The 242921-nt window shown below is 30.7% G+C and overlaps 18 protein-coding genes across 52 annotated transcripts; 8 read left to right on the top strand and 10 right to left on the bottom strand.

Moving 5' to 3' along the window:
* Window positions 1-1428: 1428 nt before the first annotated feature.
* LOC114945203 (uncharacterized) lies at window positions 1429-72577 on the top strand. The gene is made up of 10 exons (XM_029321310.2): window positions 1429-1768; window positions 1854-2673; window positions 49301-49369; window positions 50794-50936; window positions 53943-54160; window positions 56186-56412; window positions 56831-57157; window positions 57399-63357; window positions 63740-64025; window positions 64359-72577. The coding sequence occupies exons 2-10, from the start codon at window positions 2554-2556 to the stop codon at window positions 65932-65934; spliced, it is 8925 nt and encodes a 2974-aa protein (XP_029177143.2). The 5' UTR covers window positions 1429-1768; window positions 1854-2553; the 3' UTR covers window positions 65935-72577.
* LOC114945181 (translation initiation factor eIF2 assembly protein) lies at window positions 72572-75126 on the bottom strand. 3 transcript variants are annotated; one of them, XM_029321282.2, is made up of 7 exons: window positions 75049-75126; window positions 74730-74944; window positions 74534-74641; window positions 73978-74200; window positions 73731-73853; window positions 73388-73647; window positions 72572-73279 (listed from the first exon to the last, which is right to left on the bottom strand). In XM_029321282.2, exons 2-7 carry the CDS (start codon window positions 74937-74939, stop codon window positions 73223-73225), a joined length of 981 nt encoding a protein of 326 aa, XP_029177115.2. In that variant the 5' UTR covers window positions 74940-74944; window positions 75049-75126; the 3' UTR covers window positions 72572-73222. The 3 variants fall into 3 exon arrangements, with proteins under 3 accessions (XP_029177115.2, XP_085338341.1, XP_085338340.1); XM_085482215.1 differs by having other exon boundaries at window positions 74730-74939; window positions 75049-75115; XM_085482214.1 differs by having other exon boundaries at window positions 74730-75121.
* Window positions 75127-75519: 393 nt separating this feature from the next.
* Rep (Rab escort protein) lies at window positions 75520-80770 on the top strand. The gene is made up of 11 exons (XM_029321280.2): window positions 75520-75930; window positions 76018-76084; window positions 76513-76704; window positions 76787-76970; window positions 77060-77297; window positions 77397-77619; window positions 77826-78032; window positions 78126-78250; window positions 78339-78502; window positions 78596-78766; window positions 79554-80770. The coding sequence occupies exons 1-11, from the start codon at window positions 75882-75884 to the stop codon at window positions 79725-79727; spliced, it is 1794 nt and encodes a 597-aa protein (XP_029177113.2). The 5' UTR covers window positions 75520-75881; the 3' UTR covers window positions 79728-80770.
* A 1962-nt stretch (window positions 80771-82732) lies between these two features.
* Window positions 82733-84043, bottom strand: LOC114945294 (uncharacterized). Of its 4 annotated transcripts, none has more exons than XM_029321431.2 (2): window positions 83960-84043; window positions 82733-83543 (listed from the first exon to the last, which is right to left on the bottom strand). In XM_029321431.2, the coding sequence occupies exon 2, from the start codon at window positions 83503-83505 to the stop codon at window positions 82750-82752; it is 756 nt and encodes a 251-aa protein (XP_029177264.1). In that variant the 5' UTR covers window positions 83506-83543; window positions 83960-84043; the 3' UTR covers window positions 82733-82749. The 4 variants fall into 4 exon arrangements, with proteins under 4 accessions (XP_029177264.1, XP_029177263.1, XP_029177261.2 ...); XM_029321430.2 differs by lacking the exon at window positions 83960-84043 and adding an exon at window positions 83851-83948; XM_029321428.2 differs by lacking the exon at window positions 83960-84043 and adding an exon at window positions 83618-83842.
* Window positions 84044-84255: 212 nt separating this feature from the next.
* On the top strand, window positions 84256-88189 carry LOC114945293 (WD repeat-containing protein CG11141). The gene is made up of 10 exons (XM_029321427.2): window positions 84256-84423; window positions 84956-85188; window positions 85268-85423; window positions 85507-85638; window positions 85728-85888; window positions 85961-86096; window positions 86184-86484; window positions 86559-86721; window positions 86816-87660; window positions 87733-88189. Exons 2-10 carry the CDS (start codon window positions 84964-84966, stop codon window positions 87822-87824), a joined length of 2211 nt encoding a protein of 736 aa, XP_029177260.1. The 5' UTR covers window positions 84256-84423; window positions 84956-84963; the 3' UTR covers window positions 87825-88189.
* Window positions 88190-88965: 776 nt separating this feature from the next.
* Window positions 88966-90246, bottom strand: ATPsynO (ATP synthase subunit O, mitochondrial). Its single transcript, XM_029321335.2, has 4 exons — window positions 90148-90246; window positions 89932-89976; window positions 89598-89708; window positions 88966-89518 (listed from the first exon to the last, which is right to left on the bottom strand). Exons 1-4 carry the CDS (start codon window positions 90166-90168, stop codon window positions 89072-89074), a joined length of 624 nt encoding a protein of 207 aa, XP_029177168.1. The 5' UTR covers window positions 90169-90246; the 3' UTR covers window positions 88966-89071.
* Window positions 90247-90385: 139 nt separating this feature from the next.
* LOC114945220 (protein arginine methyltransferase NDUFAF7, mitochondrial) lies at window positions 90386-92416 on the top strand. The gene is made up of 5 exons (XM_029321334.2): window positions 90386-90767; window positions 91001-91108; window positions 91183-91464; window positions 91548-91664; window positions 91735-92416. The coding sequence occupies exons 1-5, from the start codon at window positions 90450-90452 to the stop codon at window positions 92227-92229; spliced, it is 1320 nt and encodes a 439-aa protein (XP_029177167.2). The 5' UTR covers window positions 90386-90449; the 3' UTR covers window positions 92230-92416.
* On the bottom strand, window positions 92267-96136 carry LOC114945209 (CWF19-like protein 2). Its single transcript, XM_029321317.2, has 11 exons — window positions 95695-96136; window positions 95334-95501; window positions 94822-95244; window positions 94230-94718; window positions 94031-94145; window positions 93821-93966; window positions 93680-93745; window positions 93297-93605; window positions 93015-93167; window positions 92746-92928; window positions 92267-92647 (listed from the first exon to the last, which is right to left on the bottom strand). Exons 1-11 carry the CDS (start codon window positions 95695-95697, stop codon window positions 92507-92509), a joined length of 2196 nt encoding a protein of 731 aa, XP_029177150.2. The 5' UTR covers window positions 95698-96136; the 3' UTR covers window positions 92267-92506.
* On the top strand, window positions 95891-99375 carry LOC114945210 (cytochrome c oxidase assembly factor 5). Its single transcript, XM_029321318.2, has 3 exons — window positions 95891-96116; window positions 96506-96607; window positions 96727-99375. The coding sequence occupies exons 1-3, from the start codon at window positions 96009-96011 to the stop codon at window positions 96766-96768; spliced, it is 252 nt and encodes an 83-aa protein (XP_029177151.1). The 5' UTR covers window positions 95891-96008; the 3' UTR covers window positions 96769-99375.
* On the bottom strand, window positions 97668-129021 carry LOC114945376 (uncharacterized). Of its 9 annotated transcripts, XM_085482023.1 has the most exons (8): window positions 114947-119208; window positions 112965-114094; window positions 107506-107670; window positions 100719-100956; window positions 100319-100612; window positions 99554-99855; window positions 99123-99440; window positions 97668-99047 (listed from the first exon to the last, which is right to left on the bottom strand). In XM_085482023.1, the coding sequence occupies exons 2-6, from the start codon at window positions 113484-113486 to the stop codon at window positions 99641-99643; spliced, it is 1434 nt and encodes a 477-aa protein (XP_085338149.1). In that variant the 5' UTR covers window positions 113487-114094; window positions 114947-119208; the 3' UTR covers window positions 97668-99047; window positions 99123-99440; window positions 99554-99640. The 9 variants fall into 9 exon arrangements, with proteins under 9 accessions (XP_085338149.1, XP_029177431.1, XP_029177426.1 ...); XM_029321598.2 differs by lacking the exon at window positions 114947-119208 and adding an exon at window positions 128196-129021 and having other exon boundaries at window positions 97668-99440; window positions 112965-113179; XM_029321593.2 differs by lacking the exon at window positions 114947-119208 and adding an exon at window positions 119215-119603 and having other exon boundaries at window positions 97668-99440.
* LOC114945378 (gamma-aminobutyric acid receptor subunit alpha-1) lies at window positions 102759-225334 on the top strand. Of its 5 annotated transcripts, XM_085482017.1 has the most exons (14): window positions 102759-103624; window positions 153793-154037; window positions 154633-154675; window positions 203182-203297; window positions 218439-218671; window positions 219527-219594; window positions 220519-220739; window positions 221257-221339; window positions 222498-222706; window positions 222867-222954; window positions 223457-223617; window positions 224079-224258; window positions 224653-224816; window positions 225038-225334. In XM_085482017.1, the coding sequence occupies exons 5-14, from the start codon at window positions 218545-218547 to the stop codon at window positions 225258-225260; spliced, it is 1524 nt and encodes a 507-aa protein (XP_085338143.1). In that variant the 5' UTR covers window positions 102759-103624; window positions 153793-154037; window positions 154633-154675; window positions 203182-203297; window positions 218439-218544; the 3' UTR covers window positions 225261-225334. The 5 variants fall into 5 exon arrangements, with proteins under 5 accessions (XP_085338143.1, XP_085338145.1, XP_085338144.1 ...); XM_085482019.1 differs by lacking the exon at window positions 218439-218671 and having other exon boundaries at window positions 102761-103624; XM_085482018.1 differs by lacking the exons at window positions 102759-103624; window positions 153793-154037; window positions 154633-154675; window positions 203182-203297 and adding an exon at window positions 213168-213327 and having other exon boundaries at window positions 224653-224829; window positions 225038-225097.
* On the bottom strand, window positions 134405-160847 carry LOC114945374 (monocarboxylate transporter 12). Of its 9 annotated transcripts, none has more exons than XM_029321580.2 (13): window positions 160630-160847; window positions 159804-160078; window positions 147694-147839; window positions 145131-145335; window positions 142820-142960; window positions 142348-142536; window positions 141015-141258; window positions 140705-140921; window positions 139541-139708; window positions 139099-139321; window positions 138326-138565; window positions 138035-138160; window positions 134405-137398 (listed from the first exon to the last, which is right to left on the bottom strand). In XM_029321580.2, the coding sequence occupies exons 3-13, from the start codon at window positions 147817-147819 to the stop codon at window positions 137235-137237; spliced, it is 2043 nt and encodes a 680-aa protein (XP_029177413.1). In that variant the 5' UTR covers window positions 147820-147839; window positions 159804-160078; window positions 160630-160847; the 3' UTR covers window positions 134405-137234. The 9 variants fall into 9 exon arrangements, with proteins under 9 accessions (XP_029177413.1, XP_085338140.1, XP_085338139.1 ...); XM_085482014.1 differs by having other exon boundaries at window positions 140732-140921; XM_085482013.1 differs by having other exon boundaries at window positions 140723-140921; window positions 160630-160845.
* LOC114945372 (monocarboxylate transporter 9) lies at window positions 162248-187268 on the bottom strand. Of its 7 annotated transcripts, XM_029321578.2 has the most exons (12): window positions 181860-182150; window positions 178512-178578; window positions 169677-169980; window positions 169201-169344; window positions 168900-169105; window positions 168537-168765; window positions 167599-168053; window positions 167230-167458; window positions 166828-167003; window positions 166518-166740; window positions 166115-166362; window positions 162248-165956 (listed from the first exon to the last, which is right to left on the bottom strand). In XM_029321578.2, the coding sequence occupies exons 2-12, from the start codon at window positions 178512-178514 to the stop codon at window positions 165807-165809; spliced, it is 2367 nt and encodes a 788-aa protein (XP_029177411.2). In that variant the 5' UTR covers window positions 178515-178578; window positions 181860-182150; the 3' UTR covers window positions 162248-165806. The 7 variants fall into 7 exon arrangements, with proteins under 7 accessions (XP_029177411.2, XP_029177407.2, XP_029177410.2 ...); XM_029321574.2 differs by lacking the exons at window positions 178512-178578; window positions 181860-182150 and adding an exon at window positions 185765-187268; XM_029321577.2 differs by lacking the exon at window positions 178512-178578.
* Window positions 190188-192285, bottom strand: LOC114945204 (heat shock factor 2-binding protein; the record flags this gene model as incomplete). Its single annotated transcript, XM_029321311.2, has 5 exons — window positions 190188-190507; window positions 190699-190970; window positions 191468-191572; window positions 191796-191914; window positions 192087-192285. Coding segments are annotated over 5 exons (1011 nt in total), but the record flags the coding sequence as incomplete, so codon positions are not given.
* On the top strand, window positions 193985-197951 carry LBR (lamin B receptor). The gene is made up of 9 exons (XM_029321590.2): window positions 193985-194254; window positions 194716-194873; window positions 195058-195271; window positions 195344-195588; window positions 195722-196067; window positions 196150-196448; window positions 196528-196781; window positions 196859-196983; window positions 197076-197951. The coding sequence occupies exons 2-9, from the start codon at window positions 194724-194726 to the stop codon at window positions 197357-197359; spliced, it is 1917 nt and encodes a 638-aa protein (XP_029177423.1). The 5' UTR covers window positions 193985-194254; window positions 194716-194723; the 3' UTR covers window positions 197360-197951.
* Window positions 199423-209270, bottom strand: Lcch3 (Ligand-gated chloride channel homolog 3). 2 transcript variants are annotated; one of them, XM_085482021.1, is made up of 11 exons: window positions 208491-209270; window positions 207697-207730; window positions 205911-206110; window positions 204411-204517; window positions 203748-203815; window positions 202880-203025; window positions 202587-202744; window positions 201852-202136; window positions 201227-201457; window positions 200892-201148; window positions 199423-200199 (listed from the first exon to the last, which is right to left on the bottom strand). In XM_085482021.1, exons 3-11 carry the CDS (start codon window positions 205976-205978, stop codon window positions 200047-200049), a joined length of 1473 nt encoding a protein of 490 aa, XP_085338147.1. In that variant the 5' UTR covers window positions 205979-206110; window positions 207697-207730; window positions 208491-209270; the 3' UTR covers window positions 199423-200046. The 2 variants fall into 2 exon arrangements, with proteins under 2 accessions (XP_085338147.1, XP_085338146.1); XM_085482020.1 differs by lacking the exon at window positions 207697-207730.
* A 2079-nt stretch (window positions 225335-227413) lies between the features above and the next one.
* LOC114945312 (oxysterol-binding protein-related protein 9) lies at window positions 227414-234012 on the top strand. Of its 3 annotated transcripts, none has more exons than XM_085482010.1 (13): window positions 227414-227765; window positions 227896-228111; window positions 228251-228475; window positions 228538-228613; window positions 228715-228798; window positions 228903-229020; window positions 229329-229438; window positions 231288-231317; window positions 231995-232157; window positions 232257-232531; window positions 232613-233007; window positions 233306-233533; window positions 233617-234012. In XM_085482010.1, exons 1-13 carry the CDS (start codon window positions 227658-227660, stop codon window positions 233707-233709), a joined length of 2121 nt encoding a protein of 706 aa, XP_085338136.1. In that variant the 5' UTR covers window positions 227414-227657; the 3' UTR covers window positions 233710-234012. The 3 variants fall into 3 exon arrangements, with proteins under 3 accessions (XP_085338136.1, XP_085338135.1, XP_085338134.1); XM_085482009.1 differs by having other exon boundaries at window positions 228709-228798; XM_085482008.1 differs by having other exon boundaries at window positions 228697-228798.
* An 824-nt stretch (window positions 234013-234836) lies between these two features.
* Window positions 234837-236716, bottom strand: LOC114945268 (uncharacterized). Its single transcript, XM_085482002.1, has 2 exons — window positions 236207-236716; window positions 234837-236109 (listed from the first exon to the last, which is right to left on the bottom strand). The coding sequence occupies exon 2, from the start codon at window positions 236040-236042 to the stop codon at window positions 234924-234926; it is 1119 nt and encodes a 372-aa protein (XP_085338128.1). The 5' UTR covers window positions 236043-236109; window positions 236207-236716; the 3' UTR covers window positions 234837-234923.
* Window positions 236717-242921: the final 6205 nt, after the last annotated feature.

Below are 242921 nucleotides of genomic sequence, written 5' to 3'. Positions count from 1 at the left end.
AAAATTTAAATGTATGAATTTTAAATACTAAATTTTTCAGATAACTTTTTAAATAGGAGGAAGATATAAATATTTCTAAAAATCTGCGTTTATCATCCATGTCAGCAGATTACTGACAATAAATAAAAATGTCATCAATATCATGATGACATTATCTCTTCATTATCTTTTCAATTTTTTATGCATCTAAAATATATATGTTTCTCTTGAGAGAAAAATATTTTTATCAAAAAAAAGATAATTTTTTATGCTATCAGTCTCTCAGAGTATCAAAAACAACTTCATCGAATAATAATTTATAAATAAAGTTGAAAGCTTTCAATTTTTTTAAAATTATTAATTCAATTATATATGTATACAATTCAAATCTTTTTAAATTTTTTACTCTAATTAGCTTTCAATTTTTTTTAAATTTCGTAGATTGACTAAAATTGTTATGCGATAATAATTTAATTGTACACAATGAGTTAAGAATTTTTATTAATAATTTCGTCGTATATAAATTCTTCATTACCATAGCGATTGGTCACGAAACAGACAAACGCAGCGCCAGAATTCACTGTTAAACTCGCGGAACGACGATCGGTTTCACGTTCCACGTTCCCTTCGTCGACACTTCTCGGTCAAGTCAACCAGACTTGGCATCACTAGATAGCCGCACAGTAACGTGTGTGCGTGTGCACTTGTGCGTACACACATTATCGTCCCTTTGTGAATCCTAGCCGGTATCGCGTGCTTACACACGCGCGTGTGTATCGTATCATCAGGGATGTATCAAGAATAATCTCTATTCAAAATTTTCTGCAATTTATCAGCTTAATTTACATCTATTTATTTATATATCAATTGATTTATACTAAATGATTCATACCAATTTATATATTAATATTAACATTTATAAATATAATAATTTCGACTTGCATGTCAATTTAAATATTTATATGAAATTATGTAAAATTTTGCCAAGTGTTTAAAAAAAATGAAAAGAGTGAGTCATTTAACTCTTGAATTCTAATCATAATTTTTAATAAAATTATTCAATTTATATATGTATTTAATTATTAAATTATAATTACTAAATTTATATACAAAATGTACTTAATTATAAAATTATAATTATAATTTGATGAAAAAATACATATATTCTTCGATAAGAAATTCACAAGAGACCTCCTAAATTGCACATTGAACAAATGATATATGTATAAAAGAGCCATAGTTTGTCACGTGCTCAGATACGGTTTAAATAACCGCGCCTTTAATTTTCCCGCGCTCGACACGTCCCTGACGTGCCGCTCTTTCATCACCGCGCATACGCACACAACTTCAGGCAGGTTCGCTCGCGCGCAGCGCCCTCGCGCACATACACCCATTTCCGCGCGTGCGCGCCTCGTTCCGCGTTTCGCCGTCGTATCGCTCCGAAAAAGATGGCCGCCACGAAAGCGTACGGTGGTGATGTTGACGTTGTCGTTCGCACCGAGGTCGCGTCACGTCCTCGCGCAGCGTGAAAACCTAAAACGTGCGTGCGTGCGTGGGTCCGCGTGCGCCGTCCGGACCGTCTTGTTCGTTCATCGAGCATCGTCGCGGGCGACGAACAGAGATCGACGCGAGTGCAAAGGTGGTGTCTGATTCCGATCCGAGTCGAGTATGTGCGGTTTCAGATCCCTGCCGACCGGATATCTCGTCCTCGTAGCTGTGCCCGAGTAGCGCCCGACGACGAAGAAACGCCGAGGAGTCGCGAGAGTGAAGGGACGAGGGACGAAAAAGTGTCAGTGAGAGCGAGCGAGAAATATATATATATATATATACATATATATATATACATATATATATATATATATATGTATATATAGTGAAAGAGTGAGAGGGGGAGTTACGAAAACTCGAACGTGTCCATCGTGAAGTGAGCCGCGAGAACATCGGATACACGTTTTTACGTCACGGAAACGTCACTTTGCCGGCGAGGAGGAATCAAGTGCGGTGGAAATAAGGAGGCATCGTTGGAAGGTCGCGCGTGGAAAAAATCCGGCGAGAGAGACAGAGACAGAGAGAGAGAGAGAGAGGTCTCGCGTCGCGCCTCGTCTCGTCATCGCGAGTGGTGCGTGATCTCTTCCACGCGAGTGAAACAAATGCGTGCGCGTGTCACGACGAGAGGAAGACCGCCAGCGCTGTGCGTCGCCTTCGCGTCGTCGTGCCATCTTAGCGTCGCGCTAGCAGCAACGAGCAATCGTCGTCACCGCGAGCTTTTATTACGCGCGGCGACCCGAGCCAGCTCCGAGGGACGGCCATATTAATCCGTCATCATCGTCATCGTCATCCTCGCCGATCCGGAGCCTCGTGACGGATAATATTCGACGACCAGTGCGTGCGTGCGTGCGTGCGTTTGTTTTTTTTTTTTTTTTCTTTTGGTTCCCTTCTTCTCTCGTCTCCGTGCTACTGCCTCCTTCGAAAGCCAGCGTCGCCGGATGACGGCTTGTGTACGTAGTGCGTGCGGCGCGGTACCTGGGTGTGCGACTCGCGACATAGTCTACGAGGTGCTGCCCGTGCCGCCTCATGTCTACGCATCGTCTTCATCGTCGCACGGACACAGCACAGCGGCTCGCCACCACCGTGTCTACCCCTACCTCCGGCAGCAGCAATATTACCCTTCCTAGGCCCTATGGTAGCCACACGGTGAGTACACACGTATACATGTTGTATATCTCGCTCGCTGCGCCGCTGCTTCTCTCATCACCCGGGCAGCACGAGTGGCCCCGCTTCGATATAACCTCTCTTTTTCCTCCTGGTGTCTTTATGCGTCCGCTGTCGTGCTCCTTCGGGGCACCGAATCAACGGATCTATTATTTACAAAAGGGATTTTCTTAGTTTTATATTGAAAAATTAAATATTACACAAAGCTAGCTTCTTCTTCAACAAAATATTACATTTTTATTTGGACATCCCGTATATGAATTTATACATGTAATAAGTGTCATACATTAGTCGAGGAATTAGGATCGTTCGTTGTAATCCGTCTTCCAGGTGCTCCTCAAGATTTATTATATTATTTATTATTTGTCTATATAGTGTCGTAATCTCGTATCCGTGAGAGCAAGTGACATTTATATTCTTAATTTGAAACAAAATAGCATCGAGCGTATTGAGATGTGACATAACCTTTTTTCTCACGCTGATGCTGATTATTACATATATTCACATTAATACAATATATTTTTTTCTCACGTTTGTAAATGTACAACGTTCATATTTATCAGTGTTATAATTAGATACATTTAAATTTCAAAAATAGAAGTTTTGATTTATTCATTTTTGTAGCTGTAAATTTAATACTGAATATTTGAATAATGTCACGATTAAACGATATTGAGATTTCGATTAATGCAAATTCTCTTCTTGCGTATGTCTATGGATAGAGCAGCATTTTGCGCTCGTTCATGTTGATTATGCACATTGAGATGTCTTGCAATGTAATCTCTTCTCTCTGTGCCTTGGACACACAGAGCTTTCATGTTTGTCAATGTTGATTAGACATATTGAAATGTCAGAGCATGTAATCTCTTCGTTGACATGTTTATGGTAATACAGAGATTCATGTTTAAATAGTATTATAATTTTTGTACACTGGATAGAATTAAATTTTCAGAGATCTCAATCTTTTACGCTTCCATGAATACACCGGAAAAAAAACTTTGTTAACTCGACTAACTAAATATTTTAACAAAATATTATTTTGTTATTCGAACTTATAAAAATGTTGAAATGTAACATTAAATCTAACAAAACGTATATTTGACTTAAATACTAATATATGTTTAATTAACAAAATATTAATTTAATTGAAAGGTCTAGTCGAGTTGACAATTTTTTTCAGTGTAGAATGGCAGTTAAAATACAACTTGTTAATTGTACATTGAAAATTCAGTTGACGTATATTTTTTTCTTCCGCAAACTCAAAAGTGTTCTTTATTTTAATTATAAATTATTAGATATTTATAAATTTTTTTTGCCTTTTTTCAAATTTAAATTAGTGATAGAATTTATTCAATGTCATGAAAGAAGCTATTAGTATTTACTTTGCTTTACAGGCAATGTAATGACTTACATTTTTTATATTTTTTATTTTTTATACTTTCTTATTTATATACGAGACATCTAAATCAGTAATTAGATTTGGAATAAATATAATAATCTTTTCATGTTGCATTTTACATTGCATTTTCATTGCTTACAGTGAAGCAATATTATAAAAAGCAACTATTGTAAATGCAATATGTATTTTTATCTCTTATGCCTTGCTATGTGTTTTATCTTAAAAAAGTGTTTTATTTTTGCACAATATGCTATTATCATGTATGAATTATTTATTAGACAAGTTGAACAAACTATTTTTGAACACATTGAATACACACAATACATTAAATTTATATTTATGTATATGGGATGTTTGAAAAAAGATTTTATTTTAAAATTATGTTTTGGAAATTGCTTTAGTTTTTTATTTGAATTATTTAAAATATATAAATAAAATTCAAGAACCATCAAGATCTTTAAATTTCACAAAAGAGTCAACAATTTATAAGTCAGAAAAAATCCAAGTATTTTTTAATTCATATATAACTATATGAATCAATATTTATAAATCCATAATTTTTTGTCTACTTTATTTAGTTATAATAATGTTAAGATAAAATTTTCTTTTAAATTAGTATATAAAAGAAAGAATTTTCTATTATTTACATATTTATAATATATATTTTTATTTTTATATATAAAAATAAATAAAATATCAAGTAAATTACAGAAAGCTATCTCCTTCATAAACAAAATATTACATTTTTCTTTGGACGTCCCGTATATGAATCGATGCCATATACATAATAAGTGTCATATTAGTCAAAAAATAAGCATTGTAGATCAAGATTGTGTGATATATTTCATAAACATGTCACATCATCGGTTGTTCGCCTACGCATATTTTTATTCTTTTTTTTTTTTTTTTTTTTTTTTTTCGACAACGCATAGGAAAGATTGCTCGACGATTAATCATTCCCCTTCCGACACCCCGGGCCTCTTTAATACCGTGCGTCCCACTGCACCATTTGCCCTTTTACTTTAATTCACGATGATGAGGGTGCGTTCCCTCTAGCTCATTGTTTTTGACTTCGCATCGTTTTTGCGTCGCGGTATAAACTTTACGGTTAATATATAATTAAATACAATTAACACAAAAATAAAAATAATAAAAATATAATTATACCAAAATATAAAAAAACAATGCAAATATTAATTTTTTTTTTTCAGAATTCATCCAAGTTAAACGTTTTTTTTTTTTTTTTTTTTTTTTTTTTTTTTTTTTTTTTCTAAATGCAGATCTCTTCTTTACCAAGTTACATTTTTTGCGATACATTATTTAATTATTTAGGACTTTAGGGAATGCATTAATTATGATGGTTTCACATATTATACGACTTACTCTATCAAAACGATAAATCTAAGAGAACAAAGAAAACTTTTATTTCGTTTGTGTGGCATTAACTATCTCGCCGTGTATTTTAATCCCACGGCTGCGCCGCTCTGGCAATTAGGAAGAATTACTCGGGAACCGGCGTTTCGCTGTAAATACCTGCAACAGCGCGTTGTTTTAATATAGCGTGAACATACATGCAGCGCGCGGAGAGTGGCGGAAATAAAACGCATGGCATTAATTTATTGAAACGCGATGTTTGCTATTGATTCTGTTATTGTCGCCAGTCATTGCGCGCGATGGGCGATTGTTCATATGTATATAGACGAGCAATTATGTTTTCTCTGCGTGAGAAAACGTAAGCAAAATGAATGGCGCTTTTCGCGTATTTTTAAATCTCGTGCATCCTTCGAATAAACATGACAAAAATATGATTTTTACAGATTCGATAAACGAGAATAATAATTCTCTATTTTCGATATATAAGTGAATATAAATTAATAGTAATATGCACAATATAAGGAAAGAAAACATACAGACTGAATTTCTTATATACATATGAATGAATCTTCGATATCTATAGATATATGAATGTAAAAAGTACTACGAAACAAAGGATGCTTTATTTAATTCCTCCGGGAATTTTCACTAGCAAACTGCTTTTCTTTCAAATCAGCAATTCAATTAAACACTATCGAAATTTAAAAGATTCACAATTGAGGCATTATTACGCTATCAATTGAAATGAACTGATAAATTAATCATACAGCAGTAATATTTATGACTAAAACATGAGGATATATTAAAATGAAATTGTGCGGCCGGTTGAATTCATGTCGGTTGGATAGCGACGTTTAAGGCAATATAATATTCGGTCCGAGAGCAATTATTGGGATCGTAGATTAAACGGCATTAATAGAGAACGTGCAGCGGTAGCAAAGGCGCGCATTGTTTCTGTATCCCTAATTACGTCACATGACCCGCATCGGGGTCATGTACCGCGGTCGGAGACGTTTTTCGAAATATAGGAATGCCTCTATTCTCGGAGTCTTTTGCATCCGATACACGATACAATATAATTATATTACTACACTGAACAAAAAAACTGGTTAACTCGACTAAACCTTTCAACTAAACATTTTGTTAATTGAACATATAAAAATATTTAAATTAAATGTAACAGATTAAATCTAACAAAACGTATATTATATTTGACTTTCAATTGGCAAAATAATGCAAAGTAATTTAGTTGAAAGGTTTAGTCAAGTTAACAAGTTTTTTTTTTTCAGAGTAACAAAAAGTCTGTTCGATCGCACATTATTCGCACATATTGCTCCTCTCTTTCTCTCTCCGAAAATAAACTTGTTTAAATACAGAAATGCAATTAATGAGAAATGAACAGGTTTAATTTCTATGATCTATCCAGTAGTTATAAATTACTCATTATAAGAAAGAAAAAAAAATTCTACAGGATGTCTTAATCGATGAGAAATGAAGACATCATCTTTAATCGCTGTGAAATTTAAACTAAATTTTTGTTATCAAAATATTTTAATTATTTATTTGGAATAATAATTAAGACGGTACAATTAAATTTGTGTGGATTACGATATTTTGTAGCGTACAATCATCTATACTCACAGAGTAAATACTATATAGTTAAAGTAGCTTATGTAATTGAGCGAAAATAACATTGAGGATTATGCAGATTGTTGAGGATTATTGCTTGAATTTATTGGAAACTGCGCGGTGCCTATAAATATAACTGCTATATATTGATATTTTATTACGACGCTGGTTGTTTTTATACGGGGACGCGTGATCTCACATTTATATGCATTACTGACTGATAATCAAAGAAAATTGATGGATAAATCCAGTGTGTAAACTCGGCCACGTTTTGCTTTATCTTATCATAATGCTTTAATCTCGTCGTATGATAATAGCATTACGCCACAATGATATGCAATTGCAACAATAACTTGTGAACTTTTTTATGGAATTAGAATCTGCATGAGCAATATTGTACACACATGCAACGCCATATATTCATTAATGTGCTTTACAATTAGAATTAAACTGCATTAAGTAGTTAAATGGGAGTGTAATTAATTTGTTCTTTTCAATGTTGTCTTTAAAAGGTGGATATAGAAAATAAAAATAGAGGATAAGGAAGATATTTAAATTGGTTTTGTATATAAAAATGTCAAAATTTGTATGCTTACGTGCGTGTGTATTAATTATATAATTCATTAACTCATAACATTTAATATAATATATCCGTTTGCATCCGATAAATATTTACGGTACCTAATACGAGTTAATTTTAACATCTGTCAAATAATAATTGTACATTATGCAACAACAACACACACTAGCGAGTGAACATAATATTCCCATACGATATTTCCATAACATTCTAACGTGGATTTCCACAGCCTGTAAAAGAGAACCGATATATTCACAGCGACAAACTATATATTGCATGCACAATGTGTATAATGCAATAATTTTGCAATGCTACGTTGCATAACGCATTGGATATCCGACATATAGAGCGCGAGAAAAGTGCTTCGCGAAATATTTCTGAAAAGAATTCCCGCAATTAAAACTGCAGTTATACCGCATGTGATTCATGATGAAAGAAATTTTATTATTCACCGCGGAGCAGGAAAAAGCCAATTTTTCTTGCGCCAATCTCCGTTTTGTTATTTTGGACATATAAAGGAAAATTCGAATATCGAATTTTCATTTTTCGAATTGTCGATATAAAATTTTCTCGACTCGAAAACAACATTAGTTAATTTTTAGCTGATGTTTTGTATCGTTAATGGAAAATTTAATTGCTTGTTTATTAGTCGGCGAGCACGTACGTGTAACATGAATGGTTGAATGATTATGTAACACATCTTGTGTGTGCTGGCTCATCGTGTTAGTCATAGGTTTACAAAAACCGTTAATGGGCTTTCCTCTACTTGGTCTCCGTCGAATGCACGTAACATGTTAAAATAGTACTTTATCACTTTCCATTAGAAAAGTTATTAACACCCGGGAATAGCGGCGCAATTTTTCACGACGTGAATGGGCGGTGTAATCGATCACTCCGAGATTTAAATTCGTTTCGCATCTTCTCTTTAAAAATGACACAGCTCAGAACATCGTGTTTTCTTCTGATTAATGCGTCTTATATTTAAGAAAAAGAATATACATATATATTAAATTTTTAACTTTTTGCTAGTGAAAAAAACAGTGTACTATTCTTCTTTTCAGAAATTTATTTTTAGGAAAATAAACGTGTAATTTTTTTTACCGTACTTTACATTCTCTATACAGGGACATATAAGGTGTCACGCCGAAAATATACAAGTAGATCTTGTTATTTGGAGATCATTTTTCCTCGGCAAAAATATTGAGGCATCGATAATTTTCGAGTTATAAGCGATTGAAAATAAAAAGTTTTTCGCAAACTAAGCCTTGTGGAAATAAAATATTAACAAAACCACATTTTCCAATTAATTTCAAGTAGAATTTATACTTTAATAAGAAATGACGCTCTCCCTTGATATTTTTGCTAAGGAAAAATCGTCTCCAAATAACGAGATTTACTTGTATATTTTTGGCGTGACGCTTTATGTCAGACACCCTGTATAATAATTTCTCTCTTCATACATGTTTTAATTTATGTTAAAATTGATTTATTCGACTTTTATTCGCCTTTTATTCCCATTACAATTTAAATTTTGATGAAATTTTTCGATCATTTCTCAAAGCATGCGTAATCTTGGTATCGAAAGGATGAGGTAATATGCGAATTTATGATAAAATGTTTTTCGAGAAAAGTTAAATTACGTATTTAACGGTTAAACACACCTGCGCACTGTTTACTTTTCTCGCAGTTTCGTCGCATACTGGCTCCTTATGGTTTACGTACTTGACGCTTCTTCTTCGCTCGCGTAACTCGAGAGTCTTCAAGAGAAGTTGTTTCTTGTTGCTTAGTAACACAATGTAGCGCATGATTCCATCTATGTCACTGGAATGCACCCGCGTAAAGTGCATCCGAGACGCATCGCGAATACGCATACTACTATGCTACAGTTTAATTATTCATAGTATAGCCGGCTTATTAAAGGAGTACAATGATAAAAGAGCTTTTTATATTATTTGCAGATGCTAGAAAACACTTTGATAAATGTATTTCATTATTTAATTATTTATGCTGAATCTTTATGAAAGAAATTCTTCATTTTCGATGAGTTTATATCTTGAAAAATTATATTAGTTAGACTCAATATTTCTAGTAACAAAAAATTGACTCAAGGAAAATTAGATTGTGCCCCCCGGAGCTTTTCGCACTTTTTGACAGAATTACACATAATTCACAATTTATAAAATTTGTAACACAAAGATAATCAATGGTACACTGAAAAAAAATTGTTGACTTGACTAAACCTTTCAACTAAATTACTACTTTGTTAATTGAACATATATTAGTATTTAAGTCAAATATATACGTTTTGTTAGATTTAATATGTTACGTTTAATTTAAATATTTTTCTACGTTTAATTAACAAAATAATATTTAAAAAAAAGTAAGACTCTTCTCTCGACCGTACTGGCAAATATTATTTATTAAATCACAACGGTTCGACCCTTCTTTGAGTCCTTATCAAGTAATTTGTGAAAATAAAAATAAAATTATAATTTTAAGATGTCAAGAACGAACATAGTGTCGGTTTGACAACACGTCAAGACTCTTAGACGAGTTATGAGAGACTGAAAATAATATTTAGTTGAAAGGTTTAGTCAAGTTTACCAATTTTTTTCAGTTATATGCTGTATTGGAATAAAAATATAAGACATGTATAAAGGAATACGTAAACATCCGCACTAAAGATTGCGGACTGCTTTAAGAGGGATGTTTCTCGGGCACGTTTCTTAGCAATCAATAGTGCGAGATACGCGATTAGTTACACGAGAGGCTTTCGCACGCTTAGCTTCGTAAATACGGACTATATTTGTATGTGTATGTGTATCGCGATACACGTGGTATCGTACGTGTACATGCATAATCGGTGAGACGGTGTGTTAAAATGAGAGAGAGAGAGAGAGAGAGGCAGATCGTTGCTATCTCATCTCAGCGAATGACATCCGACTCTTGAACCGCACAAATTCTCTTATCTAAGCACGAGATGAATTTTCGTGCCTCGAGACACGGAAATGTCTACGTGTTATTAATAAGAAGGTAGAATTGCGTCGTCATTCGGAGAACTTTGTCCGAACTGTAATCTCGCTAGATATTCTCGTGTCTCTTCTACTCTTCTCGGTATTTTAACAATCTAGTCCGATAATTTGCATTTAATATAAACGAAATTTTGTTATTTTTTTTTAACGTGCAACATCTCTTGCGAAATCTTTTTTAATATATTAAAAAGCTGGTAGAAGAGAGAAATTTATGTTATACAATAGGATAGGAGTACAAACAAATGTCTCTCATAATTATATAAACAAATATAAAATATAAAAATTCTGTGTAATGCTAAACTGTACACGTGAACATAAATTTTCAGACTAATTTAATAAAATATATAAAAAATTCGCGGACGTCAAAACAAGAATTATATTGCAAAAACTTATACTAGCTTCTTAAATTACTGTCACGAGTCTAAGTATAAAGAAGGATAATAATATTACTTCTATAAAAACATGCTTGCCATTGAGACTTTCTTCTTGCGACCAGGAAAACGTCAATATAATAAAAGAGTTTTTACTCGATCAATCTTCGATCTCGAGTTTCTCGAGAATGTTCGACAACCGTTGATGTACCTCTTCCCAAGTATGCAATTCCACGGAAGATTCATCCACCAGAAGTTTCTGCGCGCACATAAGTAACAGACTTTCCGAGCTCGGAAATATCAGACGCGAGATATTTTGCTGGGGTGTCTAAAAAGTATATATTTGATTTCTCGTACAACTCGAAATCGATATTTTTTTTCCTTTCCATAGTTTTACTTTTCTTCAAAATTACTTGTCTCTATACACTTCATATTTTGTCACTACATAAATATATATATAATATTATTATTTTAATATATTTATAATATATCTAAATTATTGCGCATCCAAAAAGATTTGCGCGATATTTAAAAAAAGAGAAGTGTAAAGTTATTACACGAATAATTTTTTATCCGATAATCAATTGGAAATGAGGAAAACTTTTAGGCATTATGGTGAATGAAATCGAATCTAATTAGCAAGCTATCAAATATTATAACTCTGAAGAAGTTTTAGATAAGCTTCAAAATTATCAACGCAGAATGAAAGGATTAATCAGAATTGGCAGCTCGTGTACTTGGAAAGTTTCACTAAATTTTCGAGTTTCTGGAGAAAATAAGATCCATTTTCCGTAAATTTCATCAGATGTTTATATAATATCGTTAATCTCTCTACTGTCATAAAATAGAGATCGTCGATGTAATGCAATTAGTAAAATGTCATGTGTGTCTTGGACATAATCAAACCACAATATATGCGAAACATGTTAATGTCTGACATTGACATTCACGCTCGTTTACGTTCTCGTCAAAGATTGTTTTAACATGTTCACAAGATATATACATATATACGTGATATATATGTATCTTCAATAATCGCAGCAATGACTTTCTTTATTATAGAATAAAATACGGATTCTATACAAATTTGATTATAAGAATTCATAATTCGTTATTATATAAATGTAATATTTTACGCAAAAAACATTATGTGGAAAAATATCTGATATATTGAATTTTATTTAAAAACTATGATTTATATTATATTTATATGATTCGTTATTTGAAAGCAAGCTAATATGGTTTAAAAAATTCTTATCGAAGAGAATTTGTGAAAGTTAAAAATCACATTTGTTATTGAAGTGAATTTGAAAGTTAAAAATTACATTTATTTACAATTGAATCAAATGCAATTGCACTTCAAGCGTGATTGTAACATTCTACAGGTTGTTTATATAAATATTTTACATTTATATATAACGAAAAAAATTATTTTGTTTACTCACGAATGAAATTTCTGGTCAGCAGCAAAAGCTGAAAAAAATTTTTTTTAATATTTCTACTAATATAATTATTATAATCTATTATTTTATAAAGCAATGAAAATAAATGATTGCAAATTTATAATGTACAACAATATTGTATATATTGAAACTAGGTTTGCTTAACATTTAAAATTTTTTGTTAAGATTTTCATTCAAATAAATACAGAATTGAGATAATTTTCAATGATGCTCATGACAGTGTTCTAAATAACATAAAGAAAGAAGGGGAAATAAAATTTCCATGAAACATATATACTTTCGCTAAATTGACTTCCGTACGCATCGTTTTTGTCGACGCGCAAAATCGCAGATACTTCTCAGTCTGATTACTTCCGACAGAACTGCTTCTCGCGCATTTTTACCTTCGTGATTTTTCATCGACTGCCAATTTCATTTATTTTTCAATCTTGTTTCGTCGACGCGCTCGTTTTACAGTGCTTTACAGCGACTCCTCTCTTCGAACGCGGCTTCTTGACGGAAATGCAATTTTATTTTCATACAGATACACTTCTCTTCATTAAATTATTTACGTAACTGTATATAAATATACAATTTTGAACAAAATTGAAATCGAGTGCTGAATCAAGCTTGAATTACTATTCGTTAAAAGTATATTTTCTGCCGCTGATAAAAAGAGAATTTAAATAAGATTTTATTTAATTTGTTTTATTTTATACTCGAGCAATTTTCTCTTATTGTTAGTATAATTCTGACTTATTTTTAATACGATACAATTTTAGTTGATATTGTTTTAATTATTTAATGACAATATTATACTTTCGAAGCTATCTAATCATGAAGATTTAATGCTGTGGCTAATGTTTAATTTTTTATTGTAATTAACGCGCGCTGCTAGTAATCGTTTTCATATGCTTTGCATAATTTGCACATTTGTTGGAACATTGTACACACAAATACACATGCAATTGATGCAAACAATTATGCATTTCGAAAATGTTTTGCGTTATTAAATTTGCGTGAGAGATTTTCAATAAAATCAATAGCTACAAAAATTGGGCAAAAATGCTACACTGAAAAAAATTTGTTAACTTGACTAAATCTTTCAACTAAATATTATTTTGTTAATTAAACATAAATTAAATGTAACATATTAAATCTAACAAAACGTATATTTGACTTTAATACTAATATATGTTCAATTATATAACAAAATAGTAATTTAGTTGAAAGGTTTAGTCAAGTTAACAAATTTTTTTCAGCGTAGTGAATATATGTATATTTGGATGAACCAAATATTTCTTTTAAACAAAATTTTTTGAAAATTTTTTGAAATCATAAATTCTCACAAATATAAAAAAACTCAATTGACAGCATAATCTGGAACTGGTAATTGTGCTTTTTTTTCGTCTGTAAGAATCTTTGTTCTTATTTTACACTCATATACACGCATATTCATACTTTTTCAATACACCAAAATCACTCTTATTACTTTAATAAAAGGATGTATACTATAAAAAATAATGAGATACGACATCCGCTGTTTGTTAAATAATATATTAATATTACATTATAGAATAATATATCAAAATATATTTATATTTTTGATAGGATATTTTTGTATAATAATAATACTTTATAGTAAAAAAGAATATTTGTGTTATATATAAAAACATTTTTATTTTATTAAATCTGCCGATGCACATTCATTATTTGCTGTACTTTAATTTGCATTTATTTTGATCACTATCAATTTATTTAATTGTATTTATTAATTTAAGGGGAATTCTATTCTAAAAATATCATTGCAACGTATTATTTTATTAATTAATTTTTCGTTACGAGGAAACAAAAACTTTTTTTAAATATCATTTTCAATGTAAATTGTTTTAAAAATATTTTCAAATATTTTACCGTTTAAAATAATTGTTGACACAAGTTTAATTAAATTAAAATGTATAAATTTTTCAGGAAAATATAAGTAGAACTATGTATGTAGGTAATTTCACAAATGACAAGTGTAATCAGGATATTAATTATATTAAAAGTTTATTTTTCATATTTTACATTCTTTTGTTTGTTTGAAAATTGAATTATGTTAAAATAACGCCGATTAAAATTATTTTTTAAAAATTGTTCGGTTCAATAGATTTCGAGTGTTCAAGGTATAAATTAAATAATTCACATCACACTGTAATATTTCTTTCTTTTCTCTTTTGAGAAATCATACAATTAGGAACGCTGATCGAGTCATTTTGTTTCGTTAACTTTATCTCTTCCACTTCATTTTCTCTCAATGGTCGGCCCGCGACTTCTTCGCCAATTTCTTCCAGTTTTTACATGAATTTTTATAACGTATTTTTTTCTTTGCTCCGTCGACGATTTTATTTTTTTCATCTTCTTTCTTGATAATTTCCCTTTTCATTTAGGATCGACAATGCTAAAGAAACATCTAATACTCTTACACTTTAAGATAAAAATTTTTTTCATTATTAAGCAAATCTTAGAAAGTAGAGAGCTGTGTGGAATTTTATTTCTATAATCACATAAAAAAGAATCTTGAAAGAATTTAGAAAGAAACTTCGGATATCGATTGATCAAATATCCTTATATAATAAATGACATTAAAAAGAAAAATGAACAGGAAATTGATCCCTATTAAGTAATCATGCCCCTCCCTTTTCCTTCAGTGCTAAATTAATTGTAACTTAAAATTAGATGCTAATTAATACAGAATTAGCACATTTAATTTTAAAATAAGTTAGAAATAATTTAGTGTCGATGAGGGGGCTAACATAATGGAAGTAAAAAGTTGCAAAGCTTTAAACACAAGAAAAACGAGGTTGTATACTGAGTAAAATCTGGTCGTATTATGTATTATCATTCGAATAACTCCCGGTCAGTCTTTATGAGGTTTAACGAGAAGGATGGCAGAAGTTGAACAGGTCGACGCGACGCAAAGGGACATTCATTTCTTCGCCTGGCGCCTTTCAGTTCAGTTCAAACTTTTTCGATTTCAATTAAAAAGTTACCGCGATTTAACTTTCCACCGCCTGTCTCGGCGGCTTGGCGGCTCACTTTTGGAATTAAACAATCTAAAAGCGTATTTCTCTTTCTATATTCCTTCTTTTCTTTCTCTCCTCTCACTCCTTCGTTCCTTTTTCTGTTTCTTTCGTTTTGATCACACGCGTATATCTCGAATTTTCTGGCACATACACACACACACACACACACACATCTACACCTACAAACACACACGTGGAAATTTTCAACTGTCGCTATTTATCGAATTTCGATAATGCAATTTCTGCGTGTGTACAAGTTGAATCATATATTTTGAAATATATGTATAATCAGAAATAACTCGTTGCTTTCGATATGTTTTTTCTTACGTAAGTCGATTTATTTGCCATTTTGCATATATAAAAGTATTAAGACAAAATGATTAAAAAGTAAATATTTTGTATTTTATGTTTTAAATATATTAAAATATATATAGGGACTTGCAGTTTAATTACAATCAAAGTCAAACACCTAAAAAAACTATATACATATATATTGTATATATAAACTTCAAAGTTTTAAAAAATTCATTATATTAATGGATAATATAAAGATGGCTGAATAAAGTGTAAGTAATTACAATGCATGTATACCACGAAAAATTCCAAACTACCTAATGAAAAACAATCTGCGTCTCAAGAACAATCTTTTCCGATGGAAAAGATGTTTGAACAGCCCTATATAACAAACTGGTGATTGCTTTTCTTTCTGTGTCCTTTCTTCGTGCTTGTCGGAGAAAATGGGACATGTTCTCGTAGTTTTTTCAGTCGTTCTTGTCCCAAGCTCAAACTACTATTTTTATTGGAAAGAAAAACATGAAATGTTTTGTGAGAAGATAGGCTGAAACTTGTGAGTGTATATTTTTAATGATTTGAAGTATTTCTTGCATGTGACTATAATCTAAATCACTTCCTATTATTTATGTATCGGATACTTCTTAAATTATAATTTTTTTAAGTTTAAATATTAATAAATATTATTACATTCAATTAAATGTAATGTAATTTAATAATTTAATTTAATTGTAATTTGAGCTGACGACAATGCAATGAGAAATAAAGTGAATAAATGCTTTGAAAAATGTTTGAAAGTTATATAAATCATACTGTTTTCGTAAAATTTTATGGTTCTTGTACACTGCTGTTTTGTTGTCATGTAAAATTGCGAGTATGAAAAAGAAATATCTGTTATAGTCGGTGATTGTTAAAAGATACATAAATACTAAAGATTTTTCGTACTCCAAAGGTTTTCGCATCGGGTAAAATTTGGTTGGTTCAGATCCTGCTGAATGAAATATGAAAGTACAAATATTAATGGGGACAGCCAGTCCGCACGGATAGTAGATTCAACGTGAAGGATGTATATATGTATTCACATATACATCTCCCTCTGGCAGCAGATCCTGAAAATGTTTGCTTTTCAGTCTCTCTTAACGCTCGTTCATGCAACCGACGTATTTGAGCATTTCAAATGCTTCTAAGATAATATTACCCGCAAGTTCAGGATATTAATTAATTTGCCTTTCAGAAGTAATACAGAGCGAGAGAAATGATTCCGAAATTTTAGTTATATTGACAAGATAATTATAAAAATAAAAACCAAATATTTGAAATAAGTTTTTTTTTAGACAAAAAGACCGAATTATTTTTTATTAATTTAGAAGAGCATACATGCAAATCTGCTCTTTTATGTATAACAAAAGAATTGGAAAAATTATTCTATTTAGATAGAATCAGTTCGTGGAAAGACTTTTATAATATATGTATATTAAAATAAAATATTTGATTCAATTTATTTTTATCAATACTGAAAGAGCATATTCCATGATAACCCAAGTTAATTAAAGCGAATGCCGCGCTATCAACGTTGATAAATTAATTAGTCGTTATCGATCACATTCTAATAAGGAAATCCAAAAATCTCATCGCATCCATCAAAACTACGAGATAACTGCATTTTTAATTAAAGCTTATATGAGGCGTGCAAGAGAATAATGAAATATATCGCTGCATAATTGGATTTAAAGGGATATGTAATTGCACATTACAATGTTGCACTTGTATATATATAAAGATAATACCGTTAATTGATTTTACTCACAATCAGTAATTTCGTGAGAAATTTACCGAATGTTTTAATGAAAGAATAAATATTTTATTCCATATTTTATGTCACATTATGTTATATCAAAATAAATTATGAAATATCTCGTAAATTCATAAAATTAACTTTGGCATTTATCTTAATACTTTTACATGATAAAAAGAATCATTATTTATAATATCGAGAATTTTTTACTTTTTTTCGAAAAAGAAAAAGTGCAGAGAAAAAGGAAGTCGAAACACGTTAGAAAATATCCGATATTCAGACTACTTCCCTTTTTGGCGGATCGTTCTTAAGATATTGAACATCGATAGTCGATATCTATCTATCTATATATAAGACAGCAACGAATTCTGAACGATTGAATATTCAGATAGGAGTCTAAAAACAATTCGAAATGCTCGTTATATCGAGGTCAAGATAGGTTATCCATGAATATACTCATATCATTGTATAAATTTTCAATTTTTTGAATGTCTCACAGAATTTCAAATTTTTTTCATATATTAATTTTGTATAATTTTTGCCTTTCGTTAAATTTGCAGTATTAATGATTGTTTTTATTTAAGTAAAAAATACAATTTATTTGTCTATTAGTCATGCACAATTTTCGCGGAAATAAAAGTTTAAAAAAATATTTTAAAACTGTGTTTTATTCACATTTCGCAATACATGTATATATTGTTGTGGTTTTCCACTATTATTCCATCAACTTCACAAATTTAATAAAACATATAAATTTGTTTTTATTATCAATAGAAACACATATCAAGAAACAATACTATATTATTAATATGTAATATCTCTTGATATTATATTTGTCTTTTAAAAAATTGAATTAAAAAATTTTAAATATATATTATATACAGGGTTTGTCCGGAAAGTAATGCGTCGCATTTTTTTGTGACGCGACTATACATCGCAGAGCGATGGGACCGGTTGGGGAGGAAGGGGGGTACCCTTAGCTTTCCAACGGTAGGTCGCTCAATTGTTTCCATGCGCTTGGAGGGTTAGGACGGCTTATTCTGTGAACCTCTGCTTAGTGGTCGCGTCAAACTTGTGATGGAGAGAACGATAGAGCAACGCTATGCGATAAAGCTTTGCGTGAAGCTGGACAAGACGCCGCTGGAAACTTTTGAAATGCTCAAGAAAGTTTTCGGGGACGATTGCCTTTCCAAATCGCAGTCAAACAGATGGCACAAGATGTTTAGAGAAGGTCGGAAGGAGGTCGCCGACGAGGCCCGCGCAGGACGCCCGTCAACATCGCGAACGGACGACAATGTGACTCGTGTGCGCCAATTATTGAATTCAGACCGTCGAATGAATGTTCGCTTAATGTCGGAATTATTGAACTTGCCGAAAACGATTGTTCACGAGATTGTATCGGAAGACTTGGCCATGCGGAAGATTTGCGCAAAACTTGTGCCCAGAGTGTTGACCGATGCGCAAAAGCAACACCGAGTGGAAGTTTGTGAAGAACTCAAGCAACTCTGTGCAGATAATCCCAATTTCTTTTTTTTATTTCCTCGGCTGAAAAGGGAGCTCAAAGGACAACAGCTCGAGTCGGTTGACAACGTACAAGCTACTTCGACGGCCTCCCTGACAGCATCCCAGTCAAGGAGTTCCAGAAATCTTATGACGCATGGAAATCGCGTTGGCAAAAATGTATTGACGCAGAAGGGTCATACTTCGAACAATTTTAAGTTGTTTTACCTATGCGATCAATAAATTCTTTTTTAAAAAAATGCGACGCATTACTTTCCGGACAAACCCTGTATTTCTATACATTTATTTCATAATATTACTATTTTTATTTTTTATTCTGTTTTATTAAACGTTTCTATATTTTTGCTTTTTTTATAATTACAGTTTATGCGACAGTTGGAACTTTGAAAAATTATAAACTGCACTTCTCCCGAAATTTTTTAATATCAGTGATCTCATTTTGAAATCTTATCTGTTACAAACATATATTTACGTGATTTTTTTTTCTTTTTTTAGAAAAAAGATTCTTAATTCTGTCTTAATGGAAGTACGTGCAATTTGTGTGTATGACTAATAGACAAATAAATTGCATTTAAATAAAAACAATCATTAATGCTGCAAATTTGACGAAATACAAAAATCATTCACAATTAATATATAAAAATTTTTTTAAATCCTATGAGAGACATTCGAATAAATACTATACAATTATAATACTAGCATGTGCGTATTAAAAGTTTTTTTTCTAATCATTAAAAATACTTAATTTTTTAAAAATATTGAATAATACTATATAAATATGTATCGATGTGAAAACGAAGAAATTAAATCAAATTCTCGGTTGTTTATTTGCGAATGGATTCTATTTTAGGTTCGTTTTAATTACGAATGCTAAACAAATATACGCGCACTTTTTCAATGTTTTGCCCCTTCATTTCAGACTCCGAAACCTCTGTCATAACAACTTCGAACTCAACATTATAAATATTCAAAAAGAATTTCACACATTTATATTTCTCGCGCATTGCGTAATATTTCTCCTGATTCTTCAAAACCGAGTATTTTTTTCTCCTTTGCAACTGTGCCTCAACCGATATCCGATCTTGTTTGGTCAATACAAAAGTTTTAAAGCAAACAGATACACGACTGTTTCCGCCGAACGATCACAGACGGGTTTAATATACAAATACAATTTGCAATTGTTATTTTTATTAGCTTTTATTGTCTTTATCAATTTTTATTTTCAACTTTAACGTACACAATGTCTATTCCATATTTGATACATGCGTGTATGTGAAGCTTGGTATTTTGTTGAAACTCGTAAATAAATTAATAAGAATATATATAATATTTTTCTCTATAGCTTTATTTTTAATCATTCTCTTTTAATTATTAAGAACTATAGATAGCTCAAACAAATATTTATAGCCGTTACACCAAAGAAAATATCTCAGGATAAATAGAAATGTCAAATTCACGCAATGTCTCATTATTTTGTCCTGCGAGGATTTTCTTACCAATTTTCGTCGACTTTTAAAGATTTATAGTTTTATGTGAATTCTAAAAAGAGCTTTATCTTTTAAAAGCAAAAAACTTGATTAAAATGAAATATTCACGAGCAAATGCGCATTTGTACAAGTATCCAGCTGGTCAATTTTCAAGAGTTCTATTTATTTTAGAATAGTTGTATAATTCTAAATATATTCATACATTTTCTAAAGATTTCTGACCAATTTGAAAAATGTTTTAACTATTTTTTCCCCCGAGAAAACATGAAAATGAAATCTACTTGATTATTTTACAGTAAATCTTATAATCTTATTAGAACACCGATAAGCTGAAATGAATAAAATAACAGATAATGAATAAAATAAAATCAGATTTAACCGATAATTTGATTATTACTTTAACAGATAATAATTTGGTTTTAAAACTGATTGTGCGCAGTTGGTTAATAGGTATATGAAGTTAATACATATGAAAGCATTTTAGACTATATCATTAAAATTCATAAAAATTTATTTAAATGTTCCAACCAATTATTTTGAGGATTATCCAATCAATATTTACTTTCGAAAAATCTAGACATTTCTTGATTATTTTAACAATTGCTTTCATATACTATTATTAAGATCGATATATCGCGCGACATATATATTTTGTTTACGATTCCGCAAATAAAATAAAACTCGATTATTTAATATTGCATTATACATATAAACGTATGTTTAATGGAACAAAAAGCGGAATAACAAATAAATGAAGAAAAACATGAAATGAAAGAAAGAAAAGTATTATTATCGAGAGCGATAATATTGATTCCGCGGCTCTTACATTAGCCTGCAGGTTCAATTTCGTGGACGATTGCTTTAAGAAGATATTTGAAAACATCCAAAGAAGGATTTGTCGATACGCCGTCTTTGGGACATCTCTCCACTTCTCTTCGATTAAATTGAGAGGAGAAGGCGCGTGTGGGCGAGAAGGAAAGGGCTAAAAGCGGCAATAGGGGACGAAAGGGAATTGAGTGTGGGTGGATAATACGCGTGAGAGCACCTATCCTATATATAGCAGAGTTCAAAGACGAAGATCTCATTTTCGCATCCGTTAAAACTCATGTCGGTATTGAGGGATAAATCGAAGAAAACTTGGAAAAATTTCATTACTTTTACTCTCCGTGCGATTGCGATCGAAAATGCGAGGAGAAAGAGTGAAAAACGGTAAAAAATGTCTTAACTTGATCTAAATCTTTCAACTAAATTACTATTTTGTTAATTGATTGAACATATATATTAGTATTTAAGTCGATATATGTTATATTTAATTTAAATATGTTTATTATATGTTTAATTAATAAAATGATATTTAGTTGAAAGGTTCAGTCAAGTTGATAAATTTCTTTTCAGTAGACTTGATATTTCTCGCTATTATATCGAGTTACGCATAAAAATACAGAACTGACAAGATTACGAGATAGCTGTATTAATAATCAAGAATAAAAGAAACAGAGCGGAATTGCCGTGACCAAAATAAAGTGTGATATAAAAATATCTACGCTTGACATTTTTCGAATGTTATTTCAATCAAGAATATTCATACTCTTTTTCTCATGACATAAAAGCAGTTAATAATGAAATATATTCTGATTTTTTATTTTATTATTAAATAAAGTTCTCAATAAAATAAATTATTATTAAAACGCGTTTTTTATAAGCATTAAAAGGTCACACAGTTAAATAGAGAAACAAATAAGAGCAAAGTCGATGTTTTTAAGTGAGATTCTCAAAAATCAGAATAGCGTATAATTCAGGAATTCAGGACAGCTCAATTTTAGGAAAGATCAGTTTACGTTCCACATATAGATATATAGTTACAATTCGCGAAAATAATAAAAGTCTATGTAATCTGTCTAAAAGATTTTCGATTACTGCGCGCAATAATAAATTTTAAATAGTGAATTGTAAGATATATCCTTCGAGAAAGTCATCACGAAAGTACATGCAAAAAAAAAAGAGGAACTCCTATGTCTACAATGCTGACGAAGCGTTATAGGGCACAGCTTTTACAAAACGCAGCGACCCGCAGAAGGGAATTGTAAAGGGAGTTTCTAATCACGATGGCCATCTAATCTACGAGCGTGAAGGGTCGGGGCATTTAATGAGCTCAACGGAAAAGCTGGCGTTGGTCGAAACAACAAGATTAAAAAACTCGCGCGAATAAGCATTCTCAATTCGACCTTAATTTGGAGAATCTCTTGTCTTTTAATTCTGTGTTTACAATAATTAAACGATATTGAATATCTGTCATGATCGTGACCGCGTACTAAATTATTTATTTATTTATTTATAAATGCTATATATTATTTCAAAATAAAATATGGAGCATTTTATATATACCCCTTACATTGTAAATTAAAATAATAGAGTAAATTTAAAATAATAATTTAAAATAGATTAATTGAAACTATTTATGCGGAGATAGATAAATGAATAATTTCAAAAATAAATTGTTCCGCTGTCGTTTTATTACTCCTTTATAACTCTTACTCTTAAAAAATGATTAATTACGATTAACAGATTAATCACATAACATTCCCGATGTTAATCGCACACAATACGCACTCTTTTATTTTAGGAATAATGAAAATTAAAATTCGGTCGCGAGAATTATCCACCGAGATTTACGTTTTCTTGCTAACATAGTTACATATTTTGAGATAATTTTTTAATTTTATTATAAGTTAAAAGAAAAATATCCGTGAACCGTGCAATATTCGAGAATATAGCTAGATTTATCTACATACCTCGATCGAATAAATCTCACGAAATATAAGCGTTTTAATAAATTACGATAATATATAAACACCACTTTTATGATATATAATTGATCAATTTATACAAATTACAAGAATGATAACGAAAAAAACTTACTAATAAAATGTATTATAAATTATAACACTGCTTGATTATCTCATCCATCTAATATTTTTAACCTTTTGTTAATGACTGAAAATTATCTCAACATCGTTAACCTGATACTGCGCAAATACTATGCAAATATTATACAATACTATGCAAATCGAGTTAATGATTAATTAAGACACGATGAAATACACAATCAAAAAAGATTTTTAATATTTTACAAACATAGTACATTTCCAACGTATAATTTTGCAAAATATATGTACTATTAATAAAACCGATATAACATTTTTTATTACTTTAGTCAAACGACCACGGTATTTTTATGTATTATTTATTAACTGCATTGTAGATTGGTAATCGCTAATTGTATAATATTATATAGCACGATCGCAATTTTAAGAATAGCGTACTGAAAAAAAAAGATTTATTAACTTGACTAAATCTTTCTACTAAATATTATTTTGTTAATTGAACATATATTAGTATTTAAATCAAATATACGTTTTGCTAAATTTAATATATTATATTTAATTTAAATATTTTTTATATGCAATTAACAAAATAATATTTAGTTGAAAATTTTCGTTAACAAATTTGTTTTCGGTGCGCACGGTTAGGATATAATTGTAGACGGAATTTTTTCTTCGAACCATATTGATGCCAGAGATTCGATTGTGTTCGTATCCCCTTAGTATGTTCGAATCCTAACATCGTATCCTCATCCCCTGTTTCCCTCCTCTCTTCGAGACGCGAATGATAACAAGGCCACCGCGGGTCAACAAAGCGCGTAAGAAACAAGTGTCGAATACCATGTAACAGTCAGTCGTCAGTTCGACGTTGCTGACATGCGAAATAGTAAACGCGCTGTATCAAATGTGTCAGTGCGAAAATTTATGTTTTGCATGCTAGGATTTCAAATTAACTATTAATAAATAAATAATTATATGTCACAGTTTATTGAATCTCGATTTGTCTTCGAAATACAATCGTGATTATTACAATCAGCGATCATCAATCCATATAATTAAGTGACACTCGTAATTAGTACGGCGTTACCTGTTCAGTGAATATAATATTTATCAATTATATGTTTTAAAAAATTCGATGTATATTTCGCGAGATGCATTCGATCGAAATTTGTATGAACAGTCGGCAAACTTTGTTTTCTCATCACAATATAACAAAACCCGCGTTCACATATGATCAATATTGAGAGTATCGTGTAAAATGTCGCACGATTATTATAATTTGTTGAACGTAATTAATCGGTTTCTCGCGAGTAACTGTCGTATGATTGCTATAAAGAAACAGCAAAGAAACAAAAAGAAATTCGTGAAAGGTGCGACAGCGGAGCAACTGTAATATTTTATTTTTTAATATTTTTATTATATTTATGTCAAATTAATTTCTCGTTTATTTTCATGATAATCATATATATTTGTAAATTACCGTGCATATAATAAATAAAATAAAATAGTTCAGATTTTATTTTGAAATATACTTAAAATATTTATAATAAAATATTTATATTTCAATTATTTTGTATACATATACATATATATCTATATAAAAATATCGATTAATACACTCTATTTAAGATTTATAAATATTTAAATTACTTTTTCTCACACAAAATAATTTGTTTATTCGTCATATTTGTTAAATGTTTATATATCTAAAAAAAAAATTTTGCAATCTATCTTATTAAGCATTTAAAAAGTAATAAAAAAAAAAAAAAATTCGTTTGCGCGTTATTGAATAATTGATTATTTAAATATGTACATGTGTACATACAATATGTATAAACTCGGACCTTGTGGAATTGGTTTGATGATTTTTGCTATTATTCAAACGCAAGGCATCCCGCTGCATATGCCAGGCGGTCGAACGCGATGACGCCATGTGTTTCTAGCTGGATTATCGAGGGGTTGGGTCGGGACGCGGTGATTCGCAGTAGAGGGTGGTTATATAGGGTGCACGAAATGTTCTGGGTTTCTGGGCTTTCGTGACGGGACGACGAATGCAGAGGCAAACACGATGCCCGAACAATTGCTATGGACGTTTTCGGAGGGTGAAACGCCACTGTCAGGAATAACCATAGTTAATGCTTTCTGCATTCGACGAATGACGCGCATAAGATAGATATTTCGATTATGAGAAAATACAAATGCGAGATGAATAGTGTTATATTCCAGTTTAAATATATAGGATCTAATTATCACTTTTTCCTTTTATTTTGTATTTGGTTTCTATAATCGTTGTTATCATTTCTAATGGCTATAAATTATTTCTCTGATGCGATTTATTTATTACAAACTCACATCGATGTCATCAATATTCGCGATGAAAAGCTTATCGTGACTTGAGTGCCACTTATCGTAATTTACCATCGAAAATAAATATCATTCAAGGATCGCATGTATAAATTGCATTTAGAAAAAGATTGACAGTTGAAATTTTAATCAATTTTGCATTTTTATACGCTCATATAAAAATAAATACATTTTATTTTTATGTATAATATAGTTTAGAGGAGTGCCAGTTTTAACTTACGCATGTAAAATTTTAAACTTTTTTAAATATAAAATATATATAGTAAATGACTTTTAATATAATATACAATATAAATAAATATAAGATATAAAATATTTTTTTATGAATTAAATAAAATAAAATATTGAAAAGATTTAAAATTTTTTGATTTCGTGTCTTGAAAGGTTCATTTTGAATTCATATAAACTTGACATAATTATTGCTGGAATGCAATATATATTTTACAGCAAAGAAAGTAATAATTCATTTCACAGTTTGACAGTTATATATTTACATGCGCGATTTATATTTTCAAAATTTTTTTGTTAGAGATTCGAGGCCGATACATATGGGATTGCATCGAGAAAAAGCATTGCATGAAACAAGTATATGAAATATGAAGTGTGAGTGGCAGACGTGACGTAAAACGTACACTGTTGGTCGAATAGGCTAAACAGCACGTCCATTGTAAGCACTGTAATATTTAGATTATTTAACACGCGAACCAAGCCTTGGTGAACCACGAGAGTAATTAATTATAGCTATCGCATTGATGTTGCATCGATAATATTGTGGTTATAACTGGCCCATGTAATCTACGCTAGAAATTGAACGACAATCAGCTTGTAATAATTCTCATTTCATTTTAATACTATTTTTTAAAAATGATCAGAGTAAAAAAAGAAGTTAAGTAAATTCCGATGATAAATTAAGATTAATCAAATTTCTCTCTATATATCAAAATATATTTTTTCTTTTTCATCGATGGCCCAAAGTATTATAAATTGTGTTTACAATTATATATTTATAAATACAATTAGATAATATTACAATTTTTGTTACATCATGTTACGTATAGTTTTTTTTCTAATACACGTAATAATCTTCACACTAAATCTAAAATCAATATCACGATTATTACGATTAGTTGGCTTTATAATTTTACTACGCATATAAAGTAATATTCTAACTAAAGTAAAAGCAATAATGTGCAATATTTTTTTATATAAATACTTAAATCAAAGAGATTCAGTTTTAATGTAATTTTTAATGTTAATTAGAAATTACATTTATATATATATATATATATTATGGTACAAAATAAATATTATATATGGGCTTTAATAAACAGAATTTAATACCTACTTTCATATTACTATTCCATGCAAATAATAAATAATTTATTGCGTCAATTGCTAACGTAGCAGTTGACATAATTCTCTAATAGCCAACGCCGGATTATTACAGCTCAAATAATTAGTCAAACCTAATCGTATTGAATAATTATTTTCAACAGGCATGATTACAACGTCGAGGTACTCCGTTAATACGAAATACGCATTACAATCTCATGTACTATGCCCATTACATATTGATAATAACTAATCTGGTGTAGGGCGCGGACGCCATTTAGTTTATTATCAAGCAAGTAAATGCCGCTTTACTCTAGCACATTATACCCCGTTGATTTAAATTATATACGTCAGAATTACATGAGCGACATTACAATGTTTGTCGTACGTTGATTACATTTTCGTGCGTTACATTACGCCTCGTTACCGTTACGTTAGAAAGGGCAATCAGCAAAACTGAGATTGCATATGAAATTGCAGACGCCTACAGTCAGTCTGTGTGTGTGTCAAAAAACAATGTTGCAATCAGTCACGCTTGTTAACGTTTACAGCGCAATTATCATCCTTTATCCAAGTCTGACTCATCACTGTTTAGAACTTTATCTCTATATACTTATATACCGATTATTATTTTTTATTATTATAGCTTAAAAAGCATGTGTATATCATTACTAGATTCGTCATTACGATTAGAAAAATTGCAGAAAGATACGAGTGATTGACAGCAAAACAATATAGCCTAAAAATAGAATATCCGAATATTTTTTTTATTTTTAATTAAATTATTTCTTTATTTAAGAGAAATAACATAAAACTAAACTTATCAACTTTAATTTTTGTAAATCTCTTTATTTTAATACCAGAACACTAATTGTATATATGTATATTCTGCGATTAAAATTAAGAAATTTATAAAAAATGAAATTGACATCAGTTCACAATAGAAACATTTGTTTTCTTGTTAACACATTCGTGTGTTATAATTTAACAATTAACATATTGCTGTTGTGTTAATTGAACTTAATGTTAAATTATTAAAACAACTGACAAAAGATTTAAAAATAACACAATGTTCTGTTTTATTAGTGACAAGATTTAGCTGTTAAAATTTAGAGAATGAAACGTTGATTTTTTTATTTTATAAGTAGGGATGATAAAATCTACTGTAAAATTAACATATTTTTAGTTTATTTTTACATTAAAACTATGTTAATTTTACACAAAATTTATTTTAAATTATTTGAAGCTTTATATTAAATTAACACGAAAATGTCTGTGGCTCGTTTGGGACATGTGTGAGATATATCTGTTAAATTTAACACAAATTTTTCAACTATGTACATACATGTACATTGAAAAAAAATGTGTTAACTTGACTAAATCTTTCAACTAAATATTATTTTGTTAATTGAACACATAAAAAGATGTAAATTAAATATAACATATTAAATCTAACAAAGAGTATATTTGACTTAAATACTAATAAAATAATATTTAGTTGAAAGGTTTAGTCAAGTTGACAAAAACTGTGTTTAGTTGCCGAGAGGCTCATACAAAGTCATGTAAACAATAGAAATTCTATTACAAACTTGAATAAATGATAAAGTTTGTATTTTTCATCTGTAAAACTCGAAAAAGTCTCGTTTCCGGATGACCGTTCGCAGCATTGTTCCTCGCAAGAGGCAGCATATGCCACGCAACGAGTTGCATCGAGTTAATTCGGCGTTAAAAGTCCACGAGGTTTTACCGTGTTGCTACAATTATCCGCTCTATCTAATCAAGCGGCGTCGCACCGGTAAAGTGCGCAGATCGCTTCGAAGTACAATTCCGTCGTTCGCCTTCTCGCTACAATAAGTTTCGTGCATACGACATGCATACATGCACATGCATACAAAATGCATATATATATATATATACGTACGCACGCACGTACTCGTTTTTCTACAGGCTTAAAGGGGATACACTGTGGCTTTTGATGGTCGACCTTTTTGCCGTTGGCTTTCACCCTCGTCCTCTTTTCCTCCCTCTTTTGCCCCACCGACCGGAAATACGTCGGTGGGTGAGTTCGATCGACGAGCTCTTAGGAAAACTCCTTCTTTCTCTCCCGGCTCTGAAAAATAACATTTCTGCATCGCGTTTAAAAATATATATTCTAATTGAAGCGATGAGATATCGCGTGAGTAATTATATATTATTCGCTCGTGTATTATATATATATATATATATATATCGATTCACCGGTAAGTTATCATCTTCTCGGAAAGATCGATAATGAGACGCTATTAATTATTGCACACGATAATGCGTGATACTCTGCAATTTTGAACGCGAAGAAATAGCGTAGAACGGTCGACACAACGATAAACTGGTCATCAACTGCGTTTCTCACTCGCGGTTATATTGCTATCTTGCTTTTTCATACATGGGAAAATTGGCTATAAAACATTAAGAAGCACTATATACTTGCTATAAAACATTAAGGAATACATTAGTTTTGTTATGTAAATCTAAGATGAAGATACTTATGGAAATTTCGAAGGACATCATTATTTATTGCGACTTCGTAATTCACGATATTAAATTCCTTCGTAAATAAATGTGGAATTAAAACTCCGTTAAAGTACGCTTGAAATTAAATGAATAATAAAGTTTTCTTAGATCTTTCTGCATCCTTAAATTATAATTTTACGAAAAAATCTTTAACTTTTAATCTCTTGTCATTAAAATATTTAATATTGTCGGCATTCCTTTATATAACTAATTTAATTCAATAATTACAAAAAATTTCATTTTCGTTTTTAATTTTTATTTAAAAATTATGCTACAAAGTAATTATAATAAACATTTTTCAGTACTGGAATAATACGTAAAATATTTTACATCTGACTTGTGAATATTTTTTTTGTTTTCTGTAGAACACCCAACTTTTTTTTTTTTTTTTTTTTTTTTACATCATCAATCAGGGTGTCTAGCTGTTCTTGAAATCTTCTGGAATTTTGTTTCTCCTTCAAAAATCCTGATGGAAATGTATTTGAATTTTTTGTAGATTTTTTGATTTGTCGTTTCTAATTCTAAATATTCAGCTAAAAGAATCAGCTGAAATTATTCGAGTAAAAAATATATAATCTTATTTCATAAATAATACAATATATTTTTTATTTATGGAATCCAAAAATGTGTTACGCATATAAGTTGTTTATACACGCAGAGACATTTTTTAGCATTTACTCTGAAAATCATGGTAATTGTGGAATGAAATTTTACAAGAGTTTCTCTGGTTAAATATTTATCACAATAAAAAAATATTAATATTTTATTGCGGTAAATATTAATCAGAGAGAAACTCATAAAATTCTTTTAATATCATATTGTTCCATGATTTTCAAGCTAAATTCTAAGAAAAAATTGTCTCTGTGTAGATTTTAAAAGTTCAAATATATAATATAATATAAAAAAATATTAAATATTTATAATATTAATATTTATAATGCATATATTAATTTTTATTAACGTGCAATTTATATCGACTTCGATAAAAAAAAATAAAATTTTTTGCTCTTGTACATCTTTATCATACTATTAGAAAATCATGTTTAAAATGTACTGAAAATGTCCTTAAATTTTCTTTTCAAATTTCATTAGACACCCTGTTATTTTAGAACCAATAAACAATATTATCCCGCTTGAAGTCGAAACGAACGCAATGTCATATATATGTTTGTATAAATTTGTTTGCTTACGAAATCGGGCTATACGCTGAAAACGCACTGAAAAAAAAAAGTGTTAACTTGCCTAAACCTTTCAACTAAATTACTCATTTTGTTAATTGAACATATATATTATAATATTTAAGTCAAATATACGTTTTGTTAGATTTAATATGTTACATTTAATTTATGTTTAATCATCAAAATAACATTTAGTTGAAAGGTTTAGTCAAGTTAACCAATTGTTGTGCGAAATTTCGAAATATCAATATCTTGCGTAAATGCGCGCATATACGTGTATATAGCGTACGAGGAAAATTGCAAATGACATTATTTATTAATCGCGCCATTGCAATATACATATACGTGGCACCGTACTCCTCGTGCATTTATATAACGCTCCCGTGTCACTCGTCTTTGGGATTTATCGTCATTCTTCATGGTTGACGTTTCATTTACATGATAAAGCGGCCTGACGCTGCTGTAACACGGCATTGTAAGCTTTTACGTCTGAGTGCAAACCCGAAGTACGCGCGCGCGATGCCTCCCGATAATTGTTACGGTGCTTTTACATCTCTTCCCTGTCTCCTCCCTCGCTCTTCCACCCCGCTTTCCATTGCTCTCGCGTACAAATTTGCATGCGCGCGCGTGCAACACGCGTCTGTTTCGGACTGACTGAAACGTACGCGTACTTGTCTGTCTCTCTCTCTCTCTCTCGCTCGCTCGCTCTCTCTCTCTCTCTCTCGCTCGCTCTCTCTCTCGGTGGTGAATTGTTCTTGAAAACTTGTATCCCCGATTGAGCCCGACGAAACAAATTTTCCACCGTGCGAAATGTGCGCGCACGAGCTTTTAATTATTCCCATTTCCTTCCCGGCTTCGTATAATGATAGCGGCTTAATGGCGTTATCATTTATATGGTATATAGCTGCGAGAGACCCAGAAGGATATTGTGAGTTTGTGCAAAAATTCATCTCTTTTTCTACGTAGGAGGTAAAATCTGCGAATGTGTGTGTATATACAGGGTGTCCTAAAATTAATAGCAAACTAAGCCTTGTGGAAAAATCAAATATTAACAAAATCACATTCTTTTATTAATGTCGAGTTTATTACTTTAATAGAATTTTCATTTAAGGAATCTGCCATTAAAAAGTTTGCTATTCATTTTGGGACACCCTGTATAAATATTACTACTCGAAATTAAACAGGAATATTATATTTTAGTAAAGTCGAGAGTATATCTTAATGCAACTTTTGCATAAGTTATTATCTCGCAATAAAATCATGACGAGGAAGTTTCACGCTGTGACTTTTATTTTGCCTGCAGAATAAAAGCAAGTTTTCAGAATATATGTACGAATTTGTGTCAAGGTTTAAACGTTTATCTGACTTAAAAAACGTGATATGTTAAAAAGATAACTCCTTTTTTATATACTTTGCACGTTGATATACATAATTCTTGCAATTATTAAAATTAAAATAACAATATTTGTCAAAAATACGAGTTTTTTGTGGCCAAATAAAATTTCACCAGAATGATAGATATAATTATATTGAGACAAAATGAGATAAAAATGAATATATATGTATAATATATCGAACAGAGAGGAAGAGAGAGACAAAACATCGTTGCTTGCTTTCTGACAACGGAATATTCGCCAACTTGCATTCGTATAACTTTTCAACCGCGAAGCAACTTTTTGAAGTTTGTTGTGTTGCAACTGCCCATTCGCGGCACATCTAATCATCGTTATCGTGCTTTACGTTATACACCTAGTTCTTTCCGTTGAAAAGCAACGAAATTAATTGGATCGTGAGGCGCAGTTGTTATTATACACCAGTCGCAATTCAAATATCCAACAAAGGATTTTTACCGGCAGTGTGTTTCTCCTTGCGAAAATCCATGTTGGAAATGAAATTTTATTTTGTCGTGTTACAATCACCGTTATGTGATTTAATTAAACCCCCGCAACGATATACATATATATATATATATATATATAGAATTATGTAAAAGAAGGAGATACCACAAAAAAGATAAATATTTCTCTCAATGAATTTTTTGCACTATATTTGTCTGTTTGCGAAAAAGGTATGTTCTTTCTGCTGTAATGTCGCCTTTGTTTCGTAATATTCGAGTAAAATGATAATAATACCAAGTATGCACAAAAATAAAATATTTTCCTAATGTTCTTTTAATCAGACTTTTTATAAACTGGTCTGATTTAAACGGATTTTATGGACTTAACCCGATAACGTGAGCTTTTTAAAATTCGTTCTTCCTCTACGTATTTAACATTTACATTATGAATATAAGGATATATATTAAAGCGACATGACTATGAAGCTTTATCAAATTTTTGTCGACTTTTTATAGTGATTAATAAACTCCATTTATATTCAAGTAATAAATTATGCAATAATAGGTTTATATTATGGACTGCAGCTTATTTTATCATTTTAGAAATTATCTGATTCGAGTTATCTGATTAAGAATTAGAGGATTAAGAATCAGAGTTTTTTTAACAGTTTGTACAGTTAACGCCTAATTGAACGACTTTTATTTAATGATGTGATATGAAGATTAGCAATCGTGCAATATCATCATATTTAATATTAAACATACATACTAGGAATATATCTTATCGTGTAGTCATATTTAGTGTAAATATATATATATACAGGGTGTCCGGTAACTAACGGACCAACGATCACAAATAGATCCTTGGTCAATTTGGGAACGATTTTTCCTGAGCGAAAATGTCGAAAAAGGTCATCATTTTTTACAACTTTCCAATATTTGTCATTATGTATCTTTATAACTAAGCCTCAAATTAAAATTTTATTATAGTAAACTCTACCTGAAATTAACTGAAGAATGTAATTATGTTAGACTTTTAACTCCAAAACGTTTAGTTTTCAAAAAACCCATTTTTTTCAATCGCTTATAACTCGAAAATTATTGACTTCTCAACATTTTTGCTAAGGAAAAATCGTCTCCAAATTGGCCAGAGAATCATTGGTCCGTTAGTTACCGGACACCCTGTATATATATATATACATATATATACATAATAACGTCTTATCTCGATTCTCGGATATTTGCAAGTGGTCGAAAATTTAATCATAATTTCTTCTATACCTTTCCCTCTATCTGTCTTGCCTTCGTTCTCTCTTTGAGAGGAAACAATAGGGGTCATCCCTATGCTGTAACCGACTGACTCGCAATATCGGCCGACGTTCCGTTTTGTCCTCGAAAGTCCCTGATGGAAAGGTTCTTCGGTGTGATATTTAACAAGAGTGAAAGAGTGTTCTCCATTCTCGCCCTTCCCATATTCGAAGAGGGTAGGTCTCTCTCCCCTGCTTACCGCTCGCTTTTCTTTCAGCGCGTCCGCCTCCGTTCTAGGGTATACTTACCTTTTAAAGGGGATGTGCATAAGAAGAAACCCTTTGACTTTCGCGCGAGCGTCATTAGGTAATATATACGGAGCGAAGTCAATATTCAGTGTATCAATTTCAATGCTAGTTGTGCGAAAACACATTGAACAAAAATTTTTTAACTCGACTAAACCTTTCAACTAAATTACTATTTTGTTCAATCAACGTATATTAGTATTTAAGTCAATAATGTACGTTTTGTTAAATTTAATGTTATATTTAATTTAAATATTTTTATAGGTTCAATTAACAAAATAATATTTAAGTTGAAAGGTTTAGTCAAGTTAATAATTTTTTTCAGTGTACATGCACATACCGTTGAAAAACTTGTGTCAAATTTAACAGATATTTCACATGTCCCAAACGGTCCACAAAAATTTTTGTGTTGATTTAACATAATACGGATATATGTTAATTTTAAATTTTATTATCCTCTCTTATATTATGAAATAAAAAATCAACATTTTATTGTGTAAAATTAAAAATAGGTGTACATTGTGTTATTTTTACATCTTTTTTCAATCGTATTAATAATTTAACATTTAAATTCAATTAACACAATAGCAATATGTTAAATTAACACATGAATGTCTTAAATATTTAACACAAAATTTTTTAAGAGGACCGTTTTTAACAAGAAAACACAAATTTTTTTACTGTGTACTACATGAATATTATTCTACCAACTTATAAAATTTTAGAATCTCTAGCAAACTGGATTATAACAAGAATGCAATCATTTATTTAGGTTACAAGCAAGAAGCGTTAAAAGTAACAAATAATTTCAATGAAAAAAGAGAATTGTTGGTAAAAGTTATACATCTTTCTATAAATGAAACACCATTCTCTTATTAGTTTAAAAATTTTATTGCAATAAAAGAAATCATATTTGTGCTGATGTAATAAAAATAAAAGAAAGAATTGAATAATATTTATATTTTTTCTGAAAGTTTTTAATTTTACGAAGCAAGTAAATGTTATTGGATATACACATAATTTATCTCACATGTATTTTTTCTTTCTTTTTTTATAATAAAATCTTTGTTTATAATTCACGCACATTTTAAATTCTATACACTTTAAATTATCAAATGCGAGAGACATTTGTAGATGTATGCGTAACTGATTAAATTTTTTCTTAATTTATTTGTGCAAAGTGCCACCTGTTGCCACGCAACAGTTAATGTGTCGCAGAGATTAATTTCACAGTTATTTTAACTTTTCTCCAGTTTTTGTAAATTGTTTTTTGTAATTATTCGAATGGCAACCCGAGCTCTCTTTATGTTATGCTTTTACATTTATTTCATATTCACAGCTTGTATAATCATATCTACTGCAAAAGAATTGAAAAATAATTGTATACATTTTTACTGTTATTAATTTAATTAAAAAATTGATAAAAAAAGTACAAATTAAACATTAGTCTTTCAGTTTATCTAACTCATCGGTTAAAAAACATCTGAAACAATAAATCTGGAGATTGTGTAGATCGGTGAATCGTAGTTCTTAAAGCTTCAAAGCACAATTAAAGCTCGCGACCTTTCGCGTGCAACACGCAAAAGTTACGATACATACGATACATCGCCTTGACAGAACAAATTAATGCAGCAGAAAGAAAAGAAAAGACAAAAAAGCAATGATAATTTATTTGTGTGTTTTCTGTGACAAGAATTCTGCTATATTTATTTTTAAGCAATTTTAATTAAAATTGTGTAGAATCTGTAGGAGAAATTTTTTTAAAATATTTATTTCGATATATCTATTTCTACATGTTATGTATTAATCTGTTTTATTTCTAATATTATTTTTATATTCTATTGAAAAAAAGAATTAAAATACAACATATAATCATAATAATATTGGTAATTGCATTCTACTGGATTTGAATTGCATGTATATTAAATTTTGAAGGGAGATAAAACGTGGATTGTGCTCGGTAAAGCATTTGGCGAGCGTTATGTTTGCCAATTTTTTCCCCTTTTACTTGATAAAGAAAGACGAGGTTGATACCGTGATTGAAGTTTCCCTTCGAATGGTTCCGAAACGATTTACGTTTAACCATGAAGACCTTGCTTGTTAGTTTTTTTTTTTTTTTTTTTTTTTTCTCGTGTGATTAGACAATTGCGTTCAATAATGAGTTCTTTTTTTCGAGACTAAACACGTTATTAAGCAACTTGAACGTTGATTATTCTTATACAATCTCGAAAGAGAATAGTAGTCTTGAAAAAATTTAAGAAAAGGATCTACATAAAATTAACTCTTCAAAATTCGAAAAAAATTTTTTATATTATATACGTCATTTGAAGTTTTTGAATTTTTATTTGCTTATTTCTAAAAAAAAGTTACCTATTCAAAAAACTGTGAAAAGCTAACTTTATACACGAGCTCTCAACTATTTTAAAAATGTAATGAATTAATGTATTCGATAAATTTTCGTTTGCACATCTTTGATAACAAAGTTAAAAGTGTGTAGAGAAAATAGAGTGAGTAGTTGTGCGTTGTAAAAAAATGTTTTTAAAAATAATATTCTAAAAATGTTTATATTTAGTAAATCTGAAATTTGAGAAAGGTCGAGAAAATTAAACTGTTTAAACAAATGCAAGTATTTTATTACACAGCACAAATGTGACTTTGTTGGCACACATCTGTTTTTGGAATATCTCGTACACATGCACTCGACGTTGCACACATATGCACTCGACGTTGCACAGTCTCACGCGACGAAGAGTACGTGAAGCGTTTCGATTCCGTTATTTTTCACACTACCTTTGTTTCTGACGTCACTCGGCGCACATATTATATAGGATTAAGAACCCTATCTTTATTCTCTTGAAAATAGGCGAACCGCTTCACCGACTCTCCGACTTTCGCTTCCCTCCAAAAAGGTGGGTTAATGGCGTTGCTAAAAGGTCGAAAGTTAAAAGAAGCAAAAAAAAGAGAGAGGAGAAAAATAAAATCTCGTAACACGTACAGGTGGTTTCTCTTCTCTTCATATAATGTGTCGATTATATTTTTAGCTGCCCTATATAATTTGAAAAGAGTGGCAAAGCGCGAAGCGCAATTACTCCCAATTTTAATTAAAAGTAAACAATTTCGTATCTGAAACAACAGGGAGAAGAATTTATATAAATGAAAAAAAAAAATGAATTTATAAAAGTTGCCACTTTCCTCTCTTTTAATTCGGTTTCTCCTATAGCGCGTGCGTAAATTTATCGACGTATATTTTTATCATATTACATTTATTACAGATAAATAAAATATTTTCGAAAAAGCCAGATGCCAGTATATTGCAGATATTAAAGCCGAGAGCAGAATTACCGATATCGCATCGCGCGAAAAACAAACAACTTTGGTTGCATTTTTATTCCACGTAGGAAACAGCCGTGAAACATTTTTGCGCGCAATGAAATATGAAGGTTTTCGACGCATCTTGCGTTCCGGTACGTTTTCGATGTTATACAAAGATTATAAAACGGGGGAAATAACGGGGTTAGAAACACTGGGCGGACGTGGCGTGAGCTAAATAAGCGACACGTGCCTTTTTACCCAGAGTCTATCCACCCTTCCTCCGCAAACGTATTTGCTTTCCGCGCTAGAATAACACCGCCGGGCCATTCGGCAAGTCGTCGTGAATGATGCAGCCATTCGTGTGCGCGATCACGTGAAAATTTACGCATAATACGGAAGAGCGCATTGTGCGATGTACGTGCCAAGTATCACGGCTCTCTACGCGAGAACGGTCAGAACAATTTTTGTCGATGAAGCATCGGCCGAATGGTGCTTTAAATTGCGCGCACACGTACACTGAACCAAATTTTTTAACTTTACTAAACCTTTCAATTAAATATTATTTTAGCGAGAGAATTTATTTTCGTAAGAACAGCCGCAAAAGACACCGCGTTAGGCTCTACAGCCTAAACGAAACACTTTTTAAGCGAATTTTACAGATGAAAAATAAAACCTTTATAATTTATTCAAGTTTGTAAAGGAATTTCTATTGTTTACGTGACTTTATATCTGCCTCTCGGCAACTAAATACAGAATTGAAAAATTTGTCAACTTGACTAAACCTTTCAACTAAATATTATTTTGTTAATTGAATTCAAATAATTTAAATATTTTTGTGTTTAATTAACAAAATAATATTTAGTTGAAAAGTTTAGTCAAGTTAATAAATTTTTTTTAGTGTACATGCACACACAGTTGAAAAATTTGTGTTAATTTAACATAATATGGATATGTTAAATGGAGACAAATATTGTGTTAATATTTTAACAAAAAATAAATGCAAAGCTTCAAGTAAATTAAAATAAATTTTGTGTAAAATTAACATAGTTTTAATGTAAATATTAACTAAAAATATATTAATTTTACAATAGATTTTATCATCCCTATTTATAAAATAAAAAATCAACGCTTTATTCTCTAAATTTTAACAGCTAAATCTTTTGTCACTAATAAGACAGAACATATTTATTGTGTAAAATTGAAAATACAGATGCACATTGTGTTATTTTTAAATCTTTTTTCAGTTGTTTTAATAATTTGTATGTGTATGCATGTGTGAAAATTTTGTAAAACGGACATGTATATGTGTATACGCAAAATAATAAAGATGCGTATCAACGTTTCACCGCTCTCTGGCAAAATAATTGCCAGACTTTTAACTTACCAGCAGTTCGATACACAGTAGTTTAGAATTAAAAAATTTGAATGATAGCTTTTAGGACAAATATCGATTTTTCCTTGACGAAATAATTCATACTTTTCAATGTTCTAATTTCCGATGTGTATCTTTGTAGTCAAATCATAAAAGAATATTCTAAAATAAAATAAAAGTTTCTTGCCAAAATTAAGCGCAACTTATAACACATACATATATGAACTTGAGCAAAATTGTAAGGAAAAATTACTATAATTGATATATCTTCAAATAACAATTTTTAGCGTTTTTTTTTTTCAATTAACTTTTGTTCGAACTTTTATATTCCGTTTCAGCGTTTCTGGTATCTTAACATTGGTTAGTACCGTTAGAGCTGGAAATCCGAGAAACGAGTTTCAAGGAATTTTAGCAGAATTAATCGCGATTATATAACGCGCGAAAAAGTATTCACGTGCAAATTAGTGCGATAGCGAATTAAAGTGCGAAGTGATAACACGTCGCGCCAGCGGATCTAGTTACTCGTTGCCGACATTCGCTTTCAAGTCGGGAACGAAGATAAACTTCCCTTGCTTTGCCGTATTGAACGATCGCATCTTATCCTGTTTTTCTTTAATATTGATTATCTTAAATCAAAAATTGCATTATGTTTACGACTTTGATTGAAAAACTATATATACGGTAAAATAATTTACAATTCTTTCTATACAATATTATGTAATCATCTTCACTTACTCAATCGTTTTTGATGAAGAACTAGAATTTTGGTGAATATATTAAAATGAAGATGGTTAACGATCGTGTACATATGTATATTTCAGCTTTCGTGTGATTAATCTTTGTTTTATTACACAAATATTATATTATTAGATATTATTTCGATTAACATATGTAATTAAAGAGAGAAACATCGCTTTTATACTAAATATATCTGTTTCAAAGCAAAATTACACGCGCAAAGTACATGCGAATTCGAGTAATCGATAGATATATAAGTATGTGTGAGTTCGGGTTTAGCTTCGTCGTGAGACGTTAAAGGGAGAATAATTGCTGCTCGTCACGAATAAACAGAAGCGACCAATAAGAAGCAGCGCCGATTAATCTTATGCGAAGCACCTCAGATGGAGAGAAATGATGATGAAAGGAGGGCGAGAAGAGAGGATTAGCAGATATTTGACATAGCTGAAAAGGTGTAGCAAAATGATTCAGCTTTTCGTTATGTATTTTATTTGTCAACACAATTAGCTCGAAACTAATTGAAATTGGTACAAGTTAATTAGATCAAAATTGTGTGGTTTATTTTGAGAGTTTTTCTTGTTATCGGAGAAGAGAAAAATTATATTTCGGAATGTACCATTTCTAATATGATGTCATTCTTTCAAATACCTATATATATATTGTATATAGTATGATACATCAAGTAGCGGAAATATTTGTATCTTATCTGGTGATTGAAATTTTTCTTTTGGTTGGTGAGTTATTTCCAAATCACAAAAATTATTTAAGCTATATAACAATCTACAATTTTAGAAATTTTTATTTTAACATTTTAATCAAATGTATATTCAACTTTTATCTGTTGTAAATATAAATGGAAATAATTTGTTCACAGAGGTAAACAAGATATTATAAATTATCGATGATATAAATTAATATCAATTTTAGCTGTGAATTTAAATTTATTATCCGCATGCAGCTTATTCCTCTAATTTATTTATTCCTATTAATATTAATTAATTAATTATATATAATTTTAATGAAAATTTAAATATACATTTAACAATTTTTATGAATATTTTAACATTTTTATCTCTATTTATATATTAAATTTTGCATTTAATATTCAAAAGATAAAAACTTATATATATTAACTTATATACATGTAGCAACAAACGAAATATAAATGAATATTTTTTTATCATATTTTTTTGACGTAGGATTATGTTAGCTGTGTACATGGCGGAAAATATTTTTCTTTTCTTGGATGAATCAAGTACGTTTTCTCTCTTTGTAAGACGCCAGATCCAATACACTTCCTCGTGCGGGGAAGAGTGGACCGAGAAACCGCTGTTATTCTTTCAGAATAAAAGACTAACTTTCCAAGCGAAAGAATCGATCTGGCAAGCGCGATATGCTATCGAAATTCGAGTTGAGCGGAAACGCGTGGACCATTCCTATTCTGAAAATAAAGTATCGTCCACCTTAATACTATTGCTATTCTCGTCTCAACCGATATTTGGCATCGGCGTCGGCTAAACGCAAATCCGTGTGCACTGGATGAAAAGTGTACATATTTTCTTAAAATATCTTTCAATTATAAAGCGAACCATAGAACAATTTTGATACTCTATCGTAAAATAATCAATCTCTATCTTTGAATGCTTCTGTGTACCTCCTCAACTGTAACTTAAATAGATGTGAATTAAGAAGCTTTTTTCTTTTAATTACATCGCTCTACTTCGAAATTGTAACAGTTCTTGTTTATTAATTATTAATTCGAATTAAAGTTCCAAGAAATACAATGTCAAGAAGGGAAAAATTTTTTTATCATAGATCTGAGAGGATGTATGCAGCTATTATACGAAAATTGAAAAATGTAGTACAAAATGAAAAGGGAATAATTTTCTTCTCGTGCAAAAATAATTTTTAATAATTAATTTCTTAAGAAAAAATTTCCTATTTTTAACTTGTTTAAACGTAATCTTTTTCTTGAAAAAATATAACTACTATATTAATTTTCCAAACTTCAGAATTAATTTTTATAAAACTAAAATCAAAGTATGGAAAAGCTTTACCTTAAGTTTTCGACTCATTTTTGCACAAGAAATCATCTTTTTTTCGTACTATATGTTTCTGCATTGAAAAAAATTTTATTAAGTTGATTAAATTTTTCAACTAAATTACTATTTAACATATTTGTTAATTGAACATATATTAGTATATATACGTTTTGTCAGATTTAATATATATATATATATTACATTTAATTTAAATATTTTTATATGTTCAATTAACAAAATATTTAGTTGAAAGATTTAGTCAAGTTAATAAATTTATTTTCAGTGCGCAGTGATAAAAACAACAATATTGGTTTTCTTAATATCAAACAAGTATAAGGAAATTTGGTGAGAATCGACGAAATACGTTGTCTCTTGCTATTGATTTTCCCATATTGCAATTTAACCCTACTTTATGATGCTCGTATTGACGCAGGATCACGAACTTTGAATCCGGCGGCAATCAGGAAGGAAAGGAGAGCGCGTGGCAAGCTTAATCCTCTTTGCTTGCGATTTCACGATGTTGTAGACACGAGAGAGAGAGAGAGAGAGAAAGAGCGTACTCGCGCGTGCGGGCGTCATCGCGCTAATTGGCTGTCAGTATCGCCAGAAAGGAATTTCAAAGCTCAAAGCTTTGGACGTATACAACCGCGGAATTCCACGCGAATAATCCACCACCGCCCGGTCCATTTTTATACATCCGTGAGAGAGAGAAAGAGGGACAGAACTGGATAAACTCTTGTGCAATAAGCGCCGTGGGGTTTACGTTATCGTCCGCGTATTTTATTTCGTCGATTTGAAAAAATGCCGATCAAGGGGATCGCGGAAAAAACGACATGGTATTTTACCGTTCTATTTTTCCGGCATTAAGATTTATCTGTTTGTGCAACTCGATGGTAGTTCGGTCTTTTTTGTCTTCATCGACGCGAGAAGCACTATTGCGATATAGTATTCCACATTTATGGCTGAACAAATGGCAATTCAATTTTAATGCAAAATTTGTGATTTATTTTTTTAAAAAATTTCAGCCACATAAATTTCTTTTTTCAAATATTGAAAATGTTTTTTTATATATCTTCAATATTTTTGAAAACAATTATTTTACACAATACGAACGGCAAGATAAATCTAAATAATAATATTTAATGTATAATATATTGCATTATTATTAATCATCATTTATACACACACACACACACACGAACATACGCTTTAATTACATGCAGTTTTCTCTCGAATTTTCTTAATTGTCACTGAAGGGAAGAATTGATATTGAAAGCAAAAATAAAATAACCGGTAACGTAACAGGAATATAAATTAAAATTCGTATTAAAATTCTTTTTCTCGTGTCTCAACGCAATTTTATTATTTTGATTTTATGTAAAAAATCGTGAACTGTCATATATGAAAAAAATAACAAGTGGGCGAATGTACTGAGAAAAGAGTGCAATCAATGAATATTTCGAATGAGTTCCTCGAATGAGTGCCGCATACCGACTTCACCGATCCGATGAATCGACTTTTACTGCTGAGCATTATACTTGACTTGGCAGTTTTCCAAAGAGTTGCGTGGCTGGTGCATTGCTTTCATACCATTTCTCCTTGTGCGATTGTTTTGTACAAAACATGACACGGAAAAATTCCCTTTGATATTTCAGCATTATTTTCTCTATTGTTCTATATTTTTCAAATTCACAAATAGATAAAAAGTATAATGTCTCAAATTCTTAGAAAGAAATGACTACGATATGGAATATCATTCACGGAAAAAAAGAATTAGCTACCATAGCTAAATTTTAGCTGTCTATATATTACAACCTGAAATTTAGTTATCGTGCCTAAATTTTAGCTATAGTAACTAATATTTTTTAGCCATAGTTTAACGGAGAATGTTATAGTTAAAAAATATTAGTTGTCATAGCTAAAATTTAAGCATGATAACTAAATTTTATGTGTAATATATGGACAGCTAAAATTTAGCTATGGTAGCTAATTTTTTTTCCCGTGAATGATATTCCATATCGTAGTCATTTCTTTCTAAAAATTATGCAAATAATAACGCTCACCATTTATTTTATGCGAATATATGAACAATTACATAGGTATATTATATTTCCCATCTTCTTTAAAAAAGAAAAGACAAATTTATATCAATCAAAATATTTTTATTATTGATATAGTAAAAGTACAATAATAATTATTTTCTAATAATACAGTTAGAGTAAAATTGTAATTCGAGAAAGTTATGTGCCCATAGCTCGTATAAAATATAATAATTACTGGTAATATAATAGGCCTACATAAACGAGCAAATTTATGTAGGCCTATTATATTACTAGTAATTGTTATAGTTAGAATAATTTTTGAATGATTTATAATATTTATTAATTATGAATATCATGAAGATTTTATTGAACAATATTTGTTTATTATCATATGTACATTTTCTTATTGCAATTACTTTGTTAGATTATCTTACACAATCGATGGATACAAATTTGGATATTATTTTGAATTTTTTACCGCTGAAAACATCACATCATAAAATATTAATTATTTACGCATCAATTTCTCTCAGCGTTAGTTTACCAGTTTTTTTTAATGCTTTCGAAATCGAATCAGTTTTACGGATTTAATCATTCGGATAAATAATATAATTGTTTTCGATATACACCCCGAGAGAAAATTAGAAAGCTCATTAACTCCTAAATTGAATTAAATTATAATTTAAATCTCACAAAATATCTCGTCGAATTATTGTTGTGTTTCATAATATGGTTATATTACATGTTGCATAGTTTAATACAGTATTCACGAATTAATTGATACGATATTTAATATAAATGCATTTATAGCAATGTTTAACCTATCGTTTTGTATATCTCATTTATTTATTTATTTATTTTTGTGAGATGTCGTTGATATCGAAAATTCTTCGACGATGATGTATCGGCTATCAATTAAGAATGAGATTGCAAAACGTGTTGATGACACGCGCCATTTCTTTATAACGTTAGACATCTTTTCTCCAAATATAATTAACTGTATCCCAAAATAGTAATTTCTTATTAATAATTGAACTTATCGATTGTCGGCTCCGTGTGCAGCTGGATGCTGTTCTAAATTAGAAAACCGATACGACCTGCATTTGATATTGCTGCACGATTTATTTTTATTTTCAATAAAAAGAACATTTTTTCTTTTTTTCTTTTTCCTTTTAAGTCCTTAACGATGTGAAAAGTTAATAATTTTATAAAAAATTGAAAGTACTAATGTAATTTATTTCTAGGGTTGGCTAATATAAAAGTAAACTATACACATGTAAATATTTAAAAATACATCTCAAACAGTTAAATTTTTTTAAGAGTTTACAATTACAATTAACAATTTTTTAAAAGACAGTGTTTATTTTTTATACAATTTTTATATACCTAATTAATTAATATACATATGATTGTGTTTGGTTATTATATTTTGAAATAATATGTATAATAAAATTAAATAATATTTTAATATAAAAAGAAAAAAAAGGAAGAGTAATTGTTAAAAGATAAAGTATATAATTGGATTCTGATATGATTCTCTTTACTATTACCTATTGAATGACTCGTGTAATTCATTGCATATTGAATAATACTGAATACATAGCCAATTAATAACCACATTATAGGAAACAATAATTCCATTAGCGTTGATGAATTTTACGAAAAGCCCCCATCTCTCTCATATAAGATATTTATTTTGTTAAAACTTGATATTACGTTAATTTTTATTTAAATATTTGTTTGCCGCATATGTGACCATTTGTGATACTTTGATAAACAATGATGCTTATTTAATTTAGAATTGATTGAAAAATAATAATATACAGAGAAAGTTGTTTCCATCGTTAATTCAATTTTAAATGAATGGCAGCGCATTGAATCTATTATTCAAAATAAATTACTTTTCCACTTGTCAAGAGAAAATAGATGTTTTCTCAAAAAGATTTAATAAAATTTCAAGATACGTAAACTTTATGCAATTAAAAGATTGTCGTTATAGATTAAAGGTTATAAATGTTAATACATAACAAACACTTCCAATTAACACTTTTTTAATTAACTGACAATAAGTTTGTCCTAAAATTTAAGTAAAAAATTTGGATTTTAATTTTAGTTTAAATCAGTTTTTTATAATTAAGTCATAATTAAGTAAAAATTCATTATAATTATTCTAAAAAATGATACAATGCAATGCATTTTAACTGCACTTATTTTAGTATTTATAATCGAGTTTACATAACCAATTAGCAAAGTTTTATCAATATGAAAAATTTATTTCAATATCGAGTCTATATATCTATTTGTTTAATTGTAAGACAAATAATTCAACTTCAAATCTCTTTTGAAAAGAAAATCTTGTTATTTTATATCGTATACGCTTATTTTTTTTTACATCTCGTACGATTGCATTTTGAAGAATAGCGAAATTGCTATTCTAACATCTATTTATCTCAAAAGCTTGAAAAGGATATTATAAAAGAGAAAGAAAAGAGGAATATTAAAGGCGTCTCTCTCTCTCTCTTTTCTGTGCCGTTCATATATATGTGTAGTTACGTCCGTTTGTTACGTGAGAATATAAAACTATTTTCATCGGAAAGAAAACGAAATCGAGGGAAACGAGCTCCGTTTTCCAGCTTAGAGAAGGCAGGAAGGAAAGCTTCGCCGGAACGCAACACGAAAGTTGCAAATGGTCAAAGTTACGCGGGGCGCAGAATCGGAGGTCTTTCCGTGTAAGTAATCGAGCTTGCAAGTTGTGCTTTGGAATAAAGCTCCAGTCTAACGATCGGACAGCGTGCGTGCTTGGAAAAGAAATTATTGTAAGTTTTGCACCTGCTCCTGGAAATTTTATAGCTATTCGGATTACGTTTGATTGACTCGTTATAAGTTTTTCTGCGCCTCCGCAGTTAACGTTTTATAGAAAAATTTATTCAATTATATAAGATCACTCGTGCGCGCAAATATAAAAGAGAGACATGTTAAAAAAATCTCTTTTAATAAAATCAAGAATTTTTATTAATTTTGGATAGGTGCAATTTTTCGACATTAAACCATTTAATAAAAAGAAAGCTCGAATTAGCTTGGCAATAATAACAATACTAATAATAATAGTAATAATGATAATAATACAACAGTAATATACCGCGGAAAATCTTTTATGTGGCGGAAGCAAGCAATTCTTTTTGTCATAATATCGTTCGAGCGGATGAAGCCCTCGAGGAATTTTGTGCTACCTCAATGTCAACCTCAAAAGTTATTACGCGGTGGATCCATTTGACCTAGATTCGTAAATCTCCGGAAAGTTGGCCGTACCATCAAAGACCAATCCATAGATCCGCGAACGAGATCGCCCGATGGATAAATCGATTCTGATAAATGCTGCGAAATTAAGTTGCTGGGCCGCGCTCGATATTTCCAGCGCTTTTGCCACATGATAACGCTAAGCGGATTACGAGCAAAACTTACATATCGCGAAAACGCGCAACGGATTAAAACTAATATGATTGCCAACAAAAAGTTGGTAAAAAATTGAATAAACTAGACTGTGGAATTGGAGCCACGTATAAAAATCGTCTCGCGGTATCTAAAAAAAAAAGTTGCAATAGAGAGAAATTATATTAAACGAGAAAAACTGAAATAAATGCTAACAACGAAAAAAATAGCAGATAATAGGCCGGTAGATTATATAATATTTCATAAATAGCACAAACGTTTTAAATGAAAAAAGAGCACAGAATATTTACTTAAGTTAATTATATATATTTTAAAATATATATACATTTTTATGCTGAGAGACTAACTAATTCAAAAATCAAATATCACGGCGACTCTCTATCAGACTATTGTTATACTTTTTTTCATTTAAATTTTGAAGTTTCGAATGTAAAAAGTATCCACAGACATAAACGCTAAAACTGCGACTGTGATTTACGCTGATTGCATGCGGTAAACATAGTTACACGTATGAGGCATAGAGGTAAATTGATTTGGGAGAACTTATAGACTTGTATTTCATAATAAAAGCCAACGTTACAATTGATTTGTGACGTAGGCTATTGCTGTGTATTGCATAGGGTATATTGCAGCGTTCACCGTAATAATCTCGCGTGTTTGCAGCCTTTGAAAGATTTATGAAAACTTGTTGACCCGTATGAAGTTATTCCTCCCGTCCCTAACTTTATTGTTAATAACTTTATTAAAGGTATGCAAATGAGAATTCAACTTGGACTTTAATGTGCAAATGAAAATCGATCGAAGTTAATCAAAAATTAAATTTCAAAAATTTAGGGGTTAATGTGCGAAATTAGTACCCCTGATTTTTTTAAATTAATTATTTTTAAATGCGTGTAAACAAAAATTCAAAAACAAGCATGTGCAATGAAATGACGTACCTATACAATTTTTTTTTTAATGTTGACGTAACTGTATACGAGTTAATTTTGTTCCACGTTGAGAGAATATTGAATGGAGGACATAGCTATTTTTGTAAAAGACAATGGATATAATAATAAAAAAATTATTCTATCTTGTAAAAGTGTGAAAGCTGCATCCTCCTTTTTCTGCAAAATTTTTATGAAACATTTTTATTTACATTTCTTTTATTAAAGATTGGGACCAAATAACTTTTTTCTATGCTATAGACATATGTTTATAGTAGATGTATTTCATCATTTATCATGCTAAAACTCTTCGCATTTTTTATTTTACAGAAATTTGATTAAAGCAACGTCATCGTGTCTCGCCTTGTGTTTACTTTTATGTCAAGATTTTTCGCTGATCGCGCAAAGACATTTTCTCTCTCGTTCTCTCTCTCATACATACACACACACACACACACACACACATACACACATAGAATTATCGGAGAATTTTGCGCGCGCTATATACTGCTCGGTATTCCGGATACACGATACATCAGGCACATTCGCAGGGAATTTGTGGGCGACGTGTCGAGTACGTTCCTGAATATATACGTTGCTAGGAATACCGTCGGCGGTATTCCTGCGAGAAGCGTCGCGACGTCTCTCAACAAGGATGACATTTCTTCCTTCTTTCTCTTTCTCCCGTTCTTTTAACTCGCAGTTACACCCGGTTTTACAACGATTTCGTAATATATCCGCAGCGCATCTCCAATATTGAGAAATACGATTCTCAATCTTATTTCTGTATAATAATAAAATACATAAATGATCTTGATCAGATTAATATGACAGATTTATTCTAAAATACTCGATTCTTTCGTTTTTACAAATTATTTTTTCTTCAAATAAAATTTCTATAATTAAATATTAAATATTTTCTATTTATAGTTATATTTAAAATTGAATTTTTGCAATAAAGCATATAATATGATATTTTAAGCAAAAAGTCACATTTTATTTCTGAATGTTTTTTTTTTAATCTTTATATTTTGTTTATTTGCAGCTTCAATCAACGACGCACAGTGGCCCATTCGTGAGCTCCAAAGGACCACATCAAGAATATCTTTTAAAGGTAACAATAGCACAAAATTGAAGAATAGATGGCTTTTCTAAGTAAGGTAAAATAAAATAAAAATTTTTTTTTTTTTTCGCGAACATTAGATACATGAGTCCTTCAATATTTTTACAGACATATGTTGCAAAATAATATTTTTAGCAATACATTTTTCAAAGATGTAAATGTGCGGTTATAAAGGGCCATTAAAGAGCCATAAAACTTTTATCTGAATCGCTTTTTCATATATCTTACGGTTTCAAAGATATTCACTGGAAAAGAAGTATACCAAGTTATCTTCGACGGCTCATTTCAACCCCTAAGCGTACGCGAAAGTAAAATTATTAAAAAAATACGTGTTTCATTTTGAGCTATCTTATAACATATTCAAAGGCCATTAAAATCAGAGAGAGACACTTCCATTTCTTGTTAATAAACGTCCTCGAAAATATTCTTGTAAAATGTAATATTCGAAGAAATTGCGAAATTTTAGAAATATGTTTCCATCACACACAATAATACTACATTTTTTATTTAACACACGTTTTATCGTTGATGTAAAATTATCGGATAGGATGTTGATGTATCGATCGATATTAAGACATCGGTTTTTAAGGAACGTGAATCTAACGAGAGGTTATTATGGTCTTTTTTAATATTCTGCATTTTTTTCGTTAATAGAAGTTTTGTGCTTTTTTCTTCTTAGGTAATATTTGACATGAATATCTCTTACATATTTATATCTCTCAATCTTTCCTCTATTTTTAGTCATAATTTAATACATGATCGATGAGTTTATTTATTAATATTAATGAATTACAACTCAGTTTGTAATTGTTTCTTTATTTTATTGTAGATCTAAATATAGAGCGTAATATTCTCTTCAATCTCAAGTTAATAATACTTAATGTATCTTGACATAATAAAAAAAAACAATGAAACGTATAGATAACATTTTTACAAAAATCAAAATTTCATATTCCGATTTTATAAATTTAATTTAATGAGAGAAAGGAATGAAAAGGAAATAGAATAGAAGATGATGTATGTGTGAGGATGGAAAGCTGGAAGATATATGTATATACAGACATTTCGATGAACATTTGATTAATTAATTACTCAAGACACAAATATTGATTATTTGCTGTCTACAAATAGGAAATATCTGTGTACACAAATACGATTTGTAATTAGATGGATGAGGAAATGCGTTTTCAACCAGAAAAAGTAATCTGTATAATTAATAATAATATATATTGAAGGATTCAATGTAATGTAAATATGGGAAAACGCGGTGTCACTCTTTATTTATACATATAGATATCTCATTAATGCATCTCTCGCACTACGCTATCATCATTTATTTTCTCATCTCCATTTTCCGATGATTTTCCAATTCCTTTTAATCGAGCGTATTTCTCGTCTCTCTCTCTCCTTCGCAGGGTCTCGAGGTAACACTGAGCGACAGCAAGAAGAAGTACAGTGACAAGGTGAGTGCACTCCTGGCAGCCTGGGAGTATGTCACCAATTATATTCCTGCGGCACCGCCCGAGGCCATCCAGTCAGTCATAGAATGGGCTCACAGGTGAGTACAAGTCATTCATCGACTGTTGCATCCGCGATTATGCAGCCGGCTCTCAATTAATGGCCAAACTCGCCAAGACTTCCGACGAGGGGGTTTTAACGATGACACTTGAAATTAATTTTCAGAATATATTGTCAGAATTAATTATATTCATTAATATTATTATCAGAATATATAATTATATTATCAAAATCGCGTCCCTTATCGAGTTACATCGTTGATATCGTTGAAAAGAGCTATCATGTGAGAGATCTACATTAATTAAGAAAAATATGATAGATTAAACTTATTTATATCATTTTTACTCCAAATAATTTCTTTTTCTTTTCTTCCTTTTTTAAGAATTATGTTGACTAAATATTCTGAATGTGTAGAAGAACAATTCTGTCAGCTTTTATAACATTATTCTTATTTTTATGGTTTATATTTATTATTTGTTTTATTTCTCATTTTTCAAGATTGCTGATTGAATTTTATTTTATTTAATTATTTTTATTATTATCAAATTATATATCAATATTATAAAGTATCCGCATATACTTATGATTTACTTGACGCGTAATACGATTTTTTCCTTACTTGGAGCTTTTTTCAACATAAAGATAACACGAAACGAGTTTCGATGTAACAGCGTCATTCTACGGCAGATGAACGTGACGAGAGAGAGAAAAAGCGCGAGAAGGGAAGGGTGATAGAGAGAGACCGACTGCACTGAGAGTAATGAATCTGCACGTATGTAGCGCCGTCATACAAACGATCCTGGAATTTTGAATAGCAATGCGACGCAAATTCACGTTAACGTGACAGGTATACAGCCGAGACGCCTTACAGATACAGGGTGGTCCGAAAAGGATGATTTGTGAAATTTTCGGTTGCTTCTCTCTTAGCGAAGTTGTAATTAATTACCTATTCGGTATTGATTTTAGCGGATTAGTTAAATTATCCTATAGACATGAATAAATAACGAAACGTTGTTTCTCGATTAGTCTAATGGACGTCCTATTCCGACCTTTTCGTTCATTACTTTATCATTATTAATACAAAGATATATACGAGATTATAAAGAGATTGTCATTTCTATAATATCTAATTTGAAAAGGATAAAAATTTAAAAATAAATTAATACAATTGTCGCTCGTATATTGAAAACAAAGTGATAAATATAAGGCCAACTTATCGAGCTGAATATTCGAGATGTTCAGTCAACTACCATTTATTACATGTATAAATTATAAAACTACAGTCATTATATTAAAACTAACGCAAATTACAATCATTCTATAAACGTTTCGACCGCACGCGGTCTTCTTCAGTATAATTATTGAAATATAAATTCTTACAATTCACATAATATCGAAATTTAATTATAGTTATTCAGAATCAAGAGTTTTGAGTAATTAACGCGTGTTTCAATCCGTCCTGTCCAACAATGTTCGCCTCGATATGATCCCTGATTTTGTTCAGATCTCGGATAGTTTCATCGTTAATATGCGAGAAATTAACCCGTTCCGTAGGCGCTATCATCGTTCTTCTTGATAATTTGCTACTTATTAACAGTTATTAAGGATGACACATAACAAACCAACAATACAGAAAGACAGCTCATTTTAAACTCCCCAGTTTAAAATGAGCTGTCTTTCTGTATTGTTGGTTTGTTATGTGTCATCCTTAATAACTGTTAATAAGTAGCAAATTATCAAGAAGAACGATGATAGCGCCTACGGAACGGGTTAATTTCTCGCATATTAACGATGAAACTATCCGAGATCTGAACAAAATCAGGGATCATATCGAGGCGAACATTGTTGGACAGGACGGATTGAAACACGCGTTAATTACTCAAAAACTCTTGATTCTGAATAACTATAATTAAATTTCGATATTATGTGAATTGTAAGAATTTATATTTCAATAATTATACTGAAGAAGACCGCGTGCGGTCGAAACGTTTATAGAATGATTGTAATTTGCGTTAGTTTTAATATAATGACTGTAGTTTTATAATTTATACATGTAATAAATGGTAGTTGACTGAACATCTCGAATATTCAGCTCGATAAGTTGGCCTTATATTTATCACTTTGATAAAAATTTAATTTAGATGTATAATAAGTTATAAGTTAATTATTTTCTCTTTTGTTTCTCCTTAATGCTTGTATAAATCTATTGTAGCTACATAATACAATTATTAGATTATCAGGGTGTCTAGTCTTGAAATGTTCTGGAATTTTATTTGTTCTTTAAAATCCCAGAGATGTACTTAAATTTTGAGTCCAAATATGTGTTACACATAAGTTATTTACAGATTTTAAACGTTCAAATATAAGAGAATATTGTAGCTAATATTTGTAATGCATATACAATATATATATATATATATAAATTTTCATTAACATGCAATTATACCGACTTGATAAAAAAAAATAAAGTTTTCAGTTTCTTGTACATCTTTATTATATTACTGAAAAATCGTGCAAATTTCCTTGAAATGTCCTTAAATTTCATTTTCAAACTTTACTAGACACCCTGGTAATACAATTATTAGATTATTAGTGGATAAATTAAAAATTACGACAACTGTTTGTTTAAAATTAAGACACTTTGAATATATGAACGGTCTGATTTTGGTCAATTCACGAGTATACAAAAATTCCTTTAAAATTTAATTTAGATATAATAAATTATAAGTTAATTATTGTCTCTTTTGTTTCTCGTTAAAAAGCTCGTATAAATCTAGCCACATGATACAATTATTAGATTATTAGTGATGAATTAAAAATGACGAAAAATGTTTGTTTAAAATTAAGAGACTTTGAATGTGTAAATGGTCTGATTTTATTCAATTTGCGAATGTAGAAATTCCTTTTTCGCCTTTTACTTTAATATTCTCGCTCAGGCGCGAGTGTCACAAATACAGGGGCAAACAAAAACAAGTTGCGCGCAAACACGTTGTTCTTTCTACGCGCGGTTTGCGGCTCACTCACGTTGTTGCTCTCCGTTGTGCAGACATACGTTGACACTGGTATTGCGCGGGGAGTGGCCCAAGTTAGCACCCGTCGCCAAAACGCACCTCTGCGTAACGCTGCAGAGGTGTGCAACTCAGCTGGTGCAACATCCCGCTGCGCCCAGGTGTACCGCTCTGCTGACTCTGGTGAACAATCCATGGGCGCATTCCAGCCTCGACAGCATACTTAACGGCCAACCGAATTCCGAAGATGAAGAGGGTAAGAAGAGACAAAGTATATTAGTATCGCATAAGTTGGCCAAAATAGGGCTTTTTTCCTTCTTCAAAGGATGACTCCAGAGTCGTTTATTATATGAATGCATTAGCTTCAAATTTTCTCTTAGAATTTATCCTGAAATTCATGGTAGGGCAATATGGTATTGGAAGGATTTTATAAGAGTTCCTCTAATTAATATTTATCATAATAAAACATATTAATATCAATCACAATTTTAAATATAGAATATATAATAAAATTTCAATAATTTTAAAATATATTAAAAACTTATACAAGTAATAAAATAAATAAATGTATAATAATTATATAACGAAAAATTATTTTTGTGTGTGTAATTTGAAAATTGACATTTACCTTAAAAAAAATGTAAAAATTAGTTTTGTATATTCAGTCACGTTTGATATAAGTTTGAAAAAAAAAAGAAAAAAGAATTTGATCGTGTTTTATTATTAAAAGTATACAAGTCAAAAATAGATATACTATTAGCGTCCTTATATAGACTTTCCTTGGGAAGAAATTGAAATATCTCGAGATTTACAAAATGTAGTTAGTTTAGTTTACTTTTTTTGCTGAGAAAAATAAAAGTTCTATTTGTCTAGTTTTTTTCTATTTCCTTTTTGAAAATAAATGGACAGAACAGAAGATATTTTAAAAAATGACAGAAAATAATCGAACAAATCAGTCAATATATGTATAATTTAAGAAAATAAAATTTTAATTTTATACATAAAATTTATTTTTTGAATTTTCTTAAAAAGATGAAATGAGAACATTGTTTGGCCAACTCTATATTTTAAGACAATATAATTTTATTTTAACTTTGAACAAAGTATGGATATTTCGGTAATTTTACATTTTGTGTCATATCTTTAGAAAAATAAATTATTAAACACATATTTTTAATGTGTGTTTCTTTAATTGTTTAATGAAGAAGTTTTTTTATTTTGTTTTAAATATCTAGTTAACGTTTAAATATCTAGTTTGAAGATATCAAATGTACTTAATATGATTATAACTGATAAATTTTAATTATCCATAAGTTGTGTATTTGTATTCATGTTGAGTAAAAGATGAATCATAGAATAACATGTGGCATGACACATATATACAGCAGTCACACAATTGCTTGTCTTTAATACATTAAATCTCCAATTGTTCTTGGCCAATAAAAGATTATATTTGTTCAGTCACGGTTTTATAAACTAATCTCGTCGAACATTTATGTTGCAAATTCAGTGAGAAAATTAGTAAAGATTTCGATTTATTTTATTTATTTATTTTTTTTTATTTTATTTTTATTTACTTTATAGTAGAAAAATTTATGTTTTCTTATTAAAAACGATTCTTGTTACAATTTTTTTGTTAAATATTTAACATATTTATGTGTTAATTTAACATGTGTTAATTGAACGTGTAAACGTTAAATTATTAACACAACTGAAAAAAGATGTAAAAATAAAACAATGTGTATCTATTTTTCATTTTACGTAATAAATATGTTCTGCTTTATTAATAACAAGCTTTATCTGTTAAAATTTGCAGAAAAAAATGTTGATTTTCTATTTTATAATATAAAATAATTTTCTATTTTCTAATATATAAGTGGGAATGATAAAATCTAAAATTAACATATTTTTAGTTAATTTTTACAGTTAAAATTACGTTAATTTTACACAAAATTTATTTCAAATTATTTGAAGTTTTGCATTTATTTTGTGTTAAAGTATTAACACCATATTTGTATCTCCATTTAACAGTATCCATATTATATTAAATTAACATAAAAATTTCTATGGATCATTTGGGATATGTGATATCTGTTAAATTAAACACAAATTTTTCAACTGTGAATTCAGATCGAATTTCTCGTGGCATTTAAATAAAAATACTTGAGCGATTTCGAGTGAGTTTAATCAAGACAGATTTGGCCATCTGTAGTTTTTTTATTTTTTGAAAAATTAATACATCATCGAATCTGGTGGAGTGACATGTGTGCTTTGGTTTTAGAATTCTGTTGTTCGGAGAAAGGCGAGCTGCTGACGATGAGACTGAAAATACTCTGCGAGGACCGCTGCGAGGACATAGCGGTGAACCTCGCCGCTGCGTGCGTTCGCTCCCTCAGACGAAGCGATCGACTACGATCGCTCTCGGAGTCTCATCACGTCCACTACATGATCGACGTGTACATTGTCCTCTTGTACAAATTGAAACGCACGCAAGATATTTTCGCTCAAGTAGGTATCGATGGAAGGATATCCTCGAGTATATTTTACCGAAAGTCTCGTTCGATCGTTCCCTTAAAATTCCCTTAAAATGCAAATCTTCGGGAATCTCTCTATGTATAGATTTCCGAATTTCAAATTCTATTCTTAAATCAATTTGATTCATTTGAAGAAACAACAAATCTAGCATTTATACCAAATTACTCTATGATGAGTCACATTGATTTAATTTGCTAAAAGTTGTTAACATACAAAGCTATAATATAAGTATACATCAAAACTCTCAAAAAACATTTTCTTAAACCAATTTGAGTTTGTTAGAATTATTACGTAGTGCATTCGGAAGATTGATACGTTCCTTTACAATCGAAGAAAGTGTCTTGCATGAATTCTGCCGTCCTAGAATTTATAACTGTGCGCTTTGTTACAGTTAAAATTAATGGACCTCAACGACGGGCTTGAATTGGTCCAGAGGCTTAGCGGTGAGAAGCCAACCAAGTATGGAACGGCGCGTGTTTGGAGAAATTCGATAAAGGCCGCGGAGTTGGTCGCGCAGTATCTCGTTACTGCCGGGATGGTTCGACCAATATCAGAAACCGGTGCAAACATTTTAGAGCAGATCTTAAACTCTTGGGCGCTACTGCATGCAAAATTGAAGGACGTCGCACCGACTCTGCCCGGCATGATTAGGAAATTAATTGAACCCGCGGAAAGTGCTCAACATATTTATATCTTCTGTGCAGTACTTGCAAAACATGTAAGTAAACGTTTAATTTAAAATTTTAACATTTTAAAAAATATTTGAGAGACTCCAATATCTTGTTTATTTTACTGGAGGTATTCCTCCAGTGTATAATTTTATTCTCTCAATAAGTAATGAATATACTTTCATATAAGTTAAACAAAGTTAAAAATGAATAAAATAGAAATTTAATTTTCTTTTAATATACGTATGGAGAAATAAAATCTGGAGAAAAATAATCTTTGTTTAATTGCAGTTTGGCGAGAGTATAAAACCTTTGGTGATCGAATTGTATATTAGAGCGCTGACGGCGGACATGAACGAGCTCGAGAGCCAGAAGGCAAAGTCAGACAAGGATAAAGAGCGCGAGACCGCCAAGCGTCTTAGTACGCAATTCCTCAAATTGGCGGACGTAGTAGACGGTAATATCGGCATTGCGAAGGAATGCGTCTTGACGGTATTCTCCTTACATCCTACCAGAGCTTGCTACGACAGAATAAAGGAATTGGCAGTGGCGTGTGGAAAGGCCAAGGAAGACGGTGTTTCGCAAGAGGTGGAAACCATTAAGAGAGAAGACCCCGACAAAATCGAAGAAAAGGATCCAAAAAAGAATGATCTCCCTATACCGACTATTAAGCTCAAAACTGAGATAACGGAGAATAACAGCGTTGCGGAAACATTCTCGGCACAGTCGTCAAGTTCGATAGTTTCGGAAACGCATCCGCCGTATCAAAATTCGACCGTCACGAAGAGCGTAGACTTTCAGAATGAACAAGTGACGAAGACTTTCGAGCAAACCAATCAGTTACTAAAAAGTCTGTTAACAGCGAAGCCCAACAAAACCGATACGACAATACCCCCAGCGCCAACAAGTAACAAGTGTCCTCCGTTGCATCTAAAACAGGAATCTCCCGACGAATCGGCCAGCGAACTGAACTTCAATTATGGCAAATTTACTGAGAGCAACAAAATGAGCGACGACAAACCGCAAGTGAACGAAGCTAGCACGATGCCGAGCAACGTGGAGAGACCACCAGATACCCTGCTTGTGATTAAGAGCGAGCCGGTGAATTATGACGAGAAATCTGTGCCCAGTCAAGTTCTCGATGGCGAGAAATTGGGTCTTTCGCCGCAGCTATGCGACGATTTGGCCGTAGTACTGAACAGTCCGCGTTTCAACTTGCTCAGCTGGGTGCTAGATTGGAAAGAGTTGAAGAACTCGTGCGAGCAGTATCTGGAAAACGCCGAGGAAATGCGCAATACGAATAAGGAGCTGAAATTCTTAAATATCGATTACTCGCAGTTCAAGGATTGGCCATCGGAAGACGACACCAAAGACATCTTTTTCGGTATCGAGAAGGGCTACGAGCAGTGGGCCGACCTGCCATCTGACAGTTCCGAACAGTTCGGCAGCTTTCAGCCGGCGGCCGGCTACAAGCGCTCGGCGGCACGCCGTAGTTTGGACGACACCACGACGGACTCCGACAGCGGTAGTGTATTGCGCGTACGACGTACCGCGCGAACGCGTAAGATTCATCGGCTAGAATCGTCCGAGAGCGATTACGACAGCGGCGAGCCTAAACCAAAGCGCTTTCGAGATAGAATCAGCTCGGTATCGGATGACAGCGACAGCAATACGCAAGACAGTCAGACCGATAGTTTAGGTAGCGACGGTTGTCGGCTGGAAACTAAGAAAAAATCCAATAAATCCAGCGGCAAGGAATCCAACAACAAACGACCGAAGACATCGAAGCTCACCGTTGACTCCATCTCGTGTCCTTACATGTTAATGGATGAGGAGACACAACATACAAACGCGCACGAGGACGCCAGCGGATCCTCCGATGTCAGCAGCAACGACATCATCACTCTCTTCTCCGCGGATATGGACGAGAACAAAGAGACGATCAAGGGCTCGGCGTATACCGCTGCGGCGCAATTGATTATCACGACAGAGAGGCGAAGCGATCCGGCGGTGCTCAAAACTCTCAGGATGTACAGACCGCAAAATTCGAAGAAGATCTCGCAGATCCTGCAGAAGAACATGCTAAACAAGGACACCAGCAACGGCAACCGGGTGGACTGCGCCGAGCAACAGGCAACGAACAACATCGTGAAATTTGCACCGATGCTGAGCACGCTAAATCTGAATCCGAAGATCGTGCTGACGCGCGCAGACGAGGCCGACCGCAATCTGATGAACCGCAAGAAACAGCAACAGCGGCTGAGCACCGGTGACATTACCAACGAATTGATTAATATAAAGACGACGATGCCGTTTTCGCCAAACAATAAGAACGTGATGACGTATCAGAAGAAGCAAACATCCCGCGCCTCGAGTGGTAAGAAGAACACCGCCACTAGTAAGAAAACCGACCTAGTAGAATGTTCCGTGGTAGTCGAAGGCCATCGCGATCATCATCGTCTCGGTGGTAAGCCCAACTTGAGTAAGATGAAATATGATATTCTCGAGAAAGCCGTTAGGGATTCCGATATATTGGCTAAAAATGTACCGGGTATGAATTCCTTGGACATGATGGTGCCGCCGCGGCAACGCTCCACGGTGAACGTTGTGCAGCTTTCCAGGAGTGGTATTCCGCAGAGCCCGAGTTCGACGGGCGCGGCGGCGGCGGCGACTATTAACGTCAGCGGCAACACGCCTCCACGGCCCACGCGCACACCAAGCGTGGCCAGTAACCAAAGCAGCAGCGGTGGCAACAATAGCATACAACTACCGGGCACGCCGTCTTCAACGGGCGGCCACGACAGTGGCGTCGGGATGAGTCCGGCCGGTCAGACACCACCGCTGAGATCTTCGAACCTCGGAACGCCACCGGACGCGGTTGGCGAGGAAGCCAATCAACTGCCGGATGCCGCGTCACCGACGACCATCAGTCCGACGATCCCGGCGACGACGATGACCGCTAACAATCCCTCGACGATACATCAGCTTGACGCCGCCGTCATCGAATCGTCCGGTACAGTGCGAACGATGGCACAGATACGTCGCGCGAGCAACCAGCACAACAATCAGTCGCCAAAAAAATCACCCTCCTCTCCATGCTCCACGGGAACGATTGCCATCTTAACTACGACGACGACAACGACCACGACAACGTCTCCAGGAGGATTAGCCGCGACACCTATCACATCCGAGTCATTGAAGGCAGTCCTCATAAACAAACCGGACGGCAGTTACCATATTACACCGATCAATCCTAATCAGAGGAATCTTATAAGCTTGCAGAATTTGGACGACGGAATTGGTTTTGCGCGACATACATCGCAGCAGCAGCAACAACAACAACAACGTGGTACAGATGCGTCAGGTAGCGTGTCGTCTAATAGAACCGCCTACGATCGACTTGCCGCTTCCTCCGCGAAGAGCGCATCGCAGTCAGGTCAAAATGCCGGTCTGCCGAAGTTTAATCAAGCCTTCCGCAAAACTCTCTATACCTTGTCAACGGATGCGTCTGCAAGTGGCGTCGCCGCGACTGATCCGCCTCTGGGTAATGTCCAGCAAGCGACAGCAGGAGCAGCAGCGTCTGCGCAAAAGACGACGACGAATCTATCAAAAGCGGTGCAAACATCCGTGCCGAACAATCAGCAGCAATCGCAACATCAACAACAACAACAGCAGTCAAACGCTGGCAACATCAACGTGCAATCGATCATTCCCAATCTCCAATTGCCGGCCAACAGGCAGATAGTTAGTATTGTGCCAAGCTCCGGTAACGGCCCGGCAAACGCCGCCATCGGCTCGAACCAGGCCGCCAACCAGACACTCACGCAGCTCGTGAACGCAAACACGCCTAGCACTAGTGTCATATACACGCACAAGGTGATAACCGGCAATAATCCGAATCAGCTCAACATCATACCGACCATATCGCATACCAACTCTGTACCGGGTGGCAGAACTCCAGTGGTTAAACTTAACATCATTCGCCCGGTTAGGCAGCAAATGGCGGGAACTATTCAGGCTGTTTTGACGCCGAGACTGCAGCAGCAGCAACAACAACAACAACAACAACAGGCCGTGAGAGCGGACAGTCTGATGGCTTCTTCGATCGATAACCAAGTGAGCTCGACGACTTTGGAACAGCTACGGGAGTTCGAAAGTGTGCTGGAACAAGTGAAGGAGAGGAGTACTCAGCCGCAGGCTCACCATTCGATCTCCAGCAGCTCGACCACGACAACCGTGCAGACGCAGACTACTACGCAGCAGACCCAGGCAAATAAACAGCAGCAACAGATCTCCGTTAGCGCCCTGGCGCAGCAGTTGATGATGCCTACGCAACCTAGCGCCAACAGCGAGTCATTCGCCAGCAATAATAGTAATACCGTGACATTTCAGCAGGATTCCGTGTTCTCGCAGAAGGTTTCCGTGGCCTATGTGAATCCGAGCAGCGGCAACCAAGCTGTCACCGCTAAAGTGGCGGCCAACTCTGCACCGACGCCGGTAGTCGTGGTCACTAGTTACTGTCAACCGGCAGCATCACCGGCATTGAGCGTCACGTCGCAGAGCTCGTCGAGTCCCTGCGTAACCCCGGCTCCCACGCCATCATCTGGCAAAACTCCACCGACGCCGCCATCTACGGCCGCCACTAAAACCGGGGTGAAGAAATCAACGCCAAAAGCAGTCAAGACCAGCGCCACTAACACGTCCAAGGCGTCGCCGATACCAAAACCGCAACAGAAGCCGCAGGAAGACGAGCAGACCGCTCAGCGGATCTACGCGATCTTGGACGAGTATGCGGAGCAATTGAGAAATTCGCCGGATCTGAACAACAAACCGGCGCCCCGAAGAAGATCCAATCCGCCGACGAATCCGAATCAGTCGTCGAAGAGGAAGAAGTCGAGCTCGAGCAAGAAACCGGCGGGACAGCAAACTTCCGAACTAAGTCCCAGCACGGACGATCTCGGCAGGACTATGGGCAGCGAGGACTCGTCCAGCGGCATCGTACACGTGCAGGACAGCCCGGCTGGATTCTCCGCGCCGGACGAACCGTCGGTGAGCGTCAACAGCCACGTCTCTGCGGACGCAAGCGCGGAGGTGCGCAGTTTAACGAGCGATTCGAACGACGGCGTTGAATTGAACGTGAAGCGGCGTAATCTCATCTTCACCCAGGAGCCGGGTTCGGGCCAGCCGCGCACGGTGATCGTACAGGAAGCGTTGCAACCGAGTTCGGTGAGCGTCAGCGAGGCTCTCGCCTCCGTTACAGGCAAGATGGGAGGTACTTCGGTGCTGATGCCGACCAGCATCGTGCTACCGTTGGTCAAGGGAAGCACTCAGCAGTTTCATATAGTGAGCGGATCTAAGTTACTCACGATGCCAACGACTATGCGTACCAGCGGCAACGCCAACGCTCTAGTGCTGCAATCCTTCCTCAATCAGAGTACCAAGCTGATTACGCCGCACGTGAAGCAGATGAAGATGCAGCCCACCTTGCAGACCCTGTCGAATAACAATCAGACGCTGACCGGTGCGCAGAACGTTCAGACCGCGTCTGTGGTGATACCTCAGAGCGGAAGCGCGCAATTTGCCGGAGAGACCGCCATGGCGACGGTGACGACGCCGGACGTGAAACCCAACGTCATCAGCGACCTGACGATGAAGAATGAAACTGTTGGCAGCGGAATCGCGGTCGAATCACCGGCGCCGAACGCCGCCATCGTAGTTAACAAGAGCAATAATCCCACTATCAGCCTGATTGGGGCCCGGAACATCAACGAGATATCGGACAGTCAGCAGATTTGCAGCGTCATCGCCAGCAACCCGATGCTCCAGGGCACGACAAGGCTCTTCAACTCGGGAATACATAAACTGTCGACGCCCGCGACCTTGAAAGCGGATAACGTGGTCTGCATCGCGCCGGCAGCTGCTGCCGCGGTCTCTCATTCATCATCGGAGAAGAAATCGTCGCAGGACGGGCGGGAGATTCATGTCGAGAAACCGGTGTCCATACAATCAGGTGCCACCATCGCGCTCACCTTCACCTCGCAGACCGACGTGAACGCTATGCTGAACGACAGTAGTCAGCAACAGCAGAAAGACACGAAAGAGATGTCTACCGAGATAACATCCGGCACCAAGATCATTTCCCCGAAGAAGAGAAAATTCAACGACATTATTGGGATTCAGGAGAACATATCGCCGAGAACTTTGATTCCTGCAAACATTGCCACGTCATTGCAGAATAATACAAAAATTGGTAAGGATTCGCCCGCAATATTGTCTTGTATTTTTTTTAATATTATAATTCAAGAATTAAATTTATGGCTGGATATAAAAATAATTCTCAATTTATTTCATTTATATTTTATAAGACAATTAATTATTGAAAATTTTATATTAAATGGAATATTTTTTATGTTATATTAAAAAGTAAAACGGCGTACCATACTATATAATGTCATAATTCTTCATTGCTCAAACTAAAAAGAGAATTAAAATCTGAATTAAAATTTTATTTTCACAAAACTTTCTAAGATTGTAAAGATTATCTATATACGTTATATATTTTACTTATATTAAAATAATGTGTGTACATATATAAATGCATTAATTTTTTTCATAAACTATTCTTGTTATAGAGTCTTCTATTACTTCCACGAACAAGCAATCGAGCGTCATCGACAGCACGACGCAATTCTTGGTGACCGGTGGACCGAGCAGTTCGGACAGTCAAGAGTCGTCTATGCAACAGTCCACCGAAACAATCGACGGATCCTGCAAGGTCGGGAACGGACTGTTATACGAAAACGCACGCTTACAGGAAGCCTGGGAATCGGAAGGAAAGATTTCACCCGACACGCCATGGAGATACGTTCCTGCGTCAATGAATACACTGAGCAATGATTCCTTGAAAGCGTATTCTAGGTAATAATTTTAATCATATCCAAAAAAATGTATCGCAAAGAATTGATTTCAATATAAATATTTTTTATTTTATTTTGAATATATTATTTTTATATAATTTGTTATTTAATTAATTTTTATATAATTTTATTGTCTCTGTCAAACTTAAAAAATTCTAACAAATTTTGAAAAATTTGAAAGACACTCTCGACATATTCTTTTCTTTTAATATTTGCTTTATTAACAGTTAAGACTAATTTAAAGTAATATTCAAAATGATGTAAACTCTACAATGAATAGATTAATTGAAAATGTGTGAAAGAGAGAGAATCGAATGGATATTTTCGATTTCAGGGACAACGACAACTCGGAGAGTGTGCTGCAGATCATCAACAAGGGCCAAGGCATCGAGATGGCGAGCGGGCAGATCTACCCATCGAACACGAAGAAGTACTTCATGAATCATACCCTAGACATTCCGTATTCCAATAAGAGCAACCTGATGAAGTCGCAACTGATTCCTAGATTGGACCGCGAGTTGATGCAACAGAGGATAGAGAGGAAAGCCGCGGCGTACGAGCGCGAACTTAAATTGCAGAAGAGCTTGTCGGAAGAGTGCGAGGACCTGGGTGTCGACGAACCCAGTACGAGCGATCTATTTCCCGAGGCGGATTTGCTATTTGACACGAATCACTCACCGTCGTACGATCATTCCTCGCAGGACGCATCCTGCAGCCAGTCTTTGGGCATGAAGCCATACAATAGTTCGTACTTCCGGTCGCTGGACTCGTCGAGCGGCAGCAGGGACGCTAGTCCGACCAGCGATTTCAAATCGAACGAGTGTAAAAGGAGCACGAGTCAGCGCGCGAGAACTTTGAAGGATTCGTTGAAGAGGGGCAAACGAGAGAAGGAGGACCTACATCTGGGGGTCCCGACGAAACACATGCGACTAACCTTGGATAATCTAAGTCAGGATGAAGCGTCGAATAGCAACTCGGACGTCTCTAGGCTATCGCCGGCGAATCTCGGCTCGTTGGAGAACGATTCGTCGAAAGACATGAGCGGTCATCATCGCATCAAACTAATTTCAAGGAGTGGTTCCAAGGAAGGTACACCTAGTAGCGTATCCAGTATACCATCCAACATGAAACTGGACATTGATCTCGACTCGGAATCGCTGCCACCCAGCATCAACGTCAACAATACTTCAGCGGCGAGTTCGGGTGACGAGAGTCTAACTCTACTCAGCGGCAACACCGCGGATCACCACACTATACCTTCACCGTTATCACCTTTGGCCGCCGGACCGTTGCTGGCCACGCACAAATACACGTACGCCAACAAGAAGCGCATGCCGTCGTCTAAGATACGCATGGACTCTTACATGGCCTGGGAGAGTCCGATGTCCGAGCGCACGAGGTCGAGCAGCGACGACGAGGACTCGAGCATCAGCGAGTCGATCAGCAGCCAACCGGAGGACAACGTTGCGTTGAGCAATGGCTTGGAAGACAGTGTACAGACATTAAAATCCTTGTCGGTCGATCGTCATTGCTACGTGAAGAAGGACAAGCTGCAGGTGAACGCGAGGGTAGTGCTGAGTCGTACCGATCACAAAGCGACGACGGCGATGGCGGCGCTTCCTAAGCGACTCCCCAAAGCGGAATCGATTGCGATGACCGAGTCGATGGTGGTGTCGAGCGACAAAGCGTCGGAGGCGTCCGAGGACGAGGCCGGTAACATCGTGCTGATGGAGCCTGCGGATTGTCGTGCTAGAAGATCCAGTCTGCGCGGCCACGTGAAGAAGGGCTGTGCGTGTTGCAACGGCTCGCCGGAGCGGCCGAAGAAGAAGACGACGACAACGACGGTCAAGTCAACGGATCACAAATTGAAGAAGCGCTTGTCGTCGAAGCAGCCCGGTAAGAGAAGGTAGTCCTAGCGATCGAACGCTCGTACGAGCACCGCGACGTGTTATTATATCACTAATGTATCGTCATTGATGGTTTTTTGAAACGACGCGAGCGAAATTGTGCCCGATGACGGGATGATGATGTAGCTTTTCTCCTCGCAAGAAGGAGAGTTCACGATTCGGACAGTAAATCTGATTTTAATTCGAATGATATCGATGATGGAGCAAGAAGTTATTGTAAATATTACTAGAGACGCGCTTAGACGCGCGAAATTCCGTGATTTACCACATTTGCAACATTTGGAACATTTGGCGGCTACATGCAGGTGTTTAGCTGAGAGAAATATTCTCCAAGAGTTTAAATTAATAATGAATTTACGTTTGAGTGCTAGCGCGCGTGTATGTGCATATATGAATACATGTGTAAATGTATGTACGCAAGAGAGAGAAAGGATATAAAATAATAAACATATGATTTATATTAATTAGAAGTTCTCGTCGATATAACAGTAGATGATCCTTCTACCATTAGGTGTTAACGATATTAGACTTGTAAGGTACAGATCATTTATGTATGGCAGACTTAGATTTTAAATCGTTAAGAACCGTTTAGCGATGCAATCTAGTCAAGTTTTATGACGAGAACGTGGGCGACGAGTGTAAAACAAATTATAATGAATGAGAAGATAAGAGATTCCGTAATGCGCGATCGTTAATAGATCCCTCGCAGAGTAAAGAGAGAGAGAGCTTGAATTTATATAATTCAATCTACAGTATGTCTGTAATGACAGAGCTCTTATTCCACGTTGTAACATGGTGTGGTCAGACTGAATAGACAAATAATAATGAAGTTCTCTTTCCGAAAAAAAATAAAAGATTAGGACATAGTAACAAAGATGTGCAGTCTCCCTTTGGAATGCATCATCTTTGAACTTCGTGTAATGCTTACTTGTATTAATCTGTATAACTCTAACTTTATATATAGAAATGAAACTGTCGTTGTGTAAATTCTCGGCGCTCTGCTCTTGCAAAGCAATCCTTGAAAAAGAAACAGGATTGTTTAAATGATAAAAAAATAAATATATATACATATGTATATACATATATATATATATATATATATATATATATATATATATATATATTCATGATTTAAGTGCAACATGAGGCATATGAAAAAAGTTAAAAAAAATGGAATGGCAATAACACGTTTTATGGATCATTCTAATAGCTATCTGTTATACGGCCCGACCATACCTTGTCATGTGTGTGGTACATGTAAACATCCAAGCGACTGTACACAACACACAACAACATTGCATAGATAATTCATTGAAAAGGTATAATATTATATATATATGTATATATATTTACATACATATACATATATACATGTATATATATTTACATACATATACATATATACATATATATATATATGCATATACATATATATATACATATATATATATTTCGCTGCACTTTAGTACAAAAATGCTTCACTTTGTTTCGGATGAAGATGATTTATATCGTATTATTATCGTACGCTATATCGTGAGATTGCTCGTGTGAATGGCCGCAAATTTTGCTATATGGACTTACTCTAAACTTATAACTTATAAAAGCTTGTGAAAAAGGCTGCGTGGGAACATGAGTTGATCCAACGTTTCGTTTTAATAATTACAATAATTAACAAGGAGCGTTATTGGGCGCTGATATCCATTCCAAACTTTTATCCGACGCACTACATATATATGTTTTATATCTATAATATACATATATATATATAAACATATATATATAGAGAGAAAAGTCGTCGCAATTTGTTCTGTCTCTCTTTTTCTGTTCTCTTTCAATGTTGTAAGAAAAAAACTGTAGCTTCGAGTAATCGAGGTATAACTGTTCCTGCGAATAGTATCTCATTACGTGATATGAACCAAAGTAGAGGCTCTGTCGAGAAGAGGATGAGGGAAATGCGAATAATAAATCGATATGGTAAATGAACAGCATTGCACACGTGTAGAATATGTAAATTGTAATTGAACTCATCTCTCTATGTATTTGTTTTTTTTTTCCTTCTGTTTAATGATAATTTAACTATTTTTTTTAGTAATTGTAAATATATATTGTTTAGAAGTGAGGAGATCACAAAAATTGTACACTTATCTATTACATGTATCTATTACACACACACACACATACAATATATATATATATATATATATATATATATATATATAAATACAGACAATACACACAATCGATCACTTTAGAGAAAAAGAGAAAGAAAAGACGAAAGAAAGCTTTCTAATTTTTCTTTTACGAAATTCCGTGATTATGAAAGATTTTAATTTTATTAAGAATTTTAATTATTTATAGTGGTCGTATTTTTTATAGTAAAATAATACTAATACAGAATGTCGCAATTTTTTTGTTAATTTGACTTTAATTATATCATTTTGTGTGTGTGTGTATACATATACACACTCTGTATATAATATAAGTGAACAGTGATCGATATAAAATGTTCTATTTGTATTCTATTTTTTTCTTAATTTATACATTCTACACGTATGCTAACACTGCGAATAAAATAACTAATATTTTTTTTTGTGATTATATAATATATAATCGCTTCGCTACAAATATGAACATAATTATCGCAGATTACGTTCCTTACGATTCCTCGTTCAGTTAGTAGTTAAACGACGAACAAGCTATCTACCTCCTGCACTTAATCGCTTTTTAGTTTATTTTATATTCTCTCGTGAGAGCGTTGAAGTTTGAATGTCTATACGTAAAAAAAAAAAAATAGCTCATTATGGTTTTTGCCGACAATTTAATTTTGCGGCATAAAAACACAAACTGTGTGAAAAGAAACACATCGGCTAATTTTTATGTTCTTACATTTGCAAATTATTTAAACGTTTTACAAGACGTTTTAAATACAATTCAAAGCGTTAAAAGTGTAGATCTCGGAAAGAAAAATTCTCTGTAATTAAATATGTGTAAATAAATATGTTGAGTAGTATTTATGTTAAATTGCTGCACTAGCTACAATAATAATTAAAATGGTACAAGTTTGTTGAAGTATTTACTCTATTGCATTAATTAAATCTTATTGTATCTAGATTATTTTCCAGTATTTTATTTATATTCTGTTATGAGAGATCAATATGCATTCAATTTTCTTCCTTTACTTCTCACGACATGAAGAAAAGCATTTTCTGTTGCGTTAAGCGAGACAGATCTCGATCATATAATGTACTTCTATCCGAAATTAAACTCTTGTATAATTGAGCTGGTCTACAGATAAGAAAAACGTCTAATAATTAACAATTTAATTTTTAATATTAAAGGAAAAAATTAATTTACAAACATTATTTGAATTCAATTAATTTCTAGAGGAAAGACGTTCTTTTTTCTTCCATAGATCGTCTCAATTCACATTTGCATCTCACTTTAATCTAGCATTTTCTTCCACGACCTCCTTAATATACATTTCTTCGCCAGGTCGTGAAAAGCGTATCCTAAAATAAGAAAGAAAATCTGTTTCTACCGAAGCCGTTTGTATAAAGCGAGAAAAAGTTCAGTCTATTTATTCTCACGCTAAAAATAAGGAGGCGAATTATATATCTTCCTGTATATTAGAGAGGAGAGAGAAAAGAGAAAGAGAGAAAGGAGAGAGAGAGAGAGAGAGAGAGAGAGAGAGAGAGAGAGAGAGAAATACAGAGAAATGTCAGAGCGACATGTCTCCGCATATGTATAAAATTCCGAGCGAATGTCTCACACCAAATAGAGATGCGTATTTTTTGAATGAGACTATCTCAAAAAAAATAAAAAAAGAAGAGATATAGCTTCTAGTTCGCGCACGCTAGACACGCGTGTGCGTACACTCGATTCGTCGGTGATAGTCTGGCCTTTCGCCACCCAATTTAGTCGTACCAATCGCATTTATCATAGAGGGATGTGTAGTCTTCATTGTTAAGGCAAATCTGAGAGGGAAGCGAGAGAGAGAACGAAGGAACACGCAGAATCGTTTGGGAAGTAAGGATCTTAGCCGTACAATTTCGGTGAGTTCGATGCTCGCTGAGGAAAAACTCAAGCCAAATTGTCACTTTTCATGAGGTCACCTAAATTTTACGGTTTCTCAGATCCTGTATTTGGGGATTAAGGCAAGGTTTTCCAAAGCTAAGCTTCTTCAGGTACTTAAACAGAGGGAGGAAGGGAGAGAGAGAAGAAAAAAAATGATAAAATAAAATAATCCGCTTTACACTGGCCGTTAAGCGATAACTTAAGAGTTTTTGTATCGTATGTTTATTAAGACTACTGTTTTTGTCACTCAACACCCTACCAGTATTCGAGAGAAAAAGAGCGAGTGAGTGAAAAAGAAAAGCAAGAGAGAGGGAGAGAATGTGCGAGTGTTATACGTCACTTTAGTATCATTAAAACGAGCGACGTATGTAATAAAAAAAAATACAAGAGGGATAAATAATACTAATGCGAGCGAATTAAAGGGGTGGAGAAGAAAAGATATGCGAAAAACGGAGGAGAGAGAACTCGGAAGAGACAAAAGCGAACGGCCATACGTTGCAAAAAACGTACATTCATTTAAGCTACGTAATGTCGTTTAGCACAAATCAGTCGAAACAATTTGAGCGATCAGAGTAGAGTGAGGAGAACCGAGGGAGAGAAGTATATTAAAAAAAAGGAAACGTGACACGAAAAATATTAATAATTATGAATGACGAACGGACGGAGACCGGGTACAGTCATCTGCGAAGTGACGAAGAGAAGCGCTCCTGTGTACATACATAATATGCGAATAATAGAAGAGACGAGGATATAAACACATTTCGCGAGAAGGGAACATTTCTAGATACGGTACACCACCGCTATACATATGCACTGTAAGAAAAAAAATTGTATCAATTGTGTCTCGAGAGAGAGAAAGAGAGAGCGAAAGGGTGCCTCTTCACGATAGATTTCGCGAGAAGGGACTTTTCTCTGAATTTTTCAGTTGCGAAAATGAAAGGTTTTTATGTAAAGGGAATCATGCTTCCCGGTCTTCTCTCGATTAATTGATGATGTAATAATTACTTCACTTCCCAGATAGCAAGCATACGTCATTTTCACGTCGATGAAAATAACATTATTTTGACGTTTAATGACGTTGGTTTGCTACTTGGATTTTCGTTGAAGATATCTTTTTTTTCCGGGAGTCCTCATATACAAAAAAAGTTGTTAATACTATTTGTTATTTAAAAAGCAGTGATGTATATGTTGCAAATTATTCTTATTTCATACGTCGTAACATCGTATTTCTTCTTTCTTTGAAAAAAAATGTTTAAGTTATTTATAAATATATAGATATTATAATAAGTAATTCTTTTTTAGATTTGGCATTTGATACCTTTTAGATAAAATCCATTCGGCTAATATTTGCGTGTATATTAAGCAAGAAATCGATGCACAAATTGCAATTGTGACTGACGTGGAAAAGTTTTCCGTAATGAAGTAACGATGAAGCAGGCTGTCGTATTTTGGTCGCTAAAAAAAGAGAATGCTCTGTAAATAGGGCTTTATTTCGCTAAGCGACTTCGCAACTTTTTTCATCGTATTAATTTTTTTCGATTCTTGATTTATAATTAATGACTAAATGCAGTTTTCTATTTCTAACTTTATGTTTACATTAAATAGTTTTTATACGATAAACGAATAAAATGCAAAGTTACATAGCCAGATTTGAAGATAAATGCGCGATAAAAAATATGATTTATTTTCCGTCAAACTCTCTCAAATTAAATTATAGTGTGTTAAAAGATCGTTCTTTTGTTAAGCAAAATTTTAAGCAATATCTATCCAGAATTTAGAATAGTTTATTCATTCTAATTATTTTTCTGTGTATCATATCAAAGTAGAATTTTGTTTAAAAATTTTTTCTAAAAACCTAGCAAAAATGTATTAAAATATAATATATATATATATATATATATAATATATATAACATATTTTGCTTTTATGTGTATTATATTAAGTAGTTATGTATAGTTATGTTATAATATTGAGAGAGATGTGTTTTTGCATTATTGCTACTGTTAAAAAATTTACAAAATTTGTATTACGAAAAATTAGACTTTAAGCATTTGTGCGTTTTTTTATCCTTAATACTTTACCTTTACGGAAATGTACAGAATAACAAAGTGCGATGCGAAAAGCTGCAGAATCGTTTTGCGATGAAAGAGTCGGGTTTTAGAAATGTGCCGTGATCCACTGGTGGAAGTTGTAAAATCGCACACAGCAGTAGTCGCCCTATCCTATGAATTTTATTTCTGTGGAGATTGTAAAGGACGAAAGAAAGAAAGAGAGAGAGAAAGAAAGATGAAAATACTCCGTGGATATGACTGTACAGCGTATTAACTTGTCCGGAGATACATATATCGAGGATCCTTTTTCAAAACTGAAGTATTAAGGATTGCATATTGTACATAAACAAGACATATTTTCTATATAAGGAACGTCGCTCGGTAAAAAGGCCGATGGCTCGAAAAAAATACTGCAATATTATGATAATTCTTTCAAGCGGTAGGATAGCCTTTAATCGTTTTATGTAATGTAATGATAGAAGAGGGTCTGGCAGAATAAAAGTGAAAGTTCTGTATTTAAATATTTTTGTCGGTGTATATTCATTCACATATACAAGTATACACAACAACGCATATACTCATGTCACATCATCAAGATGTGTGAGCGCCTCATCTGGAATATATTTAATTGTAACTATAGAACTCGAGGAGAAGCTTCGAATCGTAATTTCGTTATAAAACGAAACTTATCGGCCTCAAGTTAACTGATAAATTCAAGCAATTTAGAAGCAAGATTTCTTCTTTTATATCGTATCGCGGAATGAAGAGCAAAAGATATGTGCGACAGATACTTTGAAGATTTGATAATTTAATAAGAGTGAAGCAATTTAAACAAGTTCGATTATTCCCCTTAACACTCCAATTAATCGAATGATCTCAAAACTTAGGACTTAAACGGGCTAGAATTGTAATATATTGAAATTAATGAATAGAATCTCTAGTTATTGTGTATATATAATCGTTTATATACTTATTAGCTATATTAGATACTTAATTTCTCGGTTTTTTTTAAGATAAAATATATCGAGAATGTATTTATATATTTACATTGTTTCTTTTAAATTTTGCATTTCTTATATACATATGAATAAGCCAGTTATACAGCTGTAAGAAAATTACAGCTAATATTCATATATATAAGAAAAATATTTATTATTATATATACATCAGGTATTTTCCGAACTATTAGTATCTTGATGCTCTTTCCGTTGGTTTTCCACCTCCTACAGTAAAGAGAACCGAATATTGAATTGTCATAATTGAATTTTTAAAAAATCAAATCTAAAAATAATAGTAAAAGAGGTTGTAAAATTTCTTCAGCAAAAACTTACCCTCTGAATAAAGTTCAATAATGAGACGTTATCACTCGATTGGAAAAACTCGCTGATCTCTTGTGGAATGCAAAAGTGTGTAGGAGGCTTTGGTTGAATACCTATATCCTCTCCAATAAAACGAAACTCTGGTGTGTCACTAATATGATTTTGTAATTCCTCGTACGTAAAGAGCGTTCCTTTCGCAGATGATGCATTCATCGGACCGAAATCTATTATTTTTACATTGTCCTTTTTGCGTCGTACGACATCGAAAGAATCTATAAGAGACAAACTCTATGAATGATACAATTATATAATTATTAATTATTGAATCTCGTTATTAATTTTAGTGTTTACTTACAATTATATAATGGAAATCTGCCTTTGATGCGCTCCAAAAAGAAGCTCTTGATGTCTGTCTGTATATTATATTTTTCTGACTCATTGGAACTGTGGTACTGCGATATATCTCTCTGACTTATAGCTGCAATTAAAATGCAATTTGTTATCGCAATAGTTGACTTTGTAACAACAGGCAGAAACGCGGGAGCAGTTGATATCGAATAAAATTTAATAGTTGAAGAAAAAAATTTGAGTCAATAAATTACCAATGAGTTCATTGTCCACAACAAAGCAACGAAATTCCGTGCAAGGATTGATATCTCGCCACTGCTTCAATACTAAGCTGAATGACAAAGGATTCTCGCAATCTTTTAAAGATTTTACAGTATTCAAATCTTTGGCAATTCTGTCAGAACTCTTCAACAATAAATAGACTTCCTCCAAGGTCCTACATTTGAGAGTTTTTGTTGGCGCAACCCATGTTGCATCCTTCAAGATAATTATAAATAAATGTAAAAGAGTACTGCATTTATATTCATATTCATGCAGTTATAAAAATAATAATTATTGCAAATATATATTTTATTAAAAGGGTTATATAATAATAAAAAATTTATAAATATATTACTTGTGCCATTAATTAAATAATTTTAGAAAAAAATTTGATTTTTACTGTACATACAGCATTTTTCTTCTTTTTATATAAATACAAGTTCTCTTCATATTTTTAAAAATAAACATTCGAAAAAATTTTACATATTTTTCCAACAATAAGTCATTCAATTACAAAAGATAATAATATACAGTGAAAGAGTAACTTACTGCAGGTGAGCTCCAATTGGTTTTTATGAATATAGCGTCATATTCATTTAACACATCTTTTATTTTTTTACTGAATTCAGGAAATGCTGGTTGATGGTCCTGAATTTCCTATAATAAAATAAAGAGATAATTTTTTAGATAATTGTCTAATTATAATTCATTGCACGAATTTTTCAATATGAAAAGGATAATGAACCTCATCCTCACCGGTCACCGGGGAACCATCAGTCCATTCGGAATCTTCTGCTAAAGACTTCACCGCTTCAATAGGCAGCAAAAACGCGTCGTGCTCCAAATATTTCAAGACATCTTCAGGAACGTCGAGAATCGTCGCCTCCAAGGAATCTTTCTTGAACGTTGGGTACCAACAGGAAAAGGAGCACTCCGGTTTTAAGTCACTCACCATCTTCTCTTGAAAGTCAATAACAAAGAAAATAACAAATACTTTATTTAATTTCCTACTTTATTTAGAACGTTTTACAAAGAGTTCTCATTAAAAAATGATGTGTTTTTACTTAATTTGAAAATTAAAATCAAAGAACAAGAGTGACGTGGGACGAAATTGTCAACAATTTATAAACCATGAATTAAAAAATAACTAGAAGCACGATCGTATTAGAAAAGAGACGTGTCATTTTGACAGTTCCGAGTCGTTCGATCGACCAATCGGAGCGAAGCTTTCTTTGCTCCGATTGGTCGATCGAACGACTCGTCAACGCTGAATGATTCATATATCCCGAAGACGTTCAGAAAGCATCCTGAGGATGTTCGAATGTCATCTGGATATCCTTGAGTATCCTCTGAGAATATCTTTCGGATATGTTGTACTATTAGGGAAAGGGGACAAAAATAGAGATCAATTAATTAAAGGATTAAATTAATAATAACAAATTAAATTAATAATTAATATTAAATTTAATTTATATTTATGATCGAAGGATCTCTAAACAAAAGTAGCGGGTCTGTCAAATCGTGCCGCTGAAAACGGGCATCTAACGTCAAAGCAGCTGGCACAAGAGGGAGACGACGGATTAACGATCTCTCTCTCTCTCTCTCTCTCTCCTCCCCCTCCCTCCTGTCACTGCCTGGCGTAAGTGGCGTATTGCACCGTTCTGTCAAACTCGGAACAAAAAGGGGTGAAAGGCCCGTGAGTTGCGAGCCAGTGAAAGTTTGCGCGTAGGGTGGGGCTTCTTTTGCGGGAATTTCGTGGGTTATCGGCGACCGCCGAGGATGATGAATTGATCGACCCCACCATCTCTCCGTCTCGTAGCAATTATAGTCGAGTTATATCTCCTCGTAGACGATTTATCGCCCGTGAATTCGATCGGCTTCGGGGAAGAAGACGGCCATGGAGGACGACCTGCCGACCGAATACGACGTGGTCGTCGTAGGAACAGGTATTGATTTTTATCAATACGCGAGAGAGAACCGTCCCGTATTTTTTGCTCACCAGTAATCACTCTCGCTATCATGATTCCCGACAGGTATGACCGAGTCCATCGTCGCCGCGGCGGCAAGCAGGATCGGCAAGAAGGTTCTGCACCTTGACAGGTACTCGTCCAACCGGCATTTATTGTTTTCCATCCTTTTCCGCGACGTTAATCGTCGAAGATCCCGCGTATACCTCCTGCATGTAATTGCAAATACGATTAATATATTTAGTCTCGTTAAAGATCGAGAAATGTCAAAATTGTGTGTAATAATTGTGCCACATTGATATCTTACTAATTGCGTATTAATTATAGCTGATACAAAAAAGAAATATATGTGCACATATATACAAAAATTATATATATATATATATATATTTTTTTTTTTTTGAGAAAAAAGAAAAAATCTTTATCTTAATCTTGAATTTTTTTATTATTTTGCTGTTCAAGATAAAGAGATGTGTACACATTCCTTGGAATAATATGATAAGGCATTTATAAATTAAGATAACAAAATGTAATAATTATATGTCATATTCTTTAATTTAGCAATGAATATTATGGAGGTCTTTGGGCTACATTTAATTTTGATGGCTTACAAAAATGGATAGAAGATTTAAAAACAGCTAAGAATAACATTAGAAATACAAATGTTGATTTGAAAGCTGGTGAAAAATTTTTAAAGGCTAGTGATCAATATTCTATGGTCGAGAATATTGGAGAAACGTGGTATATTTTCAAGTAAGAAGTAATCATATATTAATTATTAATGATTTTTAAATATTTTATATATTCTAACTAGTTTTTTCCCATTTCTGTATAGTGATGCAGATTTACCTGATGTTTCCTCGAAAGATACCCAAACTGAGAGTTCTGGAGATAGTGCTGCAGCCGAAAGTGAAAAGACTGATCAAGATAAGGCTGACAAGAAGGAAAATGTGAAACAATGGAGCATAGACCGTATAAAAAAAGAATATAGAAGATTTAATATTGATCTGGCACCTAAAGTAAAATTATTATATCTGTAACAAAAGGAAATACATACATGTACAAATTTATTTTCAGTATAATTCATAATATGCGATTCTTATTACAGCTATTATTCGCCCGTGGTGAATTAGTAGAACTATTAATTTCTAGCAACATTGCACGTTATGCCGAATTTCGTGCAGTTTCTAGAGTTGCTACTTATATGGACGGTAAACTTACGCAAGTCCCTTGCTCTCGAGCTGATGTATTTGCGAATAAAACTGTCAGCGTGGTCGAGAAGAGAATGTTGATGCAACTTCTGACATCTTGTATGGAACAAGGTGCCGATAGTCCAGAGTTTGATGGTATGTAATGTGAAGATATTAAGTAGTTTCTTGACTTAATTAATCATAATAATTCATTTCTGATTTAGTTTGAATCTAATTATCTCATTTACTGTTTAGGTTTCCGTGATAAAACATTCTTAGAGTATCTTAATACGAAAAATCTTACGCCTATAGTACAGCATTATGTTGTACAAGCTATCGCAATGGCGACAGACAAAACTTCATGTAGAGATGGTGTTGATCGTACAAAACATTTTCTCAACAGTCTTGGACGTTATGGAAATACACCCTTCTTATGGCCTATGTATGGAAGTGGGGAGCTGCCTCAATGCTTTTGCAGGTACATTTTGCAAGAATAGTTGCTTTCCATTTACATAAAAACTCAGATAAATCTCACTTCTCTCTTTCTTTAAATTGGAGTTGAAAAAAGACAGATGTGAGATTTATCTGAGTTTTGATGTAAATGGAAAGCAACTAATATGTCAAACCTTTTTTTAAATAATTGATTACAGTGTAAAAATAAACCTTTCTGCATTTTTTTTCTAGACTATGTGCAGTCTTTGGCGGAGTTTATTGTTTAAAAAGACAATTAGATGGCGTGATAGTTAATGAGGATAAATGCAAAGCTATTATTACTGGAAAACAGCGATTAGCTTTGGAACATTTAGTTGTAGGGCAAGGACACTTGCCACCAGAAATTGTAGCCTCCGAGGGAGAAAATCAAATTTCACGCGGCATTTTTATTACCGATAGGTATTTCCTACACACAATTTTTTATGGAATTTAAATTATATATTATACCTATATGCACAATATATTTTATTAAACATTATTTAATTGCTGCAGGTCAATTATGCAAGGCGAAAAAGAAAGTCTAACTCTTTTGTACTATCCACCAGAAGAACAAGGACAAGAACCTGTTACTCTAATTGAATTGGGACCATCTACCAATGCTTGTCCTCAAGGATTGTGTATGCATAAAATTTAAAAAATGTGAATTTATTTTAGAATTTAATCTTGAATTTGTGTCTGTATCGTGCTTTTTCTTCCTTTTTTTAGTCATGGTTCATATGACATGTAAACGTACTAAGAATGCAAAGGAAGATCTAGCATATGTCGTGACTAAGTTCCTGAGAGCTGAACCACTTGATTTAGCTAATGCTGTACGTAATTTTTCTGATTCTCATACCCAAACGGTTTCTCCTGATAAACGACATCTTCAGGTAATAAAAGCTAATAATATAATAAAAAAATATATTTATATAGATTTAAACTATAACATACATATTTAATCGGTTTCTTTTTAATTACATTAGGTTGATCAACGAGAAAAGGAAGAAAGTGAATATCCACTACCTCAAATATTATGGTCCTTGTATCTAAATTTACCTGCAAGCGATATTAAATTAAGCGACTCTGCACCGAGCAACATACACTTATGTTCTGGACCAGACCTTGAACTTGATTTCGATTTTGCTGTGAATCAGGTATATATTAATAATAAGATAGTAGATATTAAACTGACTACACTGGCTGTCTATTAGATTTGTTAAACTATATTTATTGACGTTTCGACCATACGGGCTGTGGTCCTTTTCAAAATTACAATAGAAGCATTAATGAGTTACTGCATATCATTATTGACATTTAAAAGTACGCTCCGGTGAGACTTAACTTAAGATCGAATGGTAAATTAACTGCGTTTCACTTGTGTCATCTTGTCACGACTGAGCACACTATACTGTATAGTGTGCTCAGTCGTGACAAGATGACACAAGTGAAACGCAGTTAATTTACCATCCGATCTTAAGTTAAGTCTCACCGGAGCGTACTTTTAAATGTCAATAATGATATGCAGTAACTCATTAATGCTTCTATTGTAATTTTGAAAAGGACCACAGCCCGTATGGTCGAAACGTCAATAAATATAGTTTAACAAATCTAATAGACAGCCAGTGTAGTCAGTTTAATATCTACTACCTTAGTATTTCATTCCTGGCGAACGAAATTTAATATTTTATTGTTATTAATAATAAGACCTTATGCAATATATAATATAATAATTTCACATATATAATATAATAAAATAACTTTATTTATATAAAAATACATCTAATAATTTAAATGTTTTCTTCCTGTAGGCATAATTATAGCATATATACATATATATTTTATATAGTTTCGATAGTTTAATTAATATATATAATAAATTATATACTTTTATTATTTAAAATTATATTAAATATATTTTTTAAATTTGTTTTCTACTTCCAGGCCAAGAGTATTTTTGAATCTATGTACCCAGATGAAGATTTCTTACCGCGTGCACCTGATCCAGAGGAAATTGTTTTGGAAGGTGATGAAACACCAGGTCCAAAATTCGAGGGTGGTGAACCTGCAGAGGGTGAAGAAAAACAAGACGTTGAAAAAGCTGAAAAAGAAGAATGAATAAATTATACAATGCTTTTGCGTCTCCAATATCGAAGAGAAAATAAGGCTTTTCCGCCTTTAGTGTCTTTTATCTTTATCGTTATTGCATTTCCGTATAAAAATATAAAATTAAACATATTTAAAAAAAAAAACGAAAAATTACAATCATGAGATACTATGCGAGACAGTAATAACGAAGAGAAATTTCACGATATCAATCTTATTTTGAGTTATTTATACACGTTACTTTTCGTCTATTTAAAATATTTTTATCGTCAAATTACGTGTTTCCGATTTATCTCACGTCAATATAGATATTTTCGAATTTACATTTTAAATATGAGCAGGTAGTATTATGCTTTTGCAAGGACACAGACTCGTTAGGAGAGCACAAATGCGTTTACCAAAATAAATATAAATTTATCACATAGTTATTAGGTTCATATCTTAATGTTTAATATCTTATAAGTTTTATATATATATATATATATATATTAATTTTTTGTACAATTGAACAATACGTAAAAAATTCAAATGCATTTTGAGATCCATTCTAAGTAGACATAGCGCTTGTAATCATTAGATTCAAGATATGCATACTCTATAGATCATATAACAATATTGGCAGCAATGATAAAAATACAAAAATATGGCGTCACGCTTTTATACTTCAATAGATATTAATAGTACACTGCAATTGATATATAATGTATTGTATGTGCACGCGAGTCATTTAGATAATCGTCATTATGTATTGGGGTTGATAGTTTGTATTATGTGCATTATACATAAATGGATATGTTATCTTCAATGCACTTGTCATTTGTTGATATATCTGTAATAAAAAGTGCGCAATCTACATTCGGTTGAAATGAATAATTGTTAATAATTTAGTGCACAATTTTTTTTAATACATTATGTTGTAATAAATAATTTTTTCAATGATTTTATGAACGAAAAAAAAGAACAGCATCGATTATTTTATCGAATTTAATTGGTTTATAACGTGGTTGTACTCGTCCAACGTGTTTGTGACTTAAATAAGATGTAATTTAAAATGGTTTTTAGTACTTATTTTTCGACAATTATCTTAGTCTATTTATTTATATATCCTATAATTTAATTTTGTGAGGAAGTACTTAATGGTTTATTTATTTTAACTTTTCTGTAACACACACACACATATATATATATATATATATATATATATATATAAAAATGTAAAATTTTATAGTATAACTATATTTAATATGTCGCAGTTTATTTTTTTCTTTATTAAAAGTAAAAAAATCGTGGCTGTGAGAAAGAGCATTTTATTTATTTATTTTTTTAAATATTTAGACTGTTATTTTACAGATTTTAAGCATAAGTGTAGATCCAATTTTTTTCGAGATATATATTAGCCTCAAAAGTTAACTGATTGATTCTGTTTTTTATTTTAATATTAAAGCTTTAATCGTGATCTCCCTAGTATTAAAATTAAATTTACAGAAACTGAAATTAATCACTTTGGATTTTAAAACTCCATATACATTTTTATAGATATAGTTCCTTCGTATTATATATTTTCATAGGGTTGTAAAAAATTGATTTATACTAAAAATCTTACAAATATATTTATTGTTACTCTTTCGTTTAATATTGTACATGTATAACATTTATACTATTTGATAATGTAGTAAATATTAATTATAAACATAAACACAAGTTTTTAAAGATATTGTGATATTTGTTATACATGCAAATAGTTTTTAACAAATTAATTTCTTTGCTTATAATATAATATACTAGCATTTGTTTACAATATTACATTACACATTATATTATATAGTACTTTTTTACAAAACTATATGTACTGCTTTTGTAAACATAGATGCTTTTATTTATGCACAAATTTTTTGTTATGAGTTAATTGTATATTCAACAACTTTATATATATATATATATATAATATATATATAATAGAAAATTATATGACTGAATGTACAGGGTGTTTTTATTAGCGGTGGGCAAAATTTCAGGAATGGATTCTTCATGCTTAGAGAAGAAAAAAAGTTATAGGTCTGGAACTATGTTGATATAATTTTTTTTTCTTCTTTAAGCACGAGAAATCCACTCCTGAAATTTTACCCACCATTTCTGAAACACTTTGTATTGTCGACTACACATACAATTGTAAAACTTATTTTTTGTCAATATATAGATTGCTCCTACATTTTTAATGTCAATTTATAATACATAATGCAAATTGCAGTCAGGATCTAAAAATGTAAGAGCACATATATAGAATTATTATACATGTATAAAGATAAAATTTCATTTAATTTAGTATGAATATTTTCTTTGTCTTTTTATTACAAATAAACTATCATGATTTAAAATAATGTATTTAATAACTATGCATTATATATATACACATACATATAAAGTATAGTTTTATATATACAATATATATATATATATATTTATAATATATATATATATATAAGTAAAAATAAGTATATATTTATAAGATATTAAAAAAAAAGATTTGAGACTTAGTAATAGATAGATATTCATCAAATTTCACATATACATATATAAGAATAATTTTTAATCATATGTTAATATTTCAGAAAGTGACCTGTAGAGTTCAAAACAAGAAAAATGTCATAAAAACATACATCTTTCAAGTCTTATTTTTTTTAGTTATACATTAAAGAAAATATTTGAATATATATATATATATATATATATATATATAACTAATTATATAATAATATAATATATGTAATAATAATTATAATATTAATATTATGTAATAATATATATATTATTTATAATTATAATATATGTAATAATAATAATAATTATATTATATAATTATATAAGTTACATATATTATATATTATATTATAGTTACATATATTTGTTACAATATATCAATTTTAAATTATATATTCAATTATTTTCTATACAAAATCTGACATTCATAATAAAAAAAAACTACACAAATTCCGACTCGATAGATTAATAACAACAGATTGTCAAGTTTCAAAATTTATTCAGTTTTGATCTGCAATCCAGAATACTTTGCTTCTGCCATAGTAACAATTTTACAGATCTGCATTTTAATGTCTGCTTGTACTTCTCTAGGCAAATTCAACACAGTCTGCGCCATACTCGCAAAGAATAATTCGACACTACTTTTATGGGATATAGATGTTGTCTTATTAGATATAGTGTTATGCAAACTTTTACTGTTAGTCATGGTGTTCAAATTTGCATTTACATTTTTGTTAGTTGTTTTGCATTCTTTAGTTGCTGGTGTAATATTTCCAGTATCACCATTGTTTGTGCTATGATTTGTTTTGCTATCCACAGTTGTAAGACTTCGAGTTTTATCCTTACTTGGCACAGATGCATTTGGTGTTAAAGTAGATGTATTCAACGTAGGTGACATTCCAAATGATTTAGATTTTAATGGTGAGGCAGCAGTTGGTAAAGGTTTTGGTCGTATTGGGCGGAAACGATCCTTCCACAATCCTAATCTTACATCTGTTGTGCAGTAACTGAACTTTGCTGGAGATGGCAACTTGATGAATTCTAATTTCTTGCTATGTCTAACTCTACGTTTCGGCAAAACAGTAGTAGTATTATATTCTTCTATCGGAGGAATCAGATTGACTGCTAGAGGTTCAGTTTCAAAATTTTCACAATTCATCATCTCGACTTTGACAATATTCTGGTCAATTTCTTCCAATGCTTCATTGCAAATTACTTTGCTATTGTCTTCCATCTTTTGATTATTGCACATTAAACTTGAAAAGATCTGGTTTCTTCCTATTTTTGAGGCTACAAAAAAAATATATTAAAAAATATAATTTTAAATCAATATACAAGCTATATTATTTAAAAAAAAAACTTACATAAATGTATTAACCTTTACACATTCATATATTATATTTTGCATAATTTGTAGTGCATTAAGATTTTAATTAACAATAACAGTATTTAATTAATGATGCTAAAATCTTTTTGTCATCATTTAATTAAAACCCATCTTTCCAAATAATTACTTTTTAAAAAATAATACTTCTATATTTTATTTTTATACAAGTATAAGAAAGAACTGCCTTTAATCCTTTTATGTAGAACGTACTTAAAAGAAATTTTCATTTCTATCTTTTTCACAACTGTTCAAAAGACAAAACTTTTTAAGAATTTTATTATTTATTCACACAGTGCTAGTACTATGAAATCAGACTTACCAACTTGAAAGAGGATATTATAACATATAGAAAGAAGCCAGCAGAGAGGCTGATTGTGAGTCACTTATTCCCCTCATTCTTGACTACGATTGGTAAATTTCTTAAGGCCCTTGCACAATGCCAGGCAACAGACAATAGGAATAAGAAATAGAAAATATCAACCAATCGGAAAAGGAGATAGATATTATTCTCTATTCCTGTTGGTGGGTATTTTCATTATTTTCTATTTCTTCCTATTGCCTGGCATTGTGCAAAGGCCTTTATTTATTGTTAGTTCGGCTAGCCTCGTGAATCCTGCCCGGTAGAGGGCAGGATTCTACTTGCCTGCGTTGATGGATGCGCACTGACAATGAGTGTATATATATTATAGGTTAAGGCAAAGTTGTGGTAAAAGAAAAATTAGAAGTACCTTTAATTGTTGAACTTCGCGCAATTATCTCTTCTATCTTGATTGAAGCAAAAAGGTACATTTTCTATATAATAATTTGTAGCTAGTTTTGACTAAGCTCTGAGGATTATCCTTGTTCCTCTAGCGTGCCTGTAGTCTTCATTGGGCTTCCTATCGCGACTCTTAATTTTATTTAATTTATTAAATGATGCATTTTGTTAATATTTTTCAAAAATATAGATAGAATTATTATTTGTTTGTTTCTTGATAGAAAAGTGATCAAAAAGAGAGATTAGATACAACTGTCATAAGTAGATAGAAATTTTGATGTAAATAATTTATATTATTTGACAGCTGGAAAGAAAGATGCAAGTAGTTCGAAGTTTTGATGTAAATAATTTTAGCAATTGAATTAATTGTCTGTTAAAATGTGGGATGCAGTTTGTGAAATTAATAATAGCATGCGTCATATTACATATACACTTTTTTCTGACATTTAAAAATCTGTCATTCTCTATATTAAAGATTGTATTGTCGTATCCATGTATTATTATCCATATTTTTTATGTGAAATTTCTTTTCATAATTTATTTTTGTGAAATTTATAGTTTTAACAATGACAACACCTATGTGTGAGGATGGTGGACCATTAAGGGAATGGGCACCACTTGCTGTCCTCTTGCAACAAATACCTGCCAAAATACAAAATGGTATTTTTACACAAGATATTAATTTTACCTGTATTGCTGCCCTCACCGAATTTATCGCCATTGGAACTAATCATGGACTTGTCTACTGGTATAATAGAGAAAAGCAGGATTTGCAAAGACTACGTTGCGAGGTACTTGAGAATTTTTGCTTACTTAAGAAAATTGAACTTTAATTAGTTTGATAAAAATATTTTTCTCTTATTATAACAGAATGTAAATTCCAAAATCACATGCATACAAGTGATATCTACAGTTGATTATATGGTTGCTGCTGGCAATGAACATGGTGTTGTCACAGTTTTTCAAATTCCCAAGAATGCACCTGATTCATTGCCAGAAAGTTTAAAACCAAAACAGAAAAAACAGGTAAATTATAACAAAAATTTTTATTATATAAATATATTTTTATTATTATAATAACAGCAATAAACTCTGTTATTATTTATAAGGTGGAAAGATATAGCATAAGTGGTTTACACAATACTGCAGTGACAGCAGTAGAGTGGTCTAAGAATGGTATGAAATTATTCAGTGGAGATAAAGATGGTTTAGTTGTCTTAACAGAAATTGATTTTTATATGGTATGTAAATATTAAATAATCTACTTTGAATGTATTTTCTCACCTTTCTATAAATATGTGGATATCTCAACATTTTTTCTTTTTTGTAGCATTTATCGAAATCATCAAAGTTATTAAATGAGAAATATTCTGTGGTACAATTAAGCTATCAACAAGGTTTGCTACTAGTTTCAACTATATTACGCACAATTTTGGTGAATAGAAATGAAAACGGGAAGGTAACGCAAGTTGGCCAGAAAGAACGTAAAACGTTAGTGTAAATTCGATATTGTTATAATATAAATATTGAGGAAATGTGAAATAACGTTTCGATGACTCTTAGACTAGGTAAACTGGGCGCAGTATTTGGTTCTCGACAAAATTATGTACAAGAATCAGTAATTTATGCAAGTAGACCAGGATTGCGTTTATGGCAAGCTGATAAGATGGGGACTGTATTAAAGACACTTATATTTAAGGTATTGAGAGCTAATATGTACATGTATTTATTAATACAATTATATTAATTTCTCTTTATAACTTATATTATAAAATATTTTAAAAAGGATGCAGTTAGATCAGGTCATACAGAAGTGGAATTATTAAATCCTGCACCTGAAGGCTCGAGAAAAAATCGCGGTGAACCTTCCTTCGGCATTGTATTGCCATTTTGTGATGATTTATTAGTAACATATTGTGATGATGTAGTCTATGTAGTAAATCCAAATACCATTGCAATAACATCGATTGTAAATGACTTACGGCGTGTTACCGATGTGGCTTGCACGAAGGACGAAATATTTATATTGGAAGGAGAAAGAAATATTTTGCGTATTGCCTATTATCCTGAAAATAATATTACATCTGGTATGTATATAAATAATTATCGTCTCTAAGATATAATTAAATGAAAAGTTAATAATGTGCATTTTATTACACAGAAGAAATGAGCAACACACTGGATCCTTTATTGTCATTTGCTGAATATAGTAAACCTGTTGCTAGTAGTATATTAGGATTAACTTCAAAATTAAAAGAAAGTAATATAGTACCGACTATTGTCTTTCCCAAAATCAATCCAACCAACATTATTCAATCTGTAGGGTAAGTAGTAAAAGAATATAATTTCTAATATTGCATCACACTTGCTAGAATTATTTTTAAAGTGAATAAATTAAAAAAGTTATTCACATTTCAGAATTTTACCAACTGTTACTGTTGGTACCGATGCCAATGTAATTGCAAATGCGGAAGAAGCTGTGGAAATACCTCCAATAGTTCCAATAGATTTAAATACTACGCTCATAACTGATATTAACAAAATACCAGAGCACAGCGATACCAGTAAAAAACAAAATACAGAAGATAAGAACAGTGATCGTCGAGAGATATTCCAAAAAATTGGCCAACAGGCATTCGAGGACGTTGTTTTCACGCCTGAAAGAAAACAGAAAAACTCTCGGAGTAAAGTAATTAACGGCAGCGAGAGTGTCACATCGCCACATGACACTAATCATTTGTCGAGTAGCTTAACTATTGATCATGTAAATACTAACAAGACAACGACAACTTATTCCTCTTTAATGCAACTGAGTCTTGAGGATGATTTTATATTGAAATCCGATCGAGATTTAGAAACAATTCAACGAGACGTAGAAGATAAGGAGAAATTGTTAGCAGATGTTCTTGATTTTGACTTGTCCAAGTATATGACGAGTAGTCGAATAAACAAAGATGATTCGAGTATATCTAATCATATCGATACCATAACATGTATCGATTGTAATGTACACTCCAACACTGAAGCAATGAACGAAGAACAGGATGCGAACCAGGAAAATGAGAATATTGAAGTGAGTGATCATACAGGAACAGAGTCGGGGGAGGAAGATGTCAGCTATCACACCGAACTAAAACGACTGGAAGATCTCGGAGAATGTAGAAAGACTCTTTTACAAAATAAGCTGGACGATATTCCACATATTAATTTTGATCTTCGACAAGTACCGTCGATGCGGGACGAACTAGAACATCAATTTAATGGTAAATTATTATTAGAATATTGAAGAATATATCATTGACTAGATTATTATAAAATATTCTTGCTTTTTGTAGCTTTGGCAAAGGAATGTGCCACATCCGTTATTCTCGAGGAAGAAGATTGGGTTTTAGTCAAAGATGATATACCTTCAATCACAATGTTTTAAACAAGAGTTGCTTCACATCTTATATAAACATAAGTATATACATCATTGTTAAAAAATAATAAATAATTATGTGATGCATGATAGCAGCAATTAGGAATTTTCATATATACATTTTTTTATATGTCTTATTAGTAAAAAGATAGAACTTTTTTGAACTATTATCATTGACGAATTGTAAATTATTATATTGCACAAAAATATTATGTTTGAAGTAATTCATAATTTTAGATATTATAAATATTTGGCATATAAAATAATGTATTAAAAAATAATGCATCTAATCTTGGAAGATACACAATTTGAAATTATTTTCACTAGTAGGCAAAATTATATTTTTTATATACAAAAGAATTATCGATATTGAAAAATAATATTAATCTTTGCCTTAATATTTTAATATAACAATTAATGTTATTAAAACTTTTACGATTTTTTAATAGTCATATATATAGTATATTTAATAGTTAATAAATATTATTTGCTAAGTTTTGCAAAATTAAAATCATGTTAATATATATATATATATATATATATAATTGTAAATTTTTCCTCTAAATTGTGTTGCAATATTCAATATACATATTTTTGCATAATTAAAGTATCTATAATATTCTAATTACAATATGTATTTTATCAAACATTCCAAAATGGGCTATTCTATATTTAATATTTTGGAAATTAATACAAGTAAAATATTTAAATTGTATAAATTTGTGTACAACACTTATTGGCGCTTTTGTATTATAAATTTCTAAGTTTTTGTATAAATAATGATCTTAAAAATATTAGACTTGACAATATTTTTTAACATTATCTATTTATTACTTTGTTTATATTATTCGTTTATATCTAATTTTGTAATATATATTTATTTGTGACTGAAAAATCAAAGGAGCAGTAATAATATGTAAATATGAGATTAATGTGGCTTTAAAATAAATCATTTTACTACACTCAATTAGTATGTTGTAATATATGAAAAATAGATATTAATTGTGTTAGTGAATATCAAAACACTTGCATGCAATTGTATTAAGTGATTATCAACTTTATCAATTGAAATAAAAATTATAATTTAAAATTGTATTATGTACATTTTTATATTTTCCTGTCATGCAGAAAATACAAACAAATCACTGGATTTCATGTATATCATTTTATTTACTAGTTAATCTTTTACACATTTAAATATATTTCTGTGTAAATAAAGAATAATTTATTTCATTATTTTACATAACTGATCTTGATTATGCTGTGGCTTGAATGAGATCAGTGTATTTTTTAATTTTACTAGCAACACTCATATCAACATATTTGTCACCTATTGAGACCACCATGCCGCCAATAATTGAAGGATCTACTTTAGCAGTGAGTAAGATAGTTTGACCTTTCTTTAAGAAACCTTTTAGAGCTGATTCCAATTTACTCTTTGTATCTGCATCAAGTGGTTTTGCAGTAACAACTTCGCATACCACCTCTCCTCTGTTAGCAGCCATAATTAGTTTATACAAATTAATGATTTGATTGACTTTTGTCAGTCGGCCATTCTCCGCAAGTATTGTCAACAGATTTGCAGTAGCTGGATTTAAGTTAACTTTGCTTCCAATAGCTTTAAAAGCTTCTGCCTTATCTTTTCGTTTTATTGAAGGATCCTTCACAAAGTCTCTTAATTTTATGTCTGTTTTCAAGAGACCCTAATTTAGACAATCATAAATTAACATTTCAAAATAAAATACAATAATCATAATATATTTACTACTTATATAATTATACCTGAAAAGTCACCAAATCCTTTTCTACTGCATCTAAAGCTTTTTGTTTAGATGCAGCTGAGTAAAGAGCTGTTGCATATCTGCCTTCTAAACCAAAAACTTGAATTGGAGGCTACAAAAAAATTATGATTATACATATAAATATATAAATATCTGTTTACAGAACTTATAAGTATTATAAAATATTACAAAATAAATACAAATCAGTTGAAAACTGTGAATCAGTTCTTGCAGAAAGTTTATTAGAGCTTATAAAGCTTTATGAGCTTATCAGCTGGAAGTATTATATGCAAAGGTATATCATTCAAAAAGGCTAATTAAAAAAAACTAAATACCTTCACCAGCTGTTGTGTGACAGACGACGCAGAAAAAGTTCGGATCTGAAATAAAAATTATTCACATTATTGACAAATAGTGTCAAAATAAGTAGCGATATATCAATATAAGACAATAAATCTTAACAATGTATTGTACAGGCAGAAAATTGATTTTTTTATAATACCACGGTACAGTTCTATTATATTTTAATATCCAAATGCATATTTACTTACAATTATTTTACTAATAGACATTTTTACGAATTTCACAGCAGCTCGCAGAAATTGAGAAGCAAGATATATAGTTCCTGTCACACACACACTATTATATAATAAATGCTTCCATTTACACGATTACTAATGTTGGATTTACATTGCATCCGATATCCAATAGCAGAGCTTGTTTTCTAGTGATTTAGGAACGAAAGTTTTCTATTGGATATCTTCGAATCGACATGTGAATCCTGCATAAGGATGTGATTTTCTATCTATACTCCTACAATCGACTAAAAAAAATAAATAAATACAGATCTAACATGAGATTATCACGATTATTACAAACTTTCGAAAAATATGTTAATATATTTTCAACAATGGATATACATATGAACCAACGATATGGAAATTTTATTTTATTTAAGAGATTATGTTCAACGAATTATTTAAGTGAAAAAAAATCGAATCTGTATCGACAATTATATGCAAAAATATTAGCATGTGGTCCTATAACGCTAGCAGAATATATGAAAGAAATTTTAACTCATCCCACTGCGGGTTATTATACAACTAAAGATGTAATCGGACAGAAAGGTGATTTTACAACTTCTCCAGAAATCAGTCAACTTTTTGGAGAAGTATGTAATTTTTAATTTATATATAATTATTTTTAATTTTATTTTTCTAATGCATATGTATATTCTATTTATTATTTTATTAGTTACAATTTTATAGTTTTATTAGTGATTATATAAAGGAATTACAGACTTTATATTTGTGACTAAAAGTTCAAAGTAATTTTTTTTATATATTAGAAAAAATATTATATAGAAATGAAGGGATTATTTATATTAATTATTATTATTGATAGATTATAGCAATCTGGATAATCAATGAGTGCAGAAAGATTAGCAAAGGACCTATCCAACTTGTAGAACTGGGCCCAGGAAGAGGTACTTTGATCAGTGATATATTACGGGTATATTTGCAGTATTGTTATTTGCAAATTAAATGTATAAGTGAGAAAATTATATATGACTGTTTGTTTCTCAGGTATTCAAAAAATTAAATGTTTCAAATAAGGTATCAGTTCATTTAGTAGAAGTTAGTCCTGTTTTATCTATGATTCAAGCAAAGAAATTGTGTATTAAAAGCACAGATAGTGAACTAAGAATCAATGAAAATCAGAAAAATTCTATTACACATTATAGAGAAGGTGTTACAAAAGATGGAATAAAGATATATTGGTATTATACTATCAATGATGTTCCTAGAGAGTTTAGTGTATTTATTGCACAGGAATTTTTTGATGCTCTACCAATGCACAAGTTCCAGGTATTCAAATCAGAATATTAATATATTAATATGTAAAATATATACATAAAGGATAATTCTAATAAAACTGCATTTAATTTTAGAAGACTGACAAAGGTTGGAGAGAAATCTTAGTGGATATAATACAGGAAACTAAACAAGAAAAATTTCGATACGTACTTTCGCAAGCGCCAACAGCTGCTTGTAAAGTATATATATCTGTAAGTATTTATTTATATTACAACATTTAAGAGGTCTATGAATGATAGATTAACATAAAGCATCTTCCAGCCAAATGAGAAAAGGGAACATGTGGAAGTAAGTCCACAGTGTTCTGTAATAATAGATTATATATCCAAATTTTTATGGGAATGTGGAGGCTTTGCTTTAGTGATTGATTATGGTCATGAAGGAGAAAAAACTGACACATTTCGTGCATTCCATCAACACAAGTTATATGATCCCTTGTTAAATCCTGGAACTGCAGATCTAACTGCTGATGTTGATTTTTTATCAATGAAAGAGATTGCAGAGAAAGATAATAGATTAATAACATTTGGTCCAGTAACGCAAAAAAAATTTCTAAAAAGCCTTGGTATTGATTTACGATTAAAAATAATTTTACAAAATGCTACTGACATTCAGAAGCAACAAATTGAATCAGGCTATCACATGATAACTGATGAAAATAAAATGGGAAATTGTTTTAAAGTATTATCTTTTTTTCCTTTTGTCTTGAAAAATCATTTGAAAAAATGGCCAGTAGCAGGATTTGAGAAAGATTAAATACAATCCTGAATTGTTTTTACATATGAGAATTTTATGATATTTACATTTTTCCATTTGATTATAAATTATATACATACATATACAGGATGCATGTACATATTGAGCTATAAATAACATTGTTGAGAAGTAAATTTATATAAATAAGATTTGTATATATGTATACATATTGTGTTGTAAAACTTCTATTACATATTTTTAAGAAAATAAAATAATTATGTTATATATCTACATTTAATAAAAATCAAAAAAATTTCAAACTCTTCACGTATAATTATTAAATATCTTCTTGTGGAGAATTATATTTTTTCCATATTTCCGTAAACTTTAACATTTTTGCTCTTTGTTCTTCAAAATTCTGTCTTTTTGGTTTTCGCCATAAATTACAATCCAAATCCAGCATACCGCCTATTATTTCCTAGAATAAATTGAAAATAAAATGTATTTACAATCAGTTCACATTTGCATAAAAAAATTATAAAACTTTAGAAAGAAATTTTAATTTTCTTATCTTACTTCGGCAAAATTCTTCGGAAACATTTCTTCATCCTCAATTACATGAGCATAACCGGGGTGTGAGGCAAATTCTACCATAAAATATGATAAACCATTCGGTACAGCATGTCGTATATCTTTATTTTTTAGGTCAACAATTTTCATGTTAATAGACCATTCAGTTTCGCATTCCAATAAAGCTTTCTGTTAAAAAATGTTATATTATATACAATTTATTTTAATTATTCTAATGAGTATTTTTTTGGATTATAATGCAATGATATATTTACCTTAAAGTACATTGGTGCTGATTCACCGATTTCTTTTGGTAGCGGAATACACTCTAATTGCATATGTGAAAATTTACGTTTTTTATATATTTCAAAAAATATAGGATAAAGATTTTCTTTCATAAACATTTTTATCAATTTTTCTTTAAGTTCCTGTAAAAAATGTGTATCATTATTTTGATGTATAACAGCAGATATTATAGAATTATAATAATTCGTTATAATTTTATAAAATAAATAAAATATAAATATAATAATAAAAAGAATATAATGAAAAATGACCTTGAGCTTATACCATACATCTTCATCTAATTGCAACTGACACGCAACATGTTGTACAGGTGTCAATATACATTGACCAGTAGTCAAGGAAGTATAAGCAGGTAGACTTAAGCAAATCATAGAATCCATTGTAACTATCATGTGCTTTAACATCTTTTTCGAATCCAAACACCACGAGCAATTTTCTATCGAGTTAGATAAGTGCTTGTGTTCCTTAATTGCGTGCGAACGATCTCGTTTATCTTGCTTCGCTTCCGAATCTTTTCGTGTGATTTGTTGTTCGAACATATCATCTGCATGATCTGTCTTCTGCAAAAGGATATTACAGAATTACATTTTATTTTGAGTTTTTAACATTCATAATTTTGAATTTGTTCAGTTACCTTAGCAAAAAGCTTAGTAAACACCGCTTCATCTTCGTTTGTAGATCTTCCTTTCTCTCGTTGAAACTGCAATAAAAATGTATATCATTTTAGAACCTTCTAATTAGTAGTAATCAGTATTAATCATTTTTAATTATTCACCAATTCTTGTAAGGAATATTTATCATCATCGGCGAAATAGCGTACTCTCTCGCCAGAGACATGTGTCTCCGCAGGTTTCTTCTTTCTATTTCGACTTTCTGCAAACTGCTTAGATTGACTTCTGGGTTGAATTGGTCTTGCAACACCTAGCACAAAGTTGCAGATTACTTTACAATCACAAATAAATAATCACAAAATAAAAATATGTACCTTTTGCATCAGTTTTTGTAAGAATTACAGTTTCTTTTTGTACATTATTAGTATTATTCATTGCAGCAAGTTTTCTTGCCTGCTCTAATTGCACTTTAAGCTGAGCTGCCAATTCCTAAATAAATAAAATAATTTTAATAAATATGAAAAATACACTAAAATAACTTTTACAATAAATAATGATAGTGTAATAGCATACATTATCTCCCATTATTTCAGCTTTAATAATTCTTGCTCCTAATTTATTCATTTCTGCTTCTGTTAAAATACCCATATTTTTGTTTGTATCCATCTCATTCATGTTACTAATATTCTCTGTTTTGGTTTCTCTCGACTTTGATAATTCAATTAATTCAGATTCATGCTTTCTTTCATCACTTTTATCTTTTTTCCAATTTTTAATACGATTACTAGCAGATTTATGTGTAGTTTGTTGATAATAATCGTTACTATCTTTGGGTCTTTGATAGCTAGGTTTTTTTTCTATGGGATGTGAGAAATACTCAGAGGTACTATATTTTCCAGTACGTTCTCTACTTCTAGATCTAGACCTCGAAGAATTTCTTAATCTTGAACCAGAAGTGCCATGGAAATCTGCCTTGTTTCGTCTATCATTGTAATATTTCTTTTGTTCAGCATTTGATATTTTTTCTGCTTTAATGATCATTGATTGTATAGTTTCTAAAGACTATAAAAAAATATTTACTTATATTATTAACTTATACTCATTTATATTATTACTTATATTATTAACATTTAGAGTATATTTATATTATGTTTTAATAACTTACACCCCAACGTTCTGTAGCCACTTGTTCTAGAGTTTTACCATCTCTATGAGCTTGTTCCTCAGCACGCCGAAGACTTTTTTTTAGCCAATTTGCATCTAAAATTTGTGGACTGTCAAATTTTCCTGGGCTAATTTGAGGTAATCCATCACCTCCATCTTTCCAGTATGGATTTAACTCTCTATCACTTTGTCCTGGTCTATCCAGGAGGTTCTTGGTTTTATCTTCTTCTTGTGTATTAGATTTTTGTTTTTTTATATCAGATTTTGATAGATTTGGAAGAAAACTTTCCACATTCATCCAATCATCTCTTTTAAGCGGATTTTCTTGAGTCTCATCATTAACACGGTTTTCAGTGTTATGAGAAGAAGTTTGGTCTTCAACTCTCTTTTCTACCCATTCAAATTTATCACTGTTATCAGTTTCCTACAAAATATATAATTTTTACATAAATTATATAACACATGTTCACATAAATATTAATTATCAATTACAAACTTTTTCTGATCACTCACACTACTTGATGAAGATGAACATTTTCTCTTTTTCTTGTGTTTTTTATTCTTTTTATCAGTTTTCCTCTTTTTAGACTTTTTGCTCAATTTTCTATGCATAGATGAAGCAATATCTTTATTGCTAGATTTTACTTTATCACTTTGCAATGTACAAGTGTCTAATTGTTCCTGAATAATAAAATTATAATTATATATAGAAAATATTTATAATAAATAAAATATATAGCATTATTTAAAATAATTGCATTAAAAAATGTAATATTGCGAGATTTGTAAAAAGAAAGTAACAGTATTAATTTTTTATGCTATTTTTAAATTTATACATATTTATGCAGAAAAGAATAAAATAAAGGATAATTACCATAACTGCAGGATTTACACAAATTGAAAACTATACTAATAAAACACCTAACCTCACTTTTGTATTTGTTCAATAATTAAAAATTCTTTCGATCGACGTAGATATTTACAAGTTCCAAAAAATCTTTTTTTTTTTATTTTTTGAGAAAAAAAATAGTTTCTCGATATAAATGATTAAATTATAATATTCTAAAAGATTGTAGTAACAGGTTAGACTTCTGTTTACATCCACGCATGTCTCGCAATAAATTGCAACTGCACATTTGATCGTATCAAGATCAAGTCGTGTGATTAAAGAATATTTTACTATTCAAAATGATGCAATTTGAAGAAGAAGGTGAAACATTGAAAGATAAATCTCGCTGCGCAAATATTCGCGCCGATTTAAAAATGTGTTTGCTTCAAAGTAACTGCTGCAAAATTGTAAGTATATACGAGATCATTACTATTATAACCTAGCATAATATACAATACATTATACAAGCATAAAAATAAGAGTACGTTTTATAAGAAATAAGATATAAATTTTATAAAAAAAGAAACGACATTTTATTCTCTAGTAATTTTTTAATTTGTCGATCGTAATAAATATTGTCTTTGATGCGCATTGATATCCAATTTTTATATATATTATATATATATATATATTTTTTATATATATTTTATATAATTTTATATATATTTTATATATATTAATATTTTTATATATATATTATACTTCAATTTCCGATTTTTAAACAAGTCTTATCAATTCAGAAACATATGAGCATAAATTAATACAAGTATGTTATTTTATTTTTTGTTCTTTACAGTATAATCGTACTCCTAGAGAATGCCTTAGGACATACGATGGCACAGTACCCGATGAATGCTTTGCCTTACGAAATACATTCTTTGATTGTAAACATTCTTTAGTAAGTACAAATTTGTATATTAAATTATAGGTATTAGGAGACTCAGATAAGTCTACATAGAATTGATACGTATTTCTGTAGTTTATTTCTCTTTCTTTTTTTTTTTTATCTTTTCATAGATTGATGGCAGACGGCGATTTAGAGGTCCTAAAGGATATTAAATTTTCTAATAATATGTATTTATGTATATAATTGTGATACATTTTAATTATTAATAAATAATTGTATTTCTTTAATAATAATTTAAAAAGAAATAATCTATATGAACAGATAAGATGTAAATATAAAATAGATAAGAAAATTCTAATCTAACTTGTTGATAAGAAAGGGAAAATAAACTATGATTTTAAAAGTAATTTATTATTATCTGTTATATTCGTTATGTATACAGGATTTAATAAATCTACTTAATTATACTTCAGAAGTAGTAATGTGTCATGAATATTATACAATAATTGTATATTGAATATTATTGTATTTGTATTGCGATGCAATTTTCAAAGAAATACTTGTTTTTTTATTTCTTTTTTTTTTAAAGATAACTTTTTTGCCAGATTTAATTGAAAAATACGATGTTTTATATTTTATATGATAAAGTAGCAAAGCTACCTTAAAGAGGCATTATATTCTTCTATAAATCTATATAGAGCATAAATCTTCTTTGTAGAGTCAAACAAGAGATGTATTTCTTTTCGAAGAATAAAAGCGACTATAGTTTAACTCTTTCAGTGTTTCCTATATCATAATTCAGATATATTAGTTTTATGAAAATATATTACAAAATTAATTTTCTTCCGTTTTACTGTGTGCTATATATATAATAAACCACATATATAGTCAATAAAAATGATAATACAGGAAAAAATAACTCTTCTATAATTAATTAAAGCGAAATATTATGTAGAAGAAACAAGATTTTATTTCTCATATTTAATTTGTTTCTGAAAGAGTTAAATACCAATCTCTCATCTTTTCTTAATATTAAAATTTCCCATGTGCCCGCGAAATATTGTGTAAAATCGATATAATGTAATCGATATGCAATGAAGAAATGCGAATGTAGTAGCCAAATGTTTTATTAGCGCAGTTTAATAATTATAATTAATGTTTCTCATTCTAATGGTGTACATATTATATACTGGACACCATTATTGTGTGACATTATACCTCTTTATGTACCATATTCCAAAATTGCGCTTTTTTTTGTCGCAGTGAATCGTAAACACGAATGCGTGTATCGAACATGATACGCATATGATCACAGTAAAATCGAATTTACCTTACTTTCCATTTTTTTTTCTTATAGTTAAGAGCATCTTGTTCCACTTTGTATTCAGCGAGTACGAATCCAGCGTATGATAAGTACGCCATTATAATATCGGGTCGGATATAATTATAAATCTACCGAGTGACGATCACGCCTGCGTAATCATCCTAGCTATTGTCTGTATGCAACACAAGCGTATATTGGCTGTATGATTTTTTTGTACTACAATGCCACACAACTCACGCTACTCCTCCACTCTTTAAAATGACTATAGGCACCTAAAAAATGGGATTTGTATAAGCTTTTCCCGACTTTGCTCTACTCTTATCTTTCCCTAATAGGGAGAAGTTTACATTGAATGTGGATAAAATATATTTTATTAACATTAATAAAATTGTATGAAATACAAGTAATTTTTTTAAAGTAGTTGATTATATTTTTATGCGATTGTTTATATAAAAAATAAAGAGATTAAAAAAAAAATATATATATATATATATATTTAAAAAAACAATTGCATATACTTAATACAGTTTCTTCCAAGATGGAAAAAATTAAGTGTAAAATTAAGTGTAAAACATCATTTATACAATAAAAGAAGTATACCCTTTTATCATTTTAAAGAAGAGTAATATAATTAGAAGAGATAAATGTGTTAAAGTTTATATTTCCTAGAATTGTAATTTATCCACATTAGCATTTGCCGATCAAATTTCGCTTGCGTCAATAATCCGCATATATGAATATATAATATCAAATATATGAAGATAATTGATAAAAGGCTTTAAATTACGTTTTATTGCATCGGCTTTCGAAGTTCCACTATTTTGTATATCTAAATCACCTAAATTGATTTTAATAGTAGCATTTTTTCAAGAGTAGGTTTCAAGAAAATTTATCTTTCATTGTGATATACGCCGCTCGCTCAAATATCACAGTTTATCGAGTATGATATGTAATTAGCGATTATTCGATAGTTACCAATAATGTAAGAAAAGTACGTTGCATATATTGTTATGGTTATGTATTATGTATATCGGGCGATACCCATAGGGCAAACAAAAGTCTTTACATCGGTAACTGTACGTCATTATCTGCTTCACATCGACGCATAGAATGTTCCCATTTCTCAGAAAAAATTAGTATCGAAGTTCTTCTATCCTTTTCTTTTATCTGTATATATATAATAGATATTTTTCTCGGACATTTCTCTTGCATAAAGTATATTACTTTCTGCAGCTTACGTACCAATTTTTATTGCTATTTTTGTTTCGTGTTTGGTGATCCTATTCGGGCAACGCTCGTTTGTATGATGAACGAAATAGTAAAGTCGAAAAATACAAACAGGTCCAGTGGCGTATCTAGTCGAGCATGCTGTTTCGTCGATTTTCGACAAGACTTATCTAAAGCGTATACGAAGTTGCGCTTCTTATAATAGATAGTACGATAGTAGAAATCACAGTGTCTCGTTTGTCAGCAGCATTTGTGACGATATATTTTACGATTCCTTCAAAAAAATCAGTATCGTGTCTTCTCTTGGCAGCCGCTATGACTTGGATTGCATTTCTGCAATGAAAATGACAATTGTTATAATGTTGAAATACATATATTAATATTTTCAATCACAAATAAAAATTTAGATGAATAAATTAAAATGTGATTGACAAACGAATTAATACCGTTTCGCTTAGATTTTCCTGTGGAGAGATGCATGTAATGCAATTCGAAACAATACTTCTCGCAGATTCTAACAGTTGGGTAAGGAATCAGAAACACACGGAGGGTCTATAAAGCCCGGTGTATCCGCATAAGCGCGCGCGAAGTGCCGGTAAAAGTATTGCCGCAGCGGATAAATTGTCTTGCAGCTGCGAGCACTCGCAGATTAACAAATACATCTTATCGCCTTGCGATATCGATTTGTGCAAGGTGATGCGCCTCAGACCCACCGATTTTGGCAAGTATCGATACATCATACGCGCACCTATAATATAATATACAAGATGATGTATATATATATTTCGATATAATGTCAGAATAAAACAATTTCTAAACACTTGTATGCAGAATGCAACTTTATGATATACATATGGAAGAATTTTTCATTCATTTTTATTCAGTTTTTTAATTGAATTTAAAATTATTTTTATTTATATTAATTATATCTATCTATATTTTAGAATATATATATATATATATATATATATATATATATATATTACAAAATATATAGTATACAATTATTAAAATTAAAAATATATATTTTAAATCATATTAAAGAACTGAATTAAAAAATGATAAAATTTTTCCTATTTATTAGTAGTGTTGTTATATCCATATGTATATCATAAAGTTACATTCTGTATGCAAGTATATAGAAGTTATGTATAATATATAATACATCATACATGAAACAAAATAGCACAATAAGCAATGTATTTATTTACCTGTCCAATAGAGCCAATTTTGTTCAAACTTAAGACCATCGTCACCCTCAAAAACTTTGAAAATTGACACTATATATCCGGTGGATGGAATCGGTGGTCTTCCACCGGGTGGTTCAAGCGGCGGTCTTGCAATAGTCGCTACCTCATTGAACAGATCCAATGTGTGATTGGCCGCATATCTGAGATCTCGGGGATCGAACTTACGTAAGGCCGCGCATTGCACTTCATTGTAAAAGTCCATGGGATCCGTGTTCTGTTTGTTTATTAGATAATATGTAATAAATGGGAAATCCGCTGAAATGAATGAAAAATCTCAGTTAAAAGATCTCAGTTACGATCTTAAAAAGCATTCGTCACACATTATCACATATTTTCTTAATATTCTAAAATTTTTATGTACCGTTCTTCTCCATATTTGTAAGTAAGATACTTTGCGACGCGGAGGGTGCTATCTCAGCGACTAATTCTGCTGCAGTGTCGCGTTGTAAGACAAGCGGACGAGATACTGGAGATTCCATTAAAGGGTCTAAAGGTTCCAGCGGCGTCATAAAATGCGCGAGAACACATTGTTTTGGATCTTCGACCTCGAGGACCGATAAAGGACTTCCTGGCCTCTTCTTGTCAGCAACAGGAGCTTGCTTTAAATAAATCAAAGATCATAAATTCAAATTGCAAAACAGAAAAAATAAAAGTTATATTACTATTTAAATGTTACTAATGTTGCTAACACTCAGAAATTAGTTACACATGAATTCATTCAGACAATTTTTTATTAGACAATGTATCAAAGAATTTAATCATAGTTTGAAATAATTTCTCATGATAATATATCATTTAGATTATATAAGGTTTGCAATATATAATATATAAAAAAAAAACATTTGAAAATGTATGATATAGCTAGAATGTAAATATATAATTATATATTTACATTTAATTATATCTATTTTATAATTAATCGATTCTCTTATTGTTTAATTTTTTTATATGCTATGATGTTAAAATCTAATAAGTTTTACAGTTTATAAATTTTTAGCACTTTCTTAGTTTACTTTTATTCCTATTAAATCAAGTTTTTTAAATTATAGAATTTAGAGTTTTATATATATGTATATATGTATGTATATACATACATATATAGTATATATAAATTTTACAAATTAATATATAGTTAAAAATATTTTTCTTAAATTTCAAATAAGATCTATGATGTTGAGAGAATTATCACACACAGTAAACTAAACATACATTTTTTAAAATCTTTTTAAAATACAGATGAATAATTGCATGATGAAGTAATTTTTGCATACTCTCTGTCTCATTTTTGGAATATATTATTTCTAATGTCTTTTTGATATAAGTATATGTATAGTCATTTTTTTAAATAAATTTTATTGAATTTATTTTTGTAAATTAAATAGTCTTTGCAAATTAAGTTTCAATAATGTAATAAATAAAATTTTGACTAATACGTTTTTATTTATGTGATTATGTGTGTTTTCTTAATAAACTTTGATTACTAGTTTGATAATTGAAGTATATGAATAGTAAAGAAAAAGATTGCATGACGTGATAAACTTTTCCGATAAATTCTTGTTAAGAAAAAAAAATATAGCGCACGAGTCAAAGCTTGCGTGCGTAAAAATCTCACCCTTCTTGCTCATTTTCTAACCGGAAGAAACGGCGATTCTTATCAACATCCAGTCCATAATTTCGATGTCTCCTTCTCGCTAATTCGATATGAAATTGAGTGCAATGATGCAATGTTTTTGGCCGCATTTTCGTGTGTATAAATTAAAAGCCCTGATGGATAAAAAAAACATAATAACATATATATCTATAACAAATTACAATTGTACGATATATTTTCGATGTCCTTTTATTACTTCCATGACATTGTAACCTCGTTCCCCAAATTTTATGTGCAATCGTCAAATACATTGTTTTATTGTAGTCGCAAGTGCAAGATTTTAATTTTATCTGTTTAAATACAATATTCCGCCCTTTCCGAAAGTATGAAGCTACTTAACCTTTTTTTTACTTCCATTATAGCCGCGTTTTTCTAGAGATGAGGTATGACAGTTCTTACCAACCCTATAATCCATAATCTATATAATGTATATAGATATCGGATAGATTCATATATATTTAATCCAGAAAAAAGCGGGAAAATTAATAACGAGTTTTTTATTTACTTATTTATTTTATATATATTACATATATTAGTAAAAATCTCTTTTATAATAAAAAAAATATTTAAAATATATAATTTCTTTATTCTATAATATGTGGGCGATTCGCAAAGTGAAGTCTATAGTGAAATTTATTATTTATGCGCATGCAGTGACATCTTCGCGCTGATTAGCGGACCGCGAAGAACTTCACTCTTTTGTCTCCGAGGGGTGCCAACCGCGTGCCCTGATTTTTTATCAGTACGAAGTTGGTGAAATTTTCGAATTTTTGGTAAACGGCAATCCATTCAACGGACGTCGCAAGTATCGGACGGGTGGCGGACGTCTCGTCGGGATTCGCGTTAATTTATGCGTCGCGAGCGCGAAAAGTATTCGGAAACGTGGGAAATTCGACGCGGAAAGTGACGGGCGAGTGCCGGAAATCGCGACAGCCGACTCGCACGATCGAAATTAGCCGTGCTGAAGCTACTGGCAGGAAGGACAAAGTACTTCGCAGGCCGGTACCAGTAATGGCGGAGCGACGACTTCTTCGGTATTTCGGAGGAGAGACGTGAAGTTTTCGGACGTCCACGAGCCGGCGAGTGTCGATGATTCGTCTCCGCGATTGTAATCAATCACGTTTTTCGCAATTAGGTCGGACGTAATGAACTTCGTGAAAGGTGGTCGAGGATCGTTCGGTCGATTATTCGTGCTGAATAAATATATTATATATATATATATATATAATATCTCGAGTGTCGAATCGTAACAGTTTTAAGCGGTAGATCGTGCAATTAGTCGCGCTTTTCCGATCAACACACGTATGTACATAAATGTAATGTGTACATATATGAGTATGTGTGAGGGAGCTGAAGTCATCGCGCCGAATTTCCGAGAATCGAAGTCGGGTTTCGTGTAACGTCGCGTGTATATATGTGTGTGTGCGCGCGAAGCTACACAAAATCTGTTTCGCGTGATTTTCGTGTATGATAAAATCTCGATAAGTGTAGTGGAATCGCAGTCAATGCGATATAAAAGCAGAGCATTGTGTGATTAAAGTGATTTGTGTGAAAGTGACCAGTTATCTCTCAAATTGGATTACTTCGAAGGATTAGCAACAACGGTGCATCGACCAGTGAGTCTCGAATGTTTAACTTTTTTTTGTTTTAATATTCATGACAATTGCTCAGGAGCAAATATGTATAAATAATGACTGAACTTCTGTGTAATTCAATATCATGTCTCTTTTTCTCTATGCATCTTGAGGCACTCTTACTATGTAAATAATACTTGCTGAGGTAACAAGAGATAAAATTCGAGGTAAAAATGCGAAATATCCGTGCATATATTAATATGATGATATGCTATTGGTTTCGAATTTTTTTTTATGCCAATGATATTTTAGATCTCGTTTTGAAGTTTGAAGTATTTTTTCTCGAAATAAATATTAAAAATTTTTAATACTATTAAGTCTATAAAAATCGCAATATAAAACAATAAGATTATTAAAATTAGTAAAAAATAGACTTGTATGTAAGGAACATTAAAAAGTTCAAAAATAAGATCATAAAATTTTTATAAAAAATTAGCATGTACTAAAAATAAAATTTCGATTTAATCAATTAATACTTAAAATTAATATTTAAAAAAATATGTATGATAATATATGTTTTATGACTAAGTAATACTTAATTTAATAGTATAAAGATCAAAAAAAGCTGTATCAATTCCAATAAGTCTTTTGTGTATAGATATGGACAATTATCAAAACATTTCTGATAATTGTTCACGTTTCGTAACAACGAAAGAATAACTCTTAGATTTCAATTTTTAAGATAATTAAAATTTTTAATAAAATGCATTTATATTAAATATTTTTAAATATACACAGAAAGCAGAATAAAAATTGTCTCATTTATTTCTGATATTCTTATCTCATAAATGTTAAATACTAAATTCTAAAAAATGCGTTAACTAATTAAATGAAAATTTTATTTTTAGTACATGTAAATTTTTAACAAAAACTTTATAATCTTATATTTGAATATTTTAATATTATTTACTTCATGTTTATTTTATATAATTATATATTCAAATTATATGCATACACATACACACACACACACACACACACACACACAACAGTATCCAAATTAATTAATATTAACATATAAATATAATTATTAAACTCAATTAAATTTGTCACTCATTTTTTAACAAGATATTTAATAAAAAAATATCTAACATAAAATTTTTTAATATAAGATATGATAAATAATATTCTAATTGTTATATATATTGATAGAAATAATTTAAATAATAAATCTCTTTAAAAATTGTAAAATATTTATATATGTATATCTAAAATATTAATAAATATATATTTTATTGAATGGTTTTCATAAAATAAATTCTAAGACTATTATTTAAATGTATTATGACATAATAGTATAAAATAATCAACGTTGCAAAGATGAAGCAATTACTTTTATAACAAATAATAAATTAAATAAATTATATATTTCTCACTTCGTAATTTGCTTTGCCGTCGTTCGATATTACATTGGGTCTGATTCTCCATTTTCTTATTTATCTTCTTTGCTGTTTCTTCATGATACAATACTCGTGCGAAAACACTTATTGTTAATTATGAATTCGCGCTAAAATGATAAATCAGAAAAAAGGAGCAAGCTCAAGAAAGCATCGAACAACGATTGTAACTGTGAAATAAGTAATGTATAACTTATTTAATTTTTTATTTCATGTCAAAATAATTGCACCATCTTTGCGAAAGTGATCCATTTTATATTATTATAATACAATACATATAACAATATATTTTTTACTTTTATTTTATGACAATTAAAACATTTAATTTAAAAAATATTCATAATTTTTCAATATAAAAAATGTTTATAATTTTTATTTAAGAAAAATACTTGAAAATTTTATATACATATATGTAAGAGATTTCTCATGATTGCTTTTTTAAGTAATTATTGTATTTAACAACTAAATTATTATTTATCATAAACTAGACTCAAACAATTTTTTTTAAGTTAGATTTTTTATTTTAGATTTTGTGTATGTTAGATTTTTAAGTTAGTAGAATTTTTTAATTAAATATCTGTTGAAGGGATAAAGTAAATTTAATTGTATGTATATTATATTATATTTGTTAATATTAATTATTTTGGATACTGCTTTATATATATGTATAATTTAAATATATTTATATATTTTAAATCACGCATAAATATATATCAGCGAAAATATCAGATGCAATGCAGGCCCTCCAGATTCTCTAATTATTATTAAACTTTCTTATTTATTGTAAGCTTATAAGGAACGCATTTACTAATTAATGAATATTAAATTTTAATACTTCAATAACGCTATAAAATTTAACGATACGTTAAATATACTTTTTTATTATTACTTTCATAAAATTATTATTTTTATAAAAAGTTTGATTCACAAAATTATTAATGAGGAATGAAAGCTATGTGAAAACCTAGCATCAAAGTTTTCAAAAAACATTTTTAATACAGGAAATGATAGCACTTAATTTATAATTGTCTGTAATAACAATAATTTCATTTCTAGTTTTATCAGTTAAAAAATTAAAAAAATGTTTTAAATGACTAGCATGATCTTTAAGATATTTTAAATCTGCTTGCGCAATCTTTTTAAGAATCGTTTCTAGTTGTTTATAATAACAATAATTTTGTTTGTAATAAATTAAAAAATAAAAAATTATAATTTATTTTCTAATTTTTTACATTTTTAAAGATTTTAAAAAATTTATAATTCATAAAACTACAAACGAAATTATTGTTACTACAAACAACTTTAAATGATTCTAAAAAGGACTGCGCAAGCGGATTTGAGATATCTTAAGTCGAGTGATGGTACTTTAAAAAATTTTTTTATATTTTAATTCACTACAAACGAGAAAAATTATTGCTATTACAAACAAAATATTATCATTTTCCGTATTAAAAAATTAATTTATTAAAAGTCAGGTTCTATAGATTTAAATAGCTGAATGCGTGATAAAAATAAAGCATATTTCTAAGTTGAGTAAGACTTTAAGCGGAGATAGATCGATATCGATCTTAAGGAGGAACGAATACTTTCAGATATCAACTCCATTTGCGCTTTTCTTTTTATCTTTTTAGAATAATCATTTTAGAATCATTTGTGATGTTTGTAGTAACAATAATTTTGTTTGTAGTTTTATGAATTAAAAATAAAACAATTTTTTAAAATGTCCAGCACTCGACTTTAAGATATTATAAATTTGCTTGCGCAGATTTTTTTTAGAATCGTTTGTAATAATTTATAGTAATTTTCCTTTTATTCGTAGTTGCACTGTTTAAAAATTGCAATCGTTTAAACAAATTGTCCAAAGTGATTTTTTTTTAATTTTTAATATTTTTAAAATCTGCTTTTTCCAATATTAATTTCGATTGCATTTGCTATAAATGAATGAGTCTGAATAATTTAAATAAAGCATATTTGAAAAATTTTTTAAATTGACAAAGTTCAGTTTTGACCATTTGTTTAAACAATTGTAATTTCTAAACCGTGCAACTACAAATGGAACAAAAATTATTACAAACAAGTATACAAACGAAAAAAATCTGCAAGCGGATTTGAAATATTTTAAAGTCCAATGCTGGTTATTTAAAAATTTTTTAATTTTTTAATGTAAAATTACGTTTGTAATTTTTGGAACTACTACTTTCTTATGGAATTTCAAGCCAATTTACTCGAAAACATGAAAAAAAATATTTTCTTTTATCATAACTTCTTAATAATTTTCTTTATAATGTTTTATTCAAAAATTATTTGAATATTTTATCGAAATTTTAGTTAATAAAATTCGTTTTTAAATAACAAATATCTTGTACATGTAATTACTTTTCACAAATTCGGAGTTAACTTTCTGTATAAAAAATATATATTTATTTGGGGTTAAATAAATCAAAGATAAATTTTTTTGTTACTCACTGGTACACCCGCTGGTAAAAAACGTTCGAGAGAAGCCAGTGGTATGATAAAACAGTCACGGTCCAAAGTGGCCAAAGAAATTGGTTCGCCTCGCGGTGGACTGTTTCCGGAAACTACTAGGGGTGTGTAAGTGCCGGAAGTACGGTTACCGCTGAAAGTCACCTGCTAAAATGATAATACAATTAGAGAATTATAATTAGATATACATAACACTAATATTAACAGCTGTATTTTATCTAAGAAATTGCTTCCACATCAATTATATGTGCACAATTATCTCATATAGTTTGTGCACTACAGAATGCATATTATTCAAAACATATATGCACAAAATTAAAATATATTTGTCTCATTAATTTTAATTGATATCTACAGTAATTCTCTCCCAGATTAGATTTTTAATTTGATTGTAAGCAAGTGCGATATTTACTGATACCGTTATTTTTGGCAATTTACAAATCAAAGTAAATAACAAATTTAATTTGTTTCATTGTAGTATATAACGATAAATTTTATTTAATGTATAATAATATAAATTTAATAAGGCACAAATATAATGAAGCTGTTTTATATAATAAATGTAAATAGTCTTAATCAATTTTATCATAATTAGACCTACTAAAATTTTTGATAATGCATATTTAATACACACATAATTTAAAAGCTAAAAATTATTCTAGAGCAATTTGTTTACCATCGGAAATCACTAGTATCGTATTAAGATAAACGAAAAATTGTTTTCTTAATTAATTAAAATTGGATTTACATTAAAAATCGAAAATATTTAAAAATATTTAGATACTAAACTTTATCTTATATAATTTTAAATATATTGTACATATCTTGCAGTAACGATATGATTATAAAAGAGGGATATATACGTTTAAAATTTATATTAAAAGCTAATTATTCATATTGTATATACACAATATATATACATATATGAATAATGATGCATTTGCTTTTAATATAAATTTAAAAAATACCTATTTATATTTAAAAAATTTTATAAAAGAGTTTTTCTGATTTTATGTATAATGGCTGAATTGTATATATTATTCTGCATTTTATATACTAAACAATTTTACTGTGTTTAAAATGATCGATATCAATTTATGAGTCATCGCAAGGTTCAAAATGAAAGAATTGGGGTTTCGGTAGGTGTGTATATGCAATATGTGTACATATATAGATCCATATAAACTTATCCAGATACATTTATACACGCAATAATAAAGATGTCAAGAGATAATACGTGTTCAAATAAAATAAGAATAGGCAGTGGTTATAAGCGAAAAAGACATAGCATGGCATGTGTACGTATGCGCTTCGCGTCTGACTCGACTCGTCCTTTACTTCTTGCGCAAACGGTCACCATCGGTAGGTCTGCTCGCGTTTTTCCCGCCGTACGTTTCACCTCTTAGCTCCCGTAAAGCCTTACAGTTTTATAGTTCACGTACGCGCGATGCAGCATGGTTTACGTTGCATGTCAATTTTGCAAGCACGCTCGGCGTTAGCGATTGATCACACCGCTTCGTAATTTTTTATTCCTCTACGCCCTAGTAACTGTGAAATGTTGTCTTTTACAAAGCAGAATCGAATAGAATATATACGAAAGAGATATATATTTTGGAATAAAATAATTTATTGCTATTTCTTAGTGTATAAAAATGAAAACGTTATTTATAATTATGTTTTCCTCTCTTTAATCAATTCTGCTTAACCGAGTTTTTCTAATTTTTTGCAATTTAATTTAATTGTGAGATTTTTCACGTTTTTCTATATACATATCATATCACTGATTTTATATATTATTTCAATATTCCACATACATAATGGTAGAAAATACTCTAAGGTGCACATCATTAATGTATTGTGCGAAATGCACATATGCGGAGAAAAAAAAATGACAGAATCGATAACAATTTACATGCTGTTTAATGTGTAAAAATAGTGTGACGGATAACGTAGTGACTAATACAAGACTTCTACTTGCATTATGTTTACACGCACGGCACGCAGCTAGATTTAAAAAACGTTTGTTTTTACATGGCAAAATTGATTTGTTTTTATATTATAAAATTTAAATTAATTCTAAATACTGCCTAATTATTTTAATGATCAAAATATAAAATAGCAAAATATAGAATAGGATTTTATTGTTTAATAAGAAACAAACTCATCTATTGTTTTTTTACTACGATATACATTCGTTTGCAATATTATGCATTATCATTTTTAAACAAATATATTTACATGTGCGCGTAAACACATTCATATTAAAAATGCCGGATGTTATATCTTATATATATGTATTAATTAAGACAGCTAAATGGCTAACTTATTCAAGAATAATAGTTGGGAAACATTAATTACGTCATTTTTTTCTTCTCGATATATTAATATTAAAGATTAAAGATGTATGCAGATTAAACAAACGCTTGTAATCAGTTATAATCAAACACATGCACTCAACGCGTTATAAAGTGTTTTACAAATTGTCCAGTGTTTTCTTAAAAAATAATATATTTTTTAACAAGAAGAATATTGCAACTCGAAAACAATTGATGAGATAACGCTAGCATTAATGTTTAAACATCGAAATTACATTGCATAAATATAATTTAGTTTTTTATGAGTAGAATTTGCAATGTGATATAAAATTAAATGTTGTCTGTTAATTTTATCTAATGTAATTTGCATTTTCTTTCGTAAATTGAATTTGTGGTAGACAAGTTTACATTAAAAAAAATAAACTATTTCTTTAATGTAATATTCATTGTATTATATATTATTTTTAAATAAGCAAAAGAGATATGTCGAGTTTGAAAATTGACAAATTGTACTCATTTCATTTATAGAATGCGTTTTTAGAATGCAAACTTTCGCATCTTTTTTTGCAATAAGAAATGCAATTCGCACGCGATTCTCTGCGTGGGAAAACATTTTTTTACATTTGCATATTGAAATACGCGGAAAACAGCCTATTTTGATATTTAATCGTGTTGCGCTGCGGGTATGCATGATGGTAAATGTTCACGGTACGCATTGTAAAGGTCAAAGATCGTTATACGACACTGCAGTCTTCGTTAGATTGTAAAAGCCGCAGCAATACTTCAATCGCGAATTTCTGCACGTTACGTCATATGCTGCACATTCTTTTCGATCATGCGAAAAGTATAACAAGAAGTTTGCTCTCTCCTTCATATATCGTTTTATATCTTCCAATATTTCTTGTGCATTGATTTATTTCTCGACTCGATCGTAATAATTATATTACGAGAATATTGTGTGTATATACATATATGTATATAAAATATTTTATTCTAATGTCAAAATTAATAATCATATTGTCCTTTAGCAAAATTTTATGATGATCATTAAATGAAATGTCATTATGTCATTATTGCGTATCCCTCAGTCTGTTACTGAATTTAAACACTCGTTAAATTCCGTTTGTCGACCAAGCGATGCAACCGTGAATTTTATTGCACTATTATGCTACGTAATGCGACTGCAACCCGAAACTGTCTCTTCTTGTGTGTGGAAAACGACGTATTAAATTTTGGCGAAGACATATCGCGATGGGAATGCGATATGAGGAGTTTTTGAATCGAATGAGAAGTCAATAGTATACTATACAATTAAATTGAGTATATCGAATACTTGCATCACGAATTTATAATTTCTAAATCATCATGATGCGCAATAAGATAGCGACTTCGCGTGTTGCAGAGATGTTATTTTATACCACTCCTTTCATAAATGATCTATATATTTTCTCTAACTTTGCTTTATTCTTCGCTATCTGGTGGCTCATTTTAACTATGACGATATAGCACTTGATTCTAATAATAATTATAGTAATCGAACGTAATTAATTTTTGTTAAAAAACTTGATATTTATTATACTACATTTGATTAATTTTCATTTTTTAAAGATTAAAATAAAATATAAAATAATTTTATCATAAGATTTAGTGTCTTCTCTTGAGTGGATAATTGATTAAATCATATTTACGAGTGTAAAATTATTTATAAATCCAAATAAAAAATATATATGTATAATATAATATACATATATCAATACAAAATAAAAAAACCATATTTGTATGGGAATATAGAATAGAATTATCATAAATTATAGGACAAGCCTATTTCATATATATAACCTGAAATTTTTTATGTAGATGTGTTGACGACAGTTCGAAAGTAATATGAGCTAATGAGATTATGAGATACATATATGTATATACGTATATGTAAATATATGTATATATGTGTATGTATACGTATATATGTATATATATTGGCTAATTTTTTAATTCATCGTAATTAAATGCAGCACTTTGCTACATTTGCGCATAAAACGATTGAGCAATGATGAATTAAAAATATTGCCATATACGTCATACATATATCGCTATGATACAAACTTTAAGATAACCTTACTGCAACACATTCATCTCTTGACTCACAATAATTTTAATATCGCGATTGCGCGTTAATTCTGTTCCTCATCTTTATGATTATTGTAAAGAAAATTACTATAATTGCTTATTGTTAGTTGAAAATATAACATTACTGATAGCTTTTCGTGTGTGACAAGAAACAAAAGATGCTTATAATAGTTTATTATATTATTTTATATTATATTCCACGACTAATATTACTTTTAACTTTGCTTATCAATATAGATAAAATATATATATACATATATTTATATATTATATCTATTATATATAATATAATATACATATATATATATATATATTTTTTTTTTTTTTAAATACATATTTTATCATGCAAACTTAATTATGTTCATCTAAATAAAAGATTCAGACAATTTTCTGTGAATGAACACAGTTGAAAAATTTGTGTTGAATTAAACAGATATCACATGTCCTAAACGGTCCACAGAAATTGTTATGTTAACTTAACATTTTAACACAAAATAAATGCAAAACTTCAAGCAATTTAAAATAAATTTTTTGTAAAATTAATATATAGTTTTAATGTAAAAATTAACTAAAAATATATTACATTTATATTTTCATCGGCGTGTTATTTTATTTCAATGTGTTTGATAAAGACAAAACTAAAAAAATTGATATAATATAAATGAAAAAGGTGATTATTTAAATAGTTTATAGTGACATGTTTGTTTCGATTATCGTACATAATGCAGATTGTATAATTGATTTAAATTTTTGCTTTTTTAACTTCCGAACCTTTTCATTGTTGACAAAAATATCTCAAGGATTTCATGATTTAACATTTAATTGATTTATCATATAGATATATGCAAATTATATATTTAGAAAAAATAATACTAAAAAATCAGGGAAAAAATTAATTTCTGGTTTTGGAAAATCTGACAAAGTCCGGGAATTTTTTTCATTGAGTCTGCTGGCCATCCTGCTTTCGAATTCGTTATAATTTTCAATGATATTACCTACCTGCCTAGACGCAGTCGGGGTCGGTGGATCGGAAGGTTCTTTTTGCTGGCTCATCTGGTTTTGCTTTCTCCTGGCTTGATTCGCAGTCTGTGCGCCCTGCCCGGAATTGACGGGCCCGCCACCGCCCCATTTGATGACGTGCGGCCCCGAATTTCGGCGCGGCGGCGGACCCAGCCGCTCGCCCGGTTCCTCCGGCGGCGAGCCAAGTGCCCCACCTGCGGGCGGCGACAGGAACAAATGAGTACGATAGCCGTGCCCCTGGTGCTCGTGATCGCCCATCGATGGATAGTATCCGATATCCCGGCTGCGTCGTGCTGTGGGTCCACGTGCGCCGCCGACCGCCGATTGGCCGACGCGCGCCGCGCCAAAACGCGTCCCTAGCTGACCGAACGAGGCCCCGGTCCCGTAAACGGTGCTGCCTAGGACAGGCCTGACTTCTCCCAGTCCTCCTCCGCTTATTGTTAGTCCGCCACCACCGGGTCCCTTCTCGCCTCCGAAATTCTTGCGGAACATAAGATTCATGACTGACGTCAATGCGCGATTTCAGGTCACTATATCGGCGTATATATTTCTTGTGATGTATATATATATATGTATATATATATATATATGTGTGTGTTTTTTTCTTTTCCTGGCTTTTTACTCGACCGTTCGTTACGTTCGGCCGATTCGGTCGGGTGCTCGAGGATGCGCATGGAAGAGAGACATTGGTGGTGGCGGTGCGCGACGATCACAAGGCAATACGGGGACGTTTAGCATTTCTTTAGGTTTTTCTTAAATTCCGATACACGATTTCGTCTTTTAGACTTTGCCGTTTTTCCGACACACAAGGTCTTTTTTTTGCGCACGATCCTTTCCGGGCCCAGCCGCCTAATTTACGGCGGAGTGTATTGCGAGATTAATGATACATTTTTATAAACGGCAATTTGGGCGTATGATGTTTTATCCGAGCCCAGGAGAAATCGGCGTGATGTAACACCGGACAACATTAAGATCGTAGTTTAAACCGCTCGTGCTAAGGCGCTGACAATCAATCCTCTGACAGAGGATACTCGCGGAAATGTTCCGAGGTGCTTAACTTTTACCGACTTTTTACTGCCGTGTCGTACTAAAGCACTCGCGTGGCTGATCTAGGTCGAATGAAAAGAATGATAACGATCTTCTGTCGCGCGATCTCTCGACCGAAATACACGGAGGATAATCGAAACTTAACTTCAGAATACTGAGAACGGATAAAATCTATGCGCACATTTTTTCAATTATATATATATATATATATATATATTAAAATAGAAATGAGAAAAATTTAAACATCTTAATGTCTTATTATATATAAATATATTGAATTACTATATAAAAATGACACTAGTATATAATAAAGCACAAAATTATCGAATAATCTGTTCTATTTAAATAGTTTAACATTTTTTTAAATATATGCATCTATTTTATTTTCAATGTATATGAAAACTATTGCTAATATTTCTAAAGTTGTTAATATTTGAGGATATTTTTAGTCTGTCGAATATGTAAATTTTATTAAAACATTTTAGATGTGCAAAAGTTAGATTAATTTTTTTGTGACGCCTATTTGTTGATGTAATGTCTCTGTGTTTTTAAAAAACGTGAGCAGTCTAAGAAATCATGAATTTATATCTGAAAACTAAGTTAACATCACTCACGTTATTTCTCCGAACACTATCCATAGTTTAGAAGAATGTATAAAAGAAAAGAAAGTTTTAAAGAAACCTGCATAATTAAACAAGATTGATGTTTTGTCGAGAAATGACTTGTTCGAAATACTATAAATATAATTGAAAATCTAAAAACGATCTGCTCTTTCTCTCTCTCTATTATTTTTCCTATTAATTGTTATATTAAAATGTATAGAATATATTTTTAATAATAAGATAAATTCGAGATAATTTCACGCATATAATAGATACATACGATATATGATACAAAATAAATAAACTGCATACTTTCAAGCTAACTAAATAAATAACTTTAGAGATCGCGTTAACTTAATGCACCTCACAATTATTATTCTTCTAGTTGTAAAAGTGTCACTGTGTCACGTAAACACGTAAGAACACATCACGCAGTCAAAAAATAATAAAAATCGAGAAAATCGAAACACACTAATTCAATATGTGGAATAAGTATCAAATTATTCGTTAACATCGTTGCGATTCAGTTTAATTTACTTTATCGATCAAATGTACAAGCTTTATAATTCGATACACTTAGTGGAGTAATAACGAAAAGTACACTTGTTAAATCAAAGTCGTTGAACGATAATTGAAACAATAATTTTAACGTCCAAGGTCGCATGCGAATAGATTGTTTTAATGTTTTGTTAATCTGATACATTTCAAAAAGCGATATGCAACTCGTGCTATCCTTTACGATCGTTAGATTCACTAGTGATGTAATATTTATTTTGAATATTTAACAATATTATTTGTTTGCTTATTAAAAAATATGCACTATTCGGTATGTAATAATTTATACATTTTATATCAAAATTTATTTGGATTTAAATTTGTTTGATATTCTTCGCACTTTTTTGAAAAATTAAATTTGTGAGAAATTTAAATTGACCGCAGGATAATAAATGTGCGATATCAGATTAAAAAAGACACGATAGTATATACGTCGACTAACGTTTGCCACTTCGTGGTGGACTGTCTCGTCGTAGGAACAGCAGAAGCTTTAATAGTCTCTCGATTGATCTAAAGTAGACTGCTTTGCCAGTAACATACGGCGCAGACATAGATGCGTAAAAACGAGAAATTTATTTGATTCCTTTTAATGCTGTGCATTTTATGCGATAATAATAAAGAATGCAATTTATATCGACTCGAAGTCTTGAATATTTTTTGAAGTACATTGACTGCAGTGCCAAGATTTTCTATATTGAAATCATTTAATGAATAAAATCTCTCATAATCTTAGAATACTTTGTAACTGTGATTTTTAAACTAATATTATCGATAAAAATATGCTATAATATTAAATATTTAGAGATTTTTTTATTGAATTTATCTTGTTTGCGACATTTTTCTAATTTAATTCTAAGTTTAAAAGCTTGCAAAATAAATATTTAAAACATTCTATTCACATTTGTGATAATATAGATGATATATACAATAAAAACGACATTCTAATCGTATGTCTTATTTTTATAATATAAATATTACAAAGTCAAATTTTTCTTAAAAAATCTGATTTCGAAATAAAATAGTATTTTTGCAACTTATAATTTAAATTTGATATTTTAAATACATGATTTGCTTACTTTGATAATGATGCAAATCAGTTAACGAGGTAAACGTCTTTGACTATTTTATTGGATCTATAGCTGGCAAGGTACGTGACCGTGAGTTTATATTAGTTACAGAAACAAGGCTATCGTTTTCAAGAGAGTATCATTTTCTTTCTTCATAAGCTTTAATACAATATGTCGAATTAAACTAACGCATATGTTTTAAGAAATGTTAAAACATTTAAATAATAAAATTTTCTAACTAAATAAGATATATGTGAGCATATATGTTATATATTCATTCTTAGTATTCTAAAATTAAATGTGTAATAAAATATAATATAAAAATAATTTATTTCGTTTTTATTTAGAGGAAATAAAAATATTGAAACTCGAGAAGGTCGATCATCTAAAGAGTTTTAATAATTACGTGCAAGAGAAACAAATTGCCTGAATGCTGCGATACTGCGGCAATAAACTACGGAAATTTATCCCGTTGATTTCTAAACGAAATCCGCCGAATTTGCTCTGCTATCAAGTCACGTATCGTGGAGAAAATTCAACTTTTCCTTGTAGTAAAGTTGAGATTAACATTTATCTTCGGATTTACATTAAAGTAGTGTATGCGGTTTTAAGTTCTGTCAGAATAGTGAATATGAAAGTATTCAGAATTATTATCAATATCACTATTTTATAATTATATAATTAAATATCTGATGGATTAAATTTTAAACATTTACACATATTAATCACACATATTATTCTAGCTATAATTACTCTGCTCAATAAATATTTCTATTTAACATTCAAGAGTTTCGAATTATAATTTAAAACAAGAATCACTTTTCCTTATTTAATTATTCTTAATGTTAAATTGTTAAGTTAAAACCTTTCTTTCTATTTTTTTTTATTTTTATTGTTCTATTCATATATCTCAATTTCATCAATCAGTTATTTTGATAGTCATACTTTGAGTGAAATTCAAAGCTAATCTCGATCGATTATTCTGACTTCATCGTGACTTTTATCTTTTTCTATACAACGCAGTATATCATACACACAAAAAAAACATAGTCTAACATGATATTGATTTTTTACTTCGTTGAAGAGAAAAACTTTATACTAAAAAGTTGTATTAAAACAAACTCTTTGCGCGTATATTTTTTTCATGAAATTCCGATCGTTACGCTAACTTGATTGACCGCAAATGGTTGCAATTACTAGAGGAAACAATCGTTCAAACTCCCTGCAAATTTTGGAGTTTTACATGTGGAAAACAAGCGAGCAACTCTGTCTCCGTGATAATATGCGAGTATATGCATAGACAAGGACGAGACGGTCGTCTATCACCGCTGTCGGAATGCCATTACAAACGACACCGACACAAAACTAACGACTGATCAAAAGCTACAATTTTATACATAGAATTTGCAATGCGAAGATCTATAAATATTTTTCACAACATGATAAGGACACAATGCGTAATAATTAAATGCACTATTATATACGACGAAAACGAAAGCGGGAGAGGGATATAGAAATGGATATAGGAATGAATGATTTACAGTTGATTTATATCGTTTTGAAATATTCACGTAGAGAAGACGGTTAAAATATATCACGTTTTTTTGAGATGTTCGATTATATGAATAAAAAATATCCTCTTGAGCGCGAAAAAAAATGTATAATACTTTTTTCTATTTTATACATTTATAAGGTATAATAAATTGTAATTATAAAAATTATGATAAAAACGTGCGTTATCTTTCGTTAGTTTGTTGGATATTTTTGTGATAAAAGATACAAAAAATACTTGGCGCATAAAAATAATCAGATAGAAAAACCACGCAGTTATATTATCTCGACATTAGAAAAAATAAAGTTGTAAAAACACGAATATATACTCTTTCTCTTGAAATGCCTGCTTTGCTGCTCTGTAGATCGATACTACTATATATTGAAATATTTACGAATAATTCGATTGACGTGAGTGCGCACAGCCGCATTACAAGGGTAAAGCGCAAAGTAAAAGAAAATGATAATTGTTAAGGATTTTTATCTATTTATGTTTTCAACATTGATGACTGAGCTTAAACTTTTTTTTATATATATCATATAATTTCACAATTGTATTCGCCATGTAAAAGTATATAAATGGTATATTATTCATTCGTATCAGATATATTCAATGGCATTGAATTCCGCGTTTATTCTATTCATCTGAGACAGGCGAGGAAAAATAACGTCAAAGTCACGATAGACAGGGGCATTTGTGAAACACGTGTTCCGTGCAGATCGATCTCGTATTGTAATATTCACACTATACACACGCGATTGACGCCAAGGTTCGGATCTTGCATCTCTAACAAGATAACGCGGATAATACAAATGAATGAAACTTCACCGGTCGCGATGTGTGATGACATTTTTGTGTTAATAAAACGCAAGTGGCAAATAACGCGAGTACGGCTTTTTATACGAGAATTCAATTTGTAAATGACAACTTACTTCGATCTTGCAATCCAATAACAAAGTAGTGCCGCGCGCAGAATGCGATCTCGAAATTTAAGTAATATCTCGGTGCGGCAGTCTTATTAATATTTGACCAAGTTAATCTCATGCGAAAAATTCAAGCATCGTATCATCAATCATCGTGTTATCAAGAGAATAAGGGTGATCGGTATCACGTCGGTATTCATGAAACTCTCATGTTTTGCGCGGTAGATCGATAGCGCTTTGAAATATTTACACGCGCGACACGACACACGCACGCACATTATCGCGAGGGAAAGATTTTTTTTTCCGAAGTGACAGAATGACAGTATAATGTGTATAATGGTAGCCTGATATGTGGGACTGCACGTGGGATGGAAGGGAGATTTTTCTACGAATACGACGAATACACGACATCATAGGATTTAAAGAGTAACAGACACTCATGACACACACGCGATATAGATCGATACTGATTGAAATATTCACTGTGTAACGCGATGTGTGCCGTGACGGCGATACGTCAAGGTCCCTCCACGAAGGTTATTATCTCTGCTTGTCCCGACTCGCTTGATCATCCAGATATGCGATACCACGCGATGCCAGCTCGACGGCGCGCGTGTCACGATGGTATGCACCTTGGTCGAGAGAGGATATACGGTCCTGAAGATACTCGCACGCATTCGCGGCATTCACTCATTCAAGGGAGAGTGTACTTTCTTGCGTTCGTATATACTTTGAAAGATCACGATAGGGTGCGCGGAAGAGAAAGGGAGAGATGGAGAAACGATGCGGGATGGAAAGAGACGGAACGAGCGTAGAGACGCGGCGCGCTCCGGACGAACGACACCTTCGCACTGAGGCACGAGGCATCGCGACGCTTCCCAGGGCCGTCGAGAAACCGCAGCTCCCCGCGACGTGCTAATCTAGTAGATACGCGAAGAAGACAACACGTGTGTGATTCGCGGCTACGCGCGATGTCTGTCTGTGCCTAATTCACGCGCAGGTGTCTAGCGGTCAAAGAAATCTGGAAAATCGGGCATTATGTCAGGGAATTTTAGAAACCTGGAATTGTCAGGGAAAAGTGAGGAAATTTTACTATTTATCTGAATTTTTTCACTATTCTTTTCATTATTCTACATTTGTCTCAATAATTTGAAAATTTTTATTAAATAATAGAAACTTTTCCTTGACGTCTAGCACGCTAATTTTCTGTGTTGTTAAAAATCGATTCATCTACAACGTGTTTGTTCATTTATATTTTCATCGTCGTGTTATTTTATTTTAATGTATTATTTAATAGAGATAAAACTAAAAGATGTGATATAATATAAATAAAAAAAGTGATTATTTAAATAATTTTTAGTGACATGTTTGTTTCGATTACCGTACATAATGCAGATTGTGATAATGATAATTGATTTAAATTTTTGTTTTTTTAACTTCCGAACCTTTTCATTGTTGTCACAAAAATATCTCAAGAATTTCATGATTTAACATTTAATTGATTTATCATATAGATATATGCAAATTATATATTTGGAAAAAATAATATTAAAAAGTCAGGGAAAAAAATTAATTTCTGGTCTTGGAAAATCTGAAAAAGTCAGGAAATTTTTTTCATTAAGTCTGCTGGACACCGTGACGCGGAATAATAATTGCCACCTCGCGCGCGCAATTTCGATAATATGGTTTTTGTTATTGGGGAGATAATATTAAGTTATTACGCACATTATTGCATGCTTGGCAAGCATCTTGCCAGCGTCGGTATCTATTTTGAAAGCATTCTGACGCAGGCAGAAATTTTTGAACTATGATCGCAGTTAAATTAAAAATTAATTTTTATCGGCTATAATTATAATGAGTAATGAGTGTGTGGATGCGCTATCGCATTTGCTTACTCAAAGAAATATTATTCCACGAGTGCGTGAACGAGGAGATATATTACCTATAGCCTTTCAAAATTAAACCATTTGCTTGCGTAAAGGTTGATATAAATCAAAGAGATATTTTTTATATTAGTATATCAAATTGCATTTTTATGCGAGTTTATTTGTGTTACCAATAATTTCATTAAAAAACATCAAAATAATTTTCCTAAAATATCGTAATATCAGTTATAAAAGATTCAACATTTTGGAGAATAGAATAAAGTGAATTTCTTAATTAAATTAGATTTCGAAGAGCGAAAACATGATTTTAAAATTATCAAGCGATTTTTTTATCACTTTAAAATCATTGGCTACAAGATTTTAATTTCATGATTGAAGTGAACAAAAATAGTGCTCGTGGAATATAAAATGCATATAGGTTGTCATGTTTCTTCGCAAAAATTAATTTACAAAAGATATGAAAAAGAGATATATGTGTGCGACATCCCGCGCTAATTAGACACTTGTACCATTTTTTGTATTAGACATACATAAAAAGAAATAACCAGCGAATGTTATTATTCGAAATAACGACATTATGAGTAATTAGATAATTGGAATGATAAAATATATTTTTAATACATATATACATTTTACTGATTAAATTATAATTATATAGCGTAATTTATAAATTATTTTATTATTGAAATATTATAATATAATACTTATTTAATGATTAAAATAACTGTATAAGTTTTAGAGCTGAATTAAGAACATATTAAGCTGTTATTTTCAACAATGAGTCGTAATAATATATATAAGAAATTTTTTTTTGTAATATCAGCGAAAACCTTGATCACGCGGCAAGATCATCTATTTTTCAGAATTGATAGTTTTCTGACATTGTTCGAGAAATTCTGCCTGCCAAGAATCACACATTTACTGGTGACAGACAGAAGATAGCTTTTTTCTTTGAAAAAATTCGTCTTTCACGGGTCAATAGTTACTATTCAACACGACATACATATTGAAAAAGAGAGAGAGAAAGAGAGAAGAATAAAAGTAGAAAACACTCGTCCGTATCCAACCATCGCGATTGTTGCACTCCGAAAGATTTATACTTTAGTTGCCAAGAGTTGGCACGCCTTTTGCCTTAATAAAACGAGGTGATGTTCTTGAATGTGTGTGGCTAGAAGTACTTCGATTTATCTCTTTCAATTAGTGGCATTTCCGTCGTCGTCTCTTTATTGCTTTACTTATTTCCTCGAGCCTATACTTGTGTGCTGCCCTTAAATCACACACAAACCGATACAAGATTATAGAGAGTCGATACTTCTGTCGAGACATTAAAATGATGGACACAAATTGTTTCGAATTTTTAGGCAGATCGGCAGAATTTGCAATCGATTTAACTTCTCGGCTTCACGGTCGCTCCTGCGATCGAAGTCTTTCGGAGAGACAAAACTTACTGTTATTTACTGTGCCGCGACGTGCATTTATTCTTGGCAATACGTTTGAAAACTAAAGTTGTCGCGAGTATTAATAGTGCGACGGTAATATGGTAGGGCTATGAATACCTCAAGGTGTTCGACGTGACAGACGACTCACGTTGGCACAGACTTGACAGACGACACTCGAAAATCATCGATCTGGTATTTTGATCTAGCCGAGCTAGTTCGCAGTGTGACTTTTCAATTCGTTTTTTCGAACATTTAATATTAAGAAAAATTTATCTGCTGTTTGTATTATCAATATAATGCAATAACGAAATGAAAAATCGATCGATTTCGATCGAATTTGCTCGAGCTATCGAATAACATTATTAAGATACGAGGCATTTTGACACTTTCTTCATATACTGTTTATTTATTGAAATTTATACGAGGTATTATTCTGAAAACATATTGACATCTCTTTAGTGGTCTCTTTAGTAGGTTTCTTTAGTTTTTTTCACATGATTTAAAACCTTTTTTTAAATATAATTCTTTAATTTAAAATATAAAATAATATATATTATAAAATAAATACAATTTACCAGCACATTTCTTAATAAATACTCTTAACGAGAAATGTTTATTGTTAATCAGGGATATTTTAGAAAAGACCTGCGTGTTGCAAATATGTGAGAAATATTACATGGATATAAATTTTACGACCTACTAGCACTTTTACGATTGATCACAAAAGGTCTATAAATCGGAAAGTAAATTCAAAAAATGATTGTGTGCATGCTCATTTTTCAGATTATGACATACTCGGAATTACAAGTATAACATCGATTAAGTTGCAGCTTGCGTGCGTTCCGTAACCTTGAACATATTCTATTGTGATTTACTATATCTGTCGTGATACTATATATAGTGTAATCCCTTATTTTTTGGAGAATTTAATAGATATATTATTTTGAGTAAATTTTGTGCCCTGCTTATTCGTATCGTTTACATATTTTCTAAAAGCTACGTTGTAATTAGTTTGATTAATGATTTCGCGAAAAACGTCATTTGATTATTTTATTTAGAAAAATAATGATGATTATCATTTGTAATCGAATTCTAATATAAAATTCTGATAATTAGTACTTTTTTAACATTAAATTTAGAAGAGTAGAAGATATTATTTCTTCTCACATATCTTACGATTAGATTACGTTCCAAAACGTCTTCTTTGAAAAAAATTTTACTGCGATAATCTATAATGCACGTAACGTACAATATAGTTTTGTCAGTAAAATTTTCCTCGAAGAGGACATTTTGGAACGTAACCTTAAAAATTAATTTGAAATAACAGTAACAAGATTCAAGTATCACATCTATTAATTCAATTAAATAGAATTAAATACTTCGCTGTGCAATGCATTATATTTCTTATTCACATTCGTTCATTGTGAAACCACCTGTGACATGTTTGGCACTCTATCTAATTTATTTTTATGAATACTTATTGGAGAAATGTAGAGTCATAAATAATTCCTAAATCAACTTAGCTTTTTTGTGAAAATTTAATTTTATTGAACTTCTCAGTATCACGAAAGCATTTCATGAATGCACAATACACACACACACACACGGCTATAGGTATTGAATATATGTATATAATTTTGATATATTTTTAATATATAGATATGTATGTAATATACATATTTGCCTGTTTTTGTCGTGTCTAACTTATTTGTTCATTCAAATGTGTCCAGTAAATTTATTTATTTTTGCGATTATTAATATTTGTGGTAATTCATTGTTAAAATATTTTTTTTATTTAAAAATTAGTCAGTTTCTATGATCAATTAAATGTAAATAAAATTGTAATAAAATTTAGTATATAAATTATATTTTATTTTTATTAAAAAATATATATAAATTTTTTAAATACCTATCAAAAAACAAATTATATATGAAGAAAGTGTCAATATATTATGCTGTTATTATAAAACTAAAATAATAATTGAATAAAAAATAAAATTTATATATTAAAGATAAATTATAAAAAATTATAAAACGTTAACATTACGCCACATATATTTCTTAAATAAATTTCAAGTTCATAAGTTTGGGATTGAATCAAGTAGATTTGATAATTATATGTAATTTATCAAATGTAGTAGCAATAAAAATGTTAAATGACAAATAGAGTCAGCGATTGGAAAGGTAGATTTATAATATTCAATTATTTATGGGATAAAGTCTAAAAATATAATTGTTAATAATAATCATCTTTATCTTTTTTTATATTAAATTATTATTTAATTTTAATTAATGGATTTAAATTACAGTTAATTTAGGAAAAATTAAACTAATTATATTGCTTAAAGAATAAAAGCTCAAATAGATTAAATGTTTAATTTCAAAAAAGATCAAAGTGTGCAAATTATCTCTACAGATTTTATTATTTCTAAGATTTCTATAAATCTTTTATTACTAATTAATAATAATATAAATTTTTTCTTATTGGAAGAAAAATACATTCTGAAAATTATGTAAACTTTTTTAGTAAAAAATACATTGTATAGTTAAACCGAATAAATCTAATATGCAGCGGTCAGATAGCGATCAGATACGGCTAGGCTACAACGATAACATGACATAAATACATATAAACGCCACATCTTGGGAAATATATTGAAAAGCCATGCTCTATCTATACTATAGTGTATTTCGATGAACCTTGCAAATCTCACCGGGTTTACTGCAGATCTTAAATCTTAAATTCATGAACTCGAAATTTGGTTAATACATATACATATGTAGCAAATATTAAAAAACATTCCACTTATATAACAGGAATATTATTAATTATTGTTTTACAATCAAAAATATTTAATCTAGAAAGGAATATTTTGTTTTTATAAATTCTCTTATATATATATATATATATATATATATATATATATATATAATAGAAAAGAATAACATTTAATATAAGAGAAACACATTAAGATAGATATTAATTGATATTACTAAAAATGTAGCAGAGTAATATTAATGAATACATGTGACTAAGGTAATATTAATTGCTGTGATGTCGTTATTGTATCGCGAGCGTGTTAAATAGATTTTATTTATTTCATTTGACCGAAGTTTTTACTTCACGGATCACATATGTCGACAAAACAAACTGGAGTCCACTTGCGAAATTCATGTGTGTATACATGTCCAGAACAAACACATTGCACCTGGCGAGATACGATAATTTATTCGCGCGCAAAAAGCTCTAGAGGATTACGGGACGTTATTTACTGAGAGAATTATGCCTGTCTCTCGAACTTTCATTTTGTGGCAAAGCATATTGTCGTTACGAATTTTATGCCATTTACCACAGCATAATTTGTAAATAACGTACATTATTCTAGTATAAATAGTTCTGAGGTTTTGAAGAAATTAAAACTTTAATTTATAAGAGATGAAAAGATGACGTAAAGTAATATAACACTTTACTTTTAACTAATATTCTGTTATACGTCATCAACAGATATACTTATTTACCCATTATTATTTTTTTTTTAGCTAAATTATGTACAAAGCAAAAGATATTAATAATGTTATATATTTATTTTTAAATTTTAATATTATGTAATATAACATAATTAAAATTATTGATATAATTATAGCGACATTAATGGAATTCTGATTTTAGATGTTCCGATATTATTATTTCTTCCTTATGGTAATATATTAAATAAAATTGAGTTGTTTAGTTTAAAAAAAATTTATTTAATACAAAAGATTTATCAAAAGCTAATTTTTTTACTGCAAAAAAATAAATTATAATATTTATGCAATTATTCCACGAAAATTAAATAAAATCTGTTTACTCTGGATTATCTTCATGAAGATTAAACTTTATTTCTTTAATCATAGTAAGTAATGAGTAGATAATTACAGCAAAGATTAAGCTTATCGTCTGTTTCGTTGCAGTACGGTGCAGCAGACAGAAAGTACAATTAATCTAGAAGCACGTGCGATTCTGGTTGGCGCGTTATTCCGCAGTAAACTATAAATTTTATTGTGTGAGAAAAAATGTGCGAAATGCCAGAGTACGATTTTAGTTAAATTACAAGTACAGTCACGTGAGGAAGAATCAAGAATATTAAATTTAACCGATGTATCAGAGGATACATAGAATGTCCTAAAATTTTATCAAAATATATATAGCATTATTCTTCGTGAAATTTAAAGTCATATTTTTCTTAGCGAATTTTATACATTATAAATATAGTCGTATTTTTTAAAAATAGAATACGATAAAATAAATTTCGATAAATTTATATACATAATTATCTTTATAATAATTTTAAGAATATAATTTTAAAAATAAATTTAATATAAAATATGATTAGAAAACCCTTAAATAATTATGAAGTTTCAGTAAATATGCAAACAGAAATTATTATAGAACATTGCTGCGTTCTAAAATTTATACATAATAATAGATACAACAATTAAGATTTCTCTTTTTAATGATACGGACTTATTAATTTTATTTAATTCAGAATTAATTTTCCTTGAAACATAATATAGACTTACGTTTTGATGACAAATTATACAAAGCTACATGAACCTGGCATCCGACTTTTAACAAATTAATTTTTTAACACGGAATTGTAATTGTTTGTATAGTAACAATAATTTCGGTAGTAGTTTTATCAGTAAATAAATAAAATAATAACTCGCAACCGACATTGAGATATCTCAAATCTATTCGAGCAGTCTTTTAGAGTCGTTTGTAGTTGTTTGTAGTAATTTTCCTTTCATTTGTAGTTGTACAGTTTAGAAAATATAATTATTTAAACAAATGGTAAGAGTAAACTTTGCCAATTTTAAATATTTTTCAAATCCGCTTTTTCCAGGTGATTTAGATTTACTGATTTGTAGTTGTTTGTAACAATTGCAATCGAAATTTTTATATTCACACAAACAACTATAAATGAGTCTGTATCATCAAGAAAAAGCAAATTTAAAAAATCTTAAAATTGACAAATAAGTTCACTCTCGCGACTATCTGTTTAAACAATTAATTAATTTTTCAAAAGTCGAAAGCTAACTCTACATACATGGATATAGATCGCGCACACCTACGCAAATATCGAGACAAACATTCGACATATTCGTTCTGCTTTAAAATCGATATCGATCTATCTCTGCTTAAAGTCTTACTCAAACTTGGAGATGTCGTTGAAATAGAAATAGCAATTGTTATAACCGATAAAACTTTTTCGTTTGCTTACTGTTAATTCATTCTTATATAAAGTTACATATTTAACAATTTATTTAATTGTTTAATTTCTATTTCGCATAATCCTGTGCATTATTTCAGACACATAATACACAATCGGATCCATTTAATAATTTCATATACTATAATCTATGTGGATGACATATACACGTTACATATGTGTATTTTATTATATATATATATATATATAATTTATACTTTTTTATTTACGATATTATTTACGAATTGTGTTTACGTGTTTTGGTTACGAAATATTTTAATAAACTTACTTTTCTAACTTACTCGAAACATTGAACATTATCGAGTCTCGCATAGGGCCTACATCGTAGATCGATCACGAGCACCTGTCTTTAGGTTAATACTAATCATTATTGATTACCTTATATAATTAAATAGAATAGATTATCGTAGTCACTTAATTTGTAAAAAAAGTCGACCATACAGTTTGAAATAGAAAGACAAAAAATATAATAAGCATAAAATATAAAAATATATCTTACTAATAATATCAAACATGTAAAATTATATGCACACACACACACACACACACACACACACACACACACACACACACACACACACACACACACACACACCCACGCACACGCGCGCACACACACACACACACATACATATATATATATATATGATGAAAATATTTCTATTTAATTTTCAACAAAAACAACGTTTTTAAAGTTCTACACAAAATTCTTTATATAGAATGCATCTAAAATTAAACATCTAATACATAATAATCAAATTATGCATAGAATTCAAAGATTTATTTTAGCTCAAAGCGCGTTAGAAAGTGAGAGAGAGAAAAAAGATAGAGAAAATCACAAATCGATCATATATATATGGTGCACTTACCGGTATCGTATAATGGGCACGGCATATAGCTATATCGTTGTTCAGGATATACAACGGATTTATTTCTCTGTCCGCTGGTCATCGTGGCAAATTTGGTCACGTACTGCAGGAGCTTGTCATAGAATAGCAGGAAAGTCGTGCGGATTATCGTTAACGAAGGTTGCGAACACACGAGCTTTTAAAGCCCACCTTATGTGGGACCTCCTTATCACCGGCGACAGATAGAAGGATATGATTACCCCGATGTGGTTATATCGATACAACGGATTTATTTCTCTGTCCGCTGATCATCGTGGTAAATTAGGTCACGTACTGCAGGAGCTTGTCATATAGAATAGCAGGGAAGTCGTCCGGATTATCGTTAATGAAGGTTGCGGACACACGGGCTTTTAAAGCCCACCTTATGTGGGACCTCCTTATCACCGGCGACAGATAGAAGGATATGATTACGCCAATGCGGTTACATCTGGTTACATTTTGTGATAACTTTTCACGGCGCGGTGCATTGGCCAATTTAGCTACGCTAGTGAATTAATCAATTAGCACTAGGCACTATTTCGGTGCCAATTAGCTGTCACTTTGTTTAAAACCAAGTGCGCGCGTCGTCGCTTAATTAGCGCTAAAATAATTGGCTGACGTTGTTTACGTATCTCTTTCTTTTTTCTCGCGTTTCGCCGTTTTCCCTTCTCTGCACAGACGGCTGATGTCTCGTTTGAGTAAGGAATGCATAAATATTAAATGTGTAGAGTGAAATAGATATTTGAATTAAAGTGTGAATTAGCATTCCAAATTTGAATATTTTTTCAAAAACAAGAAAATAAAATTTTATCATCCAAAATGGCAAAAGTAAGCTATACGCGCTGATAAAATTTAATTACAGGGTTTTATACTTTTCCTATAAAAATTAAAATGATTTGTTCCGGTTATGGAATTCCGGAATTAAAAAAAATTGAAGAAAATTAATTTGAACCTAAGATTAATTTTTTCAAATTTTTACAAAGTAGATTATATAATATTATTTTATTAAACTTTTAATTAAAAAAATTATTTATCCCATAGTTTCCTTCTGGAAGTAATTAGATTTTCATATCGTATATCTAGCAAATATCTATTAAATATCCTATATCTATTTATTAAAAATGTATTTAAATATTTGATCAAAGTATGTAACGTGCGCTACGTTTTCATAAACATTCGATGAAGTACAATTTAATATCATTTTGAATGAAACGAAATTAAAACCCTCATTGTCAGAATAAAATACAAATTGAATCTGCTGTAGAGCTGATACTCGAAAGTTATAAATATACTGCTACGTAAAATTCATGATTTTCAGAAGTCAGTAATATACAAACAATATTTGATTCGATTTTTTATACAGAAACTCTCTTTAGTTGATACAAAGGACTTAATGTTGCGCAAAGTATTTTACTACTTTCTTATTTAAAAAATTGCTGATTTATGTGTATGTATATATTTAAGTAGTTACTCACAAAATTAATAGATTCAACAGATGCAATTAATAAACGGAAATATAAATTTTTTGCTATAATTAAGTATAACAATTTTTTGATTCTAAAATTAAAGTTTTACTTCTTTTTTTTCATTTCTATAGATAAATGAAATATCATTGATATACATTAGTGTCACTTTCGCGAGTTCGTTTTTCTAACACAGATTTTATATGAACTGTTATATATTGCACATTCACGCGCCTATTCTGATTCTAACAGTATAATTGATATTAATATATTCATCCATCTCAATTACTTGATTTTCCTGTCAAAAAGCCGTTTAACCGTTTGCGGTATATTATTATAAATGTGATATTCACACATTTTTTTTTAAACACAAAAGTTAAAACTTTAAATTAAACGTTACAAAAAAATTCAAAATATGAATATTGTTATTGAACACGCAAAATTGTGGAAGAAATTAAATGTAGAAGATAATTTAATTTAGAAGAATTTTTTTTTAAATTTTACATGAATAAATATATTTGTGTATCGATATGTATGTATATGTATATACATACATACACATAACCACAAGTTATATATATATTTTATGAATTTATATTATGAATATATTTTTCGTACATCCTGAACTCTTTTATACAATTGCACATTCAACGTGTCACTTATTTTAGAATATTATTATTATTATATCTCCCTCACATTCTGGCCTTTTTGAAGTTATATTCCGGAAATTCCTGCGTTGGTTAAATCAGAAGAATTTTATTCCAAAGCAATCTTGAAAATCTCTACAATCTCACTTCTATATTTTATTTATCCAACTGAAGCAATCCGCGCATTCTTTTTCTGTCGTAATCTCACTTATTATAAAAATATCCAAAATATTCTTTAAAAACTGATTAACATTTGAGAAAATAATATTAATTCAAAGCAGTATTCGTGTTCTGCAGAAATTTTTCTGTCAGGTTCTTTTAATTATATCCTCGAATTTCTTTTGTGTCAGAAAAAACCAACTGACATTTGCAGAAAAAGAATTAATTTTAAGTTGTATTCTAGAGAGGATTTTTTTCTTGAAAGATTCTTAAAAAACTGATCGAAAAACAAGATTATAATTCCAAAGATTCTAGTTCTAGAACCAGATAAGTTCGCGTGCTGCCGCGAGAGTACTCCTCTCTTGCTCTGGCATTTAATCTATAAGTGTACCACGTGGCTGTGATCGTTCGATTCGGCGATTCCCTTTCAATCCGTATCGCAGGCCTCTTTCTCACTTATAGCGAAAATATTTTTGCGCGCGTATTGTCAAGCGTGATTTGCGAACCGCACCGGTGCACGCGTGTCGTACGTGCGTGTCCGTACGTGCAGTTAGACGCGCCGCGAACCGCTCCGTGCACGCTCCAACGTTGTACTGGACCGAGTAAGGTGAAATGGAGAAAGGGAGGTGTGATAAAGAGAGAAAGAGAGAGGGAGGGGAGGGGGAAATGCGCGCGAGATAGAGAGACGAAAGCGACGAAAACGCGAATGTAAAATGTGGAAAAGGAGACACGAGAGACAGCGACAGACAGCGGAAGGGAAAGAAAAAAATCGAGACGAAAGGAGCCTAGAAATTAGTTATTGGAAGCCGCGAGATCGTGAGAGAGAGAGAGAGAGAAAGAGAGGGTGAAAGTAAACGGGGGATGCTGCGGTTGTGGGGCGGAAATTCGGTCTGTCTCGCTTTAGCCCCTAAACTCGCAGCAGTGCGTCGCGTCGCGCATCATGTCCCCTCTTTTCTGAACCCCGAGCCCCAACTACCCCACTATTCCCGTCGTGTGCCTAGTCTGCTACCCTCTTCTCCGCAGCCGCGAGGGAGAGCTCCTACACCAACCACCCCCCTATTCTATGTCGCAATGTATCCGCAGTCGGAAGCAGAAAGCCCAGTGGCTTCGCGGACCGGTACCAAACAATTCCGCATAATTCCATGACTTTCTTTCGTCACGCTATCGTATCATCGTCGTCACCGATTAATTTTTTCTCCAAGATGTTTTTTTTATCCTTAATAAAATAATTATTTGATAAAAAACGATATAATTCTCGAATTATATTTAATTCAATATTAAGCGCGGTGCGCTAATTCTTAAGTAATGTGGCACTATTGTATGTCTCGACTTATATTATTATTTTCAAAAATATATTGATAGCCTCGTTCTCACTTTAAGCATATTACTTTTGTGCTTAAAATATAATTTAAGAAACCTTTTTGTTTTACAGTTAAATGTAGACAGAAATTAATAATATAATTGTTATAATATTACGATAATAATTCTTATCGTAATAATTTATATCGAAATACATTATTTTGAATGTAAAAGGATTATATCTGATAAAGAGTAAGAAAAAGTTGTGTGCCAAAAAAGATCATATGTTCTACATGTACGTATATTTGATATATTAAATATCAGAGGAAGAAATACAATTGTGCCATAAATACAATTTGATCTGAAATAAGGCCAAGAGTTTTTTAAAATATTTTGTAACTTGTTATTCTGCAGAATGTAAAAGGAACATATATAGGTAGACAATGGTACAGACAATGAATTGAGAGAAATATACCTACATAAATGGACAGAACTTTCCCAACAATGTTATTACGATTTCTTGTTCGTTCGGATCAAGAAAAACAATCATGACATAGAAAGTTGTTGAATTTAAAGCCAATTTACAATTGTAGAACTGAACGTAAAATAATTGATTATACGAAAATAACTCGAAGACATTGCTTCTTAATACTAAATCTCATCTTTTATTAATGCTGACATGCTTGCAATTGAACATATAATTATGCTAACATATTGTTTAATCGCCCCATTTATTTTTTCATGTTTTTTTAACTTTATATTAGATATATTTTGTTTGCATATTCTATTTTTTAATCAGTACAATTTTTTAAATATGTTATATTTCTTAAATAATTTATATAATTTAAATATGTTTTTAAATAATTCTATAAGAAGGAAAAAAAGTATTAAATATTAATTTTAATATATTTATACTTTCTGGTAGTGTCAATTTTTATTTTTTTTAAGTATGCATTTATAAAATACAAATATTCAATCAAATCAATTAATGAAATTTGACTACATTGTCTAACAATAAGAGTCTCTGGTTTTCTAATATAGTGTCCGTCTTCTAATAATTTTATTAAAATACTTAAATAAAGAAGAAATAAGTTTTTCTAACAAAAAGTATAGTAATTTCAAATACATGCCACTCTTATTGCGATACTCATAGAAGACGCATAGAACTTGTATGAAGCTCATTGTCAAAACTCGTCTTTCGAATTTCTCTCTTGTTTAGCGCAGTTTGTTTAAATTGAAAAGCAAAAGAGAACTCTTGCGTGTGAAATATTGCCGCAATTTCGCGGAAAGCGCGCGGTCGAAGGTGGCTTTAAGAATACGCACGAGATGGAAAGTGAGTCGTTTTTAATGAAAGAAATAATTTATGCCTTAACTTAGAAATTTTTTGCTTCGGTATATATGTATTTCGCAGCTCGTAAAATCTGTGCTTGAACTATTTTTTTTTTGCATATTTGACTCAGAAAAATATTGCACATGATGATGATTGCACATTTCGGTGATTGATGGTGATTATCATAAAGTAATAATGCATTCTATAGCATTTTGTTAAATTTTTGTGCGTGATTACAATTAAATAATATACGCCTTAAATTTTTGTTGTTAAAAGATAAGATAGTTGAGTTTAAAATAAGTAGAAAATAAAAAAGAGGATGTTTTATTTTTATAGGTATCATTTTTTTACAATCTCTAAAAGTATTTATAATAAAACTGAAAATTGCATATTTCTTAGGAGAAAGTGAACTTTTGGTTTCTTTTATATACGCGTGAATCTCTCGATTAATATATGTAGACCTTAGATCACGACACATGCTTTAATAATTTAATTTAAAGCGCAGATTTGTGATATTTTTCTTACTAATTATACGCATATATTTTATTTCAATTCTGTCTCGTTCTTAATACAAATATTTTCGCAACCGGCAGACAATTTGCAAGAAAATTCCCAGATTCTCAGATTATTGATACTAAATAATGATGCTAACGTATCTTTGCTTATATACATAAAAAGCGTTATTAATTATTAACATATGCAGTTTTGCATGCTCTATCAAGTAAAAAAATATTAAAAACGTATAAAAATTTAAATTTAAATTGATCGAACACTGCGCACAGTTGCAATTCATTGCGCAGGAAAAGAACAAGACTGGAAGGAAATTAAAATGGAAAAATCAATGAAAAAAGAGAACCACCAATTTAACGAACGACAATAATTTTATGCTTGAACATGGCTGTACGAAGAAAAGAAAGGGAACACCCTATCAATACTAACGAAGGTGCTGAAATCGGCGACCTCGTATAATACGAAGCAGTGAACAAGATCATAGATACTGCGGATGGCAATTCGCTTTTATGGCTGTACTCTGGCAGAGTCTACCTAAATTTCCGTTATTACCTACCATTGGAACTACGTGAAAAATTGTTGACTTAGTTGATAATAATGAAAAAAAGGAGAAAAAAAATTTTTTAATAAATAGTCGAAAATATACATAGCAAGGAAAAAAATACAACTGCGCTCTTGACTTCATGAATTCTGTAATTAAAAATATTTTGTTATACATATATATAAATGCAAAGATTATACATTATAAAATTCATAAAACAAGTATATAATTTACCAAAAATGTCCAAAAAGAGCTAACAATATTTATTCCATGTTAACAGGCATTGCATCGCTATAATTAAGTAAACATTCATATTTTTCTTTGTCTCACACATTAGCACGAATTGTCTTTTGGAAATATTGATAGATAAGTATAACCATTTGGTGTCTCGGCAAACATTGTATTTCATATGCCTCATTCAATATTCGGTTTTCTACAGTAAATAACACAACATGTCGATGCACTTTGCATATGTCATGTCGAAGAAAAACATCATTTGCATTTCCACTGTATTCCACCTTCTGTTATGTATCTGATGCGCAGCGCAATGTGTCACTTTGTTCGCGGTAAATATGTTTGTTCTCGCGGCATATCATATTGCGAATGAAACTAGTACGTGGTTACATGATAATTCATGATTTCATGCGTCAACATATGATTCACATCCTCTCTCAGGAGACGGAACTCGGTGACTTTGATGTATTGGCAAAGATTTGACTAAGCACATATAGAATATTATCAAAAATATAAGATATATGCAATCATTACATCAATTTAGTACTCTTAATATATTTTAATTTGTTTAAATTTATTACATATGATATTTTATTAATAATTATTTTATCGGCATTCTTCGAATTCTGCATAATGCATTTGCAAAGATTTGCACACATGATTTTATAAAAAGAATATAATATATATAGCGATGTACGCACATTTATTACTTGAATTAATAATTAGAAACACTAGGATTTTTTAATTTTTAGGCAATTTCTTTATATTTAATGAATAAAATATTGTAACTTTTTTACTTATAATAGATACTTTACTTAATAGATACTCGAGTTGGCCAATTTTAAAATTAACTACGTGACAATAATCTTAAGAATATGAAAACGTATTTACAAAATTATTTAATAAAAATTTAATTATTTGAATGCAGTTTCTCTGTATAAAAAAATTGAGACTTTTAATTATGTGATCGCACAATATATTTTGTTGAGTTTTGCAAAAATAGTTCTCGATTAAGTACGAATTTTAAAACGAAAGGTTTAGCCAGTTATAAAAGTAGATGACTCTCTTTTTACATAATATTATAACAAAAATACACGTTTTGTGAAAAAAAGATTACATGAAAAAGTACATACAAATAATCGATCGATACATATAGGCATAATGTACATACATTATACGTATACCACGATATACATACATATTCTGTTTTTCTTTCTCTTAACTTTTACTTTACTCATGAAATATACACAAGTGAATGATGTAGATGTTTACATAAAATCTTATAAAAAGCTAAGAGTTACGATGCATACGTGGTAGTTTATAGTATTTCAGCATAATAAATTTTGTATATAACGTCAACAATATGTGAAATAAAATATGCAACTTTATTATAATTAAAATATCATATGGTAATCAAACATCAACATTATTTAACTTTGGCTTCTTTTACAAGAAATTTTGCTTTATAAAAATACGAACTATCATAACTGATTTGTAACGGATTTAGTTATTTACATCATCTTATTTCCTCGCGAAGTTTTCGCTGCCAGATCAATTAAGACGACACTCTTTTGCTATTTATACAGTTGCATTTCATTCAAACTGATCGTGACATCACAACTTCCAACGATATATAGTTACCTAATAATCAATTTTTGCAGTGTGACTGTCTTAATTAAATAAATTATTATTTTATAATAATTTTTATTATATTATTTGCAATACTTTACTCTTTTTTATATCTTATTTTAAATTATATATATATATATATATTTTTAAAAAAAGACTAGTAAAATATTTATCTTTTGTATAACTAAATCACAAATTTAATTACAAATTCGAGAGAATTGCAAATATTAATAAATATTATTTTTATTTTTATTTTTACATTTAAATTATGATTATATTAGTATTTTCTTATTAATTAGTAAATATTGTAATGTCATAATTATTTTGATAATTTTATATCGTTATTTGTGAGTCATGCTTAGTAATCAATTAACAATTTGAATGGGAGCTTTTCCGAACATTTTTTTATGTACAACACGGTTTAAAACGGTATTACTTTAAAATTTCAAACATTTTTAATATTAAAATTTTGCATCACAAAATATAAGCCATACATAAATATCTTATGTCATACACTTGCTGACATTAAGCAAAGACGTAAACGATAATATAATCAAATCTGGATCCTATTTCACGAAATGGCTTTCTATCATATTTTTATGATCTATTTTTTGTTAGTAAATAGAACGCAATTACGCAGATCGATAGAGTGATGTATGCGTGTATAAAAATCATTTTATCTATTTTTATAGAAACATAATTTTATAAAATGCAACTCGTTGTTATTTATTATTTTATGAGAAAAGCTATACAATAATAGAAAATCACAGTTAAATGGAATGTATAAATCGCTCATTAGAAATTTACAATTGCGAGATGATAAAATTATGAATAAAATTGTTATACATTATTTCATCATAAATACCGTTCTATTAAGAAGAATCAAAGAAAATGATCAAAATTTTTCTCGTGTGGATTACAAGTATGTTAAAAGCAATTTCCTCTCGCGTATTTATCTTTTATAACATAAAAATATTTGTCAAACACACGATTGAATTCTGCTTTAAGAAACGATTCTTAGGTAAGCGCAATCAATCGCACGTACGAGATCGATCATTTCTTATTCGACCCATTCGGCGGCGTGAGCGCTTACGGGATGTAATTACATTCTCAATTCGAACACGTGCTATATATTATTATGCATCGATATATGCGATGCATATAGCACGTACATGGAGTATAAGTTGTGGCATAGTTTTTCGTCTCAAATCAAGACGCGGAAGGTTCTGTCGTGTGTGGATTCTTTTCTTCGCCACGTCTTTCCCATGTGTTGATTCTTTTTAGCGGATAACAAATCACAGCTGATAAGAGAATCAAGCTGCCTGAAAGGTAGAACGAGGCGTCGTAACTTCCGGTCGCATCCATGAACGCACCTGTTTACACATATATGAATATCATTTGGATGAATTAATGTCGAACTTTTGTGATTTATAAGTTATTATCATAAGCGACGATTTATAAGCTGGATCGATGCATACAGAGTGTCTGAAAATATATACAAGTAGATCTCGTTATTTGGAGACGATTTTTCCTCAGCAAAAATATCGAGGGAGGCCGTCATTTTTCGCATGTTCCTATAATTTTTGCCATCATGTATCTTTATAACTAAATCTTAAATTAAAATTTTATTAAAGTAAACTCTACTTGAAATAAATTGGAAAATGTGGTTTTGTTATTATTTTATTTTTGGCTTATTGTTAGTTTGCGAACAACTCTTTATTTTCAATCGCTTATAACTCGAAAATTATTGATGCCTCAATATTTTTGCTGAAGAAAAATTGTCTTCGAATAACAAGATCTACTTGTATATTTTCGATGTGACATCTTATGTCAGACACCCTGTGTAAATAATAATGAATAATTTTAATGGCGTAAATATTTCCTGGAATCGGTCGATATCGTTGTCAGATAGAAATGTAAATCAGAACTATTTCTACCAACTAAAGTAGACTTTTTGTGACGTTGTTTACGAATACTTCGAAGAATGCGATTGGTATAATTATAATCACCTGCGAGAGGTGCGCCAACAGTCGCTGCCACTCCTTGAAACAGAAGAAGAAGTCCAAAAGCGTTTGTTAGTTTTTCTAAACCGAGTAGATCCACGACGAGAATCGATCTCAGAGAAGCGAAGACAGCTAAAAAAGATATATTTTTGCGCAAAATTTAATAAATATAAAATTAAAATTAAATCGGTGTAAAAATTTAAAATCAAAAAATAGTAAATCAGATTAGATATAAAGGATGTATCTACACAAGATTCATATAGGGAAAATTAAAGAGAGCTCGCATATACTGCTTACATATACTGAGACCAAAGCTGGCTGCATAAAAGAACTGATATCCCTCCGTCAGAGAAATGCCGGAGAATATTGTGACTAAACCGCCGACGCTAATAAACGTATTATTCACTACTAGAGCATTAACTCCAGGCAAGCTGCTTGCTAAACCACAAACGATACGACCGATAGTATTACCGATACCAATCACCGAAACGAGGAACATTGCCTTAGAAGCATCGATGTTAGCTTTTATGGCTCGATCTACAAAGATAAAAAAAAATTTTAACAAAATATTTATTTATTTTTTAATAAAAGAAGTAACGCCCCGGGAAAAATTTTTTATATATAATTATATATAAATAATTGTATAATTATACAAATAATCGTAAAATTATATGAAATGTGTTCATTTTTATACATAATTATTTTATATATAAATTATGAGTTTATATATAATCATGTCAAATTATATATGAAACATTTATATTTATATATATGAAGAAATACTTATTTATTATATATATTTATATGTAATTATATATAAAAAGCATTTTTATCTAATTATATATGGACATATTTCATATATAATTTTGCGATTATATGTGTATAATTTTATATATTTCTATATAATTTTATATTGTTATATATAAAAAATTTTTTCCCGGGGCACAAAATGAAATATGTTACAGAAATAGGGTATATTTTACTTTGAAAGTTCTCTTGAAAAATTATATGTTTTTAAACGTGATTATAAAGCTACAGAAGAACAAATATTATTGATCATTTGATCGTACCTGGCACGTACATAAAAGGCGTATAAAAGCCCATCATGGTGAGACCGCCAGAAATCGCTAGTATTATAAAGGTAGGGCTTTTTAGAAGACTTAAATCGAGCATTGTGGTCAGAATTCGTCGTACACTTTCCGGACATAGGTAGCAATTTCCACTCTCCTCTTCCGCCACATCCGTCGCCGTCGGCAGTCGCGTCACTGACATGTGATAACCGACCGATGATTGCTGCAAAATTTTAAGTTTTTTGATAATACAATTAAAATGTGTCTTTATATACGAGATTGCAGATTTATTGACGCTAATTTAATTTTAATTTAATTTAATACATTATTTTTTGTTTTTATACTTATTGTTAATATTAGGAAAGAACAAAGTAAACTTTATTTTGTAAAATATTATATCATATAATATTTTACGAGAAGAATTGAATGAAATCTTTATTACCTGCGATCTGTAATGAGAAAGTCTATTCAAAGAGCCGCCATAAAAGATATCATCTCTGTAAAACGGTCTCTGTGGATCTTTTGGATTTCGTTTGCCCATTCTAAGAGATTTCTGACTGCATTCCGAATCTGTTCGAATGCGTCTGGCGCTAACCGAATGTCGACGAATCTAAAAAAGAATAAAATACAATATATTTGTAGTTCCAAAATAATTTCAAATTGGAAAATATATTCTTCTTATCTGATAATAATATTTTATATATATCAAAAATCTTTTCGTAAGTTATATACATATAAAAAAAACAGAGATGTTGGCAAAAATAAGTCATTCACGAGACTTGGAGGATTTTCTAGGTCATCGAATATTTAAAACTTCGAAAATGTTACATTTTCGTTTCTGGACATGTTCGTTTCTAGGAAGTAAACATAATTACTTTTTCTTGTACATCCATATATTTTAGATATCCTTTACTTCGAAAACAACAAAAGAGAAGAATAAAATTCTCGAGAATCTAAATCAACGAGTTTGCACCAAACTCGATATAAATTTGAAAATTTCGTAGATGTTTTAATTCGTCAATTAGTTTTGCATTATTAGAAAATCTTTAATTATATATATATATTCTATTAAAATCAATTACTATTGTATATTCAATGAATTAGATGAATAATATATTTATAATATATAACCAGTTAATTTCGGCTTACAGTTAATTGCAAATTGTTCGCTTTTACAGTGTTTAAATTTTTCCTTAAGACACGTACGCACATATATATATAGGGTGTCCCAGAACTGGCGGAAAAGTTTTTAATGGCAGATTCCTGGTATCATTTGGAGACGATTTTTCCTTAGTGAAAATGTTGAAACAGACCATCATTTTTAGCATGTTCCCAATTTTTCCTATTATGTACCTATTATGACCTTTATAACTAATTGTAAGTCTTATATTAAAATTCTATTAAAACAAACTCTATCTAAAATTAACTGAAGAATGTAGTTCTGTTAATTTTTATTTCCACAAGGCTTAGTTTTCAAAAAGCCTTTATTTTCAACTGCTTATAATTCGAAAATTATTGGTGTCTCGACAGTTTTGTTGAGGAAAAATCGTCTCCGAATGATACCAGGAATCTGCCATTAAAAACTTTTCCGCCAGTTCTGGGACACCTTGTATATTGATGTTACCGTCGGTACTTTTCCGTTTAGCCGTTCCAAGTCGCCGCTGAGCAGATTGTTCTCTTCGGCTATCTTTTCTTCGTTATTTACAACGTCCAAGTCGGGATATATCGGTGCGGATAGCCGTTTCTCCGAAGTGCTCACTTTCCTTTCTAAAGTCTGTGTCTCCACGTGCACCTTGTGCAGCGAATGCAAGGACTTGGACGCGCTAAAACAGAAATTGATGAACCCCCGTGACAGTGTGATGAGATAAAAGAAACAATTATTGTCATATATAAAATATGGATCTTTTGTTTATTACTTTACTATATTAGGGTTACTTCTGAAAAGTTCCGCCGCCGTCGGATATTCCGTGTTATTATTCGTGCCGAAGAAACCGCTTCTGTTCGGTTGCACACAGTGTAATGAGGTCGTCGACACACCCTTTTCCATCAACGTAGTTTTTACCTCGAGTGCGGCGTTTTCCGGGGTGTTCTTCACCTTAATTCTCGTTGGCTTCACAGGACGGAACATTGCGCCGAATATGGCACAATTTAATAACATTCCTATATAAATCGTTTTTTTTTTATATTATCCATATGTTTATACTAATATTAATATTAATGTTGATATATTGATATATTATATGTATATAACTTCTGAAAAAATATTATTATATATAACTTCTAATATATATAACTTCCTAAAAAAAACCTTTTATATTTTATATTAATATTTTAGTAAATATTAATGTAAATTATAATAAAACGAAAAGGCTCTGATAGCCATGTGAACTTAGCACCCGACTTTTTAAAAATTAATTTTTTAGTACAGAAAATAATTGCATTTTGTTTGTAACAACAATAATAATTTCAATAAGAATATTTGTCAGTCAGCTCTCCTAATATAATGAAATAATAATTTCATTTGTAGTTTCATCAATTAAAAAAATTTTTTTTATATAATTAAAAAGACTGTGCAAGCGGATTTGAGATATCTCAATGTTGGATGCGAGCTCTATTTTTTAATTTTAATTTTTTAATTGATAAAACTACACTAACGAAATAATTTTCTGTATTAAAAATTTTATTTTTAAAAAGTCGGGTGCTAAGCTTACGTAGATCGCACACACCTACGTAAATATCGAGGCACGCATGTATATTCGACATATACCACTTTAAGATCGATATCGATCTATCTCCGCTTAAGATCGATAGGTATACTTGTATGAATCTATCTCCGTTTAAAGTCTTATTTCAACTTGTTAGTTAGAGATATCGCGCTTTGCGCTAATCCTCGAAATTCATATTAATTTTCTATAACTTGTCAGAATTGTAAACATTTATATATGGTGGTGTATATTAAATTTATAGTGACGTTTATATAATTTATAGTGACGTTCACTATAAGACTCTTGTAAATACGTTGACTCTGATTTCATTCTTTTCGTGTTCCTTCTCTCGCGCTCACACACATTTATTTATTTATATATTTCTTTATCATATCATAATAGATTATATAGAAAGAGATTGTTGTAATTAATAAAATTATCTTTGTCCTCTCTTTCTTTTTTTTGGTATATAATTTATTATTTAATGTCTTGTCTTATTCTTCTAAAAACTTTTTTTAAACACTATATATAATATAAAACTCACCTGCTTGAAATAGCAGAGCTCCTCTCCAACCAAAATTTTTTACGAGTATATCTGTGATCGGCGCAAGTAAAAATGCACCGATACCAGAACCACACACCGCGATACCTGTAGCTAAGGCTCGCCATCTCTCGAAATAAAACCCGGTAGTTATTACAGCTGGCACGTATATCAGTCCCGCACCAATACCACCTAAATTTTTCGCAGAAAGTTTTGTCTTAAAGCAAGAATGTCAACATATAAATCTCTAATATTTATGTATGCTTTCTCTAATATTATGCTAAAATATATGATCTGAACGAATAAAGAAATTAAGAATATATATATATATATATATATATATATATATATATTCTTGCAAGATTGAATAAAAAAAATAGTAGAAAATATTACATAAAGAAATTGTAAGAAATTTGATGATGGAGACGTTATAGGCAGCAGCGGTAATAAGAAATATGAGATGGAAAGAACTTACCGATAGCTCCATAAGAAATGTAGAGGAATTCGATAGATGTGCTAAAGTACGAGATGACGAACGCGCTGCAGCTTATTACGCTTCCTAATATCGTCACCAGCCTAAAGCCATATCGGTTGGCGAGGGCGGAAACGAAAGGACCTGAAAAAATGATAATTTAATTTACATCAATGGTTCACTTCGCTGATGATTATAAATTTTTAACCTTCAGGTATCCGGTCGAGACATGCAAATCACTTGTTACACTTTTATTATCGATCCGATCCTAATTGACTTTATTTAGGAATATTAATTGTTGTGTATATAGTATATTGATTGTTTGACAATATTAAACGCAACTTACGATTAACAGAAATCCTCGTTAAAGTAATGCAGAAGAAATGTATAAATGTAAAATAACGTATTTCTGAAGCTATTAAGAGAAAAATATTATATAATAAATAAAAATAATAATATTTATTAAGTAGAAAAATATAATTTAAAATATCTATGAATATAAATTTAAACTATTTACATAAATTTAATATTTTTAAATAATGTCGATATAGATATTTTCTACATTTCAAATTGTACATTTTTACTAGTATTGGTCTAGAGCTTATATTATACTTTGATATTATACGATAAATATTGACTAGTTTGATGTAGCATATAGTGAAAAATTGTACTTATATAAAGAAAATAAAATATCTATATACATTATATTAATAATTCTTATAATTTCTCTCGGGGATGTGAGTATATACAAAATTAAATTGCAGAAAATAATTTCTTAAACAATTACTCTTTATCATTACGGATAATTAGCTGCATTTTTGCCGCGCACTCATATAATTCTGTTATGCTAATTACAGACGTCCTATACATGAACATTTCGCAATGTTCTTCATAATGATGAATAAATCATCATCTGCTCCTTTTCAAATCTTAAGTTAGTCATTAGATATTTATTAGAATATAATTAAATATTTAATATTTATGTGAAATGAGATTACTAATTATTGATATCTTTCATTGTTAATTTAAGATTACGATAACTTAAACGCGTTAAACAATGTTAAAAGTATTCGTTACACATTAAATTAAACGCTCAATGGAAAAGTTTCTGCATATTTATTTTTCTGGATTGCACTGCGAAAATCCTTGAGACTGATCATACAAACGGTTACTTATTACGATGCTAATTCTGGTGCAAATACAAGTGTCATGTGCTATTTTATCGATCGACCTGATATGTATCAGGAAGATTCCAAAGGCGAGTTTATTATATCGCTAATATTTTACAAACAAACTTATCAGTTACGTACATTCGGCAGAAACGCAGCTATACTTATCATGTATTTTCAGCGTTTTATATAAAAATAATATATATATATATATATATATATATATATATATATTATTAATAGACTGAATATCTGAGAGATTGATTTATACTTTAGATAAAATAATCTACAATCTTTTATAGAATTGTGAAATTTATGCTTTCTTTGAGATCAAATCACAATATTGAAGCAATATATATATATATATATATATATATATATATATATATATATTGCTTCAATATTGTGATTTGATCTCAAAGAAAGCATAAATTTCACAATTCTATAAAAGATTGTAGATTATTTTATCTAAAGTATAAATCAATCTCTTAGATATTCAGTCTATTGCGATTAAATGATATGACATATTTCTTGTATCTTCCGTTCCATTTATGTTTCTAATTTAAGTGTGCAGATGAACTTGAATTAATCAAGATATTTTTGCTTAATTGTCCTGTTATATATTGTAGTTATATATAACACAAACATACGCTATTATGCTGCACTGATAGGGCATATCGTTATGTAAATTTGATAGTCATTTAATCATTATTGCTAGGAAGGAAATACATCTGAAATCTCGTATGTCGTCTAAGCTTATATATGCGTGTATTCTTTATTCAGATTTTTTCTTTGTTAAAATTTTTAATAAATAAAAACTTTTTTTTAATTAATTATTGAATTTTAGAATTAATCTAAAATACTTTTCAATTTTTCTTAAAAAAAAATTTTATGTTTTATAATTTTATATTTATTTTGAAAACTAATTTTGAAGTCTTAAGAAAATATAAAAACACGAGTTTGAAACATCAAAGTATGTTATATGGAAAAGTATTATTAAAAATTTGTTGAAGTAAAAGTGCAAATATGAAAATGACATTGCATGTTTTTATGATAAAATTAAATACTATCAGAATCCCTCTCAGCATGTTCTGAGATTAATATCTGAACTTGCTATTAAATGTTATATACATGTCTCTACTAACCAACCATGAGATAAAATCCAGTTTGTAATGAGCCGACGAGCGCGACTCTTGCTTTTGATACGGAAAATGCGTCCGCGATATCATTCAGGAATACGCCAAAGCTGAAGATAATACCGTCGACGAAAAAGTTGCACATGAAAGAGGCTGCGACAATCACCCAACCCCATCCTCCGTCAGGTGGTACCACCATTTCCACTTCGATGGTCTGTTGACGGATACCCAAAAAACTTTTACAGCGATTTATAAGTATCTAGCAAAAACTCATTAGATACGTACTTATCGGAATTATCATACATATTATATAAAATATCAATTTTACAAACAAATTTTACTGCAATTCTATCCTGTTTGAATTTCCAATCTTAATCAAAATATTTTAATTAGAGAGAGTTATATAGACATTTTATATCGGTAATAAGAGAGAATATCAGTAGGAAGATATTATGCATACACATACATTGAATGTTATATTAAATTAAGATAGTAAAAAAAATTTTATTAAAAAATTTTATTAAATAGGTTAATAAATAAAATGCGGATAATAATGCAAAAAAATTAATTTTTATTACAACGTAAAAAAATAAGCAAACGTGACAAAACATTAAGCATTAACATGTATGATGTTGCACATGAGAAAATTGCAGATAATGTTTTTATATGCATATAGTGTGTGTAGGTAATCACATGATAAATAAATTAGAATTTGCAGTGATCCAATTTTTCGAGAAAAATATAGTCAATGAGAACTTGCCTCAGATTTGTGTCGGACGAACATCCGATATAATAATGGAAATTGAAGATCTGTGACTTCTAATTAGTATGGAAATTTTGGCAACTGATGTTCGTTTGTGTTTGAAAGAAAACGAGGATTTGTTAAAATAGCTATTAGCTATATGATGTTTTTAGTTATGATACTAAAAACAATAAAATTAACGAAAATATTTTTTAATATAAATTATTTAAAAATATAAGAAAAGAAATTTAAAGACTGCATTGCTGAAAGACTATTGTAATTCGAATATATTAATTCGATTTAATTTAAATTTAAAAAATTTGTATTTTAAAAAATAGAGTTTAAATATAACAATTACAATATCTTGTTTTTCGATCATCGATTTCTATGCATTATATTACATGCATTACATGAAAATTTAATGAAAATTGTTATATTTATTACTAATATTTATATTTATTAATTTGTGTACAAATTTACAAAATATTTAAATATTTCAATATAATTGACTATAACTTAATATTTAATACTAGTATTCAATATACGATTGATATAATTTAATATTCAATTACGATTAATAATGTTTTTCTTAAAATTAAGAAAAACTTGTTATTAATAATTAGCTAAAAATAATTATATTTTTACGATTTGTGAAAGTTGCATTGTATTTGTATTATCTGCAAAATGTGCATAGTTATTTGATACAAAGCAAACAACAAAGTTAGAACTTTCATACCTCGATCATCAAAAAATTTTAAAGGATGATAATTATTGAGTAAAAGAATTTGCTTTTTGCTTGTTAGAAAATACGATATGATATAATTCAGTCAAGGCGAACTCGTTTAATTTGCGACTGTTTTTTGACATTTCAACATCAACGTTTGCTCGTTTAAAATTCACAAGGTGCTAAGGTCAAGGCCGTTCAGAAAGCAAAAGGTCAGCCTTTAGTATTTCGCCCGTTTCGTGATCCAAAACTTCGAAAGTTATCAATTCGCCGCCAAGCCACGTACGCTTAAAACATTAACTTAAAAGGTATGTTCAAATCTTCGATAGCTTCAATATGAAATAACGTTTCACTTAGCGTAATCTAAAAAAAGATTAAATCGAATTTATGAGACATCAATATTTTTTCTTTTCAAACAAATAAAACGACATAAAATTTTGCAATTAAATTACACTATATGATCATAATTCACAATAGAAAAGAAAGAAAAAACTTGTATCATAACGTTTAACGATCTGAATCGATTAAGTACAAAAGTATAAATAAGAAAAGATAAAATAAATGTGCGATCGAAGAAACGTTTTGAAGCTTAAGAAATGATTTTTTTGAGGATTCTATCGATGAAAGTAATTTCTCACAGTCGAAAACAAAGACTTGTAATCCGGAGAGATCAGTTGTCCATTGTTCGCGTACAAAATGACGTGTACTATCATCAGTCATTCGCGGCATAAAAATCAGACCAGTTTTTTATCGTCGCTCGCTAACGAAATTAAGATAGCGAATGAAGACAGCAGCAGTTCGCGTTGTCAACTTTCAGGCGGATTGATAACGAAAAATTCAATGAGGAATGCGTATCCGCCTCTGGATGACCCACAATGAGACAAGGACTATCGGATCCATTAGTATATGTCGCAAATACGACGATATATCGCGCTTGCAATTTCTATCATATAATATCGTATGTACAACGATCCGCCCGTCACTTTTAACGCGAGTATACTGATTTGCCGGAGCTGTGCAATGCGCGTATAATCGCGCGATGCGTTTTTTTGCAGCTTTTGCATTTCGACGCACGTACGGTGCGCGCGTTACGCGTTGTCGCTCACCTCATCATTGTTATTGTCGTTAATATCCTCGAGCTGCAGCTCCTCGCTCTTGTTGCGACCGTTCTGCTGCGGTTTGTTCACGTCGGAGACTTGCTCTTGCGTTTTGCTAGCTATCATCGTCGACATTGCCGTGACGTTCGGAATTTCTGAAACACATTCGCGTGCGAAACGCTGCTTGAAATTATCCGTTTAACGGAGACAAATTTTAAAAATGCAGTTTTGTATGACCTCGAGGGTTATACAAAAAGTTTACATATTTAAAGCTTACATATTTATGAACATTGAAATTGTACGCTGAAAAAAATTGTTAACTTAACTAAATTTTTTTAACTAAATATTTTTTGTTAATCGAACATAAGAAAATATTTAAATTAAATATAATATATATAATTAAATATATATTAAATTTAACAAAACGTATATTTGACTTTAAATACTAATATATGCTCAATTAACAAAATAGTAATTTAGTTGAAAGGTTTAGCCAAATTAACAAATCTTTTTTTTTCAGTGTATCAAAAATTGTCTTTCTCTTTTTGTCGTTTCCTCTCTCTCAAAATAAAAAAAAAATGTTTACATAGAAACGAAGTATTTAAATGGTTCCACATCAAATATTTTTTTAAATGATGAATTGATTTTGAGAAAAATAATTTTTAAAATAATTATGTAGTAACATATATATTATGTTAGGATGTATATGATGAAAAGATACCTATATTATTTGATGTTGTACGATTCCATTAAGAAGGAATAAAAATCAAATAATCAAATTCAATGGTCGCAAAAGTATAACGTGTATTAATATTTAAAGTCAAACTTGTGTATGTCTATGTGTTTGAATATTTTTCATATCATAATACAATTAAACTTGAATAATTCCTATTATACCTATAGCTACATAAATATCTAGTCATTTTAAGATTATTTTTTTAGAAAGAATTCAAATGGTTTCGCGAATAGAATATTATCGTTAATATTAATAATATTATCGTAATATTTGAGCGTATAGTGTGTTCATAAAATACGTCAATATAAACTTTATATTGAAAACTTAATATCAAAGATTAAAAGTAAAATAACGAGAAAAAAATAACATTTTTATTGATTTGTTTTAAGAAAAGATCTTTTATCGATAATATGTTGTTATTAATTTCGGAAATTAATAAAAGTAGTCGATATGCCGACGTTGCAATAAGTTGCCTTATCAGAAGAAAAGTGGATAACAGATCATTATAGGATTAGATGATTTTGCTATCGCAACCAAGCGTTTCGATATCAAGCAGAGTCAAGCAGAATCAGCTTTCTAAAAATTCTTTGATCAATTTATAGAATTGATTTTTTTTATAGAGAAAGCCGAGGAAAATTATTATTTATATTGCTAGTTAATTTTAGATATTACATTTTAAATATAAACGATAAAGTGTATTAAAATTAAATATTTTTTATAATTTATGTAAATTGTCGAGCTCACGATTAAAAAAATACGGACTAAATTGAAATAAGAGTGCATAGAATTCATAATTAAAACATTGTGAAATAGTGCGATATGTGATTATATTTAAGAAAAGATTACATAATCGCTCATTATTGTAACTTTATGTACTTATTTTGCTGGCCAGATAAAAATTTAACAGAAGTAAGCATTATAATGATGGTTGATATATGTTTGAAATATCGCCACGTCTTAAGTATTTATACATATATATCTTATAAATCTATGATAAGATAAGTCCAAGAAAATAATTATTTTGATACACAACACAAATAACTTTTGTAATTCGAAGCATCTATCTTATATTTGATACTGCTTTAATGATGTTTTGTAATAAACATGTGCATATGTTGTATCTAACATCTTTCAGATACTTAATATTAAAAATGATTATAATTATATCTTTCGCACGCGCGGGATGAAATGTCATTTGTAAAAAGTTAAATTATGCGTAGTAGCTACTGTGTAAACGGAATTGTGTAAACTTGATTAATTGATAATAGATATATTTATTTTTTGCGTGACTTCATTTATTTCACACTTTCTTACTGATCGATAGTTCACGAGAGGTAAAAGTAAATTTTGGAACTTTATTTCATTTTTTTTTCGCTCTTATGTCAATCAACTTTATTTAATAACTACGACTTTAAAACAATATAAAAAAATACTGATGCTAAACTTGCCAGTTAGTAATATAACAAGTGTATAAAAATGGACGTGGAACATAAAATACTTTACAAAAAAAATATATTATTTATTTATTTTTATATGTTATTATATTTATTAGCATTAGGTATATGTTATTACATTTAGCTATAATCTCAGATTTTAAAATTATTTTCTGAATATTATTCTGATATTAATTAAACATATATGATCGATATGAAGATTTTAAAAAACTATTATTTAACACACGATGTAGAATTTAAACAATATAAGAATAGTTATTCATGATCTATGATTGCAGATATAATCTACAGCATAACGCTGATTTTTGATTTTTAGATAAGATACAGATTATTATCGCACTATTTAAAGATTAAGTTCTCTATTATGATTAAATTACACAATCAAAGTCTACTTATCGCGCATTTTATATCTGCATCACATTTTTTGTCTATATACTTCGTTTAACACAAGTTTGGCTTGAAAAAAAAAGATTGGTAAAACGAAGCATACATAATATGATACATACATATATACTATATAAGATATTTACATGTATGCAAGATATCGTTATATTCCCATTATTATGACGTAAAGATTCACGTCAATGGTTAATAAAGAAATTCGTATAAAGAAAACAAAAATGTGATAAAACGAGGCAGTCGTAGAGACTCATTGTCAGACATAGTTGTAGATACAGTATATAATCGCTGTTCTAGAAATGAGGATGATTTTTACAAGACCTTATTACTTTTTTAAACGTCGAGATAATCATTATCGGTGCGCAACGTACAATGCAATTTTGCTACTCGATAAATTATGCTTAAGTATTTGTCGAGCAAACAGATAGCCTTTTACTTCTTACTAAAGATAAAGCATTAACAAAACTCCATAGCTTTATACAATATCATAAGCGCCACGTGCGCATTGCATTGGTTGGCAATAAATTACTGCCACTTCAAAGGGAATTATCATTTGCGAAGGAATAATGAAGATCGAACACTTATATTGATAATTGTGACCGCAAGCTCGTCTAAACACCGAATGATGCTTATTACATCTTATTATATAAGGAGATAATAAAGAGAAAATGTAATATTTATACTCATAGTTCGCGATATATTTTTAACGTTCGACAAACGCGGTATTGCAAGCGATTGCTTATAAAAAATATAAATAGCGTAAATTATGTATCGCGACTACAAAGTGAAGCGGTTGAAGTTTTATTGACAACCGAAGTAATTATCGCGAAAGCTGGCGCGCGTAAATTATGCTAAATTTTCAGTCGCAACAGTAATGTATATTATATATGATTTTGTGTTATACGGTCTTGTATTGCGATATGTATATATCTTTTCTGTGTATTTTCTTTCTCATGCGATAATCATTTTTTTTTTTTTTTTCATTTTGATTTATTTCTCGCATAATAATAACGCTATTTTTATTTTTTAATATAAGATTTGAAGATATAAGATTGTAAATATGTGGGAATGCATATAATATCTCTCGAATTTCTGAATATACGGTTTATTTAATAAATAACAAAACTTTTTTAATTACGTACAAAAACGTAAAGGATGTTGATAAACAGGATTATCTGATTTATCTTTATTTGAATTACTTTTGCTATAATTAGAAAGTTTTTGATATATTCAGATTCAGGTCCTTACTTATTAAATCTCTTATTGTCACTATTTTTATGTTTTGTAATACATATATACATATATATAAATTAAATTTCAAGTGTTGATATATGATATTCTTACAGATGTATTTCAATGACTAATTAAGGAAGAGATAACAATTGTTATTTCTTAAAACGCTGAAAGTCTTAAACGATATACATATGTAAGCAACATTTTTATCTTTTAATATCTGAAATACGTTTATTTTCGCGTGTTTATTTTACGACTTTATAGGTTCTCATCGTAAATTACGCTTTCGTCGAAACAATAGAATACAGAAACGTGAAAACATAGTAAATTGTTCCCTGGATCGCGATACGTTTAAATTATACTTGAGAGAACTCTCGTAAAATATATTTTTAATAGACTAATAAAATGTTTTTAATAGACTATATAAAATACGCGTTGAGACCAGATCATTTTGTTAGATATAATAAACGACACCACTCAAATAAAAGGCGTTCACTCTGCTCTTTATGAGAGATCTAGCTTTTCCTGCGATATCTACAATTTTATATACATATATTTCGTTCACCTTGCCAATTTTTCCGTGCGAATCAACACAACATATAAAAACCCGATTTCCGTTTATTTAATCAGACTGTCGATAAATATTGATAAATATTGGTATTTGCATGAACCGATTTATGTTATCACTGTCTATTTGCAATAACATAATTATCGCAAGAGTGGAGATCGTTCTTTGAAATTTCACAAACAGTATTACAATATAAACTGACTACTCGAGATTCGTTGCAAATAACTGTTTAATTATTATTGTACAATAGCTCGATACTATTTAGAATTATATAATTTATTATCAAATTATGGTATTTTATTCATGACTCTGAATTTATGAACCAGTCCGATTTTTATTACTTCACTTCATTAAAAAGATGCAATAAGAAATGGAATACAATAAAAATAAGAGAACAAAATAAAATAAAATATATAATTTCTATGTATTTTTATTTTTGAGTTAGATGAACGTATCAGCGCTTATTGTTAGAAAATTTTTTTAAAAAGAGATTTGATTTATTTGTTGCACTGAACACATTACGACATAATGTTTTTCATATAATATCCATTTCGTCACTAATAACTGAGAGAGAGAATTATCGGGGAAAAAGTTCCAGGGAACTTATCTGGCGACTTTGCGTGTTTTACATTTATTTACTAACAATACTTGCAATTGACAATAACAACACGCATTTAAATTTATGTAAAATTGTTTCAGAAATAACCGCGGAAACAGATTATTAAATCGTATTCTTTTCACGCCTTTGTCTTCTTTCCTTTTACTCTTTATTCTTCAGTTATAAAACAAGTCACCAAGTTTTTTTTTAAAACACAGATTAAACAAAGTCTGATATGCCATGTGTGATATGATTCATGTTTGCTCTTCGTTAACTACAGAATTGAGCGATTCGATTTTAAAAAGAGAAAACTTTATTAAATAATTTTTTAAATTAAACATAATAATTTATATATGTATATATATAAATTATTATATTTAATTTAGAAAATTATTTAATAAAGTTCTCTCTTATTATATATAAGCTATTGAACTATTAATTATAAAATTATATATATGATCATGACAAATTTAATTATATATATATATATATATATATATATATATATATATATATATACACACACACACACACACGCACACGCACACACACGCACACACATATATATATATACACACATAAATACACATACATTATATGTATATACACACACATATACACGCATATAAATTATATTCTATGACCACTAATAGAAAAAAATTATTTAATTAGTTATTAATATTAAGTATGTATACAGTATATCGCGCGTGCTATTAGAATAATGAAGTTGCCGCTGCTTGTAGACTAGCGACTAACTTCAGCCATTACTGAAATGCCGCGGATATAGATAGTTCGAGCTGCGTCCCGTTGTGATTAAATAGTATAATAATCCTTTCTAATCTTTGTATTGTAATATTTATCAATAGCATATTATCATTTCAACGTTTATACATAGTCGTAATTGTTTGAAACGCATATTTTGCGAGAAATTCGATGCAAAATTTATGCCAATGGTCAACATAACCAAATCTAATCAGATCTGTTTTTGCGCGTGCGGATATATATATATATATATATATATATATATATATATATTGTTAATTCTAGCTTATATATTTATATCCTGTATGTTATAATGCGAAATAATAATATATATGTATATGCATTTTAATTGTTACAGGTAGTATTGTTGATAAGCGGCGCGCGAGATTCTCGAGTGCCGAACGGATGTTGCTTCGTGTGATTATAAGTTTTCGCGTCGTGTTGGGAGTGCCGTGTAAAGTTTCGCACATTAGGAGTACCGTGAAAGTGTCGGGCGTTCGTAATTAGTCGTGTTTTTCGCGAATGTCATGAGTGTTATACGAAGGATCAAGAGAGAAGGAGGAGGCCCGGGGAGGCATGAGGCGACAGCGGGGCAACTGTGAGGTACGCAATAAATATAAATATAATTTATAAACATATTTAATTTATTCTTTACTTATAAAATTACTTGCTTCATTTCCGCGGAATTAACTATTATGTTATAATTTTTATGCATATAAAATATTTTAGAAACTTTATTTTAAAATCCTCTCAAAATATTTATGATAAAATATTTATAATAAATAGAGATTTTTTTAAATATAAAAATGTTTACGTAGATATAATTACATAGCTTATTTATACAGAATTATTTATTAATAAATACTTATTAATAAACAATATTAATGAATAATTAAACTTTATATTTAATTACTTATATTTAAGATTTTGTATAAGAGATTGTTTTATATTTATTATATTTTAGAAAAGTTTAGATATTCAATAACATTTCTTTTAAGAAATACATAATTTTTGTTATATTTATTTAAATATCTTTTTAAATGACGTGAGAAAAGTTACACATAATTAAAAAAAATTGCGCATATTAATTACTTTGAAATAATCACTATTATACATTAGTAGGCATTTCTTTATATGTATATATATATACATATACATATGTATATGTATATTCATAATTTGAATGTTTTGTTTTTAGATCAACGTGGCTGTGTACTGCAAGTCCGCTATGGCACGTATCGGTGAGTGAGAAAGTGTTTATTTTGTAGCATCTATAATAGGGGTGTGTGAAACTGTCGTCTCTCATTTCGTGAAATCTTATAAATAATTAAGAGATCTGGCTTTCTCTTCAATAGTTCTGGAATTCTTGAGTTTAAACAAATAATTCTGGCCAGAACTATTAATTATTTATGAATTTCCACGAAATCACATAAATACGTCGCATGACTTGCTAATTAACTTTTAAATTTCTCATGTAATGAAGTAGAGTAGACGAATTTTATCATGTGTGCTCGATGATGTAAAAAAAAAAAAAAAAAAAAGAAAACATGTGAGGGAACCAGATGATGGCCTTACTGCATCAAAAATAGCCATAATTATCTTGATTCTCTGGAAGCAACTTTGACCTTGCGTTCTGATATTTCGATTGAATTTCGTAGTTTTAAAGAAACCTCTGTGCACGAAGATACATTCCAAACTTGTAAAACATTTTTTTAACACCACGCATTTCGCGAAAAAAAATATAATAAGTGCACGTAAAAGTCGCGCTCAATAAGATGCAATAAATAGAAATTTATCTAAAAATGATTATATCTCTATTATATAAATTAAAAGTAATATAATATAAAAGAATTTGAAAGAGACTTTTAAGAATATAATAAGAAAATTAGGAAAAATTGATTTATATTCCACGATTTATATTTGCTTCGAAATAATTTCTGCATCAGATTCATGAAATTCTGAAACAATTGCATTGCCATGCTGTTTGTCGATGTGTAAAAAAAATACTTTGAATCTAAAAATAATTATATAGAGAGTAGAGATCACAATTTTGCACCACAATGTAGGTTTAGAAAAGTCGCAGAAATATATTATATCCATGCATTAATCCATGCATTGATTCATTCAATAAATTGTAGCGATTATTTAATTATTTCTTTTATGATTCTTGACACGATAATTAATTATTCTTGTTAACACATTGCCGATTCTAATACTCGTTTAAAAGAAACTTTCGATTTTTTTTCAGAGTTAAAGCGTGATCTTTTCTCTCTTGTTTATATAATACGAATATTTCCGATAACACGATCGCCGCCTTTAAACTGTTAATAAATATTAATGAACCCCGTATCATAATCAACTACGCACAAACACTCGCGTTTACTGATTCGAATAGATCGAGTAAATAACGGCACTTTCATTGATTTTTCGCAATCATAATTCACTGCAATTTATATCGCAGGAAAATATATTTGCACATGTAAAACGCGCGTCGCGTACGCATGCGTGGCCAAATCTGCGCGGGAAACATACACAGAAGAAATTCCACGTGGCTGTGGCTGCATGACCACATGGAATCAGATCCGTCACTTTTTTTATACCTCTCTTGCCATATATTCGCACACACTTTCTGTAAAATATTTCCAGCTGATTGCTAATTGTCTCTTTCTCTTCCGGGGAAAAATTTTTTATATATAAAATTATATAGAAATATATAAAATTATACATATGCATAATTTACATATATATAATTATGTATAAAAACAGACATATTTCACATATAATTTTACGATTATATATATATAATTATACAATTATTTATATATATTATATGTAAAAAATTTTTTCCCGGGTTGATAAAAAAAAGTGCGATTGAAGTGTAAAGCACGTTACCTATATATCTCTCTTTCTGCAATCACTGTCACCGACTGCCGTGAAATCCCGATGCGCCGAAAGGAAAAAAGAGAGCCGAAAAGGCGAGACGCACCACTCACTCACTCGCGCGCGCGCGTGTAAACGCGTGTACTAAAGTGTCGCGCATTCCGGTTCGTGATTTTACGTCGGTCGATGATAACGACGGGATGTCAGATTGGCCCATTTTGGAGTGGAAGTGTCGTGATGATTCCATCGTTGCCCCCGACAAGAGCTGCCCATATAAGATTTCTTCTTTTCCTCTTCTTCTTCTGTTTTCTCGTTTTACAGCGATTATTCCCGAAAATCGTCCTTGCTTGATAAGCGATCGAATATCAGAGATCATAAGATTACAATCTTTCAAGAGATTTCTCGATAATTGCTTCTCAATTAATCGATTTTTTTTTAAAGTTAGTCAAGGTGCAAGCGCGACAATATGTAGGTCAATCACGGTTATGATCTCCTTTCACTTTTGATTATAATAAAGCAGTTGATTGATTGATATATATAAACTGACAGCGTGTAGATTAACTCTGTATTAATAAAATATTAAATTAATTGCTAATAATATATATTGTTTTTATTCACGAGCGGACGCTCGTTTATGTTTAGATAAGATAATATGAATATTTTGAAATTTTGTCACGATGTTCTATTTCAAAATTGTAGTTGATGAACTTTAACCCGATCGCACTATAATCTCTACAAGATAAGAGTTTTTAAATACCTACTGGAACGAAGCATTGATATTTAATTCTCGTCGCGACGGTGTTTGGAATGATGCAATAATCGTAGAAAGTTTTGAGCGTTAAAAATTTAGGGCCTCCTTTTTTAAAGGAATCGTTTTATTTTATATTTATTGCGAATTTAATGACTGAATATCCTAAATTTTTATAATCATTTTATACAATCTCAGACTGAAGACAAAAATTAAATGATCGTTAACAACTTTACAAGCATTTTTTATGAACAAATATAAAAATACGATTAACGAAACAAAAATTAATTCGATATTGTAAGTGCCTAATGCATTTTTTTTTAATATTGTATGTTGAAAATATATATATATATATATATATATATAAATCTGCTATATATATATATAAATCTGCTATATATATATACTTCTGTAGTATGAATGAAAGAAGGGTCAAAAATTTAAGTGACTGCATCTGTTTATTATACATACCACTGATATAATACATTATGCGAATACATTATGTAAATTTTAATTAAATTCAATAGCGTTTGTGTTTCACAATACTTTGTACTACTAAGTTTTTATTAAACACAAAGAAAATATAAGATAAATAAAAGATAATTTCTTAGAATAACAACAGAATATATAATTCATTTTTTATCGTTTAATAATTAAATAAAAATTAAAATAAAAAAATATATATATGTATATATATAACTGAGAAAGAAACATTAATAATGTTATGTAACGTATAGCAATAATTAATGATGATGACACTTGTCGTTGTTAGAGTGCTTAGAGACAAATTTTGACGTTATTATAAAATAATATAAAAACTCAAACGCTTTCTAAAACCCCCGCTTATCACTTTTTCTTTCATTGTGCGGTTTTATTAGAAAGACTTAAAGTTAGTTCGTAACTCCAATGTCAAGTTTCAAGTTTGCGCGTTTTACATTTCAGATTTACATTATGTGGTAACATGCGCACGTGAATATTCGTACGTATGCAAACTTATTATATTGCAAACATGCCCCTCGAATTCGATCAGATATGCATTGCGCATAACTAAATAAAACTTAATGTAACGAGACGATCGATCAGTATACGCATATACAAGCAATATACATATACATTATATCTTTTCTAAATTTGCAAAATTTAAGCTTAACTGTGTATGTACGTGCCAAACGCGCATATAGAGCTGTATATGGTTTTAGAAATCGTTGATCATTACGATCAAATTATCGTATTGCATGATTGAGTCGTTCATTCGTCACTATAGATAGTATCTACACTGTTTTGAACAAACGCAACAAACATATGATTAATAGTTTCCGATCGTTCTTATCTCCTCGCAAGCTGCAAGAGACCAGTGTTGACAACAAAGTGTTACGAAAACATAATAAAATTAATATATAAAATAATATATAAAATACAATATAAAATTTTCAAACATGTATCTTCTTCCCGGGAAAAAATTTGTTATATATAATTATATATAAATAATTGTATAATTATACATATAATCGTAAAATTATATGTAAAATATATCCATTTTTATACGTAATTATATAAATTTATATATAAATTATAAAGGTTTATATATAATCATGTCAAATTATATATGAAACATATATATTTATATATATATGAAGAAATACTTATTTATTATATATATATATATATATATATAAATTTATATAATTAGCAAATTTTAAATTTATATAAAAAGCACTTTTATTTAAGGTAGTTCTATCGTTTTTCACAATTCTTACGAATTTTTAGAAATTTTAATATGTTGTAGACGGAGTTAATATCTATCGATTACGAAATTTTGAAATCGATTCACCGTTTAGTTTAACAGTTATTTACAATTAAAAATAGCATTTTTTCTATACACCACGTGAAAGGATGGCATTTTTATCACACATTTTAATATATAACAATAGAACGGATCTTACGATTTTAATAAAAAACCAGTGGGGTATACAATATGAGTGTGGGATTATTTAAAAAAAAATAAATTTTTTCCACCGTTTAGTTTCAAAGATATTACTTTTTAAAGAAATGAATTTTTTTCCAAACGGAACATGGAGAGAAATTGCGATGATGATATACGAGTCATACATGAGCTGTTTCTATGTGAAGAGGTTCAGACTGTACAGATTCAACTAAAATTGTTGCTACGGTAACATTGTATAAAGTATAAACGATGAATTTCCTTATCGATTAGAGGCGAAACTTTTAGTTGATATTGTAGCGATAGAACTACCTTAATTATGTATGAACATAGTTCATATATAATTTTGCGATTATATGTATAATTTTATATATTTCTATATAATTTTATATTGTTATATATAAAAAAATGTTTCCCAGGTTCAGATATATGTATATAACAATTTTAAGAGACTTATTTTCGCGCGAAAAATTTTATAGGATAAAATATTGAGAATAAAATTAAAATTACGGTTAAAAAAATCGTACCAAGTAATAAAAAGAGTCCGCAGACCGGATGCGCAGCATCGCGCAGCAGGCGTCGAGACGTCGCGTCGTACGTCAATCACACAACGCAACGGCGCAAGTGCCGTCGATTGACGATAAGGATTCCACGGAGGCGACTGTCCGATAACCCGTTTCACAGAGCAGGAGATTGTATACGTCGCCGAACGCACAACTCGTTTTTGAAATTTCCAAGCATGGTAACAGCGACGTGACGTAACGACGCGATTTATATATATATGCATATATATACGAACCTGAGAGTTAGCAATGACGGTGAAAAGTTGACGAATCCGATCCTCCATCTGGATACGATCGACACTTGACGATAGAGATCATCTATAGATCTACGTCGTCGCCTCGCGTCACGATCAAATAATTGCTCAGTTGGAATCGCGAGGACGCTCGGGCGGACCATATGCGAGAAAGTTGTCGCAGATCGAACGCACGTGTTGCGTTTGGCAGGAAATCGCGCGTTATGCAAAAGTACGCATCGTTGCCGATTCGGCGCGGCATGTGCAAATGTGCTTTCCTATGATTATATTAATTAATCATGACTTTAATCGATATCGATGTCCGCAAAATTACTTATATTTTTTCGCTTTTTTGCGGAAAGAAATTTTTTATGATTTCGTGCATTCTATGAAAATATACGTAGAAGAAAAACAGCGAAAGATAACATTTTTTTTAATTAACCATAAATGACACTAAAAGTAGGTGTTCAAAAATGAAAAGAAACTTATTACTTCAGATCAATTGAAAATAATATGTACATAAATGAAATATTTCTTTATTTATAAAATTTCGATTATTAGTATATATGTAAAAGAATGATTTTTATAATTGAAATATTTTATATTATTCAAGAAACTACATCAACTCGTTATTGCATCCATTTTTTCAAACTTATTTTTTAAATAAAAAATATAGTACATGTATCTTTTTTCTGAAATTTCACGAAATATATATGCATCAGTTTTTGGATTATTGGAGAATGCAAATGAGAGTTAATTGCACAATATGTGCACTATACATTATTTTATCGCATTAATATATTTTATTATGCAATCTATTCTCACTTACCGCTTTATTTTGTCAGACGATCGCAAACACGTGCTGCTGTATAACAACAATAAATCTTGAGGGTTTTTTTTGTCTTTCTCTCCGACAAGCTCCACGACACGCCGATGGTTTATATGAAGCGCGAATAATTTACTACGTTCTTATTTTTAATCGCATGGGTTAAAACTTAAAACGAATTAACGCGCGAATAAAATAAGTCATATTAATTATTATCATTCTTCTCTGCACGTCAGACGTTTATATACTCACGGAAGTTTGTGGTTTTTTCGCTTTTTTACCCAACACCAGTCACCTTCGCAAACCTTCGCGTTTATTTTTCAAAAAAAGATATATATATATATATATATTTATGACACGTCTACATTTGCACGTTTTCTCTCAAGAGTTGACGATGAAGAAGAAGAACTGGTAGGCGGACAACTCGCGCGGTGTAACTTGTAGAATTTTCCCTGGTGTGCTAATCGACGATTTGCATCTTGCCCGCGTTTTTCTAGACCTCCCGCACGCAATTTCTTCAGCAACGTCGAACCCCCTCCTGCATTATTCACATAAACGAAAGTATACAAGTTTACTTACTTGGTCATATGCAATTCTTGGACCCACTCTTATCCCTCTCTTGAGAACGTCCAAGAAAAGAGGAAAAAAGCGAGAAACGAGAGAATAAGCGATTCTCGGATTCCTCCTCGGAGTACCTCATTGCTTCTCGACTCAACATATGTTTGCCGCGTTAATGTATGTAATACGGCAATACATTTTCCGATAATGAGTATTCTCGTTTACGATTTCGTTAGCATAATAAATTAATAATAAATAATATTTCGTTCCTGGTTTTTACGAAATAGCTCGCGAGGTGAATTTAACTAATAATTTTACGACTATATACACGGGATTTGATTTACGGACAAATTATAGAATTACTAATTAGAAAACTAATTAGTGTATATAATCATAATAATAAATTTATAACAAGGGTTATTTCCTCATCTCCAAACAGCTAAAGAATAAATACTATCACGTAATGTATCACAAAGAAAATTACAATTATTAATATATTATTTATTCCATAAAATATTATATGTATTAGTTTATTTAAGAAATGTATCAGGCTATTTAATTTTTTTAAATTGATAAATATATAATTTATAGCTGTATAATCTTTATGTACGTATTTTGTGACAGAGGTAATAGCTATAATGTTGCGAGATTTAATGATTATCTGTTGATTCACCGATCAAAAATAATTCTCCGTAAACGTATATTAAATATCAGTCGCGTAAAAAATTAATTTGCTTTAACGTATACAGCGAGAAAAAAATTCCGCTTTTAACATCAATATTTCCAATAATCATGCAATAGCAAATCGAAAGGGCTTGTTCGATAATATAATATATCAGGAATAAAACTCGCAGCAATATAACATAATATAAATTGATACATTAATTTATTGCTGATAATTTACTTTCGATCTGTGTTATTTACTCACAACAAAGTAATTTTGATATTTACATGTTATATATGAAATCACATGATTCAAGAAAATTGACATATTAAAAAAAATTATTTTTTCTGGGATAGTGGTGGATATATATGTGTGGGGTGCATGAAATAAACACAAGTCTTTCAATAATAAAAAGTCATAATTCCTCTTCAATTTTCGATAAACATTACCTAATACATTTGTCCTTCTTTGTACCATATCATATGTTTAACATACGCACGGAGTAGGGCGTACGTATTCCTTTTTTACGCTCGTACACGGAGAGAGTAGTGTGGCAGTAAGCGGCAATCTATATATTGAATTATATATACGAGAACGTGGACCGATGTTGTGAGCAGACGGATCTTCGAGAAATAATTTGCTTGGTTTCATATTAGCGAGTTTGTGTACGCGCATTAACATAACGTTCGTGTTATTATGTATACTAACATATTTAGTAGCCATTACGGTATTATATTCGCGCTAAACGTTCTATCTATTGGTGATGCTATGCTCTCATCTGATTCTAAAACATCACACTATAGGATTTGATATATATTGTGGATCCCCATCTTTAGAAAATATGGCTTATCCCCATCTTAAGAAAGCTTAATCTCTCTTTCATAAAATTCATAAATATTTTTCGTGTCTCTCGAGTTGTAAAGTTTTCAAGATATTTACCGAAAAAATATTTTGCCCACTGAAAAAATGCTCTCTCTTTCTTCTCTTTAGGTATTACTTGTCATATATCCCTTAAAATCTAATCTTAGATGAAACAAAGAAAGATAGCGGGTGATTGAGCTTGCAGAATCTGTTGGATTTCAGTGTGATGTTCATCGAGGGTAGGGCTTTTGAAGTGTGATGCTTGTTAGTTAACTATAGCACACCTCAATCATAAATTCGCGCGTATTTATATCCTTCGATTTCTTAACCGAATCACGTGTAATTACAAAAAACATTTACTCCAAACATTTGTTCTTACTATTATCAGGCGCTTCGTATATGGATATACATTTGCGCGTGTACAAAAAAGATTTTTCAGCCATTAACATATAATATAATTACATAGCAATATAATTAAAATACCTTTATACAATTATATTTTTTAATGCTTTAGCGAAGAAAAAAAAATTTTGGAGTAAAGTTTTTAATTGGATTTAATTTATATTTAATATTATATACATATATGTATATATAATACATATATGATATATGTATATGTATGGGTGTAATTATTGATATTATCTCTCTTAATAATACATAATAAATATAAATCTCAATATTCGTCTTTTTTCAAAATAATATATATTCTGCTCGTTGCGCGCGTCGCCACAATATCTCTCTGCGTATGCGTGTGCACGCATATCACACGCATGCCACTTGTACATCTAACGCACATAAGATGTCACATAACGCCTCCTACGTCTCGCACGTACATACATATTGAACATACGCGTGCGAAATGTCACGCGACACGCGCGCATATATATATATATATATATATATATATATATATATATATACGTGTGTGTGTGTGTGTGTGTGTGTGTATCGATACTATTTATATATTCTAATAATATAATGTAAGTTCCGCAGGGGATTTTCGTCGTGATACGCGCGCGTGCACGCGTGCATACACGCATCTTTATGTGGATGCACACCTGTAGTCTCGTTTGATTGTAACGACAAAACACAATTTCTCCTCCCCTTTTCTTTTCTTCCCGCCCCGCGCAACACGAAATCGTGAAACGGGAACGTAAGTAACGTGCGTTTGCGCAATTGTACTACGGTAATATTTTAATCGTGTGTGTGATAAAAGTGTGACAATAGCGATAGCAGCAGCGGTGGCGAATAGTGTAATAGCACTGTTGGTTCTCACATTATTAGCAAAACTCGTCTTTTCTTTTTCCTTTTTCTTTTTACTAGCAATCACGCGTGTAATGATAAATATAATTAATCATTACGAAATCATATATACAATTGTGAATACCCCGTGTAATGCGTATTCTTTTACCATTCAACAAGATTTACAACAAGTTCCTTAATCTATATGTTATATGCATATAGAATCGCATACATAATAATGTTATATATATGTGTATGTATATATATATATATACACAATAAACACACATATATGTGCGTGTATATATATATATATATATATATATATACACGCACATATATGTGTGTTTATTGTGTGTACATCTGTAGGCGTATATACGCAAATTATATCGGTCCAATAATGATCTTCGCCGCCGTAAGAAAATTAGTTACATATAATTTTCGCACAAGTAACGTTTACAATCGCTTAACATATCGCGTGGGACACGTCACAGTCCGTTTTTCAGTTTTGTATTACTTAATGTGCTTGGTAAGTGCTATATCTTACACGCCACGGTCAGTTTTCATCCACTAGATTAAATCTATTTATAATACAAACTAACAGGCGAGACGTAATTTTATACATTGATCAAATAAGAATTCTGTGTTTCGAATAATCAATATTGATTATTTAGTCTACCTAACAATGCATTAATTGTCCCTTAACGAATACATTAATAGCAAAGTCTCGCTGCGAGATCTCCCAGCGAGCGAAAAACTTATAACTTCACTTGACTTAATTCTAAAGTTCGTTATTATCAATATCATGTTATAATTCTCTATAAATTATTTACATTTTATCCTGTGCAACACAGCGATACAGTTGTTGCATGTAAATTCATAATTCACATTCTTCCTTTTGCATATAGAATATTTTATATATTATATTATATATGTATATATACATATAAAATATATATATATGCATATGTACACACAAACACATACAAAACACGCATACATGCACGTACGTACGTACACACACGTATATTCATACATATATTTGTCGCAAGTATGCAAGAAAATATCTCTTTGAATTGTCAGTAATTCAAGTTGCATCTTTGGATGTGGCCAAAAATAGATTTAACTAACACGATAGATCATAGGTGGGATCTTTTCAATGATAAGGATGGTCAATTGTACATTGATTAGACTAAAATACATTGTCGTTGTTTTATACAAGAGTTACTTTCATAAAATAAAAATATGTACGCTAAAAATTAATAAAGTAAGAATACATAGATTTTATTCGTGTATACATTATCAAGCCTCATGATTAAAACGAGCGAGTCCAATCAAGTGACGCGTTGACCGAACCTTGTATATACAATTGTGTATTATATCATTTTTAAATTATTTAATATTATATCCCTATGATGCAGATTAATAATTTATTCAGAATTATTCGATATGCACGGTATAAGAGCATTTTTTTTAGTTTAATATTTTTTCCCTCTCTCTCTCTATACATATATATACTGCTTGATCGATACTGATTAGGTTAATAAAACGCTCTATCATTTTTTTTATTATTACACGTAGGCAACTAAGTATACCTGATGGGATTTCATATATATATATAATGTTTATCGGTTTTCAATAGAAAAAGAAAACTAAAACAAAAAACATATACAGTTGTACAAATCTAAGTACGTAAGTAAGTATAAAAATTCCACCAGGTATGCCACTAATTTGTGCTTTATCGATTAAGTATGTAACAAAGAAGTACGTTTTTGAGACTTTAAAGTAGCAGCCCTATCACAGTGTGGCTCGGAGTGAAGGCGGTTTTTATCCGTTTAAAAAAGATCAGAAATATTTATAAAACAGATTCTATTTGCTTGATTTCCTTCTCGGGTGGTTCTAAGGGTGACGGCGCGGTTTCTATTATTTCCGGTAAATCCTCCTCGTTCTCTTCCTCGATATCTTCGTCGATTGGAGTCAATGTATCTAATATCACAGGTTGAGTCTGCAACAAATCAAATAATTCGTCAATTATCGGGCGTAAAAATAAAAAATGATTATATTCAGAATTAAATTCTGCTAAATATGCTGAACATATATAATTAATTAATTTTTATAAAATAATTCTAAATAAAAAAAGATTAATATAAATTACGTTTTTACCTGCGGTGTAGTGCACCGTTTCATAGCAGGGGCCATGAAACTAGTAATAGTGCTTACAAGGAAGAAAAACCCTGCCATGAAAAACGGGATGCTATAGCTTTGCGTCGCGTCGTAAACAGCGCCCGCTAAGGGTGAGCCAACTATTGCGGCAGCCCCTCTGAATAGAATTAAAAGGCCGAAAGCATTCGTTAATTTATCTAATCCCAAAAGGTCCACCAAAATAATTGATGTTAATGAGATATACCCAGCTGAAAAATTATAAAATTATATATATATATATATGAAAAACAAGGATAAAATGTTAAATATTAAATTTTAGGTAAAATTTGCAATTTAAAAACTTAAAATAATTTTTAGTCGAAAGATTATACATATTGAATAATTATATAGTAGAGATACTTACATATTGCTATTCCGAAAAATATGCTCATGATAATATAAGCAGCGTAACTATGGCAAAATGGCGTTGCGGCTACTGCGATTGTAGATATAATTAAGCAAATATTGTTTAACAGTAAAGAATCGACTTGCGGAAAATCGGCGACATATCCACAAGCCACACGACCTATAGTATTCGTTATTCCAATGATAGATAATAAGAATGACGCAGAATTGCTTTCAATTCCCTTAAAAGAAAAAAGAACGACATAGTTGAATGCATAATATCATGCAACGTGATATAATGATATAGTAAAAATTAATGAATCACGTACATCTAAGACCGCAGCATCCACCAGATATACAAAAGGAACATATAATCCAGCCATACCAAACACGTTGCTAATACCAATTAAAAGGAAAACAGGATCTTTCAATAAGGACATATCCATCATTGTCGCTAGAGCTTCCTTAAACGATTCAGGTATTACCAAGCAAGGACATAAAGGTTCTAAAAAATTAAAATTTATGTTAATTAATGGACATTAATTTTTTTGAAATTTTTAAAATTAAATAAATTTTTAATAATTTATATTTAATAAATAATATTTAAAATTTAACATTAAATAATAATATTTAGTATGATTTGAAGATATACTTAATAATAATGAATTTTAATAATATTTGATTAGATTGAATTTTGATATCAGAAAGAATATACATATATATATACATACGTTGTTGCCCTTTTTCCATATCAATGTCCTTCATGTCTCCACGTACAGATTTAGGAATAGATATAACACTCTGACGATAATTGGCGAGAGATTTTTGACTTTGGTATTCTGGTAAATTGACTACGCTACCACTGTAGAAAATATCCTTTCTCGATAAGGGACGGACCATCATTGGTTTTTCCTTTGGGATACTAGTTTTACTTGTAGTAAAAGTAATACTCTCACCATCCTAGTACAAACAAATAATGCATATTATTATTATTATTAGATTAACAAAGAAATATACAATTAATTTGTCTAGCAATATATGAACAGTATAAATCTAATCAATGTTTCGATGAAAAATCTGCAAATAATGTATAAACTTACATCAACTTCTGCATTATTATTTCGCGATCCCAGCATACTACTCGTGGAAAGTCTCAGGTGCAAGCTCTTTCTGATGTCTCCATTAGAGTTAAGCGTTGTCCTAGAGTTCTTTATTGCACTAAGGCTAGGCTTGTAGCGCTCACCGGTACTCGCTTTACGGATTCTATCGAAGAATGGCACAGAGCCGTTTTTAGGCAAACCTTGAACATGGGTCGTGAAAGCCGGCTGCGATGCGTTTCTGGGGATTATCGTCTTATTAAATTCATTCTCGGGCTTCTCCGCGTCCTTGGTGTCTTTGGTTTCGTCGATATTCTTGCTTTTAGATTTATTCGAAATATTCTTTAAGTCCATGCTGCCGCTATCGCTAGTGTGTCCACTGGAAGAGTGCTCTTGTACCTTCACTTCGGATATAGTCGGGAGGGTTGGTACCGTTGGAACTGGTGTTAAAGGAGTTCCTTTAATATTATGGGTATTCAATAAAATACTTCTTATTATCTCGATTATTTAAGGAATGTACGTGCCCATCATTATAAAAACGATGCAAGTCACATATTTTTATTTTGAGATAATTAAATTTTTTTTATATTAAAAACATTTTTTAATAATATGATACATTTAATAATTTAAAATTATTTATTATAAATTTTATTATAAATTTATTATATAAAATTGAAAAATATTTATTAAATGTTTTTTAATAATAAAAAATTATCATATTAATTAAAATATTTTTCTATTTTTATATATATTTAAGAATATCTTGTATATTATATAACTGAATGATTAATTGAAAAATACACAGTAATTTTCGATTCTCAGAATAAATTACGATAAACAACGATTAACTGTATGTTCCTATATATTTTTATGACTTACGCCATTTTCACAATCATAACGGGATGTACGAAAGAGAAATTGATCGCCAGGGAATTTCTTACCAGGCACTAATTGGTCTAAATTGAAGCTGGAATGAACACCAGGATCAATATTGATGGGCATTTTCATTCTCTTTTCCATAGATCCGTCCGGCAATTGCACCATAAAATAAGAGCCACCGATGCTGCCTCGTTCCATCTGAAATCTCTTCTCTTCGGCCATTCTTTGTAACAATGGCTTAACAGAGGAAGCTTTTGGATATTCCAAAGGCCTCATCAAGGCACCAAATACCTAAAAATCATCTGTTAGAATTATCAGATATACGAGAGACATACTATTTTGATTAATCTAATTGCGTTGTGTTACTCTTGCATAAGCAAAGCAGCGAGGTGTAGCGCGAGTGAAAAATTTCACTGTTTACTTACTGCGCAATTCAAGATGAGGCCAGCCAGGATTAGATTTGCTCCCTTCCAGCTGTACGTTTCCAGCAACAGAGTCGCGAGAGGCGCGAACGCGAACGTGCCGAATCCCGATCCGCATACCGCGATACCCGTAGCTAAGGATCTCTTGGTCTCAAAATAATAGCCTACGCAAACTACTGCAGGTAGATATATCAAACCAAATCCAAGTCCTAAAAAAGCAAAGTAGGTGTGAAACAGAGAGAAACTGGCGAGGCGTAACAATCGCGCAAATAATCGCGGAAAATGTGTAAATTATTATACGTACCTCCCATAATACCGTAAGTTATCATAAGCATATTTACACTGCTTGAAAATGTTGAAAGTACAAATGCGGCGGCGCCTAAGAAACTCCCTGCCATACATACTGCTCTACATCCATACTTATTCGTTAAAGCACTGACGACGGGGCCTATGACAAAGAAAAATTAATCAAATTATATTTCACATTTATTTTATATACATATACATATATTTAATTTGATTTTTGTACGAGTTTTATCAAAATAAGTCCTATTTATAATAAAATCTTAATTCAATTTTCTTTCACTGAGATACAATTGATTAAAAGATAATTTATTAGAAAATAATTTTTTATTTATTTTTATATATAAACCAAACTTTCGTTAAGAAAAAATTAACTTCTTATAAAAAAAATAGCAAGTGTTAAAATATTTTTTATTACATCTTATATACGTTTGAAAATTCAGTGCAAGATTTTGAGAAACATTATGTATATTTTACCAGCGCTAAGGTACATTCCAGATAGCAACGAACCGACCCAAGCAGTCTTGCCTTTTCCTTCCCCAAAATATTTAACAAACTCTCCTAGAAAAACGCCGAACGTGTAGGCGATACCGTCCACTATCATGTTACACATAAACGATGCGAATACCACCACCCAACCGTAGCCACCGTCAGGTGGGGGTGGTATATCGTGGTATTCGCAAAGCGAACCTCCCTCATCTTCCGGCGAAGCTTCATCGCCACCCGTTCCATCTGTCCCCGTTAATCTCGCTTGCTCTTCTACAGAATATTCGCTTTCCGTCTGAAAAAAGCGTAACAATAATTTATTTTTTTACAAATTTATATAAATTTTATGCATTTTGAAAATATTATTCTTCTAAAATTTTGTGTACGAGAATGTCTTTTATTTATTAAAACATAATTCTTATATATCATATATAAACAACATTTGGAAAAAAAGAATAATTTATATTAATTTCAGTTGTTTACTTTTATTTCGTTACCACATATCACATAATCTTTCATTTTACATTGTAAAAATTGGACAAAAACTGATGCAAGTTATAACTCTTACTATTTATCTCGCAACTCAATCTTTTTAATGCTCTAGTAATTTAATGTCGATTATTTTATGACACAACATACATACATATTATGTATCTGAATTTCATATATAATAATTTCGCAGAAAAACTGGAAAATGCATATAATTGAAGACTATCTTATACTTCGTAATACGAACGTGCTGCATTCGCCTTGAATGAGACTTGCAGTTCACCTTGAATGCTCTAAGAAAAAGCCTCCTTTCGAGACGATGCACAAACAAGCGTATATTTATTTCTCGTAATCGCTGACTTACAAAATGTTGTCGATTAGATTTTTTTATCACACTCATTGTCAATAAAAGGCGATAGTTTTTCGATTAAAGAATTAAATATAACGTAAATAAGTATTTTAAAATCAATAATTTTTTACACATAAGAAAAATTTCTAAAAATTACATTGCAAAATTATATTATGTCACGTCTCGATAACGATTTCGTTAATAATGCTCCTGAAATTATCGCAGAGGATAACACAAAAACAACGCTGTGTGCTATAATATGATGGTAGGATGATATCATAACATAGAGTATAGATATTAAATAGCTATTGTTACTTAATCGGTTTCTAAGGCTGCATCTAGTCAAGGTGATACGTAGAATGTATCGCTAGGATTAAATTGAAAAGAAAATTTTCGATTCAAACTGCGTTTCTTCTAATAATATAATTTGATTTATGGCTAAATTATTAGTTTTTTTATATGAAAAAATGATATTTTTAATTAAAATAAAAAATCAAGAAACGCAATTAAAATTTTTTATTATACACATGAAAAAAGAAAAATATTAATATAAATGTGTGTATTAAAACTAATGTTTATTGAGATAAAGAAAAGTGACGATAAAGATAGGATATATCGCGATAGGGTCGCTATCTGTGTGTTATATAAACACATCGTATAAATTACTTCTATTAAAGACATGCTTTCTTAGATAAACGAATCTTGTTAAGAACGTAATAGAAAATCTATCAGCATTTATTTTTTTTTGGCATTCCAAACAATTGGAATCTATATAATTTATGAGATTTCATAACGACAAATTTATAAGATATTATAACGACAAATACACGATGACTTAATAAATAATTATAAAAAATTTTATTAAAATTTTTTGTTTATTTGTCAAGTGTTATATATCCTAAAATTTTGTGATTTTTTTCTGAAGTATATTATGTATGTTATTATTTTTTAACTTATTATTAATTATAATCATATCAAATTTATATAGTATAATAAATAAAAATAAAAATTTATAGATATAACTTTTCGTATTTGACAATGAGATTCAATGAATTTTTTACAAGCAAATAGCAAAGGATTTGCTATCGAAGCTGTATGTAAAATATATTTATTTAGCAACTAAATATTATTTAATTTACATCTCAGTTCTATTGTTAATTAATTCACTATGTTCAATCAAATAATAATTGCATCGTATCAGAGACTTTAATAAAAAAACAACATTTTAATATGGAGATATTAATACCGTAATAATCGAGAAGGGGAAATATCGAACTGCGCCTACGCGCGGTACGATTAATCGACAACATTTTAACATTTATAGGTATTCTACAATATAATTACGTGATTATTGAATTATGAAAATCAATGAAAATATATAGCATTCGAATTTATTTTGAATGTTCAGAAATCAGAGAAGTTAAGCGATTATTTTAATTATTAATATTCTAATTTAAAAATTTATTTAATAACAAAATTATAGTATTGTAAGACTAATTTTTCAGTGATATCTAGTCATTATTAGTAACTGTCAATAGGAAAAAATGAGCAAAAATTGTGTGAAAGTGTAATGCCATTTTTTATAAAGATAGATTACTCTGCTCATCTATTTTTATATATCCGTATACAGGGTTTGTCCGGAAAGTAATGCGTCGCATTTTTTTGTGACGCGACTATACATCGCAGAGCGATGGGACCGGTTGGGGAGGAAGGGGGGTACCCTTAGCTTTCCAACGGTAGGTCGCTCAATTGTTTCCATGCGCTTGGAGGGTTAGGACGGCTTATTCTGTGAACCTCTGCTTAGTGGTCGCGTCGAACTTGTGATGGAGAGAACGATAGAGCAACGCCTAAATGCGGCAATATAACAAGTTTGTGCGTGAAGCTGGACAAGACGCCGCTGGAAACGGTTTGAAATTGCTCAAGAAAAGTTTTCCGGGGACGATTGCCCTTTCCAAAATCGCAGTCAACAGATGGCACAAGATGTTTAGAGAAGGTCGGAAGGAAGGTCGCCGACGAGGCCCAGCGCAGGACGCCCGTCAACATCGTCGCGCAACGGACGACAATGTGACTCGTTGCGCCAATTATTGAATTCAGACCGTCGAATGAATTGGTTCGCTTAATGTCGGAATTATTGAACTTGGGCCGAAAAACGATTGTTCACGTAAGGATTGTATCGGAAGACTTGGCCATGCGGAAGATTTGCGCAACCTACTTGGTTGCCCAGAGTGTTTTGAGACCGAATGCGCAAAAGCAACACCGAGTGGAAGTTTGTGAAGGAACTCAAAAGCACTCTGTGCAGATAATCCCAATTTCTTCCGGCGGACTTTTTTTTTATTTCCTCGGCTGAAAAAGGGAGCTCAAAGGACAACAGCTCGATTCGGTTGACAACGTAACAAGCTACTTCTACGCCTCCTGAACAGCATCCCAGTCAAGGAGTTCAAGAAATCCTTATGACGCATTGGAAATCAGGCGTTGGCAAAATGGTATTGACGCAGAAGGGTCATACTTCGAAATCAATTTAAAGTGTTGTTTACCTATGCGATCAATAAATTCTTTTTTAAAAAATGCGGAACGCATATATCTCATTACGTTGCATATATAATTAATTACAGTCCTCCCTATTATTAATTAGTTTCATTATGAATTTGGAACAACGACCTCGCGTATCGCGGTCGCGAAGACGAATTTAAATGCAGCGCGTGTGTTCTCGCGTTTGCGTTCGCGCGGATGACTTGGCCGAACGGAAGGTCACAGCTGATCAGCTTGATCGCGCGCTGTCATTCCGATCGCGCCACCCGACGACAAGAGGCGCGAAGCTCACACCGTGAGAATCGCTTCACGCCGCAATCTGACCTTGTTTTTTAGCACGATATTACTGTGTTACTTGCTATTGTAATGCGTATACGCAAAGTGCGTTTACGGATCGTGCGTACAAATGCAACGACGTATCCTCGTCGTCACGGGCAGAGCCGACCGCCAAGAGAGACTGTCACGTGTCACCTTCTTAAGAACCCACGGCACTGTGCGACTGCGCCAGCGATGATAGACGATGCATAAAAAAAAAAGATTATCATCCGCCCAAGAGACTACATAAAAATTCACGCGAATTAAACGGCTTAGTAGATTATGTAAAAATTATATGAAAAAATAAGATATATAGAATACGCAGGAATGCATCGATTTTGTAACATCAAAGTTTTACCAGAAAATCTTCCTTGATCGCAACAAATGTGTCCCTAACGTTTATCCTCATGTACAATAGAGTAACGTGAAAGGGATCACGAGACAAAGCATTTTCAAAGGACGTAATTCTTTTTGCACGTTCTTCGAGTGCTTTGCAAAATCTTGTTCAGGTAGTCTCATACTATCGCAGGGTCGTATCCGGCTATAAACGAGTCGGGAAATGAGATCGTTGTGTTCCAGTAGTACAGCAGGAGACTGAGAGTGGCAAGGTAGAAAGGAAGGAAGAAGGGTGGGACAGAGATTTTTGCATATAACCGACAAGCACCAACACAGAATCATAAGCGATATACAAACCGTACCGAGCTGATTTTGCGGACGCGACGCGAGCCGTACTGGCTGTACTGCGACTTGTTGAGTGACACGCGCGACATTCTACGAACCGTCAATCGCTCTTCTCTCTCTCTTTCTCTCGAGCACCCCTTTACTTCTCCCTGCGGCCTGCTCCTCTCTTTTCGCTGAAAACAGCGTTCTATTTTCGAGCACGCTCAACGCGACGCGAAGCGACTCGACGCCGCTTTCTTCGCTCGCGCGAGAGCGGCTTTATCTCTCCGGCAGAGATTCTCTCCGCCTTTATCGTCTGTTTCTTCCGCACTTTTTATCTCACTCTCTGTCACTCTCTCTCTCTCTCTCTCTCCTTCCGGCCCGCCAAACCACCCGTCGACACAATCTCACTCGTCGTAATCCGCTGCCATGTCGACTATGACTGTACTACAGCTGGCGCGCTCACGTCGTCGTCAGCATTCGCTCGCTTAGCGCACTGCTGTCGCGCGCAGCGCACGCCGCGTCGGTATCCAATAACTTGGTCGAGGTAGGAAATGGTGGGAGAGAGAGCGAGATCTCCCCCGATCTCCTCTGCTCCGAGCTCCGGAGATTCAAGGAGAGCGCCCTGAGGACAAGATACCGAGATGTCCTCGATACGCTGATATAGATATAATAATTCTCCCTCGCGATGCAACTGTTGATTTTTCACATGCACATTTTTTTATCTCTCTTTTCGGAAGTTGTATCTTTATTTTAAGATCGTCTCACTTCGTCAGAAAAATATTAAATGTTTTTCTTGCAATTTTTCATATATTTATTTTCTCGATGTGCTCCGATATTTTTTCTGCAAACTGATTTTTGTAAAAATTATTTTTATTTTTGTGTTTATTTTTTTCTTTGGTGACCGCGCGGTTAAATAAATGTTTCCTCGCGATATTTCGATATTACAATTTCTTTGTGGTTTTCAATATTTTCTTTTTCAAATATTATTTTTTACAAAATTAATTTTCTCTGTGTACAATTTTTTCTCCCTTTAGAGATAAATTTTTTCTCGCGGAAGTTTTAATTTCCGTTGCATTTTGACGATAATTGGCTATAACTTTCACAAAATTTGTCTTGCTTATTATCTTTTCTTATTGCCTTTACTTGATGTTCAATGTTTAAAATAAAGTTAGTTTCTCTTTTAGCGAAAAGACGCCAAGCGGTAGATCCGTGACGACTGCGCAATGACGTTTCTTCTCGAAGTGCGCACGTGCCAAATGACTCACGTGTGCCGCGAACAAAAGGTGCATGTGCAATCCAATGCACTCGCAATGAGCGCTTTGTCTAAAGCCTTTCCTTGTGTATTGCGTTTTGTCACGCCGATATAATATACCACTTCTGTTCGGATTCTTGAACTCCTGCCTGTCAACGGAATCGATCAAGTGATTGCAAGCACCACTCGTTTAGAAATGCAATCAGAATGTCCTATTGCCCATTTGATGTAATTACAATATATATATATATATATATATATATTTTCTAAAATTTAACAGATATTTCTTCAAAGGAAATTACTTTAGAAAAAACTGAGATACTTTTCGCAAGACATAAAAGAGAAAAAACATGAATATAATTAACAAAAATAATTAAAAACAGTTTAGCGTCTCTTGTTGCATTCCTTAAAAGTATAAGCATTAATATAAGAAATATTACGACAGCATGAAAAATTATATTCTCGCCATTTTTCACGAGTCTCGTCTAGGAAAGAAAATAGTCATTATTAATGTCGAAAGAAAAAAATACAATTATACGTTAAATTAATCAGTTTTTCTGTACTTTCATGCTCTCCTCAGTCTTGTCTTCAAGACAGAATCGACGTTTCTTATATTTCTGCACGATCCTGATATATCTTCTTTAAGCTTTCCGATGCAAGACGGCCGGGAGCCCTTCACCGGAACGCGTCTCGATACACTCACGTGCAACGATTGCGGATAATTCTGGCGTTTTTTTTGAAGCTTGTCGATCGAATTCTTTCGATATACCGACAATTTGCGGCACGTTAATACACATTCGGAGTAGCACTGTATCGAAAATATTCGCGACGCAGCACGGTAGATTCTATTTATACTCGGGAACGTGTGCGGCGATTGTCGAACTTCCGCGAACAAAGCGTGCGACTCGTCTTTCTTTCACGTCTTCCGGTCACGATGCTCCGAAAAGTGCAATCGATTAATCGTAAGTCATCTCGAGCGCTGCAATCGATCTTGATTTATGGATGTTAGACATTCTGTCGATTTGAAGCGTAATTTCCGGAGGAAAATTCGTCACGTGATATCGATTTAAAATAATGTGATTTTTGTCTCGAAGCGCAGTTGTGTACATTCATGTTGACAGAGCGTCGCGTCAATTCTGCGCACGAGACGGAATGCATGGTCCAAGTCGGAGCAAAGCGCGACACTGCGCGCGAAACTCATATCTATATGTGCCAGCGATAGGACAGGCATGTTACACTCTCATTTACGCGCGTGCGTTCCCCACTCGGGCTTGAAATGCGTGGCGCGTCACGGCGAAGCGCGTTCGCTCTATGGTGTCAAGGGACGCGCATTTTCCAGTGTGCGTCATCCGCTAATTTCTCAACAGAGCCGTTTTGCGATCATTCCGAAACTCCGCTCTCTTCACACGCGCATATATACACATTTACTTTACGAATTTCAATTTTATTTTATCTGTGTTAGTGTGATTTTATCAATCTTATATTGTGTTATACATACACACACATTGCTCTGACTAATAATTTTTTTATTAATATCTTTTTTTTATTATAATATTTGTATACACGCGGAGATGAAAATTTTCTCTTAAAACTTATTCTGAAAATCATGATAATTGTGGGTATATAATAATATGGTATTAGAAAAATGTTATGAGTTTTTCTGATGAAATATTTAGCACAATAAAAAATATTAATATGTACATAGTAAAATTAATCAAACATATTTTATATAGCTTATTGTGTACTGAAAAAAATATTTGTGTAAAATTACATGATTGAGCAAGATTTTTTTCGACCCAGCATAATCATGCAATATTGCTATATTCATATGGAAGATTACAGATTATATGTAATTTTATATAAAATATATTTTTATATATTTTCAAAATTAAAAATGTTTTACTGAACATGGAATTACATAAAAGATTAAAAATAGTAAATTTTTATTTCAATATATATATATATATATATATATATATATATATTTTTTTTTTTCACTTTAAAAAATATGGACAAAAAATTACAATGATATTCAAGTAATTTTTCCAGTTCTGAACAAGTAATTTCCTTGTAAAAGTACATGGATTTTTTTAGTGTGGTAGATATTTAATCCAAGAAACTTATAAAATTCTTCCAATACTATATTGTCCTACGATTACTATGATTTTTAGGATAAGTTCTAAGAGAAAATTCTCTCTGTGCATATGTGTTCAAATATATATGGTATAATCATTTACAATTAGATATTTAGACGGTATTTTATCATTACGTATTTTAGAAATCGGATATTAAAAAAATACATTTTAAATTCTCTTTCTAACATAGCTATGAAGCAAGAATGTCATTTCATTTAGTAATAATCTCGGGAATAGTTTTGTTTGGGGCTGCAGAAAATAAATGAGAAATAGCAGCGTGATCAAATGAATCATTTTATGGGCTTTGAAGGAACGAATATTTAACGCACATCATTTTCGCTTTAATTAATGGATGATTCATTAATTCACTGCGACATTGTTACATTCAATAACAAGCCAGTAAATATTGAGACCTCTCAATTAAAAAGGGCTTTAGATTTATTTATCTAAATTTATAGATGGATAATTAAAATCTGATAGGGCCACAAAAATTATATACGGAGTAAATTTTATTTAGATATATTTAAATTATAATCCTTGTTAATGTTTGAATCAAAATTTTATTCGAGAAATTGTGTCGTAAAACTAAAGAGAGTTCTACAGAGACGAATAAAGAGTCTCCTCTTCTCGCGCAGAGGAGAGAGAGTTGGAATAAAGTCTTAATTAAGGCCGTTTGTCTACTTGTGAGATCTTCAATCGAAATCCAAGATGGAACTTACGATGAAATACTCCAGATGCTGATCCGCCGAATCGGCCATAGTATCTGTATATCGCGTTACGATAAGCTCGTTTCCCTTGGACTTGTCAGCCGTGATGAAGATCACGGCGAGAGAAGGTTCATTAACGAGGCCGGTTTTATCGACGAAACGTAAGAGATCTCGTTATGCGCGAGCGGGACAAAACACAATCGCGGAACACACACGATGCTATATCATAAGTTTGATCGAATGCGGTCGGGAGCTGCACCGATCACGCGAAACACTATGCGGCAGCGCGGCGCGATGCTCGTGCGGCCTGATGACGCTTATATGAATTAATTAGATAATAACCAGCGACAATTAGAGCCGAAGGCACCGACACATGAAAATACCAACCATCTGCTTGATCTGCTTCTCATCTCCGCGGAACAGTTTCCCGGCAAACCCTCGCGGTAGCCATGAGCTAAGCGCGCAAACAAAAACAATAGATATATAGATTCGTCAGGTTAATCTGATTGTAGATTTTCGTGTTGAAATATATTTCATTGAAGTTTCGAAGAAAAATTGTCAATATTATTTATATTCATATATCATGAATTTGCAAATATAAATTATATCATGATTGAAGTGGGAAACTATCTTTGAAATGTTAGTTATAATTTATAAAATAAAATATCTTTAGAAAAACAAGAGCTGAAATTTTTGTTTTTATTAAAACTATAAGTTTACAAATTTTGAAAATTTTTAATTTGTAATAAAAAAGCATATTATAAAAGAAAACTTATAATTTGTTTTTAATATGTTTTTTTCTTTAATATAGGAAAATATTTGTCTAAAAGCGTGAATATTTTAATTAAAAAACTTTAATTATTCTTTTCGTTTAAAGAAGACATTTAGATCGTGATAATAAATGACGTGTCTTATAACAAAGTTAAAATATTTTACATCACGCAGGAGATTGACGATTTTAATAAAACTGTTTTGGAGTTACTCATTTGCGCGGCGCTTATCGGTCTGGCAATTTATTCAGAAGGGTCGCAAAAGCTGATAAAAACTAAAGTGGTCATTCCGAACGATAAAGCAAGGATCGATCATTATTTATCGAGTATATGAGATATCAACTATTCTTTCACCAGCATAAAAAACCATTTAATCGCGAGCTCGTTATTGCTATTTGCTTATGATTATAATATTTGAAATTGCGATAAAAAAATGCAGTCCGCAAAGGAAAGAGCAACGTTCTCTGATGCATTCGATGAGTCACATTAGTATTGTTTGTGCATGCGTTCTAATTACTGCAACCTTACTGAATTGTACTGCCTATTGATAACGAAGTCGGAGCACTTCCGCACTGTTCTCAGACAAACAATCGCTGATTACATTCGACATGGTCATCATGGATGTATGTTGTAAAAAAATAAAAAAAAAATAAATTTGAAAGTTATTAATAAACGCATTTAAAATTGAGATGTGAAAAAAATGTCATTAACTTAAAATAATAAAACTTTCTACTTTATGATACCAATGATATAAAAATATTTTTTTATAAAATATGTGTATAACTATACTATTTGTTATAACGATAATTATAAAATTTTTTAAATCTTTAGTTCGTGGAAATTTCTTTTATGTAATAAAAAAAATCTATCACTTGTTAACAGTTATTGATGCGATTGAGAATTTAATCAACGAAAAATAATTGTGAGACAAAAATCAATTTAATATTTATCGATTGAACAGTCGTGAATCCGTAGCCTGTACGACATCGATGGAGAATGATAACAAGTTCGATAAACACTTAAAAGATAAGAGATTCACACTCACAAAAGTATATCTTGATCTCTTAAAATTTTACAAATATGTTATATTCTATTGCATGAGACTTTGATAGAAGTCAGTTTTAGTTCGACAAAACTTCTTTTTATGAAGCATTTTTCTGTAATTAAAGGCTTTTACTACAGGATATTTTTAAACACATTTAAAATTCTTTAATATTCTTGGCAAACACGACGAGAGAGAGAGAGAGAGAGAGAGAGAGAGAGAAAGAGATATAAAAGAGAAAAAAGAGAAAGACAGAAATTGTATGCGTGGAAATGATGCAGTGTATAGTCCAGAACATAATATCATGTTATGTCGGTATTACATTATCAATTTCCTCGTCAACCAGTCTACAACTCACTTTCACTCGCACATTTTGCGATTATTTAATTATTATGCCTATATTTATCATCTATTTTGTGAAAATTGATTGAGAAATAATTGTCAAAGAAAGAGATATACAAAAATGCACGTTTAAACAAATTATGCACTGCTGTATTCTATATTGCATTATTAAATTACAGACACCATGTATTTCCTTTTCATGAGCTACTTCACTTCAGATAAGATATAAAAAATGTATCTCATATTTTACATTCTTCAAATATTATTTATATCTATAATAAATATGGACTATTAAATATTTAATATAATATATGGATATTTTGTGTTTAATTGTTTAACATTTTGTTTAAAACGAAAGCAGTAAATTTATTTAAATGTATTTAAATTAATTTAAATTTAATAACTGGAAAGAGATAATCTCATCTCTTCCACGATTCAGTTCGCAAATGTTAAATTTTCTACACGCAGTTGATTCTCTTCATTACACACTACACTTATTATACACATAATTTATCTTTCCTATCCTTTAGCAGCAGTGCGTAAATTGTCTGGAAATGCATATCTGTTCAGCGAATATATATATTAGCGACGAAGTGAATCACAACGCGAAATGTCGAGTCGCCGTAAAATAATACGATTACAAATATAATATAAGCTAACACAGTCTCGAATTAATGATGAGGAAACTTTTAATTCCCAGTTTATTCATTTCATTTACTTTCTCGAATTAAAACGGCATAAATATTAGGAAATTCTAATGAACACGAATCTCTCTGAAATTTTTCGAACAAAGTTCGATAATCCGATAGACTTTAGACGTATGAGAAAATAAAATTCAGTGCATAATACAAAGTACAAAAACAAACTATATTGGCGTCGATGAATATGAAATAATTATATGTCATTATGAATGCGACGCGTTGTTACGGCGAAATTCCGCCGAAGAGAAAAAAAAACCGAACAGAAAATTAAATTACGCCCACAGAAATGATTGTACGCCGTTGCTTCGCTATCGGTTCGATTCAAATTCCTGCTAACGCTGCGGAGACGTGAGATCACTCGAGAACACGTTGACTATGTACTTAGATATCGTTTTTTTTTGTGAAATTTGGCGTATCCTTCGCGGAAGAAGAATGATACTGCGAAATGGAAGGCATTGCTTTCTCTGTACAACGTTACAAATTTTATATAAGCGGAAAACGCAGAGTTGCACATCGAGTGTTATCATTTATCGCTATGACGAGTGATATTTTTTAACCGTAATATAAATATTAATATATTAAAATAGTTGTTGTTGTTATAGTATTCTCTGTTTTCAATAATAAGGAATGTTAATTATCAGGCTTCGAAATTAATACAGTTTAGATAGGAAACTCTTTCCTAACACGATTGCGATTACCTAATAATATTTTCAACATATATCTACGATTATGTCATAATATTAAAAAAAAACCTCCCAATTAATTGTGGGCGTTATCAATAAAATATATGCGATTATATAATATTATATAACGACACTTGCAATTACGTTTATGCAATTTTTCTCGAGACTATTTTACAAACGAGTATCACGATTATTACCTTATTATTTCTGGGTGACATAGTAACGAGCGGCTCTCTGCTCTCTTATATATGCGGAGGCGAATGCACCCTCGTATGCGGGCGAGAAGACGTGAATGAACGAGGTGTGCGAGATGCGAGACGTGCGTGAATGAAGGCGAGATGCGGTGCGAGGCGAGGGCACCTGACCCGCGCGCGCGATCACACGCGAGAGCTGAACTAGGCTTGACTCTCTCGGCGCGAAACGCGAGTGTTACGCGCTACGCGCGACAAAATATATGCGCTCGCTCAATCAGCCGAGCAACTTAATTGCGCGCGCGGACGCGCGTATAGTCGATCCGCAATTCCCCACTCCGGGGAACGTCTTATCCTCCTCGTCATCATCATCGACATCGTCGTCATTGTCGTTGTGTACCCCGTTGTGCTTTTCCCCTTCTTTTACTCTCCCGTCATCCGCGTCTCTCATCAAAAATTGTTTATACATATATAGCAATATAAACTTATATAGAAATATATAAAATTATACATATAATCGCAAAATTATATATGAAATATGTACATACATAATTAGATAAAAGTGCTTTTTATATATAATTATATAAAGTATGTATATAAGTATTTCTTCATAAATATATATATATATATATATATATATAATTTGACATGATTATATATATGAATCCTTATAATTTATATATATATAAAATTTGTCTCGGATTATAATTAGGGACAGGCATTTTATGTTTTGAGCATAATGTGTCAAAAATTGTTTAATATAATATTAAGTGTTTAATTTAATATAATATTAACTTAATATAAGACTAAGTGTACATTATGCATAACTATTAAAATTAATGCTTGAAAACAATTTTTGACATATTATGCTGCTCGAAGCATAAAGTGCCTATTCCTACTTATAATCATCCGTCTTTCTCGCCCCCGCGCGCTTCTCTAAATACGCCCGATGACATATTACTCGCGGATATGCGTCGTCCTCGTATGAATAATAGATGAATCAAAATCGTTTGAACCACATCGACGGAGAATACAAAGTTCTATATATGTATATCAATGTGCGCGATAGATTTTTTTTTAAATTGACAGGAATCTGCGCAACGCATCTCCCAGATAATGTCTTTCCTTCTCTGTCTCTCTTTTCCCCTGCAAGATTATCTAATCGTCACGTGTGAACGATCGTGATAATCGAGCTGAGATATAGGCACTTCTATAGTATGGCTTCAATCGTAAAATATGTCCCTACTAACAGCACACATAGGTATCCCGAAGACGTTCAGAGAATATTCTGAGGATGTTCGAATCTCCTCTAGATATCCTCTGAATATATTTCGGATATGTTGTGCTATTAAGAGGGATATGTATAGTATATCAGGATATTGAAAAAATTCATCCATGAAATTCCTTTGATCCAAGTAAAATCGATATATTATTTGAATACGAAAATGTTTATCATCGAGGAATAAGATATTTAAAATGCTTCATTATCTTTAAAATAAAATTAATTGAAAATTGACTGACAATGAGAGATATCTTGTAAAAAATAATGCTCGATGGAAATACAGAATGCTTTTATACGTATGTATATTTATATGTATATACATACATATAATAGGATTTTTTATGTGCACGTCAATATAGATTTGTCGCAATGCTGTCGAAATGTATCAAATTTTCAAGTCAAGATTTTGCAGATTACGCTAAATTATAATAAATAATAACGTAATAATTATAAGAGAATTGCAGAGATCTAATTTTTGTTAAAACTGAAGAAATAATTGCAATCATTTTTCATTATGATTCTTATCACGTAATTTAATCTATAAATCTAGATATCTATATATCTAGATTATTAGATGTTATGATGATAAAATATATGTATATGCTTTCTCTAACATGATATGCACTGCACATTAATTGCGATAACGTTATCTTAATGCCGTACATTATTACCGCAGCTTCTCATGTTTGCAAGAATCAGATGATTTCATCATCGACGTTGACTGAGTTTTGCCAAAAAATGCAAATATTACTTATTCTATTGTATATGTATTCACAATCATAATACAAGTCGTAAAAGGTGACATATCGGGAAAAAATAAATTGGAAATATAGAATAAAATTTTTTCTGCGAGGTTTTTATATTCGAGAAAATTGACTTTGAGTAAATTGAAAAATTGACATTTTTTTAAAACAATAGATAAAAGTAGAATATAAAATTTTATGTTATATTTTTAATTTATTTTTGTTCGATAAACCATATTTCTCGAGGTTGTATTATGATTTTGAATATATGTATCTCTCTGTAATATTTTTATTCTGCTTTTCATTTTTTTATTTCTCTTTAAATTCATATATTAATAATTATAATACCTAGAGGTATAATAACTGATTCAATTTTTAATAAATTACAATGAAATTGGAATACTGACATATTATGAAAAATGCGGTTTTGTTCGAACTAAAGATACTTTCGAGATTTGAAGATAAATATTAAATAAGGGACAAAGTCACTTTTTTTTAATACAAATCATGTGTCTAAGGATATTCTCTTTAAAACAAATAGCTTTTATCTAGAAAGTATTTTTTACTCATATCCTATGCATATATCAAGAATCGATATATATATAGTAAAAGCAAATAAAATTTTAAACAAATAATTAAAATTGTCCGCTATGTTAATTTACCATAGCTATTTTATTAATATAAAAATAATAAAGAAGCATTATGTATATATATATAAAGATATGTGCGTGCGTGTGTGTATGCAATTGCAGTATATCTCTCTATTTCTGATAATTAAGCTTTTATATTAAAAACTTCTATACTAAATATAGAAAAAATTCCTGCGTGTCTTCCGGAAAATTAAAATGTCACGTTGGACATTCGTTTTAGAACTAGAAGAGCATTTGAGAAGACGAAGACAATTTGTTATTATCGACAGGAATTATCGTTCGTATATAAATATATTTTTTATTTTTTTTTAATGTGATTTTAATTTATTTAAGAAATGTAAATCTTATTCAAAACTAGAAATTTAAAACGTATTTATATAAATTAATTTCAGCAGTCTTAACAGCACACATGTGTCCGAAAGATATTCAGAGAAGGCATTCAGAGGATATTTTATCCTCCTCCAGGATATAAAACATCCTCTGGATGTCAGGGTGTCTATAGTGGAAATCTGGAAAACCGAATATTGTTAGGGAATTTTATAAATCTGGAATTGTGTCAGGGAAAAGTCAGGAAATTTTACTATTTATCTGGATTTTTTTTATATTATTCTACATTTGTCTCAATAATTTGAAATTTTTTATTAAATAAATATAAACTTTTCCTTGACTCCCAACACGCTAATTTTGTGTTATTAAAAATCGATTAATTTACAGCATGTTCGTTCATTTATATTTTCATCGTCGTATTATTTTATTTCAATGTGTTTGATAGAGACAAAACTAAAAAATTTGATATACCTAATATAAATAAAAAAGGTAATTATTTAAATAGTTTATAGTAACATGTTTGTTTCGATTATCGTACATAATGCAGATTGTATAATTGGCTTGTTTTTTTTAACTTCCGAATTTTTTCATTGTTGAGAAAAATATCTCAAGAATTTCATGATTTAACATTTAATTGATTTATCATATAGATATATGCAAATTATATATTTGGAAAAAATAATACTATTAAAAAGTCAGGGAAAAATTAATTTCTGGTCTTGAAAAATCTGAAAAAGTCAGGGAAGTTTTTAATTGAATCTGCTGGACACCCTGGATGTCCCCTGGATGTCCTTTAAACGTTTTTCGGACATGTGTCGTTCATCTCTCAATAAAAAATTGCGTTAAATTAATTTTTGTCCAATATTTTAATATAAATATGGTACGATGATAGAAAAACGAGACACTTACGATATTGTTCGCCACTATCATTGGTTTCGGGTGGATCTGCAGGCCATCGTCGTCGCCGAGTTGCTCGCCTATCTGCTCGCGGCTGCTGGCGGGGCCCATTTCAGCACCGCAGCACCGACACCTCCCGGAAGATCAGGTCTGGGTTTTCCTTTGTCGAAATCGAGGCGTTGGCAACCGATCGACCGATTCCTCGGACGATCGACGCGATCAGCGCAGCCCCAATAGCAGCTTACGATGCTTCCATCGAATTTCTGATGGAGATCCTATGGAAATCAGCTTCCTCGATCATGTCTACGTCCATTTGTGTCTCGCGAATTCCCGCAACTTTTACTTCACGTTTTCTTCACGTTCTTGTCTCTTATTTTTGGTCTTTATTCGACGAGCTTAGACGTTACCTCTCACCTTTACGCGATGAATCTAATTTTCTCGCAATCGTACTTTCAATTCGACGAGCATAAGTGTGAAAATAATCGATAATTCTCTCCGTACCTTTCTTAAAAAATTACTTCCATGCAAATTCCATCATCATATCCACTGGCGAACTTTAGAGTTTAAATTTAGCGTGAAAATTTAGCCGCAGCATTTAAAGCGATTCTTGTTTCTTTATTTTCTTTGTTATCATCACGAACATTCGGGATGCTTCCGAATGCCGACGATCTCTTTTTGTTATTTTCCACAGGAGGTATCTAGGGCAACTTCGAATTAATTCGATCTCGTCGATATCTCTCTAACCTGTCTGCGTTGACACTTGGAGGATAGTGTAAAACATATGATCATCGATCGTCATCGATTTCCTTAATCTCTCCTTCGCGAAATCGATTCTTCCGCAACGACGAGAGTAATTTCCTAGTGTTTTGTCACTTATTGCTTCTCACAGGTTTCTTTTTTCTAAATTATTTTGTAGATTCTTGTATATACTCATAAAAGTTCCTGGTCACATTGCGACAAGAACCGGCGCGGATATTTCACGAGAAACTTTCCCGGTAGTCTTCAGGTTATTGGTTCACCCTTCTTCACTTTCGCGGGTTATCCCATACGACCGATCGATCGTGCCCGTTTTCTGACCGCTACCAAGAAGCGAAGTTGATACCGACGATTCTCCGACGACGACGACGGTGTCGTTGCACACACCCACCGGCCGGCTCTGAGAATGAGTTTGCACCGTGAGAATAGGGGGAAGATACTCGAGGGGAGATCGCGATCGCGTGGGGAGAGAGAGAGAGAGAGAGAGAGAGAGAGAGAAAGGGTGGAAAAGTGAGAAGAAGAGGTCGGGAAAAATCGGTCTCCGCCGGTTTCGATGAAGGTATACAAAAGGACGAAGAGAGAGACGATCGTTGGAGAGAAAATCGTCGCCTCCTCGCCTCGGGGAAAGAGAGAAGAGTTTTTCTCTCGGCCAGCAGGCTCTACCCCGCCGCGGGTGGGTAGCGCCGCGGCGCCCCAGAATCAATAAAACGACCGCCCGGCCGTCGCCTATCTTAGGTCCTTCCCGTCTGGTCTCTGCCTGCCGAGGTCTACCGTTTGCTCGCGCGACGCCGGACGTCCCGAGGCGACGCGACGCCGGCGCGCCTGCTCGTCATCCCCGTTCCTGTCTGCGCCCGCCAATCCGCGGCCGCGCTCCGGCGCGATCTCGCCGATCCGGCGCGCATGCCCGCTCGCGTGCGGGACTCGCGCCGCGGATCGATATTCCACCCCCGTGGTCAGGAGCGTCTGCGAGGGAAAGTTTGCGGAAAGTGCGTTCGCAGAATTCGATGAAATTCTTTACGAGGAAATTCAGGAATGGACGTATACAGGGTGTCCCATAGGGAATTTGATGAAACAAATCAGCTGTCGTTTGTTTATTTAATGCATGCGGTTATTGAGAAAAGAAAAATTATTTGTGTCGAAAAGAGGAAAGTCTGCAGTTTTTCATGGATATAAATAAATAAAATGTTTGTATACCAGTTTATTTTATTGAAAAAAGTATACTAATAATCATATAAAATCACATCATAATTCATGCATGCAGTTAATGAGAAAACAATAATTTTGTGTTGAAGAGAAAAGTCTGCAGTTTTTCATGATTATAGATAAAATGTTTGTATACCAGTTTATTTGATTAAAAAAAAAGTAATGAAAAAAGTGCTAATAATCATATAAATTCACATAATAATATATGCAGTTATTGAGAAAACAAAAATTTTGTGTTGAAAAGAAGAAAGTCTACGGTTGTTCATGGATATAAATAAAATGTATACTAGTTTATTTTATTGAAACAAAGTAATAAAAAGAGTGCGAATAATCGCATATGTAAGCTAATGATAAATATTTTCAAAGTGTGTACCATTTGATAATGTGTACAAAATTCTGTTCTTTTACGAAAACTCGTAAAAATTTTTTCTAACATGTCATTTTTAATGTTTTTGACGATCGTTTTAATAGCTGCTATTAAATCTGACACTGCTGAAAATATTTATCATTAGTTTATGTGATTATTAGCACTGTTTCATTACTTTTTATTAATAAAATAAACTGATATACAAATATTTTATTTATATTCATTAAAAAACTGCAGACTTTCCTCTTTTCAACACAATTTTTGTTTTCTCAATAATTGTATGCATTAAAAAATGACAGCTGAATTAGTTTCAGCAATTTCCTATGGGGACACTCTATAGAAGATTTCCTAAAAGAAATATTTTTCTTAAAATTTAATGAAGGAAGAGATAGGAAAAGAGAAGAGAGAGGAAGGGAGGAAGAGAGAAAGGGAGAAGAATAATATTGAAAAAAAACCGATAGGAAAAAAAGAAAGTTTTAACACTATAATATTGAATAAAATATAGATACTGATAAAGCGAAAAAAAGAGAATAAAAAGACGTACTTTATTGAGATAGAGATTTATTGAGATTCAGTATTAGATGCTTTCACAATCGCACTCTCTTTGTGTAATTGGATATAATCTCGTTCCACTGCATACACCCCTGCACATATATAGTACTTGCCGCATAATCATCAGTCACTCACAATATATATTACAAGAACATTAGAAATATTATTTTTTTTTCAGGAATAAATTAGATGAAAGATGAAACTACGTATATAAAAACAAGTTTTATATAAAACATGATTTTATATATAGGTACGTATACATATATGTATGTAATTTTTCCGAAAAATAGGATGCAATTTATTTGATGAGAAAAAAAAATGTTATTTTGAACTTGTGCTTTTGATAAATATATATATTATTTGAAATTTAAAAAAACATTTAAAAAATATATATGTGTATATGTAAACTATTCTTTTACTGATAGGATTTTTAAAAACTGTCTATTTTATTATTAAAATTTTTTTATTTTGTCACAGTTATTTCAAAATCTTTTTGAAATTAATATTTTCTATTTTTTATCAAAATAGAATCTACAATACTTTGTGAAAATAATTCCGATATTTCGTATATAGCATACGCATAAAACATTAAGATAATTGTGCGCGCATTGTGTGGTATTATTGAACAAGTATGGAAGCGTACATGCAAAGTTTTATTTGGAACGGTCGGTCATTACCTCGATATACCTGTTAGGTCAGTGCAATTGACGTGTCTCGCTTTTCTTGAATAATTTACTATATGAAAAACAACCAAAAAGATTTTAAATGTATTAATAATCAAATTAGTAATTTTTAATTACAATTGACATAATTGTTAGAATTGATATAAAAGAATGCACATTTTATATTATAATTACAGTTGATTATTCAAGAAAATCTAGTTTACACACTTTGATCCCGTTATTATGTATATACTCTTCATTGTTATAAAATTTATTTATATTTTTACATTTTATCTATCTAATTTCTATTATATAACTTGTACGATATCGACTTGCCGTTATAGTGCACTGCATCCTGCTGATCGCTTTCATTTTGTGCTCTTCGCAGATCGATATCGTTGACAACCCCCGTGGTAGTCACGAACATATGTTCCAAGGATAGTCTGTATATATTCTGGCGATGGACTATTATTAGCAATGATAGTAAAGGAAATGTACCTTAAATTTTAGTACAGGTGGCTTAAATAAGCCTTCTCATTAAATATGTAATATAATCTAATAATCCTGGATTATTTGAAGAACAAAATTGAAATTATATATAAATAAAATTTAATAAATATAGCGAGAGACAATTAATAATCTATCGAAGACTATTAATATAAATAATATAAATAGAAACATATTTTAATTTCGGTATCATAATTATGACACAGTACCAATAATAGATTTAAAAAAAATATACTCATGAAATATTTCACATACAAATATACGCAGTAAAATATTTATTATACACAACCAAAATTGAATTTAAAGGATTTAATCGTTTACTTATTGTACGCGTGATTGCATATTTATTTTTTTTCTTAACATAATGCATTGTAATGCATTATTATAAGATATTATTTAATAATTTTTTGAGTATCCTGTAAATGTTTTATAATTTGTTTTGCTGCACCACTTATATCGCTTCTTTTTGAGCTCGTCATAATTTCAATTCTTTCGATCGCAATTGTTGTGGTCAGAGCGTGAATGTATTTTGGTTCAGTGAGATCGTAAGTGACGGATTGTAGAACGCGAAGGCAGAGCAACTGTGTCTCTTCCGAGGAGGATTCATCTTCCATACAATGACTCAACATAGTTTCTAATTGAGACTCCAGCAGATATTGCAAGCCGGTCTTATTTATGCTCACGTTGTACAGAATCATTAATATTAATCTGCAATTGCAATTGCGCTTGAAATATTGTCAACATACAAAAGCTTGTGTTTTATAAGAGTTTTCTCCTTCAACAAAAATGAGCAAAAAATAAGATTTTTTAAATATAAAAATAGAGATAAAAATCGTATTTATATAAAAATGCATATAACAGGGCAATCACAGTTGTTAAAATATATACCATATTTATACCTTTTCAAAGATAATGATCCGGGAGCTGATGGCAATTCAGGTGTTAGTTTAATTATTTTTTGTACAAATTCTATGCCATTGGAATTTGTAATTAAAAATTCGCGACCTTCTGGACTTTCAGATATATTAGTAACAATACCAAGGAGTCCTATTATGTATTGATACTCAATATTACTTGTCGGCGGGAATACGTTTCTATAAGTATTAACGAACGCGCCAAAAGTGCCGTTTACTATCGACAGGAATTCTCCTATTTTATTCTGTGTGTGAAACTAAAAATACTACATAATTAAATTCTCATATATATATATATATATATATATATATACACACACATATATATATATATATATTACATATTTGTTATATTACGAAAAAATATATATATATATCCACATGGGCGTCCGCAGGATTTTTTCCAGGAGGGGCATATTCAATTTTTACAATTTTTTGTTCTTAATTCTTTTAAATTTTATTTTTTTTGTAATTTTTAGTCTTTTATATTAAATATGCAAATAACAATTTTAGTGTTAATTCAAAAGGAGAGCAAATGCTTAATTTTTTTACTAATTCCAAGGGTGGCAAATGCCCCTTTTGCTCCCCTCTGTAGATGCCCATGTATATCCATATTTTCATGTAAAACAAATAAAAAAAAATATATATATATATATATATTTTTAAATATATTTAATATAAATAATATAAAAAATGTGTTATATTTCAAATATAATAAAATTTAATGTCTTTTTACTTAATATTTTTAACTTACTGTAGTTAACCAGATATCGACTATTTGTGGAAATCTAGAAGCATGCCAAGTCAAGTTACTTAATACTGCACCCAGGCTTGTGCAATAGGTACTTTGGCTTATTATCTGGGCGAAAGTAAAGAGACATAAACAAATAATTGAGCCCAAGCCCAAGAAGATACTCCATTTATAACATTTCAGCACATTTTCGAAATAATGCACAAATAAAATACATTCAGAACTCTTAATTTAAAGAAAATAAACACAGTACAAAAAATAGTCAAATGATAATAGTACAGTGGTGCTATAATAATATTAATAATGAAGAAATGAGATAATATAATTTTACTTGATCTTTTAAACGTTCTATCTCCTCGAATGCAGTTTCTTTTTCTTTCGTCAAACGATCAATTTGAACACCCAGCTCTTCACACTTTGATTCCAATGCTACCATTTTTTTTGCATCATCTATGCATAAATCCAATGTTAAATTTCTATCATGCACAAAATATATAACAATTTAATATAAATTAAATATAAAGTTTAGTTATAAGTTGATTATTATTTCTAATTGGTAATAAATTTAATTATATTTTATAAGCTTGTGCAATAAAATGAAACATTTAATATAAAAAATAACCTTTTGACGCATCAACAGATGACATTGAGAAGTCATCAAAAAGTGCTTGCGTTTTCTTTCCGTTCGTCTCCTCCCGAAACTCAAATGTTTGTGGAATATCATCTATGAATTCGTGAAAATTATGTTCGCTGGAATTTATAATTTTCTCCAAAGAATTCTGAAAGTATGAGGTGCAACAAATATTTGTCGTTATAAAATAAAATTACGTATAAATAAAATTAAGCTTTATCATATAAAGCATATACATACTAAGAGCTCACATTCATTCTTTAAATTGAATTCATCCATGTGTGTTTTCGTTCTTGAGTTATCAGAAAAGAATGACAATTTACTCGCAATTGTTATACACAAATGGTTTTCAGATTACTAGTTGCAATTCGACAGATGCGTAATGTCAAGATTTTAAATTGCTATCTATGTGTAACCTCTAATTAATTTCACAATTAATATAGGAATGCAATGTGAAAGCGATTTTATATTTATGTATTTAATATTTCTCTACAATATATGGTAATAAATAATTTAAAACAAATGTTACATTAAGAAAATATATATAAATATATATTAGAGATTTATAAAAATCATATTCATATAGAGACATGTATGACATTTTAAATTTGACATTTATAATTTTGTACTTTCTCGTAAATTTTCTTTGTGCTTATAAGGAGATACAATTTTTAAGAACATCACGCGCAAATATATTTTATAATATAATCAGAACAATTCGACTTTTACACTTACTTTTACAGTACAGTAGTACTTCCAATTTGCATTTAACAAATTTATTTGACGCAATTTATACAATATTATATACATATGCATGTTCGAATTTCAAGACATATTCTAAAGATACATTTTTCAAAATTTGTTTAATCGGAAAAAATTATTTATTGATCAATTTTGTATTTTACATTATTATTATTAAAATATACTTTTTAAATAATATTTTTAATAACAATATTAAAAAATAATCAGTAAAAATAAACAGTATATATAATATATATATATATATATATATATATATATATATATATACACAGGGTGAGTTTTTTTATCTTGAGACATCGAAATATCTCAAGAAATACGTCCTGGGGAGGGGGGACTTTGAAATTTCAAATTTCAAATTTTTTTTTACATTTCAAACAAGTGTTTCGAATAAAACTTGCGTATTTTTGTATGGAGAATCTGAATATGCCATAAAAAATCGGGGATCCTATTTGAAATTTCAAAGTCCCCCCTCCCGCACCCGTGGGGATTGGGGTGGGGGAGTTAATTTTTACGGGATCAGTTTTCCCCTTCGAAAATACAAAATTTTTGTTCGGACAATTTGTTCATCCAGGTCGTATTTCTTGAGATAATTTCGATGTCTCAAGATAAAAAACTCACCCTGTATATATATGTGTTATTAATCATGCAGTGATAGTTATTTTATTTCTTATTAATTATTTATTTAATTATTTTTTAAATTAAAATATATATGGTAAAATCTAAAATGCTGTTACTATAAAAATAGAAAGTACAATTTTCTAAAATTAAATTTTTAAATTTATTTTAAGATATATATGCTGAATCTATAACGTTAATTTAATAATATTGATATATTTTATATTATTTAATATTATATATTATTATAATATTATAATTATATATAAATATATTAAATATTAATTAATATAATTATATTTAATATTATATATATATATATATATATTATAATATATGATTTAATATATTAATATATATTCCGAAACTCTACTGTATGTGCAGTGCATATATGTATATATAAGACTGCTAAATTACGGTAAGATTTCTCCGCAGTGCAGTTTCCGTCCATCGCGATAAGATAAAACGTACACACCCGACTGGATATTCGTCACGTTCGGCTTGAATATCAAATTGAAAGGTCGAAATGCGTCGCAAAATGCGAACGCACCCATCGACGTAACGGTAAGTTGCGTTCTCCCGCGTGGCCTACATCTGATGCATCTCGGAACGCGCGGCGTGTGTGCGTGCTTTCGCCTTTGCGCGTCCCTCCCGTATTATTATGATGCACCAGAGCGGTATCAGGCGTAACCTCGCGACTTGTGGCAGTTTTATTATTTTTCGCGCATCGCGAATATCTGCGGAGTAGAGCTGACTGGGATCCGGATCGGCACGACACCACGGTAAGTATTATACGATGCATTCCATTTATATTAGAGATTCACTCGCGTGTTTAATGCAAGCTTGAGATTAATGTATCTAAAAGCGCGCGATGTGACGCTTTCCCGCTTTCGGGGCTCCGATAATTTACGTATACCTTCTTCCAACGGGTAATTACAAAATTTACGCGGCACCTGCATTTTTCGCTCGCGAGACCTTCCGTGTTGCATAATTATTCGCCAATGCGAGCTTGTGCATGTGGAAAGCAATGACCGATTGGTTTTTTTTAATTACGGTTGTATAATTTACGATTAAATCGGCATTAAATATGCCTAATTGATCGAATAGTTTTGTTGTCTTATTGCTTTTATTGCATTAATTATTGCTTTATATCTGATATCGATGAGAAAATTTGATGAATTAATACCCACAATTAACTTTTGGTATTTTTTTTACTATAAATAATTTTTTAATATTATGCTAGGTCTCACAATGAAATTTACCGAGGGCGAACAGGTTCTTGCCAAATATCCAAATTCTTCTGAATATTATAAAGGAAGAATTCTCAATATTAGAGGTGATCGATACAAGATAAAATTTGAAACAGGCACTGAGCATATGGTTAGAGAAAATGACATAAAGGTAATAGCTAGAGGCCATATCTGATAAAGAAATATTATTAAAAACTGTATATATAAGGAAGAACATAGAAATATATACATATATATATATATATAAATTTAAGAAAAATTTTATTATATATTAAAGATATATATTATAAGGCTACGCATACATATATTATTTACAAACTTCTATATTTTTTAAGTATGAAGGTAAGGAGAGAGTAGGGAGAAGTTCAAGCAAAGGCAGGCTAAAAAGTCCCTCAAGACAATCGCCTAGTAGAAGGTCACTGAGTAGAAGATCTCCGGGTAGACAATCAGGTAAATCGCCTGCAAGATCTCCAGTACTTACCAGAAAGCTGCCTATTCGTAGTGCGCGTCTTGCCAAGATCTCTCTGTCACGTATAGATGTCGAAGGTGGTAAGTACATGTTTACTATGTATGCTGTTTATACAACATAGATATGCTATATTCATTTTCACTAATAAACAGATAAGGCCAGTAATCACAAAGAAGGAAAAGTATTGCAAGAGAGCCCTGAATCGGTACCTTTGCAACAACGTTTGCAGAGGGAAATAACACGTAGAACGACGTTTTTGAAAAGTGAGCAGGAAAAGGCACTTGCATCGATGAGAAATATTGATAGAGCTGTTTCACTACCATTGGAAAGGAAAAGTTATATACATGATTATACATTGGGAGAAAAAGAAAGAGGATATTCCATGCAAAGAGATCAAGTAAAGTTTAATAATATCTTGTTGATATTATATTCTACTAATAATACTGTTTTATTTTCTTTATATACTTTATATCATGTTATTTACACTTTATGATATAACAGTTTACATAATGTATTAATAATTATCACAGAATGTGAAATCACAAGAGTCTGAAAAGTGGGAAGAAACAGTGAAACGTGAGAAAGAGATTAATAGAGTTGATGAGCCACAAGAATGGGGTGGATGGATTGGAACAGCTTTTCTCACATTTATCTTACCAATGTCAATAATCTTACCACAACTCTTGTGCTCAAAAGGACAATGCAAATTTGGTCGTGTGGAACTTCCTGTTAACTGGGAATCTTACATAAATTTATCTGGATTATTGTCTTATGTTGCATTCTTCATATTACTGGCATGCATTTCAATTATACCAATTGGAAAAACTGTAGATGGACAGCAAAGTAAAATTGGTAGACTTCAATATCGTATAAATGGTACATACTTAACATTGCGTGGTTTTTATTTATATATATTTTTGTGTTTTTAATCATATTTCTTATATTTTCTAATTTTTAGGCTTTTTGGGCGCTATATTGGCAATAACGATATTCGGTTTATGCATTTATAAAAATATCTCAATCAGTGATTTTATCTTGGATAATATTGTGCAGTTGTCAGTGAGTGGTTGGCTTGTGGGAACATTCTTAGCACTGGGATTGTATATCAAAGCAGGAAAAGCTCCGCTAGCTAATCTAAATATATATGCATCGACTAAGAGCAGAATATATAATTTTTGGCAGGGTAGAGAGATTAATCCTCGAATTGGCGCTTTGGATATTAAACTGTTGTTAATACGAGCTTCTCTTATTGGCACGGTAATTATTTTTATTTTCGTAGAAGACGGGAATTTTGAGGATTCGAAAAATTTTAACATGATTATTTTTTATTTTACAGTTGATCGTGAACATGGCTGTCATAATTAAAACTGTCGGCGATGTAAAGAGTCTAAAAATTGAACAACTTAATATAGCTGCATTGTTGGTCGTCTTATTGCAGCAATTCTATATTGTAGATGGATTAATATTTGAAGCTACTATCTTTACTTCCTTCGCAATAATGTATGAAGGAACTGGATACATGACATGCGTCAGTCACTTGTTATATCCATTTTTGACAACTCTTACAACAAGATTTATATTATATCAAAAGTAAGCGGATAAAGATAAATTTATAAGTATTTAATCTAACAATGGAATATTTTAATCCCTGTTTAACACACTTTCAGAATAAAATTTAATTATTTCGCCGGGATATTTATTTTGAGTTTTGTAATGGGATATATCTTGTACAGAACTAGTAATTCGCGAAAAAATGAATTCAGAAAGAATCCCGTTTCACCGACCGTACCTTGTAAGTATTTAAGAATAAGTAATTATTTTCTTTTTCCCCTTTTTTTTGTTTTGGCTAAAATAAATCACAATATCTATTTTTGAAATTTATAGATTTAGAGACCATCCCGACGTCGCGTGGAAAGAAGTTGATGTTGTCTGGCTTATGGGGTCATGTAAGGCATCCTAATTATTTAGGTGACATTATAATGCAATGGTCTATTGCAATAATTAGCTTAATGAGTGACATATTACCGTATTATGCGGCGATTTGCTGTACATTAACGTTAGCTTATAGAGCTGTAAGAGATAATAGACGTTGTCAGATGAGATACGGATATGCATGGGAGCAATATTGTTCTCGCGTGAAGTACATGATCTTGAAGCGTATATTTTAAGACGATAGAGTATAAGTAGCAAAGTATTTTTTAAATACCACAAATTATATTATAATATACTATACAATTTAATTTTTAAAAAGACACGCTCCGAAGGGTACGCTCATGACACATTATAAAGATCTCTAAACGTGCATTTTCAAATATTTTTATGATACAGAGATGAGATACAGTGATAGTAGTATTATAAAATACATAATTATGTAGAATTGGTTAGAAACCAAAAATATTTTGAGATTTATTATAATATTGAGAATTTTCATATTAGAGATATTTAAGTTTATAAAATGAGACTTTCTATACGTATGTGATGACAATAGAAAAGCTAATAAAATGATGCTGCACGTTTTTGCTGAAGGGAAAGAAAATTTATGTAATTGTATTTAAAAATAAGTATATAAGGATATAAAATATTTTATATAAGAGACTGTGCCTGTAATATCGAGCATTATAAATTGAAAATACAAATTAATTAAGAAGTTTTATACTTTTATATATATAATTAGATATATAAATGTATAATTATGTATATTTAATCGTAATTTGACATTATGATAAGTAAGTTTATTAAAGACACATCGTTTTTTAATAAAATATATATATTATCGTCTATATTTTCTTGTGTTTGTACTGTGTTCTAATGCAATGAATTTCAACAAAGACATATTTTTAGTATCTATAACTAATTTTAAGTTATATTTCATTTTTTAAGTATTTTTATCATTAGCAACATTTTTTTTATAATTTTATCGTTTAAGATTTTGTAATATAAAAAGTGAAGTCATGTGTGTAAATGAAACACTAAATAAACAAAATATTATAAAATTGTTAAATTTTTGAATAATTAAATTAACTGTGCATGATAGAAAAGCTACAGAGATATAAAAAGTTCGCTGAAGAATAATTATACAGGTGAAAAAAGGAATAAAAAATATTGTGCATTATAGATATTTATGGAGTAAAAAGGCATTAAGGGCATTATATGTATATAAATAGAGTGAAACAGATTTAAAATTCTAAAAATTGATCGTTAATATTATATTTAAAAGTATGTATTATATTATTTATACACTTATTTTTTTTTTTTATTAAATTACTCGTATATTTACATATATACCTAATTACTATAAAAGCAATTCTTGTTGTCTAAAGTAAAGTTTAAAAAAATGTGTTTATTTAATTTGTTTGTATGTGTAATATAATCAAACTAAAATTTGAGTATATTTCTTATACTGTAAATCATCATATATCTTAGTCAATTATTAATAAGATAGTACTCTGTTTTTACATACATTTTTTCTATATAACAAATATTCTCTATCTTCTAAAAATAAATAAGAATTTCAAAATTGTGTATATGACTTACTTTTGAAGTAATAGAAGCAAATTTCTGCTATACATTTGCATTCTATCCACAGTAGACGCGTGATTAACTATCAGAGTAAATATATATATTATATATTTATTTGGCTATTTTTTGTATTTATTTGTTCAAATTATGTTTAGAAATTGTCGCATTTTACTATACATTTTTACGTGACGTTTTTTAAATTATGTGTACTTTTTTCAGAAAAATATCTTTTACTTTAAACTTGCATGCGATGATATAAATAAAATCTTTTTTAAAAATTATGATTAAGAAAAATAAAATTATAAAAATATATATCTAATGTCAATATCATTCTTTTCATACTGTATAGTATATATAGTATATATAGTTTACATATTTTATATAACTTTGGAAAAAAATGATAAATGAAATGTTAATTTGTTATATACATATGTTTTAATTATACAATTCCCTAAATTTGAATTAAGATGTTATTTATTAATGTGATAGCCAATTATAATTTACTATTGATGATTTTTAATATTTTTTCAATTTTATCAGTTGCTTTTAAAATTTCTAATGTGATTTGTGTGATGTTTTTACATTTTCGATATTGATATTAAATATATACTTTGTGAAATTGGGAGCCAGAAAATTATTTTATAAACTAATAATTATAAAATTATAAAATGAATCACAATATATATCATATGAGAAAAATAAACATGTACATAATTTTTATATATTATTGTACACAAAATATAAAGCACTATACATCATTGCAGCAAATAAAATCAATAATACTTTTCTATGTATAAAAAGAAAATATATACACTACATATATATAGACAGAAATAAAGTCTATATTTATTTCCAAAGTAAGAAATATGACGTAGACCAATTTTATTATCACGAATGCAAATATTAAATTTAATTCTAACGCAATTTATTTTTGGATCTTACTGCGACTTTTCTTATTCATTACCGAATTATTGGCGTCTTTTCCATGTTGTGCACATGACATAAACTCTCACGTTTCATTAGGAACATATTCTCGTTCGTAATATCGCTACATTGTATGTTTTCTAATTAATGAAAATCTCGTAAATATATGTTGTTGACACACGAGTCTCTCGCAAATACATTTTATTTTTATCGATAAATGTGTTTCATGGCAGTACTTTCGATTCAGTACTTTCATCACCTGTTGTGCATTCGGTTGGATCTTTATTTTCGCGAAAAAATTACACATCGCTCACGTTTGACGTGCTTGAAAGCTCGAAAGGATCCTCCCGAAACGATTGGTCCTTTTTAAATACAGAAATGACCGAATTCGATTTAATATCCGTTTTGTCGCTCAAAAAAAATAGAAGATCCAATACACGGCATTGAACAGCATAAAGCTGACTGGGAAAATAATTCGCGAATACTTATCTATCACATTCACATCCTTGATTTTCGGCATCGACACTCGCAACACGGAAGCTCCTCTACGTATAGCATGTAAAACCTATAAAATATAGACATTATAAAATTTAATTTACTTTCTACTTTAAATTGCAATACATTTGCTTGACCATTTTTCTTCAGTTTCCAGATAAACCAGCGATAATTCGCGTCTTAATTGTTTCTATCATTTTATAATTATTATTTAGAGTACTTTTTTCGTTTCTTATCTCGTACAGGATATTTTTTTCATTTTTATAATTTCATAAAATAAAATGAATATTTTTTCACATGAAAATGTGAAACGCAAAACTATCATGTGGAAAGATTTCAAACTTTCCTTAGACATATATTTTTTATAATTGCGTTGTAGGGTGTCCTATAGGAAATTGCTGAAACTATTATATATAATCAGCTGTCATTTTTTAATGCCTGCAGTTATTGAGAAAACAAAAATTGCGTTGAAAAGAGGAAAGTCTACAGTTTTTAATGGATATAAACGAAATGTTTGTATACCAAGTAATTGTGATTATTAGCACTTTTTTCATTACTTTTTTTAAATAAAATAAAATTACAAACTTATGTATACAAACATTTTATTTATATCTATTAAAAATTGTAAACTTTCCTCTTTTCAACACAAATTTTATTTTCTCAATAACTGCATGCATTAAAAAATGACAGCTAATTAGTTTCAGCAATTTTCTATGAGACACCCTGTATGTTTAAGAATATCTGTAATATGATTAAGCATACCTTTGGTTTATGCGATCTTGGGCCTCTGTACCTGAGACCGCTATTTCGAGTGTGCGTGTTGTAAGCGGCGACCCTGGAAATACGAAAGCTTGGCGGAAACTTGGCCGGGTCGTGATCCCTTCCAGCTCCCGGCATCGATGAAGCGCTGACTAGGCCTGACCTATTTCTAATGCTCGGCAGAGGCGACATTCTGAGATCCTGAAGTTCTATGATATCCGCGTCCGTAGAATCAGGAAAGGGCGAACTGGCTTTGCTCCCTGAAGAAAAATCGTAAACTAATCGAATGGAAAAATAATCAAAAGAAAAAATCCCTCATTAAATATATATTCAGTTACCAATTTTAGAAGAGAGCACTTTCTTCTCGTCGGTCTCTTTCTTCTTTGTTTTCTTTTTCGCTCTGGCACCCCAATACGTATAATTGACCGCTGCGTATTCCAACAGAGCCGCAAATACAAAAACAAAGCACATCACCAAATAAATATCGATGGCTTTCACGTAACTAATCCGTGGCAGTGAGCTTCTAACACCCGTTGATATTGTTGTCATCGTTAACACGGTCGTAATACCTGAAAAAATAAGCTGTAGACTTGAGAATTTCTTCTCAGACAATTTTATTTAGAAGAAAGAAATTGAAGAGAAAATTATTTTCTAATTTCAGAATAAAGAAAAAAGAAAATTTACTAACTCTAAATTAATGGTTATTTTAATTAATTTTAATTGATTCAAAATAATATACCTATATATATAATATGTATGATATAATAAAATAATTAAGTCTAATAGAGCTACATATTAATTATTATAATTTAATCAATAATGTTTTACTAATAGAAATAGAATGTTATTCTAATTGAAATAAATTAATTATAATTAATTAATTAATTAAATAATTATTAAATAGGACTATTATACTTGATTAGATAATGTTTTAAGAAAAGCAATATTTTATTCTGATTTTACCGAGAGCTACTCTTGCGCTGGTAGCTTCATGATTGATCCAGAAGCTAACCCAGCTAAGCATCACGATCAGTATACTCGGCAGGTATGTCTGAAAAACAAAATATCCGATGTTCCTTTGAAGTTTAAAACTCAGCGAGAGTCTTTGGTAGATGCCTGTTGCCAATTCCTCCTTTCGATCGTTGGTCTCGTAGCCGATTATCGTAAATTGTGGCAATTCCGCCTCCTCGACTCCGCGAACGGGAGTTTCTTTCCAGTACATTACTACGTCGAGAACTGTATATCCATCTGAATATTTAAAATAATATAATTTAGAAAGGGACACATATGAATTATAACTTATAACGACTCGATCTTCTTGCGTTTTTCTCATTTATTGATTAAAAAATTAACTATCATATATTCTAATATATTTCATATATTTTATAATAATATTTTATAATTTAATATATTTCATATATATTTCTAATATATTTCATATATTTTAATTATCATATATTCTAAGATTTTCAAGAAACATTACCTCAAATTTAATAATTATAATTTTTACATAAAAATCTCTATAGAGGAATTTAATTTAAACAAATATATAGGAAAGATATGCGGATCTGTGCGTACGCGCGTGTGTATATCTTTTTATGTAAAATGCCGCTATTTATAAAAGAATAAAGAGAAGAACTTTGACGGTTTTATTTGTTCGGATGATCGATTATATTAGATGCGTATTTCAATACATACAGCTCTCGATTTCGACGGTGCAATTCTGTGAATCGAGAGGATAATAATGCAGATCCATCATGCAGGCTAGAGTTGTCGTGAATCTCATGCCATATGTGACCGAGCCGTCACCCGATAATCTGACAAGCTTGTTGCGCTCGGTGACATCATGCAGAAAGCTACAAATAGTTCAGTAAAAGAGTATGTTAAAAAACAGAGACGAAAAGAGAATATAGAAATTTAAAATACGAATAATTTAAAATGGTTACGAATATTCAGCAAGTTTTTGGAAACGTTACTCGTGAGTTATTCACCTGTTTTTATCGTTTGCGAAAAACGTATCGGGGACCCAAATCTTTTCTGCGAAATCACCGCTTAACGTCAAGACTTCGTCCTCATGCGAAAAAGCGAGTCTCTCGTCCTTCCAGTATTGATTTAGGTACATCGTTATCGTGTAATCCTGAGACGCAAATGACATTAATTGTGATGGAATTTATTATTTTAAGTAATTATGAGAAAAAGACATATAGATATATTTTTTTATAATATTTTATACATAATTATTAAATGTTTATATGCAATTATTCTCAATTATTCCTTTCTTTTTATTTTACAGATTTTCATCATTTATCAACAGTTAAGAAGTTCCTTTCTGCGAAAGAGTGTAAAAGAAAGCGATTTTCAAGAGGCTGAAAGAAGAGAACTTTAACCGAATAATGCAGAGACTTCAAGGTAAGAATCGATTTGAAAATGATATAAATGTTATGAGTATTAGGCCGTAAAAAGCCTTTGTATATTATCAAAATTTATATATATATATATATATATATAATATTCTTATCAGATATCTTCGTTTACAAATGGTTGTACAAGATATAATGCACGTATAATATAAATAAAAATAGGTAAAAAACATGAAAAATTCAGAAATAAATTTACATATAAATTGGAGATTCTAAATTTCTGACATCTTATAAAAAGATTGCTAGATTCTCGTTATAATTTAATTTAATTCCTGGTTTAATATAAATTGATAGCAAAAAATTAATTTTAAAATTCAAAAAAAATATTAAAATATTATTTTATAAAAATGTCAAAAAAGGTAAGTAAATCTTGTATTGAAGACGAAACAATTTATCTATCTCTCTACTGTATGAAAACATGTATATTTTATTTTCTTACCATATTGACTTCTGAGATCGCGTCGAAACTTGCAATGGTGAGATCCATCCCAACTAATAATGGATCACCTTTAAATAATAATTTTTTATTAAATTTTGAAACATCTCCAAAGAAGTGAGCATCCTAAATCCTCGAGTAAATCTTCTATTTTTTAAACTATTTGCAATGGGGAGCCATTAAATGAATAAAGAAATAGATTAAAGCCTTTTTCTAATCCTGATGATAATACCAGCAAATTACTTCCCCTTGTTGCACGTTCGATTAAAAGTGTTGATTGCGATCGTGCTTTATTCAATGGCATGGAAAATTTCGTTAAAAGCTTTTTTAGCGTTATGTATTTCTCTCTACCTTCAGGCGACTCTATTCTAAAATTTAGTTCTGCCAAATGTAGTTTGATATCTAATTATTTAATTATTTAATTATAATTATAATATAAAAAATGTACATATAAATTATATACATATATATATATATATATATATGTATATATATAGTATATATGTATATAGTATATAAAATACATATAGTGATTATTCATATGATACATATGATGATCTCGTCTGTTGAATTTAAATAACATATTGTGTAACAAGCATATTTAATTTCAACTGTATAATTTTCAATAAAATGTACAAAAATCTACAAAGCTATTATAGAGCTCACCGCCAAAGTTCGGTCTTAATCGAATATCATAGCCATCGAGTATCCTCGAAATCGTCTGTGTAACGTTCTCCAATCTATCGGACATCCCGATACTCTCTAGGGAAGCCCTGTAAAGTGTGAAATTTCAAAATACAGAGAGTGGTTAGTACTAAAGTTTAGAGTTGTTCAAATATTCTGCTAAAGAGTAAAACATTATATCAAGTTTCTAAAATAAATATTATACGATAATAATATAAAAAAATAGATTATATATAGGGATAGTCTTTTTTTCATACACACAAATAAATTTAATATTGATACATTTTAATATCGTGTTATAAGTATTGTGATCATGTGATAAAATTAAACACTTGATCATTAAATAATTTTCGATTAGGAGTTTTACTTTTTGAAGTATGCACCGAAACATTTACATTTCTTTGACGTTCATTTTTATTAAATATGGCGAAAAAAATCCAAAATATTTCTCGGCAATATGACACAAAAATAATTATTCAACACCTTCGTTTCTTTTTCTAGTACTTTTATATAGTGACAAATTATATTTTTATCTTAAAGCGCGAATAATATTATATAACGTGAATTGTGACATGTAATACGCAAGGATGTTACGATATAACGTGCATTACATCGAAGAATAAAACAATATAGAACAATATAAAAGTTAATTATTTATAAAACGAAGAATCATGGATCTAAAGAAGATAACGTCATGCATTGTGAAATATCTTCCATTGACTAATTCAGGCACCGTCGACTTGGTCTGGTCCATAGCGATCATTTTACTCGTGATCGTAATATTTTTCATTATCATGAGTAAATAAAAGAAACGTTTTTAAAATCTCGACAAAATCATGAGATGGTTTCAAATCCAACTTTATTCGGAGAGGATCATCAGGTTCGTCTTTTGCCCGGGAAATGGAGCTTTGTTGTCTCTTCTTGTATACAGCGGATTGATTGGAGTTTTAATTGCTCAAACAATCGTTCGTGTTACGCGCCTTCGGCTTAATTCAGGTATTGAATTACTTTCTCTTGTATTTAATTATGCCATTTTATTTATGTGTGTATATTGAGTTCTCTTTTGGTTGCATTAATATGTACCTTTAATTGACAATGAGTTATCCTCAATTAGTTTGTAACATTATAAAGATTTTAATGCAAACTTTATTTTAACTTTTACTTTTACTAATTTTATAATTTATTTTATAATTTTATATTTACCTATATTTGTTTTATAATTTTTATATTTATATTACATAATATTTATCTTCTTTTTACTTATTTTAATTATTTCATTTGGAAATAATATTACATTTACAAGAGTTCTTTTTGTTTCGAGTTTACTGTGTCTGAATGAATACACTTTAGGAAATAAAAATCGTGCTCCTTGCATATTTCGTGTCACGTGTACCTTATAATAAATAGAGCGGGAAGAGCATCCGCGTTATTGTTTGTCGCGATGTTCCATATTAGGGGAAGAATTCGAATGACAGTGCTCACCAGATGACACGGTGACGCGGCTGCACGAGGAGGAGGAAGACGATCAACGACAGCCCGCGCAGCAGCATCCTGCCAAATCGTCTTCGTTATCCGAGCGAGATTACGTCAGCGAATGACGAGCGCGTTGGAGAACGTCATCTCGCGGTATCCTCGCATCCCCTCGGCATCCCCGTAATCGGCTCGCCGCCGCCGCCGTCGTTCTAAAATCGCAGATAAAAGGGAAGACCCCTGGGTATAACGATTCTGTTTCCTCCGTCTTTGCTCTTGACCTTTCGCATGCCAGTTCCACGCATACCAATCCTACGCACCCTCGAGAGATCATCCCGCACGCGGAACAAACACGCAGAAAAATCGAAAATCAAATTTTAATACAGTTAATATAATTTATATAAAGTTTATATAATTTAAATTTATATATAATTTATATAAAATTAATAAAGTAATAAGTAAAGAAAATAAATTCATTAAATGTAGCATATAATTTTTTTATCTATTTACACTTTTATCGCGTCCACGATAAGTTTTAACGGTATGAAACGACATGTGATAGATTTAACTTATCGATATACAGAGTATCTGACATAAGATGTCACACCAAAAATATATACAAGTAGATCTTGTTATTTTGGATTTGGAGACAATTTTTCCTCGGTGAAAATTTATTGAGGCATCGATAATTTTCGAGTTATAAGCGATTGAAAATAAAGGATTTTTCGCAAACTAAGCCTTGTGGAAATAAAATATTAATAAAACCACATTCTCCAATTAATTTTAAGTAGAGTTTACTTTAATAAAATTTTAATTTAAGGTTTAGTTATGAAGATACATGATGGCAAAAATTGGGAACATGCAAAAAATGATGGCCTCCCTCGATATTTTTGCTGAGAAAAAATCATCTCCAAATAACGCGATTTACTCGTATATTTTCGGTGTGACACTTTATGTTAGACACCCTGTATATATACAGGTTTCTCGAAACTTACTAACAGGAAATAAATACAAGTTTAATTAAATTTGATGACAAAAATATGTTTTACTTAAACTTTAATGGTTTTTCTCTCTTTTCTTATCAATGTAATTAGAATGAAAAATGACGAAAAAAATAATAAAATAAAATAAATAGCTATTTTTGAATTCGATGTATCGACAGTTTATTATTATAAAATGGTAATAAATACACAGGTACAAATGATACATAAATTTACAGACGAAGATTATAATACTTAAAAATAAGATATATTTTTTCTATATATTTTAAACTCTAAACACTAGTGTTTTTTAATCTTTTTTTAATTTTCGTGTATATAGAAAATTGATTGATTAAAAATTTTATATTATTCTAGTGACTGATCAGATAAAAGAGTAAAACAACAAAATGTGCTGGCACGATAAAGCATTACAATGACATACAATACATAGTCCGTGAAATAAAAATCTCATATAACACGCTCTACATATCGCTTGTGCTATACAACACACACGTTATTCACTTTCCATTCAAAGATCGCGCACGAAACAGAGCCAATTTTCGCTAAACTTGATGAATGCGTAAAACATTGAAAAGAAACTTGTAAAATATTTTCTACGTAATATTGTATACTCTTAATACAATTATTTTTCAAAAGGCAATCAAGATGTAGAAGATTTAGTACGAAACACCATAAATAATGGCGAGAGTATTTTTTTTCCCTCCCTTTGGTTGGCTTTATTAATGCTTGCGTTTTATTGTATATTGACGACAGGAAATATTTCATACACGTGATACCTTACATAATTATTGTTTTACCTAAGTGCTGTGCGAAGTAGCTTCTTGTTCTCCACTATAAAGTAAAATAAAATAAAATTCTTTATTGTTTACTAGCTTTTCCAATATCATATAAATATTAATTTTTCTACTATTAATAAATATATTTTATATTTAATGATTAATTCTTTGAATAATCAAAATATCAATAAAAATTATATTTAATTGTACGTCATACAATTAAAGATTGATAAATATTTAACCTATTTATGCTACAAATAAAAATAAAAATGTAAGTAGATAAAAAAATTTATATGCTACATTTAATGAATTTATTTTCTTTACTTATTACTTTATTAATTTTATATAAATTATATAAATTTTAGATAAATTATATTATTAACTGTACTGAAATTTAATTTTCGAATTTTTAATTAAAAATCAATAAATGAGAAATTTAATTAAGAGTCTTTTCTAAGAAACATTATAATTTACCACAAAATATTTTTGGAAATTGAAAATATCACATAAAAAATACTTACTTAGAGCAGTATATTTATAAACATTTTTATATTCGGAAATAGATATATAAAATCAGGTAGCATTTTAAAAATATTTATATAAATTATTTAAGATTAAAATTATATGAAAAGAACAATAGAATATGTTAACATTTCAGAATTGTGATTTTAATGTAACTGGCTTATTAAAAAAAAAAAAAGCATAATCGATTCAAGTACAAAGACCTATAATTTTATATCCGTAGAAGATTATATTATTATAATTGTCCACATTTTGCTAATATCATTTTCACAATTTATTATTTATACATTTACCTGCTGCATTCGACGAAAATCACGATGCAGGTGACGATTTCATTGTCAAAATTCGATGGAAGAAATATCGGAATAATGACTAAATTTTATCACGTTAACGACTGGCCTTGTTAACGCGCACTTCGGTCCATCATCGCGACTCGAGATCGATCGCGATCTTTCTCACATCGGCTTTCTTCGTCGTTATTAGCGTTGAGCGGGGGATCAATTATTGTTATCAGCGTTCACATAAGAGCCGGCGTTATCACTTCTCGAGGCTGAACTCGCGGTCGAACTCGCGGATCGCTTAGAACTCACGATTCCGAACAACGCGTTGTTACGAGCGCGTCATCGATCGTCGTTTAGCATCACTCCTCGTCCTCGTAGTCGACGTCGACGTCGTCAACGTCCTCTGGTAGATACGAAAGCGCGAGATATTCCCTTGCGCCACTAGCCTTGCGGAGATTGTTGCCTTTCATCCCTCGGTAGCTAACGCGGATCCACTGTCGATTTCTCTCTTCAGACCCTCTCTCTGTCTTCCCTCTTTCTCCCAGTCTGGTTCACTCCGGAAATCGTCCTCTCGCTCTCCCGCCTGCCAACGTGTGCCTGGTTACTATCTCTATCGCTCCCACCCTCTTTCCACCCTCGCTTTCGCGTCTCCTTTTTCACGTGCAATCCCCCCCGTTTCATCCCCTGAATGTTTCCTCTGTTCGTTTCACTCGCATCCGATCTCCCTCCTCTCCCTCTCGGATCGCCTTGATGCGCTTCTCTCTTTCGCTCCTCCGAGAATCCCTCCCTCGTCTTTCGTCACCATTCCCCGGGCTACCCCTTGCGAATCGCGCGCATGCACGGTATACCTATTTCGCTATACACCCTCTATCTCGGACCGACCTAGTGACACACAGCCGGTGATCGGATTTTCTGAGCGAGTCGATCGAACGCTACCATATACCATATAGCTATTGTCGCTCTCTCATCTTCTCTACAACATTCTTAGGACCTTAAGCAGGTGTCGTTAACCTTCGAGAATTGTAATGCCGAAATAATCAGAAATAATCGATATTTATACACAGTAGGAAAATTTGTGTTTTCTTGTTAAAAATGGTCCCCGTGAACATTTTTGTGGTAAATATTTACAGGATGTATATACTCCCGGAAAAAAACCTGGAAAACCTGGAATTCTCCGCGGAATTATTTCTACCTTGAAAAGTTCTCGAATACTCATGGAATTTATTTTAAACTCAGGGATTTTTTTTTTAAATTGCCTCTTTGATTTTATTTTCAAATATAAAATTTATTAGGTTTATATAAAATATATAAAAAAAATTTTAATATATAAAATATATTATTATATTAAAAAATATTTTATTTGTGCTAAAAAAAAATATGTATAACAAAAATAAACTTAATTTAAAATTGTATTTAAAATTTTTCTTTAAATACTTTAAATTTTACTTGAAATTTTGAACAAAAGTACACACCTGGAAAATCATGGAATTTATTTATAAGATTTGAGTATACACCCTGATTTAATACATTTGTGTTAATTTAATATATTGCTGTTGCGTTAAACTTAAATGTTAAATTATTTTTAATTTTACACAATAAATAATGTTCTGTTTTATTAACGACAAGATTATCTGTTAAAAATAGAAAAACATATTGATTTTCCATTTTATAATATAAATAGGGATGATAAAATTTAAAATTCACATATTTTTATTATTTAATTTTTACATTAAAACTATGTTAATTTTACACAAAATTTATTTTATAAATTATTAGAAGTTTTGCATTTATTTTGTGTTAAAATATTAACACAGTATTTGTGTCTTCACATATCCATATTATGTTAAATTAACACAAAAATTTCTGTGGATTGTTTGGGACATGTGATATCTGTTAAAAATATATAATTTAACCGTGCATTATATAATAAAATTAATATTAATCTCGTAATAATAATACATGTACAAAACTGTAAATAACTTGATTGGGAAATATGTAACTAAAGCTGTAAGGATATCGTTACAAATACAGTGTTAATATTTTAACACAAAATAAATGCAAAACTTCAAGTAATGTAAAATAAATTTTGTGTAAAATTAACATAGTTTTAATGTAAAAATTTAATTAAAAATATGTTGACTTTAGATTTTATCATCCTTACTTATATTATAAAATAAAAAATCAACATTTTTTTCTGTAAATTTGAACAGATAAATCTTCTGTCACTAATAAAACAGAACATAATTATTATGTAAAATAAAAAATAGATGCACATTGTGTTATTTTTACATCTTTTTTCATCTGTTTTAATAATTTAACATTTAAATTCAATTAACACGACGGTAATATGTTAAATTAACACATGGAATGTGTTAAATAGTTAACACAAAAATTTGAACGGGGACCGTTTTTAACAAGAAAACACAAACTTTCCTACTGTAAAAATGTGTAAAAAATGTGCAAAAATTCGCAAACAATCTCGGAAATGAAATTTCGTAACGTCTTAATAAAAGTAAGGTTTTTAAATGCTCTTTTAAAAATAAGAGTAAAATGTAGGCACGGAGATAAGATCAAATTAATAGGCGCTCGACTAAGCATTAATGAAGACTCACTTCCGCGTCATATCACACACATTACCACGACAAAGCTATCCGATAAGTGAACTGTCGAGATTTGGGGCACTTTTCAAGAGTATACACCAGTGGTATATACAGAGTGATTTGCGTCTGACATTAAAAACAGACTCGTTCTTAAAATCTCGAATGAAAATTCTTGTAATACAAAGATATTTATCACATTTAAATTTTTAATATATACGCTAGTATATGTCTAAATATATATACGCTAGAGTAAATAATAACTAAATCGCGGCGATTTAATCGCCTGCATGAAATTAAATAAAAAATAAGATTCTGTTGGCTCTGTTTGAATCTGTAAAAATTTAGAAATTATTAACGTGAGTTTCTTAACTATATATTCTCATCTTAAATTTAGGAAATTTAGTGGAATTTACCTTTGACGTTTCATACGCAAGACATATCATATGCAGTATATGGTAGAGTAATAGCGGTTAGATTCATAATCGATAAGCAAAGAGGCATCTACCCGGTGCCGCCGGCAGGTTCACTTACCTTCGCGAGGAGCGATAAGAATTTTCCTGTCGGCAACATCGATGCTAGTCGGAAATCATTTCACCCCGGCGCCTTCGAAGATGCGTTTTGATTAGTTTCGAAACGTTCGCGAGAAAACTCGAGTGAGAAATCACGACATCGTATCTTTGTAGCGGCTAGTTTCAAATCAGGGACAGCTTCTGCAAAAATTCAATTTTTAAAAAATGTAAAACTTTCAACGAGAAGCACATGCACACATTTTAATTATTATTTTTATAAATATATATATTGTCGAGAAAATTATTTTTAAGAATAATTAGTTATTAAATTTTATTAATTATTAATTTGTCTATGTATGATTTATATTATCGCATTATAGTTTTATATGAATATAATATTATTACTACAATATATAATATAGTTTTATGAGAATTTTGAATGATATTAATGCATAAATGTCATATTTCTACAGTGTGTCCCATAGAAAATTGCTGAAATTAATCAGCTGTCATTTTTTAATGCATGCAGTTATTTTATTGAGAAAATAAAATTTGTGTTGAAAAGAGGAAAGTTTACAATTTTTAATGGTTATAAATAAAATATTTGTATACCAGTTTATTTCATTGAAAAAAAGTAATGAAGAAAGTAGCAGTTTTACAGCTGATTAGTTTCAGAAATTTCCTATGGAACATCCTGCGTATAATCATTCCGGTTGTTTCAATTGCATATCTGTAAATACCCGCAAATTTTGTGCAGCTTAATATGCTGTTGCTTTAGATTGTTCTCCATATAATTTCCGCACTTGAATGTAAATGAAAGCAATCCTTCTAAATAAAGCACAGCCTAGCTAAAACATGACACGATCAGAAACACGCCTGGAAACTTCCTAATTAACGTGTTTAAATTTGGTAACTGCTGGAAGTTTAATGTGATTTGACGAGAGTAGTGACGCGTGAAATCTCGTTGATTGCAGGTGTAGTTTGGATCGTTTCAGAATCAGATGCGGTTAATTAGTTTCTTGGTTCTGATATATTAATTATAATAATCAGCAATAATATAGGAGTATCAAGATATAAAATAAATTTTTTTGCTCTCTATTTTCTTGAAATAAGATTTTATCAAAATTTTAATGTCCATATTTATATAAAAGAGAGAGAGAGGGGGGGGGGGAAGGGTAGAACATTTTTATTTAATTAAATTGTAAGCTTTAATGTGCAAAAAATCTTTTTTTGTGTACTTAACATGAAAATTTCATGGTTTTATTAAATATTAATTAAGTATAAAATTATCTTTAAAATAATAAAAGTATAACTAGGATAAACTTTATTTTTGCTATCGCTTTGAAATTATTTCCCGTATAACATTTAAGTACAGAAATTTATGATACACGAGAGGAAGATTAAAGATTGATTAAACAGCCAATTACTTCAAATCACAAATTTATTGCGAGATCGTTGCGAACACGCATGGCATTAAAGGATTATTAAGCGCGAATATATACGATCGTGGCGGTGTGATTTTGGGGCTTGCGCGTCGCGACTCCGCTTGTAACTCCGCGTCTTAGGGGGTTCGCGGCAGAAAGATCCACGCGGCCACCGCAATGGCCTGTAGTACCTCGTGACGAGTGTCAAACTCATCGGCATCGTTGACGGGCACGAGCGTATCCTTGACATTTCCAAGTTGCACGAAGGATCGTGATTCGATAGATCGAAGATGACACCAAAGAAACTATCATTATTGTGAGTAAATCGTAATTGTTGACGAATTATCGTATAGCAAAAATTATATCGCAATACATTTGCAGGAGACACGCATTTCTCAATTGCATATTTTTATTATATATATATATATATATTTTATAAAAAACATCGCATAAAAATTGTCACATAAAAAGTGTCACTTTTGTATATGCATCTCTTCTTTTTCTTTTTATTTAATATATATTATTGAAATAATATTTAAAATAATTTTCTCTCTCTTTAAGATCAGATATTAAAATCGTGAACATATTTACGCTAATAAAATAAAAAAAAATTATTTATTAAAATTAATGTAGAGATATTTGAAATCACCAATAATTAAAAATAATAAAACACACTCCTTTCGATTAAACTGGCAATATTCTTTTATTAAATAAGAATCACAACGTTTCGACCTAAGGTTTAGGTCCTTATCAAGTGATCTATAAAATATATAGAGCAGAAATATGTTCATTCTCGTAAGTATATGTATCCTAATTTTTGATAATGTTTGTAATCTTTGCAACTTTTCCTTTTTTTTGTAACTAAATGAACATATTTCCGCTTTATATATTTTATAGATGACTTGATAAAGGCCTAAACCTAAGGTTGAAACGTTGTGATTCTTATTTAATAAAAGAATATTGCCAGTTTGGTCGAGAGGAGTATGTTTTATTATTTATTAAAATTATTAATTATTAATTAATAAAAATTATTTTTAATTACTTTATAATATATTTAAAATGTATATAGAGCTATCACACAGTAGTATAGAGCTGGCAATAATTATATCATGAGTTAACAAATGTATACAGAGTATAATAGTTATTTTGTCTATTTTATTGTGTCTTTTTATAATAATCATTAATTTGCAATCATATGAAGAAATATTAGATAGTTAAAATGTGTTGATACATAAATCAAATTGTCGAAAAATATAATTATAATTATAAAAATATAATTATAATATGCATTATTATTAAATGATAATTTTAATACATTTTTCTATACCATTTAAAAATTGTTTTGAATTAAAATCATTTTAAGAACTCGGGTGATAAATGTATGAAGAAAAAATTACTCTCGAATAATGCTCTATCCTGTATGGAGAACTATAATATCGCTGATATCGATTGTTATTCAGGTCGCTTTTAATTCATTTAATATAATCGTTATTTTAAATACTTTGTATTCATAAACGCTTTCGCATCTTGAAATAATAAAAATTTCAATCGTTGTATATCAAAGCCAGCGCGCTTGTGACGCATGAAACTCAAAGATGCATCTTAAACAATTATAAACGTACGCGTAGATTACGAAACTTGTACAAGCCTTTGAATATTTCAAGAGCAGATTTCGAGGCAGCCATCATAGAAAACCTAATTACTCTTTGAACTTAATCGAGCATATTTAACAAGTTATTATTCATGCATATACAAACATCGAACATCCAGACACATATCTTATTTTTATATAAGTCATCCAATTTGTAATAAGTATAATTATGAAATGCTTTTGCATGTTTTAATCAAATAATAACGATATTATAAAAATTTAGGCTATATTGATTTTGAAATAAATAATAAAAAATCTTTATGTGTTTGGATAGATAATTGCAGTGATAAAATTGCGATAATATTAAAGACTATTAAAAACAAAAATAATCAAATTATAGCTTAGGCTATTAATAACAATGTAGATAATGGAATAATTTTGCAAACATTTGTTATTTCACTTAATTAATTATTTTACTATATATTACTTGATTAATTATTTTATATTAATTATTGATTTTGAGATTTTTAAAAATTTCTTTCCCTATATGATTGTTGTTTATTGCGTATAGGACTAATTTTTCTAATTTTGCTGGACAAAATATGGCCGTCACTCAAAACTTTAGAGAGTAATTTTTTCTTCATACGTTTATCACCCGAGTTCTTAAAATGATCTTAACTCAAAACAATTTTTAAATCATATAGAAAAATGCATTATAATTATTATTTAATAATATAATGCAATTATAATTATATAATGCAATTATAATTATATAATGCAATTATAATTATATTTTTATAATTATAATTTATTATATTTTTCAACAATTTGATTCATGTATATCAACACATTTTAATTATATTGATTTAAACGGTCCGAAAATTGGAAGTAAATTCACACATAATTTCACAAGATTGTGATTTAACTGAGCGTATAACGTTCTTTCGAAACAATGATATACGAACCCTCGTGGATCGCGAACGGATATCGCTGAATCGGCAAAAGACAAGAGGCACTTTCATCCACTTTTCGACTAGCCTCGCTTTATACTTTAAACCAAATATGATGCTCATCGTTTATCCCTTTTACGACTTTATTACGGTGTTTCGAATTTTTCACGATGCCACTAAAAAAAAATTTATTGAATTCGAATAAGTATTTATTTCAATACTGCCAAATAAATCATATATTTGAAACTAATAATATTAATTTGATATAAAAAATATTTATTTGATATAAGAAAATCCTTTTAAAAACAAATAAATATTTATTTATTTGAAATAAATGATTCATTTGGCAGTATTGAAATAAATATTTATTAATTTAGTCATATTTTTCAGTGTGGAAATTAAAATGGATACGGAAAGTCGAGTTATAATGTTAAACTATAATTTGATAAAATTATATTATATTTAAATCTTTCTACGAAGTTTGAAGCTGTAGACTTACTGCATGGAGCCCATAATCTGTAAGATTAGAGTTTGATTTTAAAATTGAAAATTAAAAATTTCATAAGTTCGATAAGATATTTCCTCTATGTAAGATTTGTTTTTACGTTCCTCACTTAAAACTTATGTGCACTGAAAAAAAAATTTGTTAACTAAAATTTTTAACTAAGTAAATATTATTCTGTTAATTGAACATTCTATTAATTGAACAAAAAATATTTAAATTAAATATAAGATATTAACTAATTTAACAAAACGTATATTTGATTTAAATACTAATATACATATATGCCCAATTAACAAAACAGTAATTTAATTGAAAGATTTAGTTAAATTAACAAATCTTTTTTTCAGTGTGTATATTAAATTGCAGTACCAAAGTTTTTCTTTGCACATTAATTGCTTTGCAAAACACTTTGTAAAACTTCTGGAAGATTTCGGAAGATATCGCGCGCAATAAAATTTTGCTACAGTTAGCAGAACGAATATGTGTTGCAAGCTGCAATTTATCTGACTCCTGCATGGAGAGATATTCTGATCCATGCATGAATAAAGTTCTGGCACGTGGACGATGCTATTTCGCTATGTCGAAAGACCAACAGGGAATGTGGACACTAGAGATGAGGGAGAAAAAAAGAACATAGCGTGCTTCGCATAACTTGTAATCTTTGTAACGTCAATGTCGTTATTATGTCGTGTTATATTATTCGAGAAGCTTGGAATATGTTGTATGCGAATATTATCTTTCAAATCGATTTCCACTCGACGAAAAACTCGGGGTACGATATTTTTGCAAGATATTTTAACAATAGATAAATAGATATAGGTTATAAATGTTCTATGATCGATTTATATATAGGTTGATTTTTGTTTGTGCATATAAAAAAACAGAAGTATAAATACAAAAGATATAAAATAAGAATAAATGTGGAAATTGTTTAATTATAAATAATAATGTACGTTTGATTTATTTTATATCGTTAAATTGCATATATAATTGAAAGTATTAAATAAAATTAAATTTTTTGTGAAATTTTATACGAATAATTTTAAAAATATTACACGCGGTATTAATTATGTAAAGAAATTGTTCTCGTTACAACGAAGATATAAAAATTTGAAACTGAGGACGGTATTAACTGGTTCTCTTTAGGATTAAAATACATGCGTAATTGATATGGCTTGAAATGAATTTCTCTTGATAGGATAGAATATCGATTTTAAAGACGAAACAAGTAGCTACGATGATCGATCTCATTTACACGATCACAAAAGTGCACTCATATTCACTAAATACATAATGAATTTCAATTATCGACATTTAGGCCTCATTTATAATGCTGAATATAATTTGATATTATCAATACCTATATTAAAATATATATTATATTCTACAATTTTTTAAATATTATCGCGGTATATATCTTTCTTATTTATCTCAACTTAAATAATTTTATTTTAATTCGTTAATTTTAAATATTTAAAAAATTATATTTTATGATTTATATTTATTTATAGAGATCTTTTAATTCATTTTGACATAATTAGCAAAGTTACAAACTTGAATAAATAACAATGTATTTTATTCTACAATTACATAAAAATAATTTTTTTACTTTAATAAATTGATAATTTGCATGACTGAATTATTATCAACAGATGTATATATAAGTGTATAGCTTTATTATCAATTAGCAGGATATTTTTTCTTGAAAATGCATTCTTTTATAAGTAATTTCCTTAAAGCAAAGTTAAATTAAATTTTCTTAACAAAATGTAAATTCCAGATCTTACAAGAAACTCGTCAATTTATAGAAGAGAATATAAAAGACTTCCGACATAATTCTGTGTATCTCTCCAACTTAAATCCAGCCTATTTAGTTTGCGCTCGATATCACTTAATTCTGTGTATGAAAATAATATTACAGATCTCATTACTGGGGTAAAGTACATTATATAGGGTGTTTCTTAAACATATGTCAAAAATTCAAGGGGTGATTCCTTGGGTCATTTTATGAAAATTTATATTTCTAATGATTTTTCGAAAATTGCTTCGTTTCGAAGATACAGGGCGATAAAAATTTATTAATATTTAATAATATATTTATTACATAAATATTACATGTAAAGCTTATTAATTTACATATTGTTCACAAAAATTGTTGAAAATAACTACCACCAGCTAGGAAACATGGATCTAATCTTCTTCTCATTGATATCATATTATATCGCCCTGTATCTTCGAAACGAAGCAATTTTCAAAAAATTATCAGAGGAAATAAATTTTCAAAAATGACTCACGGAATCACTCTGTGAATTTTTGACATATGTTTAAGATATACTCTGTATATATGAATGTTATCTGTACAATGTACATTATGTCTGCAGCTTCGTTGTTTTCGTGTCGCTCACCGTGTGCAAGTATCGTTATTACGCATTCGAAATCAAAGCAGCGTCGGGTTTTGCGTCATCATCATCCGGATCATTGAAATCGATGTTGACGATCGGCAGCAGAATGCCCAGAGCCACCGTGAACGATATCGTTTCGAAGAACATCACTATGGTTCTCGAAAATCTGCTGATGAATTACGAAAATAGTCAACTGCCTACGCATGGTAAAGGTAAAAAAGAAGAAAAGTCCTTTCTATTATACAATTGCAATTTGATTAATTTTCGGGAATTTCTCTCTCTCTCTCTCTCTCATTCAAAATTCATTAAAAATATTTCAGATCAGTAGTAGTATAGGAATCAAGATCAATGTCACATTTCTCTAACTTAGATTATATATATACAGAATATTTTTTGAAAAAATATATAATTATTTATATTATAATGTAAGAAAGAATTTTTTTTCTGCAAATGCAAATTTATATATGTACATATATTTATTAAAAAAGAAATTTGCTGCATATACTGCATTTTCAGCATTGATTATAATCACAATGAATGTTATCCCCCGTTAATAAATAAAGTTTAAATGCACAAATATATTTAATATTGATATTAATTTATGATTGTGACGAGCGATGTTGTGCTGCGGTCATTAGAACATTGAAACTGCATTTCATTATGCATTATATAATGATATAATCGCAGCCACATTCAACGGAAAATTAATATCGGACGATAATTGGATTTCAAAGAGTCCAGAAAAATAGTCTGACATAATCTAACTTTATTTATTGTCGATCAATAACTAGTGGACTATGAATTATATAATGCTATAAATTAATGATAACTATCTGAATTATAAATTAAAACTATTTTAAATTTATTATATTATATATTTTAGTATATTTTTCTCCTATAGTTAACAATCTGAATGAATAATCTGATCTATGATTATGGCAATTATTTCTCTTTTTAAAAAGCTATACATATTCTAAATTATCTTTAGAATGCTAATGTTGACATTTTATTATAAATTAAAATTATCAAAGAGTTTCGATAATAGTCAGATATTACGTATTTTTTAGGTATGCCCACGGTGGTGAAAACCAATATCTTAATTAGGAGTATGGGCCCAGTGTCTGAACTCGATATGGTGAGATTTGAAATTTTTTTAGTAAAGAAGATGTGGCAATAAAGTTGCTTTTTTATGGTCGTATATATAAAATAATATAAGTATATAGTATTCTATAATATTTGTGTGATTATTATGTGTAATATTTAATTATTATATAAAATGAGAATCAATTTATTGCGGCTAATGATTGCTATGGGTAATTTTCATTTTAACATTTGTTATTATTAATTTTACATAGAACATTTTTAATGCAAAGTTAATTAATAACATTTAATAAATTTAAAAACTCATGAGGGATACACATGCATATTATATCTGAGATACATATAAAATTAAATTAGGTAACAATATTCTTTAATTACAAGGTTGGGTAATAACTAATTATAATTAGGTTTAAAAAAAGTTAAAAAGTTAATAACTTTCAATTTAGCTTAGTTAATTTTAAATTTATTAATTTTTAACTTTAATTAGTCATTTTTGATCTTAAACTTATTTTTAAATTAAAGTATAATATTATTAATTTTTATGTTTATTTGTCATAAGTAGGTATTGTAATTACCAAAAAATATATTTCTATATAAAAATCAAAATTTTTTTGTTATTATAAATTTTAAAAGAATTAACAAACAAAATTCTAATTTAATATAAATAATGCTTTTAAAAATTAACTTTTGATTTAACTGAGTTAATTTTTTGTTCATGCAACTTTTAACTGAACTAAATTAATTTTATAAGCAACTAAGTTTAACTTAACTTAGTTTAAAAAAATAATTAACTTACCCATATAATTAACGAATAATTAACTTACCCTATTTAATTGATTATTTATTGATGTATCTCATGTATCCTATGCTTCCTAGTAGACAAATCCAATAAATTCTTATGCATTATTATTTTAGCGTAGCGGATTTATTTAATGTAGTTTGAAAATTGTCCTGTCAGGATTATTCGATGGACTGCTACTTCCGACAATCATGGCGCGATTCGCGTTTAAGTTTTCTGGGCCCTATCAAGTCCCTTAGTCTCAGCATCAAAATGCTCGAGAGAATCTGGCGTCCTGACACTTACTTTTACAATGGCAAGCATAGTTACGTACATACGATCACTGTGCCGAACAAATTGTTAAGGATCTCCCAGGACGGCGATATACTCTACTCTATGAGGTTTGTTCGCGCGTGAATTTACGCATCGAATATCGCCAATTCTCGAACTGTCCTTGCATCGCATCGTTGCGTCCGTGCAATCGACAGATAGAAAAATAATTTAATTATTAATTCAACAATATATATATTTTTCCACGAAAAATATCACAGTACTAATTTTTTGTTCTCTAAGTAATTATAATAGAAAAATTAAATTTTTGTAAATAAATTTTGTTCTAGAAAAGTACATATATGTATATATATGTATATATATATATATATATATATATATATATATATATATATATTGTGTGTATATATATGTATAGTATAATGAAAGGATAATAATGTAAAATTGAATAACAAAAAAAATCAGAGATGCTTTTCTAAATATTATATTAATTAATATTGATCAATTTTTTATATGATGAAAATATTGAAAATATAATAAATATATTAAATAATAAATTGTATATTAAATTAATGAAATGTTTAAATTTAAAATTTGTTTAAAAATATTGTTTTTTAATATGTGCAGACTTACTATTAAAGCCAAATGTCCCATGGAATTGAGGAACTTCCCTATGGATCGACAATCTTGCCCGTTGATAATGGGAAGCTGTATGTATCAATCTCTCAAATAAAATAACTATATCTAGTATACGTAGCATTTTGGAAAAATAAATATTACAAAAAAATTAATGCGTTCGAAAAATTGCATTTAATTATATAAAAAAATATTAGATAAAATTCTTCTTATTGTGTGACAATATTGTGCCTTTTCCTTGTAATTTTTAAGTTGCAATTTAGAGGTGATTGGGAACTATAAGATAATTTTATTTAAATTTTGCTCTTCTCATATGTGCATAATGCCATCGATATGTTATCCCTTCGTCGAGCCCTCGAAATTATTCACGCCAAAGTTATATGATTGCAATAAATTCGATATTCCTTTACATTTCTGCTTTACGGTGTCTCTGGTGGTCTACCTTCTGTCACAACAGCTGGCACAGAGACCTATCATAAGATGTAATATCAGAATTTATTATCATAAGCGCGTCGAACTTTTTTCAAATCGAGAGACGTGATTAAAATTAGATATTCGGATAGCGAAAAAATTTCCATGTAATGCTATATATGTGTTGAAGTATAGGATCAAACTTCAAGATTAGCGTCGATTTCTATAAGATTACCCCTATGCACGTTTGCACCGCTTTTCTGAGATAAACGCGAAAAATCGAATTAAACTGCGATATATTCTCCAAAACAGTGAGTCTTACGTAATCGAAACATAGGATCTGAAAAATATTATTTGCGGATAAGATATTATAACATATTATTAAAAATTTATTATCATATATTAATTGTTGTTAATATATTATTATTTTAAAATTTAATTAACAAATTGACGCTTTATTAATATTTCTATTACGTACATAATTGTAATTCATCAAATTTTTATTATGTACATATAATTTTAATTCCCGAATTTTCATTATGTACATTGTTTTATTTCACCGAATTTTTATTATGTTTATGTACATAATTTTAATTCCAGAATTTTTATTATGTACATTATTTTAGTTGGCTAATTTTTATGATATATACATAAAAATATACATGAAAAATATTAATAAGTAGCAAAGCGGTGCGCCATAAGAACTAATTATATATTGTTGAGAATAAATAAATTTTTATATTAGTGATGTATTGTACTTCAAGTGTTTTTGTTATAATATTAAATTTTTGTTATAATATTATTACATCAATTTTTATTAGATGCGTACACATCAAGACAGTTGGTTTATGAATGGCAGGAAGGTTCAGATGATTCATCAGTGAACTTCATACCTGGGATGGCACTTTCACAATTTGATTTAATGGGTTCGCCGTATAGAAATCTCACATTTATTCGTCGGGAGGGCGAGTTTTCGGTATTGCAAGTATCTTTCATCTTGCAGCGCCATACTGGATATTTTCTTATACAAGTAAGCATTATTATAAATTGTAAATATAAAAAAATATAATAATATAATAAAAAAGTATAGAATTATTATAAATGTTTAACTAAAACGCAAGTAATTGTCTTTTTTTACACGACGTGTAATGTATATATAGACATAAAAAGATTTTATTACATGTTTACAGGTTTATGTACCATGTGTTTTAATTGTTGTATTGAGTTGGGTATCTTTTTGGATTCATCGTGAGGCAACAAGCGATCGAGTAGGTTTAGGTATGTTTTAATAAAACAAAATTAAAAAAAAACTTTAAAACTTTTTTCTTTTTAATTTCTATATATAGCAATTTATATGTCATCATCTTAAATTTATTCTTTATATTGTCTAAATATCTAATACATATATATATATATATATATATATATATTATATATATTTATATATTTTAATATATAATCTATTTTTATATATAATATAAAATTTAAAATTGTCTAAAGTTATATTAATTTAATTAAAAGTTTTTTGAAATGTTTAAGTTTTCTTTCAGTAAAGATATTTGAAGACTTATTTATATAACTCATATATATTTGATATAATTATTTTTTATATTTTTTGTATTTTTATATTTTTAATATTTGCGTCATTTTTTAGTCACGCAATTTTTTGTTAATTATAAAAGAAATTTTAGATTTGTTTTTATTTTTATTATGCACACTATGTCTATGGCATTTAAAAATTCTTTCAATTGTGGATAATATTATATAATAAATTTTACAGGTATCACTACGGTCTTGACGCTATCAACAATAAGCCTCGATTCCAGAACGGATTTGCCAAAAGTTAGATATGCTACCGCTTTAGATTGGTTTCTCTTGATGAGTTTCGGTTACTGTATCGCTACCCTTTTGGAATTTGCTGGTGTTCATTATTTCACAAAGGTGATAATTTTTTTATGGTTGCGATATTTCATTATTTGAATGCTTTCTTTATAGGGGAGAAAATATATATTATATATTTTATATATATATATATATATATATATATATATATACACCGAATTTTCAATTATAAATAATTAAATATTTTGGTATATGTATATAAAATAAAAAATATTGTATATATATACATATTTATTATGTATATATATATTTTATATGTATATATAGGCGTAAAAAATAAAATTAAAATTATATATATATGTAATTATATAATATATGTATGTATACAATAAACATTAAATTATGAAATATTTTTTATAAATTTTTAATTTTTATAATTTTGCTTTAATATTCCTTTGTATAGAACTATAAAATAATGTTGTAAAATCGATGTTTTGTAAAATAAATTATTTAAAAAAAATTAAAGTATATATACTAATTTAATGTTGATCAATTTGCAGATTGGTAGTGGCGAGATTCCATTGGATAATGAAGAATGGGAAGACTGGCAGGGCATCACGAGCGAAGAATTTGAGGATTCATTTCGCACGATGATTTCTTGCAGTCCTCAGACTGTTCATACGGAAATCGTTGACACGAATACTAGAAGACGCGGGTCCCTTATGTCTACACTGTACAGTGTAAGTTTGAAAATGCCATCAAAGAAAACTTGTATTTGAAACAAAAAGCATTTCAATAATACATTTATCTTTTAATAAAAGTATTTGTAGGTACATTTCATTATTTAAAAAGTTTTTAAATATTTTTAGAAATATATTTGTTTTTATCAACATTTTTAGATATATTAATGCGTATCATTATATTTTAACTTTTTTATAAAAATACATATATATAAATTAATGTATATATTTTATTTCTGTAAATTTATTAAAATTCTTAATTTCCAAACACATTAATATAAAATAAATACTTTTATTTTTGGATCTTTTTTTAAATTGCTAACAGCAGTATATTTTTCTTCGAGTTATTTGATAAAATATCAATTATCATACATTCAAATTATGCCTTTAACAGGATGGGATCACATATGAAGATTCCCGTTCCATAACAGTTGCCGTTTCTTCAAAGCCATCGACGATGGAAAGACAAACACAAACTGAGCTCATTTTACCATTATGGCGACAGTTTCTCTATTGTTTAGCGGGAGATGATGCTTTCAGGTATCCATTAGTAAACCTGTGCGGAAAATAAGTATATTTATATTTTAAAATATAATAATATTTGTAATAATGCTTGCAAGGATAATTGCTCTGCATATATATTAATAATTAATAATATATATGTACTTATTGTGTGTTTCCATTATTTATTATTAATATATATATATATATTATATTACATAAACATATATATTTATAATAAATATAAACTATATGTTAATTAATATTGAATATTACAGACGCCGTCGGCAACGGGAAGTAGCCAGTAGTTACCGGAAATGCGGTGATCGTATATCGAGACACATAAACAGCGTGTCTTACATCGACAGAGTGGCTCGAATAGTCTTTCCCGCGTCTTTTGGTCTACTTAACGTTTTCTATTGGCTAGTCTACGTTACCTATCAAGAGGAATTTAAGTGGCAGGACCCACCGATTGGATCGATAACACCAATCTCCCATTAACGAAATCTGACAATAACGCTTAAGTAGTTTACGAATCGGGAAAATGGAATAAAATTCTACGCATATATATTATACATATATCTCTTTTTCATAAATTTTAATTTCTTTTAAGAATTATGTTATATATATATATATATATATATATATATATATATATATATATCTTATATATATTTCTATAAAATGCATCAATATACTTGTAAACTGTTAATACATCAATATTTGTAAATGCTAAATAACATTGAACGACTGCATACAGGACGCGTCATTGTCGGTTGTATTGATTGGCTGTTGCAAAAAAAAAAAACTTTCTTGAAATACTAGTAATAATCCATCTCCGATAGCCAATCCACGTATCCGACAAATCCATTATATAAATATGTAGTGTCAATGTCAAGGTGCCTTTTGACGAGCCGCTGAAACCGATTGTTTGAGCGACAAAAATGATCATGTAACAACTTTTGTCGTTGAACAAAAGCGGAGAGCACACACTTTTGCTTAGGCGCATAAGCGCAAGCATAATAATCTTGATTGGTCTATAAACGTATGCATAAGAAATTTAACCAATCGAATTTCTTATGCATATGCTTATGCGTTTATGATTGGTTGAATTTCTTATAGCACGGAAATGGTGGTCTCATCTTTAGACAAGCCGTTGCCTATCTGTCTATTATTAATCTGTGCCCTGGCAAAGACTCCGTCCAGACACAGATTAATAGACAGATCGCCAAAGGCCTGTCTAAAGAGGAGACCGTCATTTTTGCCTCTTACCGACACACTTTGCCCTTGGTTCGAGTCCAGGATAATAAAATTCTTTGATTTTACCCAAAAACTTTGCCTTTGGTGCGAGTTCAGGCTAAAATTTTTTTTATTTTACACGTATAATCAAAGGATTTTAGCCTGAATTCGCACTAGAGGCAAAGTTTTTTGGTAAAATTAAAGGATTTTATTAGCCTGGACTCGAACCAGGGGCAAAGTGTGTCGGTAAGGAGCAAAAATGACGGTCTCCTCTTTAGACAGGCCTTTGGCGATTTGTCTATTAATCTGTGGTCCAGATATATAAAATTTCACACTAGCTTCTTACAGCAGACTGCTGCAACAGTACAGTAATTTAGTATTCGTTCAGGCCGGATCTACAACAGGTGTAGTAAGCTCTAAGCTTTAAAAAATTTACCAATCACAGTCAAGAATGAGGGGAATAATTGATCAATTTCTTAAGGCCGGGTCTACAATAGGTGTAGTAAGCTCTAAGCCTTAAGAAATTGATCAATCACAGTCAATTATTCCTTTCATTCTTGACTGTAATTGGTGAATTTTTTCAAGCTTAGAGCTTACTACACCTATTGTAGACCGGGACTGATTGGTGAATTTCTTAAAGCTTAGAGCTTTCTACACCTGTTGTAGATCCGGCCTAAAGGCTTAGAGCTTACTACATCTATATTGTAGACCCTTATGCAACTTTGTTACAATTTTGGACAGTTTTCGTGTGTATTTCTTCAAGACGTAAAAGCTATCAGATTGTGTTACCGCAGAGTACAGAACGTTCACAGAATTAAAAAAAAATTTTTGTTTTTTCTTTTTTTTTTAAATTTAATTTTAATTTTTATTTTCTTTAATATTATAATTATCCAAATAAATTCCAATGTTTATTTAAAAAGCAAATGCTTAATTTTTGACTGATTCCAAGGGGGGCAAATGACCCCTCTTGCCCCCTCTACGGACGCCTATGCCAGGATACGTCTATGAATTCTACTATTATATATTCATCTATTATCTGCTAATATTTTATATCTATTATCTAATATCTTTTATATATATATATATATATATATATATATATATATATACATACATATATATATTGATCTAATAATTTATTTGTAATATATACACATTTATATAATAAATACACATTTATATAGTTACACATTTACATTTATATGTAATAAATACTATTATAAATACTAATAAAATACTATAATATAATGATTTTATTTACACGAATGCTGTTCTATAATAATATTAGATTTATCCGATATCTGATATTCAATATTCAATCTTTATTCTCGCACTCTCATTCTCTCAGTACAATATAGCGCACGCGCGAACCTCTTACCGAGGCGTCCCTGGTGCAGAAGCCTTCAGACATCGAACTTTGCTCTCTGTTTATTTTCGCTATGTTTATGGATTGGCATTCTAAGAGCTGAACCTCAAATTGTATAAAATGCACTTTATTGCGTCTGTACGATTTGTCGTGAAGATTAGAATGATGCGGTAATATTTTATTATATACGAATCTTGCTGATTCTTTTCTTTGAGATATGTATTGTGAGATTGTACGTAAGAATTTAATAGAAAATTCGTTAAAGTCGATCAACAAGCAATAGCTATATAAATATGTCGACGATGGAAGGTTCGCTCAGCAAGTGGACAAATGTTGTTAATGGATGGCAATATCGATGGTTTGTTTTGGATGACAACGCTGGCCTTCTATCATATTATACGGTATAATTTATCTGAAAGAATACATGATTACATTTTAAATATTATGCCCCATTTTTTCTTTCGCAATACATATATAATATCTTGCTCCATCTTTTCTTATCTCTAGTATAATGACTTTTCTTTTATTTAGAGCAAAGAAAAAATGATGCGCGGAGCCCGTCGTGGTTGTGTCCGATTGAGAGGTGCTATTATTGGTATCGATGATGAAGATGACAGTACATTTACTATCACAACAACTTCTTGCAAGGATGATCCAAAAACATTTCATTTTCAAACACGGAATGGCGAAGAAAGGGAACGCTGGGTTCGTGCACTAGAAGATACGATACTTCGTCATTCTCATACGGTATGAAGAAATAGAGAGAGAGAGAACTTTTAAATTGATAATTATATTCTTTATCTACTAAAAAAAAATAATATAATAAGATTGTTGCATAAAATAATGTTGTGAAACACAATATAATGTAGAGAATTGATTGTTATAGAGATGGGACCCTAAAAAATCACCTCCTAAACAGGATTTTGATCGCAAAGTAGCAGAGGCTGATGTCTATCTTCAACTTTTAATTGACCAAATCAAATTAATCGAAGACAAAAAAGATGCAGCTGAAAATGAAGAACAACAAGAAAAGTATTCTACTATTTTGTTACAGGCTAATGCAATGCTTAATTCCATTAAACATACTATTGTCCAATTACAAATTGCAAAGGTAATTACTAAATACATTATTTGTTGTTTATTATGATTGTTTGCATCGATTAATATTTCTAGAACACAGCAATACCTGTTAATGGGATATATAGAGGACCATCAAATTCTATACATGTCTCACCTCAACTCCCTCATGGTAAGATTTTATTTATATTTCTTGTATTTCTAATTTTATATTATTTTATAAATATGCTCTCTATGAAAAATTGCATTTTTAAGATGTAATATTAGTTGCAGCTGGAGCACCTGAAGCAACAGTGCAAACTGGTATCGAATTAGGTTCTGAATGCATGGAACCAAGAGTATCTATCTTACCAAATGGTTAATGTCATGTGCAGTATTTTTTTTATTTCTGACATAAATTGAACAAATTATTTTGATCTCATTAATTATCTGCTAACTGAAACATTGCTTTACATTTTCAGTTGTAGACAGAGATTTACCAGTACCACAATTCTCATATTCATCATCCGATGAGGACGATGATTACTTTGATGCCGCAGACGAAATACCAACTCCAATTGTTCAGAATCATATTACTCTGCAAGTATAATAGATAATAACAAATAAAAAAATAAGAATATTTATACATGAGAATATATATATATATATATATATATATATATATATATACATACATATATTTATATATATAATACATAGAGTTAACATTTTCTTTGTCTATATAATTATAGCGTACAAGTCTTGTTCTAATATATTGATTGCAATTTCTGATAAAAAGCTGGTATTTGAATACATTTGACAAAATTACATATTTAAACAAATATATTTCATATTATTATATTAAATATTATTATATGCCAAAATAACATATAACTATTTTTCTTTAGTTGTCAAGATAACGAACGATTATACTCATCCGTGGAAAATGCAGGAGATAAACGCAAAGAGAAAACGCCTCTACCGCCCATCAAAGGCGATGGATCAGTAGATTATGATGGTGAGTCAACACTTTTACTTTGATATATGTTTTATTACATGTTATATGTTAACTTCATTTTTTTTACACTTTATTACTTCTAATTATAAAAAGTTATAAATTTATGAACAAAATGTAATCCCGAATTCATTTGCATATTTGATTACATTTAGCATTACACAGTCTGTTAATTGTGATATATTTGTACCTAAAAATATAAAATTAATTAAATTATAAAATTAAAACTAAATTATAAAAATAACATCTTGATATATAAATATTACATATCTAATAAAATAACAAAACATTCAGAATGTTAAAAAGAAAATTGTATTTTAAAATAATTTTGTATATATAAGTAAATGTATACAAAATGCATATATAATTTTAAAGTATTATTATTTCAAAACTATACATACATTTGATTTACAAAATTAGTGTACTAAAGTGAAAGGTATCTAATTTACTTACGGATGTTTTTAATAAATTGATTTAAAAAATCATCAAAAAATTATAAAGTCTGATCCAAGTATATTATTATACATCTATTTTTGCAGTTTTAATTTTGATCTTCAAATAAATAATCACCCTATTCATTTATTTTGTTAGTCTCTTTATTTTTTAATGTTTTTTTATCAGCTTTTTTTTGGAATTGTAGAGTATTAATTATACAAAAGATTTTGTTGAGTTTTGCATAAATATAATAATTTTATTATCTTTTTTCTCACAGTTAATAATATTTAATTTTATACAAATTAAAACACTACACTGATCTTGATCATAAATTAGAAAAAAATAAAACACATTAAATATGAATAAAAATAAGATGTTCTTGTATTTTTTATAAAAATATTAATAAAGATTATCTTTAAGATAAAATTAAATCGCGAAAAATAATCTTCGCTATTATAGAAAAAAAATCGATTTTAAATGAATTAACAAATGTGTGTGCTGCTTAGCTATAATAACTACATATATTCATAGAAGGAAAAACGTCTATAATTAAAAAATAATTTATTTATTATATATTTTCAAAAATGATTTTATTTATATACATATAATAATTGAAAAAGAAAACGGTATATTGAAAGAATCATTTAAGAAATTGAATTTTGCGATTAGGATGTATAATAAATATCTTGCATGTGCAACAATATTATTGTGATTAAATATTTATATGATTTGCTTAAATAAATAATACAATTAGAGGAGAGATATAATATTTAATACAAAATTGAACAATATATAATTCTATTGTCGATAATGCAGGTCGTATTTTGGTACCTTCTAATCAGCTGTTTTATCCGCCGTGACCATTATTGATCTTTCTATGATCGTGAATATTACTTTGACGTATTAGCGTTCTAAGAGTAGACACTCTTGCGAACGTTTCACGTCTCTTTTAAAGCAGTAAATAAGCAAAACAAACAGAGAAAGAGTGTGTGGTGTGCATATTTAATTGATATGATAATGAATAAGGAAGGTGAATCCCGACAGAACTTTACGTTCTGTTGTTTGCTTTTAAATCGGAGCATCCGTCGAGATACTTCGCGTTAATTAGAAACTGTTTAATCCTCCGGAATAAGGAGTTTAGGAATGGATTCTAGTTGGTCTATCCTTACAAGACAATATGTTGGACATAACTTCAAGTCGTAAGTTATATATTATTACAGGTATATACATGCAATAAAAAAGGTTAAGTTTATACAAATACAGAACTTTCATATACAATTCTTGTATAATATTGTTAGTCGTAATGAGAAAGATTTATGAATTTGAATTGGTAGTACTCTTCCTAGAGATCTCCTCATATTTTTCTTTGTAAATATTTGTTATTATACTTAAAATTGTGAATGCATATTTGTTGCAGCTCTTTACGAAGAAGAAAGCGAAACAGAAAGTAAGTAGTATATAAGCAATAATATATAAAGTTTAAATAATACAGGATGTCCCATAGGAAAATGCTGAAACTAGTCAACTATCATTTTTTAATGCATACAGTTTTATTGAGAAAACAAAAATTGTGTTGAAAAGAGAAAAATCTGAATCTTTTAATGGATATAAATAAAATGTTTGTATAAATAATAAATAATATTTTATTTATTGATTAAAAGTAATGAATAAAGTGTTAATAATCACATAAAATCACATAAACTAATGATGAATATTTTCAAAAGTGTCAGATTTAATAGCAGTATGAAAAGGAGCATCAATAACATTAAAAATGACATGTTAGAAAGAGTTTTTACGAGTTTTCGTAAAAGAACAGAATTGTTTGTGCAAATTCAAATGGTGTGCACTTGAAAAATATTTATCATTAGTTTACATATGTGATTATTAGCACTTTTGAAATTACTTTTTATGAATAAAATAAACTGGTATACAAACGTTTTATTTATATCCATTAAAAATAGTAGACTTTTCTCTTTTCAACACAATTTTTGTTTTCTCAATAACTGCATGCATTAAAAAATGACAGCTGATCAGTTTCAGCATTTTTTTGTAGGACACCCGGTATAAAATCAACCTGTCATAAAATTTTTATATATTATTACTTCTTTTTAATATTTATTATAGTGGATTCTATGGAGAGTCATGGCTCGGTCGTGACTCATCTTCTGTCTCAAGTAAAGATTGGTATGGATTTGACAAAAGTTGCCTTACCAACATTTATCCTAGAACGCAGATCACTCCTTGAGATGTACGCTGATTATTTTGCTCATCCTGATCAATTTGTGAGGTACTGTTAATTATTTGATTTAATATAATTATTCAATGTACTATTATATTTGTTTTTGGATAATAAATTTTGGAGAATAATGGTTTTTCTTTTCTTTAGCATCGCAGATATGCCTACACCTCGAGAGAGAATGGTGCAAGTAATTCGTTGGTATTTGTGTAGTTTTCACGCAGGACGTAAATCGGGTGTAGCTAAAAAGCCATATAATCCTATATTAGGTGAAATTTTTCGATGTCATTGGAATATATTGAACGTTAATTCTTCTGATAATGCTACAGATCATAGCAGCAAACTTGCATCAGATGGTCCTGTACCATGGTGCAAAGAAAACCAACTTGCTTTTATCGCTGAACAAGTTTCTCATCATCCGCCAGGTATAAGCAGTTTTTAATTTAAATATTTGTCCAATTATGTGGATTTCTATATAATATAACAATTTATTATATCATTTGCAGTTAGTGCATTTTATGCTGAGCATGTTGGAAAAAAAATAAGTTTTGGAGCTCATGTTTGGACAAAGAGCAAGTTCTTGGGTTTAAGTATAGGGGTACACAATGTGGGAAAGGGTTGGGTAAATGTGTTGCAACACGGGGAGGAATACGTTTTAACTTTTCCTAATGGCTATGGCAGATCTATCCTCACTATACCATGGATAGAATTAGGAGGAACTGTAACAATAAATTGTTTACAAACTGGCTACCATGCAACGGTAGAATTTTTAACGAAACCTTTTTACGGCGGTAAACGGAACCGGATTACATGTCAAGCATTTCAAGCAGGAGATAAAAAACCGTTTCTTATTATAAACGGAGAATGGAGCGGTGCAATGGAAGCAAAATGGGCGGATGGTGTAAGTTGAAATACTACGATAGTTATTAACGGGAGTTTATTAGTATCGTGCTACTAACTATGTATATTAGTAAAATGATATTAATTAATATGAATTAAATGCTATAATAATTTAGCGTTGCAATATTGTAAGTTACTGTAAATTTCCAAGTTATTAATGAATTTTAAAATACAATATAATTATTATAAAAATATAATTAAATATTTTATAATATATAATTATATAATTATATATACAATATATTATTAATTATATTATTATATACAGTATAAAAGTTAATTGCTGTCTTTTTTTACAGAAGTGTGAAATCTTTGCTGATGTGAGAGAACTTGGTACAGAAAGGAAATTAGTTAAGACAGTATGCGAGCAAGAAGAGTACGAGTCACGAAAGGTTTGGCGCGATGTAACAGTTGGTCTACGTATCAATGATATGGATAAAGCTACAGCGGCAAAATGTGCAATTGAGCAAAAACAACGAGACGAAGCGCGTTTTCGGAAGGAGAATAATATAGCGTGGCAAACGAAAGTAAGGAGCAATTTTTATTTGATATCTTCTACTCATTTATCATATGATTATTATTAATCATTTTTAAAATTTTTATTGAATAGCTTTTTAAGGAAACCAAAGATGGTGGTTGGATGTACATAAAACCTCTTGTAGACAGAATATGTAGTTCTAATGATCAAATGAATGTCACGTAGCATAATATGATATTACATGACACAACAGATACAGCACAATATTAGAGGAAAGACCATGGCCTAATAAGAGCCCATAAGAAGAGTTGTAATATCAGGCTTAATTCAAAATACATATGCGTCTGAATATAATTTCATCGAATACTTTTATGCATATTAGTCACATATTTAGTTAGCTCAATCAGAAAAAGACACAATATTATCCGCCATTTTACTTTAAACAAAACATTTTAAAAGTTTAGTTTATATATAATAAACATATCTTGTCAACAATAATTAAATTTTTACAATATAAAATTACATATATCTCTTCCTTTATCTCTTTATCCTTGAAATAATTTAAAAGGAAATAAGGATTTCGAACTTTTATTATATCAATATTTTATATATATATATATATATATATATATATATATATATGTGACATTTTTTATGCATGTAACATTTATTGATGCAAAATTTCTTATAAGAGGGGCATTATATGTACAATATAGAAAATCTGTGTATGTCGTATTGTACAGATTGTATGCAAAAGTTATTCTATGATGTCATTAGACATAAATATATTCTAGAATTAGAATTATTTTTGCGCAACTTTGGGAATTTCTTATATTGGCAAATACACGTATTTCCAATATATAATAAATGGCCCACATTTAAGAATTATGGATTTTTAAAATAAATTTATGCATTTACGAGAAAGTATTTTTGTGCACTTCTTATGCATAACAATATGATATATATCATTAATAATTAATACTTAATTTTTAATGTAATGTATAAATTTTTCTTCATAATTTTTCTGGTAAAGATTTCTAATTTTATTCTTGGTGAAATAAGTTAATATTATGATACATAAAATTGCATTGTAGAGTATATTTTATATATACACATTATTAATTATAATACATGCAATATCCCTAATATAATCTAAAATTCTTGATTGAACGTTTAATGGTATATTATATCTATTATATCTTAGAAACACCTACAAAATATCTAAATATATCTTGTAAATATATTTTTAATATCTTAAAAAATTATTTAAATATTTTATTTGGTATAGATTTATATATTAGTTTTGTTTTTTTTTTTTTTTTTTTTTTCTAAAAAAAAATGTGTATAAGAAATAGGTAAATATTTCTTTATTATAAAAATATAAGCATACAAAAATATATAAAAATTATACACAATTATTCTATGATCAATTATAACATTTAGTTCACAATTTCTTGTAATACAATGTAACCAAGAAAACAATCTGTAGCAACAGTTCTATAAATATGGGGCAGTCGTTTTGTCGATGATAACAAATAGTTTAAACCAGCTTCTATTGTAGGTAAGCCTACTTCAAGATGTTTAATATTCGAATAATTAGTAGTAGTACTGATCTTATTGGATCTATATTTATATAATACTTTGGCTACATATTTCTGTTGTAAGGAAATAGTGTCAACATTATTCATTACTTTGGGATTAGGCTCTGTAATTAAATTTAATTTACAGTCCATTGGTTTTATCAGAAGACAATGAATTTGTTTGCCAACAGATGTTTGCAAAATAATTTCTTCTCCTAAAATTTCACTCAATGATTCTTTTATAAGTATTAGAAAATCATCGAGTGGATCAGTAGCATCCACAGTATTATTTTGTGCTTTATAATCCACGCAGCAATTCCATATTTTGAATAAACTATCTGTATGAAGTGTTCCTATATGTAACAAGCATTTATTACAAGTCAACGCTTTATTATCTATATGTATATTTTCAAAAATACTTTTATGCAATACAGAGAAACAAGAGCTGTATAAATAGTCAGAATCATGTAATTGCATATTTGTGGTAACATGGGTACCATGCTTACAACAGAACCATTCATTTGGATCGCACTCTAAATCAGGTAAAGATAAAAACCTTTTAAAATTAATCGATTTTGAAAGAACATTTTTACAACAAGTACATAAAATAATACATTCGGATGTTTCAAACAATAATTTAATCTTATTTAAAAATGCCTGCGGACTATTACTGGATGGAATTGATGTATCTGTATCGGTTACAACTTCTCTACTGAATGATCCAAATACAGATTCTAATGGTGCTGTTTGTAAACGAAAACAAATCCAATTATTTATTACATTCAACATGGATAGAGAAGTAGGTATTACTTTGACAGATGGCAATGCAAGATTTATGCAACAGTCTTCGAGTATTAATATTATGTTACTTTCCCGGAGTTTAATTCGAACATTTTTTAAACAGAGATCTTTTCGCACGGCAATAAATGCATTGCAGGACTGCAATCGTGGTCTTAACTCCAATGTAATGAGCTCCATTGGTTATCATTCACAGATGCAATTGTGTCATTGTACAAAAATAGTTCATTTTTTCTCGAACGTAATTCTAAAAATATAACACAAAATAAGACTTTCCCTTAGATATCGTTTAATATTATGTTCTATTATGTATAGTTATATTTTGTAAAAAAAAAAATACATACGATTCTGCCATATGATGCATATATCAATACTGATCACCACGTGTTTGGTGCTTGTCAAAGCTAGGTCTGTTCGTTTTGGCTACACTGGCTACACTGGCTACACTAGTTCAGAGATTGTCTTTTTTGCTCGACATTGAAAGGAAAAAGATAACCTCTGAATTAGTGTAATCAGTGTAGCCAAGACCAAGGGGTTTGTTCTTTATTGCTGCACTGGAGAATTAGTGCAATAAGTTAATGTGAGATAAATATATTTTGTTTTACTCTAACTTACTGCACCAATGTACACACTAATTCACCAGTGCAGCAATAAAGAATAAACCCAAGGTCCGTAAATGAACGACGGGAAGGGAAGGAAGGTCATCGCATTCATATTTTAGTACTGAGCCTCAAAATGGCGCCGCCAATTCAGCCATCGGACAGCTGTTTAATTACAGTTTTTTTTCATTAACATTTCGTACGACACACACCGAACTACAACACACAACTTCGTAGCCTTAAAATGGCGGCTTATGCGAGGATCTTCCTTCCTCTCTTGTCGTTCATCTATGGATCTTGGCCAAGACGAACAGATCTAAAAAAGTATGATGTTTCGCTAATTTGAAAAATTTTCTTTTTTGATTTTAATATTATCATTTAAATATGTAAGATTAATAATATAATTCTCTTTTCTTACATTTGTATCATAATCTTTATATTCACATATAAGTAAATATATATAGTGTATTATACATTCACATTTTTATCTAATATATATAAATATATATAAATATATATATATATATATGTGTGTGTGTGTGTATATGTTTTTCCAATACTTTTTATTATCGAAGGTACACTATTCTGTTAATACTTTCTTATATTTTTAACAATAAGACTGTTTTATTTATTAAAAAGTTTAATCGCTAAATGCGATTATTAATTTTTTTATTATTTTAGTGTCCCAATAAAATATCGTAACGTTAAGTCATGTTTTCCTAATATTTTTTTTTATCGGATGGAGGGCTACTCAGTTAATATAATTTTTTTATATTTCTAATCAAACCGTTTCTTCTACTTTATTCTTTTACAGATTTTGGATCGCTAATTGTGTAAATAAATTTTATCATTACTTTAACGTTATTATTTAAATATTTTTAATTAACGTTAGGTCATTTGTTTTTCAATATTTTTTATTATCAAAGGGTGGGCTATTCTGTTAAAATTTTGTTATATTTTGAACAAAGTAGTAAAATAAAGAACATAGTAGTTAAAAATTAATTAAATCGAATCTTAACCTTTATTTATTTTCAATAAGTTAAACAATATTATAAGAAAGTATATTTAATAAAGTGTAAAATGTAAAATGTTAAATATTTTCTTTAAATCTTCCTGTAATGACTAGAAATTGTGTGTAATCTGGTCTTAACCGTTATCAATTGCTATAATATCAATTGAATGGATAACAAGTAACTTGACTGGTGTGACAATTGTTGTTGAATACTTTTTTACTTATGCAATTGTCAAAAATTAAATTGAACGTAATCTACTCCGTAATTAATATTGAACAAATTAATCAATATTACGGAAACGAATCTTCAATAGAATAAAAATTGTTAAAAAAAAAAAAAAAAAACTACTTTCATTTTTATGTAATGGCTAAAAAATGTTTAAATTCGAAATCATAACCAATAACAATTGTTATGAAAAAAATTAGAATGATAAAAAAATTTTCTTTTTTAAGTGGCGTAAAAAATTGTTAAATACTTCTTTAATTATGCAATTGTCGTAAGTTATATTAAATTTATTCTTAAACGTTATAAATATTGATCAATTGATTATTACGAAAAAAAATCTTTAATAAAATATAAAATGTAAAAAAAAAAAATGTAATAGCTAAAAAAAATGTCAAATGTGGTTCTAATCTATACAAATTGTTATAAAAATGATTAAAAAAATTAAAATAATAAAAAAAAAATTTGAATGTGACATTTAAAACAGAATAATTTTTTTTTTTTTTTTTTTTTTTCACTTATGCAGTTGATAGAAACTAAATAAAACTTGATCGTTTATGTAAATAAAATTTTAACTTTGGTCGTTACTGATATTAAACGTCATAAAATTTAATGATTTAAGAAAAAAAAATATTTCGAATAATATGATAATTGTTAAAACTATAATTTTTTTTTTTTTTATGCAATTAAAAATAAATTAAATTCGATCTTAACAGTAATTTAGTGCGGTAAATTTTTTTTTTTTTTTTATAGTCAGGAAATTTGCCTAAACCAAACTTCGCCGTCCTGACCCCTGAGGGAGGGTCAGGAGGCTTTGTGGTGGATTCCCGCCCGTAGTATCCCGAGGGACTATCGGGCGGGGGACCGACCTAAAACCTGACTGAAGCCCTTGGTCATATGGGTATTGTCCACCGCGGAACCGCGTTAGCATTACTTCACGGTGGACACCCGACCGGCGTCCTTTAGGAAGGACACATCCCCCGAGAGGATACTACAGGTATCCCCCCGGAGAGGACATCCCTTGCCCCGAAAGGGCATCGAGGGGAGCCGGGCTACTAGCTCTCCCCGGACTTCCCAGGGTCGACGTGCAATGAGAGCGGGGCCCCCACCCCTCTCTCTGCCAACCCGGTAAGTGAGGTGACCGCAGTCACCCACCCACACACACAACGTCACAGGACGATTACAGTACATAACGTGCACGAAACATGTACACAAACCACATTAATACATAGTAAGGGCCACAGGCCCAGCCCCCAAGGGAGCCCACAACAAGGCGCTATGGCCAACCACAATAAAGGTGGGAGGGTTGTTACTCCCACCTATGACAAAAGACAATAAAACTATGAACAACATAAACTTGGCGTGGGTGAAGAGGCCGCGGAGTCACCTCTCGGCAACCTCCCCGGCGCTCCATCACCCATCGCCGCAACCTACAACATAAACTTGGCGGGGCAGGGAGACCACGGAGTCACCTTTCGGCAACCTCCCCAGAACTCCCCGCACCCACCGCTACACACTACGACAACAAAGGATAAAACCGACACTAAACATCGGGAGCGGAACTGCAGCCCGGCACGGGGGAGCCGCCTCTCCGCGACTTCCCCCGCCCCCTGGCCGCAGTCCACCCTCGTCCACTCCGGGCTCGCAGGCCCCCCATCGGGGCGCCCCGGAGACTGCGCGCGCTCAGCAGCAGGAGTGCCCCCCCCGCTCCTCTTAGGAGGGACACGCACGCGAGCGCAAGACGCCGACCCAACACGATGTCCAGCGGGTTTCCCCCTGGACTCACACGAAAAACACCGGGGCGGCGCCACGCAATCGGCCGCCTTATGCCCTGATCCGCCGCATCTATAGCACAGACCACTTCGGTCTGTGTCAGCACCACAAAAATTGGCCGAATGGCCAAACTCTTGGCACCGGTAACATTGGAGGGGGCGGCGAGCCAAACGAGTAACCTCCAAAGTCGCCCACCCCCCCTCCACCGACAACCTCTTCGCCGACAGCAGCTTCCGCGCCACGCCGGTGGGGCAGCGAATCCAAATCGTGCCATTGCACGAGTTGGGGAACAACTTAATTTCCCCAGCCTTGAGGTCCTCCACTCGACATCCTCCAACTAGGGCAACCTCATCCAATATTCTCTGTCTCTTGACAGAGAACATTGGGCCCCTCAACCGGATTTCCTCCATCCGAGTGGGGCGGCCAACTCTAACGCCCTGCTCAGCCGAGAAGGCATCCCTCAACTTGGACGCCAATGCATCCGCTTTCGAGGCCGAGTCTTTACCGGGGACCGACAGTAATATACTGCCGGTCACCCCTCTCCTCATCCTCATCGAACCAACCTCCAACCTCTTCACTTCGACCTTCGACTTGGCCTCCGAGAGGACGGAGGCATAAGACCTCGCGTCCGCACCCCCCCGAATCGTCAACGAAACCACTGACGCAGAGGGGGGGCGAAGAACAGCATCTCTCCTCTTCGCACTGGTGGGCCCCCTCCTCAAGGCACCCACCTCCGCACGCACATTCGTCTGGGGGAGTCGTCTAGGCCTCCGTCCGCGACGTCTCCTCTTCTTCTTCCCAGTGGAGGCTCCAGGACCAGAGGCATCCACCGAAACCTCCGCAAGAGCAGAGGCGGTAGAGCCCCCAGGCACAGAGCCAATCCCCGGCGCAACCGCGCCACTACCGACGCTCAAGGAGGGCACGCGTATGGGATCCACTCCATAAATTGGAGTGGGCCCATCCCGCCCCCCGAGCTCCGACCTAATGGCGGCCACCACAGAAAGCGATATGTCGCCCCTCAAGTCACAAAAGCGACGATCCAGAAGGGACGACACACCAGCCTCCGTCAATGGATGGTCATCTGCAACCAAAGCCGCAGACCCCTCCGCCAATACCGGTGGAGACCCCTCCGCAGAAGGCGGACGAGGTCTCTTCTTCCTTGCGCCCTTATCTTTGGCGCCTCTATCCGAAAAATAGAACGCCTCTATATCCGGAATCGCCGAGCGAACAAACGCTAGCTCCTCCGTCAGACGTTCCACCTCGCGTTCCAGGTTTGAGATGCGAGTCCTCAAGCCCTGGTTTTCGCTCCTCAGGGCATCCATACGAGGATCGGCCTCCGAAGAGGTCCTCGTGACCACCTCATCAAGGATGCCACCCAGCTTCCTTGAGGAGACCAGGAGCTCCTCGGCCATGAAATCCTCAAGGCCAGGGAGTCCTAGCCACCCTCTCCACTTGGGTGACAAACCTACCTGCGATCCTACGGAGTTCCGCAGTGGTGACCCCCTGCAACTCCGCACGATACCCTGCATCCGAGGGAGCGACGCCTCCATCAAAAGCTGGCCCGAAAGAAGAGTCCAGCATTCTCCGCGCGTACGCCAATCGGAGCTCCTCTCGCTCGGCAGCTACCAAACGCTCTTTGGCTGCTGCAAGGCCCACATAGTCCCCTCGTTGTCTTTGGGCGACCTCGCTTCTCCGCTCCACTTTTAGCTGGGGGCTTCTTGCGGTACTGCTTCCTACCCACCAGCAGCCTCTTATCCTCGGGAGCCCAAGACTTATCCCGCTTGTTCCCTTTATCTTCCGAGGAACTTGGTGATGACAAGGAGATGAAGGACGGTTCTCCAACGTCTCCCCCCTCACCATCACTTTCGCCACGCACTTTCTCCGGTGAGGGAAGAGGCTGAAAACAGTCACTCTCCCCCTCAACCGTTCCACCGGTCAACGAGTCCTGACGTGCTGACCGCTATCACCGGCTCAAAGTGTTGCACGCACACATGTTCAGAACAAAACATTGTTTCACCTCGCGAACACTTTTCAAAGAAATTATCCACAATCCTCGTTAGGTCTTTATAAACATAGAAGCACAAGTACTCCCGCACTTCCCTTTCCAAAAGGACTCGGCGGATATGCGCAACAAGTTCCTTTGGATCAACACCCGGATCGCGAGTCTCCCAGCTGCGAAGTAGATCTCGCAACCGTTCGCACACAATGTCTTTGATCGTCCTCGGCACTGTCGCTGTCTTGTCTGCAGTCCCAGCCGGCAAAGCTGCAGACGACCTGTCGTCTGTTGACGACATGGAGGGAGCCAGGCCTACACCCCCCCCACGCCGGTTCCCGGTACCCGAACCCGGGACGTTCGTTTCTTTTCTGGAACTCATCATATCTGAAAAAGAAATTGGTTTTTTCTGTCGGGGGTTTTCCTTCCCCTTAGGAGGTTGCCTTATTCAGCTAACGGGGCCTCCCCCCCGGGTGTTATCTTCGGTGTTTTTCTTCACCTAGTGCAGTGGACAAGTCCTTTTTAGGGCCTGCACGCCCATCACGCCCCATTCATCCTTCGCACGCACTCCAGCTCGGGTACCTCGGGATTGCGACACTCGTACACTACAGGGATGAGTCTGTAGTGCCCCTGAGGAAAGTGCGGTAAATTAATATGATAATTGTTAAAGCTATAATCTTTTTTTTTTTTTTTTTTTTTTTTTTTTTTTATGCAATTAAAAATAAATTAAACTCGATCTTAACAGTAATTTAGTGCGGTAAATTTTTAATAATCTGTTTTAATGTTGCAAACATCTATAATCTTACAAACATTTATAATCTTCTTGAAATAGTTCGAAAGTGCGCTTAACTTGGTTTTAAATATAATATTACATCTGGTTCTAACTAAATTATTGAAATATAATTTAATCCAAAACAAATAAAAATTACAAAAGACCCAATCCTGACCTTTTTTTTTTTTTTTTTTTTTTTTCCCGGTTTATACAACTTATTATCGGTCCTGACCAACATTTTACCCGCCCTGACCAACTTTTTACCCGCTTTGACAAACTTTTTACCGCCCTGACCAACTTTTTACCAGCCTTAATACTTTTTTTTTTATTTATTTTTTTTAATTTTTTTTTTAATTTTTTTTATTTTTTTTATTTTTTTATTTTTTATTTATTTTTTATTTATTATTTTTTTTTTATTATTTTATTTTTATTTTTTTTATTTTTGTATAATATAAATTTACGCATGTTGCAAATAACACAAAATAATTGTTTGCATAATGCATGTTGCATGAAACAAAGAATAAATATTACAAAGTGTGTTAAACCTGGTTCTCACCATAATACATCTGGTCCTAACTATAATAAAAATACAATTATCAAACCTTCCCTCTTTATCAAATCTTTTATCTTTCAACTCATACCCTTTTTTTTTTTTTTTTTTTTTTTTTTTTTTTTTTTTTTTTTTTT

This window comes from Nylanderia fulva, unplaced genomic scaffold (genome assembly GCF_048542155.1).
Source record: "Nylanderia fulva isolate GAGA-0341 unplaced genomic scaffold, ASM4854215v1 Scaffold2, whole genome shotgun sequence".
NCBI lineage: Eukaryota > Metazoa > Arthropoda > Insecta > Hymenoptera > Formicidae > Nylanderia > Nylanderia fulva.
This window is presented reverse-complemented; position numbering and strand designations above follow the sequence as displayed.

What these genes read in the sequence shown, in the direction of transcription:
- LOC114945374 (XM_029321580.2), bottom strand. Translation starts at nt 147,819, where the DNA reads ATGTCGACGATGATAGCTAGCAAAACGCAAGAGCAAGTCTCCGACGTG. An exon ending in ACGACAATAACAATGATGAG is followed by an intron (nt 145,336 to 147,693) that starts GTGAGCGACAAC and finishes ATCCGTCAACAG; the next exon opens with ACCATCGAAGTGGAAATGGT. An exon ending in AGTAACCCTAATATAGTAAA is followed by an intron (nt 140,922 to 141,014) that starts GTAATAAACAAA and finishes TTTCTGTTTTAG; the next exon opens with CGCGTCCAAGTCCTTGCATT.
- LBR (XM_029321590.2), top strand. Translation starts at nt 194,724, where the DNA reads ATGAAATTTACCGAGGGCGAACAGGTTCTTGCCAAATATCCAAATTCT. An exon ending in TTAGAGAAAATGACATAAAG is followed by an intron (nt 194,874 to 195,057) that starts GTAATAGCTAGA and finishes ATATTTTTTAAG; the next exon opens with TATGAAGGTAAGGAGAGAGT. An exon ending in AGATTTATATTATATCAAAA is followed by an intron (nt 196,782 to 196,858) that starts GTAAGCGGATAA and finishes ACACACTTTCAG; the next exon opens with AATAAAATTTAATTATTTCG.
- ATPsynO (XM_029321335.2), bottom strand. Translation starts at nt 90,168, where the DNA reads ATGTCTATTAGTAAAATAATT. An exon ending in TGTCTATTAGTAAAATAATT is followed by an intron (nt 89,977 to 90,147) that starts GTAAGTAAATAT and finishes TTTTTATTTCAG; the next exon opens with ATCCGAACTTTTTCTGCGTC. An exon ending in TCACACAACAGCTGGTGAAG is followed by an intron (nt 89,709 to 89,931) that starts GTATTTAGTTTT and finishes ATTTTTTTGTAG; the next exon opens with CCTCCAATTCAAGTTTTTGG.
- LOC114945372 (XM_029321572.2), bottom strand. Translation starts at nt 170,574, where the DNA reads ATGAGTGTGATAAAAAAATCTAATCGACAACATTTTGTAAGTCAGCGA. An exon ending in TGGAATGTACCTTAGCGCTG is followed by an intron (nt 169,345 to 169,676) that starts GTAAAATATACA and finishes TCTTTGTCATAG; the next exon opens with GCCCCGTCGTCAGTGCTTTA. An exon ending in AACGGTGCACTACACCGCAG is followed by an intron (nt 165,957 to 166,114) that starts GTAAAAACGTAA and finishes GATTTGTTGCAG; the next exon opens with ACTCAACCTGTGATATTAGA.
- LOC114945210 (XM_029321318.2), top strand. Translation starts at nt 96,009, where the DNA reads ATGATGCAATTTGAAGAAGAAGGTGAAACATTGAAAGATAAATCTCGC. An exon ending in AAAGTAACTGCTGCAAAATT is followed by an intron (nt 96,117 to 96,505) that starts GTAAGTATATAC and finishes TGTTCTTTACAG; the next exon opens with TATAATCGTACTCCTAGAGA. An exon ending in TTGATTGTAAACATTCTTTA is followed by an intron (nt 96,608 to 96,726) that starts GTAAGTACAAAT and finishes ATCTTTTCATAG; the next exon opens with ATTGATGGCAGACGGCGATT.
- LOC114945181 (XM_029321282.2), bottom strand. Translation starts at nt 74,939, where the DNA reads ATGGTGAGTGACTTAAAACCGGAGTGCTCCTTTTCCTGTTGGTACCCA. An exon ending in CCAATTGGAGCTCACCTGCA is followed by an intron (nt 74,201 to 74,533) that starts GTAAGTTACTCT and finishes ATTATCTTGAAG; the next exon opens with GATGCAACATGGGTTGCGCC. An exon ending in TATTGAACTTTATTCAGAGG is followed by an intron (nt 73,280 to 73,387) that starts GTAAGTTTTTGC and finishes TCTTTACTGTAG; the next exon opens with GAGGTGGAAAACCAACGGAA.
- LOC114945209 (XM_029321317.2), bottom strand. An exon ending in GTTCATCTTCATCAAGTAGT is followed by an intron (nt 95,245 to 95,333) that starts GTGAGTGATCAG and finishes TATATTTTGTAG; the next exon opens with GAAACTGATAACAGTGATAA. An exon ending in AATATTCCTTACAAGAATTG is followed by an intron (nt 93,746 to 93,820) that starts GTGAATAATTAA and finishes TTTTTATTGCAG; the next exon opens with TTTCAACGAGAGAAAGGAAG.
- LOC114945268 (XM_085482002.1), bottom strand. Translation starts at nt 236,042, where the DNA reads ATGGAGCTCATTACATTGGAGTTAAGACCACGATTGCAGTCCTGCAAT.
- LOC114945378 (XM_085482015.1), top strand. Translation starts at nt 213,302, where the DNA reads ATGACACCAAAGAAACTATCATTATT. An exon ending in TTATGTCTACACTGTACAGT is followed by an intron (nt 224,259 to 224,652) that starts GTAAGTTTGAAA and finishes TGCCTTTAACAG; the next exon opens with GATGGGATCACATATGAAGA. An exon ending in AGGTATCCATTAGTAAACCT is followed by an intron (nt 224,817 to 225,037) that starts GTGCGGAAAATA and finishes TGAATATTACAG; the next exon opens with ACGCCGTCGGCAACGGGAAG.
- LOC114945220 (XM_029321334.2), top strand. Translation starts at nt 90,450, where the DNA reads ATGAGATTATCACGATTATTACAAACTTTCGAAAAATATGTTAATATA. An exon ending in TCAGTCAACTTTTTGGAGAA is followed by an intron (nt 90,768 to 91,000) that starts GTATGTAATTTT and finishes TATTATTGATAG; the next exon opens with ATTATAGCAATCTGGATAAT. An exon ending in CTTGTAAAGTATATATATCT is followed by an intron (nt 91,665 to 91,734) that starts GTAAGTATTTAT and finishes AGCATCTTCCAG; the next exon opens with CCAAATGAGAAAAGGGAACA.
- Rep (XM_029321280.2), top strand. Translation starts at nt 75,882, where the DNA reads ATGGAGGACGACCTGCCGACCGAATACGACGTGGTCGTCGTAGGAACA. An exon ending in TGCTTGTCCTCAAGGATTGT is followed by an intron (nt 78,251 to 78,338) that starts GTATGCATAAAA and finishes TCCTTTTTTTAG; the next exon opens with TCATGGTTCATATGACATGT. An exon ending in CTGATAAACGACATCTTCAG is followed by an intron (nt 78,503 to 78,595) that starts GTAATAAAAGCT and finishes TAATTACATTAG; the next exon opens with GTTGATCAACGAGAAAAGGA.
- LOC114945293 (XM_029321427.2), top strand. Translation starts at nt 84,964, where the DNA reads ATGACAACACCTATGTGTGAGGATGGTGGACCATTAAGGGAATGGGCA. An exon ending in AACCAAAACAGAAAAAACAG is followed by an intron (nt 85,424 to 85,506) that starts GTAAATTATAAC and finishes ATTATTTATAAG; the next exon opens with GTGGAAAGATATAGCATAAG. An exon ending in TAAAGACACTTATATTTAAG is followed by an intron (nt 86,097 to 86,183) that starts GTATTGAGAGCT and finishes TATTTTAAAAAG; the next exon opens with GATGCAGTTAGATCAGGTCA.
- LOC114945312 (XM_085482008.1), top strand. Translation starts at nt 227,658, where the DNA reads ATGTCGACGATGGAAGGTTCGCTCAGCAAGTGGACAAATGTTGTTAAT. An exon ending in AGTTTCTCATCATCCGCCAG is followed by an intron (nt 232,532 to 232,612) that starts GTATAAGCAGTT and finishes TATCATTTGCAG; the next exon opens with TTAGTGCATTTTATGCTGAG. An exon ending in AAGCAAAATGGGCGGATGGT is followed by an intron (nt 233,008 to 233,305) that starts GTAAGTTGAAAT and finishes CTTTTTTTACAG; the next exon opens with AAGTGTGAAATCTTTGCTGA.
- Lcch3 (XM_085482021.1), bottom strand. Translation starts at nt 205,978, where the DNA reads ATGCTGCTGCGCGGGCTGTCGTTGATCGTCTTCCTCCTCCTCGTGCAG. An exon ending in CCGCGTCACCGTGTCATCTG is followed by an intron (nt 204,518 to 205,910) that starts GTGAGCACTGTC and finishes CACACTTTACAG; the next exon opens with GGCTTCCCTAGAGAGTATCG. An exon ending in CACCGTCGAAATCGAGAGCT is followed by an intron (nt 202,137 to 202,586) that starts GTATGTATTGAA and finishes TTAAATATTCAG; the next exon opens with ATGGATATACAGTTCTCGAC.
- LOC114945376 (XM_029321593.2), bottom strand. Translation starts at nt 113,486, where the DNA reads ATGAATCTTATGTTCCGCAAGAATTTCGGAGGCGAGAAGGGACCCGGT. An exon ending in TTTTACCAGCGGGTGTACCA is followed by an intron (nt 100,957 to 107,505) that starts GTGAGTAACAAA and finishes ATTTATTTAAAG; the next exon opens with CAAGCTCCTGTTGCTGACAA. An exon ending in AAATTGGCTCTATTGGACAG is followed by an intron (nt 99,856 to 100,318) that starts GTAAATAAATAC and finishes ATTATATTATAG; the next exon opens with GTGCGCGTATGATGTATCGA.
- LOC114945203 (XM_029321310.2), top strand. Translation starts at nt 2,554, where the DNA reads ATGTCTACGCATCGTCTTCATCGTCGCACGGACACAGCACAGCGGCTC. An exon ending in GAATTCCGAAGATGAAGAGG is followed by an intron (nt 54,161 to 56,185) that starts GTAAGAAGAGAC and finishes CTTTGGTTTTAG; the next exon opens with AATTCTGTTGTTCGGAGAAA. An exon ending in GTGCAGTACTTGCAAAACAT is followed by an intron (nt 57,158 to 57,398) that starts GTAAGTAAACGT and finishes GTTTAATTGCAG; the next exon opens with TTTGGCGAGAGTATAAAACC.